This window comes from Schistocerca americana, chromosome 1 (assembly GCF_021461395.2).
Source record: "Schistocerca americana isolate TAMUIC-IGC-003095 chromosome 1, iqSchAmer2.1, whole genome shotgun sequence".
Classification (NCBI taxonomy): Eukaryota; Metazoa; Arthropoda; class Insecta; order Orthoptera; family Acrididae; genus Schistocerca; species Schistocerca americana.
The window spans coordinates 16,742,787-17,031,144 of record NC_060119.1 but is presented as its reverse complement, the minus strand read 5'-3'; the positions used below and the strand labels follow the sequence as shown (position 1 = coordinate 17,031,144).

General features: G+C 41.2%; 1 protein-coding gene across 1 annotated transcript; it reads left to right on the top strand.

Moving 5' to 3' along the window:
* The first annotated feature begins 69,965 nt into the window (after positions 1-69,965).
* Positions 69,966-274,638, top strand: LOC124545636 (ovarian-specific serine/threonine-protein kinase Lok-like). Its single transcript, XM_047124585.1, has 8 exons — positions 69,966-70,211; positions 114,667-114,933; positions 160,833-160,960; positions 162,393-162,518; positions 171,308-171,511; positions 197,168-197,373; positions 218,716-218,917; positions 271,054-274,638. Exons 1-8 carry the CDS (start codon positions 70,073-70,075, stop codon positions 271,177-271,179), a joined length of 1,398 nt encoding a protein of 465 aa, XP_046980541.1. The 5' UTR covers positions 69,966-70,072; the 3' UTR covers positions 271,180-274,638.
* The last annotated feature ends 13,720 nt before the right edge of the window (positions 274,639-288,358 follow it).

Genomic DNA, 288,358 nt, shown 5'->3' with positions numbered 1-288,358 from the left:
TTCTGCAGTGCTCTGTAATGAGCGTCCCACTCTTTTTAATGGCCATTAATGATCTCACAGCAAAAGTGGGGTCCTCAGTATCATCCTTCTTATTTGCTGACGAGTTTTGTATTTCCTTCTACTCATCTACTACTGATGTGGCTGAACGTCGACTGAAGGGAGCCTTACGAAATGCACAATCATGGATCCTCACTCACAGCTTTCAGTTTTCAGTCGCCAAGACTTGGGTCATGCATTTCTCCCATTGTTGTACTGTTCATCCACATCCAGAATGTTACCTTGATGACCAATTACTTAGTGTAGTGGAGAAGTATCGCTTTTTCCGACTGGTTTTTGACTCCTGCTTAACTTTACTTCTCTGTCTTCGTCATCTTAAACAAAACTGCTGGCAGCATTGTAACAGTCTCTGATGCCTGAGTCACACCAACTGGGCTGAACGATACCCCCCCTCCCCTACACAGATGCTCCTTTACAAAGCCCTTATATGGTGCTGTATTGACTATGGCAGTCTGACGTGTGGTTCAGCATCACCATCAGTACTGCAGATGCTCCACCCTGCACACCTCTCTGGAGTTCGCCTTGCCACGGAGCCTTTACAAACAAGCTCAGTAAGCAGCCTACTTATGGAAGCTGGGGGTCCTCCATTGTGGATCAGGCGACAAGAACTACTTGCTAGTTGTTGTTGTAGACTTCAGTCCAGAGACTGGTTTGGTGCAGCTCTCCATGCTACTCTGTCCTGTGCAAGCTTCTTCATCTCCATGCACCTTCACAACCTACATCCCTCTGAATCTGCTTAGTGTATACATCTCTTGGCCTTCCTCTACGACTTTTACCCTCCACGCAGTCTTCCCGTACTAAATTGGTGATCCCTTGATGCCTCAGAACATGCCTTATCAACTGATCCTTTCTTCTAGTCACGTTGTGCCACAAATTTCTCTTCTCCCCAATTCTATTCACTACCTCCTCATTAGTTATGTGATCTACCCATCTAATCTTCAGCATTTTTCTGTAGCACCATATTTCAAATGCTTCTATTATTGTCTAAACTGTCTAAACAATTTATCGTCCATGTTTCACTTCCATACGTGGCTACACTCCATACAAATCCTTTCAGAAAAGACTTCCTGACAATTAAACCTACACTCTCTTCTTCAGAAGCGCTTTTCTTGCCATTGGCAGTCTACATTTTATATCATCTCTACTTCGACCATCATCAGTTATTTTGTTCCCCAAATAACAAAACTTATCTACTACTTTAAATGTTTCACTTTCTAATCTAATTCCCTCAGCATCACCTGATTTAATTCGACTACATTCCATTTTGCTTTTGTTGATGCTCATCTTATATCCTCCTTTCGAAACACTGTCCATTCTGTTAAACTGCTCTACCAGGTCCTTTGCTGTCATTGGCAAACTTCAAAGTTTTTATTTCATCTCCATGGATTTTAATTCCTACTCCAAATTTTTCTTTTGTTTCCCTTACTGCTTGCTCAATGTATAGATTGGATAACGTCAGGGATAGGCTACAACCCTCTCTCACTCCCTTTCCAATCGCTACTTCCCTTCCGTGCCCCTCGACTCTGCCGTCTGGATTCTGTACAAATTGTAAATAGCCTTACGCTCCCTGTATTTGACCCCTGTCACTTTCAGAATTTGAACGAGAGTATTCCAGTCAACATTGTAAAAAGCTTTCTCTGAGTCGACAAATGCTAGAAACGTACGTTTGCCTTTCCTTAATCTGTCTTCTAAGATAAGTTGTAATCCAAATCGATCCTCCCCGAGGTCGCTCTCTACCAGTTTTTTCATTTTTTTTGTAAAGAATTCGTGTTAGTATTTTGCAGCCATGACTTGTTGAACTGACAGTTCGATAATTTTCACACCTGTCAACACCTGCTTTCTTTGGGATTGGAATTATTTTATTATTCTTGAAGTCTGACGGTATTTCGCCTGTCTCATACATCTTGCTCACCAGATGATGGAGTTTGTTCAGGGCTGGCTCTCCCAAGGCCATTAGTAGTTCTAATGGGATGTTGTCTACTCCCAGGGCCTTGTTTTGACTTTGATCTTTCAGTGCTCTGTCAAAGTCTTCACACAGTATCATATCTCCATTTCATCTTCATCTACGTCCTCTTCCATTTCCATAATATTGCCCTCAAGTACATCACCCTTGTATAGACCCTCTACACACTCCTTCCACCTTTCTGCTGTCCCTTCTTTGCTTAGGACTAATTTTCCATCTGAGCTCTTGATATTCATACAAGAGGTTCTCTTTTCTCCAAAGGTCTCTTTAATTTTCCTGTAGGCAGTATCTATCTTACCCCTAGTGATATATGCCTCTACATCCTTACATTTGTCCTCTAGCCTTCCCTGCTTAGCCATTTTGCTCTTCCTATCGATCTCATTTTTGAGACGTTTGTATTCCTTTTTGCCTGTTTCATTTACTGCATTTTTTGTATTTTCTTCTTTGACCAATTTAACTCAATATCTCTTCTATTATCCAAGGATTTTTATTAGCGCTCATCTTTTTACCTACTTGGTCTTCTGCTGCCTTTAGAACTTAATTTCTCAAAGCTACCCATTCTTCTTCTACTGTATTTCTTTCCCCCAGTCTTGTTAGTCGTTCCCTAATGTTCTCTGTGAAACTCTCTATAACCTCTGGTTCTTTCAGTTTGTCCAGGTCCTACCTCCTTAAATTCCCACATTTTTCCAGTTTCTTCAGTTTTAATCTACAATTCATAACCAACAGATGTGGTCAGAGTCCACATCTTCTGATTCCTAAATCTCTGAGTTACTATTATATAATCATGTGTATGCTTCCAATGTCTCCAGGCCTTTTCCACGTATACGACCTTCTTTCGTGATTCTTATACCAAGTGTTAGCTATGATTAAGTTATGGCCTGAGCAAAATTCTACCAGGCGGCTCCCTCTTTCATTCCTTACCCCCAATCCATATTCACCTACTACTTTTCCTTCTCTTCCTTTTCCTACTGTCGAATTCTAGTCCCCCATGACTACTGAATTTTCGTCTCCCTTCACTATCTGAATAATTTCTTTTATCTCATTAGACATTTCTTCAATCTCTTCGTCATCTGCGGAGCTAGTAGACATATAAACTTTTAACACTGTGGTAGGCGTGGGCTTCGTCTCCCTTAACTATGTCTATAATTTCTTTCATCGCATAATACATTTCTTCAGTCACTTTGTCATCAGCTGGCCGGTGTGACCGTGCGGTTGTAGGCGTTTCAGTCTGGAACCGCGTGACCGCTACAGTCGCTGGTTCGCATCCTGCCTCGAGCATAGATGTGTGTGATGTCCTTCGGTTAGTTATGTTTAAGTAGTTCTAAGTTCTAGGGGACTGATGACCACAGATGTGAAGTCCCATAGTGCTCAGAGCCATTTTTGAACTTCGTCATCTGTGGAGCTAGTTGGCATATAAACTTGTACTACTGTGGTAGGCATGTGCATTGTGTCTATCTAAGCTACAATAATGTGCTCACTATGCTGTTTCTAGTAGCTTACCACGCTCCTAGTTTTTTATTCATTATTAAACCTAATCCTGCATTACTCCTATTTGATTTTGTATTTATAACCCTGTATTCACCTGACCAGAAGTCTTGTTGCTCCTGTCACCAAACTTCCCTAATTCCCATTATATCTATCTTCAACCTGTCCATTTCCGTTTTAAAATTTTTTTACCTACCTGCCCAATTAAGGGATTTTACATTCCACACACTCCAATCCATAGAATGCCTGCCAATTATACTATGCATATTTGCAGTTCACCTAAACATCAAAATTACTATCTCCTTTTATCTAATCTGGTGACCCATCCCCCGCAATGGTGGTCCAGATCAGGGATTACAATTGCAGTCCATGTCTGGTCCCTTCTCACTGAACTCAAGTCTTTCCCTCTACCTCCTTTCCTCTGAGTACACTCACATACACCTCCAACCTCCATGCCTCACCCACACCTTTGTCTGGACCTATCACAAGGCCCAAATGACTTAGTTCCTCCTGAGTTCCTCTGCTGCAAATTTTTCTTTATTCTCAGCGAGTTCCAAGACTCAGAAATAGTATACACCGATGGTTCGATGGTCACATTGGCTTCACTTATGCTCACACTGGAGTTACTGAACAGCACTCCTTGCCAGATGGCTGCAGTGTTTTCACGGGGAGCGACGTGTAGACAACCTCCAAGATGGTGCTACCCGGGCAACGCTGCAATAAAATGCAACGGCAAAAAGTCTACACAATTCCGGCGACTGGACGCTCAAAAGCCTCCTGGTCCACAAGAAGGCAAACGGTTCAGAAGCGAAATTACTCCACGAAGATGGTGAGAGTGTGCCACTTCAATATAGAAGGCTACACAAGGACGAAAGGAGAAATCCTTGAAAAAATTGTAACAAGAGAAAGAGTAAGTGTCATACTCTTGCAGGAGACACACCTGACGGATGAAAACATCGAACGAGTATGCATACCAGGATTCACCAATGTGGGATACTCAGGACACGACAAAGATGGTATGGCGACCCTGGTGAAAAATGAGCTTCTAGGAAACCTCGAGAACAATGTGGAATCGGTTCCACACGCAATAGGCATTAAACTGGGAGAGATGACAATCTACAATGTCTACAAACCACCTTCGCAGCAATGGCCTATAGGAATCTTACCGCAGGCTAATCATCCAGCAATCTATGCTGGCGACTTTAATTCCCAGCCCACCAGATGGGGATATCAGAGATCCACTCCGGAAGGCGTTGGACTAAGTGACTGGGCTGACAACCAGGACCTACACCTCCTGTTTGATCCCAAGGACAGAGCGTCCTTCAATTCAAAAGTATGGGGCACAAAGACGACACCTGACCTGACCTTTGTCACACGCGGCACAACAGGCGTACCAATGCAAGCTACAGGAAGAGTCCTCGAAGCTTTCCCACGGAGCCAACACCTCCCGATTATTGTGGAGATTGGCCTTTCCATCCCGATCATAAAGAGCCCCCCGATTCCACAGTGGAATCTGAGAAAAGCAGACTGGGGAAAATATAAATCTTTTATTGACAAGACAATAAATCGAATACCACCAAGTCCAGATAACTACCAAAGGTTTCTAAACGTGATATATAAAGGGGCCCTAATGGCTGTCCCCTGAGGGGCCCGGAGGGAATACGTTCGTTGCTGGTCAGAGGAGTGCGAGTCATTGTTAGAGCAGTATGAAAGGAGTGGGGAGGACGAGACTGCAGAACGACTGATCAACACTATGAACGAGGAACGTAGGAACAGGTGGAAGATAGCAATGGAGAATCTGGACTTTACCCATTCTAGCAGGAAGAGCTGGGGTCTACTACGGAAACTGGGTGGTGCCACAACACCAAGAAGATCAGCCGCGGGTGTGGGCCCATCCGAAATAGCGACTGCCATGAAACAGACCTCCAAAATACGCCTGAAGACTGAGGAGAAGAAAAGGATCTCCAGGAACCTAACCAAGGAATTAGCCAATAATAACTAATCTAGATATTGTCAAAGCAGTAGACGTTGAGGAGATTACCCTGGCCCTAACACTAATGAAAACAGGGAAAGCAGCTGGACCCGACGACATCCTCCCAGAATTTCTGAGGGAGCTGGGACCCATTGGGAGGAAATGGATGGCCAAGCTCTTCACGGAATACATTAAATCAGGTGCACTCCCAAAGCTATGGAAAGAAGCTAAGGTAATAGCGGTACTGAAACCAGGGAAGGATGGAGATAATCCAAAGAACTATAGACCAATCTCATTGCTTTGTACCTCTTACAAACTATTTGAGAGAATATTACTGGCCAGACTAGCACCATACATTGAGGCAAACCTCCCGGACTATCAAGCAGGGTTCCATGTGGGAAGGAACTGCTGTGAACAAACTTCCTGGCAGATTAAAACTGTGTGCCCGACCGAGACTCGAACTCGGGACCTTTGCCTTCCGCGGGCGAGTGCTCTACCATCTGAGCTACCGAAGCACGACTCACGCCCGGTCTCACAGCTTTACTTCTGCCAGTATCTCGTCTGCTATCTTCCAAACTTTACAGAAGCTCTCCTGCAAACCCTGCAGAACTAGCAGTCCTGAAAGAAAGGATACTACTGAGACATGGCTTAACCACAGCCTGGGGGATGTTTCCAGAATGAGATTTTCACTCTGCAGTGGAGCACTTGCCCGCGAAAGGCAAAGGTCCCGAGTGCTCTAGAGCACTTGCCTGCGAAAGGCAAAGGTCCCGATTTCGAGTCTCGGTCGGGCACACAGTTTTAATCTGCCAGGAAGTTTCATATCAGCGCACACTCCGCTGCATCAGAACAAGCTGAAAATGGGCCTGGTATTAATAGATCTTACATCAGCCTATGACACTGTCTGGACCGAAGGACTACTGCTCAAGCTTACTTGAATTATCAAATGCAATCAGACATACACATTACTAAAAAATATGCTGACAGGCAGGAAGATCAAGGTCTATCTCCATGGAAAGAACAGCAAAAGCATGGTCATAAACAATGGCCTGCTGCAGGGGTCAGCCCTGGGGCCGACCCTTTTTAATTTATATATATATCTGATGTGCCGAGCAGCAGGTCGTGTAAATTTGCGTATGCGGATGATCTGGCCATCGCATACCAAAGCAAAAATTTCGATGATCTTGAAAAAACATTGAATGCGGACCTTGAAGCGCTGAACACCTGCTACCTTAAGTGGCATTTGCATCCCAACTCCAATAAAACGACCAGTACCATAATGCACCTTAATAACAGAGCTTCAAGCAGGAAACTAAAGCTTTCCCTGAATGACCGGCATATCAGACATGAAGATAAGCACAAATATCTGGGAGTAAAATTAGACCACACACTAACGTTTAGCTCCCATCTGGAAGAGACCAAACAGAAATTAAAATCTCGAAATGCGTTATGTCTAAACTGGCCAGAACATCATGGGGGTGTGGAGCTAATACACTAAGGACGTCAGCATTAGCCCTTGTGTACAGCGTGGCTGAATATTGTTCACCAGTCTGGGCGAAAAATGCGCATATAAATAAAGTAGACACCCAATTGAAAGAGACAATGAGAATTATCTCAGGCACACTTAGGGCACCCAGTCCTTGCCAACATAGAACCCCCTGATACAAGGCGCTCCATGGCGACCTCAAGAATATATAGGAAGATCGTACACAATCCAGAACTCCCTTACACCAAGACTTATCACCCATCAACAGGCTAAAATCTAGGTCCCCCTTTTGGATTGGCAGGGAATTACAGGACTTCGACCCAAAGCTAGCCTGGGGGGAATCATGGCGCAAAGGGACACACAAGAACCAAAAGCTTATCGATGACCCCAGCAAGAAGATAAATGGTTTTGATCTCCCTCGGAAGCTCTGGGTTGCCTTAAATCGCCTTAGAACAAGCGTGGGAAGATGCAAACATCTAATGAATAAGTGGGGACTTGCGGAGAGTCCCGTGTGTGAATGTGGTGAAATCCAGACAATGGACCACCTACTGGTGTGTGAAGTGGTAGGATATAGTGGTGAACTGAAGGACATACATTACCTGCCTGACCTAGCCATAGATTGGCTCAAAACTATAAGTAGCATTGTGTAGTGTTGTAATTTCCTGGTGGATTGTAATGACACTGTAATATTTGCCTTGTATATGCCGAACGAATAAATAAAATAAGTGTTTTCACTAGAGAGTCAGTAGCCATCTCTCGCACACTTGAGCATATCTGCTCCTGTACAGGAGAGTTCTTCCTCATCTGTAGTGACTTCTTAAGCAGCCTATAAGCTCTCGGCCAGCGCTTCCTCATCATCGTTTGGTCCAGGAGTCTATGGCCTTGAAAGCTGTGGAAGTTCAATGCCCTTCATTTGTACCCCTAGGACATATCAGAATCCTGGCAAATGAACTTGCTACCATGCTACCAGTAAACTGACTGGTGATGAGCACACCAGAGACTGATCTCTAATGGTCTTACTCTGTAATGTTTTCAGGATCTGGAATACTGAACAGGGCTCCCTAAGTACACCGAATAAACTGTGTGTTATCAAGGAGACAGGGAATGTGTGGTGGTTAAAAAGGAACTAAAAAATGTTGTAATTTAATCTCAAAGATACAAGAAGAAAATTTGTTTCGACTGCCATACCAGAGGAATACTCCAAAAAAAACTTTTTTCTCATTGAGAGATAAAGGACTAATTTCGAGATTCTTTTATTGCTTCTAGTATTAACTACCTTTTTGTTCTGATGTACTGGCGTAAAGACGTACTGCATAGTTTCATGTCTATGTGTGTGTTAAATGATGAAAAATGTGTTTTATAATTTCTGTCAAGATCAAGCCTAAATACCATACCAATGGAGTACAAATTACTCTGTTAATTCGAGAAGGCGAATTTTAGATGGAGGCGACGATCTTTACGACGACGATGCTCAACAATAGAGGTACGTGATTGTGCTCACTACTTTCCTTTGGTGGCCGCTAAGGTTAAATTCGATGTGTTTTTGCCGAGACATTCAGAACCTGCAATCTTCCTTTTCGTATAAAAATAGGAGTCCGATTGAAAAAGAAATATTCTTAAATTTAAATAATTGCGATTCTTATACCCAGGCCACGGGGCATGAATGAAAGTACGTGCTTCTACCCTGATTGTACGTTCGCAATCTCCGAATGTGTTACGACGTAATTATTTTACACAAAAAAAATTAAGATAGATCTTTCTCATCAGATTGCAACACTCGTACGCGAATGTACGTACCCTCTGAATGTGTCTAGTCAGTCGTGAACATTGTTCTAAAGTTTTTTCTGTTAATATTCTGTGGATTGCATCTCCGCAATTAATTTTTGTTTATGCCGCAAATCGCACTTCACGCGAAGTATTTATTACGCAAGTTTCAGGCTCTATTTAATGTCAAAAAATTCCGAAGTACGGCTGACTAAGCAAACCGCTACAATAATTTCATATCTCTACAACTACAATAACAAAAAACAATAACAAAAAAGCAAAAACAATAACAGAGAGGGAGGGTACGTTACATGGTCATCCACATGAGCCAGTCGCAGGGACTCTGTTGACCTTTCTGGCTCCTCATCGGCCACATCTCACTGACTCACAGTCACCTCCTCCATTATGAGGACCCACCCCGGTGTCACTGCGGCTCTCAGTTGCCAGTAGTCCACGTTTTGTTCGACTGTCCCAAACTAGCAGCCCTCAGGCTTTCTTTTAACCTTCTGGATGCACTACCTATGGTGATCTAGTTTTACATTTTATTTGAGATGGGGGGGGGGGGGGTGAGGTTTATGACTCAGTCTAAGGATGGGCGTGTGGTATTCTCTCCCAGGCCTTCACGAATGTGAATCTAGTCCTGCTTCTGAAGAGGAAGCTGATCTCGCTGATATACCTATGTAGGCCAGCACAGTATCTGAAGGATGTAGTGATGAGTGTTGGGATGTAAATGATGTAGGCTTACCAAGGATAGCCTGGTCTGCTAATATGGCGCAGCCTGAAAATTCAAGTATTGGAGCGAGTAAATTCTAATCTGCAAATATGTATAATATACCAAACGCAACCCAACCTGAAAGTGCAAATAATTTAACAAGTCCAGCCCAGACTGCAAACATTTTTTTTTTCAGACACGATGGAATTCTGTGGAGAAAAACACCGCCTCCTTCTAGCAGAGCGATTACTCATTGTTGTTGTTGTTGTAGTCTTCAGTCCTGAGACTGGTTTGATGCAGCTCTCCATGCTACTCTATCCTGTGCAAGCTTCTTCATCTCCCAGTACCTACTGCAACCCACATCCTTCTGAATCTGCTTAGTGTATTCATCTCTTGGTCTCCCTCTACGATTTTTACCCTCCACGCTGCCCTCCAATGCTAAATTTGTGATCCCTTGATGCCTCAAAACATGTCCTACCAACCGATCCCTTCTTCTAGTCAAGTTGTGCCACAAACTTCTCTTCTCCCCAATCCTATTCAATACCTCCTCATTAGTTATGTGATCTACCCACCTTATCTTCAGCATTCTTCTGTAGCACCACATTTCGAAAGCTTCTATTCTCTTCTTGTCCATACTAGTTATCGTCCATGTTTCACTTCCATACATGGCTACACTCCATACAAATACTTTCAGAAACGACTTCCTGACACTTAAATCTATACTCGATGTTAACAAATTTCTCTTCTTCAGAAACGATTTCCTTGCCATTGCCAGTCTACATTTTATATCCTCTCTACTTCGACCATCATCAGTTATTTTACTCCCTAAATAGCAAAACTCCTTTACTACTTTAAGTGTCTCATTTCCTAATCTAATTCCCTCAGCATCACCCGATTTAATTTGACTACATTCCATTATCCTCGTTTTGGTTTTGTTGATGTTCATCTAATATCCTCCTTTCAAGACACTGTCCATTCCGTTCAACAGCTCTTCCAAGTCCTTTGCTGTCTCTGACAGAATTACAATGTAATCGGCGAACCTCAAAGTTTTTACTTCTTCTCCATGAATTTTAATACCTACTCCGAATTTTTCTTTTGTTTCCTTTACTGCTTGCCCAATATACAGATTGAATAACATTGGGGAGAGGCTACAACCCTGTCTCACTCCTTTCCCAACCACTGCTTCCCTTTCATGCCCCTCGACTCTTATAACTGCCATCTGGTTTCTGTACAAATTGTAAATAGCCTTTCGCTCCCTGTATATTACCGCTGCCACCTTTAGAATGTGAAAGTGAGTATTCCAGTCAACATTGTCAAAAGCTTTCTCTAAGTCTACAAATGCTAGAAACGTAGGTTTGCCTTTTCTTAATCTTTCTTCTAAGATAAGTCGTAAGGTTAGTATTGCCTCACGTGTTCCAACATTTCTACAGAATCCAAACTGATCTTCCCTGAGGTCCGCTTCTACCAGTTTATCCATTCGTCTGTAAAGAATTCGCGTTAGTATTTTGCAGCTGTGACTTATTAAACTGATAGTTCGGTAATTTTCACATCTGTCAACACCTGCTTTCTTTGGGATTGGAATTATTATATACTTCTTGAAGTCTGAGGGTATTTCACCTGTCTCATACATCTTGCTCACCAGATGGTAGAGTTTTGTCAGGACTGGCTCTCCCAAGGCCGTCAGTAGTTCTAATGGAATGTTGTCTAATCCCGGGGCCTTGTTTCGACTCAGGTCTTTCAGTGCTCTGTCAAACTCTTCACGCAGTATCGTAGCTCCCATTTCATCTTCATCTACATCCTCTTCCATTTCCATAATATTGTCCTCAAGTACATCGCCCTTGTATAAACCCTCTATATACTCCTTCCACCTTTCTGCCTTCCCTTCTTTGCTTAGAACTGGGTTGCCATCTGAGCTCTTGATATTCATACAAGTGGTTCTCTTCTCTCCAAAGGTCTCTTTAATTTTCCTGTAGGCAGTATCTATCTTACCCCTAGTGAGACTAGCCTCTACATCCTTACATTTGTCTCTGCTTAGCCATTTTGCACTTCCTGTCGATCTCATTTTTGAGACGTTTGTATTCCTTTTTGCCTGCTTCATTTACTGCATTTTTATATTTTCTCCATTCATCAATTAAATTCAATATTTCTTCTGTTACCCAAGGATTTCTATTAGCCCTCGGCTTTTTACCTACTTGATCGTCTGCTGCATTCACTACTTCTTCCCTCAGAGCTACCCATTCTTCTTCTACTGTATTTTTTCCCCCGTTCCTGTCAATTGTTCCCTTATGCTCTCCCTGAAACTCTCTACAACCTCTCGTTCTTTCAGTTTATCCAGGTCCCATCTCCTTAAATTCCCACCTTTTTGCAATTTCTTCAGTTTCAATCTGCAGTTCATAACCAAGAGATTGTGGTCAGAATCCATATCTGCCCCTGGAAATGTCTTACAATTTAAAACCTGGTTCGTAAATCTCTGTCTTACCATTATATAATCTATCTGATACCTTTTAGTATCTCCAGGATTCTTCCAGGTATACAACCTTCTTTTATGATTCTTGAACCAAGTGTTAGCTATGATTAAGTTATGCTCTGCGCAAAATTCTACAAGGTGGCTTCCTCTTTCATTTCTTCCCCCCAATCCATATTCACCTACTATGTTTCCTTCTCTCCCTTTTCCTACTGACGACTTCCAGTCACCCATGACTATTAAATTTTCGTCTCCCTTCACTACCCTAATAATTTCTTTTGTCTCGTCCTACATTTCATCAATTTCTTCATCATCTGCAGAGCTAGTTGGTATATAAACTTGTACTACTGTAGTAGGCGTGGGCTTCGTATCTATCTTGGCCACAATAATGCGTTCACTATGCTGTTTGTAGTAGCTAACCCACACTCTTATTTTTTTATTCATTATTAAACCTACTCCTGCATTACCTCTATTTGATTTTGTATTTATAACCCTGTAATCACCTGACCAAAAGTATTGTTTCTCCTGCCACCGAACTTCACTAATTCCCACTATATCTAACTTTAACCTATCCATTTCCCTTTTTAAATTTTCTAACCTACCTGCCCGATTAAGGGATCTGACATTCCACGCTCCGATCCGTAGAACGCCAGTTTTCTTTCTCCTGATAACGACGTCCTCCTGAGTAGTCCCCGCCCGGAGATCCGAATGGGGGACTATTTTACCTCCGGAATATTTTACCCAAGAGGACGCCATCATCATGTAAACATACAGTAAAGCTGCATAATGCAATGAAAATTCCTCCAGGTCCTGTTAGGGAAATAAAGACACAATCGCCAAAAGATGTTCAGCGTTACTTCATCACAAAGAATATTGTGGGTGAAATAGTTAATTGCACAAATCAGGAAGGACGACGCTCAGCAGCTATAAATGGTTAAATGCAGCGTAATGTCACAAACCAGGAAATCAACGCATTTTTTTGAATTTCCCAAGTAGCTGGCAGTTACAGAGGTTGGGGTGTTCCTATAAGGCAATTATTTCACGACTCTACTGGTAACCCTGCTTATGGGGCAACTTTTTACACAAATAGAATTCAAGAAATAAGGAGAGCCATTAGGTTCGACGACAGACGCACCTGACAAGCTAGAAGCCAAGATGTTAACATGGTGGCTATCCACAATATTTTGAGAACTGTTCGTAAACAACTGCAGACAAAGATTTCATCCAGGAGAGAACTCCACAATACATGATCAGGTAGTGTCTTTCAGACGGTCTTGCAGATTTCTACAATTTATTCCAAGAAAGCCAGGAAAATAAGGAATAGATATTCTGGCTCTGTGACTCCTTGACATCATACACTATAGAATAGCTATTGTACTCAGGACAAAGTTCCAGATTATCGGTACCATTCTCAAGCCAAGGCTGCAGCTCATGTGGGAAACATCCTGACAAAGACCTTTAGAGGAGTCTCAACCAATAACATGATGGACAGCTACTTTACTAGTGTTTCCCTGTTTCAAGATTTATTGAAGGATAACATTAAAGCAGTCAGTACCCTTCGTCACAACAAACTACAACTTCTGCCTGAAATAAAACCATGTAAGACGCAAAAGGTTTTTGATTGATTTGGATTGAAAGATGATTTGACTATTGTGAGTTATGTACCAAGAAGAATAAGAGTGTGGTGCTACTAAGTTCTACGCATCACGACGCCACAGCTGATGAGACTCAAAGAAAGAAGAAATCAAAACTGATTTCATTTTATAATGGAAAAAAAATCACATGTGGATTCTCTTGACCAAAAGGTACGCACTTACACATGTAAAATACAGGCAAGTAGTTGGCCGTTTGTTTGATGAGATTATGTGATGGATATTGTGGCTGTAAAAGCTTTCTGTTTATTCATAAATCGACATTGTTTCCTTTAATGTGCATACATTTGTGGGAGGCAGCGTAATCATTGTTTGTATAAAATACTGTGTAGCTTAATTTTTGTTGTTCCTATTTAATGCACAGCTTAGCCATTTTTTTCTTTCTAATTTGTAGTTAGATGGATTAGCATATTGATTTGCAGTGTACCTCACCAATGTGCAATTGATAATTTCTATCAGCCCTAACATAAGATATTGTATGTCAAAATAATAAAAGTAATAATATTTAATTGAAACGTATTCCATTGAAAATAATGGTCGAAGCTTTTCTTTAACATTTTCCTTATTTAAACTAACTACAGATACGTTTTATAAGACTGTATCCACTCGTTTATAAAAGTCAGTTTTCATATTAAATGTAAAAAGGCTGAAAAATAACAATATTTATAGAAATTTCAGTGGCGGCTTCTGAAGCACTGCCAAGCATTAACGTCAGGTTGAACACTCGCATATACAGAGGTTAAACTAAGAGAGAAATATACAACTGAAAACCTGTTAATGGAAATGTTACAATCAGAACCTGATGATACATTAACTTCCTGTATGTGGACAGTGAAACGTTAAATAAATTATTTAGCGTTATTTCGCCCTCACATTGAGAAAGAAGACACAAGTAAGCGAAAATTTACTCTCTTCTACTTACTCCTCCAATGACAGTTCATTAAAATACCACAACATAGGAGCATATAGCCCACACCGCCCACACCATCAGAGGTAGAACTAGAGAACTTCGATTTCTTTTATTTCATTCCACTTCCACTTGTACATGACTGTGTGGGTAACATATCGATTTTGTTCATAAGCTCTTCAAGCTTAATATACGGCTGGCAAAGATGCTATAACTCTACCATTTTGGTAACTGTCAGTGCGATTTTGTTATTATACTTCCATAATTGTGGACACTCACGATACGATGAGATAAATTGCAGTAAAACAGTTTTACACCAAACATAAGAGGGGAAACATGGCCACAAATAACGTCCGCCATCTTGTCAATCTTTCTGTCAATCAAAATTTCTGACAAACATGTCAAACATGATCTATGCTTGACAAACGCTTCAAATACTTCCACACACAGTCAAATATCTGGCAAGCATACTTGAGTTTGACAAAATGTTTAATCGTTTATGGGGGCCTTTCAACACGAAACCGCAAGCGGTACTCGCGGAAGTATTGCCCTCTTAAGAGACACTTCTTTCGGAAAGGAAATCACCTATCATACTCGAGTGTTTAACCTATACTTTATGTATTATTATCTATCGCAAACAATGAATAATGAATATAGATGAATGTACGTCTTACGACACTATGAATCAAAAGTAAAAAATCTGATTTTTGGAATCTGTTTGCACATTGCATTCATTAAACGCAGTCAGCAGTAATTTTTACATAGTATCTGTACACACGGGCTCTTCCTCTCATGTTAGGACATTTGAGTTTGAGTGTATAGTGCGAGAGGATCCACCCTCCTCCCCTTATTTTCACTCACAATAACTGGACGGAACACAGTATCTGGTGGAAATGTTTATTCTAGTAAACTTTACAATGTGCACAGGCAGCATACCAACTGCGGCTCCTGGCTTAGCTGAGAGATATACATGCCCGTCCGCTATGGGGTCTGAAGCTACTTGCTCGGCGCTAATCTTACATGTGCACACAAAGGACCTGGGAGATCCACTTCTGCATGTAGGTTGCAAGGTCTCCTGACAGGGAGGAGACTGTACTGGACAGTCTGACCTGCCCAGTTTGGAAGCTGCCACTAGATGGCAGTTGGAGTGAGATCCACTTCTGCATTTAGGTTGCAAGGTCTCCTGACAGGGAGGAGACTATACTGGACAGTCTCAATTTCCCAGTTTGTAAGTTGCCACTAAATATCAGTTGGAGTGAGTTGCAGATTCCAAACATACTCTCACTCTAAAATGAGTTTTCTCATTTTAAAAATAATTATAATTTTAACAAATAACAAAACCAAAACAAGGAAAACAATAAAAATATAACTAGACACAATATCAATGCACATAAAACATGAATAGTAAAACGCCACTGTCACATTACATGTCTACTAACATACAGGACACAAACAAATGAAGTATTAATGTCATACTGCATAAAAAAAATGAAAATTAGTACTAACAGCAGTTAGTCCTCAAGAAACATCCGCAGCTTCCCAAGCTGATGTTCAAATTAAGAGGTTATTCCAGTGAATGGCAATTTGACTGTGGCCCTGTATCATATACCACTACACACTTAATTGATTCACTGCTTAGGCAGAGGACACGGTTTTTCTATAGGCATTTTAATCTGCCCATTAGCAGTTTTTACCATCACCACACGCACACACCTATCAGGACCGGGAAACAGCTGGTCAATGACACCCAGCCTCCACACCAAGGGAGGCAAGTTACCCTCCTTGAACAGTACATGATCGCCAATCTGGGGTTGCCATACTGCTTCTGATGTCCATTTTCAGCATTGCTGGAGATCATATATATATTCTGTGGACCACCTCTTCCCAAAGGACTGATGCCACTGCTGCACAAGTTGCCATCTGTGAAACCTGTCGGCGGGAAACTCAAGGACGGAGGGTTCAGGATGAGCATAAAGGGCTGTACGATTAGGAAGCGACCAGGAGTGAGAGTGGCAGGTGGATCTAGGTCATCAGAAAGAAGACACAACAGCCTTGAATTCAAGCATGTTTTTGTCTGAATTAACACAGTAGTCAGTTCTCCAAATGTCAGTACCGCATTGCCTATGACGCATTTGAGATGTAACTTCATACATATAATTCCTGCCTTCCAGAGTCCACCAAAGTCCGAGGCACAGGATGGAGTGAACTTTCAACTGATTTCCTCTGAGGTCGGAAAATTAAACACACCTTCAACAGTAGCATCATTAGCGAAAAAACGTTTAAGTTCATTGTTTGCACCTACGAATGTGATGCCATTGTCACTTTACATGTGAGAAGGTTTTCCTCTTTTTGCAATGAATCTCCTGAGGGTGGTCAAAAATTAACTTGTTACCAAGTCACTAACTAATTCTAAGTTGATGGCCTTGGTTGCCATGCAAATGAATAAAGCAATATAAGCCTTGGTGGTAACCTTACTCCGTCTTCCACCATGCTTTACAGCAATAGGGCCTACATAATCTACTCCACAGTGCTGGAATGAACGATACTCTAGCTGCAGGTAGCTGACCCATGAGTTGAACTGCTGTCTTGGACTTAAGCCTAAAGCATTTTAAACATTTCCTGATAACTCCTTTGAGTGTGTCACGCACATTGGGGATCGAAAACCTACGCAACATAGCCATAGTTGTTAATCCACGAATAACCACACTTATATGAGCCACAGAAGAAAAGGCAACTAAAGCTTTAAATCAGCTTGACGAAAACAGATAAATCTAACAATAATTCCACCAAAAGTTGTGACCCAGCATGCAACAATTGTCATGTTCATATATTACGAAAATTTTTATCAAATGATGCTTTTGCGGTACGATAAGAGAATGGCGCTCATCATGTGGTACATCAGCTTTCATTAATCTCCGACCCACTCGTAAAATACCTTCGCCATCAACAAATAGGTGCAGATCTCTTATTTGCTATTATGTGGAATAGGGGAACTGGCCTTCAACAAAGCGATCTCATTAGCATATTCACTATGCTGAGCTGTGCCAAAGGCCCTTTTGATACCGTTTTGGCATTGCTGTGGAGTGAGTGGACCAGTTATCCTGTCTGATTGCTGAAGCCTAATATTATTAGCAAACCTCAGTGCATAGACTAAAACTCTGTAAGTTTTCTTGAATGATAAATATTTACACAGCAGTTCATCATCAAGTTTAATGACCGACACCAAGGATACTTGTACACACCATCTGTCAGGCGCATCTTCTACGCTGAGTGGAGTACAGGTGTTGCAGTTGAGGTCGCAAGTGGATAGCCATGATAGGCCAGACCACCACTGAACAAGTGAACTCAAAGCAGCTGGATTAATACCATGCAATAAGTGATCAGCAGGATTATCCTCTATTTTTACATGTCTCCAGTTGGCAACTGAACTCAGTTCCTGGATTTCAGAGACTCTGTTGGCAACAAAAGTTTTCCAATGACCAGGACTATGGTGCAGCCAACCGAGAACTATCGTGGAGTCCATACACAAATGAATGTCACCACAATCTGTGATGTCTATGGCATTGGTCGCCTTGTGAATGAGTCGAGTAAGAAGCAGAGCACCACATAATTCCAGTCATGGAAGAGACTGTTGTTTTACAGGAACAACCCGAGATTTGGCAGGAGCCAATGAGACCAACACACTGTTATTGGGAAGAACACATCTGACGTATACACATTCACCATATGCCAACTTTGAAGCATCACAAAAACTATGAATTTCTAATTTAGCATACTGGGGACAAGGAATGATCTTTCTGTTAATCAAAATACCATTTAGGAAAGGCAGTTGCACACAAACAGCATTCCATTCATCAGTGAGGTTGGATGGAAGAATTTCATCCCAATCAAGGCTTAGTTGCCGCAAGCGCTGCAAGAACAGTTTACATCTTATGACTGCTGGACCTAGAAGCCCCTGTGTGTCATAAATTGTTGCTACTGTAGACAGGACATTGCGCTTGGTAACCTTTGAGATCTGATGACTCTTCAGCTGCACATGGCAATGGAATATGTCAGAACCAGGGTGCCATAATATCCCTAACGTTTTTATGGCTTGTCTATCAGTAAGACGACAAGGCAAAGACATTTCTCTGTCCTGCATAAGAATTTTCTCTATGACCGTGTTATTGGGATGCCCTTTCCTCAGTGGAATCTCCCAGAAGCAAGTAGTTGAGTCAGCTATATTTGAAGTTCCTGAGCTTCAGCTTCCACAGCTAATCCATCTAAGAAGTCGTCCACATAAAGGCTGGACATCAACGATTGCGATGCCATTGGAAACCACTTTTTATCTTCCAAAGTCAACTGCTGAAGACATCTAGTAGCAAGAAAGGCAGCAGGAGCGGTTCCATAAGTGAGTGTACACAGTCTATATTCTTGCGTCAGTTCAGATGGTGATTCATGCCACAGAATTGTGTGGAAGTTCCTATCATCAGGATGACAGAGCCACATTAAAGGATCGAAATTTCATAACAATGGAAAATAAATGTGGCTGGACAGTGGGACCAACCATCAAGATTTCATTGAGAGATACTCCATTAGAAGTGGCAGCAGAGCCATCAAATACTACCATCAACTTAGTAGTGGGGCTACATTCTTTGAAGATAGCGTGATGTGTAAGGTAACACCTTGGACCAATAATACCTTGAGAATTAGAGACGTCCATGTCTGCAGTTCAACATATTCATGCACGAATGCAGCGTATTACTTCTGCATATTTGGCTGGCTTTTAAATCTCCCCCCAAGATGCGCCAGTCTCCGAGAGGTTTGTTTTCGTGATTCATCTAAAGGTTTACAGTCAGGTTTCACTGGCAGTCGAACCAAAAATCTCCCTTCTTCATCTCGTGCCATGTGGCCTTGAAAGTGAGCCTCACATATTTTATCCTTCTTACTCATCGTTTTCCTAGACAGTTCCTCTAACTCCCAAAACCTTTGCAGTTCGGCATCTAAATTGTCACCTGTAACAAAGCACGAGGTCACTGTAAAACGAGGCATGTTGCATGCAGCTGAAGGCATCCTACCAGACAAAATCCACGCAAATTTTCTTTCGATCAGTGAAGGATGACTTGGTTTCACCAGCCTTTCCTTACAAACAACATCAAAGAAAACCTCAGTGCCAAGAATTAAACCTACTGTGGCAGACTTGTTGAATCCTGGATCAGCGAGCAGAAGATTACGTGGGACACTCCAGGACCTTGTGTCTATCTTGCTCGCCGGTAGATCACTGGTGACATGGTCTTCGACAGCACAAGTGGTTCTAACATGAAAGTCGTTGGGCCTAGACGACAGTTCAACATTACAGGTGTAAGACACTGAGGCCGCAAAGGCATTGTTCATGTCTTTCCAGGAAACGAATGTTTACTTCGTTTCGGTTTTAATTTCTCTGCCATGGCCTTAGATATCAACTAAATATATATATATATATATATATATATATATATATATATATATATATATATAGCTGACTCGCACTATCTAGCAGAACTCGGCAAACCTGCTGTCTGCCCATGCTGTCCTTAATGTTGACAACAGCCGTTGCCAACAAAACATCACAATGTATGTTTGCTTTCCCATTCGTAGTTTGATGGCCTGATTCACTGCTCTGCCCATTCCTTGGATCAGCAGGCTTGTTGAGCAGTATGTTGTGCCATCCGTTACAGGTCTCACAAGGAGAAATCTTGCATTTAGTCGAGAAATGACCAGAATGGGTGGCCGAGCGGTTCTAAGCGCTACAGTCTGGAACCGCGCGACTGCTACGGTCGCAGGTTCGAATGCTGCCTCGGGCATGGATGTGTGTGATGTCCTTAGGTTTGTTAGGTTTAAGTAGTTCTAAGTTCTAGGGGACTGATGACCGCAGAAGTTAAGTCCCATAGTGCTCAGAGCCATTTGAACCATTTGAACCAGAGTGGATGCACAAAAAACAAAGCTTATTTTTTGTCACATATGCCCGCCGCTCATTGTAATATTGTGCCGTGCCCAACACGTAATAACGTGCTATTTTCCTTTCCTATCGAAATATCAATAGTTAAAGATATAATTTAACTACTGAGTCAATGAACTGTGCTGCAAGTCAGTCAATATGTATCGATACAGGGCATTCCATGAATTACAGTGAAGTGAAGATTTTAACGTCCACCTCGTCCTTTTAAGAATCTGTCTTCAAGGAAGCTATAGCGATTAGATTAGCTAATAATTTAATAAATAGAGATAATGGTTTTAATTTGGACAAAGCATGGAATCCGGCTCTTGGGGCAATTAAATTGCACAGAAGTCGTCATGGTGTCACCGCCGCCCATCATACATCGATAAGCGAATCGAATGTCTGTACGCCTTCGCCACAGGCGGCGCATCTGTGACATCTGTGACATCTGTGACCCGCATGCGCAGTACCGCCGCGGTGGAGCATAGAAGGCCGCGCTTGGCATCTTACTCTAAGGATGGTTGGAGGATACGTGGCCGAAATATCAGTGGAGGAAATTTCATTTCCACGGTTGCATGCGCGAAATTTAATGGACTATTCATTACGCCGCCAAAAGTTGAAAATGCACACGATATAAGATTGTTTTTGCGTGTGAAGACAGAGAACACAAAATGGCCGATTTCGCTGCTCAGTGACAAAAGAGCATCGTAGTCAGCAAAATATTGTTAAATATTAACATTCATGTGACGAATTTTTCACAATATTTCGAAATTTCATATTATGGTCAAAGTCGGTAGAAAAGAGAATTTACCATCAGATTTCAAAAATGAAGCGGTAAATCTAAATGTATCACTCATAGATTTCACTGCGAGTGAGTTAGAAAATCAAACCCCAGACTTGAACGTGTCCGCCGCGATTTCGGAGATCGCACAAGGTAACGAAAATGGTCTTCCGACCACTGCAATTACTGAAACTGCGCCGCATACGGATCAATCGAATGAAACGACGGAAGACAGTATTGCGCTTGACCTGCTTACTGCTTTCCTGAAAAAGTTGGAATTACGCGATCGCGAACGCGATCAGCGGGGGGGAAAAAAAAAACGGGAAGCTTCACGCGAAAAGAAACAGGAACAAAGAGAGAAAGAATTAAAAGATGAAATAAAAGCCGAATTAGCCAACATCAGGTCCGAGTTAATGAATATGAAGCAACCTTATGCACCAATTTTGGACCAAGTCAGTAAACTGGACAGCGATGTTGAAAAATTAAAAACTTCGCATTCCGCAATAAACTTGATGTGGAAGAAATAACATCTGACAGTTACAAATCTCAAAATAAATAATCAAAGGTTTTAGACGAACAGCTAGAATCTCACAAAAGGTAAATAAATATTGGATTATCCAACTGGATAACCCACTAAAGAGACGGAACTTGATACAAATATTAATGTTGCCGTCGACAACGTTGTGCAGCGCGCACGGGAAGAACATGTTCTGCCGTACAAGCGAATTCAGACGCCGCACACAATCCGCGAGACGTACAAAAGAACCAAACAAAGGAATGCCTATGTGGACACGGGAAACAAACGCTGACGTCCGTAAATTGGAGATAGCTGTTTCGACGGACAGCAGAACGGAAATGAATTTTCCTATGCAACCGACGAACGACGACAATGCACAAAAACTACATTCGGGAATAAAAAATATTCCAATCACCCACAAAAAATATTCCAAACAGGCGACTTGTCGCCATCAAAATGTAATCACGAAGACGAACGTATAGTGAGTGCCGCGTAGATTGATCAAAGTTTGCTCAAGCATCGCCATTTTCAAATATTTTCCGAGGGCAAGAATTCCATCCATCCAATTGTATTTATACGCGCTTTCAAAACCATCTTTCCAGATACTGATCAGAATATAAAAAAATTCAGTTCGTGATGTCACACATCACCGGTGATGCAGCTCTATGGCTAGCGAAACCTCTGAATTATGCAATACGATTACTAGAATTCGAGAAAGCTTTCCTTGCAACATATTGGTCTGCAGGAATGCAAGAACGTTTGCGCAAAGAAGTTTATACTCCCGAACTGTATAACCCGAAAAAGGGGAGCCTGCGCAAATATTTTGAACGATACATTGCGAAAACGAGATATTGGTCTGAGCCTATCTCACAGAAATAAATACTATGAATATTAAAGACAAAATTATCGATCCATCTTAGGGAAAAACTAATAAATGTACCAGACGAAGATTTGGAGCATTTCCTTTCGGTGATTGACTCCTTAGATCTAATTCAAGAAGACGCAAAGTCCTACCAAACATTCACGAATAACTGCAACGACTGTCACAGTACTGATAATCCGAACAGTGATGAACAGAGTAAACGTAACTAACACAGAAAAGGTCAATACGACAATGTGAATGTGGCTGGTTACAACAATAATCCGAACCATGCTTCGAATGACGCGAATACCGGTTACGTAGCCAATAAATGGAATTATGGCAACGGTTAACTCGGGAAACGTCACGAGCCATAAGCGTAAATTCGGAGATAGAAATAATTACCATGACAGTTACTACGATAAAAGGACACCGTGGAAAAAGCCGAATGGCAATCAATGGGGTAACAACAACAGTCCTCCGAATCAGCCAAACACAAATTATCGGAACAATATCCAATATCAGAATAGTAATAACGGCAATCAATGGTCAAACCAGCAACCAATTCTATGGTTCGGTAACTAGACGGCGAATGTAATGCAAGCAGTACCCGTCATTCCAAACGCGAACGGTCAAGGTCCTACTACAGCGCGAGAATGTGAAGTAGTAGAACAATCCGGCAAGCAGCAACAGTCAGACTAGAGCCGACCGTTCTGAACGGACTCCCGAGGACGGTCAGATCTATGAGTGGAGGCAACCCCACAATCAACCTGAAAGCGCTATGTTGCAACGACGGTGCCGACATCAGGGACGAATTATTAGAAGAAGCTAATGTCTGTAAACATGATGATGAATACATGGTGCAAGAAGCAGTTATGGTCACTATTAACGGTGTTAGTGTGTAAACAATCATTGATACACCAGCACCAGCCACTACAAGTGTTGTAAATCAGACCTTGTTCGACCAAATTAACTGCACAAAGAGATTACCTATATTGCCCGTGCAAAATTGCCGAGTTCCAGGAGCATTAGACGCTGCCACACAGATAGTTAAGCAACAGGTGCAGGCCGATCTCTATGTAGAAGACGCGCAACTTACGTACCACTTCTTACTAATTAAAAATTTATCGGTTCTTTGCATTCTGGGATGGGTTTTTCTACGCGGTAGAAATGCGAAGGCGGGAAAATGCGTGGTTACAAAAAGGGGCAAAAGAATTGCACTACCGTTGATTAGGTCCACAAATACACATAAGAGATAATGTCGTAATGTTATTGTTAAATTGGTCGGCCCAAGAATACTCCACATTTCTAAGGATTTCGAGACGTCAGAATCTCTGCACTGTACCTAACAATTCAGCATCAATTGTAGCAAAGTATCAGAGTAGACCTATCCGAACGAAACACAGAAGGAAGATCTCGCAAATCTCAGTGACGATTATATGCCTATATTTAATGGTAAACCTGGCATCATAAAGAACCGTGTGTTTAACATGGAGGCTGCCCCAAACGAAACTTCTTTTAGGACATCATATGCCGTGCCGTGGAGTAAAAAAGGAAGCTATCTATTGAAGATACTGTTCTGTGACAAAGTCAACGGACTTTACAACCAGATAGATTTTAAAAAAGTATTATGAATGACCAAATGTTAGTAGACAAAGTGCTACTTACCCACTTGAAGTAATGACCTTTGTTACATGTGTACTAGTATTTGTATGTAAACAACTGTACTGTGTATCTAACTTGTATACAGATTTCATGATGTATGCATAACTAATGTGAATCTCTTTCTTTCAGTATTTAGCTCATAAGTTTTTCCTTTCGAATTAGTTGAGTAAATAACTTCATTCAATAATGAAAGGTAGCTTTTTCAAAAAGAACTTTTTCAAATGTTGTTGCTTTAATGGTATGAATACTTAGTCATGACAGGAATGAAGTTAAAGAAACCTTTTAAACTTAGTTTACAAAGTCAAGGAGTAAACTCAAACTTTGAATCACTTGATGAATAGTAAATTTCATTTTTCCAATTATATATAAAACAATTTCGACTTTGTGTGCTAATACACTCCTGGAAATTGAAATAAGAACACCGTGAATTCATTGTCCCAGGAAGGGGAAACTTTATTGACACACTCCTGGGGTCAGATACATCACATGATCACACTGACAGAACCACAGGCACATAGACACAGGCAACAGAGCATGCACAATGTCGGCACTAGTACAGTGTATATCCACCTTTCGCAGCAATGCAGGCTGCTATTCTCCCATGGAGACGATCGTAGAGATGCTGGATGTAGGTAGTCCTGTGGAACGGCTTGCCATGCCATTTCCACCTGGCGCCTCAGTTGGACCAGCGTTCGTGCTGGACGTGCAGACCGCGTGAGACGACGCTTCATCCACTCCCAAACATGCTCATTGGGGGACAGATCCGGAGATCTTGCTGGCCAGGGTAGTTGACTTACACCTTCTAGAGCACGTTGGGTGGCACGGGATACATGCGGACGTGCATTGTCCTGTTGGAACAGCAAGTTCCCTTGCCGGTCTAGGAATGGTAGAACGATGGGTTCGATGACGGTTTGGATGTACCGTGCACTATTCAGTGTCCCCTCGACGATCACCAGTGGTGTACGGCCAGTGTAGGAGATCGCTCCCCACACCATGATGCCGGGTGTTGGCCCTGTGTGCCTCGGTCATGTGCAGTCCTGATTGTGGCGCTCACCTGCACGGCGCCAAACACGCATACGACCATCATTGGCACCAAGGCAGAAGCGACTCTCATCGCTGAAGACGACACGTCTCCATTCGTCCCTCCATTCACGCCTGTCGCGACACCACTGGAGGCGGGCTGCACGATGTTGGGGCGTGAGCGGAAGACGGCCTAACGGTGTGCGGGACCGTAGCCCAGCTTCATGGAGACGGTTGCGAATGGTCCTCGCCGATACCCCAGGAGCAACAGTGTCCCTAATTTGCTGGGAAGTGGCGGTGCGGTCCCCTACGGCACTGCGTAGGATCCTACGGTCTTGGCGTACATCCGTGCGTCGCTGCGGTCCGGTCCCAGGTCGACGGGCACGTGCACCTTCCGCCGACCACTGGCGACAACATCGATGTACTGCGGAGACCTCACGCCCCACGTGTTGAGCAATTCGGCGGTACGTCCACCCGGCCTCCCGCATGCCCACTATACGCCCTCGCTCAAAGTCCGTCAACTGCACATACGGTTCACGTCCACGCTGTCGCGGCATGCTACCAGTGTTAAAGACTGCGATGGAGCTCCGTATGCCACGGCAAACTGGCTGACACTGACGGCGGCGGTGCACAAATGCTGCGCAGCTAGCGCCATTCGACGGCCAACACCGCGGTTCCTGGTGTGTCCGCTGTGCCGTGCGTGTGATCATTGCTTGTACAGCCCTCTCGCAGTGTCCGGAGCAAGTATGGTGGGTCTGACACACCGGTGTCAATGTGTTCTTTTTCCATTCCCAGGAGTGTATGTTAATTGTCATGTGTGTATATAGAACCCTTAGGTAGTCAGTCTCTAGAGAATCATAGGTGTTACCTTGCTTAACCATTAGATTATACATCATTCTGATGTATACGTGGTAGCCTTTTGGCTAATTTTCGGTGCAATTTTAATTTCGTAAGTAGGAAGTAAAGTCGCGCGATTTTCTCCACTTGACAGAGCAACGAATATAATTTGAATGAGAATGGAAGTTCTTCATTCCTTCCTGTGAATATGTAAATAGTTACGAGTAACTGAATTTTGAGTAATGTATATTTCTAATTTCATTGTAATTCTTTATGGACATTAGTGATGGTCTTCTGATCAGTGACTGTTACTGTGAAATCCAGTATATGAACCTCCAACGCGAGTATAGCTAAATGTACGCAGCAGTGAACTCTCACAGACCTGTGTTTCAAAGAATACCGAGATATTGTAACTATAAAATTTACCCAAAGTGATTACGTTGATTAAGACTTTTAAAATAAAGCGTAATCGTATTCTTCATTGAACAGTGTTGTGATTTACTGGACAATATATAAAAGCAACGGCTGTCTCAACGAACTGTGTATAAAAATAATTCTATTTAATGAACAGTGGTACCACGTCAGGTTTTGTGTGGCGATTTTTCTACAAGGTATGACAGTTGGTGACATTTCCCCATACATTACTGCGAGCGAACTGTGTGAACTGCTTCATTCAGTAACCATAAACTGCAACCAGACATAAAGTGATCTCTGAATTTTGTAACTTTACTGCCACAAAACTGAAAACAAGTGTGATCAAGAGGACAGAATCCGCCCGAGAACTGCAAATTTGATCAACTTGTTAAAGACTATGTGTGTGTAGTCGGAACATTGAGTCAACGTTCTTGCTTTGGCATGAACATTTCCTCCCCAGCCGCCGCTAGCGTCGCCTGAACTATTGTTGGGAAGGTTTACGCAGCGCTGTGCGGAGCCAACTAATGCTTACCGAATCGTCTGCAGAGAGACTTCGCGCGCAACGGCAATCAATCGCGCTCCGCGCTCTGTGAATTGTTGTGGATGAACAGCAAAATTCAGGACTCAGTACCTGTCTTACAACACAACTTACTTTTCAGGGCGATAAGCTAGCGTCTACAAATACAACTATTACAACATGTACTTGTTTTTTTTTTTTTTTTTTTTTTTTTTTCATGACCACCTTGCAACGAGCTGCCACCCATCCATAACGGGCCGCGTTCTAGAGAATGTAAGTGCTCGTGTCCGAGAGGAAGGAAGGATGAAAGTCGCAGCCAGTCGGTGAACCACAGCACGTCCATCCGGACAACGCTGCTTAAAAGACAAGGCCGCACAGCTCGCCTGTGACGTCATGAGTCTAGGGCGGCGGGAGCCGGCAAGCTATGCCGCTATGAGGGCTAAGACGTTGCACTGGATTGACTTTGAAACTCGAAAAACAGCAGGCAGCCAAATGCATTATGGATAGGCGAAGGAAACTTTTACGAAAAAAATAAATAGCACGAATTGGTGGTTTTCAGTGAAATAACATGAATTTGAAGAAATAGCGTGATTCATGTCACTTTTTCGTGTAAACAATAGCTGAAGAAGACAGTTGACGACATTTTCGTAACTTTCAGTTTTTGAATGTTGAACTTTTCTTTTGCCTTTTTCTGCTCAAGGCCGTGACTCGTGTATTATCTTAAAATATAGTTCATTCCCCACGTAACAATCTATCATGTCATGTAAACAAAACAGCACTGAAATTGAAAAAATAAACCACCGAATCTGGCTAAAAACACAAAATTGGACAGTAAACCACTTTTACTTGGGAAAAGCAGCGAAATTGGCTAAAATAAGGAATTTAAAAAAGAATTATCATTGGTAAAACATTTAATTCTGGCAAAAAATAGCACCTGTGTTTGACAAAATAAATTCCCAACTTTTGCCAAAAATATTAGCAAAATTTGGCAAGAAATACACTGAAACAATTTCTTCCTGTCCCTAAGTATGGGTGTCAAAGTAATGAATATGAGGTAATTAAGACGTTATTGGTCATGGTATCACTGACAGCAAGTACGCAACAAACAGGTGGTTTGTAAAGTACATCAGCTGTGAAAGAACGGATGTGTAGCACTGTAACAAAACTTCTTTTACACTGCATTTGTTTCAAAATAATTGTTGTTTCTTTAACACTGACACAGATAACGACAAATAAATCATTACGAGAATTCAGCTACAAACCCCAGAGAAATTTTAGACCGTTGTCAACAGTTCTCTTTCAAAAAGGTTTCTGCAAATGCATTCTTCAATAAGAAATTTTCGGTATTGAAGAAAGTAGAGGTTTATCACTATACTCAAGCTTTATTTACGCTAAATATGTTTTATTAATACAGTTGGTCCATTAACATTACGACAGCTAACAGAAAGCTGACATTTATTTCTTATAGGTACAAATACTTACGATAATTCCTCTGAAAACTTGTAAGAACTGCTTCTCTGGTAAGGCTTACTGCACAAAACCGTTCAAATTGCTTATTATTTTATTTTTCAGGAAAAAGAAATGAAAGAGCTGGTGTCAGTTGTCTCTTACAGCGCAAGTATTTATGAGAATAAAAGTGCCCCACTGGAAAATAGCTGGGGAAATTAATGATGAAACTATTCAGACTTTTAAATCACATCTCCAAGACATGGACTGTAGACCAGTATATAATTTAGGTAATGCCAAATGCAAGTACAGTTTAATACTAAGTTATGAATTGTAATTTTTTAATTATTACCAATTTGTATTTCAAGCCTTTGTCTGTAGCTCTTAATGATATGAACAAAATAATGAAACTACTATTTTGACTCATTCCACATCCATGCATTATCACGCAATAATGGGTCTATGGAATATGTACCACAAATAAATAGATAAAAAACGCTAACAGATGAGCCAATCGTGGCAGAACCATCTTCCTACAGTACTGGTAACAGTACATCTCATAGGTAAACTTGTAGGCTTCAGTAAATGATTCATACAGTTAGTATGTAGTTTGTCTCTAGCTCTCTACACACACAAAGCACTATCACTGTAAAGAGGATTACGTAGAGTAAAAACTTGTAAATAACAGGAATGAGTTTATTGTACTGTTTATTAATCGTCTGTTAATACAACATGAAAAGAAGAGAAGTCAAATAATACATAACTACTTATTGCCTCTCTACCCTTAACAATTTATGCACTTTGAATCACATATCTCACATTTAAGGGAGGACACAAACTCATGGGAGTACATTGTAAACTTGTTTAACTGGTGCCATAAACTTACAGTTACTAAGTCACTGATAAATACACAAGAAACATATAAAATTATGGACAGCTCTTTTTAGTTTCAGTGTTTAAAATATGTCCTCCTGCAACAGTTTTCAGTTTTCTTTTATTTGAGGAATTTGCACCTTGTCTATTTCCATTAAACAATAGTTTTAAGAAGTATATTAGCACTGGTAAACACAATAGAGTTCCAAATTTCTGCTGATGAATGTTTGTCACATACTTCTATCAAAAAGTCATCATTGTTTAGTATGGAATCGATGATTAATTTGCTTGCTACTTGACGCTGGTTTTGAAGTCTAAAGAAGGACCCACTATGGTCATCTGATAACAGCTTTTGCATCCAGCAGAAAGAATGCATCACAATCAACACTGTAATTTTGTGAGGATATTTCAAGCTATCCCTGTCTAAAGTTTTAATAAGTTTGTGCTCTGCACCACATGCCAGTTCTCCATCCACTGTGAGCAATTGAGCACAATTGCTACATTGTAATTTTATAATGACACTGTAGCATCAATAGCCTGCAATAAATGTAGGCACTGGTAATTCTGGGGTTATACATTCCAAATCAGCCTGGTTGACAATTATTTGACGCAAAGTATTTGGTGCAGAGCTGTCAATAACTGTGTCGAGGTATTCTGATTGATCACAACTGGGTAGAGATCTAATTATAATTTTCTTAGTTGAACCACTTTGTAAAGACAGCTCTAACAAAGAAGACATTCTCAGTTTCTTTTCTGCTTCATATATCTGCCTTATTGATACATGGTACTCGGTTCCTGAGAGCCTTCGATATAATTCAAACCATGCTTCCCGTGCATCCATCTGATACTTTAGTGGTGGTACATATGAAATTTTTAGTTCTGATACACAATAGGTTCTCAGTTCTAGTAATGCATATGTGCTACACCTAAGTGCAGAATGTGTTTCTTTAGTGAGCTTACCTACTGACAAAATCATGAACTCCCATTTATCTAAACAATCAAGAAACTTCTCTAGAAATACACATCATTCATCTTCTTGATGTTTTGTAAGTGGTTTCTGCATGACTTCCTTAAATCTTAGTCCTTTAAAAGAGGTCTTAACATTAACAATCTGCTACCAAATGCTAATTATGTTTACAAATTCAGCAGTGCCTTCATAATATTCAATATGATATGTGGGTCCTAACTCAAGTAAACTACTCTGGATGTTTTCATTGAAAACTTGGAAACAAGCTTTACATTCTGTTTTTCCAGTGAAGATGGCCACAGTGCTTTCAAGCTTAAACCATAAGCAAATTTTAGTAATTTGTTGCTTTCAATTTCAAATAATGATCTTACTGCAGAAAATGAAGCTTGCATTGTAATAGATGTGCTCTCAAAACTGGGGAAATAGAATATCATATAGTCATTATTCAGGTTAATCCAATTATTCCTTATGCATTTGAAAATATGAACACTGTCAATAACATAGAACAAAGGCCTGGAATGATTTGCAGGGTGTGGGTAAGCAGTACTGAACTGTGGTGGAGTTGCAAAATTAGATATTGCCTTTCTATTAATAGAGTTTTTGTCTGTTGTAATACAGATAACTCTTAAACCTAAGTTTTCTGACCCAATCAATACATTGCTGATTACACTGTACAAGTTATCAGCAGTCATCTTATTTACAGGCAAGATGTGAACAACATCCTTGAATGGTGACATCACACCTTGCACCATAAACATGTGTCCTGTTGTTGTATGAGCTGTACTGTCATGTGCCATTCCTACCAGATTTCCACCTTTATAATCCATGGCTGATTTAATGTGTATTTCATCCAACATGAGTGTCATGAAACACTCCTGTGGTTTCAGATTCAATACTTTCTCCCTAATGTATGCCAAAAAGTTTGAACTACTAGGATTAACTTCAGCATTACCAAAAATGTTTCTGATTTTATTGGGATGGGGCAGAATAATATTCCCAGTACCATGTATAAACCTGTATGCATGACTTGAAATGGAAAACAACAATGGTGCAAAAATTAATACATCAGGAGCAAATCTGTGTCTTTTAGGAGGTGAAAAGCTCAGTTGAAGCTGACTTGTTTTAGTTCTGCCCTTCACGCTATAAATTGCACAGCAACTCAACAATAATATCAGGTAGGTGACCTTCTTCTTGAGTATGTATCAAACCTTCTGCAAATGTTATAAATTTCTCTATATCAAGAATAGTACTTACAGTTTTTGCAATTTTTTTGCAGGAGACTTCTTGGCCCTTGAGAAAAACACTTACGCTCAGATTTGAATTAATATCTATGTACAGAACATCATGTGATGTTTTCTCAATATCAAAATAAAAAAAAAAATATGAATCCTTAACTGCTGTAGACCACTTATCACTACACTTCACACACTCAAGTTTCTTCGTTACTTCTTCAAATGAGCTGAAATTTATCGTCTTATTGTATTCTTCCAGCGACTTAACACTGGATTCTATTGCTGACTTCAGTGTAGCAGCCTCATGTTTTTGCTGCTTTTCACGTGGAGATTGCCTGCAGGATGGCATTTTCTTGGATAAGTAGGATGGGCAGTTAGGAAATTTGCACAGTACAGCAGTTTTTCTGAGTTATGGCTTGCTCAGAGGTGAAGTTACTGTAAGTCCCGTCTTCGAATCTACTGCACCCGTTTCCATGATATCGACAGATATACGGTATTGACATTGTAAAAATTTTACTACGAAACTACATTAAACTGCTAGGTACTTTCGTCATACTAACAGTGCTTAAAATGAAAGATACTTACCACAGAATGCTTGCTATGAATAAAATTAGCCCTTTTGATTGCGGATAACCATTTTCCACGCATTTCTTCATCTGAAGAGAATGTACATATGTGCACTTTCTTCTTATTGTTGTAGTTACCGACACAGCCAGAAACACAACACTTGTTGACCATTGTATTGACTAAAGCTGAGCTGTTAAAGATACCTTATGCCTCAGAAACCACTACAGTGATTTCCAACAACATTTTAGTCCATTTCAGTAGCACAGCTAAACTAAGGCCGTTAACAGGTTGAAACAATAAGCTCCTTTGGCGGGAAGGCAACTTCACATTCATGTAGAGTCGTTTCCAAACAAGCCACTGTCGTGGCTCTGGCTAGTTCCTCCTAACCGCCATAGGTGGCGTTGCTGGAGCATAGCCGGTAGACCGTGACGTCACAGCCTGATTCTCAGTGAGTTGGGAGGCCTTGTCTTTTAGGTGGCGTTGATCCGAACCTAAGGCTTACTTCACAATCTACCCGGCAGCCGACAAGCTGGCATTCTTGCCAGGCCGACACAAGAGCCGCGTCTCTTCAAACTCACCCGACAGCAGCACGGCATGCCGTGCCGCGCCGTCCTTCCGCCAGCAGTTGCTTTCAGACGACAAATGGAGCCCGACCAGTTATTATCGTGGCTTGTCTTGTACAGACGTTTGAAGGGAAGAAGAAGAAGGATGCATTGGGTTCATCCACTCATTATGACAAGAGACGAAATGGGCGCATTCTTCGTTCTTTTTGAGACATTAAGGGGAGATGAAGATAACTTTTTTAATTTTTTTCGGATGAGTACACCAACTTTTGACGATCTACACGATCCATTCAACGCTGCAACACGTCCTTCCGAGAATGTATCCAGTCTAAACAAATGTTGGCAATTACAATCAGGTTAGTGGGATAAACAATGGTAAAATTTTTAAAAAGTTTACTAGCCTGAAGGATGTACATTTTTGTAATCATATTAAAAAATTGAAACTAGCTTAAAAATTGAACGACCCAGCACATGAATTTTCAGAGGTTTTTGATGGCGTCCCTGAAAATTGCTCCACTGCTTGTTGGTAACATTATGTATCGGTTGCGGATCGTTGCCTATTGACTTCTGCATTTGTAATTGTTTGTGCCTCATAAAGGAGTAAACATGTGTATTCACGTGATGTATTAGGATGAGCGGCAGTATTATTTTTATCCCACGACTTTTTACGCTGCTTAATTTCCGAAACGATCTGCATAACTCTTAATTGAAACTCCACTATCTCATCGTCGTCAAATGTTTCCAGCGTTGGAACTATCCCGCTGAAAAAAGACATATTGTGATTGAATTTTCTGTGCAGTGCATTGACAGTTCTACCTCTACACGGTCAAGCTTCCTCTTATGGTTACTGCGTGATTTCGGTATGTCAGAATTACGTACTTCCTCTGTGAATGTCTCATTACAATCAGTTTCTGGATCCTGAGTATCGTCAGTGAAGGAAAAGTGTCATCAGAAACTGATCTTTCCGTGGTCGCATTTTCAGTCAGCGAGAAACTGTCGGGAGTCGGACGTGCTTCTGTTGTTTTCTTCAAAAATTGAAGCTGTCGACTGTATATGTACGTTCTGGGTGGTTGCCTCTCACTCCCAGATTTTAGAGATGAAATACATCCTCTCGCTTCTTTGGAAAGAATCGCGAATATTCGCCCACTTCTTCATAACCAATTTGCCTGAAGCAAAAATGCTAGCTGAAGAGGTACATCACACTACTATCCTTACAAAAGGAAGTTTAATGGTTTTCAACCTGTCTGATTTTAAAGCGTCATGAAAGCCGGAAAAATTAAAGTGTCTAGTGAACTAGAAATTAAGTTTTTAGAAAACCAGTGTTGACCGCAACATAAAAAGTATTGGAAAGCAGTAGGAGAATGAAATTTTACATTGTAAAACTATATGTTGATAAGTTGTTACAGACGAAGTTTATCATGCAATTTCTTCTCGACATATGAAAAGCCTGACCTCACACTTCTTTCAAGCGACTATTTTTTCGTCAGTCTTCTTTTCAAATCGCCTTTATGAAAATTGGTCATGCAATTTTTTTTGTTATTTCACGTAAGAAAGCCAAAACGTTGTACAATATGTCGTAGATTTGTTTCTTTCACAAATATATTGTCAGAGATATAGCGCAACGTTGTCGAAAACTAGGGGCGGACTGTTGAAAAGTGCACGATAGGGTCAAATATTTCCAGAAGTATTTAATTGGTTAACGTTAAACATTGCCATTGGTCACTTGGGATATGTGTCAATGTTCATACAAAATTTAATCAAAATCCGTGATGTTCATGCAGGAATACTTTCCGATTTTAGATCACTGTGCATGGATTGGGCCTACTGTAGGATAGTTCATTTTATTGCTTACGTTACAGCACATGCTATATTCAGTTTACTTTTCCAAAAAGCTACACAGCCATTCTACAATACTGAAACTTTCTTTTCAGATATCTGGCCAGTGGCTGTACGTTCACAGATCTTCATTATAGTTACAGAGTTGGTAATTCCACTATCAGTAAAATAGTCAGATGTGTGTGTCAATCTGTTTGGTGTCTACGTTGTGAATATATGCCTCTACCCACCACAGAAGACTTCGAAAACACTGCAGCAAAATTTGAGCAAAGAGCAAATTTTCCTCACTGCATGGTGGCTCTAGATGGAAAGTATGTCCGTATCGTCCATCCATCTAACTCAGTGTATTACAATTACAAAGGATATTCATCAATAGTGCTGATGGCTATGGCAGACTCAGACTATAATTTTATCTACGCACATATCGGCAGTTATGGCAGAGTGGGTGATTCTACTATATTTAAAGAATGTTTTTCGTGGAAATCACTGATAGGGAAGAAGTTGGTAATTCCTGAAGACATATGTCTTCCTAGTTCAGTAACTCCAAAGGTACCTTATTTTTTTGTTGGTGATGAAGCGATTGGACTGCATCAACATCTTCTACGACCACTCTCTGGACACCAATTAACAGTTGCTAAAAGGATCTTGAATTATCGCCCGTCAAGAGCCCGGAGGTACGTAGAGTGTTCATTTGGGATACTGACTAATAAATGGAGGATTTTCCACAGAGCTATAAATTTAAAACCCGATTTTGCTCTTGACATTGTTAGTGTTGTTTTGCATAATTTTGTTCTTAAAAACGAAGGCTACAGCTCCGAGGATACTCTGTACATAACTGGACTTGAAACTATAACAAGAAGTGAACGTGCATGTGGGGGAATTTCTGCCAATAATGTACGAAAAATCATGATGGACTATTTTATGACACCTGAAGGATCTGTGACATGGCAAGGATCTAAAATTCAATGTGCCACTGATTGTAAAAAATGTTGCGGATGAAGGATCTGTGAAATGGCAATTATCTAAAATTTAATATACCACTGATTATAAAAAATGTTGTGGATTTAACATAAAAAATATAATATGTACTTACCATAGTTGTCTCTATCCTTGTCACACATCCGTTCAAAACTTTCGTTCAATTCTTTGTAGACTTCGACCCATGCATTCCTGGTTTGTATTCTGTCCTTATGACAGTCTTGTCCCATAAAACTGGTCGATCCAGCACTAATGTTATCAGAATTTCGACATCGATTTCCGCCATGGCACACTAGAAATCTTCAGAACAGGCTGAACAACCAGAACAAAACAAAACGCAACTGGTCGGCAGACGACAGTAGATGTGAAGCCCCACTACACGCGCCGGGTGTTCCCCACGACAGCCGCCACCGGGCCGACACAGTGGGGGCCGCCGAGCCGGCATCCCGGCTGTCGGCTGTCGTCCAGCCGGCCACGTCGGCTGCCGGGTAGATGTGAAACAAGCCTAATACTTACGTACGGGAGGGCGAGAACTGTACCTAGCAGTCCACGCCGTCCGCCGTTCCACTGCTACGCAATTTTTTCACCTCCTCAACCAACGCTTCAATCAAGTCATTCATCATTCCACCACGTGAAGATTTAAATAGAAAGCTGTTATGAGACGTAACCACAAAACATACACTACACACACAGTAAAGTTCTAAAGTATACTTTGATTGAAATCTGGTTAATTCACAGTAATGCAAATTTTAATGTAACTGTATTGTAAAATATTTAAGATTTTTCCTTACAGTTTATGATGTGCTGTGTAATCATAATCCAAAGTAACATCCTTTTCCGTACCAATATGACGTTAATAACAAAAAAGACATATTTATTGTTCTGTGATAATGTAATCAATTGAGATTTGAGTTGAAATATTTAAGGATTCATATGATATCAGCATCGTCGAACACCAGTTCAATGAATTGACTTTAAATATTTACTTCCTGGTAGTATTCTATAAAAGCATAACTTCCAAATAGTGCAACCTAAGAGGGTAGTGAATGCCAATGTAAAAGGAATTTTACTGAAAACTCAGTAGTATTGCAATATATAACTACTATTTGAAAGTATCGTACAGACCTGATTGTAATGTAACTAGTAGACACGCGCAACCCTCTGCTCAAGGGGCGTTATTTTTAACGGTTTTGTTTTTTCCGGACCCTCCACTGCCGAATGGGTGACCCTGTTGAAATTAACAAAACTGTAGTCCAAATGTGAGGGTGCACATGTCAGTCATAGAAAGCCACTGGAAGTTAAAGAATGAACATTCCAAAGGCATTGATAACCCTATGATCAATTGAAATTACTAATACCAGTCTATGACCAATCAGAGGATCTATTATTACCAAAATTTGAACGGTAATTTCAAAAATATTGTAAATAGTTTTTAAATTCCCGTCCGGGAGGCGAGGTAATATTGTGCACTGCCCACGACGTAATAACATACTATTTTCTTTTCCTATCGAAATATCAAGAGTTAAAGATATAATTTAACCACTGGGTCAATGAACTGCGCTGCAAGTCAGCGAATATGTACGCTGAGGATAATGAGAGCGGCGTAGCGTTATCATCTGTATTTCGGTCTATATAAGAATGCGCACTCGTCTTCTCTTTCTCTTCTTTAATCGCGCGCCTTTCCGTCAGCATCTTACGCTATCAGACTCTTATTTTCTTCCATTTTGTTTAATCAACTAAAATTGTATTCCTGTTAGGAATTTGTTTAATTGTGCCATTATTATCGCCAATCGCGATTACTGATGTGACTTTACTATGAATACTTTTTTGTTTTGCTCCAGAATTGGGCTAAGGTTACTGTAATTTCTACGATTTCGCTGGAATACGGCAAAAATTCTTTGTTACGTTCAAACTGTGAGATTAATGCGCGAGATGTCAGATGTCTGTATAAAAAGCTTCATTCATTAAATAATAATAGTTTAATTTGGCATTTCTGCTTTAATTTCATCATAACGATCATCAATCCCCAATTTAGAAATGTTACAGACTGAACTTTACTATATTTTTTCTTACGTTACCAAAGCGATACCCACGAAATTAAATTAAACTATTCTGACTTTTCTTGCGAGGAGAGAATATAGTAATTTCCCTGCGATTATAGAAATCCAAATTAAGCGTTTTTCAGCACCCAACGAGCCTACCGACCTTCACTTCAAACAATAAAAAAGGTAAAAAAGGGTGGAATTAACTAACGAGTGAAATGATTTTTTTACGTAGTTGATAACATCGTATGCATCTTTGAGCAAAAAAAAATTTTCATTATAGAGACTAAAAAAGTGGTGTGTGTGCGTGTGTGTGAAATATTTAGGTTCATTTCACTTTTCATTTAGTAGATTTCCTTTTAATTAATTAATTGTTTAATTATTATCTATTATTATTATTATATAATCGATATTTAGTGATAAAAACCTCTTGCATTTTATGATAGCATGAAGTTCACTACAAAAATTACATGACTCCTCAGTATCAACATTAGCCAGATGAGCCCTCCTCACATGTCCCATTTGATTTGAATTATTGCCATCTCCTTACGGGTCCCTTGCGGTATTATTCCCGAACATGATCAACTCAAGGGCCTGACATTTTGTTTCCAAAAAATCTACCAGTTGATTTAATGTGGTGAATGTCGATCCAGATATCTTTCATTCCCACTCATGACGATCCGTGGGTCGCATACTGGACAGAATCTCTTCTGAAAGAATAACTTCATGAAATGGAACATCATGTTTGAGAGCTTCTAAGTCCTTCAAATGGCTATATACGTGATAATTAGTTGCCTATAACCGCTCGCTGTGCCATGGCCGACCGTAGGTAAGGCCAACAAAGCCTTACTATGTCTGAGGGCAATTATTTTTGAGTCTTGAATTGTTATTCATATTGATATTCAAAAATGTATCCCTGTATGATGACCACTAAAGGTAGTCGCCTTCAAAATTTGGCAAGTTAATTGCGGGTAGCTTCAAAGAACTGACACTGCCTGATGAATTAGAGCCCAAAGACTGCGAAACCTGGGTGTATCTATTCATTGTACCCTTGATAGTGGATTCAACGAAGTCCCAGTCCTCCAATTCTGCCCTGTCCTTACTATGATCTGCTGATTCGTCTTCAGTTTGCAGCCGTGTTTGAGACAACTCATAATTAATCTGAATCTGACTCAATCGACTTAATTTTGATTCCAGCATTTCGACGCTGGAACTGTCCGCAGACCGCGCAAAGCTCCGTAAGCGCGCAAGAACGGCCTTTGCTACACCTCTCTGCTTGACTAACTTCGTTTTCTCTGAGGGCTCCATTTTAGGACCGGGAAGATGATAGCAGCAACCCAACAGTTGCACTAAGCAGGTTGCAGCGGCAATACGAGGCTGTACGGAGTAGAACAGCAGCGGCATCACAGGCACTGGCAGCTGGCGTGGCAGGCAGGCGCTGCAGTCTCCGGCGGCACCAAGTTTCGGCGGGAGCAGGAGGTGACGTCACCGATGATGCTGGCACCGACACGTTTCTGTGCTTCTCGCACGTGAGTTCGAGCAGGGGCGCCGACTTAAAAAAAAAGTATTTGGGAGCTGCCCATACTGGGGGTCTTGCCCCGGGAAATTTTCTAAATTATAGATGAAAAATCGTGAGTTTAAAATTTTTTTAAAGCGTCTTAGAGTCATACGACCAACATTAGAACATCAAAAACTGGACTCTCGGTAACTCGACATTCCAGGAAACTCGACAAGCCTGACACATTTTTTGGTTTTGAAAAAAAGAAACAGAACATAAACACACATGCAGTATTTTCGTAAAAAGCTAATTTAGTTTACAGTAATAATCATGCTTATAGACTATTACAGAACAGTGAATATATAGCTCCGAAAAGACTGAAATTACATTTAAATAAATCCTAAACTATCATTAAAAGAATAACACATAAAATATTGCTGTCACACAGTAATAGCACTTTGATTAATATGTGAGATAGCTAATTTAAGCTTGCTATGAATAAGGCTCAGGGTTCATTGGATAACAACAATATCTAAAAATTAATGCTTTAATACAGTTAATAAATTTAATACAGAATGCCTAATACTTTCAGTCAAAAAGTATGTAAATGCCGGGTTTTAATTGGGTCTTACACCCTAAAAATATTTAAGTATTTGAAAAAAACTAATACACTACTATAGTAATATAGTAATGCACTACTAAACTAGTACTAATATTTCGAAACTGAAAATTCAACATTATGTATGTATCTAATACATACATACATAATGTCTTTGTGCGTGGAATCATACACGCACATTAACCTGGCCTAGGGTGCTTAGAGCCCCATTCTCTAGGCGCACTTGGGTAATTCTCAGCAGGCGCATCCATGTCGTGGGGGTGGGTCCGGCTTTCGAGCTGGTGGTAAAGTTCTGCTAGGGACCCAGTATTGTGGGGTATAACACGTTACCCATGCCCAGTGTTATGGGTGAAGGCCACATCGGCAAGGAAGGCGAAGAAGATGGACTTCGGTATGGCAGACTTGGCGTAAGTGGCACCTCATTCCCAGAGGAACCCAAGGGATGGATAGACAGAGTACCTGGGCCCAGAAAGGCAACCGTCTAGTGGAAGAAAACCGTGAATAAAAATCACCTGGTCCTCCAAGTTGGGGGTTTAGGCATTGGACTTGCACTCCATCCTAGCAAAAGAAATCAAATCCAAAACCTCCCAATTTATCCTTGGAACGGAATGGATCAAAACGAAGACGACAACAGGCACGAAAATGGACAATGAGAATTGCAACATGGAATATACAGGGAATTTCTACAAAGGAATGTGAAGTCTTTAAAGAAATAAAGCGCCTTGATGTCGACATAGTGGACCTAACAGAAACCAAAGTGAAAGGGCATGGTACAGAAGAGACAAATGATTACATATACATTTATAGTGGCGTACCAAAGGAACAACGAGCCCAAACTAGAGTTGCCATTGCTATAAAGAAACAACTCAATAAAAACCTAACCACCTGTGAATATGTCAGTGACAGAATTCAACAAGTACAGATGAAAATAAAGGGCCATCCTGTGGTGATTATTGTGGTCTATTCACCAAACAACGACGCTGATGTACTGAAGAAAGACTTATTCTACACTTAACTGACAAGATCTCTTGAAAATATAGGGAATCGAAAAGAAGTCATTTTACTAGAAGACCTAAATGCCAGAACAGGATGGAAAGCTAATGACAACATAGTGGGACAATATGGTGAAGAAACCATAAATGATAATGGTGAAAGATTGATAGAATTCTGCATGCAAAATTACTTAAGAATTATGAACGGATGGTTCAAGCGTAAGGACATCCACAAATACGCATGCACGAAACCAAGTGTTAACCTCAAGTCCATAGACTATGTCGTAATAAAGCAAACAACAAAGCTAGTAGTACAAGACGTGAGGGCTATGAGAGCTACAGAGTGCGGATCAGACCATTTTGTGCTAATGTCTAACGTATTATTCAAGTTTATCAAAGACACAGAAATTCAAGTGGAAGCCGGACCAAAGAAAGCCAATAATATTCAATATAATTTACAAAGCCTTGACCATAGTTCTACCCACTTCTTGTACCAGCAAAGGCTAGCAGAAAAACTTGCTGCTATTGAAGAAACCTCTGAAGATAAGATGTATGAGATGGTTAAAGAAGCCATCCCTAATGCAGCTTATGAAGCACTGGGAAAAAAAGAAATCCAAAAGAGTAATAGAATATGTGATGATTAGTGGAACCACTCGGTACAAGAGAAGGCAGAAAGTAAGAAGAAAGCTTATAATAAATGGTTGAACTCAAGACCAGACAATGATTGGCTGGAATACAGAGAGCGGACAAAAGATGCACAGAAAACAATAATTAAGGCAAAAAACGAAGCCTGGCAGAAAACCGGAGAAGAGATAGAAAAAAGCATGGGGAATACACTAGCAAATAAAGCTTGGAAGGTATTAAAAACAATAAGAACACAGAATAAAGATAAAGCAAATACAAACCTCATTAGCATGTAGGAATGGGTACAACACTACCAAGGACTACTAACTGAGAACAGAGCTGCATTCACTGAGAACCCGCCAGGCACTGAAATCAGTAATGATAATATACCACCGATAACCCCAAAGGAAGTCCACAATGCAATTAATGCCATGAAAAACAGAAAGTCGCCAGGTCCAGCATTAATTTACATAGAACTGGTTAAAGCAGCACTGTCAAAACTCTTTTATATATTGGCAGTGATTTTATGACAAATACCTTAGAGGTGACGAAGCCCCAAAGGAGTGGAAAAAGGCAACAACTACATCAATATTTAAGAAGGGCAATAGGAGAAATTGTGCAAACTATCGTGGTATTAGTGTGATGGCATCCATGGCGAGAGTCTATGGCTGTATCCTAAAAAAGAGGATAGAAGAAGAAATAACTGAATCTGAAGACTAAAATCGATTCAGATCTGGTCGCTCCTGTACTGATGGAGTATTTACCCCAAAAACCCAGTGGAGAAAAGGACAACAAGGAACCTTACAACCCACCATGTCTTTGCATACCTCCAGGAAGCTTATGACACAGTTCCACAGAACAAGCTATGGACAAGTCTAATTGATAATGGTGTGTCACTGAGCTACGTGAAAGCTGTCAGACTCATCTACCAAGGTTGTATGGCAATGGTTAAAGTGAGAAATCAACTATCTCAAGAGTTTGAGGCGACGGAGGGGCTACTCCAAGGATGCACACTTGCCCCTACACTCTTTAAGATCTACCTGGAGGAGGCACTAAAATCATGGAAAAGGAAATGCACAGGAATGGGTGTCCCTATAGATGACGATATCTTGTTCACTCTATTTTTTGCTGACGACCAAGTGTTAGTAGCTGGAGATGAGGAAGATCCAAATTACGTGCTCCGCAAATTAAAAGAAGATTATGAAAAATGATGTCTTGTCATAAACGTATCTAAAACAGAATATCTGAAAGTGGGAGAAAATACTGTTAACGACTTACAGCTCGGTTCTGATACTGTTAATGGATGTCATAATGTTAAGTACTTGGGAGTGACACTGTCATCCAATGGTAGAAGTATGGATGATATGAACAATAAAATAGGCTAGGGCAAGCGAGCCATAAAACAACAAAATGGTATTCTCTGGAACAAAAACATAACGTACACAACAAAACATACCATCTACCACACAATTATTGAAAGTATCACAACATATGGTGCAGAGTTGTGGGAGCTAACTCATAGGCAGAAAGATTGCCTGCTGGCTGTCGAGATGGATTTCTGGAGACAGAGTTGTGGACACTCCGGACTTGCCCATATTAGAAATGATAGGATCAGAGAGGTTATGAATGTCAAAACCACAATCCTAGACCACATAGAAAGGAAGCAGCTACTCTGGTATGGACACTTAGAGCGTATGCCAGACACAAGAAGGCCAAAACGGGTATGGCAATGGACTCCACATCAAAGAAGAAAGCGCGGTAGATCTGTGAGATGCTGGAAAGACGACGTCAACGAAGCAATGGCGGTGAGAGGTCTTAATGAAGGAGACTGGAATGACTGTGAACGATGGAGATTGGGATGCGAGAGACGGCGGCAGCCGTAGAAACCTCTCTCATATATATATATATATATATATATATATATATATATATATATATATAATTCTCTATTTTATAATGATTTTTAATGTTGTATATATGGTTCTCGGGCGAGACGTCGGATGTCATAGTGCAAACTCCACAATATTTCGTCAGCGCAACTGGCCGACATCTTCAGGTGCGACGAACACACTGCTAAGGCAGGACCAGGGCCCCCTATTTATGCCAGTTTTAGACAGGAAGTGCGCATGCGTGGAGGCGCCAAATTCGATGGCCAATAGCGACGATATCAGCTAGTAGCTGGAAGGACAGTAATGCCACCAACAGGATGAAGAACCAAATACTTCGGCGCACGCGCGGAGGCTGCCGCCGCTGCTCTGCGCAGCCATCGGCCGCCCCAGCGACCTCTGTCGGAGGCCGCAAGCGCGGAGGCTGCCGCTGTTACTCTGCGCTGCCATCGGCCGCCCCAGCGACCTCTGACGGAAGCCGCAAGCAAAACTGTGCGTCCACGTAGGCGCCTTGATTATTCTCCCGTTGTCAACAGAATATTTATGTTGCTGGCGAATCGTCGTCAGTCTCATGACCAATAGTATTCCTCTCTGCTCGAAGCGACTTCAATATGGCCAGTGCTGGATCCCAAGCTGTACTAAGCTGAAAGCCCGTGTCTCTGTTTACAAGATTCGTCGAGTTACGTATTTCCACTGCTTCCTTAATAACACTGTCCCAGTACGAACTCGTCGATGCGAGGATTTTTGTATGTTGATAATTCATAGAATGGCCTGTACTGAGACAATGCTCGGCCACTGCAGACTTTTCTGGTTGCTCCAGACGAGTGTAGCGTCGGTGTTCAGTGCATCTCTCTTCTACAGTGCGACACGTTTGTCCGATGTACGACATGCCGCAGCTACAAGGAATCTCGTAAACACCGGGTTTTCTTAGGCCAAGGCTGTCCTTAGATGAGCCCAAGAGAGCTCTGAGTTTTGCCGGCGGACGAAAAACACATTTAACTTTATGCCTCTTCAATAATCTTCCTATTTTTGAAGAGACACCGCCGATGTATGGCAAGATGACCATTCCCCTTTGTTCTTCGCCTTCTTCCACTTCCTCACGTTGGGTAACCCGCTTCGGTTGTAAGGCACGGCGAATCTCCCGTTCGGAATATCCATTTTGTTGGAAAACGGTGCGCAGATGGAGTAGCTCATTGGATAAGCTGTCTGAGTCTGATATGGCTCGTGCTCTGTGGACCAACGTCCTCAGTACGCCACTTCGTTGCGAAGGATGGTGACAGCTGGTGGCCTGTAAGTATAAGTCCGTGTGTGTTGGCTTACGGTACACTGAGTGACCTAACATGCCATCTTCTTTTCTCCGTACCAACACGTCCAGGAATGGAAGTTCGCCGTTTTTCTCCATCTCCATCGTGAACTTGATGTTGGGATGAAGCGAGTTAAGATGCTCAAGAAAAACATTCAGTGACGCAATGCCGTGAGGCCAGATAACAAAGGTCCAGCTGGATGGGGAACTTTTAGACTTATTCCAACATGTGCTCACCTCGACATACTTTTTATTTAATGGACAATACTTTGAACAGACTGACGGCGCCGCAATGGGTACTCCCCTGTCACCCATTGTGGCTAATCTTTTTATGGAAGACTTCGAGGAGAGAGCACTCCAGACGTCGGATTTGAAACCTACGTGTTTTTGGCGATATGTAGACGACACCTTTGTTATCTGGCCTCACGGCATTGCGTCACTGAATGTTTTTCTTGAGCATCTTAACTCGCTTCATCCCAACATCAAGTTCACGATGGAGATGGAGAAAAATGGCGAACTTCCATTCCTGGACGTGTTGGTACGGAGAAAAGAAGATGGCACGTTAGGTCACTCAGTGTACCGTAAGCCAACACACACGGACTTATACTTACAGGCCACCAGCTGTCACCATCCTTCGCAACGAAGTAGCGTACTGAGGACGTTGGTCCACAGAGCACGAGCCATATCAGACTCAGACAGCTTATCCAATGAGCTACTCCATCTGCGCACCGTTTTCCAACAAAATGGATATTCCGAACGGGAGATTCGCCGTGCCTTACAACCGAAGCGGGTTACCCAACGTGAGGAAGTGGAAGAAGGCGAAGAACAAAGGGGAATGGTCATCTTGCCATACATCGGCGGTGTCTCTTCAAAAATAGGAAGATTATTGAAGAGGCATAAAGTTAAATGTGTTTTTCGTCCGCCGGCAAAACTCAGAGCTCTCTTGGGCTCATCTAAGGACAGCCTTGGCCTAAGAAAACCCGGTGTTTACGAGATTCCTTGTAGCTGCGGCATGTCGTACATCGGACAAACGTGTCGCACTGTAGAAGAGAGATGCACTGAACACCGACGCTACACTCGTCTGGAGCAACCAGAAAAGTCTGCAGTGGCCGAGCATTGTCTCAGTACAGGCCATTCTATGAATTATCAACATACAAAAATCCTCGCATCGACGAGTTCGTACTGGGACAGTGTTATTAAGGAAGCAGTGGAAATACGTAACTCGACGAATCTTGTAAACAGAGACACGGGCTTTCAGCTTAGTGCAGCTTGGGATCCAGCACTGGCCATATTGAAGTCGCTTCGAGCAGAGAGGAATACTATTGGTCATGAGACTGACGACGATTCGCCAGCAACATAAATATTCTGTTGACAACGGGAGAATAATCAAGGCGCCTATGTGGACGCACAGTTTTGCTTGCGGCTTCCGTCAGAGGTCGCTGGGGCGGCCGATGGCAGCGCAGAGTAACAGCGGCAGCCTCCGCGCTTGCGGCCTCCGACAGAGGTCGCTGGGGCGGCCGATGGCAGCGCAGAGCAGCGGCGGCAGCCTCCGCGCGTACGCCGAAGTATTTGGTTCTTCATCCTGTTGGTGGCATTACTGTCCTTCCAGCTACTAGCTGATATCGTCGCTATTGGCCATCGAATTTGGCGCCTCCACGCATGCGCACTTCCTGTCTAAAACTGGCATAAATAGGGGGCCCTGGTCCTGCCTTAGCAGTGTGTTCGTCGCACCTGAAGATGTCGGCCAGTTGCGCTGACGAAATATTGTGGAGTTTGCACTATGACATCCGACGTCTCGCCCGAGAACCATATATACAACATGTCCGTCGGGAAAGCCTCAAGCAACATTTTTAATGTTGCTCTAAGTGCCATTATTAGGGCTAGAGTGTCTTTAGAAAGGTGCAAATGTCGACCGTCTGACTGGATTTCTGAATATAAAGTCGTTGATGACTGGTCGGATATCCAAATGCATCCAAAACATCTCAGTGGGCATGAAGAACAGCCAAGTTGTTCAATCGCTTCTGTCCCATTGTTGGTTGGAAAAATGACTTCAGATGTCTAAGGAAGCTAAATGACCGTTTTGCTGTTGCTGTCCTAATTGGATCTACGAGGGCGAGTCAAATGAAAACCTTAAATTTGTAATAACAATTCGAAATTTCGCGCCGTTATCCTGTAATTTGGTAAGCGTGCTACAAACAGCGTGTAGAATGGCCTGTAGGTGGCAGCATAGTGCAGATGCGCACATACCGTCGCAGTATAAGTATATAGATGGCCGCCCCACTTGCGACTTGCACCAGGGAAGAACAGCGTTCTGTTATTCGGTTTTTACGTGGTGAAGGTGTGAAACATATTGAAATTCATCGACGAATGAAGGTTCAGTACGGTGAGTCATGTTTGTCACAGCAGCAGGTCTACAAAGGGAGTAGGAAGTTCGCAAATGGTGTGGCTTCAGTGGAAGTTGCTCCTCGTCCAGGTCAGGCACAGCGAGTTGTGACTCCACAGAACATTGCAGCAGTTGCAGCCGTAGTAAAGGAAAACCACCAAGTGACACTGAATGACATTGCAGCATGTTTACAGATTAGTCATGGGTCAGCACACCACATTGTGCATGATGTGCTCCAATTTCACAAAGTGTCTGCAAGATGGGTGCCACCGCAGCTGACTCCTGAAATAAGAGAACAATGTGTTGATGCTTGTGAAGAACTTCTTCTGTGCTTTGAATGAGAAGGTGATAACATCCTTGCAAGAATCGTTACTGGGGACGAAACCTGGGTTCACTTCCACCAACCACTTCCCCATCCACCAAACTCACCAGACCTTGCCCCAAGTGATTTCTATATGTTTGGGCCACTCAAAGACGCAATGGGAGAAAAGAAGTTCCGTTCTGATGAAAAGGTATGCCACACAGTGCATGAGTTGTTGCCGGACTACCAAAAGAATTTTTTTCTAAAGGAATTTATGCACTTTGTAAACGCTGGAGGACTTGCATTGAGCGTGGCAGAGATTATGTTGAAAAGTGATACAGCTTTGTACCACTTCTGCACGGTAAATAATATTTAAAAAAATGTTTAAGGTTTTCATTTGACTCACCTTCGTACTTGGAGAAGGTTAATGCACTTCACTACTTCACATAACATTTCTCCAACTGCAGGCTCTTGTGTAATGTACTTTGCTACATCACACATGTTTTTTAAGGCCAGTTATTTTTATTAACGATATCGGCTAACATATTCAAGTGTAAGCGCAGTCTCTCAGTGTCTAGGTCATTTTTGAAACACTTGATTGATTTTTCCAAATTTGTTTCACATATGCTTGCTAAAATAAAGCACTCTTGTTCACCTGCAATGACCTGTGTGAGTCCAGTTGAGGCAAACCGCTCAGTAATGCAAGAATGCACCGTTTCACAAACGTTGATGTAAATAGCTTTGTCGTATTTCTTTGGGTTTTGAAAGTGTGCAGTGAGCTGGCTTCGTTGTTTTCATAGGATCATCAACTTGTGAATGTTTTTCTTTTAAACACAATTCCCAAAAGCGATCAAAACTATCATGCTTTCCATTCAATATACATGTCAAGCCCTCATATATTTTTTCCAGATCAGCAACACTTAGATGAGGACATTGAAGTTTTTCATTGACACTCTCTACTGGGTTCATTGCATGGCAATAAAGACATAAAAAGAAATAAGTCTTGAATTGTAACATTGACTCAAGGTAGTCTGCACATTTGTAACCTGCCTCTGTTTTGTCCTCTGCAGAAAAAGATTCGAAAATTCTAGAAGTTCTTCAAAGTTTTTCAGTATTCGCAAGATAGTAGAAACCTGCATAGTCCAACAAGTTGGGCAAAGGGGTCATAGACCAGCTTCTTCAGAGTTTCTGATACAGTGTTGGGGGCCTCATATAAGCCAAAAAAATTTTTGTTGGTGATTAAGGAATCATCGACAGTATGAATACAAAATGACACTTGTTCGTGCATCTAAGAATCACTTGTTTCGTCAACTATAATAGAAAAATGTTCAGTCTTCTTGATTGAAGCCAATACGTTTCTCAACACAGACTTTCCTAGTAGATCAATGATCTCGTTTTGAATATCGTAGGACGTCTACCTATACCTCAAATGCCCTAACCAATTTTTAAACTGAGATATGTCATTCTGAAGGAGTTCCAACAATTGAAAAAACTCTGAGTTTACGTCTACATGCCCTCTAATTGCTAGTCCTTGTCAGCATAGAAATTGTACGGTAGTAAAAATTGTCTCAAGAGCTAAACTGCCATTCTTCATATCACTGTCTAATTGTTCATTCAGTTGGGATGCCATACTTTGGTTAGTGATAGAATTTAGTTTCAGAACACCTTCTTTGTGCATAAACGTATTTTCAAGAAGATGGAGTTTTTCCAAAGCCTTTTTCCAATTACAAAACCCTACAGAAGTAAATGCATCTTCTTTTTTTGAAGAAAATTGTAATAAATTTTTAGCATCTGCCTCTTTGCAGATTTTACAAAAAAAATTTTTCGGTAGATGATTCATATTCTAGCCATGTATATTTCATGAACCAAGACTTCTGAAATGATCTTCTCTTACTGTATTGTCCACGTTTCGGCTGTGAACGGTTCTCGCCTGAAGACGACTAAGCAATTGATGACACATTAATTGTTGGTGGTTAACTTGCAGTATCACCAACTTCCAAGCGCGCCATTTTGGTTCAAATGGTTCAAATGGCTCTGAGCACTATGGGACTTAACGTCTCAGGTCATCAGTCCCCTAGAACTTAGAACTACTTAAACCTAACTAACCTAAGGACATCACACACATCTATGTCCGAGGCAGGATTCGAACCTGCGACCGTAGCGGTCGCGCGGTTCCAGACTGTAGCGCCTAGAGCCGCTCGGCCACCCCGGCCGGCGCGCCATTTTAGTAACGAATTTATCCATTGCAGACTTAACTCACAATACACCAAGTGTGCCTTTTTGGTAACAAATTTATCCACTGCAAACTTAATTCACAATACACTAAGAGACTAAAGTAAACAAATAAAATATAGTCATATAAAATAGTCCACTAGACACTAAAGTCGGAACGCTAAACATGTCTGCAGCATGCACTGTACGAAACTATCCACACTGAGTGACTGCGACACCAGGATGGGCTTTATATAGCCGCGGTGTCGTAATGTCCCGAAGTATCAAGGCGACACAAGGCGGAGGGTTCCAAGCACTTCTGCTCCAGTCCTTTTGATGTCACTATGGCCGCAGTGCTGGCCCGCCGGCGCCAGACTTTACCCGAAGGTTAGCACACTGGGACAAATTCAAAGTGTGCACACAGCACCGTAACACTGTCATGATTCACATCACTCGTTTTCAGTTAACCTGCTTACTGCCATAATAATTATTTTTTCAAACGCATTAGTGAATGTATTTTAAAAGGTAACTATCGTCAAAGAAGGAAAATAAAAAATTCCAACATAATTTTGTGATTTTACAAAGCATAATATACGTAATAATTTTCTTAAATTATTAGGGGTCTTCGCCCCCACAAACGAATTTTTGAGAGGGTTCAGGCCCCCTCAGGCCTGTGGAGTCGGCGCCTGTGAGTTCAAGACACATTAAAAGTTCACAATTATGTCCTCTATCAGTATCAGATCGTTAAGGCTGTTATTCTCAAAGGCCCGAACAGGCCTTGGGACACTCGATAGCGGTCAACAACGAAAGCATTAACTTGTGCACCTCACACGTGTTTTACGTTCACAAGTACTGGAAAATAAATCCACACAAACGTAAATTCTGCGTGGTCACTGCATCCAACCTGGAGGACCAAAAAATGTACACACAGGCTCTTTCTCCCACGTTAGTACATTTGAGTTTGAGTGTATAGTGCGAGAGGACTCACTGTCCTCCCCTTATTTCCACTCACAGTAATTGGACAGAACACAATATCTGGTAGAAATGTTTATTCTAATAAACTTTACAATGTGCACAGGCAGCGATCCAACTGTGGTTGCTGGCTTAGCTGAGAGACATATATGCCTGTCTGTTATGTGGTCTCGAAGTTACCTGCTCGGCGCTAATCTTACCTGCATGCACAAAAGACCTGGGAGATCCACTTCTGCACGTAGGTTGCAAGGTCTCCTGACATGGACGAGACTATACTGGACAGTCTGACCTGCCCAGTGTGGAAGCTGCCACTAGATGGCAGTTGGAGTGAGTTGCAGAGTCCAAACAATATTCTTAATTCCGCATGAAAGAACTGTCAAAATGTTGTCCACTAAAGATCACTTCATTTGTATTTGTTTCAATATGATTATGATCATTGGGGCATTGTATTAATGATCACTTCATTGATGCCCGTTTCCATTATTCCATCTGAAGTCCAATACTCTTTCTCCAGCTACAGCATATTTCTGCAGTAGCCCTGCCAGTCCTGTGCAGTAACTGAGAGGAAAGCAGCATTAAGAAAATTCTGCAGTCTTTCGTTTGACGTGTCACCAGCGACATTGGTCTGCCTGAAATTGTGTTTTATTTTGGCCTAAGCCAATTCTGTCGGATTTAGATCGCAATCGCAGGGCGGTAAACGCACTAATTTGTGGCCTCTGCTCTCAGTCATTTTATCCACGAATTAGGCTTCCGCAGCTGGTTTGTTTTCCTTTATTTTAGATAACTGTTCAGCCTTCCTCACTGAGTCATTGCAGTTTTTTCACCAGACTCGCACCACTCTAACATTGAAGTGCTGAAATCATATTTATTAGGCATTCTGTAGAACTTCCTGCTATGATTTGACGCATTGTTCATGCAATCACTCAATTGTGTGGATTATTACGAACGGCCATATCTGCAACCCCCTTCCCAATCTACGTCCGCTAGTTTCGTCACATTCAAGAAGTTCGCAAGTTGGTGGAAACTGTTTCTTGCATGAAACTTCCTGACAAATTAAAACTGTGTGCCAAGTCAGGTGCCAGATCTCAGTCTCAGCCTTGCATACAGTTTTAATTTGTAAGAAAGTTTGAAAGCAGATGAAGTGAAAATTCGTTCTAGTTTCTTGCAACATATTCGAAGTACCTACCGAATTTATCTTCTCGTGGAAGTTCTCAAATTTACAGAGCTTGTGCGTTTTCATTACTGTGCCAAAGTTTCATTTTTGAAAAGAAGAATGGCACAAAGACAAATGGGCCGAAACAAAGGTACCATTGGGATCCCAAAACAGCTAAATGATTTTACTAATCAATTTGTTTCACCAGAAACTTTAAGTGATTTTTTAATGTTACTGTATACATAAATGCAATACATCTGTGATAAAACTAGTAAATACTGCTTGTAAAAATCGAAGAGTAGTTAAAGAGCAGTCTCTCGATGAGATACCACTCTGCATTTTTGTTTTCTGTTATCCAATACCTGATTACACAACAGACAAGAAGTGTCCAAAATTTACATACGATATCCTCAAAGTTTTTAACCTAAATGAAGCCCTCTGATTTTATTTAATTGAATAGTGTCTCGTGGTAACATCGTATGTATTCCTCTAATATTTTTTCTGTTTTCTTTTTTTTAGTTTTTGAGTTTCGTCACGATTCTTATGTATTAATAATAATGCAACAACACTGGCGACTTCTCTGGTTTTTAAGAACAACTGCACTTCTGTAAAATGCACTTCTGGCGAGTTCCTGAAATAAACTTATCCAAGTGACCTGCAGAAGTAAACTTGACTATGTTTCCGTTCAACTCAGAAAGTGCTTACGAAAGTTGTTTTTCAGCGGACGCAAGCCTTTTGTAAAACTTTGCATCCAGGGGCAGCATGATGTTGGCAGCACTTCAAGACAAATCAATTTCTTTCAAGTAATGCCGATTTTCTCCACTTCTGGCAGCACTAGCGAAATCGTTAGTTACTGTAGTGAAACATTACATCCACCTTTTGTGTTTCCACAAAAGCAGACTTGACATAATGGTCATAGGGATTATTGATTCCTTTTCTTGTGGTGAGGCTCTCGTTTGCGTCCCAGTCAGCACCAAGATTTGTCTCTTCATGACTTCAAAATTAGAAAAATAAAAACAAGCAATCCAAAATGCAAATCAAATTGGTCTACACAAAGCACGTAGTAGTGGCTACAGCGCAACTGTTTGCTGCAGTTGCCACTGTTAGGTGTAGTCAGGCCTGGCCTCTACTGGTATTTTGACTTTTCGTGGCTTTTCATGTCTGGTTTGAAAATATCAGAGAACAGATAAATAATAATAAGTAATGATAACAGTATGTATCAGTTTATACAAACTTTGCGCGCTTGACAATGGCTTTTGCGTAAGGCCTGTCCACTGTAAGTCTGACTGTGGGTGATTTTTCTGAAAATATATCTTTATTGGACTGCGTAGATTTAACAGTTCCAATGTGTTGTTCGTACTGAACCTTTGATATAATTTGTAACATAGAACCTTTGGCCTTGCCAAGATGCTGTTTAATTGGAACAATAGTTCGCAACATAAATGAAACACAAGATTAAATAATATCACTGTATTCACAAGTTATTATGTTAAATTAAATTACATAGACACTAAAATGAATTCCGTTGCTGTGTGGAACTGTGAGTACACTTAGTGAGATGTAAATAATGGATTTCAGCTATCAGTCGTCCTTTTTGAATTTTATTGGGAGATCTAGATTTCAGCTAGAAACTAGCCATTCTCAAGGCACTATCATTTTTGATCATTGCATGTAACGCCTGTTGGGCGGGCTTCATCCACAGTTCATACCTATATTTGTGTCACCAAACAAATATTCATTGGTATTCAATGAACTGTGGATGAAGCCCAACCAACAGGCATTACATGCATTGATAAAAAATTATAGTTCATTGAGAATGGCTAGTATCTAGCTGAAATCTAGATCTGCCAACAAATATTAAAAAGGACAACTGATAGCTGAAATCCATTATTTACAAGTCAATATAACAGTCTCTGTGTGCAACAGCCTTCTGAATGGAAGGTAATCTGATTTTGTGAGATTGTGTCTCAATAAAATATATTGATGACGGTGTGCCAAATAATTATCTGCAGTTATGGTAATGTACGCATCCTGTCTGGACAGCTACCAAAACAAAAAAGGTGCCATATTCTCGGGAAGACAACTGAACTGTGTAATTATTCTAATGTTTCAGCGGTTGCATGCTATAATCGATACAACTGCTTTTACTAATCAATATCTTAAATAATTCTTTATTTATATTCTGAACTTATATATACATTTTTGCAATATATCCACGCCCATCCTGCAAATGTGCCTTTAAACTGCACTGTGAATTGCGAAGTGAAGGGACTCATCTATAGGTGAGCAATTCACCCTAAAGCACATTCAGTCCAATATTTACATACATATTCAAATACAATTCATGGTATATAATATTTGAATGGGGCACGTGCGCCCAGAAGATTTCAATGTTGGTATTATAGCTGCCGCACATGCACAGTCACATGTATTTCAATGTGGTAGTACCTGTTAGTTGAACATATGACATGGTGATCACATTTTATATACAGTTCATATGTACATGTGTGCTACACATCACTATGACATGTTATTCCAAGAAGATTTTACAAAAAATATGCACTAACATCTAAAACAGGTACAATATTCTTAAAACTATTACATATCTTAAAGAAAATAATTTCATTATTGGTCATTGCCTCTCATGGAAAGTATTGCATTTAAAATGCCTTTCTGTTTCAGATTACCTTTCCTTGTACAACGTGTCATTCTTTGCAGTTCATATTCGTAATACATAAAATAATAACATAAAGGTAAGCATTGTTTTGGTAGTTTACATAATGTAAATGTTATTGCATACTGATGTCACCATTCTGAGATTTCGCAATCGATGTGTGGGCATGTTCACTTGTTGTACTGTTTATTTTCACTGATAACTCTGTTCTTCCTAGGTCATGTGTCGCATGACTGAAGACCAGTGGATTTCCATTCCACAACATAAATTCCATGAAGGCGTGGATGCGAGACTACAGATGGCAAACTGCTAGCATCGATGTCCAGGTGAGAGTGGCCATCATATTCTAAGAACATTACATTCCTGAAGTCCCATGCAAAATGCCTCCACCCATGGAGTTGTATTCAATGTTTTTGTGCATTGCAACCGTAGGTCCAAAGGTTTACCAGTTCCTTATTTTGCACAATTGCATCACAGTAAATGTCATTAGGCAAATGTTGTTGCACTCCACACACACAGTTCCATCGTGCTCACAGTTTATTGGGTGATGAACAAAGGATCTTTGTTAACAAGTTTGTACATAAGTATTTCATCGTGGTCCTTCTCATAGCGGTATATGAAGAATAGTTTTTAACAATTTTGCACACATACCTCATCGCAGCTACAGGCATTGTAATTTATGTGGAATGTCTTTAAAGCAGTCTCTTTTTGACATAAATCTCCTGGTTTTACACATTTTAATAGGTATTACAAATTCTGATCGCATTTATGTACCAATGTATTACATTTTGCTTTGCATCAATATAGATAATTACACATAAATATATTACATTTTGGCTTTATCTGGAATACTAGTTTTCACATAATTTTTCAAACATTACAGATTTTTTAACCAAATTTTGCATTCACACAGTGATGTCATCTGAAATTGGAAAGATTGGACACAACATCTGGCTACATCAGCAAACAAGCCCAAGCGCACATATACTAATGGACAAATGTCTAAAGCAATACACTAAAATCAAACTGACAGAATCCTCGAATTACAAGTATGTGTATATGGCCTTGGCCTCATATAAACATGTGTTATGCAGTATGAAGCGCATCTAATCCATTCCTAGGCGATAGTGTTTGGTTGTCATGTGGTTTTGTGTATACATCAATCAATCATGAATAGTCCTTGACTGACATTACAGTTAGTCAACTATATTGTCTCAAAAATATTTCCATCACACTTGCATAAATGTCATCACAACATTTGCATTAAAATCTAGGCTGATGTTGGTTATGTACGTTTGGCGAAGTCGAAATCTCTTCTTCCTTTTCTGCTGCTAGCTGGATCAGCTGAAGTAAAATGTTTTATGCTACCTAATTTCCTTGCAGCCGTACTGAGAGGTATTTGTGTTTTATAATTGCACAGTTTACTGACTCATTACTTATAGATATACGTTTACTGCTTAGAATGAAACACTCTTAAGTCTCGATGAGCATAAAGCTCAATGATTCTATTTGTTTTTGGGTTCTGCAACAGGTATGCACCAGGGTACAGTACGTTGACAAATATGTACAGCAGACGCCACTTCGCTTTGTGCTGCTTTAGTGCAGAAGATTTGTGGTGAGTAGTCAGTAGCACTTGCATGTCTACCTTCAATTCCTGCTTTCCCTTAATTGTACTAGAGTAGTGTCTATTTCTTGCATTAGCATGCTGTGTCAGCATGGTTAATACGTCTCTTACCTTTTATCGTGCAACAGCTGCTGAAATGAAATCTTTGGCAATGGGTCACTCCACTCATTTTACTCTTTGCAGTCGAACATAAGCTCATTAGGTGTACAGGTTGTGTCATACATATATTCAGGTTGTTGTGAACTTGTTCAAATAGTGACAAATAACTTAACCAATTAGAATGCTTCTAGATATATATGTCCTCATGAATCTGTTCAGAAAAGGTAATGGAATAGATATAACCCTGACTACCCCAACATGCAAGGTAATTTTAATAACTGGAATAGATTAAACTGTTGTGGTGTATCACCTAACGTGGATCTATACAATAACAGTGGTTAACATCGAAAATCAAATGGTCAGATGAACACTGTGTCAGATAATAAAATTAGATAAGGGGAATCAACAATAGTTGAGATGGTTAATAGCAACCACCACCAGAAATTGCTAGCCCACCTGTTCCTGGATTTAGGTGAGTGCATTCAGCAACTAGTCATTATATGAGGAACAGTGAGGAACACGACTTGGGAGAGGAGTTGTGCTCCAAAGAGACAAGGAAGGACGAAGAGAAAGTAGCACAAGCAATAATATATGCAAATATAGGCAATATACCAACCCATGTGGTTCTGCATATGGTGTGTCTGCTAACGTTTTGTCCAAGATTTTGTTTGGTGTGATAGGAAAGGTGATGCATGTATCCACCTTTCCAACACAGAACTGCAAAATATTAACGGTTTTAGGAAACAAGACAGAAAATGTAAAGTTACAAGCATGCATTCTTACTACCTTGGATAATACTATGATCAAAAGCAATTTTCTTGTGGTTGGGAAATTAATAGTAAATTATATTCTTGGAATGGACTTTTTCAGACAGTTTAAGGCAGACTACAACCTGGGTAGTGGTAAATGCTACTTGCAGGTTGATTGTTTTGTTTTGTTATAGAGCGCTAAAGCAATTAACATCATATTTGGTCATGTCAGAACCTTAGAAAACTAAGACGAAGAAGGAGTTAAAAGCAACTATACTTTAACCCTAATCAACGGAAGGAAAGATGGCTAAAAACAAGGGCTTCCTCTTAAAGAAAGATCCACAAAATACACCATAGAGACAACAGAGGTCCTGGACTAAACATTAGATGTCCTTTGCCATATTGCTACGACGAATAAAAAGTAAAATGCGGTCAACAGCCCACACGTCATTCCCTAAAATGGCCAATAACTCAGATGGCAAATGTACAGTAGAATGCAAGTGGTTAGAAAAAGGGCATTCGGTCAGGAAATAGTGAACCGTTGAAAGTTGATGACAGTGAGCACAAAGTAGTGGGGGATCACGGCTTAAGATATGGTGATTACTAAAAAGGTAGTGCCCAATACGTAGCCTAGCTAAAATGATCTCCTCTTGGAGGGAGGGCGAAACGAGGTTGGGAAAGCAGCTGGGAGAGGTTTAATTCCCTGGAGCTCGATGCAATGAAGGGAAGACCAGTGGTGACGACAAAATGACACCATCTGCTGACAGACGACAACACAGATATAATCAGAAGGAATGGAAGAACTTGTGGACCAAGGTACGAGGATTGCAGCCTTTGGCATAGGCGTCAGCAGCCTCATTTCCCATCAGACTGACGTGACCAGGGACCCACATAAACATCACATTAGCTCCCTCAATAGAATCGGAGCAAATGACACAACTGAAAAGCCCATGTCGCTAGATGAACTACGTGGCCTGATACAGGGCAAAGAGCTCTGCTGTATTTAGTGAGCAGTGTCCAGAAGCCAATACCATAAATGGTCGGTGCCAATGATGAAGTCACACCTGACACCAAAGTCAGTTTGAACCATCAGTGTACACAAAGATACTATCGCTAAGTTCTGTGCAAAGATTGAGAAACTTACATCAACAGATGGAATCTGGAGTAATGTCCTTAGGAAGTGAATGAAGTCCAAGGTGAACACGAGCCACGGCACGAACCCAAGGTGGTGAAGGGTTCACACCCTTTGGGAAACTGGCAGATAGCTTGAAGATACGCTGCCAGAGCAATAGCCAAAAGCAAACTCCAGGAGGTAATAGAGAAGAGCGATGCACCCTATACTGGCAATCAAAGGGGTCATCAAAGAAGGAGGGGTAGCATGGGTGGCTAGGCATGGCAAGCAAACTGCCTGCATATCTGCTGAGGAGAGCATCACATCGGTCTGACAGTGTAGTTCGGCAGCTTCTGCATACCTACTCTCAATTGGGTTAGTGTAAAAGGTACCAGTGGCCAAATGGATGCCACGATGGTGCATAGTACTGGGGCGGCATAGGAGGGACAGACATGCAGATGCATAAACGAAAGAAACTCAAATCCACTTAGATAGAAATTGAAGTTTCATGTGACATTGAGGAAGATTCATTGCCTGGAGTGAGCATAAAATGATACTTGGATCCTTCTAATGCCCACCAGACTCATCTCCTATTGTAACCAAAAGTTTTAGAAAAAACCTCAGTTCACATCTACATCAGTTCACGGATCATACTGCAATCATGTTGCGAACTGATGCTGTATGTGCGCCACTGCAACCTCCAACTCGGTCCCTTACTGTGTGTTAATGCAGTGAACATATGGTTCCAATAGAGTACGACTGGTCCCTGACGGTATCATGGGAGCAGGTTAAGCCTGCATATGTGTTCCCTACAGACATGCTCACTCAACAGCAAGGGAAGAGGGCTGCTGTACTCCCGATTACGACCCCACCTGACAAGCAGGCAGAACACCGGCAGCTGAGCCACCTCCAATATTTCAAGCAGAACTGCAAACGATGACAGGAGGTCCACTGACATATGGAAGAGTAGCTTATCAAGTATGACATAAGATGGCACACATTCCTTGGTTTCCACTATGCCATGGGGAGGGGGGGGGGGGGAGGGGCTGTGTTGGAGACTCCATTTAAGGACAGCAAATGAAATGTTAATTATTCTTTAGCCAAACAGCTGAGTTGTTTGTTCTCATTCATTCATTGTTTATTAGTTTCTTGGCAGATCAGTTTATTGACCGCCAATTTAGTTTTCGCTCATGAAGAAGAGAGATAAAATTAATTACTATTCAGCATTCGATAGTCTTTTGATCTATGACATTAATTATGAGTTACATCTACGGCCCTGTCCACATGCAACGATGTGTCCTGGCAAGTATCTGTGCACATCACATTGGTGCAGGCAGATCTTTGCGTATGAATTTGCACAGATAAGATGTGTGAGCAAACTATGAAGTTGGAAATTTGAGCGAATCTGAGGGTTGGAATGACATCTATACAGAGAAGTTGGAGCGTGTGGACAGGAGAACAACGTATATGTGACGCTAAAACTTGTTTGAGTCAGATTATGCTTATCCATTATGGATATTTTAGAACAGTGACTGTATATTGAATGGAAATAAGTTATATACAACTGCAACCAGTCACTTTTTTGAATAATAATGCTTTATTCCATAAACCGGTTTTCAAACCTTTTCAGGTTCATCTTCAGATGGTTTCGGGAGGATCCGGGAAGTTACATCATTACTGGTAGTAGCATAATGCTGGGTGCTGGTTTGTGACAGTATAGGCGGCTTTTTTCGGATCTGTCTGCCTCCATTTTGATGCCCAGAACACTTTCACACCAACTATATTAGTTTACACTTTACCAGCATCCAGCACGCACTTTACAACTGTTGCTTGTAAGAAAGATCTTTGTTACAACAACACAAAGATCTTTGTTACAAGCAACAGTTGTAAAGCGCATGCTGGATGCTGGTAAATTGTAAACTAATATATGAGGGTTGCCCAGAAAGTAATGCACCACATTGTTTTTCTTCAAAAATTCTTTATTGAACATAACGAGAATTACACACATGTAAGATTGGTGTTTTATCTGCACACCCTATTTTTCCATGTAATCTCCATCCCATTCTATGGCCTACCTCCAGTGCGAAACAAGGGCGTGTTGCCCTATCACTACCATTCCTTGTCCTGCTGGTGAAGCCAGTGCTTCACTGTGTGAATCACCACCTCATCGTCCTCATAATGTCTCCCACGAATGGCATCCTTTAATGGCCCAAACAACGTCAGCTCGCTGCAACATGTCAAGTGTGACAGCCGTGGATGCTCCCCCTGACCAAATCGTGGAGCTCTGCCGAACAGCTTTCTGATGACCTCACCCTTCGTGCCCAGTGACTAGCGTTAGTTCTGCCGACAGCAGATGCTCCACAGACTCTGCATAACCGTCTCTTTCACTGCAGTGAGAAATTAAATGACGGCACGTTGCGTGTAACGTACATCACCTACAGACGCTATAAAATAAATAAAATGAATAATAAAAAAAATGTTGTTATTTTAAATATGTTAATTATTCTATCTGTATGATGGTGATTGTGATTGCAATTGTATTTGCTTATCTGGAACGTGGACGTTTAATTATTCGGTATCAGACGCTTGACAATGGCTTTTTCGTAAAGGCAATGTTACTCGTAGTTGACCGTGAAATAAAACTGAATAATCGGACTTCGTAATTAAATCGTTTCCAAAGACTGCTGCGGTAGGTGCGGACTCATAATCTAAATCTCAATATTACAATAATTTGCCAGCCATGCCAATACGTCGTACAGAGGTGATTGTCTACTAAACATAAAAAAGTTACACAGTTAGTTAAATCAGATATATTCAATGAATAAGCCTACAGTTCATAATCCTACTTACTTTTATAAATATAAATTCTTTACAGAATCGAGTGCCTAGTGTGGTTGCAACTCGCAGTATTCTTCTATAACATGAAATATGGCGGTGTGCCAGACAATAAAATAAAATACGTGCTTCTCGCACCACTTCAACGAGAGCTCTCCCTTTCTTAAACAAACATAAGAGTAACGTAATTGTGCTTTTGTTTTATCAGCGACACAGCGCTGCAGTTGTGTGCCATAGGCTTTATTTATTTGTCACTGATTATTTATTTAATTAATATTTCGCGTTTCCGAGGAAACTCACGCTCGGCATGCAAATGTGCCTTTATATTGCCCCCTGAATTGCGAGGCGAAAGGACACACCTGCAGGCGAGCAATTCACCTAAAGGCACAAGAAAATCTAAGTTATCTACAACTATTTACATGACTTACATTACACATTATACACATTATATACAAAATTTGAATGACGCGGGTGCGCCGTAAAAGTTCTAATGTTGGCAGATAGAGTGCGCGCATGCGCAGAAGCGTCTGTGTAACTGCGGCACTGCCGTTATATCGTACAGTTAGATCATGCGGCACAGTATTGCAGATCATATTGTTCGTGTGCGCGCGTTTTTCAGTCGTTGCACAAAGAAAATATTCAACCAAGATTTCATATGAAGACTACATTCTACGACAGGTAACTTAGTTTTAAATTTACAATATTTGTTATAACACAATACAACTTAGATTGCTGAATGTTCTTAGTTACATAGTATTGTTTTGAAATACTTCAAAGAAAAATGTCCGTATTTTTCAGGTGCGTTGACCTATACACATCGTGTCGTTATTACAGTTCATATTCATCCGCTGCACAATAATTTTTTACAGGTTAGTATCGTCGTGGTAAAGTTTTTTGATCACAGTAAGATCGTTGTATAACAACGTGATTAATACATAAGCGTGTCCATTTCTCATTTCCATTATAGTCGTAGTGATGCAGTTCGTTGTGACTAAAAGCATTGCTTATTACAGATCAGACGTGACCCGTCGAGTAATTGGTCCACGTGCAGTTCGTTTTTTACATTCCGTGGAAGCTTGGTTGCAGAACCTCGGACGGCACATAGCTGGCGTCGATCCTTGGACAGTCCAGGTAAGAGTGTCCGTCACATTTCGAGAACATTTCATTCCCTGAAGTTCCAACCAAAATTCTTCCACCCGTCGTGTTGTTTTCTGGACAGGCACTTTGTGTCCATTTAATCCAGTTAACATCTTGAAGTTGGGTACTGTAGTAATATCACTAGACGATGCACGAATTATGCACTTCACATTTTCAGTTTTTTTGCTGAATATAGCTCACCTAAATGTTCGTAGTTATTAATCAAGGAAATCGTTCATCGCGTTCACATAGATACGCTGCATAATGAATGGCATTAACAGTTTCTTTCACATAGGTTTCCGCGTAGTTGCAGAGTTAGTAATGTTCGTTAATGTCCGTGAACAGTGGTTCACTATGCAATGTCTTTTTGGCACTCGTTTTGTTCAAATTTTTACATAGTAACAGTTACACTATACATCAGTTAAAAAAATAAGTAATTATACATACACACGTCACATATTTTCTTAGCATAAACATAATATAGTTGCACATAAACATGTTTACATCATCATTACATCGCTATAGGTTATTACATTGTGTCACATTTTATTACATGAATTGCAGATATTTACATCCTCTTTAGCGGTTTTGCTGGGATATTATCGATGTTTTTTGTGATGTCAGCTGAAATTAAGATAGGTTAGACACAACATTCATTACATCAGTAGGCAAGACCAGGCGTTTTCACTACTCAATAAATATTCAAAATAGTAAGAGAGAGAAAATGTTCGATTCCTCGCGTTTTGTGCGTGTGTGTAGAGTGTCTGTGTGGCCTTGACTACTGATAGATGCTTTTCGTGTTGAGAGATGTGCGTCTAATCTATTTCTCAAAGTAAAAGATCGCTTCACAGATGACGTCTGTCAGTTCGTCAGGTGTCACACCAAGTCAGTGGTACCTTCAGTAACAAATGTTCCGTGAAAAATTAATATGTCATCCACTGCTACGTAATCATAAATTTTACTTTAATATTCCGTCTTTCAGGTGGAGGCGCGCGCTGAAAGAAGAGTTCTTCTGTCTTCAACTGCGTCACTGGAACCGCTGAAATGAAAATTTCTATACTACTTATTATCTGTGTTGTAACAACAGAGTTTTTCGAGTTGCTTAGCAATATTTTGATAGGTATGACTTTGACATTATTCAGCATGAAATGCTCTAAGATCTCGGTGTGCGTATAGCCCAATAATTTTGTTAGTTCTAGGATGTACAAGTTTACAAGTTAACAAAAATGTCAGGGCCTGGTGATCGGTGTAAATTACCGTATGTTTTCCAAATAAATAATAATTGAATTTCTTGAATGCCCATACTATGGAAAGTGTTTCTAACTCAGTAGTGGAGTATGTACGCTCACATTCAGTTAGAGTGCGACTCGCAAACCCAATAATTCTTATCTGTTCCTCCTCTTTATTCTTTACAACTTGAAATAAGCAACAGCCCAAGCCAGTACGTGAAGCGTCACAAGTCATACAAAAATCTAAATTGAAATCTGGATGGCTCAATATGTTAGCATTCACTAAAGCATGTTTAATTGTATTAAAGTCATTCTGGCACTGTTCCGACCAGATCCAAACTTGATTCTTTCTGAGTAGATTTAGCAGATGTTTACTGTTCAAAAGTGGTTGTGGCAAAAAACGTCTGAAAAATGAACATAGCCCAAGGAATGATTTTAACTGCTTTTTAGTTCGAGGGCTAGGAAAGTTTCTGATAGCATCTAATTTACTGGGATCCGGACGTATGCCCTGTGAATTAATGATATGTCCTAAATACTTTATCTCACTGCAACCAAATTTTGATTTTCTTAGGTTGGCTGTGACTCCAGCTTGTGCAAATTTTTCTAAAATTCTTTGAAGAGTGTCAACGTGTTCATTCCAAGATTGTGTGCTATCAGTATATCATCTACATAGTGTGTGACTGTCTCAACTAAATCGTCGCCAAGCACGGTATCCAGGGCTGTAATGAATACCCCAGAGCTGACATTCAGTCCGAAGGGTAGAACACAAAACTGATAGGTTCGCCCCCCGAACATAAATGCAGTATATTTCCGAGAATCAGGAGTGATACCCACCTGCCAAAACGAATTAGCGAGATCTATTGTGGAAAAATATTTTGCATCTAGAAATTTCTGTAATTGGTCTTCTAAATTTTCAGGTTTTGTGTGAACCGGTAAAATTATTTCATTAATAGCTCGTGCGTCTAACACTAACCTAATGCTTCCATTTGATTTTTTGACAACAAGTAGAGGACTACAATAAGGTGAGGTGGATGGTTCAATGACCTTCCAGTCTAACATTTGTTTTAATTCTTGCCACACAGCAGGTCGTTGAGATAACGGTACGTTATATGTCTTATGGTAGAAGATCTTGTGAGGCTTAACTTCAATCTTGTACACATACGTGTTGATAACACCTAATCGTTTGGTAGAAACTTGCAAATATTTGGATAACACTTCCTGTAGTTTTATACGTTCATGTACACTGAGAGCTGTAGCTTCACTTATCTTATGATCAAGCAATGTTTTCAAGTCCATTAGCTCTGTGTCAGATGAGTGTGTTTGCATGTCTTGAATGTCATTGTCGAGTACTAACTGAACCTTGTACCCTGTACAGTGTTTGTCATGCTTTAGAGTTCTCCTGTCCAAATCAATAATAATTACACTGTCCTTATCATTTAAAATACATTTACCTTTGGAGAGGTCTATAATGCAGTCCTTCTCGCTCATAATATCTATTCCTAATATGCAATTTGTCACAAGGTTTTGTACAACCAGGAATGGCCATTGTACGGTTCCATTACCTATTTTAACGTTTACAAAAACTTGCTTCGTAACCCTACATGACTTATTACCTAGTGCAGTAGTTATTTTACAGTTTTGGGCAGGAAACTCAGGCACAGGTTCCAATTCACACATCTTTTTATAGAAATTAAAAGACAAAACGCTCACAGCTGCACCTGTATCTAGGATAATAGTAGTTGGAATGCCACCTACTACACCAGTAGTAGATGCTAAAACAATTTCATTTGTGTTTAAACGACATTGTGTACTGTCTTGTAAAAGTTCATCTGATATATTGTTATTGTGGTTGTATCTTATAAATAAAACAGGTAGTTTTTGTTTAGAATTACTCGGCATATCATTATTCTGTTGTTCAAGTGTGGTGTCGAATAACTGATTAACATTGAAGTCGCCCCCCAAGAATTCTTCAGCCACGACCTGGGGCAAAGTAGTGACTGTTTCTAGTTTGTTGGATTATCATTTGTACTAGGTACTGACACAGATTGAGGTTGTGCATCAGGTGTCATTTCTATTATATTCACATTCGGATATTGCCTATTATGATCTCCAAACTTTTGCGGTTGTTGTTGCTGTTGCGCATTATAACTTACCTGTCGGTCGTAAGGTATGCTCCAATTTTGTCCTGGTGGCTGCTGTGGTAAAGCAGAGTTTGAATGAAAGTACTGATCGTTACGAGTCCAACCTTGATGCTGTCTTGGCTCGTAGTTATTATTATTTCTATTTCTGTTTGTGTTTTTGTTATTACCTTTGTATCCGTTGTTACCGTTGTAGTTATTACCGCGGTGCCTTTTGTATGGATTGCCGCATGAAATGTTATTACTGTTGTAACTATTGTTTGTATTGGAATACGCGTGTAGATTTTGATTTCCGTACTGAGACGGCATGTGAGTTTGCTGTTTTTGTTGTACCGCGTATCCAACTGTGGGCGCGCCAGAATTGTGTTGGCAAGCCTGCATGTTTTGCATACCACTAGTGTAAACATTGTGGCTGCTGTTTTGCCGCACGAAGCGCTGATCTTCAAGTAACATGTCAACCGAATCTAAGGCTGTTAAAAAATAATCTGAATCGTCATCCGGGATATGTAGAAGTTTTTCCTTAATGTTGAAAGGCAATTTGGCCTTCAACGCTCGGAGTATATCACGCGTTGCGACTGGTTCGTCTAAAAAATGTCCCATGTTCAAGTATTTTTCAAAATATCTGCGTAAGTTACCATTTTTACTGTTAAAAGTTTCAGGTTCTAAAATTTGTCTTCTGAGTCGCTCCTGGACGGATTGCGACCAGAATTTGTTCAGAAAAGCACGCTCAAACTCACTGTACGTGGTACATACGTCAGCTTGACTGTATGCCCAGACAGCTGCATCGCCTTGGATGTAACCGACAATATATGAAATCTTTTTCCGGTCACTCCAAGTGCGTGGAAATGCGTTACTAAAAGATTTAAGAAAAATCACCGGATGAATGGTTCGTTTTTCTGGGATAAAAATCTGAAATTGCCTGTGTTTCATTAAGCTTTCATCTTCCTTCGCATTGTGATATGGATTTATTCCACTGTAATTACTGGTATGTTCAGCTGGCGAGTAATTACGATAATGTTGCTGTGGTTTACCATGATAATAGCTTGTGTTTGTGTTTCCACATCGTGGTATGTGTTGTAGTCGTGGTGTGTTTTGTTCTTGTGTATTTGTCGTGTGCGGAATGTGTGTATCATACTCGAATGTATATTGGTTTCTGAACTGTACATTTTGACTGATATTTTCGTTACATTCAGACTGTAGTTGATCGGTGAATTGTCTCATGGGTGCAGTGACGGATTGTACTGCGTCACTGATCAGCTGTTTGTTATTAGTAATGTATTGCGCTACGGAGTCGTGCACAATTGTTGGTAAATTTTCACGTAAGCATCTATCAAAATGTTTGTCTTTGTTCTCAACCCAATCATGAAATTCTTTATTAATATTTTGAAAATGAGCTGTGGCATCTGATTGTAAGATGTCAGTCAGGTGTTGTTCAACATTGTCAAATTTATTCTGTACGTCAGTAATTCGTTTTTCAAGGTTGTCATGTACTGAAGGATATGTTTGAATTTGTTCAGTAAGAACTTCACACGTGACATTAAGGTTTTTTACTTGTGTCTGTAAAAGTGCTACGTCAGTTGTAGTCTTTTCTTGTCTCGTATTGAGCTGGGAAAATTTAGTACTGAGTTCGGTCATCTGTTTGGTCAGTGTGGCGTCTATAAGTTCCACACGTTTACACAAAGTGTCATTACCTATCTTGATTGCTATGAGATCAGATTTGATTACGTCATTTTGTGTTTTTAACTGTTCATTTTGTGTCTCTAATTGTGCCTTTAAGGTTGCCATGTTTTCGGCGTTTTGTTTCATTAGCATTTGTAACATGTCGGCAATGTTTACCGTTTGCAAGGTCTCTGCCCCCGCCGCGTCATTAGACGTGACGTCATGCATTAACATGGGCTCTGATTGAGATTTTGAAATTTTTGTAGTGGACGGCCTATCGTCAAAATTTTCGTCAACACTTGCGTCAATGTTTGATGAATCGTCACTACCGGTTGCTGTCGTAAAGTCATTTTCTAACACTTGTCTCACGTCCGAGTCGGATTGCGTCTGAATAGTACGTCCTTGCTGTTCCATTTTTGCGTATTGTTTTCTAGTTATTACCATGCCACACGTGATATATGTTTCAAGAAAATTTTTGACACTGATTTTAAAATAAAATGTAGTTGAGCATGAATCGCTCGTAGCAACAATGGCTGTCTGTTAATTTAAAAATATAAACTGAATTTGAGATTATTGGTAATGGCTGCTGGCCATGTTACATGATATCGTACAGAAGTCGGCCATATTGTACACTCGTGTATTGGTATTGTTGCATACGTTATTGTTTAGGGAAAAGTACTGAGAATGAATTTTATCACTGAAACTGTTATGCAGAAAAGAAACACTGCAGAATTTACTGAAAAGCTAATACACTGAATTATACGTCTGGTCAAGCCTACCAATGCAAAGATGCTGCGTCTTACCTTACTTTGCTGGAAGTTTCATTGCGTCTTCCCGCAAAATTTCAGAATTGGAAAATATCTTCAGATTTTGTTATCTCTCATACATTGACGTCCAGGTCCAGAAAGTTGATTTTTTACATGAAACAAAGAGAACAATGTAACAAATGACAAAATAACAAGTCCGACACGCAGTCGCCAATATAAAATTAATAATAAAAAAATGTTGTTATTTTAAATATGTTAATTATTCTATCTGTATGATGGTGATTGTGATTGCAATTGTATTTGCTTATCTGGAACGTGGACGTTTAATTATTCGGTATCAGACGCTTGACAATGGCTTTTTCGTAAAGGCAATGTTACTCGTAGTTGACCGTGAAATAAAACTGAATAATCGGACTTCGTAATTAAATCGTTTCCAAAGACTGCTGCGGTAGGTGCGGACTCATAATCTAAATCTCAATATTACAATAATTTGCCAGCCATGCCAATACGTCGTACAGAGGTGATTGTCTACTAAACATAAAAAAGTTACACAGTTAGTTAAATCAGATATATTCAATGAATAAGCCTACAGTTCATAATCCTACTTTTATAAATATAAATTCTTTACAGAATCGAGTGCCTAGTGTGGTTGCAACTCGCAGTATTCTTCTATAACATGAAATATGGCGGTGTGCCAGACAATAAAATAAAATACGTGCTTCTCGTACCACTTCAACGAGAGCTCTCCCTTTCTTAAACAAACATAAGAGTAACGTAATTGTGCTTTTGTTTTATCAGCGACACAGCGCTGCAGTTGTGTGCCATAGGCTTTATTTATTTGTCACTGATTATTTATTTAATTAATATTTCGCGTTTCCGAGGAAACTCACGCTCGGCATGCAAATGTGCCTTTATAACGCCATTTTGAAACTGTCCTGCAGCTACGCTATCTGTCGGAAGTGACAGAAACTCGGCGCTCTCACTCAGGAGACTTCAAATAATACATACGTAGCGTTTCACTTTCGTAGCATTGCTTTCAGATGAGAAAAAAATGCGGTGCATTACTTTCTGGGCAATCCTCGTAGTTGGTGTGAAAGTGTTCTGGACATCAAAATGGAGGCAGACAGATCCGAAAAAAGCCGTCTATACTGTCACAAACCAGCACCCAGCATTATACTACTACCAGTAATGATGTAACTTCCCGGATCCTCCCGAAACCATCTGAAGATGAACCTGAAAAGATTTGAAAACAGGTTTATGGAATAAAGCATTATTATTCAAAAAAGTGACTGGTTGCAGTGGTGTGTAACTTATTTACATTGTTTGAGTCAGCTGTTTGTTCAGGCAGGTGTTCTCATCTGTGTGTGCATAGTAAATTTTAAAATGGCATATACATGTGAGTGTACCCAGGGAATTGCTAGTATACTTTCTGTCAGTACTATCGTACACCATAATTTGAGTTATGAGAGCGGAGCAAAAAAAAGTGATAATGGAAGATCTTGGAAGAGCGCCTTCAGGGACATGGCTATTATTACACTAATTTTACACCCTAATGTAGTAAGTGTTTAACTACAAGAATTGTTTTACAGATGAAGTATAGAATTCACTACCACAATACTGCAAGTAAGTCTTTCCAGATACATGGGTCGGCATTTTATATTCTGATACAAAAGTTGCTGGTAGAAGGTAGGGAACTGGAAATCTCGGCTTAGAAACAAACTTAACTATATCTCATTGGCCATATATATCACTCCTAAGAATATACTGTGTCTCACCTGTAAAAATATTGTCTGTAACTTGGCACAATTGAGGTACAGTACTTTACTTTCTTCCTTGAAATCATCCTTTAGGACAGCGTAAATAGCTTCACGTGTTGCAGGTATGATTACATTCAATGCTTTTTTTCGGAACTGCACTGCAGTAAGAAATTCTAGACGCTTTTAACTTCTATTGCCAGTGACCTCAGCGGCACCGTCTGCCATGTTGCGAAATTTCTCTCCACATACAAGTTTCATATACTTGGAGTAACGAATGTCAAAATATGATTACACTTTTCTAAATCCACACGCATGTAACTACGATAGTCGTCGAGTTCGTTCTACAACTCATGAAGTAAATTTACGTGCGATAACGCCTTCAGTTAAGGAGCCACTGTGTTGATCTGTCTTTCTGTTTCTGGCTTTTTGTTTGCAGTTTTTAGCAACACAGTTTGCAAACGCAGACCATAATGAAATTATTCCATTTCTGAATAAATGAAATAGACCTTGAGGTTACGACAGTGTGCTGGCTTCCATTGAAATTTCTGCTCTACACCGACAGATGGTGGACGAGCAGTAGATCGGAACTTACGTCGTGTGTACATACTAGTTCTGCTGCGATCATGCATCCACAGAATTATGCGGAGATATGCGCGCAGGCAAGATCGTTGCGTGATTACCTGCTTCTAGTATCGCAGGCTGTATACACTTTGCTTTGGGCAGAGACATTCTGTAAGTCCAAATAGAAGAAAACTTGTTGCGACAAAGTTTTATCTTTCCGAATGCCGGATTTAGAGTGTGGGAGAGTGGGGAGTGGGAGGTATGAACAACAAAGCGATGGATGTTCCAAACAGTTTACCAGATACTCAGCAGAGTGATGGAATTAATTATAGTCAAGATATTGTTGATAATAATAGCTGGGGTAGGCTGTATGCCACAAGAAAGCAGTTTACCACTATTGGTAAGGGTAACATTTCGTTTTCAGTGTTTTTGTCACTGTAAATTTGTTTTGTTTCTATAATCTTATTGACGTAGGATTACTTTTTTTCATGTCTTTCCTAAAGTTTTTAAAACTGAGTGCTATATGCAGATATCTTATGTTTGCTTTTAACTTTGTTACTGTGCAAAGGGATGTTAGTACATTTATTGTAAAAACAGTGAGTGTGTGGATGTAGTAGTCGTACACAACAAGATTGTTAAATAGTTGACAAAAAATGTATAGTCGAAAATATGAAGGCATTCATTCTTTAGTGGTCGCATTTGGCTTTTTATTCAGAATGTTCATACGTATATTTCTTTATCGGGATCTTGCATTCTTGTTTATGTGTCGAAATGGATAGTACGTTAGATTTTTCTTTAAACGTGTTTAACGCTCTAGACCTAGGTTAAATGCCATGTTCCAAATGTTCCAAGCTTTTTCGCTGGAACGACCCTCAAGTGTTTCATGGCTTGAAAAGGTCCAGCTTCATGCCACTTAAGGCATGGTTGCTCAATTCATCTAATTACACTTCTTCCAGTGAATCTCATGGTGCATTTGCCCAAGGTGTTATTTGGTTTCTTTCAAGTTTTGTTTAATTATTCATGTCTACATTGTGGTTTGGCATTCAAATGAAGCCTTGATTGTGATTAGTCTGATCTACAGCATAGTCCAAGGTTGGAAAGTGATAATTTGCTTTTTGAGAGTTGCCAAGACAGTTAATGTGAATGCAAAATAAACGTTGTTCTAACAGATTGCCCTGTAATGTAGTGTGGTGTGACCCATGTTCTGCAGGATAAATTCAGAAAAGCTAAATTAGAACAAGTACAAGTCTTACAGTATATCGATACATGTTGTGTACATATACGTAGACCTAAATTTTGAAAGGTGCAGAGAGGCTCCACTACGTAATCCTCTTCTTCTCATGGCGTTACAAGCCTGCTTAGATCATAGCCTCCTCAACAGGTTTCCTTCATTCTCCACTCCCCAGCACAATCCTCCATTATCCTCTACTCTAAGACATTTTATATCTTCTTGAGTATAGTATATCCATTCCTTTTGAGGCCTTCCTGTCTGTTTTCTTGTTCTTCCAGTGTCCATCCTAGAGACAAGTCCGAGCGAAGCTATTCCCTACTTTTTAGTAATCTTACAATGTTGCAACTCATATGGGATGGCCCAGATTAGTGTTCAGTCAAACCATTGCTATTCTGAATTGCCCCAAAGATATTTTGCAGAACTTTACCTTCAAATATTCTGAGCTACTGTTCATAGGTACTCCTTAGTGCACATTTTTCACATCTGCAAGCTACAGTTGGCCTTATCGTGACTTTGTAAATTTGCAGTTGCAGCTGTCTGTTTAATTACCTAAAGGCCCACAATCTCTTATTTGTTAAACATGTGAGAGTGTCTGTTATCCCTTACAGTGTGCAGTTTTATTTCAGTTGACGTGGAATTTGTCGTATTAATATTAGATCCCAGGTAGTCAAAATTATGCACATGTTCTAAATTGAAACCTGCTGCTGATAGTTAATCCAAGTTATCTTTCTTCCCGGTGAAAATCAAGTACTTAGCCTTCATTTTATTAAAAGCAGGCCTCTAAGTATTGCTGTTCTTTTTTTTCCAGTTCACCCATTGTTCTCTGTAGTGAAACTCTTCTTCTACTAATTATTGCTGCATTGTCAGCACATGCATATAGGTTTACATTGTGCCCATGTAACCAGATATTTCAAGCTTATGAATTTCTACACAAAGAGTTGCATTAAAGAGCGTTGTATGGAGGGTGTCCCCTTGTCTGTCTACTTTACGAATTCTAAACCATTTACTGAGTTCTCCATCCACTCACACTGCAGCCTAGGAACCAGCCAATGTTGCTTACATTGGTGAAGCATACTTAGTCTACTCTTCCTGGATTCCTTCCTGATTTCAAATAAAATTGATAAGTTTGTGGATTCACTTACTGAGACCAGTTCCTCCATTTTTAACAGTTCTGCAGTTATTCCATTGAGTCCTGGTGCTTTGTAGTTTTTTAAGACTGTGCACTACCTTCCACACTTCCTGTGTTGGGGTTTCATCTGGGTCATTCCACATCAAGGGGACCAGGGGTCCCCACTCGACCATTTCCAAATCTGATGAAATTAGGTGTGAGGGTTCTGTATGGTATTTGGTGGCTACATAACAAATTTCAGTTTAGTATCTTCAGTGGTTGAATTCTCAAGGGATTTTAAAGAGAGGCAACTCACCTCCGCATCATGTACGGAGGTGCAAATGTGCCAACTTTGACAGGCTTTTCTAAAAGTTCTATCAAACATTTGGTCATTTGCTTTAATATACACAGACAATTTTTTATGTTGAATCCCACAATGGCAAAAATTAAGGATTTAGCCTTATAGATACAAGCCTCTAAAGTGGGTAAAAAATTCGTCGCGCTATTCTGAGAGCCATGGTTTGACCGACACTGCTACATTTCATATGAATCAATCACACCAATATTTCAGCGGGTTATTTGTATCTATGATGTCTGTATATCGACCAGATTTAATTAACATTGGATGCCCAGATTGAAAGATATGCATCAGCAAAGTTGGCCAAAATTTTCTAATTGCAAAATTTTAGGGTATTTTTGGGGGGCAGTATCTCAACTACATCTTCTTCAATCCTCTTTTTTTTTTTTTTTTTTGCTATAGCTGGAAAAGGTATGCTTTAAGCTTTCAAAGAAATATTGTTTAATTTCTGGATTTTCAGTTTAATGAGTAAGAACACATTTCAAAAGTTATTATCTTAGCACTTCGAGAAGATTGAAAAGTCTTATATTTTGCTCATTAAGTCCCATAATTAATTATTTTTATTCGAGTGTATAAGTCAGTTTCAAACATTAATTTAGCACGACATATAAACAAGTATAGTACAAAATACAGCAAATAAGCAGAACAAAAATACTAAGAGACGGTTCCATTTTCGGTTAAGCACTTCTACAATGTTTTCAATGACAGAATGTGGATAACTGTATTGTCATCCTAGTGATGATGTTGATGGGGCTTGTAAAGTCATGAAGATATGTTGCTAAGGAATCCAGCAGGTATCTTTAGGAGTCGGCTAGTGGAAGGAATGAACATGTCCTTGTGGGTGCGTAAAGCTGATGGGGAAGTGAAACTTCATATGTTCTAGTCTACCAAAAATCGCCATACATAACAAGTAACATACTGTCCTGTAAACTTCAAACTGAGACTGCTGGAATTTCTTCATGTGCTTCGAAGGCATTAACTGTGAATGCTGTAGCATCATTAAAAACTCTGCTTACTCTGAGCTGATTACAAGTAATTGATTTTCTCTTGCTCCAGATACTGTATATCCCATGGTAAACCTTGTTTCTTGATCTGGGTGGATTTTTTCAATTTCATCTTTTGGTTCATAAAAAAGCTTTACACCTGTAATATATCATATGGAGTCAGTATTTGGTTATCTAAGGCCCTCTGCAGAATAGCGCAGGCTCAAGTCCTTTTGCTGTTCCCCCAATGCCATCACAAGGCAATTTACCGTGGCTTGTTTTAAAAAAATTCCATTTGGCAGTAATACCAAAATCCTTTTCGTGCAGGCATAAATTGATGAAATTTTTGAAATTCTTATATTGAACAGCTAAAGCATCACTAAAGTAATTAATGTTTTCAGTCTTTGTCTTTAAATATGCTATCAACTTTATTTGAAAGGTGTGGACAACAGTGGTATTGTGACAGAATAGTCGCTGACCATATGAATGCTAATACTCTGACATTCTTTTCCATCAAAATAGACATCAGATGGATGAAATGTGGCCTGACTAGTCTCCCAGTGGAATCCTTGCACTCTATCCTAAACAACAAATGAATATTTCTCAGCAAAATCTATCAATATAGTTAATTCATTTTCTGCAAGATTTCTTTTTATCTGCTTAAGATATAAACTTTGGTGTTCTGACACAGTGATGGCTTCTTAAACTGGTAATTTTCAAAATCAATACCTCCATGAAATCTTCAACAGTTCTCTGGCAAGTCTCCAATGTGTGTTTGCCAAAATGGACCCATTGTTTGTATTACATTGTTTCTTCAGGGTCATAGTCTTTAAAAGAGTCTTCAAGAAAAGCCTCAAGTCGCATTTTTCATGAACATTCCTCGCAATGTTGCAGCATACAATTTTTTTGATTACAAACTGCATACAGTTTTTTTCATCAATTTTTTGTAGTCTTCTTAACTTGATATTTTGATGAATTGCCCATAACATACTGAATGTGATTCAGAAGCACCAGCTGTACTACACCATTTCGGCTTGAGCTCATAAAATTTTGAGAAGCTTAGTTCATTTCCATATTGCTTACAATAAGCAATGAACATTTCTTGAAGGTTACAAAGGAGCAGGCATTTCTCTCCTTGTGAGTACTTCCACATTTATTCTTACTGCAACACAGTCCTTTTTCCCTGGGCATAAACGAGAAAACTCCTCATCTTCAGAGTAAATGAGGACATTTTGTTTTATTTCCCCAATGAGCTTTTTCCTCTTTTCGGTTTGCAGGTGTTGCCAAAATCCCGTCTTCCATCTTTAGTTTCCAAGCCTTCTTCACCGTTTTAGTTGAAGCAGCAAATTATTTAGCGATTTTTTTTTCAGTAGTGCAGCTGTTTGGGGCCAGGGTCAAAATTTGAAATTTGCTGTTATTGCTTGAAGTCTGAAGTATAATCTTAACTTAAGCAATTAAGATGTCGGGTCAATGGAAGCGTTCGATTCCACCTGTCGGCTTTGACCCATGACGGCACGGAGTTTAGTTTGTGAGTGTGGCGTGTTTATAGGTGTCATTTTGGTGCGGTCGATCGTGCTCTCTGGTGGTGTGTTTATGTGTTGCATGTTATGTGGTGTATTGGGTTTAGTTGCGTGTTAGTCCTTGATGTGTTCGGTATTGCTGTTGACTGTGGGTTTACAGGAATGGTTTTCAGTGAGTTAACAATTTAGTTTTTGTTGTATTTTTGTAGTTATTGTAGTGTTGTTTCCTGTTCGTCGTTTGTGAATTAAAAATTAAATTACTTTGTCTATACCTTTGTTAGGTATGGATATGACTGACAAATTGAACAGTACGCGTTTGTGTGCACTACAGATGGGGAACAGTGCTTTGTCCCACATAAAGTTTCTCCAGCTTTTTGGGCTGTTGGCCGAAGGGGTGAAGTGCCTCTGTCTGTCAGGAGGAAATAAGATTGACGAAAATTCCAGTGTCTCGGACCAGGGACGGCTACATGTGGAGGAGTATATTAAGTACAGGGGTAAGTTGGGTGGGCCTAGGGTGGTGGTGGTGGTGGAGGTTGATTAATCACAGTTTGAGAGGAAGTAGTATGGAAGGGGTAAGTCTTTCGTTTGTGTATGGGTGTGAGGGGTGTTGTTTCAGGGGGTGGTTTTACAGAATGTGTATTTAGGGTTTTCGAGGGGCAGACGTAAAGGGAATTAGTGAGATTAATTGAAAATTTCACAGAAGATGGGAGCACCATAGTTTGATGTGTTTTCATCTTATAGGGGGTTGGGTGAGCAGGGGTACATTCATTTAGTAGTTAACCATAGTGTTGAGTTGTAAAAATTATGAGACCAAGGCCTGTACTAATACCATAGAGGGGTTTTGGGGTGCCATTATGTCAGTTATTGGGAAGAGGAAGAGGCGCTCTTCTAACCTTCAGTCTCATTTAGAAGAGCGTCTCTGAGGGCTATTGTGTTTTTTTTTTTTTTTTTTTAAGGACAGTTAGTAGGATGTATAGGCCGAAGGTTGTTGGTTAGGGAGGTGCCGTGTGGGGGGGGGGGGGGGGGGGGGTTAGTTGGTGGCAAGGTATTTTGGAGGTGGGTGGTGGTGGTTGCTTTGTGATTTTGTTGTAGAGGATTTCTTTTGTTGCAGTTGTTGTTGACTTGTAGTGTGGGATTGAGATTTTTTTTTGTTTTGTTTTTATTTGTTTATCGGTCTTTGATTTTGGGGGAGGCTGGGGGCGGGGTGAGTTGTGGGTGGGTTGGGAAATTTTTTTTGTTGTGTTTTTTTTTGGTGTGTGTGTGTGTGTGTGTGTGTGTGTGTGTGTGTGTGTGTGTGTGTGTGTGTCCGTCCGTCCGTCCGTCCGTCCTAGAGTGCAACACCGGAACTTTTTTGTGGTAAGTTGTTTTTTTTTTTTCTTTTTTGTCTGTTTAGATGGTTGGTGGGGTATTTGTGAGTTGTTTGGTTTGTGGTATTGGTGATTTGGTATCGTGAGTTGCTGTTGACCTATCTAGGTCAAGGGAAGTGTTGGGATTCCAATTTGGTTTTTGTAGGGTTTTTTTGTGGTAGCAGTAATTGTTGCGGTGGTGAAAGTTTTGGAGTTTTATAATGTGCTATCTATAGTTGCTGTTGAGCTATATAGGTCAGGGGAAGTGACCGATTCCATAGGATATGGTGTGTAGTGGAACTTGGGAAGGTTGTGGGGTCATTTTATTTTGTCATTTTGTGGCATTTAGTACAGTGGTGTGTGTTTATATTTAGCTTGTCCCCACCCAAAAACCCCCAATTTCCCATGCTTGTCCCGTTAGTTTCATTATATCTTTGGAGGAAGATGTCTGTGATGGTTTTATGATCTATTTTCCTGTTTGTTTTCATGTTTACGTAATGACGTCATAGGCGTGATATGGGAGTAGTTGTGAATGGTCATTTCCGCCATATTAGTGATGTCATGGGTCAAAGTAGACGGATGGAATCGTATGCTTCTGTATTCCTAAGATGTCCATACCTTTACATTTATGGCACTCTTCCATTTGTATCTGAACAATAACTACTTGGCTCACACCAGAAACTGTGGCAATTACCTTAATAATGCTGCCTTGGGCTTTCAGACATTTGCACTTTATGTATCCCATTGAATTGCTTTCGCTGATCCGTTGAACCTTTAGTAGTGATTCTCCAAGTGATGATAATGAAATATTATCAGTAAAACAGGCATCGACAACACCCATGTCTTCAGTGGATGATGATTTTTGCTTATCCTGGCAGGAAGATTCTTTTTGGGCATATCATGTTGACACTCGATACAAATTTTCTGACCAGGTTTAGAAACTTCATTAGTCAGTAACTTCAACCTATCAGACATTGGAGTGTTTACTGGTGTTCAAGCCTTCTTGGTTATACATTTTTCGTTACCAAATCGGTTGCAGAAATTCTGCAGGAATTAAAATTTTGTCATTAACAAGGCATTCTGGTATGAAAAAATTTGGGCATCTTCAGTAAAACCTAGCCCAGACCTACACTGAATGAGCTCCTTGTCAGTTGGTGACATTTCCTTAACTGATTGTAGTTCCCTCTTGCCATGATAAAATGCTGATGACTTCAGACGATATTCAGGCTTGTTTTTATATAAAATGTACATAATGGTGATGATGTCAGACAATATTGAGTATTATTTTTTATATAAAATGTACAAATTAGGCCATCAAAACATTGTTTTATTGCTTACCTTGAGCTACAACAAAAATTACTGACTATTCAAAACTCAGTACTCAACACTAAGATTGTGCAGTGTCAACATCAAAGATTACACCACACAAAGACTGATACTGTGAAAATTGCCAATAATGAAAGCAGCAATGGAAAGTGGTGATTCAGCAATGTATATCACTGCTGTGAGTATAGAGCCTTAAAAGAACTATTGCTGCTTTAAAATACCAATGGAAACTGAGTGACAGTGCATTGTAGGGTTACAACCTTCTAAAGCAACATAGCATTCCATTATGATCTTCTAGATTTTTAATCTTCAGGGCACTTTCTGAGGTTTTATTATATTTATATTCTACACCGTAAAATAATGTAAAAACACATCTTATTAGCACAGTTACTTTCCTTTAACCACAGGAACATCCTATACTATTAAAAGACACTACAATTACACATTTTTTTGATTTACAACTTCATATTGTTTTAATTTTTGTATTTCTCAGTAATCCATGTTACCTACTTTTGATAGGCGTTCTTACTCAATAATATGCAAGATCCAGAAATTAAACGATATAGCTCTTGAAAGCTTAAAGGATGCTCTATCCAGCTGTGGCAAGAAAAAAAGGATTGAAGAAGACACAGTTGTGATATTGCCCCCAAAAATACCATAAAATTTGCAAGTAGAAAATTTTGGCCAATTTTGCAGGTGCAAATCTTTTAACCTGGGCATCCAGAACTAATTAAATTTGATTGATATATAGACATCATATGTAGGAATAGATACATACATCTGAAGTTTTGGCATGATTGGCTCATACCTAAAGTAGCAGTGGTCGGTCAAACCATGGCTCTCAGAATAGTGCGACGAACTTTTTAGCCTCTTTAGAGGCTTGTATCATTATTTGGGTATGGCTAAATCCCTAATTTTTGCCGTGGTGTGATTCGGCATAAAAAGTTGTCTATGTATATTAAAGCAAATGACCAAATGTTTGCTAAAACATTTAAAAAAACCTAGCAAAATTGGCACATTTCACCTTTGTACATGATACTGAGGTGAGTAGCCTCTCTTTAAAATCCCGTAAGAATTCAACTACTGAAGATATTAGGATGAAATTTGGTATATAACCATCAAAGACCATGCTGAATCTTTACACCAAATTTCATTACACTTTTCAATATTGGTCCCTTTGCTGTGGAATGACCCTTCCCTCTCTGGGTCTGCAGTGTAGTATAGTGGCTGCTCACTCCTTGTAAGACTGGCCTCCAAAATTCCCATGAAGTATTCTCTCCATCTATCCAAAACATGGTTCATCTGTCAGCAAATTTTCCTCTTTTTCCTTACATGCTACTATTTTTGGTTTATATTTTTGAGTACCTTCTTTAATTTTCTTATAAAATTTTCCGCTGTCATTCCTTTGGTAGTGCTCTTCCATCTCCTCTACCTGTAACCCTATGGCTTTCCTTTTTGTTTGTTTGTTTTCCTCCTACATATCCTTGCTGCCTCTGTTCTATGTTCATTATATAAAACCTGATTTGATCTTGTATTTCACTGTAAGAACTTGAGTCTTGCGTCCTTTTTCTTTCCCACTTTGTCTACATACATCATAATTCTAGTTTTCATTTCTTAATCTCTTTGTTTCCCCACATTACTTCATGTACTGGTGTCAAAGTGTAATTTGTTGGAGTTCCATTCTGTGTCTTTAAGGTCTTCACAATCTTTTGTTTGTAATTCCTGTCTCCATCTGTTCTGATTTCTTTAATAGTAGACCTGTCTGTGTCATCCCATGTCAAATGATCTAGAGGTTCCCACATGGCAATCATAGATTTTGATGAAATTTTGTGAGAGCGTTCACACACATTCCCAGTGAACATTAGTAAAGTTTTTCTCTACCAGTATAATACTTGGTAGAGATGCAGTCATTACTTTGACTCCATAGTAAGCTTTCAGCAGTGCACCTATGAGTTTTTGGTAACAGTGAGGCATAGTGTCTCTGGCAATATTTTCTTGAAAGAAACAAAAGTAAGCAACTTGTACAACTTTTTGCGCTTTTAAATGATACAATAAAAACATCTCTTGAACAGAATGAAATTCACACTCTGCAGTGAGTGTGAAACTTCCTGGCATTTAAACCTTTGTGCCGAACTGAGACTCAAACTCAAACTCGGAACTGAGTTCAAGTCTCGGTCCGGCACACAGTTTTAATCTGCCAGGAAGTTTCACATCAGCACACAGCCTAAAAATGACAACAAAGTAGAGGTGAATTGAAAATATGTGCACATTCCATTGGTACTCAAATTAAATACTACATTTTTTACTATTTTCTATGATTGTTTAATTCTCCCAGGGAAAGGTAATATTGAAAGTCCAAGTGACTAGGAAGTGAGATAGCCAAAAGAACTCAAAAAAACTTCAAAAGGGGTGTCGCACCACTCACCATGACACATCTCGGTCCCTTTTTTAACTGTGGATTACAGATGCACTGGACATCATGGTGGTAAGATTGTTGCATAACAGATGCAACAAACCTTGTGTAAATTGCCTTAAAGTTTCACACCATTGTCACATAGTGTACATATTGGTGAACTTCATATCATATGACTTTTGTTATAGAGAAATTTGAGTGTCTTTTTTATTGTACAATTGTACAGTGCTATTGATTGCTGTCTCATGATTTGTGTAATGATGAAAAATTGAATAAGTGTTTTTCTTGGTCCATGGTGGCGTAACCACTGCTGTTTTTTTTTTTTTTTTCAAAGGATGGAAACAAGCATCCATGGACCATAGCAATACATTTGTTCAATTTTTCATCATCATGCTTATGGGTCACATATACCAAAAAGTATGTGAACACGGAACATCTTATACTTTAAACTGGAATTAAACCAGCACATTCTTAACATTGTACAATACTTGAAGGCATTTTATACAATGTGTACTCCAGCTGTTATGCAACAATTTTACTACCATGAAGTCCAGTGCCTTGGCAATTACAGTTAAATTTTGAAGTTGATAACCAGTTTGATTCTGTAGTTATTGTAGCAGAAAAACAGGCTGAAATTTCATGATGATCTACAACGAAAGACACTCCCGCACCCACTCCTACCCTCCCTCCCCCCCCCCCCCCCCACCCCCTCCCACCCTCTTCTTCCTCTAGACTCAATCTCACTTGCTAGTCATCAGGTCATTTGATATTACATCCCACAGAGAGTACTAAGTACTGAATACAAGCAGATAAGTGAACATTTCAATGATGTGACACTGAACATAATAAAATGTGTCAGTTTTAATAACTTCTGTGAACGGTCAATTAAAGATTTTGTTTTAGTATTTGGAAGATCAAATGATGCTAGCAAAAATCAAGCATCTGATGCAACCTCTGCTCTCCAGAGAATACTAGCAAACCTCACACGCACTAACGCCATAATAGTGAGCATACTCGATCGATATGAGTTGATAGAGACATCATGTGTGGATAAAGTAGTATTGAAAATGTGTACTAAATACAAGTAGACAGTGAACATTTCCATGATGTGACACTGATGAATACAAGTACTTTCAAAAGACAGCATTATACAAAACATGGTCAGCACTTTAACTACTCTGGTAGGTTAGCCTTATGCAAAGCTATTGGAAAATGTGTAAGTGAAAAATTAAAGTCGAGGAAATGTCTAGTCGTGAACGATAGTGTCTCTTTCAGGGAAACTTTTGCAGCGATGACCAAATCTTGTCTTCACACATCTGTCTATTAAGTTACAATCACTATCAATAACTACACAATCATGTAATGATAAATCTGTGCTACAATTAAAAGCTGAAGATGTCAGTTTGTCGTCCTGCCATATAGATACACAATCAGTGAGAAATAAAGTTACTGAACTACAAGGTGTACAACTTTGCTTCTGCTGTTTTTTCCCCAACATTTGAGGCTTTAATGAAACAAATTGGTTACACGTGTATCATTCAAAGTATTTTCCATTGCTGGCGACTACATTCTCTCATCTTTCGGGCAGTGTACAAATCCCGTGTTGAAAAAATTGTTCATCTTTTGAAGCGATCCACGAATCGATCCAATTTGTGACTTCTTCATGAGATAGGAAGTGCTGGTCAGGCAGGCCATGCACCATTGATCTGAACAGGTGATAGTCAGAGGGAGCAATGTCTGGAGAATGTGGCGGGTGGGGTGGCACTTCTCATTTTAACATTTCCAAGTACGTTTTGACCTCTTTTTGCAACGTGGGGTCGAGCGTTGTTGTGCTGCAAAACCGCTTTATCATGCCTATCGCTGTATTGTGGCTGTTTGTCCTTTAATGCTCTGCTCAAACGCATTAATTGCATTTGATAACAAGCACCTGTGATTGTTTCGCTTGGTTTCAACACCTCATAGTAACCACCCCCCCCCCCCCCCCCCCCCGCCTCCCCCCCGCCCCTGCGGGTCCGGGGATTAGAATAGGCCCGAGGTATTCCTGCCTGTCGTAAGAGGCGACTAAAAGGAGTCCCTCCCCCTCAAGGGGGTAGTTAGAGCCTGCGTCCGGAGACAGACGGTTCCACGGCCTCTATTTGCGGTCATTTGGTTTTTCACTTCTCGTTTCTTCCTTCCTTTGGTTGGTTCCTTTCTTTGCTCTTCTCCATCTCACTGTCTTCCTTACTCTTTCCCTTGTCTTCTTCTCCTTGCCTTCTCATTGCCTTCTCTGGTCTCTGCCTCGGTGTTTGAGACAGTCTGTCCTCTCTCTCCCTCTCTCTCTTCTTTTTCCTCTTCTTCCTTCCTCCGTGTGCGCGTCTGAAGGCCGACCCACGCGTTCGCACGCGTAGCCGGTTATGGGGTAACACGTAATTCCCTGCCCTGGGTAGACAAGTAAGGCACGCACGTACCCCTGGTAAAGGCCAGGCCCAGGGAGGGGTGATTGCCTGAGATGATACCTTCTGACCATGCCGATTGGTCCCTCCGTCTGTTTCTCGGGAGGTGTGACCTGAGGTGTAAACATTCACCTAAGGCGGGAGTGCCCTCTGAGAGGGTCCCCACAAGGAAGGAGCGCGCCATCGGAGACGCTGGCAATCATGGGGGATTCCTCCGCAATGGATTTCTCTTCTTCTTCTCTCTCGACTTCTGCCCATAAACGGAAACTTGACCAGCCAACAGTGACAAAAGTACTACCGCCTGCCCCACAGTTCCTCGTAGTTTCTTGATCTGAGGACGGCAAGGATTTTTCCTCTGTCAACTCTTTCGTTATCCAGAAGGGCGTAGATGCCATAGCCAGATCTGTCAAGTCGTGTACCAGGTTGCGTAATGGTACCTTGTTACTAGAAACTGAGAGCGCCTTTCAGGCACAAAAACTGCTTCGGGCCACACTCCTGTACACGTCCCCTGTCCGGGTGGAGGCTCACCGCACTTTGAATTCGTCTCGTGGTGTGGTATATAGTCGATAACTCGACGGGTTGACTGACGAGGAGATTCAGTCTTTCCTCGCTGAGCAGGGTGTGACGGCTGTCCATAGGGTCATGAAAAAGGTCAACAATGACCTTGTACCGACCCGGACACTTTTCTTGTCCTTTGATAGTGTTCAGCTGCCGTCGCGTATCAAAGCGGGCTACGAGGTTATTTCTGTTCGCCCCTATGTCCCGACACCTACGCGCTGCTACCAGTGTCAGCGTTTCAATCACACTCGACAGTCTTGTTCCAATGCGGCTAAATGTGTCACTTGCGGCAGGGATGCCCATGAGGGTGACTGTCCACCTCTGTCTCCTCGTTGTGTGAACTGTCAGGGTGATCATGCAGCGTCCTCTCGCAACTGTCCCATCTACAAGGAAGAACGCTGTATCCAAGAAATTCGGGTCAAAGAGAAAGTGTCCACCTCGGCTGCTCGCAAGCTATTTGCTAGTAGGAAGCCCACGCTGCTCCCAGCGGGAAAATACAGTACTGTCCTCACCTCTCCTCGGACTACCAGGGTGGTGGCGACGCAGACATGCGATCTGACCTTCAGCACTACGGTCGTCTGTTCGGCCAGTGCTAAGATCGCGCGGTCGACTTCTCCTCTTCCTCCCGTCACCCCTCCAACACAAGCACCTTCATCAGCTTCTGCCAAGACAAAGACCCAGAAGTCAGATGCACGGGCCTTCAAGAAGGAACCATCCTGTGCAGACTTCCTACGTACCTCGAACTCCCAGCCGTCGACCAGTACTTCCACTAAAAGACCTTCCAAGAAGGCTCATAGGAAGCACAGTTCTCCTTCTCCGCCACGGCGCATTTTTTCTCTTGCGCCACCCAGCGGTTGCCGCCCCAGGCCGTCATCCGTTTCGCCTGGCCGCACCGCTGGTAGCCGAACATCTGACCGTCCACCGGCGGAGGAAGCTCCTCCTCCCGGCCATCTTAACGAGATGGCCGATGAAACTATAGAACCAATGGACGATGACTGTCCGCCTACTGATAGCGGCGGCAGTACTCGCTTGAAGCCAGGCCCTCAGCGGCCTTCGAGGTGACCCCTTCTTTCATCTTCCTTTTCTTCTCACGATGGCACTTATTCACTGGAATATTCGCAGCATTCGCTCCAACCGAGAGGACTTGAAGTTGCTGCTCTGCTTGCACCGTCCGCTCGTCGTAGCCCTCCACGAAACGAAGCTACGCCCATGCGATCACATTACCTTGGCACACTACACCTCTGTGCGTTTTGACCTACCCCCTGTGGTGGTAGGTATTCCGGCTCATGGAGGGGTTATGTTGCTGGTCCGGGACGATATTTACTACGATCCCATCACATTGCACACCGGCCTGCAGGCAGTTGCCGTCCGAATTACTCTCCTCACTTTTACATTTTCTATTTGTACCGTTTACACTCCATCGTCTCCCCCTGCGGGTCCAGGGATTAGAATAGGCTCGAGGTATTCCTGCCTGTCGTAAGAGGCGACTACAAGGAGTCCCACCCCCTCAAGGGGGTCGTTAGCGCCTGCGTCCGGAGACGGACGGTTCCACGACCTCTATTTGCGGTCATTTTGCTTTTTCACTTCTCGTTTCTTCCTTCCTTTGTTTGGTTCCTTTCTTTGCTCTTTTCCACCTCACTGTCTTCCTTACTCTTTCCCTTGTCTTCTTCTCCTTGCCTTCTCATTGCCTTCTTCTCCTTGCATTCTCATTGCCTTCTTCTCATTGCTTTCTTCTCCTTGCCTTCTCATTACCTTCTTCTCCTTGCCTTCTCTGGTCTCCGCCTCGGCGTTTGAGACAGTCTGTCCTCTCTCTCTCTCTTCTTTTTCCTCTTCTTCCTTCCTCCCTGTGCGTGCCTGAAGGCCGACCCACGCGTTCGCACGCGTAGCCGGTGACGGGGTAACACGTAATTCCCCGCTCTGGGTAGACATGTAAGGCACGCGCGTACCCCCTGGTAAAGGCCAGGCCCGGGGAGGGGTGATTGCCTGAGCTGATACCTTCTGACCATGCCGATTGGTCCCTCCGTCTGTTTCTCGGGAGGTGTGACCTGAGGTGTAAACATTCACCTAAGGCGGGAGTGCCCTCTGAGAGGGTCCCCTCAAGGAAGGAGCGCGCCATCGGAGACGCTGGCAATCATGGGGGATTCCTCCGCAATGGATTTCACTTCATCTGTCTCGACTTCTGCCCAAAAACGGAAACGTGACCAGCCACCAGTGACAAAAGTACTACCGCCTGCCCCACAGTTCCTCGTAGTTTCTCGATCTGAGGACGGAAAGGATTTTTCCTCTGTCAACCCTTTCGTTATCCAGAAGGGTGTAGATGCCATAGCCGGATCTGTCAAATCTTGTACCAGGTTGCGTAACGGTACCTTATTACTAGAAACTGAGAGCGCCTTTCAGGCACCAAAACTGCTTCGGGCCACACTCCTGTACACGTTCCCTGTGCGGGTGGAGGCTCACCGAACTTTGAATTCGTCTCGTGGTGTGGTCTATACTAGCTCCCTCGACGGATTGACTGACGAGGAGATTCAATCATTCCTCGCTGAGCAGGGCGTGACGGCTGTCCATAGGGTCCTGAAAAAGGTCAACAATGACCTTGTACCGACCCGGACACTTTTCGTGACCTTCGATAGTGTTAAGCTGCCATCGCGCATCAATGCGGGCTTCGAGGTTATTTCTGTTCGCCCCTATGTCCCGACACCTACGCGCTGCTACCAGTGTCAGCGTTTCAATCACACTCGACAGTCTTGTTCCAATGCGGCTAAATGTGTCACTTGCGGCAGGGATGCCCATGAGGGTGACTGTCCACCTCCGTCTCCTCGTTGTGTGAACTGTCAGGGTGACCATGCCGCATCCTCCCACGACTGTCCTGTCTATAAGGAAGAATGCTGTATCCAAGAAATTCGGGTCCAAGAGAAAGTGTCCACCTCGGCTGCTTGCAAGCTATTGGCTAGTAGGAAGCCCACGCTGCTCCCAGCGGGGAAATACAGTACTGTCCTCGCCTCTCCTCGGACTACCAGGGAGGTGGCAACCCAGATATGCGATCTGACCTTCAGCACCACGGTCGTCCGTTCGGCCAGTGCTAAGATCGCCCGGTCAATATCTCCTCTTCCTCCCGTCACCCCTCAGCCACAAGCACCTTCATCAGCTTCTGCCAAGACGAAGACCCAGAAGTCCGATGCACGGGCCTTCAAGAAGGAACCGTCCCGTGCAGACTTCCTACGTACCTCGACCTCCCAGCCTTCGACCAGTACTTCCACCAAACGTCCTTCCAAGAAGGCTCATAGGAAGCACAGTTCTCCTTCTCCGCCACGGCGCATTTCTTCTCCTGCGCCACCCAGCGGTTGCCGCCCCAGGCCGTCATCCGTTTTGCCTGGCCGCACCGCTGGTAGCCGAACATCTGGCCGTTCACCGACGGAGGAAGCTCCCCCTCCCGGCCATCTTCCCAAGATGGCCGATGAATCTATAGACCCCATGGACGATGACTGTCCGCCTACTGATAGCGGCGGCAGTGCTCGCTCGAAGCCAGGCCCTCAGCGGCCTTCGAGGTGACCCCTTCTTTCGTCTTTCTTTTCTTCTTACGATGGCACTTATTCACTGGAATATTCGCAGCATTCGCTCCAACCGAGAGGACTTGATGTTGGTGCTCCGCTTGCACCGTCCGCTCGTCGTAGCCCTCCAGGAAACGAAGCTACGCCCATGCGATCAAATTTCCTTGGCACACTACACCTCTGTGCGTTTTGACCTACCCCCTGTGGTAGGTAGCCCGGCCCATGTAGGGGTTATGTTGCTGGTCCGGGATGATATTTACTACGATCCCATCACGTTGCACACCGGCCTGCAGGCATAGCCATCCGCATTACTCTCCCCACTTTTACATTTTCCATTTGTACCGTCTGGATTGAAGGACATGTTCCCGCATGCTGGCGCGAGTCTATTGTTGTACCGATTCCTAAGCCGGGGAAGGACAAGCACTTGCCTTCCAGTTATCGACCCATCTCGCTTACCAGCTGTGTCTGTAAGGTGATGGAGCGAATGGTTAACTCTCGTTTGGTTTGGCTGCTCGAATCTCGACGCCTACTTACCAATGTACAATGTGAATTTCGTAGGCGCCGCTCTGCTGTTGACCATCAGGTTACCTTGTCGACCTTCATTATGAATAACTTCTTGCGGAAGCGCCCGACCGCAGCTGTGTTCTTTGACTTGGAGAAGGCTTACGACACCTGTTGGAGGGCGGGCATTCTCCGCACCATGCATACATGGGGCCTTTGCGGTCGCCTCCCTCTTTTTATTCGTTCCTTTTTAATGGATCGACAGTTCAGGGTACGTGTGGGTTCTGTCCTGTCGGACACCTTTCGCCAGGAGAATGGGGTGCCACAGGGCTCAGTTTTGAGCGTCGCTCTCTTTGCCATAGTGATCAATCCAATAATGGATTGCCTCCCAGCTGAAGTATCAGGCTCCCTTTTCGTGGACGATTTTACCATCTATTGCAGCGGGCAGCGTACATGTTTCCTGGAGCGCTGTCTTCAGCGTTCTCTTGACCATCTTTACTCCTGGAGTGTCGCCAATGGCATCCGTTTTTCTGCCGAGAAGACGGTCTGTATTAACTTCTGGCGCTACAAAGAGTTTCTCCCACCGTCCTTACGACTTGCTCCCGTTGCTCTCCCATTCGTGGAGACAAGAAAATTTTTAGGTCTTACATTTGACAGGAAACTTAGCTGGTCTCCACATGTGTCTTATTTGGCTGCCTGTTGTACCCGTTCTCTAAATGTCCTCCGTGTCCTCCGTGTTCTCAGTGGTATGTCGTGGGGAGCGGATTGAACCGCCCTGCTTCGTCTATATCGGTCGATCGTCCGCTCAAAGCTGGATTATGGGAGCTTCGTATACTCCTCTGCACGGCCGTCCATCTTACGCCGCCTCAACTCCATACAACATCGAGGTTTACGTCTTGCGATCGGAGCATTTTATACTAGTCCCATCGAGAGTCTTCATGCTGAAGCCAGTGATTTGCCACTGCCCTACCGGTGCGATATACTGCTTAGTTGGTATGCCTGTCGGCTACTGTCAATGCCTGACCACCCGTCTTATCGTTCCTTTTTTGACGACTGTCTCGATCGTCAATACGGGTTGTATGTCTCTGCCCTGCTACCCCCTGGAGTTCGCTTTTGTCGCCTCCTTCAACACCTTGATTTCTCACTCCCTGCAACCTTTAGAGTGGGCGAGAGCCACACGCCACCTTGGCTCCAGGCTCAGGTTCGCGTTCACCTTGACCTCAACTCGCTCCCAAAGGTGGTTACCCCCGGTTCGGTATACCGCTCCTGTTTTGTCGAACTTCATTCGAAGTTCATTAATATGACCTTCATTTATACAGATGGCTCTAAGACCAATGACGGGGTCGGTTGTTCTTTTATTGTCGGGGCACAAAGTTTCAAATACCGGCTCCATGGCCATTGTTCGGTCTTCACAGCTGAGCTCTTTGCCCTCTACCAGGCTGTTCTTTACAACTGCCGCCACCGACATTCTGCTTATGTCATCTGCTCTGATTCCCTGAGCGCCATCCAGAGCCTCAGTGATCCGTATCTGGTTCACCCTTTCGTGCACCGGATCCAACGTTCTCTTCAGCAGCTGGTGGACGACGGTTCTCTGGTTAGCTTTATGTGGGTTCCTGGCCGTGTCGGTATCCCTGGGAACGAAGCTGCAGATGCCGCGGCCAAGGCTGCGGTCCTCCAGCCTCGGACAGCTTCTTGTTGTGTCCCTTCATCAGATTGTAGCAGGGTCACTTGTCGGCACATTTTATCGTTGTGGCATGCCGATTGGGCTGCACTTACGGACAACAAGCTTCGGGCCTTGAAACCTCTTCTCGCGGCTTGGACGTCCTCCTCACGCCCCTCTTGACGGGAGGAGGTAGTTTTAGCCCGGTTACGAATTGGACACTGCCGGTTCAGCCATCGCCATCTGCTGACAGCTGCGCCGGCGCCTTTCTGCCCATGTGGGCAATTGCTGACGGTCCGCCACATTTTAACGTCCTGTCCGGATTTTACTACACTGCATCTTGATCTTGGCCTGCCATGTACTCTCGATGCCATTTTAGCGGATGACCCAGGAGCAGCTGCTCGCGTTCTTCGTTTTATCAACTTGACCAACCTGTGTAAGGACATTTGATTATGCTGTTTTTTTAATCCTATGCCTGTCGATCTTTTGTAGTGTTTTCCCTTTTAGTTGCTGTTTTAAACTTGTGCCTCGCGATGCATTCCTAACGTAGTCTGGTCGCTAATGACCGTTGAAGTTGTGCACCCTGAAACCACAAAAAAAAAAAAAAAGCTCGTAGTCCATGGTCCATGATGCCAAGCTGGTCCCACCAATCTCAGAGCACGATCTTGGAGCTGTGTATATTCGGTTTGGCCATCGTCGTAGAAGCATGACCGGGATATCCCCATGATTTTTTGTGTTTAGGGTTAGTGTAATGAACCCATTTTTCGTCCCCGGTCACAATGCGATGCAGAAATCCCTTCCGTTTTTGCCTCTGAAGCTACTGTTCACAAACACACAAATGCCGTCTTTTGGTTTCAGATCACACAGGACCCAAGTTCCTTCTTTCTGAATCATGCTCATAGCCTTGAGACTTGAAATGGCTTGCTCTGTCACTCCCACTAATTGTACTAGTTTTTCTTGAGTTTGATGCGAGTCTTACTCAGCAATGTCACCAGTTCTGCATCTTCAAACACATTCTCTCTTCCACCAATATGCTGGTCTAAGATGTTAAAAGCACCATTCTTGAAGCTTTGAAGCCACACAAGACACTGAGATTCAGCCGCTGTTTTGTTCATATTGAAACACAACAGTAACACCTCCCGCAAATTTGAGAATTAGGCTTGTAAACTGACATTTTCAATCAAGAACAACTTTATGATGCAGACACAAATCGACTAATGTTTGAATGAGGTTATGTTGACTGAGGTCCAAGCTAACTGTCTGACATCTGCGATTTATTTATTTAGCATCCAATACATCACATGATCTAGGATTTGTCATTTGATTACACGTAACACATAACAACACATACACATAATAAATGGACAAACATATACAAACAGCAAAACAAATTACATACACATAGTACATAAGTAGTGTACAAGAACTTATTACACAAAAACAAAAGTACGTGCTCATTATAAACAATTATAGATCATGAACTACGCTTTATACACAAAACGTATTACGGATATTTAACAGATTTTTCATAAGTACCGTAATTACAAAGTTGAAAACATAATTAAATTAGTTTGAATTTTTTAAAAATAAGTACAGGTTTCAATCCACAATCTGAGACAGGCATTCATTTACGCTGTAGTAGCATTTTTCCATCAAGTATTTTTTTACTTCACACTTGAAATTATTTTTGCCTTTCAATTCTTTAATTTGAGATGGAAGTGCATTTAAAAGCTTTATTCCTAAGTGGCTAACATGTTTCTGACTTCTAGTTTTTGCTACATAGGGAATGTGGAAGTATTGTGATCTTGGTAGCTTGAGTTGGTTTGGAGATCGCAGTTACTTTTACTGATCATTTCCAGGCATTTAAAAATATATATCGATGATATTGTCAGTATCTTTAGTTGTCTGAATAAGAGTCTACAGTCAGTTTGTGGTGGGCTGTGTGTCATGATACGAATAGCTCTTTTTTGCATAATAAAAATGTCATTTAGTCTTGACGGGTTTTTCCACAAAAACTTATGCCATAGCTTGCAACTGATTGGAAATAACTAAAGTACACCGCTCTAATACATTCCTTGCTACATACCTTGGATATTATTCTTAAGGCAAAACATGCTGAGCTAAGTTTCTGAGTAAGATATACACTGTGTTCATCCCAGTTTAAATCTTGGTCAATTCACATTCCCAGAAACTTTGTGGTGCACACTTTTTCTATTTGTTTGCTATCCAGCATAAGGCACATATTTTCCCCTTGACACTTGCTTCCATACTGTATAAAGTTTGTTTTCTTTGTATTGAATGTCAGCTTATTTGAATAAAACCATGACTGTGTGTATGAGGGCATTTTTTCTGGTGTAGTACACAATGATTCTTTTATATCACTAATTATGATACTAGTGTCATCTGCAAATAGTAGAATTTTGGCTGAGATGTCGGGAGCCTTTATATCATTGATATAAATTAGAAATAACAATGGGCCCAGAATGCTGCCCTGTGGAACACCCATTTCAATTTGTTTTGGTTCAGATATGAGTTTAAAATTGTGAAGATTGTTGGATGACCTCAGCTCAACAACTTGTGATCTGTTTTGCAGATAAGATTCAAACTATTTTTTAACAGTACCCCTGATGCCTATTGCTTCAAGTTTCCCTAGTAATATTACATGCTTCACAGTATCGAAGGCTTTGGATAAACCTAGATTAATTCCCCTCCCCCCATGAACCATGGACCTTGCCGTTGGTGGGGAGGCTTGCGTGCCTCAGCGATACAGATGGCCGTACCGTAGGTGCAACCACAACGGAGGGGTATCTGTTGAGAGGCCAGACAAACATGTGGTTCCTGAAGAGGGGCAGCAGCCTTTTCAGTAGTTGCAGGGGCAACAGTCTGGATGATTGACTGATCTGGCCTTGTAACATTAACCAAAACGGCCCTGCTGTGCTGGTACTGCGAACGGCTGAAAGCAAGGGGAAACTACAGCCGTATTTTTTCCCGAGGACATGCAGCTTTACTGTATGATTAAATGATGATGGCGTCCTCTTGGGTAAAATATTCCGGAGGTAAAATAGTCCCCCATTCGGATCTCCGGGCGGGGACTACTCAGGAGGACGTCGTTATCAGGAGAAAGAAAACTGGCGTTCTACGGATCGGAGCGTGGAATGCTAGATCCCTTAATCGGGCAGGTAGGTTAGAAAATTTAAAAAGGGAAATGGATAGGTTAAAGTTAGATATAGTGGGAATTAGTGAAGTTCGGTGGCAGGAGGAACAAGACTTCTGGTCAGGTGACTACAGGGTTATAAACAAAAAATCAAATAGGGGTAATGCAGGAGTAGGTTTAATAATGAATAGAAAAATAGGAATGCGTGTAAGCTACTACAAACAGCATAGTGAACGCATTATTTTGGCCAAGATAGACACAAAGCCCACACCTACTACAGTAGTAGAAGTTTATATGCCAACTAGCTCTGCAGATGATGAAGAAATAGATGAAATGTATGACGAGATAAAAGAAATTATTCAGGTAGTGAAGGGAGACGAAAATTTAATAGTCATGGGTGACTGGAATTCGTCAGTAGGAAAAGGGAGAGAAGGAAACATAGTAGGTGAATACGGATTGGGGGGAAGAAATGAAAGAGGAAGCCGCCTTGTAGAATTTTGCACAGAGCATAACTTAATCATAACTAACACTTGGTTCAAGAATCATAAAAGAAGGTTGTATACCTGGAAGAATCCTGGAGATACTAAAAAGTATCAGATAGATTATATAATGGTAAGACAGAGATTTAGGAACCAGGTTTTAAATTGTAAGACATTTCCAGGGGCAGATGTGGATTCTGACCACAATCTATTGGTTATGAACTGCAGATTGAAACTGAAGAAACTGCAAAAAGGTGGGAATTTAAGGAGATGCGACCTGGATAAACTAAAAGAACCAGAGGTTGTAGAGAGTTTCAGTGAGAGCACAAGGGAACAATTGACAGGAATGGGGGAAAGAAATACAGTAGAAGAAGAATGGGTAGCTTTGAGGGATGAAGTAGTTAAGGCAGCAGACAATCAAGTAGGTATAAAGACGAGGGCTAATAGAAGTCCTTGGGTAACAGAAGAAATATTGAATTTAATTGATGAAAGGAGAAAATATAAAAATGCTGTAAATGAAGCAGGCAAAAAGGAATACAAAGGTCTCAAAAATGAGATCAACAGGAAGTGCAAAATGGCTAAGCAGGGATGGCTAGAGGACAAATGTAAGGATGTAGAGGCTTGTCTCACTAGGGGTAAGATAGATACTGCCTACAGGAAAATTAAAGAGACCTTTGGAGAGAAGAGAACCACTTGTATGAATATCAAGAGCTCAGATGGCAACCCAGTTCTAAGCAAAGAAGGGAAAGCAGAAAGGTGGAAGGAGTATATAGAGGGTCTATACAAGGGCAATGTACTTGAGGACAATATTATGGAAATGGAAGAGGATGTAGATGAAGACGAAATGGGAGATAAGATACTGCGTGAAGAGTTTGACAGAGCACTGAAAGACCAAAGTCAAAACAAGGCCCTGGGAGTAGACAACATCCCATTAGAACTACTAATGGCCTTGGGAGAGCCAGTCATGACAAAACTCTACCATCTGGTGAGCAAGATGTATGAGACAGGCGAAATACCCTCAGACTTCAAGAAGAATATAATAATTCCAATCCCAAAGAAAGCAGGTGTTGACGGATGTGAAAATTACCGAACTATCAGTTTAATAAGTCACAGCTGCAAAATACTAACACGAATTCTTTACAGATGAATGGAAAAACTGGTAGAAGCGGACCTCGGGGAAGATCAGTTTGGATTCCGTAGAAATGTTGGAACACGTGAGGCAATACTAACCTTACGACTTATCTTAGAAGAAAGATTAAGAAAAGGCAAACCTACGTTTCTAGCATTTGTAGACTTAGAGAAAGCTTTTGACAATGTTGACTGGAATACTCTCTTTCAAATTCTGAAGGTGGCAGGGGTAAAATACAGGGAGCGAAAGGCTATTTACAATTTGTACAGAAACCAGATGGCAGTTATAAGAGTCGAGGGGCATGAAAGGGAAGCAGTGGTTGGGAAAGGAGTGAGACAGGGTTGTAGCCTCTCCCCGATGTTATTCAATCTGTATATTGAGCAAGCAGTAAAGGAAACAAAAGAAAATTTCGGAGTAGGTATTAAAATTCATGGAGAAGAAGTAAAAACTTTGAGGTTCGCCGATGACATTGTAATTCTGTCAGAGACAGCAAAGGACTTGGAAGAGCTGTTGAACGGAATGGACAGTGTCTTGAAAGGAGGATATAAGATGAACATCAACAAAAGCAAAACGAGGATAATGGAATGTAGTCAAATTAAATCGGGTGATGCTGAGGGAATTAGATTAGGAAATGAGACACTTAAAGTAGTAAAGGAGTTTTGCTATTTAGGGAGTAAAATAACTGATGATGGTCGAAGTAGAGAGGATATAAAATGTAGGCTGGCAATGGCAAGGAAATCGTTTCTGAAGAAGAGAAATTTGTTAACATCGAGTATAGATTTAAGTGTCAGGAAGTCGTTTCTGAAAGTATTCGTATGGAGTGTAGCCATGTATGGAAGTGAAACATGGATGATAAATAGTTTGGACAAGAAGAGAATAGAAGCTTTCGAAATGTGGTGCTACAGAAGAATGCTGAAGATTAGATGGGTAGATCACATAACTAATGAGGAGGTATTGAATGCAACTGGGGAGAAGAGGAGTTTGTGGCACAACTTGACAAGAAGAAGGGACCAGTTGCTAGGACATGTTCTGAGGCATCAAGGGATGACAAATTTAGCATTGGAGGGCAGCGCGTAGGGTAAAAATCGTAGGAGGAGACCAAGAGATGAATACACTAAGCAGATTCAGAAGGATGTAGGTTGCAGTAAGTACTGGGAGATGAAGAAGCTTGCACAGGATAGAGTAGCATGGAGAGCTGCATCAAACCAGTCTCAGGACTGAAGACGACGACAACAACAACAACAACAACAACAACAACAAATTAATTCCAACGACCTGTTTATTTGACTCCAAATTTTTTACTATTTCTGTTGTGTAGTCCAGTATGGCTGTATCTGTACTGTGTCCTGCTCGAAAACCATGTTGACTGTTATTTATTAGTTTGTTTTCCAAGATATTTTGTAACCCTGATTTTCATTAATTCCTCAAGTATTTTGGAGAAGGCTGGGAGGAGAGATAAAAGTCGGTAATTTTCTATTTTTTGTCGGTCACCATTTTTGTATAGAGGTATCCCTTTAGAGATTTTAAGTTTATCCGGAAATATCCCTTCACCAAGGACATGTTTGCTATGTGCACCATAGGTTTGACAACACATGGAGCAATTTTCTTAATTATTGATACAGGTACACCATCCAACCCAGAGGACATTTTGGATTTCAAGCATTTAATGTCTTTTAGAACTTCATGCTCATCTGTTGAGATTGCCGTCATGCTGGTATTTACCATTGGAGTTGTCACTGTTGGTTGTTGCTTAAATTTACTACTTAAAGTAAAGGGAATATTTACAAAATAATTGTTTACGTAGTTTGCCATGGCATCTTTTTCTATGGGAATATTTTCATTATTTTTTAAGATTGATTTCCTGTTCTTTAGTTTGGCCCCCAGTTTCTTTTTTTACCATTTTCCACATCATTCTGGACTTGTTACTAGCCTGCCTTATTAATCTATCACTACTTAATAATTTTGCTTTTGCTATTATTTTGCGGTAAGTCTTTTTGTATGTCCTCACATACTAAACAAGCTGCTGATCATGACATGTTTTTAACTTTAAAATTAGTAATTTCATAGTTTCACTTGACTTTTTAATTCCGGGTGTAATCCAGGTCCCTTTGGATCCACATGATCTATAACTCAAAAGCTTTCTTGGGAAACACATTTCAAACTGTGTCATAAAAGTGGAAGCAAGCATCATTCGTGTTTCTTTCGACCGCTACTTACCGTTGTCCTATCGCCAAACAGCTGAGGCGAAGTTGTACACCTTGTAGAACTATTTTTAGAAGAATTGTAGTGTTATATACTGTGCATAAATGAGCACTGACTTGAGAACATGAATACAAGATGTATATTGCAGTTGGCTTTAAATTTCGAACAGGTCATTTTACTTAAAATATGGAAAATGTTGGGTATCAGTAACAACCTAAACTGATCTCAGCTATATGGTTAAGATAATGCACTGTCCAGTCACATTAATATAACCACCTTTCAGAATCCTGAATGACCAGATTTTGCAGTGCAGACCATTGCGAGACCTGCAGGAAGAGAGAGTCAATGAGAATTGTGTGTTTTCATGGTAGCGTACCTCTTAAATTTCATTTGAGTATTTCTTTTTAAGAGGTTTCATGTAATATTTTTAATTGTATGTGTAATTCCAGGCAGTCCATAACACAGTTCTTACTTCTGAGCAGCACTTTAAGGAATCAGTTCTTTGTCGACGCATACTAATGTGTTAGCCATATCCATTTTTGCTGCTTTTATCCCAATATGAGCTTAAATGGAAGTGAGCCACCGATAACCAAACACGATTTATTTTGCCCCCCCCCCCCCCCCCGACACACACACACACACACACACACACACACACACACACACACACACACACACACACACACACACACACGCGCTATGGGGCTCACCTCTATTTGGTGAGTATGTGATTGGATACCATGATGTCCCAGCCTTTGCAGCATTGCTTTCTGTCTCTCTGTCTGTTTTGCAAACCTACACTTCGAGTATATATTACCTTCTCTGACTTTGTCGAATGGTCCTTCTGGTGCAGACTTGATTCACAATTTTGGTCTTGATTTCTAGTTTTACTCCCAGCAATATCTTCACCTTCCATTAATGATTATGTGGCTCCCATTATTGGGTTTGGTCTGCATCTTTTCCAAATTTTACAGACGTGCATGTTGTGCAGGGAAGTTCGCCCACTGTGATGTATGCTCTGCTTCTGTCTCTTTCCACTCTGGCACCTTCTTTCCTGTTTTCATAGCACATCCAAAACCCAGCATGGTAGCCATCCCATTGTAGGGGTGGGTGGGATCGTCAAGTACCTGCACAGTGGTAGCCCACTGGGTATGCAGTGATCGCTATGTGGTGCCTACGTTGCACATTTCCCATGTATGTCATGGAGTGTGTGCCCATCATGACTGGGACATGGGGACTCCTGGCAATAGATTACTGGTCATGTAGCTGTAGCTGTTGCTGTGGCTGGGTGGTGCCTACAGGGAGAGCCCTCGTTTGGAGCTGGTGGCGCAATGGTAGATAGTTCACACATGAAGCAACTAAAACTTTCTCCTGTTGGTGGTATTAAGACCCAAGAAGTCTCTTTAAATTGAAAGGTTTTGTTCTATGCAACAAAGCATGATCTCAATGTATTCCTTTCCCTTGCGACGTCTTGGGATTAGATTATATTCAATTTTTGTTCCATAGACCCAAAAAATGAGATGATTCTCATGGCTGTGGAACATGTCAGAAAGTATAACATAAAAACATAAAACATTTGAATATAATACTTACTACACTGATCATTTGTCAGGAGATGGACGAAATAGGTTAATACAATGCAGTAAACTGGAACAGCTAATATTTACAGAATTAACACTCTTTCAGAATGAAACACTGTTATAAACTATTAATAAATTTATCATACACAAAATACCTAATCTTGACTGTTGTGACCAAGTGTTGTCAAAACTGAAATCTAACAAATATTTTTACTTAAGCTGGCTTAACAGTCTCTGTTAAGATATTCATCTATGGAGTAGGAGGAGTTGCGTATCAAAAAGTCGTTCAAACTCTGTCGAAACCGTGCTTTATCTGAAAACAGTTTTTTATGGTTGCTAGCAATTTATTGAAAATGTGGGTTCCTGAATATTGTACCCCTTTTTGGACTAAGGTAAGTGATTTTAGGTTTTTATGTAGATTGTTCGTATTCCTAGTATTGATACTATGTATTGAGCTATTGGTTGGAAATAGAGATGTATTACTTGCAACAATTTTCATTAAGGAATAAATATACTGAGAAGTAGTGGTTAGAAGACAAAGTTCCTTGAACATGTTTCGACAAGATGTTCTTCCACCAATGATTCTTGTCGCACACTTTTGCACCCTAAAAACTTTTGCTCGGTTTGAAGAGCTGCCCCAGAATATGATCCCATATGACATAATGGAATGAAAGTAAGCAAAGTATGCAAGTTTTTTTGTATTTATATCTCCTACATTTGACATCATTCTCATGGCAAATACAGACTTGTTTAGGCACTTAAGCAATTCTGTGGTATTCCCTTCCCAACTGAATTTTTTATCAAGTTGTAATCCTAGAAATTTAACACTGTCAACATCTTCGATATGCATATCTTCACATGTTATACTCGTGCTGGAAGGAAATCTCTTACAGGTTCTGAACTGCATATAGTGGGTCTTCTCAAAGTTTAATGGCAGTGAATTACCTTTGAACCACATATTAATGTCAGTGAAAATTTGATTAACAGCTATTTCTAAATCTGTACTTGACTTGCTACTTATTGCAATGTTTGTATCATCTGCAAACAAAACAAACTTAACATCTGGCAATGTAACAGATGAGAGGTCATTAATGTACACAAGAAAAAGCAATGGACCCGAGACGGAACCTTGAGGAACACCACATGTAATTAATTCCCAATCAGATGAAGACTGACTGCTTACTGCAAAGGTATTTCCGGACGACATCCTTTGTTTCCTGTTAGATAGATAAGACTCCAACCATTTCGCAGCATTTCTGGTGGTGCCATAGTATTCTAATTCACTTAAGAGAATGCTGTGGTTCACACAGTCAAAGGCTTTTGACAGGTCACAGAAAATGCCAGTAGCCTCCAATTTATTATCTAATGATTTAAGTATATTCTGACTGTAAGTGTAAATAGCTTTCTCTATATCAGAACCCTTCAGAAATCCAAACTGTGACGTGGTCAATATATTATTTGCAATCACATGCTCAAAGAGATGCTTGAATACAACCTTTTCAAATATTTTTGAGAAAACCAGCAAAAGTGAAATTGGTTGATAGTTTGATGGCATTTCCTTATCCCCCTTCTTGTAAAGAGGCTTAACTTCAGCGTATTTTAGCCAGTCTGGAAATGTTCCACTGATAAGAGATTGATTACACAAATAACTTATGGTAATAGAAATGAAGTACTTGTGTAAGAGTTTTGCAACACTACATGTACTTGTTACAATAGTCTCATTTATTTTTTGAGTTATCTGTTCCTCTTCCTTTTTGGCCCCACCTGTCTCTGTCTTCATAATATCCCATACAGTTTTTATTTTGTTACCTGATGTAATTATCTTTTTCTCATAATAAAGTTGCTTCGATTTGTGGATTACTTGTTTCAATATTTTGCAGTATTCTTCGTAATACATTACAATTCTAACATCAGAGCTGTATCTAGATATTACATACAGTCACCTTTTTGTTCTACATGATATCTTTATTCCTTATGTAATCCACAGTTTATTTTTTTACTTCTGTGTGATTTGAGTTACCTTTAGGGGAAAGCAATTTTCAAAAGTGGAGGCAGCTTTGTTAATGAATGATTTGTATTTTCCATTTGACTTAGACGGGTTGTAAACATCTATCCAGTCCATGTCTTTGAGCAGTTTCCTGAATTTCTCAATTTTTGACTTATTTATTACCTTCCTGTACTCAGATTTAATAGATTTTTTTTTTATCCTGATAAGTTTCAACATTTAGCACAAGATGCTGCATGTCATGATCAGATAGCCCATTTACTATTGGTTTTGTGATATGACTTTTTTTCCCTAGATTTGTCTACAAAGATATTACCAATAGCAGTCTCAGAGCATTTGCATATCCTAGTTGCAAAGTTCACAGTAGGAACAACATTGAATGATGCAGACTAGATGACAAGGAGCAAAATCCTTCCCCCAATACCCGGTCTGTACCAGGACAGACAGTGACACCTTTTTGGCCACAAAGCTTTTATTTTCTGTGGGAAAACATTGAAGACAAATACAGGAAAGTTAGAGCCATTCTAAGATGATGAGTGGTTCCCTCGTCATTAAAACAGGTGCTGCTATCTTTTCAAAAGTTAGATAACATTCCCATACTGTTACTCCACACAAATCTTAGTGTGACCCAGGTATCCTCCTCCTGAAATCTGACAATCCCCCAAGGGGGCTCACCATTCTTTAGCAGGTTCGTGCTTGGTTACCACGGGGCCGCAGCCTTTGCAGCATCTTTTCCCTTCCGTGCTGCACATCTATCCTCTTGCTATTCTTTTTCCCCTCCCTTGGAGAACATGTCTGTGGTGTTATTGAGAATGTTCTGCATTGTCTGCCGCTGACATAACAGTCTTATTGCTGTTTTTCGTTCCCTTTTTCTTTCTTTGTTTCCCTTCTCCTCTCATTCCTCTGCTTTGGCAATTGAGGTTCCTCTTTTTCTTCCTCCCTGTGCGCTCCTGAAGGCCAGCCCATGAGTCTGATGTGTAACGCACGAGTGGGTAACGCGTAATTCCCAGCCCCGGATTGACAGGTAGGGTTCGCATGTATCCCTTGGTACAGGACTGGCCCAGGGAGGGGAGATTGCCTGATCTGCAACCTTCCCAAATTGCCAATTTGTTCATCTCAGGAGGTGTGACCTGAAGTGTGGACAATCATCCCCATGTGGAGAGGGCCCCCAGTTGGAAGGAGTGTGCCATCAGAGACGCTGCCAATCTTCAGGGATTTTCTTGCAGTGAGCCGATCATCTGCACAATCAATGTCTACGAAATGTAAATGGAATGAGGCTAACAATTCAGACCTTTTCAGCTGCACCACAGTTACTTGTGTTATCATGTACTGAGATGGTCAGTCCTTTGCCACGGTAAATCCGTTTATTATTCAGAAAGGTTTTGACACAATTTCAAGCTCTGTGAAATCCTGCTCTCGTTTATGGAATGGCACTTTGCTTTTGGAGACTACTTCTGATAGCAACTGCTTGCTGCCTCACTTCTCCACGGCTGTCCTGTTCATGTCAAGGCCCATAGAACTCTGAATTCTTCCCGTGGTGTTATTTGCACTAGGCTGCTCGACTGTCTGACTGAGGCCGAAATCCGGTCTTATCTCTGATCAGTGTGTCATTGCCATCCGTTGAATGATGAAAAAGGTAGATTCATCCTTAGTGGCCACCTGCACTCTTTTTTCCTCACCTTTGATAGTGATGCTTCTGACCAAAACCAAATCGAGCTATGAAATTATCACAGTCCGACCGAACATTCTGAACCAGATGCGCTGTTACCAGTGTCATTGTTTCAACCACACTAGACTGTCTTGTCGACACACAACCAAATGTGTAACCTGTGGTAGGGATACGCACGAGGGCAATTGTCCGCTTCCTCCTCCCTGCTGTATCAACTGCAATGGTGGCCATGCCGCTTTCTCTCGGATTGTCCCGTGTATCTCGATGTGCGGGCTGTCCGAGAGACCCGGGTAAAGGAAAAAGTGCCTTACGCAGTCACTCGTAAGCTATTGGCTAGTCGTAAACCCTTCGTTCTCCTGCCTGGCACCTGTAGTTCTGTTCTTGTTACCCCTCACGCCACGAAGGACGTGACCGTGCAGACGTGCGACCTCGAATTCAGCTCTGTGGTTGTGAAATCACCCAGTGTCGAGGTAGCATCTGCATTGCCCTGTCCAGCTGTGCAACAAGCCATCAAACTCTCACCTCAAGGGGCAAAGCCATTGGCTACACAACTGGTTGGCTGAAAAGGACAGAAGGAGTACTCCCGTGAAGGCTTCCTATGTCTCTCCAGAGTCTTCCTCTGCTAACTGGAAAGGCTTGAAGTCCACCAAAGGCAGACAGTCTTCTCCTTCACCAACTCGGAGGTCCTCTTTGACGGTGTTGCCGTGTGATACCTTAGCCCGGCCAGCCTCTGTGTCGCCAGTGCGCACCACCAACTGTTTTTCTGTATTGGGCTCCACAGATTGACAGCAAAAGTAAGCTGATGTATCTGTGCCCTGTAACAGTGACTCTTTTCAGGCTGTCACTCAGCAGCCGCCTAGGTGGCACCCCTTCATCTCTTCTTCATGATTCTCCTCCAATAGAACGTTTGTGGTCTTCGGTCCCACAATTAGGATTTACGACTGCTTTTAGCATCGCAGCGTCCCCTTGTACTCTGCCTTCAGGAAATGAAATTGTGTCCTCACGACTGCTTGGAGCTTTCCCATTTCTTCCCAGTTTCATTCCATCTCGAGGGGGCATCGTGCCACTCGTACGAGATGACATTCGTAGCGAACCCGTGTCCCTGGCTACCCATCTTCAGGCTGTTCCAGTACGCCTTTTCCTCCCTCACCTGACTTTTTCCCTCTGTACTATTTATGTCCCTCTGTCATTTGATTTCATCAGGGCAGACTTTGTTCAGTCTATTGGGCAGCCACCTCGTCCATTTCTGTTACTCAGTGACTTTAGTGTGCATCATCCCCATTGGGGTTCTCCCAGGACCTGTCAGAGAACTGCCATCTTAGCTGATGTTCTTAATCAACTCGACCTCTTTTTACCTTAACAATGGAGCACCCACATTCCTTTCTGACTCCTCGCAGACCTATTGCTATTTGGACCTATCCTTCTACACTGCCCAGCTTGCCCGTCATCTTGAGTGGTCCGTTCTGACAAGTTCTCGAGCGACCCTGTCCCGTGTGCTATCTGTCTGCTGACTCCTACCCCAGTTGCATGCACACTCAAATGGCAGTTTACTAAGGGTGACTGGTGGCTTTATTCCTCCCTGGTGAACTTTGAAGAACAAGATTTCCCCAATTTGAGATGACCAGGTTGAATATCTCAAATGTTGTGTTCCATTCCTCCCACTTCCTCTTTACTAAGCTGTGTCCCAGTCCCTTGGTTGACTGAGGCATGCCGCGACTCAATTTGTGAATAGAGACCTGCTCTCCGCCTTTTTAACCATCATCCTACTATGACAAACTGCATTCGTTATAAGCAGATGTATGCAAAGTGTCGTCACATTCTTCGGGAAAGCAAAAAAGCTAGCTGGCTTTCATTTGCTAGTTCTTTTAACAGTTCCACCCCTTCCTCTGTCGTGTGGGCCAACTTCCGACGGCTCTCTGGGACCGAGATCCATTCGTCAATTTCCGACCTGAAAGTAGCGGATGATGTTATCGTGGACCCTCTTGCTGTCTCCAACCTCTTGGACCCCTATTTTGCAGACATTTTGAGCTCTTCCCACTATCACCCTGCCCCCATCAGAACGAGTGTAGGTGACTTGGACGATACACTTTTCTTCTCAGAACCTTGAGTGCTACAATGCCGCCTTTAGTATCAGGGAGCTAGATCGTGCTCTCAGTTCATCCCGATCCTCAGCCCCAGGGCCGGATGCTGTCCATATTCAGATGTTACTTCTCTCTTGCAGGCAAGCACTTTCTGCTTAACATGTACAACCGCATCTGGGCAGAGGACACATTTCCTGCACATTGGCATGAAGCCACAATCATTGTGGCTTCACACCAATGTGCAGGAAATACCTAAACCCAGGAAGGACAAAGAGCTGCGTTTGCAAGGTGATGGAATTATTGCTTGAGTCTTGCAATTTACTAATGACAGTGTGGCTTTTGAATATGGTGTTCTGCAGTTGACCATCTTGTTACTTTGTCCGCCCGTGTCATTATCAGTTTTCTGCGGAAATCCCAGACTGTGACATGTTTTTGATTTGGAGAAGGACTATGGCACCTGCTGGAGAACTGGTATCCTCCAGACTCTTTACATGTGGGGCTTCCGTGGCCACCTGCCCTGTCTCCTTCCAGAATTTTTAAAAGACAGAGTTTTGAAGGTGCTTGTGGGTTCTGCCTTGTCAGACACCTTTATCCCGGAAAACGGTGTGCCTCAGGGTTCCGTCCTGAGCATCGACCTCTTTGCTATCGCCATTAACCTTTTTGGTGACTATTTTGCTATATATTGCAGTTCTCCATGGACCTGTCCACTGAGCGGCATCTTGAGTGATGTTGTGATAGTCTTTACTCCTGGAGCATTGACAGTGGCTTTTGTTTTTCCACTGAAAAATCATCTGGTGGTGCAAATGGCTTCTCCCACCATCTTTACATTTTGGGCCTGTTGCCCTTCCATTCATTGAAACTATGAAATTTCTGGGGCTTCGATAGGAAACAATCTTGCTCCTCACGTGTTTTTCCTGGCAGCCCACTGTACGTGGTCCTTCAATGTCCTACATGTCCTCAGTGATACTTCCTGGGGTGTCGATCAAACTGTCCTCCTCCCTTAGTACTGGTTCCTTGTCCGTTCGAAAGTCAACTATGGGTGCTTCGTTTATGTGACTGCATGTCCATCCCTCTTACACCTTCCCAACATCCCTCTTACACCTTCCCAACAGTATTTATCATCGTGGCATCCGTTTGGCCACTGGCGCCTTTTACACGAGCCTGGTTGAGTGTCTGTTTGGTCTGTATGCTGAAGCTGCTGAACTACCACTGTCCTACTGCTGTGACTTTCTCATCAGTAGGTATGCATGTCATTTGTCTGCAATGTGTAGCAACACATGCTGTGCCTCCTGCTTCTATGTTTCGTTTGATTGTTAGTATTGGGCGCAGCCCTCTTCTCTGTTACCTCATGGAATCTGCTTTCGGCACTTGCTTCGGCAGCTTACCTTCACACTACTTGCAACTTTCTCGGTGGGTGTGAACCCTTCACCACCTTGGCTTCGTGAAGTGGCCCATGTTAACCTTGCCCTTCATTTACTTCCTAAGGACACTACTCCAGCCTCGCTCTGTCGCCTTCAGTTTCATGACCTTCGCATGGAATTTCGCGATAGTGCCATTGTGTACACTGATGGCTCTCGGACTGACCTTGGTGTCAGGTGTAACTCTGTCATTGTTGCCCACATCCTAGGTATCGGCTTCCGGCACGCTACTCAGTATTTACAGTGAAGCTTTTTGCCCTGTATCACGCCATGGATTACATCCGGCGACACCAACTTTTCGATTGTGTCTTCTGCTCAGATTCTCTCAGCGTTCTTAAAGGCTGTGTGCTGTACGCTGCCCATTCCTTAGTGCAATGGGTCCAGAAAAAATGTCACTTGCTCTCTCTTGGTGGAGCCACTGTGAAGTTTATGTGGGTTCCTTGTCATGTTACCTCAGCCCACTAGTTCATATATTCCCTGTGTTACCATCTACCAGGAGGTGGTGTTCCTTTGGCATCGCCATTGGTCCACCCTTCATGGGAATAAGCTCAGGATTATTAAGCTTTTCCCAGTGTCATGCACGACCTCCTCTCGATCTTCCATCTGGGAGGAAGCCATTTTAACCCGGTTGCATATTGGGCACTGCCTTGTTAGCCATCATCATTTGATAAGTTGCACTCCCCCACCACTTTGTACACATTGCACCCAGGTGACGGAATGCCCATTTTTTAACTGTTTACATTCCCGCTTGGGTTTGCCGTCTGAGTTATCGGCCGTTTTAGCAAGTGGTGCCCAGGCTGTTGACCGTGTTTTACGTTTTGTCTGTCAAAGCAATATGGCCTTCATGCCATTTAATTTTTAATTTTGGGCCTCCATTTCTAAGTGGTGTGTTTAGTAGCTCTTTCTCCATGTCCCTGTTTGTAGCTGTCTTCTCTTATTTCAGTAGGGATTGACGTTTAGCCATTTTTTAACTCCTCTCTGTTTTCGTGTTCTATAGTTTTGACGTGGGCGTGTATGACCCCAGTTGTTTTTGCGCTTTAAAAACAAAACAAAAAAATGACAATGAGCTGCAGGTCAACTTAGAGTGACAAGGTGTGCACTTCGTCTATTGTGTCCCTGGGGGAACAATGGAAAACAGATTTCCTACCGCGGGCTTGCCTTGGCTTTCAAGGATGATGCATTGCATGAGAAGGTTGATGTGATGACCTACGATGTGACATGAAAACCCAGCATTTCTCTGAGCATTATGCTTGGGCATGTGAAAACTACCATCCCGCCTTTCAGCCCATAGAATAGCTAGTGGAGAAAAAGCACTTATCTTTTACTACCCACAACCTGGAGCCATATAGTGCTCCAGTCAGTGAATGGGGACTCACCAGTGCCATAGCCCGTTGCTTTCACATAGTCCCAGGCCCAGACTGCATCCACAACTAAATTCTGAAACATATCTCAGTATTTTGTCAGCATCACATCCTTCCTCATTTTTATTGGATCTGGAATGAGGGCGAGTTTCTACCTTAGTGGCGAGAAAGTATGATAGTTCTGGTACTGACACTGGGTAAGAACCCCCCACATATTGACGTTCTCTGTAAGTTGCTCTAATGTGTGGTGAACAAGCGGCTGTTGGCTCCATGAGTTGGTGCCTTTTGGGTGCTCCTCAGGGTGGTTTTCACAAAGACCGCTCCACTGCTGATAATTTGGGTCTCTTGGAGTCCACCATCCGTTTGGCCTAAGCACACCATCAGCACCTCATCGCTGTCTTTTTCGACCTACCGAAGGCTTAGGACACGACATGGCATTAGTACATCCTCACTAAGTTACATAAGTGGGGTCTCCAGGGTCCACTGTGCGTACCGGGTTCAAGTACCCCATATCCAAGAGAATGGGGTCCCATAGGGTGCTATACTGAACATCCCCCTTTTTCTGGTTGCCATCAATGGTCAAGCGGCAGCTATGAGGTCTTCAGTATTGCCCTCCTTGTATGCCAATGATTTTTGCATTTATTATTGCTCCTCAAGCTTGGTTCTTGCTGACAAGGGGAGGCCGCCAATTATGAAATTCAGATTCGATTCATACTACGCATAATAAAAGCTCTTGGCCAGAGGTGTAATGTGGCAAAGCACCAAGACGCACTTCTCAGCCATTGTCGAGAAAATCGACAGTTAAAAGAAACCGTTGCGGTGAAATACTCTCTACGATTAATAATTTTCTACAGCGTCGGGTTCGTAATCCGAAGGTCGCCGGATCGAATCTCGCGCCACGCAATTTTGTTTTATTATTAGTTTTTTTGTAATTCAAATACACACACACACGCACACGCACACACACACACACACACACACACACACACACACACTATTAATGAAGTGCTTATGCATGTTGGTGAAGGCGGATCGCTCTCCAATTGTACCGCCTCCATTTTTCCGTTTGTTTAACAGGGTGTACCAAAGCTCTCACGTCCGCACTGATTTTCGACGAAGTTATAAGTTGCGCTAGAGACCGCATCTACCTTCTATCGAAGTTAGCAGGCAACTACGCTGCTATGCGGCGGCTCGTTTCGGCCCATTCAACATCTGTCCTTCAAGTGTAACGAGTGAGTAACGGAGTTTATATTTCATACCTGCCACAGCAAATTTGTGTTCGTGGGGTCTCTATTCTAATTCGCAATACGTATTCGTTTCGGAATATCGTTTCTACGTCTTCCGTTAACTATACGTGCTTAACATTATGAAGACAATTAATAACATTTGTGAAATACAACTTTGTTTGCGGAAAACATAATGATGTTCGAAGTGGCCAGTTTTTCCACGACAAACGACTTTCAACGACTTATTATATGCATAATGGTTGCAACTGATTGCCGGGAATTTTATATATATATGTGTGTGTGTGTGTGTGTGTGTGTGTGTGTGTGTGTATACCCATTTGAATTACAAAAAACAAATACTAAAAAAAAAAAGGTTGCCTGGCGCGAGATTCGATCCGGTAACCTTCGGATTACGAAACCGAGCGCTTTCCGCTGCGCCACGACGATGTAGAAAATTATTAATCGTAGAGAGTATTTCACAGCAATGGTTTATTTTAACTGTCGATTTTCTCGACAATGGCTGAGAAGTGCATCTTGGTGCTTTGCCACATTACACCTGTGGCCATGAGCTTTTATTATGCGCAGTATGAATCGGATCTGAATTTCACAATTGGCGGCCTCCCCTTGTGAGTGTCACCTACAGCACACCATATGAAAGGTGCAGTGATGGGCTCACCCATGGCTCCTGGTTTTCTGGCGCCAAGACTCTTTGTCATGTAGTTCTGTTGCCATCATACTGCCCACTCACACCCAGACGTTACCTACATCATCAATTACTTCTTGTCGTTGAGACGCACCACATTTTGGGACAGGTCTTCAATTCCAGTCTGACATGGTGTCCCCACTGTGACTGACTTAAGTGAAAGTACTGCTGACACTTCAATATTCTTCACTGCCTCAGCGATACTAACTGGCATGCAGATTGTTGTACTCTTTTGTGGCAAAGTCATGATTCCGTCCCATCTTGATTATGGGAGTCTTCCACATGGTTCACCATCAGCCTCAGCATTGCAGATACTGCACCCCCATTCATCATTAGTGGAGGGGGGGGGGGTGTCCTCATGACAGGAGCCTTCCGAACTAGCCCTGTGAACAGCCTACCAGTCAAGGCTGGAATCCCTCCATTACCTATCAGGAACCAACAACAACAGCTACTGAATTAAGTGTAACACTTCATAGCTTCCCTGAGCATCCCAGCTGCTGTGTCCTTATCCTTGGAAGGGAGCTCCACCTCCCACAATGGCAACTTCGTCCACTGTCACCTCTGGTCAGGGAGACATGGCATATACCCCCACAGCTTGTGGCCTGACCTCAGACTTGTCTTGAAGCCTTCTTTCGTCCAGAAGATCCTATACACCTAACAATATTTTACCACCTGTTCTTGGCTGTCCTTAAGATGTATTCGGGTTGGGAAATGGTATTCACAGATGGCCCAACAACTGACGGATGAAAAGGCTTGCATACACACAAGCACGGTGCATTGAATTCCACTCTCTACCAAATGGCTGCAGTTCCTTCACTGCTGAATTTATAACCATTAAACTAGCCCTAAGCCATGTTCAGTCTTGTACTGGCAAGAGTACCCTAATCTGTAGTGACTCCTTTAGCAGCCTTCAGTGTGTAAACCAGTGCAACTGTCCTCACCCCCTGTTTACGCCTATCCAGGAACTTGTCTCTGACCTCTGTCAAGCTGGTCAGCTACTGGTATGGTGGGATTTCAGGAAATGAATGAGCTGACTGGTTGGTCAAGCCAGCCACCATGATTCAGGTTCTGGGAATGGGGGTCCCAGAGCTGGAGCTTTGGTCATTTATATGCCATGGATAGCTGCAAGTGTGGTATCAGAATGGTCTGCCCTGATCTCCCCATTGCAGCGCAATTAAGGAGACCATGAGAAAGTGTCAGTTTTCCCTGTGTGCTCCTTGCAGGGAATCCACCATCCTGGCCACACTCGGCTGACCCATTGCCACATTCTCTGATGGGAGGATTCCCCTCACTGCCGACGCGGAGCCTGCCTGATGGTGGCCCCGTTGCTCATAGCCTGCCCTAATTTGGCTGCTCAGAGGCAGGATCTTAATCTTCTTGGTGTGTTCCCTCTGATGCTAGCAGCCAGTATCAAATCAGCTGATCTGATGTTATGTTTCGCCTGCAGAAGCTCTCCCTGCTGGACGGTGCAGATAGGTGGCAACTCACATGTCTTAGGGTGCCAACCTCTGTGAATGACCTGGCCGGTGGTGAAGTTGATAGTGAAGGACGCCACAATGTTTATCCTTGGCTGAGAAAAAATAACTTTTGAAAAATCATAAGAAGTTTTTTGGTTAACTGAAGAAAACTAACTTGAGATTTCCACTACCAATATATGTGCCTATAAACTATTAAAATTTCATTAAAATTGGACAAATTCATTTCAAGCTATATAGTTTTAAAGTGAACAGTTCATAGCAAAGATGGTCAGAACTGGGCAATCATTGCAACAATCTAAAATAAAAAATATGTATTGAACTTAAAACTAAATTGCTCTGTATAGTCTAATGTGAAATAAAACAACAAAAATATTGGTGTGACTTATTTTGTGATAGGCCCATTGGTTCACTTGTTGAGCATAATGGATAATGCTTTGAAAAATAGATGTAAGATGAACATCAACAAAAGCAAAACAAGGATACTGGAATATAGTGGAATGAAGTCAGGTAATGCTGAGGGAATTAGATTAGCAAATGAGGCACATAGTCATAGACGGGTTTTGTTATTTGGACAGCAGAGTAATTGATGATGGCTAAAGTAGAGAGGATATAAAATGTAGACTGCTGATGGCAAGAAAAGCATTTCTGAAGACGAAAAATCTGCCAACATTGAATATAGATTCAAGTGTTAAGAAGTATTATCTGAAAGTGTTTGTGTGGAGTGTAGCCATGATGCAAGTGAAACGTGGACAATAAACACTAGGCAGGAAGAGAATAGAAGCTTTTGACGTGTGGTGTTACAGAAGAATGCTGAAGATAAAATGGTTAGATCACGTAACTAATGTAGAGGTATTGAGTAAAAATGGTGAGAAAAGAAATTTGTGACACAACCTGACTAGGAGGAGGATTCAGTTGATAGTATTGGGTGGAGGGTGGTGGTGGTGGTGAAATTATAGTCAAACCAAGAAATGAATACATTAAGCAAATTCAGGAGGATTGTAAGTTGCAGTAGTTATTCAGAGGTGAAGAGGCTTGCACAGGATAGAGTAGCATGGAGAACTGCATCAAAACACGTCTTCCGACAAAAGAAGAAGATGATGATGATAACAGTTGGAATCAGTAAATACGTATAAATACTTGGGTGTAATAAATTAGTAGGGACATGGAGTGGAATGATCACATATTCTCAGTTGTGGGTAAATCAGGTAGCAGAATTCAATTTATTGGTAGAATACTTGGGAAATGTAATTGGTCTAGAAGGGAGATTTGCTTAAAAACCACTTATATGATGCATTTGAGAATTTTGCTTAAGTATGTAGTACCAATACCAAATAGGACTTGCTGGGGATATTGAGTATATGCTGTGAAGGGCAGCAGAAATGCTTCCAGGTTTTTTTTTTTGATCTGCAGGAGTGCGACACTGAGATGTTGAAGGAACTGTGCTGGTAGATTCATGAAAATAGACGAAACTATCCTTACAAGGGAACCTCCCCATTCCACCCCCCTCAGATTTAGTTATAATTTGGCACAGTGGATAGACCTTGAAAAACTGAACACAGATCGATCGAGAAAACAGGAAGAAGTTGTGTGGAACTATGAAAAAATAAGCAAAATATACAAACTGAGTAGTCCATGCGCAAGATATGCAATATCAAGGCAGGTGTGAACAGAGGAACGACGTGGTCCCGTGGTTTGCGTGAGCAGCTGCAGAGCGAGAGGTCCTTGGTTCAAGCCTTCCCTCGGGTGAAAATTTTAATTTTTTATTTCCGGTTTACATGACAAACTCTTATGTTTTCATCACTTTTTTTGGAGTGACTATCACATCCACAAGAAAACCTAAATCGGGCAAGGTAGAAGAATCTTTTTACCTATTCCCGAAGTGTATAAGTTAGGTGGGTCAACAACATATTCCTGTCATGTGACGCACATGCTGTCGCCAGTGTCGTATAGAATGTATCAGACGTGTTTTCCTGTGGAGGAATCGGTTGACCTATGACCTTGCGATCAAATGTTTTCGGTTCCCATTGGAGAGGCACGTCCTTTCGTCTACTAATCCACGGTTTTGCGGTGCGGTCGCAAAACAGAGACGCTAAACTTATTACAGTGAACAGAGACGTCAGTGAACGAACGGGCATATCATAACTTTGCGAAAATAAAGAAAGTAAACTTTTCACTCGAGGGAAGACTTGAACGAAGGACCTCTCGTTCCGCAGCTGCTCACGCCAACCAGGGGACCACGGCGCTCCTGAACTCACTTAATCCTTGATGTTGCACATCTTGAGCATGGGCTATTCAGTTTGTATATTTTGCTTATGTTTTCATAGTTCCACGCAACTTCTTCCTGTTTTCTCGATTGATCTGTGTTCAGTTTTTCAAGGCCTATCCACTGTGCCATCTTATAACTAAATGTGAGGGGGGTGCAATGGGGAGGTTCCCTTGTTAGAAAGTCAACTAACATGGTTTCAAGATCCAGCTTTAAATGATGACTCTAGTAATATACTACAATGCCCTATATATATCACTCTCAAAGGAATTGTGAGGATACCTCTAACTACTCGGACAGAAGCAGTGCAGTGGGTAGCACACTGGACTCACATTCGGGAGGATTTAGGTTTTCCATGAGTTCCCTAAATAGCTCCAGGCAAAGGTCAGGATGGTTCATTTGGAAGGACACAGCCTATTTTCTTCCCCATCCTTGACACAATCTGAGCTTGTGCTCAATTTCTAATGACCTCGATGTCGACAAGACGTTAAACTCGATCTTCCTTCCTTAAGACTAATTACAACATACACAAAGGCATTTAAACAATCATCTTTCCTGTGTTCCATATGTGAATGGCAAGCCCTAATAACTGATACAGTGGTACATGCCTGATGCTGTTCACTTGATCATGTAAAGGTGTCCTTTGTTACCTAGTAGGTATGAATGTGAAATGAGTCTCTTTCTCCATATTTGTAGAAATTTCATTTCCCAAGATGCCAAACTGGTTGCTTAATTTGATGGGGTGTAGTATTCTATTCTTAGATAAATTCTCATTATCTACATTTTTAACTTCCTGTCTGGTATGGTTTTTAGTTTTATAGCTACTTCCAATCTGCATCCGATGATGATGTGAGGTAATTCCATGTGAACTGACATAATCTGAAAGGTGCTCCAAGCTCAACTATCTTCGATTTTGTTGAAATTTTTACAGAATATGCCCGAGGTACCTGAATGGACTTTGAGCCAAATTCATGCTATGTATAGTTTTAGCATGCGAGACGGAGATGAGCCAGACACACATTAAATTTTTGGCAGCTTAAATGACCATCACAAAATGGTCAGGATGCGAGGGTCAGGGAATGGTAATTTTAAATCAGGCATATACTGGCAACTTTATCACACTTGATTATTAAATTAAACACACGTAAGGTAATTACTAAATTGTTTAAAATCACCAAGTGAATCAAACACTTTAAATATAAATATAACCACAAAAGACACCATAATAAAAAAAAATCGTTGCCACATTCTGTTGCCACACAAGACAGTTGAAAACAAAGTGAAATTTGCACCAAGATTGCACCTGGGGATGCAATAATTTAAAGATTAAATTAAATCTCAGGAACGTATAAGTACTGGATTGCACTCTGTTGTGTACATAGTTCCGCATAGTCAGCGTGTACACAACGTTCCCACTAGAGCGCGCCTTGCTAAGCAAAACAGCGCAGGTGCAGTGCTTGTCCGTCTCTGCACTACGAGATGGCTCTGCCTTAGAGACGGACCAAATTCTGCTTCTGCCGATCCGCGTATTAATATGTAACGCAGCCAATGAGATTGCTGCTAATGTAGAACCTTTTCTCCTCGCGGATCACACTTGCTCAGTGATACCTGAACGCTCGAGGTATTATAACGAGTGTACAGGCCTTCGAGCAGTCAGTCTGCATTAGTCTGTAGTCAAGTTTGTCTGCGCCTAATAAGATTATCATATTCCTGTACATAGCCATGAAGAGAAATGTATAGACACTTTGTCAAGTACCAGAGATATGTGAGAATAAGATTAACGTACCAAGACCAAAGGAACTTCAGATTGTCAATTGTAAATAGCATCCAGAATCGAGTTAAGTAAGGCTTATGATTGTTATTATTTTAATAAATGTGTGTGAAAATTAATCAAGTTCTGTTTAAAGTTGGTCACCGTCAATCTGCTACTCTAAGCGTGCAAGTGGCATTTCTATTGTCTGACCTAACGGCAGAAGATAAACACGTCACGATAAGACCACGAGACACATTGCTGACACTCGCCTACTTTGCTAGAACGACAAGTCAAATAATCTGATGGTGTGTGTACCGAAGGTCTTACAGTACGCACACCACACACTCCCTTCAGAATCTGAAGTAAAAGGAACACAAATTTAACATGTACCATAATAACTGATACCTGATTTTTAAGTGTCAAACACAGATCCAGTTTTTGTCATCACGTAAATGATGAGTCAGCTGATTTCGTATGAGCATTTTTGAGGTTTACTGATGCAAGTTCACTAGCTCTACTTACGTAACTCAGCAGACAGAAGCTTACATACTAATTCCTGTTCTAGGGTGATAATGACTGCCACAGCAATTTCACACCAGGTATCCTTTGAACTACTTTTGTGGCAGGAGCAGACCTGGATCCACTACATGGAAATGTTCCACATAAGCAACTTAAACACCATGAAATGACCGATGTTGTATGTGGTTACCAATCATGTAGCCTGCTCCAAACTAAAAAATCCGCCACCTTTTCGAGTCGGCATTCAGCACCTTGTGTGGGTGATGTTAATGTGCTCACCACTGCCAGGAGACTTCCTGGCCAATGTACCTCTAAAATCCCTCTCCGGTGCCATGCTCATGCACTGTTTGAAAACCGATGTGTGTGGAAATCAACCCCTCTTGCGTGGTGCCAAGAAAACTCTTAGAGACTTTGAACTGGTACACCAGCTAGTCTGAGTGTGGTTTCTAAACAATTTTCAACACTCTTTTAGGGAAATACTGATGTGGTTCCCAATACCTGCCTCATGAGTTACGATAGCACACAGAATAAAGCTTATATGACAGACAGATGGTACACACACATTCCCAATCATAGGTATCCTGTGGCTGTTACGACAGTATGAGCATCTGGCCACAAAGTTAAAATAAAGTGAATGTGCCAAAACATGAAAACAGCAGATAATCTTGTACGACAGGATAATGCGCTGTGTGTGTGTGTGTGTGTGTGTGTGTGTGTGTGTGTTTTATTGTTTGTTTGTTGGAGGGGCATTTCTGTTTTTTTTTTTAACCACCTTATATTTTTCAAGTTCTTGAGTTACTTTGCATGCTTTGTTTGTAATACTGTGCTAACTCGTAATGGTTTTATTTCAGAATTAACAAAGGATGAGTACACTGTTGGACGATTGCCAAATTGTGATGTAACAATTACAGAAAGAGAAGTTAAAAAAGAAGTGCTGACAACAATAAGCAAATTGCATTTTAAAATAAGGAAGACGAAAGTAGGGGATGCACAAGCTGTATACCTGGAAGACTGCAGTTTTAATGGAACATTTGTTAATGGCGAGAAAATAGGGAAAGGCAGAGTAATAGTGCTACAGAGCAATGACCAAATAAGCCTTGCTGCTGCACCTTTTCGGGGTAAGTGTTGAATGAACTTGCCGTATTTAGTCTAGATTTTCACATGACTTTTTATCATTTGTTTTTCTTTTTTAAAATTATTATTATTAATATTAATATTAATATTAATATTAATATTAATATTATTAATATTAATATTATTAATATTAATATTAATATTAATATTAATATTATTAATACACTTAAATTTGTTTTGAGAATAATCCCCCAAAACAGTATGCATTTGAGTCATTTTCTAGCTGTATCTAGAATGTGATTCCACTGTTTGTGCAAGAATCCAAATTAGTTAGTTAGTTGGTTAGTTAGTTATGTGTTCAATTAGCGTCAATCCAAATGAAATGGTCCAATAAAAATTAAGTTGCTTGCTTGTCCATTTGTAAATATTCTAAGAATATAATAGAAGGAAACATTAAATGAAAATAACTGGAGAAAGTAACTGGAGATCTGTTGTGAAAAAAGGCGAAAAAGTGTTGGTTAAAGCTGGGCTATGTTGATCCTGTGGTGAACTTGGTGTGCACAAAGGTTAGGTGGTTGTGTTGCCGCCAAAACACGTTAAAGGATGGAGAAATTCGGGAAAATTTCGAAAAAAACTGCGTGTAAATGTATTAAAAGGAGTGGTTTTGTGGTGGCAGATTATGAGAATGAGGCTAACAATTGTCTGGCGAAGAAATAATGACGTTAAAACCCGTGGGAAGCGGCTAAAAATTATCAGTGGTGTGCGAAAAACGGAAATGGAAATAAAGCGAAAGTTATCAGAACTAGACGAAATGGTTGTTTAATAGGTGAAAGGAACTGTTTGTGGACTAGAAACGGTGGATTTATAGCACCTATTAAACAACCATTTCGTCTAGTTCTGATAACTTTCGCTTTATTTCCATTTCCGTTTTTCGCACACCACTGATAATTTTTAGCCACTTCCCACGGGTTTTAACGTCATTATTTCTTCGCCAGACAATTGTTAGCCTCATTTTCGTAATCCGCCACCACAAAACCACTCCTTTTAATACATTTACACGCAGTTTTTTCGAAATTTTCCCGAATTTCTCCATCCTTTAACGTGTTTTGGCGGCAACACAACCACCTAACCTTTGTGCACATCATTGTAAATATTATAATTATTTTATGTGTGATTACCCTATAATTGAGAAGTTCAAAACAGTTTTTAAAAAATTTACCTTTCACCTTTACTGAATGGCGGCCATTTTCATTTGTAAACGCGCGACAATGTTTGTTTAGAGACGTTAGCACAAATATGAACATCTCTGCACTGGGTTAAGTTATAACATTACAATTGACATGATTGTTTTTAGAAAAGTATCCTCTACAACATTGTCTATTACACAAAATACCCTAAATTCAAAAATAACCAGTCAAAATGACCTCAAAGTTTCGTATCGAAATTTTCAGAAATCCACTTTTTAGGCCCAAAAATAACAAACAAGGAGTGATTTATGAGTGTCTATTTTTTTCCTATAGTTAGATATCATACACTACTAACGTCATGTAGAGCAAGAACAGTTACAAATGTTTCCTTAATTTTTTATGAATTTTTGAAATTTGAAAATTTCCATTTTTGTAAAGTTTGGGTTTAGTTTTCTCAGGTGGTACGGAATATAAAAATAGGATTTTTGCACAGTTTGTACATGTATATGATAGCAACAAACTGTAAAAATTTCAGCATTAATATCGGACTGTGAACAGAGATACGAAATTTTGAAATTGAGGACATAATTCACATTACTCTACAACTGACTCTAAGGCTGTTGCCTATTCATGTATGATATTGACGGGATATAATCAGTTATTATTGAAGTAAGGTACTGAATTATATACAAAAAGTGGAAAAAATCACTGAAATTAACATTTATATTATTTTGACATACTTAAAATAAATATTTTCAATTAACATCCTTCGAGATGCGATTGTCCCTAAACCTCGTGGTGAATGTTAAGAACACTTATTTCTTCAGACAGCTTCTGTGATATAGAATAAGACCTCCCAGTTGCTGTGGTAAGTTCAGGCACTGAAAGTTTCCTTAAAACATTTTTCATTGGTATCCAAACTTTGTCACTAGTAGATTTCTTGAATGATCATCTTGGGCCAGCAGGGTGGTAAAAATGCACAAAAACATCATTGTTTTTCAAACTTATTCTTTCAACCTCAGCAAGCCACCACTGTCCATCATACACACATGCCACTATGTCATTCAATGTTAAAGACAGAGATGTAATTTTACTGACACAATGATTCTCATAATTTTCGGTTTCTGATAGCATCAAACTAAGTTTTCTGCAATGCCAAGGAATTTGTGGGAATGCCATGTTCCTTTTACTGCTATACAGTTTTCAAGTCTGGTTTGAAGTGTTGTTTTCATATGCAGAACCGCTTCTTCTTTATTGATCAGATAATAGATGTTGTTGTTGTTGTTGTGGTCTTCAGTCCTGAGACTGGTTTGATGCAGCTCTCCATGCTACTCTATCCTGTGCAAGCTTTTTCATCTCCCAGTACCTACTGCAACCTACATCCTTCTGAATCTGTTTAGTGTATTCATCTCTCGGTCTCCCTCTACGATTTTTACCCTCCACGCTGCCCTCCAATACTAAATTGGTGATCCCTTGATGCCTCAGAACATGTCCTACCAACCGATCCCTTCTTCTGGTCAAGTTGTGCCACAAACTTCTCTTCTCCCCAATCCTATTCAATATCTCCTCATTAGTTATGTGATCTACCCATCTTATCTTCAGCATTCTTCTGTAGCACCACATTTCGAAAGCTTCTATTCTCTTCTTGTCCAAACTATTTATCGTCCATGTTTCACTTCCATACATGGCTACACTCCATACGAATACTTTCAGAAATGACTTCCTGACACTTAAATCAATACTGGATGTTAACAAATTTCTCTTCTTCAGAAACGCTTTCCTTGCCATTGCCAGCCTACATTTTATATCCTCTCTACTTCGACCATCATCAGTTATTTTGCTCCCCAAATAGCAAAACTCCTTTACTACTTTAAGTGTCTCATTTCCTAATCTAATTCCCTCAGCATCACCCGACTTAATTAGACTACATTCCATTATCCTTGTTTTGCTTTTGTTGATGTTCATCTTATATCCTCCTTTCAAGACACTGTCCATTCCATTCAACTGCTCTTCCAAGTCCTTTGCTGTCTCTGACAGAATTACAATGTCATCGGCGAACCTCAAAGTTTTTATTTCTTCTCCATGAATTTTAATACCTACTCCGAATTTTTCTTTTGTTTCCTTTACTGCTTGCTCAATATACAGATTGAACAACATCGGGGAGAGGCTACAACCCTGTCTTACTCCCTTCCCAACCACTGCTTCCCTTTCATGTCCCTCGACTCTTATAACTGCCATCTGGTTTCTGTACAAATTGTAAATAGCCTTTCGCTCCCTGTATTTTACCCCTGCCACCTTTAGAATTTGAAAGAGAGTATTCCAGTCAACGTTGTCAAAAGCTTTCTCTAAGTCTACAGATGCTAGAAACGTAGGTTTGCCTTTCCTTAATCTTTCTTCTAAGATAAGACGTAAGGTCAGTATTGCCTCACGTGTTCCAGTGTTTCTACGGAATCCAAACTGATCTTCCCCGAGGTTGGCTTCTACTAGTTTTTCCATTCGTCTGTAAAGAATTCGTGTTAGTATTTTGCAGCTGTGACTTATTAAGCTGATAGTTCGGTAATTTTCACATCTGTCAACACCTGCTTTCTTTGGGATTGGAATTATTATATTCTTCTTGAAGTCTGAGGGTATTTCGCCTGTTTCATACATCTTGCTCACCAGATGGTAGAGTTTTGTCAGGACTGGCTCTCCCACGGCCGTCAGTAGTTCCGATGGAATATTGTCTACTCCGGGGGCCTTGTTTCGACTCAGGTCCTTCAGTGCTCTGTCAAACTCTTCACGCAGTATCATATCTCCCATTTCATCTTCATCTACATCCTCTTCCATTTCCATAATATTGTCCTCAAGTACATCGCCCTTGTATAGACCCTCTATATACTCCTTCCACCTTTCTGCTTTCCCTTCTTTGCTTAGAACTGGATTTCCATCTGAGCTCTTGATATTCATACAAGTCGTTCTCTTATCTCCAAAAGTCTCTTTAATTTTCCTGTAGGCGGTATCTATCTTACCCCTAGTGAGATAAGCCTCTACATCCTTACATTTTTCCTCTAGCCATCCCTGCTTAGCCATTTTGCACTTCCTGTCGATCTCATTTTTGAGACGTTTGTATTCCTTTTTGCCTGTTTCACTTACTGTATTTTTATATTTTCTCCTTTCATCAATTAAATTCAATATTTCTTCTGTTACCCAAGGATTTCTACTAGCCCTCGTCTTTTTACCTACTTGATCCTCTGCTGCCTTCACTACTTCATCCCTCAAAGCTACCCATTCTTCTTCTACTGTATTTACTTCCCCCATTCCTGTCAATTGCTCCCTTACGCTCTCCCTGAATCTCTGTACAACCTCTGGTTCTTTTAGTTTATCCAGGTCCCATCTCCTTAAATTCCCACCTTTTTGCAGTTTCTTCAGTTTTAATCTACAGGTCATAACCAATAGATTGTGGTCAGAGTCCACATCTGCCCCTGGAAATGTCTTACAATTTAAAACCTGGTTCCTAAATCTCTGTCTTACCATTATATAATCTATCTGATACCTTTTAGTATCTCCAGGGTTCTTCCATCTATACAACCTTCTTTCATGATTCTTAAACCAAGTGTTAGTTATGATTATGTTATGCTCTGTGCAAAATTCTACCAGGCGGCTTCCTCTTTCATTTCTGTCCCCCAATCCATATTCACCTACTATGTTTCCTTCTCTCCCTTTTCCTACACTCGAATTCCAGTCACCCATGACTATTAAATTTTCGTCTCCCTTCACAATCTGAATAATTTCTTTTATTTCATCATACATTTCTTCAATTTCTTCGTCATCTGCAGAGCTAGTTGGCATATAAACTTGTACTACTGTAGTAGGTGTGGGCTTCGTATCTATCTTGGCCACAATAATGCGTTCACTATGCTGTTTGTAGTAGCTTACCCGCATTCCTATTTTCCTATTCATTATTAAACCTACTCCTGCATTACCCCTATTTGATTTTGTGTTTATAACCCTGTATTCACCTGACCAGAAGTCTTGTTCCTCCTGCCACCGAACTTCACTAATTCCCACTATATCTAACTTCAACCTATCCATTTCCCTTTTTAAATTTTCTAACCTACCTGCCCGATTAAGGGATCTGACATTCCACGCTCCGATCCGTAGAATGCCAGTTTTCTTTCTCCTGATATTGACGTTCTCTTGAGTAGTCCCCGCCCGGAGATCCGAATGGGGGACTATTTTACCTCCGGAATATTTTACCCAAGAGGACGCCATCATCATTTAATCATACAGTAAAGCTGCATGCCCTCGGGAAAAATTACGGCTGTAGTTCCCCCTTGCTTTCAGCCGTTCGCAGTACCAGCACAGCAAGGCCGTTTTGGTTATTGTTACAATAATAGATATGCCTTTAATAATATCCTTGCAAAAGAGATGCATGTCCTGTACTGCTAGAATTTGGTCTGTGGCTGGTCTTTGTCGGCTGGCTTTACTTACTTCACGTTTTGTTGTACCTCCTACTCCATCACATGCATCTTTACCATGGCAAGACGCAAAAAAAGTGCCATTCAGCTGCCAACCCAAAGTCTACTTTGTGGTTGCACAGATTTAAAAAATTCTTTTTGATCTTATACTGACTACCACTTATATCTGAAAACTGTATCAGCTTCTCAACCTCTTGAAAAATTTTCTTTAATGTAATTTATTACATACTTTTGAAACATATGTACAGCCAAAGTGTTGTGCCCCAAGTAGTCACTTATAATGCAAATTGAAGAACTGCAAACTTCGCCTTTCTTAATTTTAAAGTAGAAAATAAATGGATATACTATTGCCTGGCCATTGACCCAGTGGTACCCTTGTATTTCATCCTGAATCACAAATGGAAAATTTTCTGCAAAATCAGCTTGCACTATGCATTCAGTTTCTTGAAGTTGTGCTTTTTTGTCCTTCAAAAACTTACTTTGGATTGTAGAAACATAGTGGTGACTTTGGAGTTGTTTTTATGTTGTCAATTAAAAGATTCCAAGTAATCTTCCTGAGATTTATCCACTGTTACCATTTCTGCCCTATCAGTTGTGACCCACTGTTTTAAGGTAATAAAGTCTGGCATTCCCTTATCATATTCGTGAAACAGTTCAATAACGGTTTTCTTACCAGGGCATTTATTACACGAAACTCATCATGCTGTCATAACTGTTAGTGTCACAGACCATTAAATCTCTTAACTCTTTGTAGTTAAGATCACTGTGTTTTGCACCGGCAATCATCAGTTTGACATTTTGATGATATAAACAAACACATATGGAGTGTGTCCCTGAGGATCCAGCCAAAATACACCACTTAGGGTGTAGGTCACAAAATTTTGACCTTCCGATTTTGCATTCAGGATGAGAATTTTTGAAAGCTACATAAAGGTCATTTAAATTTGACAGCACTAGTCGTTTCTGCTTTGTTACTTTAACTCCATTTATAGCAGCTCTTTTGCTGTCTTTGCAACCTGAGCATATTCTACTGTTTTCATCATCTTCAAAAACTGCTTTTTAATTATTTGTTCACTTATACCTACTACTTTCTTCTTTCCTAGAATTGGAAGAATGCCTTGCTATTTCACTAATTTTCAGGTTAGTTTAACCAAAGGATGAGAAATGTTGAATTCATGAACTATTTTTTATCTTTACCATAAGTTGGGGAGCAAACTTAAAATTATAATTTTTCGTTCTGTAGATGTCACTGAACATTTAATTTTTAATTTCTCTACTGAGCTCAAATATTCAGTGTCAGATGATGCTGGTGGTAGGTTTTCTTCTTCTTTAGAAATAATGTTGGTATCTTCAATAGTTGCTTTTCTTTTTCTGCTACTTAATTTTATTATTTTTGAAGCAGGAGATACGTCTAACTTAAAACAAGCAAAATCTAATATGTTAACAGCTTCCTCATTAGGAATATAAATGTCATTAACAAGGTTACATAATTCTGGTTCTGGATTCACAACAAATATTTTTGAGTAACAACTTGAACACAAGGAGTTTCCTGGAATCGCATTACGTTTCACTTGGGAAGCTGTTTCACTCTCACATAACAAGGACAAATGTTGAAGTTTTACTTCCCTCAAACCTTTAGTAATAGGCTTTTTATGAAGTGGGTCACAGCACATCCTTCCAAAAACGTAATTGTACATCAGAATATATTTCTTCTCATGATACTCACGCACTGATGTTACAGAACAACTTACTCGAAATTTAAACTAAGTTTGTCTAACTTCAACAAAGTCATTGACATTTTTCAAGTTTTTTGAAACTGAACCGTAAACTGTTTTGTGACACACTTCACTTGCTATATGTCCAACAGAGCACTGTTCATCCATGTTATTGCATTCCAGTTAATCTATCAAAATTAATTACAAATTACACACAGAACAAAGCACATAACACATTCTACACTCCCGATGAAGTATGAACACCCACTCTAACGGGGGTTTCAGAACAGACTGACTACAACAGTGACACACCCAGTAATAATGTACTTCTTTTCACAATAAAGCTAAATGTAAACGGCATTTTTATTACCACAGAATAAAAGCAAAAGCTCCTATTCTTTAATATTGCATTATTAAAAATAAATAAACTACATGAATATTATGTGAAAGTGTTAACTAAATATATGTCACAATTAAATTTTATTACAATGAAATAATAAACCATTTAAATAGGCAACAGCCATAAGATCAGTTGTAGAGTAATGTGAATTATTTCCTCATTTTCAAAATTTCATATCTTTGTTCAGTCAGATATCAATGTTGAAATTTTTACAGTACATTTCTATCATATACGTGTACAAACTGCAAAAATCATATTTTTATATTTAGTCTCACCTGAGATAACTAACTCCAAACTTAACAAAAAATGAAAATTTTCAAATTTAAAAAATTCATAAAATTAAGGAAACATTTGTAAGTGTTATTGCTGGGTCATTCCATGCCAAGTGGTCTAGAGGCTCCCACATGACCCTAATGGATTTTGATAAAATTTTGTATGAACATTCACACGTGTAAAGTTTCAGTTTCAGAAATTCAATACTTTCGGAGATACAATCACTTGTTTAAGATCATAGCACAGCTTTCTATAGGGCGTCCTTGAATTTTCAGCAACTTTGAGATAAGATATCTCTGCAAGTATTTGCATGAAAGAAACAAAATTTGGCCATCTTATACAGCTTTTAGAGCTCTTTAAAGTAAAATATTAAGAAAAGGATTTCTGAGCAATTTTCATATAGATAATTTGAAGCATAGTTGGGTGAAAAAATAGCTGTTTTAAAAAAAAATGCGAACTTTAGTTTTTTTATATCTCCAAAAGTAATTGTGGCATGTACATGAAACTTTGCACACCATAATTCACCAACACAAGGTCTTAGAATATAAAATGTCATTATCCTATTGCTTTCCATTATTTCACAAATCTAGGGTGAAGTTGACGATTTTTCAAAAAGTGCTAAAAAATGGGTATTTTTAGTCAAATTTTTCAAAGAAGTGTTTTCTCCAAACTCTTCTAAACTATGGTCATTAGAAAGAGCATATTGTAAACTATCTAGAAAAGTGGATTTGGTTTTGCAATGTAAGCATATAAGGCCCTAAAAAGTAGCATCATCAAAGAGGCGCACTGGAAGTTTGAACACATTTTTCTGGCACTCAAATTATACCTGAAATCTTTTATTTTGCCTTATACATGTTTATTAATGTCTGGGATAAGTGAAATAAGAAGTCCAGATGAATAGGACCTAGCTGAAGTCTGAATAGCAAAAGAATAAAAATAGAAACAATGTTATTTCTTAATTGTCACCTCCCCCCCCCCCCCCCCCCCCCCCCCCCCCCCCTCTCTCTCTCTCTCTCTCTCTCTCTCTCTCTCTCTCTCTCTCTCTCTCTCTCTCTCTCTGACACACACACACACACACACACACACACACACACACACACACACACACACACAATTATTATTAAGAATGAATGTAAATCGTGAAATTTATTTGCATAATCATCTAATTATTCCAGAATGAGATTTTCACTCTGCAGCAGAGTGTGTGCTGATATGAAACTTCCTGGCGGATTAAAACTGTGTGCCGGACCGAGACTTGAACTCGGGGCCTTTGCCTTTCGCGGGCGAGTGCTCTACCAACTGAGCTACCCAAGCACGACTCACGCCCCGTCCTCACAGCTTTACTTCTGCCAGTACCTCGTCTCCTACCTTCCAAACTTAACAGAAGCTCTCCTGCGAACCTTGCAGAACTAGCACTCCTGAAAGAAAGATGCCGGTGTGGCACACAGTTTTAATCTGCCAGGAAGTTTCACATCAGCGCACACTCCGCTGCAGAGTGAAAATCTCATTCTGGAAACATACCTCAGGCTGTGGCTAAGCCATGTCTCCGCAACAGCCACAGGTGAGTTTCTTTATCACAGGTTCCCAAGCCTGATAGTAAAATTATTGAAGTGGACTGTGCAAAATTAGAAGGCACTCCTGGGTTCCTCTAACCTATTTCAATTTTTGATATGCTACATTTATTTTCTGATGAATATCAAGAGGAATGGTGTATTGCCGGCCAGACGAATTTACTGATGGAGCTGGAATAACTGCAACAATGTGGTGTTCCGGAACCCAGCACTTGTCACTTCTTGGTGGCCAATAAAATGAATTTGCTGGACCATGTGGGTGCATAAAGTTTATTAATGCATCCCTTTGCTCTGTGGAGGTCTCACATTTATTCCCAATCCACCACACGTTTTCATAGATGTATGCAACATATTGTCCTGGTTGGAGAGCAGACATTAATATGCCTCCTTCATTAATGTGACCCATTTTAGCTAGAAAAGATGAGCAATCATTTGAAACTCTGCTGACCTGAATTGTTGTTTCATCAATAGGTAAAAAGTGATGATTTTCTCTAGTGCCTGTACAGTTTGTCCAAGTTTAAACCTCTCTTCTTGTGATACAATATTTTTGTTCAATTTCATCTTTACGGACGAAAACAAATTTAATTCCATTAATTTTTTCAGAGCAGAAGTGAAACAGATCTAGAGGAGTAAGAATTTGTCCATTAAGTGACCGTTGCAAGCTTGCTCTTGATGCTAACCGCTTTGTTGTACCTCCAATCCCATCACAAGGTGATTTCCCGTGACTCGTAGCAAAAAAATTCCATTCAGCTGTCATTCCAAAATCACTCTTATGATAGCACAAATTTAGGAAATTCTTGAAATTTTTATATTGAGCATTGGAGGCATCACTGAAATAATGAGTGTGGGATATCTGTGCAAACCGTGCTTTTATATATTTGATGAGCTCCTTGATAAAAACATGAACTGTAATAGTGTCATGCCGCAAACAATCACTGATAAAGCAAAAACTTAAAGATTCTAATTTCTCATTTTGACGAAAGTAGATAACAAATGGATGAATTGTTGCTTGACTATTGTTCCAGTGGAAGCCTTGCACAGCATCCTGAATGATAAAAGAATAATTTTCTGCAAAATCCATTAGGACAACAAGCTCTTTGTCTTTCAGGTGACATTTAAGGCCTGTAAGTTGCAAGCTTTGATGCTTGGCAATGTAATGATGGCATGACAGACTCCATATTTTATTTTTTACATCTTCAATAATTTCATCCACTACCATTTGCTTCGTGTCCAGTGTGGCCCGATCGGTATGTATCCATTGCTTAAACACAATAACTTCTGTGGCTCATGATCTAGGAAATAGCTGGCAATTTCAGATGCAATAGCTGCGGGCCCAGGACACCTTTCACAGCGATGTAGCATGCACTGTTTAGAGTTCAAACTGCAAACTGCCTTGCTGAGAATCTCCTTATAATTTTCACGTATACCAGCTGTGCTAAGCATAAGTTTAACATTTTGGTGAATTGCACAGACACAAACTGCATGCATTCCAGCTGATCCTACTGTTACACACCATTTGGGTCTAAGTTCACAAAACTTTGAGAACCCTATTTCTGGACTATTTATATTCTTATAGTTAACATATATTTCCCGTCAATTGCAAAGTAACAATCTTTTCTGCATGTATATCTTTCTATCTAAAAGTCTAACTGAAATACTATCTTTTTTTCCAGGGCACACGCTACTATACTCATCATGTTCAAAAAAAATTTCGCACTCTACTAGCAACTTCTGCTGGTAATTTCCTGCTTTGCCTATTTTCGGGAAGTGCCAGAATTCCCTTCTCTACCTTAAGCTTCCGAGCATTCTTCACCATTCTTTCGGACATGCCGAACTGAGCTGCTGTTTGTCTGACTGTCCAACTTACAGGTGCCAAGGTTAAAATTTGCATCTGTTCTTTATGAATTGCATTCTGCTTCTTGGCTTTCAGTTCAGTCAGCAAATGTGCATAGTCGGCACAGTTTCCACATTCCTTAATTTAACTAGCATCTTCAATTTGTCGGTTTACTCCCATTGCATTTACAGTTCTGTTTTTAATCACATTTTGAGCCTTTTGAATTTTCTTCTTCACATTTTGGGACTTATCACTGTTGCTTACTGTTCTCTTCAGGGGTGAAATACCGATAGACAATAAGCTACTATTTAACTCTTCTTTTGGTGTAAAGTCCTCATCAGAATGTGATGATCAGGCTGATAAAGCTTCGTCAAAGTGTTTATTTAAGGTAGTTGTAGTAACACTGTTCACGTTTACGTCGCACTTCACTTAGCGTAGACCGGGACTGTGTCCTAGGCATGCCCGATGTTAACTGACTGGGGCACGGCCCGTGCTGCCGGAGTCGTTGTTGTTGTTGTTGTTGTTGTTGTTCTTATGCCGGCAGAGGTCGCGTCCGAATTCTCGCGTGCCCTCTGGTGGACGGGACTCTACTTGCGGCAACTACCGTCCGTGACGCGCCGTGCCAATGTGCGCCTCCCGCGATCTTTCTGGTGGCTACTGCAGTAGTCCTGCAAGCCGGACAAATTTTCTGACCTGGCTTTATGTTACTAACAAGCTGCTTCTTCAACATATCAGAAGCCTTATTAGCTGTTTCAGTATAAAGAGTGCGAATTACTGCCTTAACATTATGATTCACCTTCCCAAAGGGATTGAAGAATTTTTTTTGTAACCTCTCGTATTGTGTCAATAACAGGGCTTCATGGTGCAGGCAAACTTGAGAGGTATTGTCCAGCTTTGCTTCAGAACGTCAGACCAACAACTCTTTTTCCTCATCACTAAAATCAGCAAACCATTTGAAAGCAGCTTTTTTGGCAAAGAAAGTGACATGACACTTTGTTGCACTATCTCCTTGTCAAATTGAGCAGGAAGGTATGCTGTTCCCTTCTGCATCCATCTCTAATCAGTAACTAAATAATGTATTTAGCCTCTAAGTGCAAATTATAATCTGCTTAAATGTCAGACAAATTGCTACTGAATGAAATTATACACAATGTATAATACCAATGAAAAAATCTAATAAGAGACATATGCTATAAAAGACACAAAACAATTTCTTGTGATTGTTCAAACAAGGCTCACAATAATGAAACAATCTGGTTGTTAAAGTAATTGTTGCCATTATATTTTCTATAAACAGTGAATCTTGTGAATTTTCTCTGTGAAACTAGTGGTTACGTATTTACCAAGGTAGTAGGCTACATTTAAGTGCGATTAAATACAAAATTAAAAGTCTTAGATGTTTAACCAACCAATTTCACATGTTTCCCTAATAACTTTTAAGACAAAAATTCACAGGTTACAACACCTAGGTATTAAAACCTCCGCAATATTGATTGGAAAATTTACACCACTTGATGCATGATTCAAGCAAACCGATTCTTTTTTGGAAAAATGTTTTATACAATTGAATCCAAAAATTAGGTCTTCATTTTCCACTTGTAAATATTTATAATTTTGAGAAGTACAAAAAATATGAAGCTATTATTCATTGAATTCTTTATGATCTCTCTCCCTCTCTCTCTCTCTCTCTCTCTCTCTCTCTCTCTCTCTCTCTCTCTCTCTCTCTCTATCTATCTCTATCTTCTTCTTCTTCTTCCTCTTCTTTTTTTTTACGAATGAGAAGAGTTTTATGCAGATGAATACTTCCGATAAAAGCAGAAGGGCTACTTCTCATGGTTTTCGAGTTTTTCTGACAGTCCCATTGCCTATTTACCAGATCTTTTTATTTCAGTTATTCAAGGCACTAATAAACATTTATTAGGCATAATAAAAGGTTTCAGGTATAATTTGAGAGCCAGAAAAATGTGTTCAAACTTTCAGTGCGCCTCTTTGATGATGCTACTTTTTAGGGCCTTATATGCTTGCATTGCAAAACCAAATCCACTTTTCTAGATAGTTTAGAATATGCTCTTTCTAATGACCATAGTTTAGAAGAGTTTGGAGAAAACACTTTTTTGAAAAACTTGACTAAAAATACCCATTTTCAGCACTTTTTGAAAAATCAACTTCACCCTAGATTTGTGAAATAAAGGAAAGCAATAGGAGAATGACATTTTATATTCTAAGACCTTGTGTTGGTGAGTTATGGTGTGCAAAGTTTCATGTACATCCCACAATTACTTTTGGAGATACAAAAAAACTAAAGTTCGCATTTTTTTTTAAACAGCTATTTTTTTCGCCCAACTATGCTTCAAATTATCTATATGAAAATTGCTCAGAAATCCATGTCTTAATATTTTACTTTAAAGAGCTCTAAAAGTTGTATAAGATGGCCAAGTTTTGTTTCTTTCATGCAAATACTTGCAGAGATATCTCATCTCAAAGTTGCTGAAAATTCAAGGATGCACTATTGGAAGCTGTGCTATGGTTTCAAACAAGTGACTATAGCTCTGCAAGTATTGCATTTCTGAAACTGAAGCTTTACCAGTGTTCATGGAGAACATGTGTGAATGTTCATACAAAATTTCGTCATAATCCATGATGGTCATGTGGGAACATTTCTCGATATTAGACCACTTGGCACGGAATGGCCCTGCTCTATATGGGGCTAGTAGTGTATGATTTCTAACTATAGGAAGAAAGTAGACTCTCACAAATCACTCCTTGTTTGTTATTTTTGGGCCTAAAAAGTGGACTTTTGAAAATTTGGATACCAATCCTTGGAGGTAATTTTGACTGGTTATTTTTGAATTTAGGATATGTTATGTAATAGACAATGGTGTAAAGGACACTTTTCTAAATACAATCATGTCAGTTGCAATGTTGTAACTTAACCCAGTGCAGAGATATTCAAATTTTTGCTAATGTCTCCAGACTGAAAAATTGTCACATGCCTACAGATAAAAATGGTTGCCATCCAGTAAAGGTGTAAGATAAATTACTTGAAAAAACTGTTTTGAACTTGTAAAATATGGAGCATTAATATAAAAAAATTAAAATATTTAAAAATGGTCAAGCAACCATCACTGGACCACTTCATATGGATTGACCCATAAATCATTTATCTTTTGTTGAAGTGATGTTGAATGAGTCAGTTTACAGGATATGTATACAAATTTAGTGTAAGCATTAATGAACACAGTACTTTTTTGTCCTACTTATGCAACTAACCTTAAAAACTAGTTCAATTCATGGAATAGTAGTCCAGGAGAAATGGTTTTGTAATTAATGTAAAACTTTCTTTGCGAGGTCAGATATTTGATATTGTTGGGCCGCATATTGAATTCCTTTCTGAGTCCCTAACAGCTTTAATAATTGGTAGTAAAGGTTTTTTTTTCTTCTGGTGTTGTAGATGTGGACATCACTGTTATTGTCAAATTCTGATAGGCTATTTATGATTAATTTAATTTCTGAATATATGTAGTGTTTTGGTGCAGTTAAAATGCCTATCTCCTCGGATAGGAATTATGATCTGGCCTGAACACCACATATTATTCTTACTGCACATTTTTGTGCCATCAGTACTTTCTAAGATATGAGTTACTCCACAGAATTATTCCATAAGAGATTATTGAGTGAAAATATGCAAAATATGTTAAGAGGTCGATTTGTTCATTTCCAAGACTAGCAGTTATACAAAGAAAAAAAATAGCGGAAATGTTGAGTCGCAGACAAGTACAACAAAGGAACATGTAAGCTTCGGGCCAGAAAACCTTCTTCTGAAACACACACACACACACACACACACACACACACACACACACACACAATTGTCTCTGGCTGCCAGGGCTAGACAGAGCAACTGCACATGATGAGAGAAGCAGTCTGGGCAGTGGGACTAGGGAAGGGGCTGGGGTGGAGAGGGGGAGGGAGTGCAGGATATGGAGCAAAGTGCTGTTAGTGAGGAGCAAACAGGGATGAGGTGGAGAGAGGGTAGGGCAGCTAGATGCAGTTGGGAGGGCAGGTGGGCAGGGAGGAGATGGGGAGAAGGGAGGGGGAGCAGAAAAGGAGAGAAGTAAAAAGAGTGGGTGCACTTGTGGAATAGAAGGCTGTGGAGTGGGGACAGGAAAGGGGATAGGTGGGTGAAGGACAATGACTAATGAAGGTTGATGCCAGCCTATTCGTGGACCATCTTGAGGAGTCCCTCCTAATCACTCACGATCCTTAATCTGGTCAAGATTCATTGATGGCATCTTCGTGATGCCAACCCACATTCACCCAGATCAGCACCACCTCCTCCCTTATTCGCTTCACCTGGTCCTCCTCCAACTCAACAAGCCACCATCCTCAATGTTTATGTCCACCTCAAAGGTGGCTGCATTAGTAACTCCTTCCACATCAAACCTACCAACCGCTAGCAAGACCTCTACCTCAGCAGCTGCCACCCATTCCATACCAACAGGCCCCTTCCTCATGGCTGTCACATTTGTAGCGATGAGCATCCCTCTTGAAATATACCAAGGATCTTACTTGGCCTTCACAGATCAAAATTACTTGACCAACCTTGTACAGAAACAGATCTCCCATGGCTTCTCTCTCCAGTCACCCACTCCCTCCATAGCCCCATCATCCAGACAAAGAGGAGCACTCCCCTCATAACTCAGTACCACCCAGAATTGGAGCAACTGAATCGCTTTGTTTGCATCCCATGAGGGCTCTCTGTTCTTTGTGAGTTTGTGTGTGGTGGCCACGGGGCCCCAAGCTATTGCAACCCATTCTTCCTTCCCGTGCTGCATTCCCTTCCCTGTGCCCCTCCCTCCCCCTCCCTGCTCCCTCCTTCACCTCTCTTAGTGTTCTTACTTGCATTGACCTGGCTATCCACCTGGTCTCCTGTCTTCCTTGCAGTTTTATTCTGCTTGCCTTCTGTCTTGCATCCTTCGTTTTTGGCATTATTGCTTCCCTTTAGAGTTTGATCTTCACTTCTGAATTTTCTGTCTGTAATGTGAGCCATTTGGGAAAAATTCTCTCCCTAGTGTCAACAGCATGGGTTCCTATCCCCCCGTCCATCCCCTCTTCCTTCCCTGCTGTAGGCATCCCTGACCGTCACTGCTCCTACAAGGTGTTCGTTTTGTTTGCTGTGTGTAGAAAGATTGTAAGGACAACCATACAGATAACAGCACCTGTATTCTGTCTTTTGAGGGAGGTACCCGCCCCAACAAGGTAAAGGTTGTGTGTTTCACTGTAATGTGAAGCCATATGTCTCGCCACCCATTTGGTGCCATGGATGCTTTTGTATCAGGCACATCTTCCCAATGTACAGCAGACCCACTGTGTGTTGACTGTGGATACCCTCTCCATGAGGGAAGCTTCTGTGTTCCACAAACTACATGTGTAAATTGTCACAACTTTCACTCTTCACACACACCAGATTGCCCGGCTTACAAGAAAGAAAATGAGATAAAAGTCCGTGGATCATTTATCTTACAATGAGTCTCATCAGAAATTTGACCAATTTGTGTTGTGATCTTCCCCTCCTCCCTGTTCCTTACTCCAGTCCCTTTACCCTTTCCTCTCCCCCTCCCCTGTGGTTCCCATGCCCTCCCCCCCTCTCTGGATGATCCTCCCCAGCCAAAGAAGTGCCCCTCTCCTTTATGGCCACTGCCCTCAGCATCTCTCGAGCTGGAGTGTTCGGATCCCATTTGGATATGCTCACTCTGTGATTATTCAGTGGAACTGTAATGATACTACTGTCACATCCCAGAGTTCCAATCCCTTACTACCTTTCACTCTGCAGCTTTTGTTGTTCTCCTGGAATCTCATTTTACTGGCGCTCACTCACTGAGCCATCATGTGTTATGTGGTTTGTCAGAACCGAGTCATCTCTTTCAGGTCTTCTGGTGGCATCTGCATGGTGGTCCACCTGGACATTGTTAGTATATGGATCCCAGTTCATACCCTGCTGGAAATGGTTGACATTCACGTTCATGGTTTGCAGTCTCTGATCTCTTTCCTGACAAGCCACTGACATCGCTGCCCTATCTGCTCTCCTTCAGTATCTTCCCTCCCCTGTCCTCAGTTTGGAGATTTTAATGTGCGTCACCCTGCATGGGGCTGTATTTTTTCCAGTTGGTTGCTCCTCACTGACCAATTTCTTGCGGACCACGACCTGTGACTTTTTATGATGGTTCCCTACTAATTTCAGTGCCACAAATGGCACATTTTCTGGCATTTATTGTCTTCCCCTCCTCCCTTCCTCAGAGTGTTCACCATATGGTGACCTCTATGATAATGACCACTTCATGTTGATTCTCTCATTCCCTTCCCACCTTGCAGTGACCAGGTTACCCCACTGGTCTTGCCATTGTACAGATTGGCTTCTATATAACTGTCAGGTCGTGTTTCCAGGTTCTTTGTCAGGTTATATCGATGAAGTCATCTGTGATCAGTCTGATAAGATAATCCGTGCTGCTGGCAGTGCCGTTCCCCACTTGACGGATCTCTTTTGCTGTTGGCCAGTTCCATAGTGGCCCTTGCAGGGGGCGTTTGTGTAGATCCATCAGTTCTCGCTGAACACCTCATGACCCATTTTGTGACGGCATTGGTGTTGGCCTCCAATCCAGCTGCCTTCCTCCTCCAGAAACAGCTGGCTGAAGCCACCCACTAATGTTTTACCCCTTGTTAGGTGAAATGCTACAATGAGTTTCTTGTGGACCTCTCTTCTTCCTGCGATCAACACATATCCCTGATTCCATGCCTAACCAGTTCCTTCAACACCTCAGTCCTCCACAATGCCAATATATCCTCCAGGTGTTTAACTGTATTTGGCACAAAGGCATTTTCCCCTCTCAATGGAAGGAGGGATAGTGTTGTGGTTCTTATCTGTAAGCCTAGCTAGCATGGGTCTATCATCTCTTTATAGCTACTGGTCCATCACTCTGACGAATGTCCCCTGCAAGTTACTAGAACAGATGGTGCCTCATTGGCTCAGTTGGGTCCTTAGAACCTTTTATCTCCATACCAGTGCAGCTCTTGGGAAGCACAGTCTCCAATCGATCATCTGCTTCAGTCGGAAACTGTAGTTCGGCAGGCCCTCTCTCAACACCGCCATCTTCTCGCAGTTCGTAAGGTCTATGACACAGCCTAGTGCCATCACAGCTTCCTTAGGCTCCATCAGTTTGGTCTCTGGGGCCCCATCTCGATTTTTGTTCACCAGTCCTTGTCCCACAAGTCATTGAGAGTCTGGGTTGACATTACTCTCTGATCTCAGCAGACCCATGAGAATGGTATTTGACAGGGCTCAATATTAAGTATCCTTTTTCTAATCACTATTAATGGACATCTGGCCTCTGCCAGACTGTTGGTCACACGTGATGTGTATGCAGACAATTTCTGTATTCGGGCTAGCTCCCTCTTGATGGCCTCTACAGAATGAAAGCATCTGTGTGCCATCCGGCACACTTCCACATCGACACACTTGCATGGTTTTCAATTCTCTCATCTTTAGTTGAAGGCTGTGCATATTAGAAAGTACGGACAATAAGATAAATAAAATTGTGGCAGTCGCTGGTAGTTTGTATGCTATGTACTGATGTACTCGCCCCTGCAGGTTCGGGGGTTAGATTAGGCCCAAGGTATTCCTGCGTGTCGTAAGAGGCGACTAAAAGGAGTCTCACACGTTTCGGCCTTTATGTTGTGGTCCTTTGTAGGGTTTGACCTCCATTCCTCAAAATTTTCCCGAAGAGCGAGCCAATTGGGAAGGGCGCCTTTCATGGTGCATTGTGTCCATCATTCATCGAGATATTTAGCCCACTTTCTCGTCCCTACATTGCAGTCCCACCCATTGTCCATATCTTGTGTGAAGACACCTACCTGGGTGTGTTTTCCACCAGGCACTATGCAGTGTCACTTTCTACATCGACGATGACCATGGACTTGTTTGCACCAGATACCCAGCACGTTAGCCAGTCCGTTGTGGTAGGGCCGCCATCTACCCTGTTGGTTGTAGCCTTCTGACCACACACAGATCGCTCTGCTGATGCCTGCGCCATTAACTCCCCACATATGCCAAGGGGTAGAGGCCCATTCCCTGGGGCATCGGGACTCCCGGCAATTGCCAAGTGGCCTTTGCTGCAGCTGGGTGGTGCCCGTGGGGAGGGTCCCTGGTCGGAGTGGGTGGCATCAGGGCGGATGACACGTTATGAAGTGTAGTCAATCATCTCTTGCTGGTGGTGAAACACCGGCAGTCTCTAAGTGTTCACGAGCTCAATTCAACACACAGAAGTACTTCCCCAAATCGTTCCCCTCCCTGGCCACACCATGGGAGGAATGTGAGACTAAGGATGGCAGCAGATTTTATTCACCCCGGTACCTTGTAAGTTTGAGAGCTGATCTTTCACGATGCTGCAACCTGTTTTTTGTTGAGCATTTAGGGGACACGTTTGGGGAGGTGGAGTGCTTGTCCAAACTGAGATCTGGGTCAGGCTTGATCAAAACAGCATCCTCTGTCCAGTCACGGGCGTTACTCGCTTGTGACAAGCTGGGGAAAGTTTATGTAACCATCACGCCCCTTAAGACCTTAAATATGGTCCAGGGTGTCATATTTCACAGTGACCTCCTTTTGCACTCTGACGATGAGCTGCACGACAATTTACAGTGGTGAGGTGTACATTTCATTCAGCGTGTCCACCGGGGTTCGAGGGATGATCAGGTTGCTACCAGTGCCTTCATCTTGGCCTTCGAGGGTGATACATTGCCCGAGAAGGTCAAGGTGATGGTCTTCCGCTGTGATGTAAATCCCAATATCCCTCACCCAATATGGTGCTTTAAGTGCTGGAAGTTCGGCCATATGTCTTCCCACTGTACTTCCAGCGTCACGTGTTGAGATTGCGGATGCCCATCTGTGTCTGATGCGGAGAGCACCATTCGCCTTGCTCACCAGACTGCAGGATTCTCCAGAAAGAAAGGAAAATCATGGAGCACCAGACCCTGGACCGACTGACCCACACTGATGCTAAGAGAAAATTTGAATGCTTGCATCCCGTGCTTATGACAATGTCTTAAGTTGCCCTTACAACAGTTCTGGCACAATCAGCTCCATCAACCCCCGTCACCTCTCAGAGCCGGAAGACTACGCCTGCTCCCTTGATGGTGGGGACACTTCCCTCCCTGTTGCTCCTGCACCACCCACTTCACTAACAAGCCCCCCCCCCTCCCCCCCCCCCCCCCCCCAACCATTGTGGACATTCGTCCCCACTTCTAAGCCGGAGAAGCATAAGCTTCTTCGGCTTCTCTCTCTCTTTAGAGGGGTCCCTCGGATCACTCCCATCCCAGGTTTCAGCTAGTGGGAGAGATGACACCTGCCAGTGGCTGAAGAGCCCAAAAGCAGCTGGTCGTACGTCTTTTTTCACGCTCATCCTCAGCCCCGGACACTGAGCCAGTGAAGTCCTCCCAGCCAGGGAAACCCAAGGAGCAGGAGAGAAATCCGAAAAGAAAACCCTTAAGACAAAGGAAATTGCAGTGGCACTCACACCACTGCTACCTACAAGCTCTGCGGCTGAGGATGGGGTAGAGATTTTGGAATCCGCTGAGGACCTAGATCTCGCCAGACCATCAGACACAATGGACATAGACTGCTCAGGCAATAAATCAGTGGCATCAGGTGATTCTGAGGTGTAAACTGCCCCATTCAATGTTCCATGCCCTCGCAGTCTCACGATGTCATCCTCCAGTGGAACTGCGGCTGTTTTTTCCACCACCCCGCTGAGCTACAACAACTGTTAAGCTTTACACCTGCTATCTGCATTGCCCTCCATGAAACCTGGTTTGCAGCAATGCAGACCCTTGCCCTCTGCGGCTATAAGGGATATTACAGGATCGTAGCGACTATAATTGAGTGTCAGGTGGAGTTTGCGTTTATATCCTAAACTTGGTCTGTAGTGAACATGTGCCCCTTCAAAACTCTCTTGAAGCTGTGGCTGTCAGAATGACGACGACGCAGGAAATAACTGTCTGCAATGTATATCTTCCTCCAGATGGTGCAGTACCTCTGAATGTATTAGCTGCACTTATTGATCAACTCCCTAAACCTTTCCTACTTTTGGGAGATTTTAATGCCCATAACCTCTTGTGGGGTGGCACTGTGCTTACTGGCCGAGGCAGAGATGTCAAAACTTCACTGCCTCAGTTTGGCCTCTGCCTCTTAAATGCTGGGGCCGCCACACATTTCAATGTGGCTCAAGGTAGCTACTCGGCCATTGATTTATCAATTTGCAGCCCAGGACTTCTCCCACATATCCACTGGAGAGCACATGACGACCTGTGTGGTAGTGACCACTTCCCCATCTTCCTGTCACTGCCCCGGCGTCAAACCCACAGACACCTTCCCAAATGGGCAGACTGGGGAGCTTTCACCTCTGCTGTCACCACTTAATCTCCCCCACACAGTAACAAGCAATCTGATGGTTGAGCAGGTGAGTAGCCCAATTATTTCTGCGGCAGAAAACGCGATCCCTCGCTTTTAGGTCGCCTGAGGCGTAAGGCAGTCCCTTGGTGGTCGCCGGAAGTCGCTGAAACGTTTAAGGAGCATTGTGAAGCTCTACACTGGCATAAGCAGTACCCTTCCCTAGAGCATCTCATAACTTATAAATGTGTCTGTGCCTGTGGTCGCTACCTTATCAAACAACGGAAGGAGGAGTGTTGGGAGAGATATGTCGCCACCATTGGGTGCCACACATCACCTCCCCAAGTCTGGGCAAAGATCAAACGTCTTTCCGGTTACGAGGCCCCCAACAGCTGCCGCCGGTGTTACTATAAATGGCGAGTTATGTACCGACGCGAACACGGTTGCCGAACACTTTGCTCGAGTCTCTGCGCAGGGGAGTTACCCCCCCCCCCCCCCCCCCTCCCCCCTCCTCAGCCTTTCGCACACTCATTTGGTGGCTGGAAGGGAACGTCCTCTTATTCACTGTGCGCTGCAGTGAATCCTATAAAGCCCCATTTACAGAGTGGGAGATCCTCAGTGCCCTTGCACATTGCCCCGACACAGCTCCTGGGCCTGATCTCATCCACAGCCAGATGAATAAACATCTCTCATCTGACTACAAGCGACATCTTCTCATCGTTTTCAACCGGCTCTGGTACGATGGCGTCTTTCCATCGCAATGGCGGAAGAGCACCATCATTGCGGTGCTCAGACCCGGTAAAAACCTGCTTGATGTGGATAGCTATTGGCCCATCAGCCTCACCAACATTCTTTGTAAGCTGCTTGAACATATGGTATTATGGCAGTTAGGTTGGGTCCTGGAGTCACGTGGCTTTCTGGCTCCATGTCAGGGCGTCTTTTGCCAGGGTTGCTCTGCCGCTCATAATCTTGTGTCCATCGAGTCTGCCATCTGAACAGCCTTTCCCAGACGGCAACACCTGATTGCCGTCTTTTTTGACTTACATAAAGCGTTCGACATGATTTGGTGCATCATATCCTTGCCACATTGAGTGAGTGGGGTCTCTGGCGACCACTCCCGATTTTTATCCAAAACTTCCTGTCACTCCGTACTTTCCGTGTCCAAGTGGGTGACTCCCGTGGTTCCATCCATATCCAGGAGAATGGAGTCCCGCAGGGCTCCGTATCGAGTGTCCCCTATTTATAGTGGTCATTAACTGTCTTAACAGCAGCTGTCAGGCCCTCGGTCTCACCTCTGTACGCAGAAGACTTCTGTATTTCGTACTGCTCTTCCAATACTGGTCTTGTTGAGCGGTCCCTACAGGGAGCCATTGACAAGGCACAGTCATGAGCTCCATGGCTCCCAGTTTTCAGCCACGCAGTCTTGTGTCATGCATTTCTGTGAGTGTCACACCGTTCATCCAGAACCAGAACTTTACCTTAATGATGATCCACTCACTGTAGTGGAGACATATCAATTCTTAGGACTGGTTTTCGACACGTGATTGACCTCACCTTCGTCAGCTTCAGCGGAAGTGCTGGCAGCACTTCAATCCCCTCTGCTGCCTAAGCAACCCCAGATGGGGTGCAGGTTGCTCTACACTGCTGCAGCTCTATAGAGCTGTTTTTCATTCCCACCTTGACATTGGGAGTCTGGTTTACGGTTAGGTGGCGCCCTCAGTATTGCGTTTACTCGACCCAGTGCACCACTGTGGCGTTCGCCCAGCGACGGGAGCTTTTAGAATGAGTCCGTTGATTAGTGACCTGGTGGAGGCCGGAGTCCCTCCATTGAGGGTTAGGCATGCACAACTACTTGCCAGTTATGTTGAAAATGTTCTTATTTCTTCTGCGCAGCCGAATTACCATCTCGTATCCCAACCGTGACAGTTCGTCTCCCGCATCGGCGGCCCAGGTCAGGGCTTACGATTGCGGTTCGCGTCTGGTCCCTTCTGTCTGAACTGGAGTTCTTCCCGTTACCACCTCTCCTCGAGGTCCATTCATGTACATCTCCATGGTGTACACCTAGGCCACAGATTCTTCTGGACCTTTCGCATGGCACTAAGGACTCCGTTAACCCTGCGGCTCTCCAGTATCACTTCCTCTAGATGTACTGAGGCCATGAAGTGATTTACACCGACAGCTCGATGGCTGATGGTCACATAGGCTTTGCATATGTTCGTGGAGGACAAACTGAACAGCACTCCGTGCCAGATGGCTGCAGGTTTTTCACTACAGAGCTGGTGACCATATCTGGTGCTCTTGAGCACAACCGCTTGTGCCCAGGGGAGTCATTGCTCCTGTGTACTGACTCCTTGACCATCCTACAAGATATCGACCAGTGTTACCCTGCCATCCTTTGGTAGCGTCCATCTATGCCCTGGGAACGGTCCCATTGTTCAGTGGTGTTTGTGTGGACCCTCAATCTTCATTAGTCATTGTCCATCACCCACCTATACCTTCCCTGTTTCCATTCGACAACCTTCTGTTCCACAAGCGCACCCATAATCTTTTTTCTTCTCTCCTTTTATGGTCCCTCCCCTCCCCTCCCCTCCCCTCCCCTCCCCTCCCCTCCCCTCCCCTCCCCTCCCCTCCCCTCCCCTCCCCTCCCCTCCCCTCCCCTCCCCATTCTTCGTCTAGCCTCCTGACTGCACATAGCTGCCTAACCCACCTCCACCTCATCCCTGTAAGCTCACACAAATACCACTTTGTCTCCCACCTGTACCCTGCTCTCCCACCCACTTTCTGATCCAGCCTCCTCCTTACCCCCACCACTCAGATTGCTTCTCCCATCTTGCACAGATGCTTGCAGTTTGACCCTGGCAGCCAGAGACAGTGGTGTCATGTGTATATGTGTGTGTGTGTGTGTGTGTGTGTGTGGGGGGTGGGGGGGGGCGGCATGCACATGCAGATGCAGTCTTTCAGGAGGAGGCCTTCTAGCTGACTGCTTGTGTGTTTATAGTCTTTTTGTTGTGCCTGTGTGCGACTCAACATCTCTGCCAGGTGGTGAATAGCAGTCTGGCCTTTTCAGAATATTGTCTTTATTCCATCCTGGGTTTTGTATTGTTTGATACTAAGGAGAAAAGTGGCTTGATTAGATTGTCTGAAACATTCACTAATATGTTTCTTCCAGTTAAAGGCTTCATTAACGTGTACATGGGAGCATTGTACCATATCTACTGGTTACAGGTAACGTGCTACATTAATTCTTGATATGATTTTGGTTCATCAGAGATAAGATATGCTACAGTTAGAAAAGTTCTTATTTCCGAAAATGAAATTACAACCTGGTTTACATGTATTCCATCTTCAGATGTGGCTGTAAAGTTATAAATAAATAATGATGCCAATGCAAATTTTTAGCATTAAAAAAGCTAAACAAAATGTACACCAAAATTCTTAAGGAAGAACTACGTGTACATACAGAAAATGAGTCCATAAAAGTCGAATAATAGAGTTTAAATTAGGTTAAAATAGTGGATCCTTGGTACATGGCATAAAACAGGAAACCCTCTCAATTACGAGGCCTGCTGGAAATCTCACCACAGAGCAGGATCTACATAAAGATAAAGGTTCGTAACTAAAAGAGTGGAACCACTGTAAATAAAACCGTAATATAACCTATTATAGGACCAAATGTCCCATACTCCTCGTTCCAAACTTCCAAAGGTCGGGCTTAAGTGCTTGCCAAACATGGATCTGTATAAAGTTAGATAGGTGGTCTCTCAAACACAGGAACGAACCCATAGTCCATATCAATTCAGGCAGGCTAGGAAAAAATCTTACCTACATAGTCTCGGATATTACTGAATTTAGCAAATGTGAGGCTGTGTAGCTGCAACATAAGGGAGTACACTGTTTGGGCCAACTGACAGTCAAAATTTGAGATCTTGTTGACAGCAGTGAACTTGTTGTATTGAGGTTTCTTTAGTGGCTTCATTTTCAGTTTTTGTTTGAGTGCACCAGATATTAATGTTCGTTCTGTGTGCAACCGTGTTCTGTAACATTAAAAAATTATATCTTTGTTTTTTGTTTTGTTTTTGTTGTTATGGTTAATGTGTAACTTTGGTTGCAATAAAGAAAGGTGCAATGAGTTATTTTTACTCCAATATACCATATTTCACTCTGATTTTCTGCCAAACATACAGGGTGGCGCACGAAATGTGTTGCCAATTGTTTTTTTCACAATTTACGACGCACATTAGATATCCCACTGGGATCTCTACAGCAGTACCAGCAGAGCTTGGAAAAACAAATGAGTTATGAAATGACGTGCAATTCACGATACTGTGAAATGACGTGTAATTCACGATACTGCCGCTGGGAGACTAGTAAGCAGCAATGGGTGACAATGGAAGTCTGAGACACAGCAATGATCGACAATTGTGTAACTTTTTCATGAAACGAAAAGCCTTGTTGTGACTCAGAGGTGTTTTCAACAACAGTTTAACACACAATGGGTCCCTTGCAAGAAGACCATCCACAGGTTGTACAATAAATTTGTACAGGAAGGAATAGTATTGGAAGCGAAGTGACCTCGACCTAACCCTGTTTGTTCGCCGGAGAATATTGAAGCGGTACGAGTTGCTGTACAGAGAAGTCCCGGGAAATCGTGTAGAAAGGGAGCAGTGCAACTGGGAATATCCAGACGCTCCGTTCAATGCATTCTTGAAAGTGACCTCCATATGTACCCATACAAGGTGACCTGTGCACAGAAGCTCACTGAAGAACACAAGCAGCAGAGACTGCTGTTAGCTCAGTGGGCGGAGGATAGGGAAGAAACTCTCAACAAAGTTTGGTTTTCAGACGAGGTGCATTTTCATTTAGACGGTGTGGTTAACAAACGAAATGTATGCTTTTGGGCCACTGAAAACCCACAAGTGCTTCATGAACGATAACATTATGCTCCGAGGATTACAGGGTGGGCAGTAATTTCCAGCCTGGACCCTTTTTCTTTGAAGAAACTGTGAACAGCGAGCATTATTTGAGCATGCTTCGCAGTAGCTTCATTCCACAGCTTCTTGCTACTGCCTTGCTCTTCAACACACAGTGGTTCATGCAAGATGGAGAAGGCCACATACTGCAAACACTGTGTTGGAGTTTTTACACGAGTATTTCGTCATGCGGATCATTTCACTCAGATTTCCAGGCAGCTTCAATGACGGACAAATTGTCCCCCCAATAGTCCAGACCTCAATCCATGTGACTTTTTACTTTAGGGGTACCTAAAGGAAAAAATTTTCCCGAAACGTCCACATGTTTTAATGGAGCTCAGAAGACTTATTCTTCAAGCTTGCAGTGAAATTATGGAAGACATGTGCCATAGGGTAATCAGTAACTTCAGTGTTCGTTTGAAGGAAGTTAGGAAACGAAATGGGCATATTGAGCATGTGCTGAGTTAGAACAAATCTCCATGGATGGCTCTTTATTGTAGTATATGTTCCTTTCAGATTGTATTGACAATAAAGTTTATATTCAAAAACAAAATGGTAACACATTTCGTGTGCCACCCTGTAATTAAAGACGTCAAATCATGGGCCCAGGCAAACGGCCTGAACTGTGACACTCAAGTTCTCTAAATATTGTATTTTGCTGGTTTATTGTGGAAAACCTTCATTTTCGTTTTGAACTGAGTATTATGAGTTTGACTTACATTCAGCCTACATGAAGATGGATAAATTGAAAATGTACACTATCCAGAAATTTGACAGTAAAAATTTCCAACTGTGGAAATATCAGATGCAAATTATTTTTCATGCTGAAAAAGTGCTTGATATCGTCGTGGGGAAACTGAGACCAAACGAAGCTGGTGAGAGTCAAACCGCTTGGGACAACTGGGTGCTAAGTAAGGTGATGCTCGTTCTATCTACTGTAATGGAATTTGACTAAATGCAATCTGTTATGACATGCACAAATGCAGCAGAAATGTGGGCCAGACTAAAGACTACTCATGAACAGCAATCTGCAGTAAGTAAAATGGCCTTGAAGCAGTTTTTGATTACAGAATGTTGCCAACAGACGCAATCGCACAACACATCAGTCGAGTCGAGTCCTTGGTTCAAGCATTAACTGATATTGGGGAACCTGTTACAGAAGCTGACAAAATGTCTAAAATTTTGGGAAGTCTGCCAGCAAAGTTTGCAACTTTTTCAACTGCCTGGGACTTGACTTGTGTTCTGAAGATCAACAAATGTTCGATAATTTGACTTTAAGGTTATTGAAAGAACAACAAAAACTTTTACAATGCAATGAAAACTCAACAGCCTTCGCACCAGTTAATGTGGACTAAACATGCAAGTTCAGTTCAAATACCGGTAACAAAAGTGGGTTAACACGGTCAGTAGAAAAGACGTTGAATGTTATTACTGTCACAAAAAGGGACATTTTAAATCTGAGTGCAGAAAACTATTAACAAAACTTAATACAAAAACTGATACGTCAGAGCACCAAGCTTTGAGTGCAGAACATGCGTATGTTTTTTCTCCAGGTTGCGGAAACATTCTGTTAGCTGACAGTGCTGAGTGAAAACATATGACGTCATATAAAGAGTGGTTCAAAACATTTAAGCCTATTCAGTCGGATGACTAATTTGTTCAAATTGGAAACAACTTGATTGTCGAAGCAGAGGGCATTGCATCTATTGAAGTATTGTCATTAGTTGAGAGCAAATGGCAACCTCACCCTTTGGAAAACACATTATATATTCCTAAGCTAAAGAAAAATTTATTTTCAGTGGGAGCAGAAGAATGAAAGTTATTTTTGACGACAAGAGAATAGAAGTTTGCAATTCAGGTCTAATTGTAGCAGGAATTAAGATGGGCAATCAGTGGTATCAAATGTAGTTTAAATGTTCAAATGTACGACAGGCAAATCCTGCTTCCCTGAATTCCACCGTGATCTGGGCTGAGAGACTAGGGCCCATTAATTTCAGTGGTCTCAATAATATGACTGATACCTAGTTTCAGTTGGAAGAAAGTTGAAAATCTGCGTTGTGAACTGTCAGTATGACAAAATAAAAAGAAAATCTTTTAATTAAAATTTGGAATCACGATCGGTAGTTCCTGGTGAATTTATTCATGTAGATTTGAGTGGATGGATGAGAAAACACTCTCTTGGAGGTGCACAATTGTACATAGTTTTCAAGGATGATTGCACTTCATACAGGTTCATGTATTTTCTTAAAAGTAAGCATGATACTTTCCCTGTGTTTTTGGAATTTCAGAGACTGATTGAAAGACAAACTGAAAACAAAATCAAAGTTCTGAGAAGTGACAATGAGCCTGAATTGGTAAATAAGCAATTTGAAGATTATTTCAAGAAAAGTGGTATAATGCGTGAGGAAAAAAGTCCCTATAAATCACAGCAGAATGGCCGAATTGAATGAGAAAACAGGTCCATTGCTGAGCGTGCACGCATGTTATTATTAAGTACTGACTTGTCTCACAAATTGTGGGCTGAGGCTGTAAACTGTGCTGCATATATCTTAAACTCACCGACCATGTAAAGCAAATGACAATGTTACGCCATATGGTGGTTTGCAGAGACTAGGTGTGATTTGCTGCCAAACATAATTAAAGACAGCAGATCATATAACTGTTTATTTTCAAGTCTAGAAACTTAAAGACTGTCATCAACTACTGCGACAGCTAATTTCACTCATGTGCCAGAGAGGTACTAATATTACAGATTGCAATGTGTGCTGTAAACACATTACAAAGCAACTAATCAGGTCAAAGCTGAGTAAATGGTCTATAATTCCTATCATGCTACTCCAGAAATCACATGGCACAGTACGAGAACATAATGCAAATTGTCACAATTTTGTACCCATTCAGGACCGACGATAAACTAAAGCAGGTGGAAACAATCTTATGAGGCACTCACAGCCCACTAATAATGCGGATCAAGCAGGTAAAAAAGTGCAACAGTATTGATCACAATAACAATAGTCATTACAATAAAATCAAAATGTTGCTCACAGCAACAATAGCCACATCAATAAAAACCAGATAATAAAAACAAAACTGACAAAAAAACAGAGCCAAAAGTGAAGCACAAGGTGCTGCAGTATCATAGGCACCATCATTTATTTATAGCACCTGAAAAATGGACAAAGGTCCTAAAACTGGGTTGTGCATTTCTTTTCGGAAATAAAAAATTTAACAACTGTAGCTCAGATATAATTGATGATGAATATAAACACTTGTGGATGTACTGTCAAGAAAACTGAGACAGTCTATTTTCAGAGAACCATTTATAATATTACGGATTACAGTCTGTAACAGTTATTAGGGTTTCTTTGTGTTCCATTCAAGAGTGGAGCACTGGAAGAATGATTGTTTGAATGGATCTGTGCAAGCAGTAATTAATCTTATCTTGTCATTACAATCCCTATGTTTGCAATACATAGGGGGTTGTTGGATATTCTTAGAGTAATCATAATCCCCCCCCCCATGAACCATGGACCTTGCCGTTGGTGGGGAGGCTTGCGTGCCTCAACGATACAGATAGCCGTACCGTAGGTACAACCACAACAGAGGGGTATCTGTTGAGAGGCCAGACAAACGTGTGGTTCCTGAAGAGGAGGGGCAACAGCCTTTTCAGTAGTTGAAGGGGCAACAGTCTGGATGATTGACTGATCTGGCCTTGTAACACTAACCAAAATGGCCTTGCTGTTCCGGTGCTGTGAACGGCTGAAAGCAAGGGGGAACTACAGCCGTAATTTTTCCCGAGGGCATGCAGCTTTACTGTATGATTAAATGATGATGGTGTCCTCTTGGGTAAAATATTCCGGAGATAAAATAGTCCCCCATTCGGATCTCCGGGCGGGGACTACTCAAGAGGATGTTGTTATCAGGAGAAAGAATACTGGCGTTCTATGGATCGGAGCGTGGAATGCCCGATCCCTTAATCGGGCAGGTAGGTTAAAAAATTTAAAAAGGGAAATGGATAGGTTAAATTTAGATATAGTGGGAATTAGTGAAGTTTGGTGGCAGGAGGAACAAGACTTTTGGTCAGGTGAATACAGGGTTATAAATACAAAATCAAATAGGGGTAATGCAGGAGTAGGTTTAATAATGAATAAAAAATAGTAGTACTGGTAAGCAACTACAAACAGCATAGTGAATGCATTATTGTGTCAAAGATAGACATGAAGCCCACGTCTACTACAGTAGTACAAGTTTGTATGCCAACTAGCTCTGCAGATGACAAAGAAATTGATGAAATGTATGAGGAGATAAAAGAAATAATTTAGACACTGAAGGGAGACAAAAATTTAATAGCCATGGGTGACTGGAATTCGAGACTAGGAAAAGGGAGAGAAGGAAACATAGTAGGTGAATATGGATTGGGGGTAAGAAATGAAAGAGGAAGACGCCTGATAGAATTTTGCTCAGAGCACAACTTAATCATAGCTAACACTTGCTTCAAGAATCATGATAGAAGGTTGTATACATGGAAGAACCCTGGAGACACTAAAAGGTATCAGATCGATTATATAATGGTAAGACAGAGATTTAGGAACCAGGTTTTAAATTGTAAGACATTTCCAGAGGCAGATGTGGACTCGGACCACAATCTATTGGTTATGAACTGTAGATTAAAACTGAAGGAACTGCAAAAAGGTGGGAATTTAAGGAGATGGGACCCGGATAAACTGAAAGAACCAGAGGTTGTACAGAGTTTCAGGGAGAGCATAACCGAACAATTGACAGGAATCGGGGAAAGAAATACAGTAGAAGAAAAATGGGTAGCTTTGAGGGATGAAATAGTGAAGGCAGCAGAGGATCAAATAGGTAAAAAAATTAGGTCTAGTAGAAATCCTTGGGTAACAGAAGAAATACTGAATTTAATTGATGAAAGGAGAAAATATAAAAATGCAGTAAATGAAGCAGGCAAAAAGGAATACAAACGACTCAAAAATGAGAACGACAGGAAATGCAAAATGGCTAAGCAGGGATGGTTAGAGGACAAATGTAAGGATGTAGAGGCTTATCTCACTAGGGGTAAGATAGATACTGCCCACAGGAAAATCAGAGAGACCTTTGGAGAAAAGAGAACCACTTGTATGAATATCAAGAGCTCAGATGGAAACCCAGTTCTAACCAAAGAAGGGAAAGCAGAAAGGTGGAAGGAGTATATAGAGGGTCTATACAAGGGTGATGTACTTGGGGACAATATTATAGAAATGGAAGAGGATGTAGATGAAGATGAAATGGTATATATGATACTGCGTGTAGAGTTTGACAGAGCACTGAAAGACCTGAGTCGAAACAAGGCCCCGGGAGTAGACAACATTCCATTAGAACTACTGACAGCCTTGGGAGAGCCAATTCTGAGAAAACTCTACCATCTGGTGAGCAGGATGTATGAGACAGGCGAAATACCCTCAGACTTCAAGAATATAATAATTTCAATCCCAAAGAAAGCAGGTGTTGACAAATGTGAAAATTACCGAACTATCAGTTTAAGAAGTCGCAGCTGCAAAATACTAACGCGAATTCTTTACAGATGAATGGAAAAACTAGTAGAAGCCGACCTCGGGGAAGATCAGTTTGGATTCCGTAGAAATGTTGGAGCACATGAGGCAATTTGTGGCAATTTTTCATTGTTTTAGTTTTCAGTTAAATTTTTGTTATTTTGACTGGTAGGAACTGGTACTCTAACAATGAATTTTACTGTAGCAAGCTGCTGCAGCGTACAACAGCATTACTACTGAGTACTTTAATCATTCAGGAAGCTTACAATTCTTAAAGGAAAAATTACAAATATGATTAAGTACAGGACTAATATGTGCGGCACAGAACTTTAATATTCTACTAGGTACTCCATCAATCAATGAGAGTCCGTAGTCTTCAGTGATTTAATTAAGACACCAGTCTTCTAAAGGCGTTTTCCAAGAAAGTTACATGATTCCCTCTAAAACTAAGTTATTATTTAATTCACCAGCAGTGCTCAGAAAGTGATTGTTAAATACTGTACATATGCGTGATTCATCAGTAACAGAAACATTTGTACTATGAACTGACTGTATTGTAGACCTTTTGCTGCTGACCACACTTTATTCACGACTGACCATATGATTTTAATTTTATTCTGTGAATTAGCTACTATTTTTGCATACCACATACTCTTTGCCTTCCTAATAACATTTTTAAGCACCTTACAATACTGTTTGTAAAGGGTTTACAGTAGCTTGATAGTGACTATCTCTAACATTTTGATATAATTCCCACTTCGTTCTACATGATATTTGTATCCCACTAGTCAGCCACCCTGACTGCCTTTTACTGCTAGTACCTTGTTTGGAACATTTTAATGGAAAGGAACTTTCAAAGAGCATGAGAAATGTGTTAAGGAAAGCATTATGTTTGTCTTCTGCGTTATCGTCACTATAGACATCTTGCCAGTCTTGTTCCATAATGAGATTTAAAAAACTCTCTATTGCCAATGGATTAGCTTTCATACATAGATTGTAATTATATGTAACATTTGTTTGAGCACAAATACCTTTTAGTGTTAAATTTTGTGCATCATGGTCTGAAAGGCCATTCATCCTTTTACTAACAGAAAGCCCGCCTAGTAATGAAGAAGGAATAAAAATATTGTCTTATGACTCTGCCAGTGCATCATGGTTGGAAAAAACGCAGCCTGCAGCATATCACACAAATTGAGGAGATTTTCCAGTATCCTTTTCCTTGCTCAGTAATGTACATAATTAATACCAAAGTCACCACATGTAACTAGTATTTGGTGCTTCCTATAAAGTGAATCAAGAACCCTGTATAGCTCGAGCAGAAGTGCTCTGAAGTCAGAGTCAGGAGCTCTATAAATAATAAGTTAGAAGTTTAGTTTCACTAAATTTGACTGCCCCTGCACGACATTCAAATACCAGTTCAGTTCAGTGCTGTGATGCATCAACAGACTCAAATGAATTTTTTTCTGTTTTACATACATTGCCATTCCCCCATTCTGCAAACAGCTCCTTGAAAAACAGGCAGCTAATTCATATCCTGGTAAAGGAAGCCTCTGAATTGCCAGATTATTTAAGTGGTGCTCTGATATACCAATAAGGTCAGCCATCTATGAGCAGTTCACTAACTTGATCTATAATAGCATATTTCAACGAAATATAAGAGCTTATTCCTTCACTACCTGAATACCTGACGACCTCTGAAGGTGATTCCTTTGTTGGAGAGTTTTCCTTTAAGCAGGGATACCTATCAGCTGACTTCAGTCTAAAAAAAGGTGCAGCTGTAACACCAACTAGTACAGGAATTTTCCCTAGAGTGATCCCACCACTGCCCACTACACTGTCACCTATGAGCTTTGCCAGCCTCCCGTTCCCATACCTATTCAGGTGCAAGCCATGCCTAGTGAAACCTGATCTGTTGATAGATTCAACTGGAGCCACTGCAATGTAAGCCATGCCTTCCTCCATCGGTGCCTTCTCCAGCCCCATGTTAACATGCCTAACAGGAGCATTAAGATGTTGCCGATCATGATACTGCAACGAGCATTAAGATGTTGCTGATCATGATACTGCAACAGCTGCATGAAGTACACATTTGTGCCACCAGTTTGAGTAGCTATCTTCACCAGGTCCCCGTCCCTATCAAGACTAGTACCAGCTCTACCCACAATCACTAACTAATCCTCTTTTGTAAAATTCCTACGTAACTCCCCGTGTTAAGTCACCTGAGCCAACCCTGCATTAGGCTTCACAATACTGGTGACATGGTACCCACTCCCAAGCAATTCCTCCAACTGCGGGCCCAGTTCTCTTCCATGTGGACTACCTAACAACAGAGTAATCTTCTTTCTGTTAGAATTTGGAACTGACTTAAGCTCACCTTCTGCTGAGGACTGCTGCATGTTTCCTACACCTACAGGAGCAAGAGGCTCCTCTCCACTATATTGTAATAGTTGATCAAATCTATTGGTTATAAGCAAAATAAAACTGTCTGAATATCTCCTTCTCCTAGTTGCCTTCTTACCAGCTGCCAGTTCCCATTCCCCAGTGCCCTTCATCCTCCTCGTCCTATCTAATTCCTCATTTTCATCTTTTTAACTGCACCTGAAGAGCACAAATCTCACACTCCTGCTCATCCATCATCTTATTTCTGCTACAAATCCTGCATTTCCAGGAGGGGTTCTCACTAGAATGCCCAATGGCTTTCCCACAGAATTCCTCGAATAAAAATTCTTTAAACAAATCTGACACCGTAACCCATTACTCACAAATCTGCGACAAAGCCCATACTTCTCACTCACAGTAAAATGTTAAAACTTAGTGAAAAAATGAAATGTCTGTGTTACCCAATTTCTGTTACTACGGTAGAACCATTTGAAGACCTAACAATAGTCATCTCGAATTTTGCTCTCTACTAAGAAAGCAACTACTTTATATTAATACTACTAAAGCACAACTGTTACCAATACCACAAAAACTTCACACAGTTTATAATCTAAAACCAAAAATTCAAGCGATTACTGGAACACTCAATGAAATTAAACACAGTGAACAATAGTTGGACTGAAATATTCCACTGCAAACAATAAGAAACCTCAGCTGAAACTGCTTTACTAAATTTAGTAAATAGCGACAATCCACAAACAACTCTGTAAAACACAGTGGGCAAAAGTTTCCTAAAGTTTGTGAAACTGTTATTTCACCAGAAAGAGCATGAGACACCGTTGAAAACTTCTAAATTTAATAACTGAAAATTTAATAACTGAATAACAGTGCACAAACAACTTTGTTAGAACTTAAGAACTGCCGCAGCTGCAATTGCGCGCTGCAAAATGTAAACACACTTCTACACAAAGATGACGTGACTTGCCAAACGAAAGCGCTGGCAGGTCGATAGACACAAAAACATACACACAAAATTCAAGCTTTCGCAACAAACTGTTGCCTCATCAGGAAAGAGGGAAGGAGTGGGAAAGACGAAAGGATGTGGGTTTTAAGGGAGAGGGTAAGGAGTCATTCCAATCCCGGGAGCGGAAGGATTTACCTTAGGGGGAAAAAAGGACGGGTATACACTCGCGCGCACACACACACATATCCATCCATCCATCCATTTCCCCCTAAGGTAAGTCTTTCCGCTCCCGGGATTGGAATGACTTCTTACCCTCTCCCTTAAAACTCACATCCTTTCGTCTTTCCCTCTCCTTCCCTCTTTCCTGATGAGGCAACAGTTTGTTGCGAAAGCTTGAATTTTGTGTGTATGTTTGTGTGTCTGTCGACCTGCCAGCACTTTCATTTGGTAAGCCACATCATCTTTGTTTTTAGATATATATTTCCTACGTGGAATGTTTCCCTCTATTATAACTGTGTATATATATATATATATACCTAAAACCTCTTTCCTCATCACCTTAGCCAGCTTCATCCTGACCCACAACTTCTTCACTTTTGAGGGCCAGACATACCAACAATTAAAGGGAACAGCCATGGGCACCAGGATGGCCCCCTCGTACGCCAACCTATTCATGGGTCACTTAGAGGAAGCCTTCTTGGTTACCCAAGTCTGCCAACCCAAAGTTTGGTACAGATTTATTGATGACACCTTCATGATCTGGACTCACAGTGAAGAAGAACTCTAGAATTTCCTCTCCAACCTCAACTCCTTTGGTTCCATCAGTTTCACCTGGTCCTACTCCAAATCCCATGCCACTTTCCTTGACGTTGACCTCCACCTGTCCAATGGCCAACTTCACACGTCCGTCCACATCAAACCCACCAACAAGCAACAGTACCTCCATTATGACAGCTGCCACCCATTCCACATCAAACGGTCCCTTCCCTACAGCCTAGGTCTTCGTGGCAAACGAATCTGCTCCAGTCCGGAATCCCTGAATCATTATACCAACAACCTGAAAACAGCTTTCGCATCCCGCAACTACCCTCCCGACCTGGTACAGAAGCAAATAACCAGAGCCACTTCCTCGTCCCCTCAAACCCAGAATCCCCCACAGAAGAACCACAAAAGTGCCCCACTTGTGACAGGATACTTTCCGGGACTGGACCAGACTCTGAATGTGGCTCTCCAGCAGGGATACGACTTCCTCAAATCCTGCCCTGAAATGAGATCCATCCTTCATGAAATCCTCCCCACTCCGCCAAGAGTGTCTTTCCGCCGTCCACCTAACCTTCGTAACCTGTTAGTTCATCCCTATGAAATCCCCAAACCACCTTCCCTACCCTCTGGCTCCCATCCTTGTAACCGCCCCCGATGCAAAACCTGTCCCATGCACCCTCCCACCACCACCTACTCCAGTCCTGTAACCCGGAAGGTGTACACGATCAGAGGCAGAGCCACGTGTGAAAGCACCCACGTGATTTACCAACTGACCTGCCTACACTGTGATGCATTCTATGTGGGAATGACCAGCAACAAACTGTCCATTCGCATGAATGGACACAGGCAGACAGTGTTTGTTGCTAATGAGGATCACCCTGTGGCTAAACATGCCTTGGTGCACAGCCAGCACATCTTGGCACAGTGTTACATCGTCCGGGTTATCTGGATACTTCCCACCAACACCAACCTATCCGAACTCCGGAGATGGGAACTTGCCCTTCAGTATATCCTCTCTTCTCGTCATCTGCCAGGCCTCAATCTCCGCTAATTTCAAGTTGCCGCCACTCATACCTCACCTGTCTTTCAACAACTTCTTTGCCTCTACACTTCTGCCTCGACTGACATCTCTGCCCAAACTCTTTGTCTTTAAATATGTCTGCTTGTGTCTGTATGTGTGGATGGATATGTGCGTGTGTGCGAGTGTATACCTGTCCTTTTTTCCCCCTAAGGTAAGTCTTTCCGCTCCCGGGATTGGAATGACTCCTTACTCTCTCCCTTAAAACCCACTTCCTTTCGTCTTCCCCACTCCTTCCCTCTTTCCTGATGAGGCAACAGTTTGTTGCGAAAGCTTGAATTTTGTGTGTATGTTTGTGTTTGTTTGTGTGTCTATCGACCTGCCAGCGCTTTTGTTCGGTAAGTCACCTCATCTTTGTTTTTATATATAATTTTTCCCACGTGGAATGTTTCCTTCTTATACACACACACACACACACACACACACACACACACACACACACACACACAGCCTGCAGAGAATTATGCTGCTACATTTTTTCCTACATGTACTTCATCCCAGGTTTAGTTTGCCAGTTGTTTCAGTGACTGGAAGACTAGATGGAAATTCCATTTGAATGTGGGCCCAGATTTGTGTGTTATCCCACAGATTTTTCTGTAAAATTTCCGACCAACAACTTTGTTCTGCCTTTCTGCTCCTAACAACTTACTAACAGCCACTTACAGTACAGAACATTTTGAGTTGGACTCGGGATTGCATCGTGCCTTCATTCAGAATTTTACTGTTGTGGATGTCATGGAGCCTATAATTGGAGCTGACTTCCTGGCTTCTTACTATCTGTTACCTGAGGTAGCAAATGCATGACTTATCGATTGTGTCAGTGCACTTTCTGCTGCTGGATTCTGACGCAGTGTAGATTGCAGAAAGTAGGTAAAGTGAGATGTTCGACAACCTAGTGCACTGAGGGAGGTACATCACAACACTGTGCATTTTATCGAAACCTCCTGTGGCCCGCCAGGTTCATACTGTCCTAGATCGTTAGCTCCTGGTCACCTCATGACCTCAAAGACAGAGCTTAACTTGATGCTTAGGAAAGGTGTTATTTGTCCTCATAGTCCTTGGTTATCACACCCAAAATAGTTGGCATGTAAGGTGTATGTGGTGATTACTATGTGCTTAATGCAAGAACAATTCCAAACAGATACCCAGAACCACTGTTAAGGGATTACAATTGTGCTCTCTGTGGCGCAAATATGTTTAGCATTCTGCACTGTGTAAAGGCTTTTACGCTAATTCCTGTGGCAAACAAAGATATTGCAAAAACTGATCACTCCGTTTCACTTATTAGAAAGTCAAAAAGAGCAAACACCACACACATAGTTGTAGAGACACACCTCAATGGGTAGATGACTCTTTCAAAGCAGATGCACACCATTATTCATCTTGTCATGGGAATACGGCGAAGTTGTGAGGAATGGGGAAAATAAATGGGGCACAACTTTGGTAGCAAACAGTACTCGGGAATTTGGGTTGGAAGAGAAGTGTGTCCAGATGCCCGGTTAAGGCAACCTGTTCCAGAGAAGCAGAGTATCTGGATTTGAATCCCAGTCTGTCACAAATTTTCAAGTGCAGCTGTCGAATTATTTCAACATCCAAAGGCACTATGGTGTACCAATTTCCCTCTAGTTATGAATGTAAAGCTGCAGGAGTTATTCATTGTTGTCTGTTCTTTGTACATGTCGGAAAGAACACATATGACTTACATACTGTATAAATTCGTCTCTATGGTAGACAACTCTGTGTCGATGTATACTATTGTATGTATCGTTAATGAGAATGCATTGAGGCTGCAAATAATGCGAAAAATGGAGGGGCTCACATTAGTTGTGAACAGCACTTGGGAATTGAGGTCGGGTTAGAGTCCTGGTCTGTGGTGTGACTGTAGAAATGCAAAACTTGCATTTTTGTGGGAGAGAAGTGAAAGACGTGGGAAATTTTCCAAATGAAGCCCCCCTCGGACAGCACCTTGGAGCTGATATTCAACCAAGGCTACAGATTGGGAGCTTGCTTGCAGCTGAGATTACATATTGGGAGCTATACCAAATGCAAAGTCACTGGCATACAGTAGAGGGATGATCACTGGTCCGCTGGAGGTAACTAGCTTGTTTATATTGGTAAGGAAGGGTGTAACACTCTGCACGGAGCCCTGTGGGAGGCTAATTGATGTACCAAGTCCAAGCAACAACAAGCATGGTGATAAAAACTGACAAATGGTAGAATGTCTTGTCCGAGGTTACTATTCATATTGCCTGCTAGGTCATTGGTATAGAACGTGAACAGTAAGGGTCCCAACACACTTCCATGGGGCAAAAGTATTTCTGATGATGATTCTCCATCCAGGATTACATGCTGCATCCTCCCTACCAAGAAGCGCTCAATCCAACTACAAATTTCACTTGATACCCCATATGATCTTACTTTTGACAATAAGCATAAATGTGGTACTGAGTCAAATGCTGTTTAGAAATCAAGAAATATTACACCTACTCGACGGCCTTGATCCAAAGCTTTCAGTATGCAATGTGAGAAAAGTGAAAGTCGGGTTTCACAAAATTGATGTTCTCGGAATCCATGCTGGTTGACATTAATGAGGCCATTCTTTCAGAGATACCTCATTAAGTGTGAGCTCAGAATATGCTCTAAGATTCTACAACAAATCGATGTTAAGGGTATTGGACTACTACCCATAGTTTTGTGGATCATTTCTACTACTTTTGTTGTAGACTGGTGTGACTTGTGCCTTTTTTAATTTTTCAAGGACTGGACACGTTTTTTTTCTCTTGGGATCTACGATCGGAGAGGGGCGAACTCGAGAAATGTTGTTCAGGGGCTCTTGGGTCATGCAAATGCAATATGTATCAATCCCAGAGCTGTGAGGCAAGTTGGGCTAGGTAGCAATATGTGCTACAGAAGTAAGAAATTAGCCCCAAATGATAAGATTAGGAAATAAATGTTCATTTCGTTGAATTTTCATCAAATAGGAAAAGATGTGAGTAAGTATGTATGCAGCAGAAGAAGGTATCAATCTCTACCAGAAAGTTTCATATCAGCGCACACTCCGCTGCAGAGTGAAAATTTCACTCTGGAATCTAGACCAAACGCAAAATGTTTATTTTGTTGAGTACTTCTCTGCTGCAATAAAAATATATTTTTTCTGAATTCATGCAGTAACTGTGTGATTACCATCTTAATCGTCACTGATTTGTAGACTTAATGCATTCTAAAACATTTTGATTCATTGCTTAAGAGAAGTGCTGTACTGAAACATGTTGGTTGGAAACCCATGGGAGGGCCAGACCGTACTTTGAAGTACCAGCTTTGTAAAATGGTAAAAAAATGTAGAATTCTGAAAAAAAATTGAGTTATGTTACTATGTACTGCTGTGATCCATAAAAATATGGTGTGTTTTTCATAGTCAAGGCAACAAAGGGTTGACATTGATATTGATAATTATGATTGTTTTATAGAAGATGTGTGGCGGTGATGCTGTGGCGTCTGATGACATTTTTATTCCATTTTACTGTTGTGCCTGTGGTTTGTAGCTAGCTCCCATCTGGTGGACATGATGCGAGTGTGCATTGTCCACATTTGACAATGTTTTCGCTAGTGAGCTATAATTCTTTCTGTAACTAAATAGTTTCGAAATTGTAAAGAGACATAGCGTATGTGCTTGTTTTAATAAAGCTTCTTTTCCATTAGATTTGTTATATGACTTGTAGGCACAATCGTTTCCATTTTATCTTCTACATTTTCTTCCGTAGAATTTGCATGAAGTTTTCTATACGCTTGAGTATAAGGAATGTACTTCTTTGGCAGTAATGACGTCTAGTAGCATGGTGTTCTGTATGCCACAAGCATCACACATTGGAGAGTTCTCGTGCTGAAACAAGGAGCCTTGCTTCATAGGACTGTCGCCTATGCAAAGACAAGTAAGGAGGACCTCATCCCACCTGTGTGGCTGGAAGGAGGTATGCCACAAGCACATTGTGCACCTAACTCGCTTTTTTGCATCAGTGGATGACTGTACCATGATGGGCAGTATTGACACAACCAGTGAAAGATTGTGCAGAAGCAACTTCAACAGTTAAATATGTTGAACCACCATTTCAGATCAGCACAAGCATCTGGCACATATGACCTCGCATAAAGTAAAGTTCCTAAGTTGGCTTTTACATATAGATAAATGTGTGAATTCCACAAGTTTTTTTACTTAGCTGAGTCTGTGACAACTGCTACATTGGTGTGCAAGTATGCACATTGTAGCATCAGTTTCTTGGTCAAAATGCAAAAATGTGCAGCACCAACGAAGCATGTCTTCTGCTTGGAGATGCTCACAATACTTTATCAGAGTATGAGTTCCATTTTGTGAACAGTGCTTCTGACAGTAAGTACACAGGCAACTTAGGTAGACATGAGACTTGGGAGTGAAGATTGAAGTATATAACCCATCGCTGTACACCACTGAATTGCACGTGCAGTTTCAGTGATGAATTAATCTGCTTAACTTCTTACTGAATAACCGTTAATTCAATACTGGGTTATTCTATCAGTGAACACAAACATTTTGATACCTTTGGTATACCTATTCGTCGCCGTATTGATAGCAGACTTCCAAGTCTGTAGCCTGGTGTCAATTTGTGCTAATAGAAAATTGAACAACATAGTAACTGGTGTTGAGACATTGTTATATTACTGTGAAACTGAAATCTAACTCTATTTTGGTGTTTTTCACTTCATTGATGAATCCTCAACTGATGATGTTGGAGGATTGCAATTATTGGAAGAAATTGACCACTTCATTGTTTGTGATGCTCATTTATATGGAACCTTAACTGGCAATGGCTATTGGCTGTGAGCTACACACTCCAAACTTCTTCAGGTTTAGAGTGCTCAGAGAAGAAGAAAAGTGGTTCCATTTTCCACGACAATGCTTCACTGACTCTCATCTGTCCTCATGTTCACCGAGAAAAAAGAAAAGATATGGGAGCACCAATTTTGTATATTGAGAAAGCTATAGTTTTATGCATCAGTATTAAACAATATTACTTGAGAAGTGTGGCCTGGTATTTGTTGTTGGTGATTACAAAGAATAGAAAATGTTACGTACTGTGACAGGGAGTAATTCTCTAACTTCTGGAATAAATTTATTATAAATGATCCAGTTAATCTATTCTGCTCCTTCAGCACTTATGCACAGTACCCTTTTTTTCCTCTGTTCCTTACCTTAGTAATGAAACTCAGTAAAACAAAAGCAAAAATTGCTAACACAGTTTTCACATTCCCTTTCGCGAGTCTTTTCCCCCTTTGCTCATCTGATTATTTTCCTTTCTTATAAGTTGTATTGCAGATATGATTCCAGCTGCCTCTTACCTTTCTTGAAATTTTCTTTCGCTCCCCAACTAGTAGCATTAGTTCTTTGTCCTGTAGTTCTTCCTTATTCATTTTATGTGCCTCCCTGTGCATTCCATTCTTTTTTACTCCTTCTTATCCTTTATGGATGATTATACATAGCAACTTTGTTGGTGGCATTGTAAGTTTTTATTGTGCTCCATGCCTAACTTTACAGATAGAATTGGTACATTTGGAAAATGTTCAGTACATTTTATTATCTTTCATTTTAACTTTTTCATTTATTTTTGTAGTTTCTATTCCTTTTTCCTCCTCATTAAAGTTATTTTGGCCTCCGTTTTGCATCATTTGTGTAATAAATATGAATAAAGCAAATGTAATTATCTAGAGTTTAATATTGCAGTACTGATTAAATAAATGGTAGTTTGTGAGAACTTTCTCTTTAGACAGTACTAAAGTTTGTAAGTACTTTGCTGCATGGACATTTTATGTGCCTCCAGTTCTTTCAATTAAAATTCAAGCTGCTCATGTGGTATTTCTCCTTTGATTTTAAGAGTAAAACAGTATTATGATGATGATATCATCATAGTAAACAACAATTTTTTTTCTGCTCCCTGTTTTCAATTATTGCCTATCACTACAGTGAGGAATAGGCCTTTAATGTGATGACTTTGTTATCTCTGTTAGTAATATGAGGGTTATTGTGTGTGTGTGTGTGTGTGTGTGTGTGTGTGTGTGTGTGTGTGTGTGTGTGTGTGTGTGTGTCAGTTTCAACCAAACTTGGCACACAAAGAACCAACAGCCTGTTATTGGGTTGAGGAAACAAATTTGCGATAGAGAGAGATTGTGGGGAGGAGGAGATAGACATGGAGGAGGAGGGGGATGGGGATGGGGATGGAGATATTGACGTAGAGGGAGGAGGGTGATTGATTTAGAAAAGGAAGGAAAGTGAGTGACTTAGTGAGGTGATTGGCTTTGAGAGGGGGAAAAGGCGGTCATTGACAGTGTTTGGAGGGAGTAGGCACACACATCCTCTCCCATTTTCTGTCCATATACACACTAAGGTTACAAAGCCTAATATCATATCGGACCTCTTTTGCCTGGTGCAATGCAGCAACTCAACATGACATGGACACAACAAATCGTTGGAAGTCCGCAGCAGAAATATTGAACTGCGCTGCCTCTATAGCCGTCCATAATTGCAAAAGTGATGCTAGTCCAGGATATCATGTACAAACGTGACCTCTCAATTATGTTCCATGTTGGGCAGTCTGGGTAACCAAACAATTTGTTCAAATTGTCCATTGTGTTCAAACCAGTCACAAATGGTTGTAGCCAGATAACATGGCGCATTGTCATCCATAAAATTCCATTGTTGTTTGGGAATGTGAACTCCACGAATGGCTGCAAATGTTTTCAAAGTAGCCGGACAGAACCATTTCCAGTCAAAGATAGGTTCATTGGGACCAGAGGACCCAGTCCATTCCATGTAAACACACCCCACACCATGATGTAGCCACCACAGGGTTGCACAATGTATTATTGACAGCTTGGGTCCATGGCTTTGTGGGACCTGTGCCACACTACCATCAGCTCTTCTGAACTAAAATTGGGACTCATCTGACCAGGCCACAGTTTTCTAGTCGTCAAGGGTCTATTCGATATGGTACTAAGCCCAGGAGAAGCACTGCAGGCAATATCGTGCTCTTAGCAAAGGCACTTGTCGATTGTCTGCTGCCATAGCCCATTAATGCCCAACTTCGCCGCACTGTCATAATGGAATGTTCATCATATTTCCACATTGATTTCTGCAGTCATTTCAGTCAGTGTTGTTTGTCTGTCAGCACTGACAACTCTATGCAAACTCCGCTGCTCTTGGTTGTTAAGTGAAGGCCATGTCTGTGCTGAAATATTTGGTAAATGTTATACCTGAGAGTCTTTTTGTTGTGCCTATCTGCCACTCAACATCTTTGCTATATGGTGAGTAGCAACTTTCCTTCTCATAATATTTTTACATTCCATCCATGATTTTCCATTGTTTGATTTATACCTGATATTTGGTATTCTCATCACACTGTTGGCACTGTGAATCATGGAATACTGAGTTCCCTAACCACTTCTGTAATTGCATATCCGATGCGTCTACCTCCAACTACCATTCCATGTTCAAAGTCCGTTAATTCCCGTTGTGGAGCCATAATCACATTGGGAACCTTTTCTCATGAATCATCTGAGTACAAATGACAGCTCCACTAATACATTGCCCTTTATACATTGTGTACATGATACTATCACCACATGTATAGATATCCCTGGGCTTTTGTCACCTCAGTTTTATTGGCAGAACACTTGGAAGATGCAATTGATCTACTAAAGGGACTGTCAACAGTATTCTTGTTTGTTCTCTGCTAGAGCATTTTTGTGCTGAATGGGGGTCCTTACTAGATAGGGTTGACAGAGGACGTTGTAAAAGTTCAAAGAAGGCTAGCTTGTTTTGTATTACCACAAAGTAAGGAGGAGTTTGTCACGGGTATTGTAAGCGAGTTTGGATGACAGTCATTAAAACAAAGGTGTCCTTTGTTGTGCTGACATATTTTCGTGAAATTTCAGTCACCAACTTCCTCCTCTAAATGTGCAAATATTTTATTATTGTCAAACTACATAGGCAGAAAAGAAATAGGAGTTCATGGAAAAGAAAAAAAATTAAGTGTTGATTTTTCCCACGTGCTGTTGGAGATGGAATGCTAGAGAAATAGCCTGAAGACGGTTCAAAGAACTCTCTACCAAGCCAGACACTTAACTGGCGAGAGAACTTGTAACAAAGGATTGTAGCAGCAATACTAGTCAACCTTGTTCACATGGTTCACAGTTGTTCAGTAGAACCCTGCTATGTTGCTTTTAAAGGACATTTGCCATGATCTATATAAGTTTAATTTGTCTTGGTTGTAGAGAGTCCTTTTTCTGATACGTACCTTAATAGCACCTATCAGTGACAGTTAACTTTATCGTACAATTTGCAGTTTATCTCTTCATGAGTGCCAGCTCTTACGATTCTTTGGACTATCCTGAAGCTGTAAGATCTCGGTACGTGATATCTCGGAAGCTAGGTGCTGGAGCATGTGGGGAAGTGTTCCTGGTGTTTGAGAAGGTAAAATACAATCCTTTGCTTGTAAGGAAAATGAGAGCATAATGATAAATAAGTTGTACATACGAGGCAGCAGTAGATAGACACACACAAATATTGGCACAGAACTGGAGATTCCTTCATCCAGTGTAGCAACAGAGTGCTCTATTCTTCAGTAGTCAGAACCATTATGTTTATATCACCTATGCTTCTATTTTCAGTCTGGCCGCCATTTATCTCCGCCTTATCAACTGCCCTCTATGACACCTAAGTTTTAAATCTGTCTTGGCATATGATGCTGTTCCTCTTGACCTGCATTACTTTTTTTTTTTAAAAAAAAAACCTTCTCTGCTTAATCACTGGTTTATCTCATTGCTTTCCACCTTCACAACCTTAAGTACTTTAACTGAATGAAGCAACCTCTGATTGCAGAAGTTAGTTTTCATATGTAAATTTGTAGTAAGTTCATTTTGGCAACTACTTTTAGTTTTAATAAGCATAAGGTTTTGTGGATTTGGAAATGAATTCATATATTTTGGCACCAGCAATGCTCGTAAGACAGGAGCTTTTGGGAATAATATCCTGCACATTCAGTTTTATTCTGTCATGGTCTCATAACACATCTTCATCAAGGTAAAAAAAAGTGTTAAGTGTTCATGTGCTTAATGTTTGTGCCTTTGTCTGCATCTGCCTTGTAAGTAGAATTTCTTTGAACATTTTGATTTACCAGTGTAATTTTAAAGTAATTTGTAAAAACAAGCATACCCTGTTATTTCTATTAAATTTTTGTGGTGGGAATTTCATAATATCCGTTAATAATAATAATAATAATAATAATAATAATAATAATAATACTAATACATTAATCAAGTTGTTAATATGATGCTGAAAGTTTTCTTTATTATTTACAATCTACTGTCTTGGTTACTGACTTTATTTTTCCAGCATTAAAAAAAAAAAAAAAAAAAACCAAACATGTCTTCATTTATGCATTATTTTTAAAGTATTACTTTTTTTACACAGAAGGCTGTATTATGTTTTCATTATACAAGTCTCATTTTATTTAGTTCCACACAAAAGGCAATGAATCTCTTGTTTGTTTCACTTTCGGGAGAGAAAGGAAAGACACAGGAGTGAAGAATGTATATGCAGTGGAAGAGCTGTGGATCCAGTGAGTGATTGAAGGGGAATATTGTTAAAAATCATGCTGTTAGATCATTACTGACAGAATATTAAGAATAGTTCATTTTAATGTACTTGAGAGTAACTACTAAATGATAAATTGTGACATCCAAGTTTGCATAAGAATGTGACATTAAATGCAGTAGTGGTTGAAGCATTTCATTTGTGTGTAATGTGGGTGGTGCCTATGCCTTGAGCTACACTTTAGTGAATAGAAATTTTGTACTTTTTCTCAGCTCTTTTTTTTTTAACTGGTTACTTTATATATCCACAGAAAACATGTAACAGGTTTGCGATGAAGGTTGTGGAGAAAAAACGATTAACAAAAGGAGGAAGACATTTATTACTGGACCCAGAAAAAGTAATGAATGAAGTAAAAATACTGACATCCTTGAAGCACGTATGTATGAAATACATTGTGGGTTGTTATTTTGTAGTAACTTTATTTTGATAACAATATGAAGGGCAGTTGTTGAGAAATAGAATATTATGGATTCTTGACAATGTTAAGCAACTGGAAAGTGAAGATCACTATGACTAGCTTAATTCATTAGATAAGGAGGTTAGTACTGGAAAGAAATTTTGTTGCTGAGTAAGAACTGTACTTACTGAAACATTATAGACTGCCTTGTCCTTATACCTTAATAATTAGTATTTTACTAGCAAGTAAGGACTTCAGGGATGAAGCTGTGACAGATAGATGAAAAGCATATTATGAGGTTCATACAAATGAAACCTGGTCAGTGCGTCTATGATGCATGCATGCTGTTTGATGTTGCATAGCACCAGTGTGGTTTCATGCTGAAGATAAGGTGGTCACACAAGTTATCGTCCACTATCGAACATGCAGGCGAGTAAGTAGGAACAATGAGGAATAATAAGATTTTTGGTGGCAGTGGGAGTTGGAGGCTGTGATTTGTACTGATGCATGAAGGCTGTGTACGGTGAGTACAGTTTGAGCCATTCAAGTGTTGTGGAATGGCACAAACAATTCCTGGAGAGGCACAAGTCACTGGGAAACAATGCTCACCCTGGACAGGCTCATCATGTCATCACACTGTAAATGGTTGCGGAAGTGAATGCTTTAGTTTTGGACAACTGCGGAATCACCGTGGACGATACACGTCGGTTACCGGATATTAGCGTGGGCACTGCCCACACCACAATGCATCAGCACTTTCAAAAAATCTGTGCCCAGTGGGTTCTCCACCAACTGACCGCCGAACAACGCTATACTCGAGTGGCGCTACCTTTGAGTCATCTGCAACGTTATCATGAGGAGGAATATGGCTTTTTGTTGGGAATTGTCACAGGTGACGAAACATGATGTCCCCATTTTAAACCGGAAAGCAAGCATCAGAGGAAGCAGTGGAAACATGCGATTTCACTACCTCCAAAGAAATCAAAGGCCGTGCACACCAGTTCTGGTACGGTCATTATAGCCTTCTGTTTTGACCGCGATGGCCCACTGCTCGTTGAGTTCCTGGAATGGGGAACCACCATCAATGCCCAGCGTTATCAAGCCACTTTACAGAACCTTAGACGAGCCATCAAGTCGAAACACCAAGGCATGTTGTCCAATGGCATTATTCTCCTGCATGATAATGCCTGCCCACACATGGCCAATGCGTTGAAGACAACATTGCAGCAGTTTCGGTGGGAAACACTGGAACATCCACGGACAGTCCTGACCTTTCACTGTGTGACTTGCATGTGTTTGGACCTCTGAAACAAGCTATTCGCGGACATCAATTCGCAGTGGATGACGAAATGTGTGACTGGGTCTAGGCCTGGATCCGACACCAACCTACTAGCTTCTTCAAGGATGGAATCGACCTGCTAGTGTCGCAATCGGAAAAATGTGCCAACAGTTTTGGCAACGATTTTTGACTGTGTACTGTGTATAACTACATTTTTGAGTTAATAAAATGGTTACCGTTACTTTGCACTTGTGACTGGGTTTCATTTGGCTGCCCATTATATATGTATAAGATGAGTCATTAAAGCCAAGAAGGAAATATAATAAGAGATTTACACAAAGTGACAAAAGTCGTGGGACCTCCTAATATCATGTCTGACCTTTTGCCTGGCATAGTGCAGTAGCTCAACATGGTTTGGACTCAGCACATCATTGGATATTCCGAGCAGAAGTATTGAGCCATTCTGCGCCTATAGCCATCCATAATTTAGAAAGTGTTGCCAGTGCAGGATTTTGTGTGCAAAATTTCATCTCCCACAAATGGGTTCCATAAATGTTTGAAGGGGTTAATGTGAGGTGATAGAGGTGGCTACATAATTCGCTCAAATTGTCCAGAGAGATCTTCCAACCAATTGCGAACAACTGTGGCCTGGTGATATGATACTCATTTGGGAACATGAAGTCCACGAATCACAGCAAATGGTTTCCAAGTAGGTGAACATAACCACTTAAGTCAGTGATCAGTTCAGTTTGACCAGAGGACCCAGTCCGTTCCGTGTAAACACACCATTATAGAGCCACCACCAACTTGCACAGTGCCTTGCTGATAACCTTGATCCCTTGCTTCGTGAGGTCTGCGCCACATTTGAAACCTAACATCAACTCATAATAATTTAAATCAGGACTCATCTGACTAGCCCACAGTTTTCCGGTCATCTAGAATCCAATTGATATGCTCACAACCCCAGGATAAGCACTGCAAATGATGATGTGATGTTAGCAATGGGACTAGTGTCAGTCACTGGCTGCTATAGTCCATTAACGCCAAATTTTGCCACACTGTGCTTATGGATACATTCATTGGACATCCCATATTGATTTCTGTGGTTATTTCATGCAGTGTTGCTTTGCTTGTGTGTTACTACTCACAACTCTACACAAACACCGCCACTTTCGGTCATTTAGTAAAGGCTGTCGGCTACTGTGTTGTCCATGATGAAAAATAGTGCCTGAAATTTGGTACACTCAGCACTTGGTTTACACTGTGGATCTTGGAATATTCAATTCTGTAATGATGTCCAAAATGGAATACCCATGTGGCTAGCTCCAGTTGCTGTCTGTTAATTGCCAGTGTGCAGCCATAATCACTTCAGAAACCTTTTCACAAATGACAGCTCTGCAAATGCATTGCCCTTTTATACATTGTGTATGTGATACTACCGTCCTCTGTATATATATGCATATTGCTATCCCATGGCTTTTGTCACCTCAATGTATATCTTATGTTTCAGTCCTATAATGGTGCAGCATTAAACTATATGTGGCGGTGATATAATACTCATAACTGTTCTAATTAGAAAGAAAAAAAATTGCTTGCTTTGACAGTACTGATGCCAGTAAATGCTTCATTTAAGGATGTTGACAATAACTTGAGGGAAACCAAAACTGTGGCAGAGTGGGGAGATTAGGCACATATGTGGCAAATCAAGAGATTGTTGCAAGCAGCGGTTTTTGTGCCCTTACTGATGTATTTTACCATTTGTAATGTAGTTGAAATTGAAGCATTTATATGTGGTAACTTTTATGAATTCGACGTGGGTTGGACTACGAATAAACAGGTTAAGCAATTGATTATGACATTTGGGGATGCCCAGTCTTCAGTTAGCGGAACAGATTCAGTGATTAATCTTTTGACGGTCAAAGTTGGTATAGGTGCCCGACGACAGCTCCTAGTAATGCATACGTTTTTTCTGTGTGTGCAGAATGTTGTAAGAATGCAACTTACTATTCATATGTAGGACAGCCCACCTTCAGAAAAATATAGCTGTGCTATTATAGCATGTGAGATTTGTAGCTGGGCTGTTGTAGCACTGGCCACATTTCCTTGGGAGAAGAAAGCAGAATTCCCATTTGGTACTGTATCAATGTGGGTGACCAGTACTACAGAGCAAAGTGCCCTCTCATCAGCTGAGCTGACAAAATGTAGTAGCTTGCAGCACTGGTGCTCTGTCTTTAATGGTGAATTAGTGAGTACTATAGTTGCATGAGCCTTCGTGTGTTTGGTTGTTTGCCTGTTTGATGGGGACAGAATGTCAGTCAAGGTGATGATTGCTATGCCAGATATTGACTCATTGCTGTATTCAGAGTGTATTGCATATGCCCCCATAAATTTGGCATCTGGCAAAAGGGACCCTCCCCCCTCCTCTCTCTCTCTCTCTCTCTCTCTCTCTCTGAATTTTCTCGCCAGCATTCAGCATTTGTCGGGAAGAAATAGCAATTAAATGAATTCACTGCAAACTCCATCTACATACTCACCAGGGTGTATCCTGTCTGCCAGGTGCTAGTGGCAGCGTCACATATCTGCAGTAGTGTTGGAATGCCAGTGGGTGTGTTGCCCAGAGTCAGTGTCAAATGTTGCTGCTGGTCACAAGTGGAGCTTGTATCATTACTGTGATACCTGCTGTTTTGTCAGGAGGAAGAGTGGCTGGAACTGATAGAAAATAAGTTATGCCTAGTGCAGTCAACTGTCTGAACACAGACATAGGCTGAAGTGTTACTGACACCAGTTTGTATTGAAAACAGTCCCCTGACCTTTAGATTTCACCAAAAGCAAGAGGACAGCCCTATAATTAATTACCTGTGGACTCCTTGTTTTAACTGATGATTAGATTGGTGTAGCATTGTATGAGGTTATACAGGGTGTACATGCCTCAGGAAAGTCTGGAAAAATGGGAATCATCTGGTTAAAACATGAGAAACTTTTAGGATTCTGGGAAGTTTTTGTTGTTTTAATTTTCAGTTAGATGCTGCAGAATAATACTGTAGCAGTAAAACATAATTCAGAGAATAACACCAAAATAAAACTTTTGTTGCAAAGAAAATACCCCATTTATGACAACAATACACAATACATGTACATGCATCTGCTAACAGCAAAATGTGTCATAGGCTTTAAGACGAAGACTATGCAATACTTCGAACAACAAACTCCTTTCAGTAAGCGTATTGTCGCAACTGTTTACATTTTAAACAGGTCACAGGAAAATATTATGAATGGTGGTACGAGAAGCGTTACTTTCAAAATAAATTTCCTTTTACACAAGATGGATAATGTAGTGTGTGAGAAAGTGCAATGAGTGTTTGACACTCATTCATAACATAATGCTTTGAGGACCAACCACTTACAAAAATTTTGGGGCCAGATGACTAGCCATTTATGCCATTATTTAAAATTTTATTGGCTCATTTGTGTTTGATATATCTTAAAGGGTAATGCATGCTAAAGAAGACAAAGCTCCAGTTTTAGATTTTTGTGTTTATTTTAGATCTTTCGTAGATCACAAATTACACCAATAACCACAGAAAAAGGTATAATTATCCTTATTTAAAAAAAGCATGAAGCGAGTTTTTGAGCAGTTTTAAATGTAATTGGCTTTTCTATGGAAAACCCAAAGTGCTCAGTGGAACAGGTGCTCAGTCAAGTAACCCACAAAATGTTCAGTGCACAGCAGTGAAATTTGTAATCATGCTTGTCAGATATATTCAGCTGCTACAGTTTAAGCTGTGTTCTTAGGATCCTGCTTAACCACACACTTGGCAAAAAAACAGCAAAATATTTATGATGACCTGTCTTTCTTGTAGCTATACTGTATGTATATAAACAGTGTAAGAAAAGATAGAATGCTTCATACTGTGAAAATAACAAGCAATGTTGCAGACAGGTACAATTAAAAGAAATAAAAAATTCTCTGTCATCAACGAAGGCTGTGGCTGAAAGTGTCTTTTAATTGTGCTTGTCTGTAACTGAGCATGTTATCATTGTGATAAGTAGCAATCTCTCTTTTTCCTGCATTGTTTGTGCTGCATTTATGTCGATTTTAGCCATTAACTTTTCCTATTTGTGTGATCGCACTACTTAACAGTGATGTTGCTATTGGCTGGTGAGACCACATGACATGAGCAGTGGTTAGCTGTCAAAAGTGCATCACACAGTGCAAAGTAGATTTTTGTGCTTCAGAAGCATGCTGTGCTTGGTGGAATTTGTATTTATCATAATAAAAAAAAAAAAAGTGCTGAGTACATGTTGCCATGCATCACAGATATTTCCAAAGAGCATTGTGAACTGTATTTTAACCAGGAAATCCAGAAAATATCCAGGGATATTTCTTTCTTTCTCATGTTCACTCCCTGGATTATAGGACTATTCCAGAAATTATGCCATAGATTTTAACTGATGTATATCAGTGGTCAGCTAGCCAAAAGTAATTTGTGAAAACCAGGGTGTATACGATCCAGGACAACTGGGAGACTCGGGAAAAATGCGGGAATTTTTTCACCCGGGAGAGAACTGGGAAAAACTCGGGGAATTTTTTTTTTAGAATTCCATGAATTTTTCATTGTTTTACTTTCCAGTTAAATTTTTGTTACTTTGACTGGTAAGAACCAAAACTCTAACAAATGATATTACAGTATCTGGCTACTGGCAGAATAATACTGCAGCAACAAAACAGGAATGAGAGGGAAAAAAAACAAAAAAATTAAGTCTCAAAGGAAATGCTCCATATACAACAAAATACAGTGCTCATACATGTGTCTGCAAACAGCTAAATGTGTCAAAGGCTTTAGGAAGACTGTGCAGTGCTTCATAACAACAGATTGCCTCCAATGAGCATGACACCACAATTGTTTACATTAGATTTGTTTCAGCAGTTGTGAGTGAGCTCACACATATGCGCAGTTGACTTGCGTATGAGTAATACCTTCTCCCGCTTCTGGCTACAGAAGTGTGGAAGGTAGCTGTATAAGCAGTAGCAGCAGGCTGCCAGATGCAAGTTTTACTGGTGTGCTTAAGCGGCCAGATTCATGTATGCGGAACTAGGGGGTGGGACAAACCGGGGTACCTGCCCCAGGTGGCAATTTCAGTGGGGTGGGGGGACCAGATTGTGGAAAAAGACCTTGTTTCACAAAGCGCCTAGCATCCAGCGCACGTTGGTTATCAGTTATTCATATGATTTTTAAACGCATCCCTGTTGATTTTTGAACAAATTCTAAGTTGAATTCTGAATGAATCGTAAGTTGATTTTTGAATGCAAGCATAATGTACGTGATGTCTCTGCCAGGGGAATCCCCATCACATCTAGAAATAAACTTCCCTGCAGATAAAAGGGGACGGGGCTATACGAGTTGTGCCTTATAAAGCCCAACGGGTGAATGACGATCGCTGATTGTGTGGTTGACTGGGTTTGCAAATGATCAGCGTTGTTATAATTACTAGTGAAATCCACAGATTTAGCCTACCAGAGTGGAAATAAATGACTGACAGCTTACAAAGATTATGTATTATCTTCTGTGTGTATCCAAGAAAATGAAATTTTGAGAGAAAATTTTTGGCCAGACGGCTACACTACTAAGGGCCAGTTGTTCAGTCCCCGGCTAGCAGTCGCTAAAATTCTGTTCTGGGAGTAGCATGGAAAACACATTGTACGAACACTTAATGATGCCTAACTGGAGAATAAACTCAGGATAATTAAACCGGTGATTGTGGCAGGGTTTGTGAAGTTAACCAGAGAATAAGTATTGACTCTGGCAGAAATTGTTACAGAATTAGTGACGACAATGTTGTTTGTAAGAATGAGGAAGGAGAAGAAATGGAGACTCACAAATTATGGAAGAATATGACGATTCCAAATTTATATTAAAATTTAATACTACTACTTTTCGACCTCATGCTTTAGAAGCTAGAGAGTATGAATGAAATGTGAAACTATTACCTAACATAAAACTTTTTCCATGTAGTTGGAGTAATAGGCATTTGATATTGGTACTTCATGAATTATATTCTGTCATGCTATAAAAATAACCATTATTGCCAAAACAGTCTCGTTTATTTGGTGTGTGTAACAATTGCTGCAATATTATGCAGGCCTATTTCATTTTTCTAGCAGACAGTGACAAAATACATGTAATCAGATCGAGTAACCACACCAGTCTTGGGTACTATTTGTATTAACATCTTTTTCAGTATTAGACAACATTTTGATTTTTCATGTAGCGACGAACTTTGATGAGGTAATATTCTTTCGCAGAAAAGAAAGCACACCATGTAAAGCTGTAGCAAGATCGAGAGAAAAATCGCTAGGATCTAAGGATTGAAGAAATGTGCACTGTCTTGTCAGTCTCTTGTCTTTACTGGTTTTGGGTACGCTATATTTAATTTTATGTCACACAGAAGAGCAAGTTATTAGCTAATAGGCAATAAAGAGTCCAGATTCTCTGAAGAGTTCTTGTCCCGATTACAAATAATCTCATCCAGTATTAATTGTGAGGGTGTTTTTTTTAATAAAAAAAAATACGTATTATAATTCCCAGCTGATTGAAAGGTCATTATGTCCTGCAAGTTTGACGTACTTTGAGCGTTACGACATGACAGAACAACTGTTGTCCAGGATAGCTGTTTTGGTTTCTGTGGCCGATCGTGTCATTGAGCTATGGCATATGAGATGTTTTCTCTTTATTACAAAAATGATAAAAAGATTTACTTAACTTGATCCAATCAGTTGCCACAGGTATGTGCCAAATATTTACAACTGTCTTTGAAATTAAAGGATCACTTGATACACACATTTAGTAAAAACTTCTGTCAAAGTACAAAGTTCAGAATGACTGTTAAATGTAAGACAAAGTAATGCATCTCCTAATGGGATGAAGATGTCTGCTTGATCGGAGGTCATGAACTGAGCTGAGCCTCTGCTCGGCTGTATATCGGCCTCCGTGTGGGACCATTGTGGGGCTGGGAGAGGGGGTGTGGCTTCGCCAGTGTCCCCCATTCATTCTTGCTGTATGCAGCGAGATACTATTCTCTTTTTTGGTGTCAATGGAGGTTTTCCAATTTTGTTACATTATCGAGATCTGTGGACAATACCACAATGAAGAAATTGTGTTTGTAGAATGTGGAGTAATACTGGCATAAATGCCACAGTATAGTGCTTGGTAAAAGTCAAAGGAATTTACAAATACCATGCTTATGAATGGCAGTCAGTCTTTTGCCATTTTGCAATCTGTTTAAAACATCTAGTTTCGGTAAAACAATTTTCGATGGACTTTTTTAAAATCTTAAATGAGTTTCCATGTAATAGCTTTATTAAATTACTATGTGGAATTGTGGATGAAATAGCAAAGTAACACAGATAGTGAGAATTTTTTTGTGACCATTTATCTTGATTTTAATTTGGAATATGAATGGGATTTGTGACAGATAATCCTTGTTTCAGCCATGCATTATAACCATCCATGACATTGTGGATACATCAAATAAAGTGTACATGTTTCTGGAACTGATGGAGGGAGGGGAGCTTTTTGACAGGATCACCAAAAAAGAACAGCTTGGTGAACCAGAGGCAAAGCTGATATTTTATCAGATAGTTGTAGCTGTTCAGTATTTGCATTCAAAAGGAATAACTCACAGAGATCTTAAGGTAAGTAATAATAGTTTGTTCTGTCTCAAAAACAATCTTACCAGTAACATGATAAAGCATAGTAGTGTGTGTGTGTGTGTGTGTGTGTGTGTGTGTGTGTGTGTGTGTGTGTGTGTGTTGGGAGGGAGGGGGGGGGGGGGGCAGTGAATGTGTGCATGCACTCTACGTAACTATCGTGTGTTGCAAAACTAAAACTTCCTAGGGGCATCATTTTCATGTGATGGTTGTTTTATGTTGGGTGATTTTATTGATCCTTACAGTAAGGGGGGGGGGGGGGGGGGTCTGTGCTTGTGCCCACCTCTTGTAAATATTGTAATTTAAGTTGGTGTTTCATATTTTAAAATTCTTATAAAATTATGTTCTGTTTTTTTATTATTTCCTCAACCAGATTTTATGAATACATAAATTTATTCAGCAAAACTTGAGCCATCAATTTTAGTCTAATGAAGTTGTCATAAAGTGTACTTCCTTGGTAGTAGTTGTGACTTGACAACAAATATCTTTTTCCATAAATTGTAACATTTCAGCAGTGTAGACCCTCTGGGCACTGAATTTCTGTGTGTGGGTAGCAACAGTGGTCTTAACAATGATTCATTTCTCTTTCACTTCCGATTCTCTCTTGTTCCATCTTATACAGTGCTGTTTTGTCCAGTGTTAAGAGACAACTGAGACTGAAAATGTACCCCAGCTCTCTTATTGAAAGAGCAATGTTAGACAGTTTAGAAGAATGTACAGAATTTGGTGGTAGTGGTGAAGTGGTGAGTGCAACTGAAGGAGTGTGTTGCGTGTGAGGATGTGACGGTGATGGTGTACAAACACTCAGCAGACTAGCTCTAGTTACCTGCAGTGGATGATGATACAGCTGGTTGGGTCAGTGAGAAGTATTTTACAATCACAGGGAATGATTTTACATCCTCATATTACAAGGTGAGTAACATAAAACATAAACAAACCGTGAGAAGGCATGAGAAAGGAAGATAAAGTAGGAACAATAAGAGAATAATTTGTAAAGAATTTTTCTCCAGAAGTTGTTAACACCATAATAAAGATTACTTGTGAAAAAGCATAAACCACATATGCTCTCAGCATGGTGCCATATGCAGGGAAGAAAAATGATAGTCCATAACAATCAAATTCAGCTGCAGCTGTAGTGAAATACCTGGTTGTTCCCATACATAATTCAGGGCACAATGTCACCACAGGCAGATATTACCCTTCGGTTGATTTGGAGGAAGAATTGTTGAGGAAACATCACAAGCTGGGTCTTGTGGAAAAATTACAAACTAATAGCAAGCAACACCTGAAAGACATTTCAAGAAGAGAATTATATTCAAGTAATTTTTTTTTCTTTTTTTTTTCAGTGGTTCTAGCACTGGAAATACCCTAGTCGCAATTGTTTCTTGTATCCCCACACCCTGCCCAAAAAAAACTTTCGTTGCTGTCTATTCAACATGATGCTGCAATTTATTCACCTACTGACACTAACAAGAATATCAACAATGTAGGAAAAGATTAGACACATTAAGTTGCAGAGAGGCACAATTAAAAAACACACTTACATAAAGTTTTTTGCCATAGCCTTCATCAGCAAAAGAGAAACACAAACCATTCATACACACAAACAAGGAAACCTCACACACACAACTGCCAACCCAGCATTTCAGGCCAGAATGGATTCTGGCCCACGCTGAAGTTGGCGGTCGTGTGTGCATGAGGTGTGCTTGCTTTGTGTGTGAATGGTGTGTGTTTCTCTTTGGCTAATGAAGGCTGTGGCCACATGCTTTATGTAAGTGTCTTTTAATTGTGCCTGTCTGGAACTTAACGTGTCTTCGTGCCCCTCCCCCCTGTGGGTTTGGGTGTTAGAAAAAGCCCTAGGTATTCCTACCGTTTGTTAGAGGTGACTAAAGGATTCTTCCACTTTCCAGCCTAATAAGTTATGGTCCGTTTTTATAATTTGACCTCCATATCTTCAAATTTTTCTGACATGCAGGCAATTTGAGAAAGGACACCTTATGTGGTGCATTATATGCTCATTGTGCATTACGATTTTCTGCAACTTCACCCTAATCCAGGTATTTGGGTGAGGACACCTCGCAGGATGTACCATCCACCTCCATTGTCCGCTGCCTTCTTCTGCACCCATGATCGTGATGGGACCTTTTGCACCTGATATCCAGTACAGTAGCCAGTCCAGTCTTGGAGGGGTCATCATGTGCCTTCTTGGTTGTAGCCCCCTCACTACACAGGGATCACATTGCTGATACCTGAGCTGCAACCTCCCCACATATGCCAAGGAGTATGTGCCTGTCATCTTAGGAATCAGGATTCCTGGCAATGGCCATTGTGCCAGGCTGTGCTGGTGGTGACCATGGGGAGACTCCCTTATTGGAGTGGGTGGCTGGTGGTCAAACAGCCTCAAAAGTCTCCAAGTGAGACACAACCCTAAGAGACACAACCCTAAATTATTCCCTTCCGTGGCTACACTATGGAAGGAATGCAGGGCTCATGATAATGGACAAACTTACTCTCCTCGATACTTGGTTTGCACCGGGTCTGATGGCAATCCTTTTTAATGGCAAAGCCTCTTTTTTTGTTAAGCACTTAGTAAACAAGTTTTGGGAAGTAGCAGGAATATTCAAAATGAGGAACGGTTCGGTCTCAATACAAACCAGTGTCCCCAAGACAAATTGCTTGTATTTTTCACCTGTGGCAAACTGGGTGATGTTCCGATCTTAATCATCTCACATAAGAGCTTAAATATGGTCCAGGTTATTATATTCCATAGAGATCTCCTCCTCTAGTCCGATGACAAGTAGCATGCCAATCTACAGCCATGATTTGTACACTTTGTCAGGCGTGTGTATAGGGAGCCTGAGGACAACAGGGTTGCTACTGGTGCCTTCATCTTGGCCTTCAAACGTGATTCGCTGCCTGAAAAGATATACCAGTGTGACGTTAAACCCTATGTTAATTCTCCTATGTGGTGCTTCAAATGTTGGAAATTTGGGCATATGTCCTCCAGTAACACCAGCCCCACATGTCGGGACTGCGGATGTCTGTCACACAAAGTTCCTTGTGCCCCCCTTCCGGTTTGTGTCAGCTCGGAGAGCACCATTCCTCCTGTTTACTGGACTGTACCATTTTTCAGAAAGAGCAGAAAATGATGGAGTATAAGACCCGGACAGACTGACCTACACAGAAGCAAAACGGAAATACGACCACTTAAATCCTGTGCACGTGATCTCCTATGGTGTAGCTATGATGAACGTCACCTTCTCTGGCAACAGTAACCCCACCACCTGTTCCTCGAAAAGTGGGCCTTCAGTGCTGCCAGACTAAATCTGCCTCTTTGTTGCTCGGGGGCACTCCTCCCATTCCTACCCAAACATCTACTTTGGGAGCAACGCCACCCCCTCCCCCTCCCCATCAGTCAGTGGTTCCCACCCACCCCTCTTACTGAGAAGCAACAGCCTCCTCTGGCTCCTCTCGCAAGAAAGGGGTCCTTTGGGACATTGCCTTCCAACAGTTCTGCTGCGGAGAAGCCAGACACAGGCCATTGGCTAAAGGAGCCCTAAGCTGCTACTTCCCAATCATCTCCGGTTCCTGAGCAAAACTCAGTAAAGCCCTCCCAGCCAGACAAACTGAAAGAAAAGCAGGGGGACCAAAAGAAAAAGCCTATCTAGAAGAGTGATTCCAGTGGTCGCCACACTGCTGCTTCTGGCAGATTCCAATTCTGAGGATGAGGTGGAGATCCTACTGTCCTCTGTCTCCTTGGAACCTCAGAACCAATGGACACAAAATCCACAAGCCCTCAACAGGTGGCAGAAGGTGATCAGAGATGTAAACTGCCTCTTTGGTGACTTCATGCATCCTCCAGTGGAATTACTGCGGATCTTTCCCCCACCTGGCTGAATTACAACAACGCTTCGTGCCGCACCTGATTTTTGCATGCCCTTCAGGAAACCTGCTTTCCAGTAATGCGGATCCCCGCCTTTCGTGGCCATCGGGGGTATTAAAAAATCATACTGACTGTAACAAGAGGTCAGGTGGAGTTCATATATATTACCTCTGTATGTAGCACACCTGCACCCCTTCAAACAACTTTAGAAGTTTTATTGATAACAATGCAGGAAATTACCATCTGCAACATCGACCTTCCTCCAGATGTATTGGCTGCGCTACTTTCCCAGCTACCCCATCTTTTCTACTTTTAGGCGATTTTAACACTAGTAGCGCTTTGTAGGGTGGAACCAAGATTACTGGCTGTGGTAAAGATGTTGAGGTCTACTAACGCAACTTGACCTTTGCCTCCTACATAGAGGTGCCCCCACTCGTTTCAGGGTGACACATGGCACATACTCGGCCTTTGATCTTTCAGATTACCAGTGCCACCTCCTTGCCATCTTCAACCGCATCTGGAGCAATAATGAGTTCTCGTCACAGTGGCATCAAAGCATCGTTGTTCCAGTGCTAAAACATGGTAAGAACCCTCTAGATATGGATAGCTATCATCCTATTAGTCTCACCATTGTTCTGTGCAAGTTGCTTGAACATATGGTTAGCTGGCGGTGGTGTTGGCTCCTTGAGTCTCAGGGCCTTCTTGCTCCATTACGGGCTGGTTTTCGCCAAGATTGCTCCGTCACTGACCGCGTGGTGTACTTGGAATCTGCCATCTGAATGGCCTTTTCCCCACCAACACCTTATTGCCATCTTTTTTGACCTGACGAAAGCCAATGACGTCACTTCGCACCACTACATCCTCGCTACATTACAAGAGTGGGGACTCAGTGGCCCACTCCCAATATTTATACAGAACTTCTTGTCGCTCAACTCCTTTAAAGTTTGAGTCAGTGTTTCACACAGTCCTCCCCCCTCCCCCCCCCCCTTCCCTATGTCTAATATAATGGGTTCCCATATGGTTCTGTACTGAGCATCCCACCCCTTTTAATTGCCATTAATGGTCTCACAGGAGCATTGGGGTCTTCAGTATCGCCCTTCTTGTATGCTGTTGACGTCTGTATTTCCCTTTGCTCATCTACAGTTAGTGTGGCTGAACATCAGGTGCAGGGAGCCATACAAAAGGTGCAGTCATGGGTTCTCACTCATGGCTTTCAGTTTTCAAGTTTTCAGCCAGCAAGGCTTGTAATTCACTTTTGTCGTCGTACTGTCCACCCACATCTAGAACTTTACTTCGATGACCTGGGACACACACCTCCTTCCAATATTTAAACAATTTAATATTATGAGTTTAGATTAACAAATGCGGAGATAGCAAATCAGGGGATCAACTGAAATAGTGCGTCGCTTCACTGCAATTTGCATTTATTGTAACACTTGATAACAGACCAAGAAAATTAATTAGTGTTACAATAGAACAATAATGAACACCTGATTCAGTTTGCTGCACTTTAGTTGAAGCTCAACAGGGGAACACACTTTTTCTCCCATAAATGTAAATATACACATAGGTGTGTTAAAAAAACTGGTTATGAAACAGTCACTTATAACATAAAGGCAGGGCACACTTCATGTAAAGAGAAAATAATTAGCAAGTTTACACACTGACTAGAACGTAAAGATGAATATCAGGAAAGTGTGCTGTCCCCAACACCTTACGGTGACAGTTAATCTCCAATAAGTTCCTTTCTTTACAATATGACTTGAAGTACAGTTCAATAGTAATAAAAAATTTAGATTCGAGGGAAACATTCCACGTGGGAAAAATATATCTAAAATAGTCTGCTTGTGTCTGTGTATGTGCGGATGGATATATGTGTGTGTGTGTGCGAGTGTATACCTGTCCTTTTTTCCCCCTAAGGTAAGTCTTTCCACTCCCGGGATTGGAATGACTCCTCACCCTCTCCCTTAAAACCCACATCCTTTCGTCTTTCCATCTCCTTCCCTCTTTCCTGATGAGGCAACAGTTTGTTGTGAAAGCTTGAATTTCGTGTGTATGCTTGTGTTTGTTTGTGTGTCTATCGACCTGCCAGCCCTTTCGTTCGGTAAGTCACATCATCTGTGTTCATCAAAAAACAAAGATGATGTGACTTACCAAATGAAAGCGCTGGCAGGTCGAAAGACACACTAATTTCAAGCTTTCGCAACAAACTGTTGCCTCATTCCTGCCTCTTTCCTGATGAGGCAACAGTTTGTTGCGAAAGCTGGAATTTTGTGTGTATGTTTGTGTTTGTGTGTCTATCGACCTGCCAGCGCTTTTGTTCGGTAAGTCACCTCATCTTTGTTTTTTATATATATATATATATATATATATATATATATATATATATATATATATATATATATATATATATATATATATATAAAAATGAGGGAAACATTCCACGCGGGAAAAATATATTTAAAAACAAAGATGATGTGACTTACCATACGAAAGCGCTGGCAGGTCGATAGAAACACAGACACATACATACACACAAAATTCCAGCTTTCATAACAGACTGTTGCCTCATCAGCATATATGTGGATGGATATGTGTGTGTGTGCGCGCGAGTGTATACCCGTCCTTTTTTCCCCCTAAGGTAAGTCTTTCCGCTCCCGGGATTGGAATGACTCCTCACCCTCTCCCTTAAAACGCACATCCTTTTGTCTTTCCCTCTCCTTTCCTCTTTCCTGATGAAGCAACCGTTGGTGCGAAAGTTTGAATTTTGTGTGTATGTTTGTGTTCGTTTGTGTGTTTATCAACATGCCAGTGCTTTCGTTTGGTAAGTTACATCATCTTTGTTTTTAGATATATTTTTCCCACGTGGAATGTACGTGGCAGGTGTGCCAGCACATCCGTTCCTACCCGAAAATCAACATTCACAACATAAACCATTGACACATTTCAGATAATATTATAGAACAACATACTTAAATACCTTTATTTATCACAAACCTTAATTAGTTAACAGGTTAGTTATTGAAGCCACGCAAAAGAGGTAGCAAGTTAAGGTCTAAAATTCTACTTTGCCATCTAACACCCTTCGTGATGAGGAAAAGGAGGACTCCAGCTAATTAAATGAAAGTCACTACTTGGATTCAGTATTTGATGATGCACTCAAAATTAACAGATGAAGGTGAGAGTCAGGTTTACACTCGCAAACAGCAGACGCAGAACACGAGCGTAAGATGAACATTACGTAAACTTCTCCTTGTTCAGTCATTTACACACCGATGAAACAAATAATCTTTGCCGAATTACTGCAGACGCCAGAATCCCCAGTTGCTTGCAAATAACGCAAAATAATGGCCAAAACATCTTACTTTAAGTCTGACGACATCCGTAGGATAGGAGTTTCAATGGACAACCAGGCCCCATCCTTTTGATCCATCTGCGACCAAGACTATAACATTGGCTGCTGTCATAGTCGCCGGCCGATGTGGCCAAGCGGTTCTAGGCGCTTCAGTATGGATCCGCGCGACCGCTACAGTCGCAGGTTCGATCCTGCCTCGGGCACGGATGTATGTGACATCCTTAGGTTAGTTAGGTTTAAGTACTTCTATGTTCTAGGGGACTGATGACCTCAGATGTTGAGTCCCATAGTGCTCAGAGCCATTTGAACCATTTTTTGCTATCATAGTCTTAACGATGCATCACACGGGACACGAGTCACGCCAAACATCAACAAAACGGCGTGGCCTCCTGTACACTCTCAGACGTCCGCAATTAGTCCCTCCTCCAGACCGACGCTCTCTCGCAAACACGGCAGACGCCTGGCCGCAGCAATGGCACAGCGCCCTCTGGATAGGGTAAGGAAACAACAGAGTGCGAAGCGGGAATTTCAAAAGAAAAGCACTACATACAAGGAGGAAACGCAAAGAACCAACTGTGACATTTCGTCACGGCTCATGACCAACTGCTTAATTTAATGGAGACTTATTGCTTTTTGGGACTGGTTTTCGATGCCTGCTTAACTTGGCTTCCCCGTCTTTGTCAGTTTTGAGATAAAGTGCCGATGTCATCTTAACATTCTTTGACACCACAGTCACACCAACTGCGGTACAGATTGCGCTACACTGTTGCAACTGTGTAAGAGCCCTTGTACAGTCCCATCGTGACTATGGGAGCCTGGCATTTGGTTCAGCATCTCCCTCAGCATTGCAGATGCTGGACCCTATACACCACTGTGTAGTTCAACTTGCGACAGAAATTTTCTGAACTAAACTGGTGAACAGCCTACTTGTGGATGCTGGAGTTCCTCCATTGCGGATCAGGTGATAACAACTGCTTGCAAATTAAAACACAGTGATCTCTCTCACGCAATGGTGGCCTAGATTCGGGATTCCAGTTTGTTGGTGTACAGTCCTTTCTCAGTGACTTAGAGTTTTCCCTCTACCACCTTTCCTGTGGGTCCACTCATGTACACCTCCATAGTCTGTGCCTCGGCCACAGCTTGTCTGGACCTATTGCTAGGCTCAAAAGACTCTGTTTCTTCTGAGGCACTCCGCCGCTAATTTTTCTCTATTCTCAGTGAGTTCCAGAGCTCAGAAATAGTCTACACCAATGGCTAGATGGTCATTGGTCACGTTGGCTTTGCCTAAGCTCGCACTCGATATACTGAATGCTGTTCCTTGCCAAATGGCTACAGTATTTTCACTGCAAAGTTGGTAGCCATCTCTCGTGCTTTTGAGCGTATCTGTTCCTGCGCAGGTGAGTCCTTCAACTGTAGTGACTCCTTAAGCAGCCTACAAGCTCTCAACCAGTGTTTCTCTTGCCATCCTTTGGCAGTGACTGTCCAGCAGTCTGTCTATGCCCTTGAAAACCGTGGACATTCAGTGGCCTTCATTTGGACCCCAGGACATATCGGAATCCCAGGAAATGAACTTGCTTACAGGCTGGCCAAACAAGCTACCAGTAAACCGACTCTCTCAATCAGCCTACCAGAGACTGATCTCTGATCAGTCTGACGCCGTAAAGTTTTCTGGATCTGAAATATCAAATGGCGCACCCTAAGTACATCAAATAACCTATGTGTTATCAAGGAGACAACAGATGTGTGGGGGTCATCCATGCGAGCCACTTGCAGGGACTCTGTTGTCCTTTGCCGGCTCCACATTGGCCATATTTGGCTGATGAACGGTCACCTCCTCCGTCCCTGCAGCTCTCAATTGATATTAGTCCACATTTTGCTAGACCGATCCAATCTAGCTGTCCGGTGGCTGCCTTTTAACCTTTCAGATGTGCTACCTTTGGTATTAGGTGACAGTGCCTCAGAGGCTGATCTAGTTTTATGTTTTGTTCGAGAGGGAGTTTTTGTCACTCAGTCTAATAGTGGACCTGTGCCCTTCTCTCCCAGGCCTTCGCCCTACCTAAATTGTAACTCTTCCACGCTCGCTCTGGGCTTGTGATTTTAGATGGGTGAGTTTTGTGTGTTGCGGAGTGGCTGGATCATCCTTTTCTATCTTTACAATCAGTCAGTCCAGCCCACTGCTATATTGTTTTACCACCTTCTACAGCTTTTTTTGTTTCAATTAATGTTTTCACTTTCGGCTTGGTTCTTTTGTTAGTCTTCTGTGTGGTTACACAGTTCGTGTTACACCTTTTGTTCCTTTCTCCAATTTGAAGTGATAGGATTCATTTGCGGTATAGGTTTCATCCGAGTCCTGTGTGACCTAGTAAAAAGGACTGATAACCCAGCTGTTTAGTCCCTTTACTGCCCAAACCAACAAGCCTACCATCCTCTTTAAGGTAAGTAGCAATTGGTCCTTTCCTACATTGTTGATATTCCATTGTTTGACACTAAGAAGAAAAGAGTAATATGATTATATTTTAATTAGACAAAATACAGTGTTGACACAATGGATCAGATAGTAAGGAAATTTTCAATTAAGAGGACCTAGAGGGTGGCCACTACCTATTTTCTATACTCTTGTGGACGTAGCAGCGTTAAATGGTTCATATTGTTTCTGCTCAACTTTCCATAGTGGAATAAGACAAAATCTAATAAACAGCAGCTTTTTCTTCAAGAATTGGTACTGCAGCTCATGAAACCCTACTTGGAAGAAAGGACTATGAATATTAGAGGACTCGAAAAGTGTGTGGTTTCAGGTGTGGGAGGTATTCTTGGACAGAATATCTGTCAGAAGTTTGCAGCAGAGAAAGCTGAAGGAGGAAGGAGAATTGTCATTTGTGTTGTGAAAGCCTGTCAGAAGCAGTGAAGTACAACAAGTGAACAAAACAACTATAATCTGTAACAACTGAAAGAGACGAGATACAAAGCAGTAAACATAACAGGGAAACTTAAATATGTTTCAAGCGTGAACAAGTTTCCAAAGAGAGTGATGAATAAGTGATCGCAGAACCTATGTAATGTACACTGCTGTATTTAACTGAAAATATCTGTAATATTTTTTAATTATATTGTAGTATTCTTCAATAACTCTGTAATGACTTTTACTACCAATGTAAAGACAAGAAAATAAGGTTAAATAAACTTAAATGATGAAAAAGTGAAAAATATAAAATGAATTTTTGTAGAGTGCTACAAGAAAAACAGTTTATGGAACTTTATTACTCATCTATAGCTCTTTATAAAAATATTTCGTAAATAAAGGTCAATAAGGTCTACTGTGTCAGCTGTTCTTCCTCTACTTTGAAGTTAATATTTGTTAAATTAGTGGTCCATGCATGAAATTTGAATGGTGATGTGTAGGCTCATTGAGATTGATGTAATGACCATTTTGTATATATTGGAATTTCTCTTGATGCAGCATTCTCACTTGTTTGTTCACGTAATATACATATCTGCCTATAAATTCTGATAAGTTGTCAGATATGAGTGGAATGGTATTCCTACTAAGACATAATTGTGCTATACGCATATCTTCATTTATAATGTTTCTCTCTGCCAATTTGTACTTGATTTCTCGATAAGTTTTCTTAACTTCACTCGAAGTCTTATATATTGCAGGAAATTCCTCATATTATCATATGACTGAAGTGCCAATATTTTTATTTATTGTGGGCCTGCAGCAGTGTATATGTTTTGTAAGGACATTCTATATATGAAAAACCAATTACACTGCTATAATGTTTTTATTGAGCTGTTCTGATTGCTTTTAGCTCATTTCGAAGCACATTTTCAATCTATCTCCAAAAAATTCAGTAAACAAACATTTTTTTACATTTTTGTTATTTACAAATTACATCACAATTTTTATTACGGTGTATTGATAATTTTTATTTTTTCGGCTGTCTGACTACAACTGAATGAAACACAATTTTTGTACTGTAGACGTTTCGCCTTTTATTCTCTGCAAGGCATCTTCAGTGGCACGTTGCATCGACGATTTTCTAAATATTATGCTTCTGTTCCATTTTTGATGCTGTTCCGCCAGTTGGCAACACAAACCAAAACATTGCATCAAAACAAGTGTTTGTAGTGTTGTGAAATGTGGGGAAAAAACTGTAAGTGGCATTTATAAGAGGAGGAACGGCACCAAAAACGGAACAGAAGCATAATATGTAGAAAATTGTCCACACAACCTGCCACTGAAGATGCCTTGCAGAGAATAAAAGGCGAAACGTGTATGGCATGAAAATTGTGTTTCATTCAGTTGTAGTCAGGTGGTTCAAAAAGTAAAAATTATCAATATACCGTAATATTACATGCAACTGAGGGAGACAGGACTTCAAAAAAATGGTTCAAATGGCTCTGAGCACTATGGGACTAAACTGCTGAGGTCATCAGTCCCCTAGAACTTACAACTACTTAAACCTAACTAACCTAAGGACAGCACACCCATCCATGCCCGAGGCGGATTCGAACCTGCGACCGTAGTGGTCACGCGGTTCCAGCTTGTAGCGCCTAGCAGGACTACAAAAGTTGAAGATGTTATTACAATTTTTAATTACTTACGTTCTTAGCACATTGTTATTGCAGGTTCAAGCTTCATGAATCGTAAAAAAGTCTTTCACCGAAGTCCTCAAAACAAACAAGCAACGTCAATGGGTTCCTAAAATAATCAGAAGCATTAACCAAAAATTACTCATACATCAAGCAGCAGCAATCAAAGCAGTTAAAAGGAATAGCCTTGTAATAAAGAAACAAAATGACTACATAAGAGGAGTACTAGAATTTTTCACGGGAAACAGTATTACAGAAATACTTATAAAACCAACTAACAATACGCTTCCCAAACCAAAAAAGTAATAAAAAGTAATGTTACGTGCAGTATAATGCTGTTTGCGAGTGATTACCATTTATAATTATTATCTCTGGTGCAGTTTCTGACTTATATTTTTCTTGATTTGTTTATATGCTGTTCTGTTGTTTAATTTTCTAGTAAAGGAGTCGTATGAGTTATGGTGTTTTTTTTTTAATGTTGCAATCAGTTCAATATAACTAGTACCACAACAGTAGCAACACATTTCTCACTGATTGGGAAGAAGAAGCAATACATCTCTATGAACCCAAGAAAACCCACACTTCACACACAGACAAGGATCCATAAACCCCAAATTCCAATATGGCCTCTAGTCAGCTGGATAGACAGTCCAACCTACAGAATTATGAAAAAATTAAACAGTCTGTAAAACAACTATTACACTTGCCAGAGACTTACCACAAAATCAGACATAAAAATAACAAAGAATGGAAAATTTGTATCTTTCGACATCACAAACCTGTATACCAGCATTCCAACAAATGAAAGAGTTGATATAACAGAAAACAACCATGTACAATACTGAAAACTGCCAGTCTCAGCAGTACTAGAAATATTAGAGCTACTGAAACTAGTACTCAACCAGAAGCATTTCGAATTTAATAACAATTGTACAACCATAAAGACGAAGCCGCCATGAAATGCAGTGTAGAAGGTGCTATCACTGATACTTTTCTCAATACCTTTGAATGAGAACTATTCAACCCTACAAACAAGGGACTAATGAAATCATACACTACTTTCATTATGTAGATGACACACAGCTTCTAATAGATGGATCTGACACACACATACAACACATCCACAATACATTAAACAATCTGCACCCAGTATATGAAATTCAACAGAGAACTAGAAAATAAAAAATCCATTCATTTCCTAGATCTAATGATAAAAAACATACACAACAGGCATGAATTTGAAATTTACAGGATACATACCATATCAGACAACATCGTAGATGCATATTCATGCCATCCTGAATACACAAATACACATATTTCCAAACCATGATAAACAGATTAGTAAACATTCCACTACAAAATCTTGTGGTACAGAAGGAATAAGCAACACCAAAATACATAGCAAACACAAAGAACTATAACCCCACTATAGTAGACCAACTATATGAAAATTGCACAAAGCCAGTACACAACATAATACATAATGACCAAAAAAAAAGAAAGTTAAACAAAATATTAAAGAAAAAGATTTGCATTGTGCACTGTACACATCATCAAAACACAAATCCGATCTGAAGACACAAAACCACCAATCCACACTCATGCCGGTCTATATATAATCAATTCAGCGACTGTGACTAATTCTATATAGGCCAAATAGACAATTTTCAAAATGTGATATTAAGAACACACAAAGACATAGTACAAGTTTATATACCAACTAGCTCTGCAGATGATGAAGAAATAGATGAAATGTATAACGAGATAAAAGAAATTATTCTGGTAGTGAAGGGAGACGAAAATTTAATAGTCATGGGTGACTGGAATTCGTCAGTAGGAAAAGGGAGAGAAGGAAACGTAGTAGGTGAATATGGATTGGGGGGAAGAAATGAAAGAGGAAGCCGCCTTGTAGAATTTTGCACAGAGCGTGACTTAATCATAGCTAACACTTGGTTCAAGAATCATAAAAGAAGGTTGTATACCTGGAAGAATCCTGGAGATACTAAGAGGTATCAGATAGATTATATAATGATAAGACAGAGATTCAGGAACCAGGTTTTAAATTGTAAGACATTTCCTGGGGCAGATGTGGATTCTGACCACAATCTATTGGTTATGAACTGCAGATTGAAACTGAAGAAACTGCAAAAAGGTGGGAATTTAAGGAGATGGGACCTGGATAAACTGAAAGAACCAGAGGTTGTAGAGAGTTTCAGGGAGAGCATAAGGGAACAATTGACAGGAATGGGCGAAAGAAATACAGTAGAACAAGAATGGGTAGCTCTGAGGGATGAAGTAGCGAAGGCAGCAGACGATCAAGTAGGTAAAAAGATGAGGGCTAATAGAAATCCTTAGGTAACAGAAGAAATATTGAATTTAATTGATGAAAGGAGAAAATATAAAAATGCAGTAAATGAAGCAGGCAAAAAGGAATACAAAGGTCTCAAAAATGAGATCGACAGGAAGTGCAAAATGGCTAAGCAGGGATGGCTAGAGGACAAATGTAAGGGTGTAGAGGCCTATCTCACTAGGGGTAAGATAGATACTGCCTACAGGAAAATTAAAGAGACCTTTGGAGAGAAGAGAACCACTTGTATGAATATCAAGAGCTCAGATGGCAACCCAGTTCTAAGCAAAGAAGGGAAAGCAGAAAGGTGGAAGGAGTATATAGAGGGTCTATACAAGGGCGATGCACTTGAGGACAATATTATGGAAATGGAAGAGGATGTAGATGAAGATGAAATGGGAGATACGATACTGCGTGAAGAGTTTGACAGAGCACTGAAAGACCTGAGTCGAAACAAGGCCCCGGGAGTAGACAACATTCCATTAGATCTACTGATGGCCTTGGGAGAGCCAGTCATGACAAAACTCTACCATCTGGTGAGCAAGATGTATGAGACAGGCGAAATACCCTCAGACTTCAAGAAGAATATAATAATTCCAATCCCAAAGAAAGCAGGTGTTGACAGATGTGAAAATTACCGAACTATCAGTTTAATAAGTCACAGCTGCAAAATGCTAACGCGAATTCTTTACAGACGAATGGAAAAACTGGTAGAAGCCAACCTCGGGGAAGATCAGTTTGGATTCCGTAGAAAGGTTGGAACACGTGAGGCAATACTAACCTTATGACTTATCTTAGACTCTAGATTAAGAAAAGGCAAACCTACGTTTCTAGCATTTGTAGACTTAGAGAAAGCTTTTGACAATGTTAACTGGAATACTCTCTTTCAAATTCTGAAGGTGGCAGGGGTAAAATACAGGGAGCGAAAGGCTATTTACAATTTGTACAGAAACCAGATGGCAGTTATGAGTCGAGGGGCATGAAAGGGAAGCAGTGGTTGGGAAAGGAGTGAGACAGGGTTGTAGCCTCTCCCCGATGTTATTCAATCTGTATATTGAGCAAGCAGTAAAGGAAACAAAAGAAAAGTTCGTAGTAGGTATTAAAATTCATGGAGAAGTAGTAAAAACTTTGAGGTTCGCCGATGACATTGTAATTCTGTCAGAGACAGCAAAGGACTTGGAAGAGCAGTTGAACGGAATGGACAGTGTCTTGAAAGGAGGATATAAGATGAACATCAACAAAAGCAAACCGAGGATAATGGAATGTAGTCAAATTAAATCGGGTGATGCTGAGGGACTTAGATTAGGAAATGAGACACTTAAAGTAGTAAAGGAGTTTTGCTATTTAGGGAGTAAAATAACTGATGATGGTCGAAGTAGAGAGGATATAAAATGTAGACTGGCAATGGCAAGGAAATCGTTTCTGAAGAAGAGAAATTTGTTAACGTCGAGTATAGATTTAAGTGTCAGGAAGTCGTTTTTGAAAGTATTTGTATGGAGTGTAGCCATGTATGGAAGTGAAACATGGACGATATCTAGTTTGGACAAGAAGAGAATAGAAGCTTTCGAAATGTGGTGCTACAGAAGAATGCTGAAGATAAGGTGGGTAGATCACGCAACTAATGAGGAGGTATTGAATAGGATTGGGGAGAAGAGAAGTTTGTGGCACAACTTGACTAGAAGAAGGGATCGGTTGGTAGGACATGTTTTGAGGCATCAAGGGATCACAAATTTAGCATTGGAGGGCAGCATGGAGGGTAAAAATCGTAGAGGGAGACCAAGAGATGAATACACTAAGCTGATTCAGAAGTATGTAGGTTGCAGTAGGTACTGGGAGATGAAGAAGCTTGCACAGGATAGAGTAGCATGGAGAGCTGCATCAAACCAGTCTCGGTACTGAAGACCACAACAACAACAACAAAGACATAATGACACAAACCAATCCACAGACTTTCATCACATCAGAACAGAAAATTGCCATGTAAACCAGTGAGAACATGCTATAGAAGTCTTGCACGTAACACTGAAGGACCTGACACTAAATCTTCTCAAAGAAATGGAAATTTACACTCATACTCGCACATATCCCAACCAACTCTTAAATGAACAAACTTAATTAAAACATAAAAACTATATTGACAGCTTTATTGAAATCATTCAAAATTGGTCTTGGGTGAATAAATGAAACACAGATAACACCACCAATAAACAAAACAAAAGATAACAAAATCACACAAATTCACAGATTAATATTAAGAGACATAACCATAGTACCAATAAACAGAATGAAGATTATATCTGCTCACAAACCCATAATATAAATCAGAGGCATAACAATAACTCTAGCAAACCCATAGAAACCCATAGAATAACAATCCAAAGTTGTAACCGTACTACATCATGAAAAGCTTTCAAACATGAAAATAATTGACCATCTTAAAAATAGTGTGCAGTACCTGCATAAGCTGACAGCTAATGCATCTCCACCTGTATTAACATTTCGACAGAACTTGCAATAATGATGTGCTAAGTATATAAGTAATTCAAAATTGTAATTTGTAAGTAACAAAAATGTGTGTTTCAGGATTGATTATTTTGCAGATAACTTGAAAGTGGTCATGGGGTTCAGAATGAGCTCGCATCAATCAGAACAACTCGGTAAAAACATTCTAGCAGCACAATTGGTTTTTCAGTCTCCTCTTAGTCATTGTCTTGAGAGTTGAAAATACAGTGGCTTGTGAAGTTTTATGTATGGTTAGCCCATGAGTAGAACTACTGTAAGGCCGTGTGAAATTTTATTGTCTTTAATCAAAGGCATGATGACATTAGCTGCTAGTGGGCATTGAATTAAATCGGGGGAAAGTTGAAAAGTTGTGCATGACTGTGACTGACTGTGACTCGAACCTGGATTTTTCCATTGCCTGCGAATGGTTGCCTCGACCCCTGACTGACCCGATTTCACAACTGATCTGCACACTACTGACATAATGCTCCTGCCCATTATCTTAATTTAATACATTACCCACCAGCAGTTAATGTCATTATTCCATTATAGTGCCCCTGCCCATTACTTTACAGGGTGTTTCAAAAAAGACTTTACAACTTTGAAAATTCATGTAAATTAATTTGTAATACCTACAGGGGTGATTGTAGTGTCAATTTGTAGAGAAATATATCAAGTTTTTGTAGAGAAATATATCAAGTTTTTGTCTTGCATAGTTCGCTAGTGCTGAATCACACCTTCAGGAATGCTAGCGGCAGTTGCGTTAAAAGATGACTGCCGTCACTGGGCCTGAGCATGCTAGCTGTGTGTTTTATTTATTTATTTAACCTGATCAGATTAGGGCCATCAGGCCCTCTCTTACATCGGACCAGTGTTTCACACGTGCAGCATTTCACACATCAGAGTTACATCATGACAATACTTTAAATAAGAAAATTAGATTACTCTAGTCACAATATGAATAAAGAATAATGACTAAGACTTAATAAAGTAAGTACTGGCAGTATTTTTACAACAGGTGCTATACATACAAATTATGATAAAAATAATAATAGTAACAGTAAAAAAAATTAAATAATAATGATAAACATGAGAAAAATGGGCAATAGTAATGAAGATTTGTGCAGATGTATATTAATATCTTGGTGTGTAAAGTAGATGTTTACTAGTATAGCGAGTTTTGGGGGAGAGAGATTTAAGGAGGGTGAAAGAGGGAAGTAATGAGGTGAAGTGCATTCGTGTACAAAGGAAAGCATTACTGTTGTTTGAGTAGATACGTCATTAACTGTTTTTTGAAGCTGGACATGTTTTTAATTTCTCTAACATACCGTGGGAGGTTATTCCATAGTCGGGTTCCCGCTACTGTAAAGGACTTGGAGAAGGTGACTGAGCAATGCAGTGGAACAGAGAGGATTTTATTATGATGGGAACGTGTTTTTCTGTCATGTTGCTCAAACATAAGCGTTAAGGACGAGGAGAGATATGAGGGACAGTGTACATTTATAAGGCAGTAGATGAAGCAGAGTGTATGGAAATCTCTGCGTTTGTCTGCACGCAGCCAGGACAATTTTGCATATGCTGGTGAAATGTGATCAAAAAGTTGAACTTCACAGATATATCGGACGCAGGCATTCATGACCAGTTCCAGATGTCGAGAGTTTTCATGAGAGAGGCCTTGTAGGATAATACCACTGTAATCAATGATTGGGAGTATAAGCGCTTGTACTAATTTCTTTTTCAGATCGAAAGGGAAGAGTTTTTTTATATTTTTGTAGGACATGAAGAGATGCTGATGCTTTTTTGCACACTGCAATTGCGTGCTCTGTCCAATTTAGATTTTCATCTATTATTACTCCCAAACTCTTTGCTGAGGGAGAGAAGTTAATATTTGTTCCATTTAGGATAAGAGATGGTACGGATTCCCGATGTTTTGGGCTAATGAGCTTAGAGTGACCAACAAGTACTACTTAGGTTTTAGATGGGCTTAGTTTTAGTCCTATGTCCTTTGTCAATTTTGATAGTGCATAGAGATCAGTATTGAAGTTTTCAATAGCTTTCTTAAGATTCTTTGGTTTCGCACTTAGATACGACTGAAGGTCATCAGCATACATATGATATTTGCAATAAGTCAGAACCGATGACACATCATTGACATACAGAGAGAAGAGTATGGGACCTAGTACTGAGACTTGGGGAACGCCTGACATTACCTGCCGCCATTGTGATTTTATATTCCCGGACAGGACGCGTTGCTGACGAGACGTAATGTATGAGCGAAACCATTGCACTGCACTTGGTGAGAAATTTAGACCGCTAAGTTTGGCTAGTAAGATGTCGAAGTCGACAGTATCAAATGCTTTGCTGAAATCTAAGAAGCAAATGATAGTCGCTTCTTGTCTGTCCATGGCAAGTTTCAGGTCATCTGTCACCTTTATCAGTGCGGATGTTGTGCTTCGATGTTTACGGAAACCTGATTGGTATTCGTCTAGTAGGTTGTTAGTAGTTAGGTAGTCGGTGAGCTGGTCATGGACTATATATTCTAATGCCTTTGATAGTGCAGGAAGAAGGCAGATGGGGCGGTAGTCAGAGGGTGCTGTGGCGATGTCTTTTTTAGGCAGTGGCTTAATTTGCCCCAGTTTCCAGGCCTCGGGGAAAACACTTGTGATTAACGAGTCATTGAAAATGTCTGTAATAGAGGGCAGTAGTTGATCAATAATAAGTTTTACCATCTGGATAGTGATACCATCATGTCCAGTAGATGCTGATCTAATCCACATTATGGCTTTCTTGACAGTATTGCAAGTGACGTGCCGTAGATAGAATTTTTCTTTGCTACAGTCGTTCATCCCCATGAAGTAATCAATGATTCTCTGTTTTTTTTTTGCGACTCAATTGTGGTTGCAGGTAATGTGAAGAATCGTTTTAGTTCTTCAGCTGGGACCATGGGATTTTCTGCAACTTTTATTTTGCCTAAACCGAGACTACGGAGATTTTTCCACAGGATAGCTGGTCTACATCTATTGTCAGCTAAAGTACGGGCATGCCTGAGCTTAGCGTTTCTCACCGCTTGACTGACTTTGTTTCGCTTCTGCTTCTATACAATGTGATTTTCAGGTGTAGGGTGTATCTTGTATGCTCGATGTGCAGTGTCTCTGAGATTCATGAGCTGTTTTAGTTCATCAGTCAGCCAAGGTGCAGGTTTCCTTTTTACTTTTCTGGTCTTTATTGAAGCGTATTTGTCATATAGTTTAGTAATTTTGGTAGTGAAATCTTGGAGTTTGTTGTTTATGTCCATGAGGGGAGTAGGGGTCATCCCCCAAACTATTTCTTGTGCCTCAGTTTCGAGTTCAGGCAAATTTATGCGTTTGAAGTCTCCGTATGTAGACAGTTTTTGTTTTTTTCTAGGACATTCTAGTGAATATGTCATGAAAATGATGTCATGGGCAGACATGCCAGGTGCAGATATATGAGAGGTGCGGATTATTCTGTTCGGAGTTGTGTGTTTTGGTTTGAAGAATCAAATTCGGCAACAGCAGTTCAGTATAATTTCCGTACCAAGTACGCTAAAGATCTCGTAGTAGGCCTACAATTTATGAGTGGCATAAATATGGGATTTTCTCAGGGACTGCTTTCAGGTTCAATGGATTGGCCGTGATGTGCCAGTTGCATGACCCCCCCCCCCCCCCCTGCCCCCCACCCAATGTTCCCCAGACCTGACACCACTCGACCTTCCTTTTTTTTATTCATCAAGGATATTGTGTTTGTACCTCCTGTGCCGGCTTCTCTACTTGACCTGAGAGCAAGAATTTACGCTGCCACTGACCACATTACACCTGCAATGCTACAGCGAGTTTGGGAAGAAATTGACTTATGATGGGATGTATGCATCATAACCAACAGAAGCCACATACATCGTCTTCAGATTAAGGTAAAAATGACCATGTGCTTCCTTACCAAATGACACTAAACCCAGCTCTATATCTTCATTCAACAAATTTATATTAATTTTTAAAGTTCTAAAGTGGCTGTTCCATCAGACATGGGCAAAGCAACAGTGTGTGTGTGTGTGTGTGTGTGTGTGTGTGTGTGTGTGTGTGTGTCTATATATATGGTTTTGTTGCAGGCTTATGAACTCAGTATGCGGCAAATTAATTTTTAGTTTTTTTGCATGTAGGTATCTTAAAGATCTGTTCGGAAGGTCACAGGAGTGAGAGTGTTGATTGCAGTTGACAAAAATATTCTCTCTATTGAAGTCAAAGTTGATTGTAACAATAAAGTTATCTGGTCGTGTATAACCGGCCTAGGTGAAACCAGGCTAGTTGTTGGATGATTTTACAAGCTGCCTGGTTCTGCTATGATAGTTCTAGTCATTTAAAGAATGTCTATGGTTAGTTGATTGTAAATACCCAGATCATGCAGTGTACTAGTTGGAGGCAACTTCAGCATACTGAGTATAGGCTGGAATGACTAGGAATTCATTGCAGGGTGTACAGACGGGCAATCACGTGAAGTACTTTTGAACACGTTTTCTGAAAACTTTTGTGAACAGCTGGTTCGGGAGAGCACAAGCATTGGAAATGTCTCAGACATTGTAGCTACAAACAAACTGGGCATTATCGAAAATGTCAGTTAAGAAATGCGGATTAGCGATGGTGATGTCATTATAGTAATTATGGTTACGAAAGTTAATAAATCAGTGAAGAAGCGTAGGAGAGTCTTTCTGCTAGAAAGAGCAACTCACTTAAACTGTAAATTGGTATCACTTAGTTCCAGTAGGATGGATGCAGGAGAATTACAGTCAGAGTTTTAGCACATTGTAAATCATCATCTAGAGAATTATATGCCAAGTAAGTGGAATACGGACAGAAAAGACCCACCATGGTTCAATAATGAAATTCGGAAAATGCTGAGGAAACAGAGGCTGTTCCACTCGCGGTTCAAAGTAGAAGGCACAATTGACGGCAAGCAAAGGTTGTATAGTGATTTGTGCACGAGTGACATGGTTTATGTGCGAAGCATACAACTGCTACCAGCGTCATATCATAGCAAAAGATCTGGCAGAAAACTGTAGAAAATTCTGGCCCTATGTAAAATAACTGAGTGTGTCTAAGACTTCCATCTGGTCACTTGTATGTTGTCATTCTGGTGTGGCTGTTGAAAGTAGCAAAATGAAAGACAGAGTTTCAAATTTCACGTTTAATAAATCTTACACACAGTAGAATTGTACAAATATAAAGTTGTTCAACCATTGAACGGAGACCCTTATGGGTGACATAATAATAACCACCCCTTACGTAGAGAAGCAGTTGAAGGAGTTGAAAACAAGTCAGTCACCAGGTCCAGATGGAACTCCAATTCAGTTTTTCAAACAGTGTGCTATGGTATTGGCCCCTTACACTTGACCTCTTAGCAACAAATAATCCTGAGTTAATAACGAGCATCAAAACGGATACATGGATTAGTGAACAGAGGGTTGTTGTTGCGAGATTGAATATTGCAACCCCCAAATCCAAAAATAAATGAAAAATATACCTATTCAGAAAAGCATATAAAAATTCACTTGACACCTTCCTGAGAGACTATCTTCACTTCTTCCAAATTAATAATCTAAATGTAGACCAGATGTGGCTTGAATTCGGAGAAATAGTATCGGCAGCAATTGAGAGATTTGTACCAGAAACAACGAAACAAACATGCCAAATTTAAACAGACGCAAAATCCCCAAGATTGGAGATCTTTTACAGAAGCCTGAGATTAAGTGTGGACATCAATGCAAGATGGTTATAATAGTTTCCACAATGAAACTTTGTCTCAAAACCTGGCAGAAAATCCAAAGAGACTCTGGTGGTATGTGAAGTGTGTTACCGGCAAGAAACAATCAGTGCCTTCTCTGCATGATACCAATGGATATACTATTGAAGACATTGCTGCCAAAGCAGAGTTACTAAACGCAACCTTCTGAAACGCCTTCACTAAAGAAGACGAAGTAAATATTCCAGAATTCGAATCGAGAACAGCTGCCAACGTGAGTGGTGTAGAAGTAAATATCCTTGGAGTAGTGAAGCAACTTACATCACTTAATAAAAGCAAGTCTTCTGGTCCAGACTGTATACCAGTTAGGTTCCTTTCAGAGTATGCTCATGCATTAGCTCCATACTTAATACTTAACAATCCTATACAACCGTTCGTTCAATGAAAGATCCATATCCAAAGACTGGGAAGTTCCTCAGGTCACAACAATATTCTAGAAAGGCAGTAGAAGTAATCCACTAAATTACAGGCCCATGTCATCAACATTGATATGCAGCAGGATTTTTTATCATATATTGTGTTCGAACATTATTAATTACCTCGAAGAAAATGGTCTATTGACACACAGTCAACAAGGATTTAGAAAACATTCTTGTGAAACACATCTAGCTCTTTATTCGCTTGAAGTGTTGAGTGTAATTGACAAGGGATTTCAGATCGATTCCACATTTCTGGATTTTAGGAAGGCTTTTGACACTGTACCACACAAGCGGCTTGTAGTGAAATCACGTGCTTATGGATTATCATCTCGGCTATGTGACTGGATTTGTGATTTCCTGTCAGAGAGGTCACAGTTCATATTAATTGATGGAGAGTCATTGAGTAAAACAGAAATGATTTCTGGCGTTCCCCAAGTAATGTTATAGGCCCTTTGCTGTTCCTTATCTATGTAAATGATTTGAGAGACAATCTGAGCAGCCGTCTTAGTTTGTTTGCAGATGACATTGTTGTTTGTCAACTAATAAAGGCATCAGAAGATCATAACAAATTGCAAAATGATTTAGAAAAGATATCTGAATGGTACGATAATTGACAGTTGACCGTAAATAATGAAAAGTGTGAGGTCATCCACATGAGTGCTAAAAGGAATTTGTTACACTTTGGTTACACGATAAATCAGTCAAATCTAAAGGTCGCAAATTCAACTAAATATCTAGGAATTACTATTACGAACAACTTAAATTGGAACACAAAGAAAATTTTGTGGGGAAGGCTAACCAAAGACTGCATTTTATTGGCAGAACACTTAGAAAATGTAACAAATCTACTAAGGAGACTGTCTACGCTACGCTTGTCCATCCTCTTTTAGAATACTGCTGTGTGGTGTGGGATCCTTACCATATAGGACTGACGGAGTACATCGAAAAAGTTCAAAGAAGGGTAGCACTTTTTGTATTATAGCGAAATATGAAATGATACAGGTTTTGGGATGAACATCATTAAAAGAAAGGCGTTTTTTGTTGTGACAGAATCTTATCATGAAATTCCGATCACCAACTTTCCCCTCCGAATGCGAATATATTTTGTTGACACCGACCTACATAGGGCGAAACAATCACCACGATAAAATGCGGGAAATCAGAGCTCGTTCTTGTTTCTGCGTGCTATACAAGATTGGAATAATAGAGAATTGTGAAGGTGGTTCGATGAACCCTCTGCCAGGCAAATAAGTGTGATTTGCAGAGTATCCATGCAGATGTAGATGAAAACATATGCAAAGTAAACATTTGGCCACTACCATCTTTGAACAAAATAAAAAAACATTTCCACCATGTTGACACTTTCGCCACTTTAGCACATCTGTCTAAGACAGAGAATAGAATGAAGTATCAAATTCTCTCGACGTGTTACTACACCACCAAATAACTGTGGATGAATGCTATTGTACCATTATGACCGAGAGAACACACCACTGAAAAAGGTGAAGACTTGACCATCATTGGGCAGTGTGACGTCAGCCACTTTTCTGGACTGTAACGGTGCTGTGCTAACTAGTTGTGCTAGTAAGAGAAAACCCAAAACAGTGACCTAGTACACTGCTAAACAAGTAAGCTTTTGGCCAAAAGGTCGTCTTCTGAATTAGACAACACACACACACACACACACACACACACACACACACACACACACACACGACCACTGTCTCTGGCTGACCTCGAGGCTGCCGAGCCGAGCCAGATATGGTGGTCATGTGTGTCAGTTGTTTTGCCAGAATATGTGTGTGTTGGCAGTTTTTTTGTTGTGCCTGTCTGCTTCTCATTTTCATAAAATTGTCGTTATTCCATCCTGGGTTTTCCATTGTTTGATTTTTGAGTTACAATGTTTCCTGAACAGCTAATATGCAGACTAAAACAGCTGAGGGCTCAACCTAGAGGAAAAACTGTGCATTGAAGGGTGAGGAGGAGTAACCCAAGTTTCATGGTTGCAGCTTGATTTTTTTTTTTCTATGGTGGTGATGAAAACTTGAGGACTACCCCTCGTATCATGCATGAGTCACCTGGTAGATGAAAGAACCTCATTGGTATAGTACCTCTTGAAGAATATCTTTGTCTAATAGGTGAATTATTCCTGCATTCACATACAATTACAAAACATACGAAGTACAAGGAAAAATATTAACAAGTTATGCCCTTTGCTTACAATAGACACATGAAAAGCGTATTGGCACAGCCTTGACATTTAAAGAGTTTTAGCCTCATGGTAGCTACTGGTATTGAGTAGACTTTCTCGTATCATGTATCATATAGGCCTAAGTCAGTGGAATATCACAACACAAACCACTTTTGCATTATCAGATACCACCATAATACATAGCACGTTGAAGCACCGTAATGTTACAGACATAATGGCTTTATGTTTTGTGAATTAATACCTTCTGTTGCTGATCTTTGAATAGACTAATGTATAATATTCCTCATTCTCCTTTCTCTCATTGGAATTTATCTGAGAGGTGGTAAAAAGAAGAGTATCCACTATTAATGCAGATGGTCATTGAAATTGCTTTTCGAATGTAGCCCATATACTGTACCTGTTTAGTATTGTTTGCTCAGTTTCTTGATAAACTACTCATGGTAAACACTTATGCACATCAATTCAAATGATACAATAGCATGTTTTTGAAATTTTACTTTTCAAATTGTTTTGCAGCCAGAGAACATATTACTCTCCTCTGACAAAGAAGAAACTCTGATTAAGGTGTCAGACTTCGGTTTATCAAGATTTGTCACCTCGGAAATGACAACAGTCTGCGGAACACCTTTATATGCTGCCCCAGAGGTACTTGTAAAAAATGGAAGAGGGGGCTATACAATGCAAGTTGATGTTTGGAGCCTGGGCGTAATTTTATATGCATGGTAATTATCTTGAGCTGATACAGTTAAATCATTTTCATTTATAGCTCTTTATTTGTAATACAGGGATATTATAATGACTTGAAAGCAAATGAGAACATTGCAAAAACCCATTAAAAGTTCATTTTTCAAGTTAATGTGTACATTAAACAATAGTTATAACAGGTCAGATACTACCAGGAACTGACTGAATTGTTTGTATAGTTACAGCTTATCCTATAACTGCAGTTTGACAACAGCTCATTATTACATACATAATGGTCATATCAATGCTGTGGATGTGAATGGAATATAAAGTAATTACCAAAGAACACAAAGTGAGATGGAGCAAAAAAAGATTTTTGGTGTCTGCTTGGGGAGGACTAAGTTTTGCATTCCAAGTCAAGCCATATCTGTGTATATGATTGCTGTAGGTTTGGGAAATATTGCTGTAGGTTTGGGAAATATTGCTGTAGATTTGGGAAATATTGCTGTAGGTTTGGGAAATATTGCTGTAGGTTTGGGAAATATTGCTGTAGGTTTGGGAAATATTGCTGTAGATTTGGGAAATATTGCTGTAGATTTGGGAAATATTGCTGTAGATTTGGGAAATATTGCTGTAGATTTGGGAAATAGTGCTGTAGATTTGGGAAATAGTGCTGTAGATTTGGGAAATAGTGCTGTAGATTTGGGAAATAGTGCTGTAGATTTGGGAAATAGTGCTGTAGATTTGGGAAATAATGCTGTAGATTTGGGAAATAGTGCTGTAGATTTGGGAAATAGTGCTGTAGATTTGGGAAATAGTGCTGTAGATTTGGGAAATAGTGCTGTAGATTCGGGAAATAGTATCTACAGTGGTGTCCAAAATTAAAGCAGCAAATCGCTATTTCCCTGTCTTTGGTCTAATACGCAGTATAATTGTACAAACTGTTAACAGATGCCTGTCTGCAATCGCGTTCTACATGGAAGGTAGCATTTCGGTGAACGGGCAACCATACTATTTATGACAACAGGGCACCTATCAAATGGGATAGTGTGTGCCAGGTAGTTCCACATTCCCAATTGCTATGTATACAGTCACAGGTGGGGCAGTAGGACATAAAGAAGATGCCTACCACAGACTTGGCAGTGGAGGACCATAGGAAGAATGTAAGGAGGACAGTTGCAAACATATTTGGCCCGATGGCTTAATGTGATTCGTTCTGTTGTTTCTCTAATGTGCTGACAATTTATAGAGACTGAAACAGGATGCTGAAGGTCAGTGCAGAGCCAACTATGTGAGATATCAGAAAGAGAGGAGTGTTATTTGGCTGTAAGGGCATGACAGTACCAGCTCAGTACTGCATGGCAGCTGGCATTTGACCTTGGTGCATCTGTTGGACTTGTTGTATTGAGACAAACAGTGACAGAAGGCTTTGGCAGAGTGACCTTTATTGTCGAAGACCTGCTGTATGTGTACCTCTGATGTGTCTTCACATGTTTAGGGTGGAGTCATCAGCATACCACCTGGACGTCGAACAGTCTTTTCACAGATGGGTCTCAATTTGGTCTGGAGAGTGATTCTCCTAGCATTCACATCTAAAAGCAATGTGGAACACAAATTTGAGACACAAGCATTGTGGAAAGAGAACAATATAGAGGAGGATCCCTAATAGTGTGGGCAGGAATTATGTGGCCCACTCGAACAACTCTTCATCAAACTGTATAGGTGAATTGGCAAGGTTTAACAGCTGTTAGGTGTCGTGACGAGATTGTGGGACTTCGTGTGCAGTTGTTACAAGGTGGTGTAGACCTAGAGTTTGTATTGCTGGACAACAGTGCTCTCCCAATTTGCATACCATAGAGCGTGTCTAGGGAAACAGATAGCATCACATCAGCTTCACCAACTCCCTCCTAGACTTGCGAGAAACTCTCCAGGAGGAATGGGTGTTATTGCTTCAGCATGAGATTGATGACATCATTAACAGCATGCCTTGTCGTGAGGCCTATATTGCTGCCAGAGGTGGTCACGCCTCATACTGTGCACATTAGCCAGTTGTCTGAATGTTTGTGCAAATCCATTAAGTTGGAAAACTGCATATGGCAGTTATTTATGTTCTGCATTCTTTTCATTGCATCAGCTTTATGCTGTTTTGTGGCAAAATAAATGCAACCTTGCAAAATTTCCATTTGTTGCTTTAATTTTGGACACCAGTATAATGGGGAGGACTACTTCAGGTCAAACCATCTCACTATATGTGATGGCTGTAGAGTCAGCAGTAAATTTTTATTTTTTCTCAGGTTTAAAAAATCCAGTATAAATAACCACTCTGACAGACAGCAATAAGAATTTGAATGGAAATTGGGGCCATAAGGCAAGGCAAATCTTATGGGGTGTCATGTAACTCACACCATGTACTGCACTATACAGACAAAGAGCATTATTATACAGCAGGTGTCACATAAGACTCAAATTTCTATGATATGTTTTATGTCATTGGAGTGCTTGATGTAATGATTGGTGGAAGGGTTGGCGTTTATGTTGATACAAGATGCAATCGACCCTTGTCTGGCTGATATCACAGTTCTTGTCTATATGTCTTGTGCCACAGCACAGTGATAAATGTAGTCTGAACAGCCTCTTCATGTGCTCTGTCAGCTGCAGTACTACTCCTCATCCTGCGAAGTTTTAGCATAGTGTTCACACCAGTGTTTTGAGAAACCATCTTAACTGTGCGTCGCCCACAAGTGATGAGGTTAGATGTCTCCATGCTGTCATGAAATTCTGATGTAATTTCTTAAAACATTCACCATACAGAGCAGCATGTCTAACTTTTCCTCACCAGTGTAAAACTCTGTGCCCAAGAAGCATTGAAGCAGAAATGAGAGATGTCATGTGGTAGTGGATAAATTGACCCACAGTAAGATTTATTGTTAGCCCTGTTGGAAAGATAACTGCAACCAATATATTACAAAAACATTGAACACCATTTTCCACAAATGCCTGAAGTGATAATTTTGCAACATGAAGTCACCCAAGCAATTCTACTCGCAATTGGAAAGCCCCTGGAAAAGATAAAATAGCAAATTTCTGGCTAAAGAAATTCACCTCAACACATTCACATCTAACTAAATTATTTAACAGTTACATTGCAGACCCATACACATTCCCTGATACACTTACACATGGAATAACTTATCTGAAACCTAAATATCAAGCAGACACAGCAAACCCAGCTAAATATCGCCCCATAACATGCCTACCAACAATATACAAAATATTAACTTCAGTCATTACACAGAAATTAATGACACATACAACACAGAATAAAATTATAAATGAAGAACAAAAAGGCTGTTGCAAAGGAGCACGAGGATGTAAAGAGCAACTGATAATAGATGCAGAGGTGACATGTTGTTGTTGTTGTTGTTGTTGTTGTGGTCTTCAGTCCTGAGACTGGTTTGATGCAGCTCTCCATGCTACTCTATCCTGTACAAGCTTCTTCATCTCCCAGTACCTACTGCAACCTACATCCTTCTGAATCTGCTTAGTGTATTAATCTCTTGGTCTCCCCCTATGATTTTTACCCTCCACGCTGCCCTCCAATACTAAATTGGTGATCCCTTGATGCCTCAGAACATGTCCTACCAACCGATCCCTTCTTCTGGTCAAGTTGTGCCACAAACTTCTCTTCTCCCCAATCCTATTCAATACTTCCTCATTAGTTATGTGATCTACCCATCTAATCTTCAGCATTCTTCTATAGCACCACATTTCAAAAGCTTCTATTCTCTTAATGTCCAAGCTATTTACCGTCCATGTTTCACTTCCATACATGGCTACACTCCATACGAATACTTTCATAAATAACTTCCTGACACTTAAATCTATACTCGATGTTAACAAATTTCTCTTCTTCAGAAACGCTTTCCTTGCCATTGCCAGTCTACATTTTATATCCTCTCTACTTTGTCCATCATCAGTTATTTTGCTCCCCAAATAGCAAAACTCCTTTACTACTTTAAGTGTCTCATTTCCTAATCTAATACCCTCAGCATCACCCGACTTAACTCGACTACATTCCATTATCCTCGTTTTGCTTTTATTGATGTTCATCTTATATCCTCCCTTCAAGACACCATCCATTCCTTTCAACTGCTCTTCAAAGTCCTTTGCTGTCTCTGACAGAATTACAATGTCATCGGCGAACCTCAAAGTTTTTATTTCTTCTCCATGGATTTTAATACCTACTCCAAATTTTTCTTTTGTTTCCTTTACTGCTTGCTCAATATACAGATTGAACAACATCGGGGAGAGGCTACAACCCTGTCTTACTCCCTTCCCAACCACTGCTTCCCTTTCATGTCCCTCAACTCTTACAACTGCCATCTGGTTTCTGTACAAGTTGTAAATAGACTTCCGCTCCCTGTATTTTACCCCTGCCACCTTTAGAATTTGAAAGAGAGTATTCCAGTCAACATTGTCAAAAGCTTTCTCTAAGTCTACAAATGCTAGAAACGTAGGTTTGCCTTTCCTTAATCTTTCTTCTAAGATAAGTCGTAAGGTCAGTATTGCCTCACGTGTTCCAGTATTTCTACGGAATCCAAACTGATCTTCCCCGAGGTTGGCTTCTACCAGTTTTTCCATTCGTCTGTAAAGAATTCGCGTTAGCATTTTGCAGCTGTGACTTATTAAACTGATAGTTCGGTAATTTTCACATCTGTCAACACCTGCTTTCTTTGGGATTGGAATTATTATATTCTTCTTGAAGTCTTATTTCGCCTGTTTCATACATCTTGCTCACCAGATGGTAGAGTTTTGTCAGGACTGGCTCTCCCAAGGCCGTCAGTAGTTCCAATGGAATGTTGTCTACTTCGGGGGTCTTGTTTCGACTCAGGTCCTTCAGTGCTCTGTCAAACTCTTCACGCAGTATCGTATCTCCCATTTCATCTTCATCTACATCCTCTTCCATTTCCATAATATTGTCCTCAAGTGCATCGCCCTTGTATAGACCCTCTATATACTCCTTCCACCTTTCTGCTTTCCCTTCTTTGCTTGGAACTGGGTTTCCATCTGAGCTCTTTATGTTCATACATGTGGTTCTCTTATCTCCAAAGGTCTCTTTAATTTTCCTGTAGGCAGTATCTATCTTACCCCTAGTGAGATAAGCCTCTACTTCCTTACATTTGTCCTCTAGCCATCCCTGCTTAGCCATTTTGCACTTCCTGTCGATCTCATTTTTGAGACGTTTGTATTCCTTTTTGCCTGCTTCATGTATTGCATTTTTATATTTTCTCCTTTCATCAATTAAATTCAATATTTCTTCTGTTACCCAAGGATTTCTACTAACCCTCGTCTTTTTACCTACTTGATCGTCTGCTGCCTTCACTACTTCATCCCTCAGAGCTACCCATTCTTCTTCTACTGTATTTCTTTCCCCCATTCCTTTCAATTGTTCCCTTATGCTCTCCCTGAAACTCTGTACAACCTCTGGTTCTTTTAGTTTATCCAGGTCCCATCTCCTTAAATTCCAACCTTTTTGCAGTTTCTTCAGTTTTAATCTACAGGTCATAACCAATAGATTGTGGTCAGAGTCCACATCTGCCCCTGGAAATGTCTTACAATTTGAAACCTGGTTCCTAACTCTCTGTCTTACCATTATATAATCTATCTGATACCTTTTAATATCTCCAGGGTTCTTCCATGTATACAACCTTCTTTCATGATTCTTAAACCAAGTGTTAGCTATGATTAAGTTGTGCTCTGTGCAAAATTCTATCAGGCGGCTTCCTCTTTCATTTCTTAGCCCCATTCCATATTCACCTACTATGTTTCCTTCTCTCCCTTTTCCTACACTCGAATTCCAGTCACCCATGACTATTAAATTTTCGTCTCCCTTCACTATCTGAATAATTTCTTTTATTTCATCATACATTTCTTCAATTTCTTCGTCATCTGCAGAGCTAGTTGGCATATAAACTTGTACTACTGTAGTAGGTGTGGGCTTCGTATCTATCTTGGCCACAATAATGCGTTCACTATGCTGTTTGTAGTAGCTTACCCGCATTCCTATTTTCCTATTCATTATTAAACCTACTCCTGCATTACCCCTATTTGACTTTGTGTTTATAACCCTGTAATCACCTGACCAGAAGTCTTGTTCCTCCTGCCACCGAACTTCACTAATTCCCACTATATCTAACTTTATCCTATCCATTTCCCTTTTTAAATTTTCTAACCTACCTGCCCGATTAAGGGATCTGACACTCCACGCTCCGATCCGTAGAATGCCAGTTTTCTTTCTCCTGATAACGACATCCTCTTGAGTAGTCCCCGCCCGGAGATCCGAATGGGGGACTATTTTACCTCCGGAATATTTTGCCCAAGAGGACGCCATCATCATTTAATCATACAGTAAAGCTGCATGCCCTCGGGAAAAATTACGGCCGTAGTTTCCCCTTGCTTTCAGCCGTTCGCAGTACCAGCACAGCAAGGCCGTTTTGGTTATTGTTACAAGGCCAGATCAGTCAATCATCCATACTGTTGCCCTTGCAACTACTGAAAAGGCTGCTGCCCCTCTTCAGGAACCACACGTTTGTCTGGTGACATATCAAGCTAAAACTAAACAAAGGTCACTACACTATGCATACATTGATTACCAAAAAGCTTTTGATAGCGTACCCCACTCATGGTTACTACAAATACTGGAAATATACAAAGTAGATCCTAAATTGATACAGTTCCTAAACATAGTAATGAAAAGCTGGAAAACCACACTTAATATCCAAACAAATTCAAATAATATCACATCACAGCCAATACAGATTAAGCGTGGAATATATCAAGGAGACTCATTAAGTCCTTTCTGGTTCTGCCTTGCTCTGAACCCACTATCCAACATGCTAAATATTACAAATTATGGATACAATATTACTGGAACATACCCACACAAAATCACACATCTGCTATACATGGATGATCTAAAACTACTGGCAGCAACAAATCAACAACTCAACCAATTACTAGACATTACAGAAGTATTCAGCAATGATATAAATATGGCTTTTGGAACAGACAAATGTAAGAAAAATAGCATAGTGAAGGGAAAACACACTAAACAAGAAGATTACATATTGGGTAACCACAGCGACTGCATAGAAGCGATGGAAAAAACAGATGCCTATAAATATCTAGGATACAGACAAAAAATAGGAATAGATAATACAAATATTAAAGAAGAACTAAAAGAAAAATATAGACAAAGACTAACAAAAATACTGAAAACAGAATTGACAGCAAGAAACAAGACAAAAGCTATAAATACTTACGCTATACCAATATTGACCTACTCATTTGGAGTTGTGAAATGGAGTAACACAGACCTAGAAGCACTCAATACACTTACACGATCACAATGCCACAAATATAGAATACATCACATCCATTCAGCAACAGAAAGATTCACATTAAGCAGAAAGGAAGGAGGAAGGGGATTCATCAACATAAAAAACCTACATTATGGACGGGTCGACAGTTTAAGAAAATTCTTTATAGAACGAGCAGAAACTAGCAAAATATACAAAGCAATCACTCATATAAATACATCGGCTACACCACTTGCAATTTCATAACCACTTCTACAACCCTTTAGATCACATAACATCAACAGATACGAAGAAAGTAAATTGGAAAAAGAAAACACTACATGGCAAGCACCCATTCATCTAACACAGCCACACATCGATCAAGACGCATCCAACACATGGCTAAGAAAAGGCAATATATACAGTGACACGGAAGGATTCATGATTGCAATACAGGATCAAACAATAAACACCAGATATTACAGCAAGCATATTATTAAAGATCCCAATACCACAACAGATTAATGCAGACTTTGCAAACAACAAATAGAAACAGTAGATCACATCACAAGTAGATGTACAATACTAGCAAATACAGAATACCCCAGAAGACATGACAATGTAGCAAGAATAATACATCAACAGCTTGCCGTACAACATAAACTAATAAAACATGTTCCCACATACAAGTATGCACCACAAAATGTACTGGAGAATGATGAATACAAATTATACTGGAACAGAACCACTATAATAGATAAAACACCACCACATAACAAACCTGACATCATACTCACCAATAAAAAGAAGAAATTAACACAACTAATCGAAATATCCATACCCAGTACAACAAATATACAGAAGAAAACAGGAGAAAAAATTGAAAAATACATCCAACTGGCTGGGGAAGTCAAGGACATGTGGCATCAGGATAAAGTTGACATTATACCAATTATACTATCAACTACAGGAGTCATACCACACAATGTCCACCAGTACATCAATGCAATACAGCTACATCCAAACGTATATATACAACTACAGAAATCTGTAATTATTGATACATGTTCAATTACCCGAAAGATCCTAAATGCAATATAACACATACCATACAGTTAAAAGGAAGTGACGCTTGATCAAGGTCCGCGTCACTTTCCATTTTTAACCAGACTTAACGTCTGAGAAAGTAAAGAAAGAATGAATAATAATAATAATAATAATAATAATAATAATAATAATAGGCCTTCGGTATGTTCTGCCAGTCGTAAAAGGTGACGAAATGAACAAACCACTAATAGGGCTAACCCCCCTTTTAGTGTGATTAGTTGGTTCAGGACAGAACTAATGAAGCCTTGGACAAGCGCTGTCATGATCGAGGATGACGCTTGAACCCTATGCCCATCCACAATGGTAATGACACTGATAGCCAACTGGAAAATGATTTAAATCCAAATAGAGGTGTTTTGCAGGATATGCTTCCTGCAACCACCCTAGAAGGAAAACAAAGACAGAGGATGAGATGGTCAGATGAAGTTAACTAACACCTCATGTTCTGTTATTACCAAGCAACAAACTTAGGAACCAACACAGCTGGATACAGATCACACGTATACACAACATTTATTACCAGATACCCAGAATTAAAATTTTTAACAGAACAATGACTAGCTGATCAGATCCATGTAATAATCAAAAATAACAGGATATCCCAGTCAGAATTAGAAAACATCAAACAACAAGTACAACAAATACTGGAACAAAATAATGTGCGATCAGAAGAAGAAAATACAGTAATGGACTCAAACATCCCAGAGCAAACAAACAAACAACAACACACATCAGTTAAACAATCAGAGGAAAACGAAATCTTGAAACAGCCACCAGAACAAGCACAAATAGAACATGAAATGACACACATGTTAGATATAGAAGAAAAAAATTCAGCTGAAATATATAGAATACAAAGACACAAATACAGACATTAGACCATTCTTGCATAGACCCCCAAATAACCCACAAGTCGAAACAACAACAACAACAACAACAACAACAACAACAATCAACACAATCATACACAACAAAATAAATGAAAATACAACTATGGAAGAGTTACAACTACTGGTTTATATAGGAGCACTCACTGCACTAAATATACACACTAGGCAGAGATCAGAACCAACCGACACACAGAAGAAACCCACAAAACCAGCATGGCAACACAGGCTACAGATCACAATAGAATAACAGAGAAAAGAAATCGGACAGCTAACACAATTTATAAGAAAAGAAATATCAGACAAAAAACGAAAAAGGTTAGGTTAAATATCACAACAAGAAGCGATGGAGCAATTAGATGAAAAGAAGCAGAAATTACAAGCATTGGCCAAACGACTTAGAAGATACAAAAAAAGTGAAAATAAAAGGAAACAAAACCAAACATTCAACACAAACCAAAAGAAATTTTATCAGACAATAGATAATGCACACATTAAAATAGACAATCTACCAAACATAACAGACATGGAACACTTGTGGAGCAACATATGGTCAAACCTGGTACAACATAATAGGCATGCACGGTGGATACAAGCAGAAACAGACACATACAAGATGGTACCACAAATGCCTGAAGTGATAATTTTGCAACATGAAGTCACCCGAGCAATTAATTCTACGCACAATTGGAAAGCCCCTGGAAAAGATAAAATAGCAAATTTCTGGCTAAAGAAGTTCACCTCAACACAATCACATCTAACTAAATTATTTAAGTTACATTGCAGACCCATACACATTCCCTGATACACTTACACAAGGAATAACTTATCTGAAACCTAAAGATCAAGCAGACACAGCAAACCCAGCGAAATATCGCACCATATCATGCCTACCAACAATATACAAAATATTAACTTCAGTCATTACACAGAAATTAATGACACATACAACACAGAACAAAATTATAAATGAAGAACAAAAAGGCTGCTGCAAAGGAGCACGAGGATGTAAAGAGCAACTGATAATAGATGCAGAGGTGACATATCAAGCTAAAACTAAACAAAGGTCACTACACTACGCATACATTGATTACCAAAAAGCTTTTGATGGTGTACCCCACTCATGGTTACTACAGATATTGGAAGTATACAAAGTAGATCCTAAATTGATACAGTTCCTAAACATAGCAATGAAAAATTGGAAAACCACACTTAATATCCAAACAAATTCAAATAGTATCACATCACAGCCAGTACAGATTAAGCGTGAAATATACCAAGGAGACTCATTAAGCCCTTTCTGCTTCTGCCTTGCTCTGAACCCACTATCCAACATGCTAAACAATGCAAATTATGGATATATTATTACTGGAACATACCAACACAAAATCACACATTTGCTATACATGGATGATCTAAAACTACTGGCAGCAACAAATCAACAACTCAACCAATTACTAAACATAACAGAAGTATTCAGCAATGACATAAATATGGCTCTCGGAACAGACAACTGTAAGAAAAATAGCATAGTGAAGGGAAAACACACTAAACAAGATGATTACTTATTGGATAACCACAGCGACTGTATAGAAGTGATGGAAAAAACAGATGTCTATAAATATCTAGGATACAGGCAAAAAATAGGAATACATAATACAAATATTAAAGAAGAACTAAAAGAAAAATATAGACAAGGACTAACAAAAATACTGAAAACAGAATTGACAGCAAGAAACAAGACAAAAGCTATAAATACTTATGCCATACCAATATTGACTTGTTCATTTGAAGTAGTGAAATGGAGTAACACAGACCTAGAAGCACTCAATACACTTACACGATCACAATGCCACCAATATAGAATACATCACATCCATTCAGCAACAGAAAGATTCACATTAATCAGAAAGGAAGGAGGAAGGGATTTATTGACATAAAAAACCTATATTATGCACAGGTCGACAATTTAAGAAAATTCTTTATAGAACGAGCAGAAACTAGCAAAATACACAAAGCAATCACTCATATAAATACATCGGCTACACCACTGCAATTTCATAACCACTTCTACAACCTTTTAGATCACATAACATCAACAGATACGAAGAAAGTAAATTGGAAAAAGAAAACACTACATGGCAAGCACCCATATCATCTAACACAGCCACACATCGATCAAGACGCATCCAACACATGGCTAAGAAAAGGCAATATATACAGTGACACGGAAGGATTCATGATTGCAATACAGGATCAAACAATAAACACCAGATATTACAGCAAGCGTATTATTAAAGATCCCAATACCACAACAGATAAATGCAGACTTTGCAAACAACAAGTAGAAACAGTAGATCACATCACAAGCGGATTTACAATACTAGCAAATACAGAATACTCCAGAAGACATGACAAAGTAGCAAAAATAATACATCAACAGCTTGCCATACAACATAAACTAATAAAACAACATGTTCCCACATACAAGTGTGCACCACAAAATGTACTGGAGAATGATGAATACAAATTATACTGGAACAGAACCATTATAACAGATAAAACAACACCACATAACAAACCTGACATCATACTCACCAATAAAAAGAAAAAATTAACACAACTAACCGAAATATACATACCCAACATAACAAATATACAGAAGAAAACAGGAGAAAAAAATTGAAAAATACATCCAACTGGCTGGGGAAGTCAAGGACATGTGGCATCAAGATAAAGTTGACATTATACTATCAACTACAGGAGTCATACCACACAATGTCCACCAGTACATCAATGCAATACAGCTACATCCAAACGTATATATACAACTACAGAAATCTGTAATTATTGATACATGTTCAGTTACCCGAAAGTTCCTAAATGCAATGTAACGTATACCGTACAGTTAATAGGAAGTCACGCTTGATCAGGGTCCACGTCACTTTCCATTTTTAACCAGACATAACGTCTGAGAAAGGAAAGAAATAATAATAATAATAATAATAGTTCAGAATAATTAAAGTAATGATAAATGGCAATAATAACAATAATAATGAAACAAACTGCATAAAGAATAATATATACTAGTTTAGAACAACTTAAATTTTGTTTAGTACTGTCAGAAAAAGAAAGGAAGAAGAACAAGAAAATTCGAATGACAGTAATAGTGACTGTTAGGAGAGGACTTGATTTAAGTAAACAACTCTGTAAGTGAGGAGAATGGGAAAAGTAGGGGGAGGGGGGATTGAAGAGTGTGGGCTGCAGACCAGTATGTGGGAGAGAAAGCTATTGCGAGAGAAGGTGAGCCATTAGCTGCTTTTGAAGCCTGGAAGTGATTTTATTTCTCTGATATTTTGAGGAAGATTGTTCCAAAGTCAGGTTCTGGATTCAGAAAATGATTTAGAAAACATGACAGTGTTGGGTGGTGGTACTGAGAGGATCGTACTTTGTTGAGATCCAGTATTTCTGCTGTGCGAAAATAAAACGTAAGTCGTAAAGGAAATGCTCCAGATACAACAACAAAATACAATGCTCATACACGCGTCTGCCAACAGCAAAATGTGTCAAAGGCTTTAGGAAGACTTTGCAATGTTTCATAACAACAAATTGCCTCCAATGAAAGTGACATCACAACTGTTCGCATTAGATTCGTTTTAGCAGTTACAAGCGGGCTCTTGCGCAGTTGAGTCGCACATGAGTAGTACCTTCTCCCGCTTTTGGTACAGAAATGTGGCTGTTCGCTGTGTAAGCAGTCACAGCAAGCAGCTAGATGTTACCTAGGAAAAAATTTACTGGCACGCCCAAGCTGCCAGATTCACACATGCGCAGCAGCCCAGCAGCCCCGGATGTAGGAGAGGAGAGCTGGGCGCCAAATTCATATTCTTGATGGGAAAAAAAAGTTTGTTTCACAAAGCATGCAGCATCCAGCGCACATTGGTCTCGATTATTCATATGATTTTTAAATGCATTCCTGTTGGCTTTTGAACATTTTTGAACACATTCTAAATTGATTTCTGAATGAATCGTAAGTTGATTCGTGAATGCGTGCACAGTGTACATGATGTCTCTGTCAGGGGAGTCCTCCTCACATCTAGAAATAAACTTTCCCGCAGACAAAATGGGATATATGAGCTCAGTGGTGTAAAGCTGAACTGATGAATGCCAATCGCTGTCTGTTTACGTGGTTGATTGGGTTTGCGAAAGATCAGCATTGTTATAATTACTAGCAAAATCCATAGATTCAGACTACCAGAGTGGAAATAAACGACTAACAAGAATAACTGGTAAGAAAGATTCTCAGTATATCCAAGAAAATGAAATTTTGACAAACATTTTTCGCCATATCCCCATACTATGGAAATTCCGTGTGGCTAGGGCCTCCTGTCGGGTAGGTCATTCGCCTGGTGCAAGTCTTTCAAGTTGACGCCACCTCGGCGACTTGCGTGTCGATGGGGATGAAGTGACAATGATAGGGACAACACAACACCCAGCCCCTTAGCGGAGAAAATCTCTGACTCAGCTGGGAATCGAACCCGGGCCATTAGGTGAGAGATTCCGTTGTCCAGGCCACTCAGCTACCAGGGGTGGACATCCCCATACTGTCCCTGGCTAGCAACCCTGTAAGTTCTATTCTGGATGTAGCATGGAAAACACGTTGTACGAACATGTAACAACGCCTAACCGGAGAATAATCGCAGGATAGCGAAACCGGTGATTCTGGAAGGGTTAGTGATGTTAACCGGAGAATAAGTTTGACAATGGCAGGAATATTAGCAGAATTAGTGATGACAAGATTGATTATTAGAACGAGGAAGGAGAAGAACGGGGACATCATGCAAATTATGAAAGAATATGATGATTCCAAATTAACATGAAAATTTCATACTACTACTTTTCGATCTCATGCTTGAGAAACTGGAGTGTATGAATGAAATTTGAAACTATTTCCTAACATAAAGATTTTTGCTTGTAGTAGGCCTAATAGACATTTGATATTGGCACTTTGTGAATTATATTCCGTCGTGTTATAAAAATGATCATTTGTGCCAAAACAGTCTCATTTATTTGGTGTGCGAAGGAGTATTTTGTTTTTTATATAGCAAACAGTGACAAAATAGACATAATTAGCTCGAGAAACCACACCAGTTTTGGGCACTATTTGTATTAGTAGCTTCTTCAGTATTAGACAGCGACTTTCGATTTTTCATGTAGCAAGACGTTTGATGAACTTTGATGAGGTAATAGGTTCTTCCTCACAAAGGAAAGCACTCCATGTAAAGTTGTAGCAAGATTAGAGAGAGAGAGAGAGAGAGAGAGAGAGAGAGAGAGAGAGAGAGAGAGAGAATACCAAGAGCTAAGGACTGAAGAAATGTATACTGTCCTGGCTGTCTCTTGTCTTTGCTTGTTTTATGTTCCTCATTTGATTTTATGTCACACAAAACAGCAAGTTATTAGCTAACAGGCAATAAAGAGTGCAATTTTTTGAAGTACTCTCTTTCTCCCGGTTGCAAATAATCCCATCCAGTATTAGTTGTGAGGTTTTTTAAAGAGGGGTAGGATGTCAAATCAGCCGACTAGGATCAGGAGAGGCACCACAGGACATTTTATCCTGAATATAGTTTGATGGCACCCATTACAAAATGTACCTGTTTCAATTCCACAGAACGATAGAAGTATGCTTTGTGAAAAGGTGTGGCACTGCACAAATAACATGTCTTACATTCCCTGGAACACATGTGTTTTATGTTTCAGACTTTTTAGAAAGATGTGCGCAACAAGATGAACATTTTTGAAAAGTCAATTTTTAAAATTTGTGGCCTCCTACCTCAAACGCTCAAGGGAAGGGGGTTTGCCACTATCTAGTATTGCCCGGTTCGGAAATATCGTAGATCTGGACCTGATGCACAGAGCAGTCGTGAGTTTTAGTGGGGAGTCTCCACGTGACCCTTGTTTACGTTTCGTGATTTTGTTGTTTCCTCTTCGTTTATTGCCCTCACTTCAAATGAAAACAAAATGGATTTCTGTGGCTTGGGTCTATCAAGTGAATTAAAATACATTCACATAATTATGGAAGTTTCAGATTTTATTTTATTTCTATCCTTCTGACAGTCAAGCATTAATCGCCTTGCAGAACAGTGTAGTTTTTTTGTACAGTTTGCTAAAGAAGTTTGGCTTTTATTAATCTTTTCCGCTGAGGCAGTCAATGTATTTGAAACAAAGTGTTTAATTCCACAGTATTGGCTAGCTTCAACTGTTCGCTGCATTTCAAGTGCACGTTTTCATCTTCTAGCACACATGGCATTATGCCATAAGAAAGAACCAAACATGAGATAATACAGTACCGGTACTCCAAGAAAATTTATATCCTGAAAACCACACTGAAAAGCTTAATATCAGTTTCAGGCCCATTTCATTGGGAATCTGGATGGATTTCCGACGATCTTGGAATATCCTCTGGTGTCTTGTTTCTTTTATGATGTAATGTAAGATCTTTTAATGTGGACATACGGGCCTCTTACGTCATCGTAGTTGCACAAGCGCTGTGACATCTGTTATCTGGCGCTGAAACAAAGCTGTTTCTAACAGGTCATGGGAAAATACTGCAAATGGTGGTTTGAAAAGCGTTGCTTTCAAAGTAAACATCCTTTGACGTAAGTGGAACTATGCGCAAGAATATATGATGAATTTCTTAAATCACAGAGCGTTTGGCTCTCATTTAAAAATCGACTTTTTGATGAGCCATTTACAAGAATTTCGAGCCCAGAAGATCAGACATTTATGTCATTACTAAAAACTATACTGGCACATTTGTGTGATATATCTTAAATGAAAAGATCAACATTATATGTGAAAGCTTAGCTTCTCTTGCAGCGTATTAACCTTAGAGACCAATATCATCTTGCAGCAACACTGTGTATATTAATTTAAGCCGTTAACTTTTCCTGTTTGTGTGTTCACGCTACTTAACAGTGATGTTGCTATTGGCTGACTACATCATGTGTCCTATGCCCTGATGCCCTGAATATCCGCTGTCATTGGCTGGCGAGATCATGTGACATGAGCTTTTGGCTGGCTTACAAAAGCGCATCACGATCTCGATTTCAATGCTTCAGAAGGTTATAAGTGGTGTTTGGTGGAATTTGAATTTGTACTTTTGTAACAAAAATATGCAGCGTACATGTTGCTGCTCATCAAAGATCTTTCCAAAACACGTTTTTTGCTGTGAGTTTAGTTTTATAAAGTGTCGTGAAATTCTACGCCCGTGTATAAAACCATCACCATTCGAAGGATTGATAGGTTTTACAATTCCGAGGGAAAATATAGTGTCACCACAGAAAAAGTGTGTTTTTACCCGGGAAAAATCTCTCCCCCCCCCCCCCCCCCCCCCCCCCCCCCCCCCCCCTTGCTGTCCACATATACACCCTGATCCTGCATCTCTGTTGCTAAAAGTTTTAATGTGTATTGACAGTGACAAAATTGTTTAACCTTTGTGTGTTATCAGTTGCAACAAGACATGTTCGTGAGGGAAATTGGTTGTTATATCTTGCACAGCTCACCTTGTTCGCATGTTACTTTTCACATTTGTTACGAAGAACAAAAAGTGAAACAGAAAAAGAAAATGCTTTTTGCTATTCATCCTAACAAAGAACGATATTTTAAAATTAACATAAAGGTTGTTCCTCTGCACTTTTTGTGGAGGCCTAGGTTGACACCTTTGACAGTATGCAGGGCGAGGCAGCTCAGACAGGTAACCCCAAATATATCCAGAATGAATATATATATCTAGGCGCAGTTCTCACCAAGTATAGTGGGCAGTATGGCAAAATTACCTGTGTTCGCAAGAAATTTTTATAGTTTAGAACTGCCAATTATGACGTCAAATCTTTTTTTTTTAACTTTATACTTCTTTGTGTGGCACTTCAAAGAAACTTCTAAGAGCACTTGTACCACATAACATGTATGAAACTTGACCAAATAGTATCAGCTGCATCAAAAACCTCTGCACTGCTGTTGTAAGAGGTGGTTCCACAAAGGTCTGCCCCATTATACCAGGTATGACTTACATTTGCTACAATGACTGTTATACTAAATGTTCACCTTTAGCCTAGCAACACTGTATAAAACGATTCTGGAGAAGCAATATTGCACATTGAATATCATTTGGAGTTAGTGGCAGGGTGGAGTCATAAAGCATTTTATGCCTTTGGGAGCCATTCATGTATCCTTTGGTTTAATTTTTGCCACAGATAAAAGTATACAGGCATTAAATTTGGAGAGTGTGCAGGGCATTTTGAGTTGCATGAATGATTGTCCCACTTCCCTACAAATATTCTCTTAGGAGTGTCTGTACTTACATGTGTGGAATGGGAAGGATGTACATCGTGTTGGTACCACACTGATTGTGTTGTATCCTGTCTTCAAAGAACTGCTGCATATCATATGAACTTGAGATAATTAGGTTAGATTCCTATCAGTAAGAGAAACCAATGATGCAGGTGTAGGAAAACATACACCAGATGTCGATAGACAAAAAGTGTTGTTTTTATCCCCTTTTTGAATTATTGTGGATTTTGAAGTGGCAGTTAATGCATATTGTGAAGATTGACGTACCCATGATATGTTAACTATTCTTCTTTCTTAAACAAAATTGGTTGTAGATATGCCAAATCAATTTGCGCTTTTCGTAGGTCACTCAGAACCATATCAACTTACACTTTTCGTAGATAAGTCAGAGAACATCATCAATTTGTGCTTTTCGTAGATAAGGCAGAGAATTGTAACCAATTTTGAAAGTCACTGGTGTGAAGCTGTAGGTTCAGAGAAATGTGAAGAGGATGAAATGTGATGGAATGTAGTGTTTGCAGTCCACTCTTTTGTTTGATCCATCTTGTACTTCCAAGATGCCTGTTGGTGACATTTGCTTTGTGTGTTACTGCTGTTACTATGTTAGGTTCAGTTCTTTCCTCAGTTCTCCTTTTCCTTGGTGTATTTTATTTTCCAGACTTCAAGCTTCTAGAACTTTTTTTATAATATTTGCAAAGGCAAAGTGTGAAATCTTGGGGAGATGGCTACTCTTCAGCCTACAACCACACCGCTGCTCTAATAGTTGACAACATTTGCCAGAAACCGTATTCATATTTTTGAGAGTCATACCTATTGTAAATGCCTCAGTAGCTTTACAACTGATGGGCTTTTAAGAACAGATAAACATAAGGTCTGTACCAGAGTTATGTGTTTTCTTACATTTGGTATAATAGGGCAGATGTTTGTGGAACCTCTCCTCATGGCAGTGGGTTAGTGTTTTTGGTGCTTTTAATTTGATACTATTTGATAAAGTCCCATAAATGTTTACATGTATGTCATTGAAGTTCTCTTTGAAGCTTCTTTCAAATGCCAAAAAAATTGTTGATTGGAAAAACAAGACAATGTTGTAATTTGGTGATCATAATTGTTAAAAATTACTTTGAAACGTCAAGAAATTGATCATGTTGCCTCCTATCACTTGGTGAAAACTGTGCATCGATATATTTATTCATCCTAGGTGTACTTCGGGTGTTTGCTGACTCGTCCTGTATATTATATTGCTGAAATAACTCTTCGTTGTTGCGTACAATGGTGAGCCACAACAAAGGCAAAACAATGCTTCCATTATCTCAAATCATTAAAGGATAATTTGCAAAATTAGTCATGCTGCACCACAGAAATTATGATGGATCATGTCTTGGAAGTCGTCTTATACCTGGTATCGTTTTTAACGTACTTGGAAGTACACAGTCTGGAAAATTCCTGATTCCTTCCCATCCTCCCCCTCCCCACTCCCAGTTGGAAATACACTGACTAGACTATAGTGCCTACTAGCACTCAGAGGTAAATTGATCCTGGACATCCAGTAGCGCTACTGTCAACTTTCAGCTACAAACGACAAACAGCTGCAAGCAAAAAAACAACAGCCATCTACACAACTCCGGCAACACTGAGGCATTGCCATTGAGATGTTTACAAAATTGTGTAACGTGGTTCATTACAGTAAGTGTATGAAGCTGCTGTGCTCAGCTCACTCCAACTGTTGGGACCTTCTTACAGTGACTCGATTATAGATTAAATGTCTTGCCAAGTGACATCTCTTTTTCTCTAGCAATCTGCTGTGGTAAGTTATGGATGTTTCTTATTGTTGACTATGTCTATGAGTTTAATTTTTAGAAATAGAGCAACATTTAGCAATCACGGTTTGCATGAAATGTGGAAAACTACATTTAAAAAAGTAACAATACGAGAGAAGGAAAGTTGCTACTCACCATATAGCGGAGATGCTGAGCTGCGATAGGCACAATAAAAAGATTCACACAATCATAGATTTCGGCCATTAAGGCCTTTGTCAGCAGTAGACACAAATACACACACGCACACACACATTCACACATTCACACAAGCGCAACTTGCACACACATCTGCAGTCTCAGAAAGCTGAAACTCTGAGACTACAGATGTGTGTGCAAGTTGCGCTTGCGTGAATATGTGTGTGTATGTGTGTCTACTGCTGACAAAGGCCTTAATGGCCGAAAGCTATGATTGTGTGAATCTTTTTATTGTGCCTATCGTGGCTCAGAATCTATATGGTGAGTAGCAACTTTCCTTCTCTCGTATTGTTACATTCCATCCTGGATTTTCCATTGTTTTTTTTTAAAAAAGTAAGCAGGCATAATGTCTATGGAGAGATGCAGCAGCTGTTGGAAAGTTGTAATTAATTCTTTCAGTCACAGCCAATATTTTCTGATTCTTGAGCTCAGGGCAGTGTAACGCGTCAACAGTGTCGCTGTGCATGCCTGCCTCAATATTAAAGCTCTAGGTATGAACATCCAGGCAGGTTGACTTGAATATAGACACAGCCATTTTAATGTTGAGACAACCATACACAGTAACAAAGTAGATGCATTATGTTGTAACGAAGTTGAGTAGATCTGAAGATGGCTAATGATGGCCAAAACCTGGCCTATAGTAGATCACAACATAAAGCATTTGACGTGACATAGAGGGTGTGTGGCCAAATTGTTTTGTGGAGGGGACTCTATGAGCACCAAGAGGTTTTATATACAGTGACAGTTGAAAGGTGACCCATTGAACTGACATTGATCTGGAAACACCTCAAGAAATGTGCGTAAACAATGATGGATAAACTTGAACAAACATATGTAAACTATGGTAGATATTAGTCTTAACAGCCTTTCAAAAACCATTTATAATAGATCAAATCAGATTAACAGCCTACGTTGAATATGCAGTTCCATTACCATCAGGAAAACTGTTGTTCATGTAATTTTGCAAACCTTGTGTAAGGTGCACCGAATCAAGTAGTAATCTAATTTTCCTGACTATATCCCCCACTGATGCTGAAAGTGTACTGTCTGTTAAATATCAGTTCAGTGAATCAATGAAAACTGTAAACCAGAACCAACAGACATTGGAACTGTGAAACTTAAGGTAAGTGTGATTATCATCAGGTTCATAACAATGTAAGGAAAAAGGTAGATAGCTACTCACTGTACCGATGTACACTTAGTTGTAGCCAGGCACAATGAAAAGGCTGTTACATATTTAGCTTTTGGACAAAGCATATTTGTTTGTAAAATTACTACAGAGCTAATAGTTTGTTATTGCTGTTCGTAATGCATTTTTATTGGGTATAGTAATATATGTAATGGGAAAAGTCATTGGTATTCCATTCTGTAATTAGGGAAAATGCATGTATTGCAGCAATCAAGATGGTTTTGATGGCCTATCAATAAAAGAATCTGACTTAGCTTATAGCAGACAAGCACAACAAAGATACTATGAAACACACAAGCTTTCGGCCAAAAGGCCTTCTTCTGAAATAGAACACACACACACACACACACACACACACACACACACACACACACACACACACACACACACCTGAATACTGTCTCTGTCTCTATTTCTTTGGCTTGACATTTTCCAATCTTTGGCTTGACTTGTAAAAACTACAAATGTGTTTCTCTTTCAGCTTGAGTGGTTATTTACCTTTTTCACCTGACAACAAGAAAGTCCCATTAAAAGAACAGATTAGGAAAGGCAATTACTCCTTCCCAATACAGTACTGGAGAGGTGTGTCTCCAGAGGCTATTGATTTGATAAAGAAGATGTTAACTGTGGACCCTATTCAGAGAATAACTGTTGACGGTGTTGTGAATCATTTGTGGCTTCAGGTGAGTATTTAAGTGACTAATTATGGGAAATTCATTCCTGTTACTGTTGTAACTGATATGTCTGACCACAGTTGTCCTTGGATACACAGAAAAATATGGAAAGTTATGTATGGTCAGTACTCCCACTTCAACTGCCCCTACTTCACCAACTCCTGTCAGTCATCCTTTGTCATTTGTTCCACTAAATCGCTCAGTAATTCATTGTCACTTCCACCTTCCCTCGTCTCGCTCTTTCTATGTTTCGAGATGGCACCTGTCAAAAAGTGCAGTGACATAATGCTGTTTTCCCGTACTTATAACAGTGCATCGTGTAAAAATTGTTAGAAATAGGTTGTAAAAAAATTCTGTGTGTGAAGTGCAACTTCTAGCTACATGAAAAGTTTGGCAAAATACGCCTCAAATTTATTAGCAACGATATTCACTGTTCATCCCTAGACTGTTTGTGGGATGAAAACATGAAACTGGCTTTCACTGTGAGCTCACGGGAACAAAATAATTAAAGTGCTACATAGCGACATTGAGACTTTAGCAGAATTATCAGTGCTGTAGTGAGAAAATTGTGACCTAAAACTCTTGATAAATAAATAAATAAATTAATTAATAAAATGTTTTTGCAAGGTAGCTGAGGTGATTGAAAAAAAAAAAAGAAAGGGAGAGAGAGAGAGAGAGTGGAGTGATACGTCGGTGGTGTGGAAATCTCAGAAACTGAAAATAAATGTAAGTGGACAAGTGTAACGTATAGAAAAAGAATTCAAAGCATCAGAACAGTAAAAATAAATTTCCTGTTACAAAGAGTTCTTTGCCTAAAAATGTGAAAAATGTGGTAGTGCAAAATTCCATAGTAGACGTTTGCCCCGGAATCAGGATCTGCCAGTTAAAGAAACACTTTGGCAATATATGTAGTTCGTAGGACGGTTTGGCAGAGGCATCTTGGAAGAATTACGAAGGAGTGTTTCTCCATGTGAGTATCAAGTTTCAGTTCTCTATGGAGTGACACTGTAGAAGAAATTGTAGAGAAACAAAAAAATTAATTTGAAATGTCGGTTACCTGTACAGAATTTTGCAGCAAGTGGTACTGTCTACAGGAGATCTGTCAGTGATTGGTATATCAGGGTCGCCATAAGTTCTGGAAATCAGGGAATTTCAAATGTATCAAGTAAATCATGGAAATTTGGAAAAAAAAAAAAACCAACACTGGAAAAATCTCGGTTTTGCCTCAGTAGCTTGAAATTGTTTGTTTACTGAGGTGTCATGTTTCATTGCTGGCTGGGTGCAGCTGAGTATGTGTGCCACTTCCCTACTCTCTCATTTTTACTGCTTTTTCCCTTCCCACCACTCCCACAGCTGGCAGTCAGTGCTGCCACCACTGCTTGCTGCTAGCTTAGCAGCTGCCAATGAGAGGCAGCGAGGCGTGGGAGTGGTTTATTTGGATCTGATTCTCAGACTGTTGACGCAGTGGCTGGAGACGACAGTTGTGTGCATGAGTTGTGTCTGAGTGGTTCTTTGAATTTGTGTGTGCTCTTGTTTTTTGACAAAGGCTATAGCCAAAAATTTAGTTGTGAGAGTGTGATTGTCTTTTCTATGTTACTGTCGGTGGCTCAGCGATAATCTTTATAGTGAGTTGCTACATATCCTCATTAGTATTGAGTCTCAGAATATTTGCGCACGTTACCTGTTGCGTGGGTGATCACCACAGTCTCATTTCATCAACATGGTGCCTGTGACACAAGTGGACTTCCATGACGGGTCAAAATCTCAGGCCATTTCTGTGGATATATCTAGTGGATCGGGCCTGCCCATCTGAAGCCCATAGTTTCCCACTAATAATATGCGGGTCCTGCCTGTTGGATCTAGTCTCACCGATCTGTCCGCTGGCCGTGTCTGTCGGTGTGTAGTATAATGTGATAGATTTTCGTGGTTTATCCGTGGACTTGGGACTGTGGTGCTCCACAGCAAACCAGAGGCCATGGGCGATTGATTTCAGGAATTGCGACTGCCTCACTGCAAGTACATTGTACAGTGCAGTGTGTTTTATAGACATTTAATTTATTCTAGTATACATGGTGTCCCCCTCAAACCTCCCCGATTTCAAGGCCCCAGGAGAGAAAAACCACAGTAGATACAACAATGAAAGATACACCACATTGTAGATTATGTCAAAGAATTTATATTCCTGTATCAGAAGTGCCAAGTATCATCGCCAGACTGCAGCGTGGTCGCATGAAGTGAAAATGGCAACTTCACAGCAGCGTACGCAAGCAGTAGTGTGTTTTGCAGAATCAAAAGTGCTGATCACTGTGCAGAGAAATTATCGTCGTGTGTATAAATGTGATCCACCTGATGCAAAAACAATTAAGGAATGGTGTAGGAAGTTTCTGGCAACGGGAAGGGTTCTGAAACATTCTGGCAGTGCATGTTACACAGTTTCAGAAGAGACGGTGGAGGAAATTCGACAAATGTTTCTGAGAAGCCCATGTAAGTCAATTTGTCAAGCATCTAGGCAAGTTGATGTACCTCAATCAACACTGCATTGTGTAGTTCACCAGTGTCTTCGTATGTGTGCTTACAAAGTGCAAATTCTGCAACATTTGCCGACAAACCACACCGACAACAACTTGCTGCGGATATGCTGCAGCATATTGATATGGATGCCAGCTTCCTGGAAAGATGTTTATTCTCACGTGAGGCAACCTTTCATCTATCAGGAAGGGTTAATAGGCATAATGTTTGGATTTGGGGTTCGCAAAATCTGCACATTGTCATTGAACATGTACGTGATAGCCCTAAACTAAACATCTGGTGCGGGCTAATGCAAGACAGGATTGTTAGACCATTCTTCTTTGCGGAACAAACAGTGAATGGGTCAGTGTATCTGGACATGTTGTAGCAGTTTGTGTACCCTCAGATACAAGACTTGCAACCCAACATCATTTTTCAACAAGATGGGGCTCCATCGCTTTGGTCAATGGCTATTTGCAAGTTCCTGGATAGGAAATTTCCCAATCATTGGATTTTACGTGTAGGACCCATTGCCTGGCTACCACGTTCACCTGACATTACTAAAATGTAGACTTTCACGGCCAGAAATGTCATGTCCATTATAATTATCCGGGCTGTTATGCCGTGTCAATTCCCAACGTTTCGTCCCCGCCTACGGAGGACATCTTCAAGGGGGTCTGTAGCTCGATGGAAGGTCGAACACACCCACTGGCTCGCTACTGACTGCCGCTAAATTCCGTGTCCGCAAGCTCCTGCGCCGAGGTGTGATGTCACGAGTTTTGAAAACGTCAGTGCAATTGGCTGCTGTCCGCTGCCGTTGATTGCTGTTGCCATCACCCAGTAATGGATGAGTGGTACACATCTTCTTCAACACCAGCATCCATATACCGTTTAATTTCACGCCCTCCTCCTTTCAATTGAAATTATTAGGGTGTTTGGCGATTTAGGTTGCCTCCCTGTAGAGCCTTTCATAATATCCGTTTGTGGCCGCTAGTACTTGCGTCTCCTCGAAACGAATATGGTGGTTACCTGGCTGGAAAGCATGCTCTGCTGCAGCTAATCGCTCGATTTCTCCTCTTCTACAATTGCCCTTGTGCTCTTCCAAACGTTTTGAAACAGTTCTTTTAGTGGTACCCACATAAACATCTCCACAGCTGCATGGGGTCCTATACACCCCGGCTTTTTCCGATAGTTTGCGAGTGTCCTTGGCAGGCTTAAGGTATTCCTGTATCTTCCTGGTGGGCTTGTAAATTACGGTAATATTCCGCTTCATCAAGATCCTCCCTATTCTTTCCATCACATATGTCTGCTTGTGTCTGTATATGTGCGGATGGATATGTGCGTGTGTGCGAGTGTATACCTGTCCCTTTTTCCCCCTAAGGTAAGTCTTTCCGCTCCCGGGATTGGAATGACTCCTTACCCTCTCCTTCCCTCTTTCCTGATGAAGCAACCGTGGGTTGCAAAAGCTTGAATTTTATGTGTGTGTTTGTGTTTGTTAAAGTCTCTATCAACATACCAATGCTTTCGTTTGGTAAGTTACATCCGCTTTTTAAAAAAAAGATGTTGTGACTCACCAAACGGGAAAGAGCTGGTAGATAGACATAATAAAACACACACACACACACACACACACACACACACACACACACACCCATCCGCACATATACAGACACAGGCTGACATATGTAAATGCAAAGAGTTTGGGCAGAGATACCAGTCGAGGCGGAGGTGCAGAGACAAAGATGATGTTGAATGACAGGTGAGGTACAACTGGCGGCAACTTGAAGTTAGCGGAGGTTGAGGCCTGGTGGGTAACGGGAAGAGAGAATACATTGAAGGGCAAGTTCCCACCTCCGAAGTTCTGATAGGTTGGTGTCGGTGGGAAGCATCCAGATAACCCGGATGGTGTAACACTGTGGCAAGATGTGCTGTCCGTGCACCAAGGCATGTTTAGCCACAGGGTGATCCTCATTACCAACAAACACTGTCTGCCTGTGTCCGTTCATGCAAATGGACAGTTTGTTGCTGGTCATTCCCACATAGAAGGCTTCACAGTGCAGGCATGTCAGTTGCTAAATCACGTGGGTGCTTTCACACATGGCTCTGCCTTTGATGGTGTACACCTTCTGGATTACAGGACTGGAGTAGGTGGTGGTAGGAGGGTGCATGGGACAGGTCTTACACCGGGGGGGGGGGGGGGGGGGGGGTTCAAAGGTTGGAGCCAGAGGGTAGGGAAGGTGGTTTGGGAATTTCATAGGGATGAACCAAGAGGTTACGAAGGTTAGGTGGACACCGGAAAGACACTCTTGGTGGAGTGGGGAGGATTTCATGAAGGATGGATCTCATTTCAGAGCAGGATTTGAGGAAGTCGTATCCCTGCTGGAGAGCCACATTCAGAGTCTGAGCCAGTCCCGGAAAGTATCCTGTCACAAGTGGGGCACTTTTGGGGGTCTTCTGTGGGAGGTTCTGGGTTTGAGGGTATGAGGAAGTGGCTATAGCTGTTTGCTTCTGTACCAGGTTGGGAGGGTAGTTGCGACATGCAAAAGCTGTTTCAGGTTATTGGTGTAATGGTTCAGGGATTCAGGACTGGAGCAGATTAGTTTGCCACGAAGACCTAAGCTGTAGGGAAGTGACCGTTTGATATGCAATGGATGGCAGCTGTCAAAATGGAGGTACTGTTGCTTGTTAGTGGGTTTGATGTGGATGGATGTGTGAAGCTGGCCATTGGGCAGATGGAGATCAACGTCGAGGAAAGTGGCATGAGATTTGGAGTAGGACCAGGTGAATCTGATGGAACCAAAGGAGTTGAGGTTGGAGAGGAAATTCTGGAGTTCTTCTTCACTATGAGTCCAGATCATGAAGATGTCATCAATAAATCTGTTCCAAACTTTGGGTTGGCAGGCTTGGGTAACCAAGAAGGCTTCCTCTAAGCAACCCATAAATAGGTCGGCGTACGAGGGGGCCATCGTGGTACCCATGGCTATTCCCTTTAATTGTTGGTATGTCTGGCCTTCAAAAGTAAAGAAGTTGTGGGTTAGGATAAAGCTTTCTAAGGTAATGAGGAAAGAGGTGTTAGGTAGGGAAGCAGGTGATTGGCGTGAAAGGAAGTGCTCCATCACAGCGAGGCCCTGGACGAGCGGAATATTTGTGTATAAGGAAGTGGCATCAATGGTTACAATGATGGTTTCCGAGGGTAACAGATTGGGTAAGGATTCCAGGCATTCGAGAAAGTGGTTGGTGTCTTTGATGAAGGATGGGAGACTGCATGTAATGGGTTGAAGGTGTTGATCTACTTAGGCAGAGATACGTTGGTAACCAGCTACAATGGGGTGGCCGGGATGGTTGGGTTCGTGAATTTTGGGAAGTAGGTAGAAGGTAGGAGTGCGAGGTGTCGGTGGGGTCAGGAGGTTGATGGAGTCAGGTGAAAGGTTTTGTAGGGGGCCTAAGGTTCTGAGGATTCCTTGAACCTCTGCCTGGACATCAGGAATGGGATTACCTTGGCAAACCTTGTATGTAGTGTTGTCTGAAAGCTGACACAGTCCCTCAGCCACATATTTCCGATGATCAAGTACCACGGTCGTGGAACCCTTGTCAGCCTGAAGAATGACGATGGATCGGTCAGCCTTCAGATCACGGATAGCCTGGACTTCAGCTGTGGTGATGTTGGGAGTAGGATTAAGGTTTTTCAAGAAGGATTGAGAGGCGAGGCTGGAAGTGAGAAATTCCTGGAAGGTTTTGAGAGGGTGATTTTGAGGAAGAGGTGGTGGGTCCCGCTGTGACGGAGGACGGAACTGTTCCAGGCAGTGTTCAATTTGGATAGTGTCTTGGGGAGTTGGATCATTAGGAGTAGGATTAGGATTATTTTTCTTCGTGGCAAAGTGATACTTCCAGCAGAGAGTATGAGTGTAGGACAGTAAATCTCTGACGAGGGCTGTTTGGCTGAATCTGGGAGTAGGGCTGAAGGTGAGGCCTTTGGATAGGACAGAGGTTTCAGATTGGGAGAGAGGTTTGGAGGAAAGGTTAACTACTGAGTTGGGGTGTTGTGGTTCCAGATTGTGTTGATTAGAATTTCGAGGATTTGGGGGGAGTGGAGCTGGAGCTGGAAGTGGGAGATTGAGTAGATGGGAGAGACTGGGTCTGTGTGCAATGAGAGGAGGTTGAGGTTTGTTGGAAAGGTTGTGGAGGGTGAGTGAGTTGCCTTTCTGGAGGTGGGAAACCAGGAGATTGGATAGTTTTTGAGGTGGAGGGTGGCATGCTGTTCTAATATGTGGTTGGCCAGTAGGAGGATGCTCTGAACAGCTGGTGTGGATGTGTGAGAGGAAAGATTGAGGACTTTTATTAGGGATAGGAGTTGACGGGTGTGTTCATTGGCTGAGTTGATGTGTAGGTGAAGGATTGGGCTGGTGAGGGCTATGGATTGTTCATTTTGGAACTGGTATAGGGACTGATGGAAAGAAGGGTTACAGCCAGAGATGGGAACTTTTAGGGTGAGGTCTTTGGGGGTAATGCCAGATGTCAGACAAGCCTGAGTAAATAAAATATGGCAGCGTAATCTGGCTAGGGTGAAGGCATGTTTGCGGAGGGAATGTAAATAAAACTTAATGGGGTTATTGTGGGGATGTTGTGAGGGTGACATGGTATTTAGGATGTGGAAAGTGTAACATGAGGCTGAAACAAAAATAAAAATATATGGGGAGAGATAAAGGTGAACTAGAAAGCAACGAGAGTTCTGGTATGAAAAAAGTCAAAAATAGTTGGTTAAATCTGAGCTATGTTGATACTGTGGTGAACTTACGTTGGTAAACAACGATGTGCACAAAGGTTAGGTGGTTGTGTTGCCTCCAAAACATGTTAAAGGGTGGAGAAATTCGGGAAAATTTCAAAAAAGCTGCCTGTAAATGTATTAAAAGGAGTATTTTTGTGGTGGCAGATTATGAAAATGAGGCTAACAATTGTCTGACGAAGAAATAATAACGTTAAAACCTGTGGGAAGCGGCTAAAAAATGATAGGTGATGTGAAGAAAACAGGAATGGAAATTAAGTGAAAGTTGTTAGAACTAGCCGAAATGGTTGTTTAATAGGTGAAAGGAACTGTTTGTAAACTGGGAACAGTTGATTTTATAGCAGCGGTGAGTTGAAAGGGGAAAAAATTTTTTGGTTATTGTTTGGAAGTAAGTTACGTATTATTTAGTATATATAGGCAGGATCCCCCCCATGAACCATGGACCTTGCCGTCGGTGGGGAGGCTTGCGTGCCTCAGCGATACAGATAGCCGTACCGTAGGTGCAACCACAATGGAGGGGTATCTGTTGAGAGGCCAGACAAACGTGTGGTTCCTGAACAGGGGCAGCAGCCTATTCAGTAGTTGCAGGGGCAACAGTCTGGATGATTGACTGAACTGGCCTTGTAACACTAACCAAAACAGCCTTGCTGTGCTGGTACTGCGAACAGCTGAAAGCAAGGGGAAACTACGGCCGTAATTTTTCCCGAGGGCATGCAGCTTTACTGTATGGTTAAATGATGATGGCGTCTTCTTGGGTAAGATATTCCGGAGGTAAAATAGTCCCCCATTCGGATCTCCGGGCGGGGACTACTCAAGGAGGACGTCGTTATCAGGAGAAAGAAAACTTGTGTTCTACGGATCGGAGAGCGTGGAATGTAAGATCCCTTAATCGGGCAGGTAGGTTAGAAAATTTGAAAAGGGAAATGGATAGGTAAAAGTTAGGTATAGTGGGAATTAGTGAAGTTTGGTGGCAGGAGGAACAAGACTTCTGGTCAGGTGAATACAGGGTTATAAATACAAAGTCAAATAGGGGTAATGCAGGAGTAAGTTTAATAATGAATAAAAAATAGTAGTACGGGTAAGCTACTACAAACAGCATAGTGAATGCATTATTGTGGCCAAGATAGACATGAAGCCCACGCCTACCACAGTAGTACAAGTTTATATGCCAACTAGCTCTGCAGATGACGAAGAAATTGAAGAAATGTATGATGAAATAAAAGAAGTAATTCAGATAGTGAAGGGAGACGAAAATTTAATAGTCATGGGTGACTGGAATTAGGTAGTAAGAAAAGGGAGAGAAGGAAACGTAGTAGGTGAATATGGATTGGGGGTAAGAAATGAAAGAGGAACCCGCCTGGTAGAATTTTGCACAGAGCACAACTTAATCATAGCTAACAGTTGGTTCATGAATCATGATAGAAGGTTGTATACATGGAAGAATCCAGGAGATACTAGAAGGTAACAGATAGATTATATAATGGTAAGACAGAGATTTAGGAACGAGGTTTTAAATTGTATGACGTTTCCAGGGGCAGATATGGACTCTGACCACAATCTATTGGTTATGAACTGTAGAATAAAACTGAAGAAACTGCAAAAAGGTGGGAATTTAAGGAGATGGGACCTGGATAAACTGAAAGAACGAGAGGTTGTAGAGTGTTTCAGGGAGAGCATAAGGGAAAAATTGACAGGAATGGGCGAAAGAAATTCAGTAGAAGAAGAACGGGTAGCTTTGAGGGATGAAGTAGTGAAGACAGCAGAGGATAAAGTAGGTAAAAAGACGAGGGCTGCTAGAAATTCTTGGGTAACAGAAGGGCTGCTAGAAATTCTTGGGTAACAGAAGAGATAATGAATTTAATTGATGAAAGGAGAAAATACAAAAATGCAGTAAATGAAGCAGGCAAAAAAGAATGCTAACGTCTCAAAAATGAGATCGACAGGAAGTGCAAAATGGCTAAGCAGGGATGGCTAGAGGACAGATGTAAGGATGTAGAGGCTTATCTCACAAGGGTAAGATAGATACTGCCTACAGGAAAATTAAAGAGACCTTTGGAGAAAAGAGAACCAATTGTATGAATATCAAGAGCTCAGATGGAAACCCAGTTCTAAGCAAGGAAGGCAAAGCAGAAAGGTGGAAGGAGTATATAGAGGGTCTATACAAGGGCATCCAGTACAAAATATACATGTTTCAATCCCACGGAGCGAAATACAGTGACGTCCGGTAGAAGAATGCTGTGTGAAGAGGGGTGGCACTGCACTCTGGCACACTTAAGACCAAATAACATGTCTTAGATTTCTTCTAACATATATGTTTTGTGTGTCAGACTCTTCAGAAAGATGTGCACTACAAAATGAACATTTTTTGAAAATTCGATTTTTTAAATTTTGACTTATCTCGAGGGAAGGAGGTGGGGTTGGGGGGGGGGGGGGCGGATTTACACTTTTCTGACAGCTATGCATTAATAGCCTTGTAGAGCAATGAAGTTATTTTTGTCGGTTTGTTAAAGAAATTTGGCTTTCCTTAATCTTTTACGCTGAGGCAGTCAACGTGTTTGAAACAAAGTGTTTAGTTTCATACTATTGGCTAATTTCAACTGCTCACTGCATTTCAAGTGCACGTTTTCATCTTCTAACACTTATGGCATTATGCCATAATAAAGAATATAAAATGAGTTAGTACAGTACTGGTACTCCAAGAAAATTTACTTCCCAAAACCCACTCTGAAAAGCTTAATGTCAGTTCAAGGCCTACTTCATTGGGAATCTGGACATACGAATGTGCTCTTCAAGTATGCACTTTAAATATGCCATTTTAGTATGGTTCACAAGATTCCGATGCTCTTGGAGTATCCTCTGATGTTTCTTCTCTTTTGTGACATAATGTAAGATCTTTTAATATTTTACACATACGAACATACGGGCGACCTGTGTCATAGCAGCTGCCAACGTGTGGTAGCGCCTGTTACCTGGCACTCTGTGATGACTACGAACCTATTTTAGCAGGTCACGGGAAAATATTGCGAATGGTGGTTGGATAAGCATTTCTTTCAAAGTAAATTTCCTTTTACGCAAGTTCAACTATGTGTGAGAATGTATAATGATTTTCTTAAATCACAGTGTGTTTGATGACGAGCCATTTAGAAGTATTTCGAGCCCAGATCAGACATTGGGTCGTCATTATGAACAAATTGATGTACAGGAAGCTCTCTATCCTCTACGGGAGCTAATTTATTTGTGGAAAACTTTGAGGACAAGTCACTGGAATTGGCTAAAAATTTTACTGGCACATTTGTGTGAGATATCTTAAAGTGTTAACACGTGCAAAAAATATCAACATTATATGTGAAAGCTTAGCTTCTCTTGCAGCTTATTAACCTTAGAGATCAATATTATATGTGAAAGCTTTGCTTTTCTTGTAGCAACACTATGTATATTAATTTAAAACATTAACTTTTCCTGTTCGTGTATCTGCGCTATTTAACAGTGGTGTATTATTAGCGGACTACATCATGTGTCCTGTGGTCTGAATACCCACTGTCATCGGCTGGCGGGATCATGTGACATGAGCTGTGACTGGCGTATCGCAATCTCGATTACAATGGTTCGGAAAGTAACATACGGTGTTTGGTGGATTTCCAATGTATACTTTTGTAATACAAAAATATGCAGAGTACATGTTGCTGCACATCAAAAATCTTTCCAAAAGGAATTTTCTTCCCTGAGTTTCGTTTTCTAAAGTGCCAGGAAATTCTACGTCCGTGTATGAAAACATAACCATTCAAGGGGTTGATAAGTTTTACAGTTCCGAGTGAAAATATACTGCCACTTAATAACACGGAAAAAGTGTGTTTTGATCTGTGAGGAAGTGTATTTTTAACCGGGAAGTATGGGAAAAATCCGGGAATTTTTTTCATTGTCCGCGTATACACCCTGTCTATCATATGTTTTCCCCCTTCTCCAGTAATATTCCAATGCAATTTCACATGATTCTGACCAGTGGCATTATTTCTACAGCATTTCGAAAGCTTAACTTTAATTATAATCACCCTGTATATCAAAAAACATTCTCTTGAATTCCCCATGTGGGAGATGTTCTATTTCAAGTCATGTGCCGCAGTTATAAGCTCTTCATCTTTGTGGTTCACTACATAAACTTTTTTTTTTTCGTTCCAACTTTCCAGTTACAGGCAACGGAAATTTTTAAGCAAAGCTTGTGGGCGGAGTTTTCCCTTGAGATGAAATTTGCTGATTTACAGCAGTTAATAAACTCCACTTGTGAGTCACTTTTACTAAGTATTATGGCTTGCCTAGTGAAGGACCACATCTGTTATATTTTCATCTTTACCACCAAATCCACCCATTGTTCCATGATTTGTTGCAACTCTTCTACTACCTGGCCTATCTTCTTTACCTTTTCGTTAACATGTTGTTGTTATTTTGTTTTATTTTCACTTAGTGCTGTAAGAAAAAATTGCTATCGCTTCGACAGTGTCCTCCAGTTTTACCTGACTTTCTCATATTTTACTGATCCCAGGCTTGTTTAAGTTTACTGTGTTTGTTTATTCAAGGTTGATTACTTTCTTCCTTCATGGTTTTGATGTGCCATTTATTTCACCTCTCCATTCTGTTAATATGTTACCCACTGCCTGCTTAAATTGTTTAATTTCTCCCCCTTTTTGAATATTTTCCTTCTTGCCATGTTTTGAACTATCATGCAGGAAGGTCATGATTTGAAACTTCCTGGCAGATTAAAACTGTGTGCCCGACCGAGACTCGAACTCGGGACCTTTGCCTTTCGCTGGCAAGTGCTCTACCATTTGGTTCGCAGGAGAGCTTCTGTAAAGTTTGGAAGGTAGGAGACGAGATACTGGCAGAAGTAAAGCTGTGAGTACTGGGCGTGAGTCATGCTTCGGTAGCTCAGATGGTAGAGCACTTGCCCGCGAAAGGCAAAGGTCCCGAGTTCGAGTCTCGGTCGGGCACACAGTTTTAATCTGCCAGGAAGTTTCATATCAGCGCACACTCCGCTGCAGAGTGAAAATCTCATTCAGGTCATGATTTGTTCACCATTTGTTTCTTTCTGTACCTTTTTTGCATATAATTCTGTGAATGTTTTGTATCTTTCATCCACCTTAATTAGTGTTCCCTTTCTCCTTGTTCATCCAGGGTGTATACGACCTGGGACAACCGGGAGATCTGGGAAAAACCCGGGAACTTTTTAGAATTCCGGGAATTTTTCATTGTTTTAGTTTTCTGTTAACTCTTTTAATTTTGACTGGTAAGAACCAATACTCCAACAGTGGATATTACTGTATCCCGCTACTGCAGAATAATACTTCGACAATAAAATATAAAGGAGAGAAATGAAAATAACTTAAATTGCAAAGGAAATGCGTCATATACGACGACGACGACACACAGTGCTCATGCAAGCGTCTGCCAACAGCAAAATGTGGCAAAGGCTTCAGGAAGACAAATTGCCTCCGTTGAACTTGCAGTCACTACTGTTTACATTAGATTCGTTTTAGCAGGTACTGGCGGGCTCATGCGCATGTGCAGTTGAGTCTCGTGAGAGTAGTAGATTCTCCCGCTTCTGGCTACAGGAATGTGGCTGCTGGTTGTGCAAGCAGTCGCAGCAAGCAGCTAGATGCTACCGGGAAAAAGGGGCATCAAATTCATAGTCTTTAGGAAGAAAAACTTGTTTCACAAAGTGTGTAGCATCCAGCGCATGTTGGTCTATCTATTATTCATATGATTTTGAAACGCATCCCTGTTGGTTTTTGAACATTTTTCAAAAAATTTTAAGTTAACTTCTGAATGAATCATAAGTTGATTTTTGAATGCGTGTGTAGTGTATGTGATGTCTCTGTCAGGAGATTCCTCATCGCATCTAGAAATAAACTTTCTGCAGACAAAAGGGGACAGGCCTATTAAGCCGAACGGATGAATGCCAGTCGCTGTCTGATTATATGGTTGACTGGGTTTGCGAATGATCAGCATTGTTATAATTACTAGCAAAATCCATAGATTCAGACTACCAGAATGGAAATAAACAACTAACACATGAGGAAGATTACATATTATCTTCTCGGTGTATCCAAGAAAATGAAATTTTGACAGAAAATCTTTGGCCAGATGGCTACACTAGTAGGGTCCAGTTGTACAGTCCCCGGCTAGCAGTCACTTAAGTTCAGGAAGTAACACGGAAAACGTGTAGTGCAAACATATGAGACGCCTAACCGGAGGATAATCATGGGATAACTGAACCTGTGTATCTGGCAGGGTTAGTGAAGTTAATTGGCGAACAGATTTTGACAATCCCCCCCATGAACCATGGACCTTGCCGTCGGTGGGGAGGCTTGCGTGCCTCAGCGATACAGATAGCCGTACTGTAGGTGCAACCACAACGGAGGGGTATCTGTTGAGAGGCCAGACAAACGTGTGGTTCCTGAAGAGGGGCAGCAGCCTTTTCAGTAGTTGCAGGGGCAACAGTCTGGATGATTGACTGAACTGGCCTTGTAACACTAACCAAAATGGCCTTGCTGTGCTGGTACTGCGAACGGTTGAAAGTAAGGGGAAACTACAGCCGTAATTTTTCCCGAGGGCATGCAGCTCTACTGTATAGTTGATGATGATGGCGTCCTCTTGGGTAAAATATTCCGGAGGTAAAATAGTCCCCCATTCGGATCTCCGGGCAGGGACTACTCAAGAGGACGTTGTTATCAGGAGAAAGAAAACTGGTGTTCTACGGATCGGAGCGTGGAATGTCAGAACCCTTAATCGGGCAGGTAGGTTAGAAAATTTAAAAAGGGAAATGGATAGGTTAAAGTTAGATATAGTGGGAATTAGTGAAGTTTGGTGGCAGGAGGAACAAGACTTTTGGTCAGGTGAATACAGGGTTATAAATACAAAGTCAAATAGGGATAATGCAGGAGTAGGTTTAATAATGAACAAAAAAATAGGAATGCGGGTAAGCTACTACAAACAGCATAGTGAACGCATTATTGTGGCCAAGATAGACACGAAGCCCACGCCTACTACAGTAGTAGAAGTTTATATGCCAACTAGCTCTGCAGATGACGAAGAAATTGAAGAAATGTATGATGAAATAAAAGAAATAATTCAGATAGTGAAGGGAGACGAAAATTTAATAGTCATGGGTGACTGGAATTCGGTAGTAAGAAAAGGGAGAGAAGGAAACATAGTAGGTGAATATGGATTGGGGGTAAGAAATGAAAGAGGAAGCTGCCTGGTAGAATTTTGCACAGAGCACAACTTAATCATAGCTAACACTTGGTTCAAGAATCATAAAAGAAGGGTGTATACATGGAAGAATCCAGGAGATACTAGAAGGTATCAGACAGATTATATAATGGTAAGACAGAGATTTAGGAACCAGGTTTTAAATTTTAAGACACTTCCAGGGGCAGATGTGGACTCTGACCACAATCTATTGGTTATGAACTGTAGATTAAAACTGAAGAAACTGCAAAAAGGTGGGAATTTAAGGAGATGGGATCTGGATAAACTGACTAAACCAGAGGTTGTACAGAGTTTCAGGGAGAGCATAAGGGAACAATTTACAGGAATGGGGGAAAGGAATACAGTAGAAGAAGAATGGGTAGCTTTGAGGGATGAAGTACTGAAGGCAGCAGAGGACCAGGTAGGTAAAAAGACGAGAACTAGTAGAAATCTTTCGGTAACAGAAGAAATATTGAATTTAATTGATGAAAGGAGAAAATATAAAAATGCAGTAAATGAAGCAGGCAAAAAGGAATACAAAGGTCTCAAAAATGAGATCGACAGGAAGTGCAAAATGGCTAAGCAGGGATGGCTAGAGGACAGATGTAAGGATGTAGAGGCTTATCTCATGAGGGGTAAGATAGATACTGCCTACAGGAAAATTAAAGAGACCTTTGGAGGAAAGAGAACCACTTGTATGAATATCAAGAGCTCAGATGGAAACCCAGTTCTAACCAAAGAAGGGAAAGCAGAAAGGTGGAAGGAGTATATAGAGGGTCTATACAAGGGCGATGTATTTGAGGACAATATTATGGAAATGGAAGAGGATGTAGATGAAGATGAAATGGGATATACGATACTGCATGAAGAGTTTGACAGAGCACTGAAAGACCCGAGTCGAAACAAGGCCCCGGGAGTAGACAACATTCCATTAGAACTACTGACAGCCTTGGAAGAGCCAGTCCTGACAAAACTCTACCATCTGGTGAGTAAGATATATGAGACAGACGAAATACCCTCAGACTTCAAGAAGAATATAATAATTCCAATCCCAAAGAAAGCAGGTGTAGACAGATGTGAAAATTACCGAACTATCAGTTTAATAAGTCACGGCTGCAAAATACTAACACGAATTCTTTACAGACGAATGGAAAAACTAGTAGAAGCCATCCTCGGGGAAGATCAGTTTGGATTCCGTAGAAATATTGGAACATGTGAGGCAATACTGACCCTATGACTTATCTTAGAAGAAAGATTAAGGAAAGGCATACCTACGTTTCTAGCATTTGTAGACTTAGAGAAAGCTTTTGACAATGTTGACTGGGATACTCTCTCTCAAATTCTGAAGGTAGCAGGTGTAAAATACAGGGAGCAAAAGGCTATTTACAATTTGTACAGAAACCAGATGTCAGTTATAACAGTTGAGGGACATGAAAGGGAAGCAGTGGTTGGGAGGGGAGTGAGACAGGGTTGTAGTCTCTCCCTGATGTTATTCAATCTGTATATTGAGCAAGCAGTAAAGGAAACAGAAGAAAAATTCGGAGTAGGTATTAAAATCCATGGAGAATAAATAAAAACTTTGAGGTTCGCCGATGACATTGTAATTCTGTCAGAGACAGCAAAGGACTTGGAAGAGCAGTTGAACGGAATGGACAGTGTCATGAAAGAAGGGTATAAGATGAACATCAAAAAAAGCAAAACGAGGATAATGGAATGTAGTCGAATTAAATCAGGTGATGCTGAGGGAATTAGATTAGGAAATGAGACACTTAAAGTAGTAAAGGAGTTTTGCTATTTGGGGAGCAAAATAACTGATGGTCGAAGTAGAGAGGATATCAAATGTAGACTGGCAATGGTAAGGAAAGCATTTCTGAAGAAGAGAAGTTTGTTAACATCAAGTATTGATTTAAATGTCAGGAAGTCGTTTCTGAAAGTATTTGTTTGGAGTGTAGCCATGTATAGAAGTGAAACATGGACGATAAATAGTTTGGATGAGAAGAGAATAGAAGCTTTTGAAATGTGGTGCTACAGAAGAATGCTGAAGATTAGATGGGTAGATCACATAACTAATGAGGAGGTATTGAATAGGATTGGGGAGAAGAGAAATTTGTGGCACAACTTGACTAGAAGAAAGGATCGGTTGGTAGGACATGTTCTGAGGTATCAAGGGATCACCAATTTAGTATTGGAGGGCAGCGTGGAGGGTAAAAACCGTAGAGGGAGACCAAGAGATGAATACACTAAGCAGATTCTGAAGGATGTAGGTTGCAGTAGTTACTGGGAGATGAAGAAGCTTGGACAGGATAGAGTAGCATGGAGAGCTGCATCAAACCAGTCTCAGGACTGAAGACAACAACAACAACAACAACAACAACAACATTTTGACAATGGCAGGAATAGCTACAGAATTGGTGATATTAAGATTGTTTGTTAGAAGAAGGAACGAGAAGAAATGGGGACATCATTCGAATTATGGAAGAATAAGACTATTCCAAATTTATATAAAAATTTCATAATACTACTTTTAGATCTCATGCTTGAGAGACTGGTGCATATGAATGAAATGTGAAACTATTTCCTGACATAAAGCTTTTTGCTTGTAGTAGGCCTAATAGGCATTTCATATTGGTGCTTAGTGAAATATATTCTGCCGTGTTATAAAACTGACCATTTGTGCCAAAACAGTCTCGTTTATTTGGTGTGTGTTACAAAATTGCTGCAATATTAGAAAGGCCTATTTTGTTTAATCTAGCAGACAGTGACAAAGTATACGTAATCAGATCGAGAAACCATACCAGTCTTGGGTATTATTTGTATTAACAGCTTTTCTAGTATTAGATAATGACATTTCTATTTATCATGTAGCAACACGTTTGACGAACTTTGATGAGGTAATAGATTCGTTCGCAGAAAGTAAAGCACGCCATGTAAAGCTGTAGCAGGATTAGAGATAAAAATATTCTAGGAGCTAATGATTGAAGAAATATGTACTTTCTTGGTTTTTTTTTTGTCTTTATTGGTTTTATGTCTTCTATATTTAATTTTATGTGTCACAAAACAGCACTTTATTAGCCTAATAGGCAATAAAGAGAGCAAATTTTATGGAGAGTTCTTGTTCTCCCAATTAAAAATAATCCCATCCGCTATTAATATGACTGGGAGCAGGAGAGGCACCACAGGACATTTCAATTTTCACTGTCTGGAATATAGTTCGATGGCATCCATCACAAAAGATACACGTTTCAATTCCACAGAGGGAAATAGTGACGTGCGATAGAATGCTGCTTGAAGAGGCGTGGCACTGCACTTTGGCACACTTAAGACCAAAATACATGTCTTACATTTCCCCGAACACATATGTTTTAATGTTTCAGACTTTTCAGAAAGATGTTCACTACAAGGTGAACATATTCTTGAAAATTCGATTTTTTCTATAGTGTTGACCCAGTTAGCAAATATATATAAATATGTCTGCTTGTGTCTGTATGTGTGGATGGATATGTGCGTGTGTGCGAGTGTATACCTGTCCTTTTTTCCCCCTAAGGTAAGTCTTTCCGCTCCCGGGATTGGAATGACTCCTTACCCTCTCCCTTAAAACCCACTTCCTTTCGTCTTCCCCTCTCCTTCCCTCTTTCCTGATGAGGCAACAGTTTGTTGCGAAAGCTTGAATTTTGTGTGTATGTTTGTGTTTGTTTGTGTGTCTATCGACCTGCCAGCGCTTTTGTTCGGTAAGTCACCTCATCTTTGTTTGTATATATATATATATCTAAAAACAAAGATGATGTGACTTACCAAATGAAAGTGCTGGCAGGTTGACAGACACACAAACATACACACAAAATTCAAGCTTTCGCAACAAACTGTTGCCTCATCAGGAAAGAGGGAAGGAGAGGGAAAGACGAAAGGATGTGGGTTTTAAGGGAGAGGGTAAGGAGTCATTCCAATCCCTGGAGCGGAAAGACTTACCTTAGGGGGGAAAAAAAAGGAAAAAAGGACGGGTATACACTCGCGCACACACACACATATCCATCCACACATATCCATCCACACATATCCATCCACACATATCCATCCACACATATCCATCCACACATATCCATCCACACATATCCATCCACACATATCCATCCACACATATCCATCCACACAAATCCATCCACACATATCCATCCACACATATCCATCCACACATATACAGACACAAGCAGACGTATTTAAAGACAAAGAGTTTGGGCAGAGATGTCAGTCGAGGCAGAAGTGCAGAGGCAAAGATGTTGTTGAATGACAGGTGAGGTACGAGTGGCGACAACTTGAAATTAGCGGAGATTGAGGCCTGGTGGATAACGGGAAGAGAGGATATATTGAAGAGCAAATTCCCATCTCCGGAGTTCGGATAGGTTGGTGCTAGTGGGAAGTATCCAGATAACCCGGACGGTTGAACACTGTGCCAAGATGTGCTGGCCGTGCACCAAGGCATGTTTAGCCACAGGGTGATCCTCATTACCAACAAACACTATCTGCCTGTGTCCATTCATGCGAATGGACAGTTTGTTGCTGGTCATTCCCACATAGAATGCATCACAGTGTAGGCAGGTCAGTTGGTAGATCACGTGGGTGCTTTCACACGTGGCTCTGCCTTTGATCGTGTACACCTTCCGGGTTACAGGACTGGAGTAGGTGGTGGTGGGAGGGTGCATGGGACAGGTTTTACACCGGGGGCGGTTACAAGGGTAGGAGCCAGAGGGTAGGGAAGGTGGTTTGGGGATTTCATAGGGATGAACTAAGAGGTTACGAAGGTTCGGTGGACGGCGGAAGACACTCTTGGTGGAGTGGGGAGGATTTCATGAAGGATGGATCTCATTTCAGGGCAGGATTTGAGGAAGTCGTATCCCTGCTGGAGAGCCACATTCAGAATCTGATCCAGTCCCGGAAAGTATCCTGTCACAAGTGGGGCACTTTTGTGGTTCTTCTGTGGGAGGTTCTGGGTTTGAGAGGATGAGGAAGTGGCTCTGGTTATTTGCTTCTGTACCAGGTCGGGAGGGTAGTTGCGGGATGTGAAAGCTGTTGTCAAGTTGTTGGTGTAATGCTTCAGGGATTCTGGACTGGAGCAGATTCGTTTGCCACGAAGACCTAGGCTGTAGGGAAGGGACCGTTTGATGTGGAATGGATGGCAGCTGTCGTAATGGAGGTACTGTTGCTTGTTGGTGGGTTTGATGTGGACGGACGTGTGAAGTTGGCCATTGGACAGGTGGAGGTCAACATCAAGGAAAGTGGCATGGGATTTGGAGTAGGACCAGGTGAATCTGATGGAACCAAAGGAGTTGAGGTTGGAGAGGAAATTCTGGAGTTCTTCTTCACTGTGAGTCCAGATCATGAAGATGTCATCAATAAATCTGTACCAAACTTTGGGTTGGCAGGCCTGGGTAACCAAGAAGGCTTCCTCTAAGCGACCCATGAATAGGTTGGCGTACGAGGGGGCCATCCTGGTACCCATGGCTGTTCCCTTTAATTGTTGGTATGTCTGGCCTTCAAAAGTGAAGAAGTTGTGGGTCAGGATGAAGCTGGCTAAGGTAATGAGGAAAGAGGTTTTAGGTAGGGTGGCAGGTGATTGGCGTGAAAGGAAGTGCTCCATCGCAGCGAGGCCCTGGACGTGCGGGATATTTGTGTATAAGGAAGTGGCATCAATGGTTACAAGGATGGTTTCTGGGGGTAACAGATTGGGTTAGGACTCCAGGCGTTCGAGAAAGTGGTTGGTGTCTTTGATGAAGGATGGGAGACTGCACGTAATGGGTTGAAGGTGTTGATCTACGTAGGCAGAGATATGTTCTGTGGGGGCTTGGTAACCAGCTACAATGGGGCGGCCGGGGTGATTGGGTTTGTGAATTTTAGGAAGAAGGTAGAAGGTAGGGGTGCGGGGTGTTGGTGGGGTCAGGAGGTTGATGGAGTCAGGTGAAAGGTTTTTTAGGGGGCCTAAGGTTCTGAGGATTCCTTGAAGCTCCGCCTGGACATCAGGAATGGGATTACCTTGGCAAACTTTGTATGATGTGTTGTCTGAAAGCTGACGCAGTCCCTCAGCCACATACTCCCGATGATCAAGTACCACGGTCGTGGAACCCTTGTCCGCCGGAAGAATGACGATGGACCGTTCAGCCTTCAGGTCACGGATAGCCTGGGCTTCAGCAGTGGTGATGTTGGGAGTAGGATTAAGGTTTTTTAAGAAGGATTGAGAGGCAAGGCTGGAAGTCAGAAATTCCTGGAAGGTTTGGAGAGGGTGATTTTGAGGAAGAGGAGGTGGGTCCCGCTGTGACTGAGGACGGAACTGTTCCAGGCAGGGTTCAATTTGGATAGTGTCTTGGGGAGTTGGATCATTAGGGGTAGGATTAGGATAATTTTTCTTCGTGGCAAAGTGATACTTCCAGCAGAGGGTACGAGTATAGGACAGTAAATCTTTGTCGAGGGCTGTTTGGTTGAATCTGGGAGTGGGGCTGAAGGTGAGGCCTTTGGATAGGACAGAGGTTTCGGATTGGGAGAGAGGTTTGGAGGAAAGGCTAACTACTGAATTAGGGTGTTGTGGTGCCAGATTGTGTTGATTGGAATTTTGAGGTTTTGGAGGGAGTGGAGCTGGAAGTGGGAGACTGAGTAGATGGGAGAGACTGGGTTTGTGTGCAATGAGAGGTGGTTGAGGTTTGTTGGAAAGGTTGTGAAGGGTGAGTGAGTTGCCTTTCCGGAGGTGGGAAACCAGGAGATTGGATAGTTTTTTGAGGTGAAGGGTGGCATGCTGTTCTAATTTGCAGTTGGCCTGTTGGAGGATGCTCTGAATAGCCGGTGTGGGTGTGGGAGAGGAAAGATTGAAGACTTTTATTAAGGATAGGAGTTGACGGCTGTGTTCATTGGCTGAGTTGATGTGTAGGTGAAGGATTAGGTGGGTGAGGGCAATGGATTGTTCAGTTTGGAACTGGTATAGGGACTGATGGAAAGAAGGGTTGCAGCCAGAGATGGGAACTTTAAGTGTGAGGCCTTTGGGGGTTATGCCAAATGTCAGACAAGCCTGAGAAAATAAAATATGACAGCGTAATCTGGCTAGGGTGAAGGCATGTTTGCGGAGGGAATGTAAATAAAACTTAATGGGGTTGTTGTGGGGGTGTTGTGAGGGTGACATGGTATTAGAAGGTGGAAAGTGTTACATGAGGTTGAAATGAAAATGAAAGATAAAAATATATGGGGAGAGATAAGGGTGAACTAGAAAGTAACTGGAGATCTGGTATGAAAAAAGGCGAAAAAGTGTTGGTTAAGTTGATCCTGTGGTGAACTTGGGTTGGTAGACAGCGATGTGCATGAAGGGTAGGTGGTTGTGTTGCCGCTAAAACACGTTAAAGGACGGAGAAATTCGGGAAAATTTCGAAAAAACGTGTAAATGTATTAAAAGGAGTGGTGTTGTGGTGAAAGATTACGAAAATGGGGCTAAAAATTGTCTGACGAAGAAATAATGACGTTAAAACCTGTGGGGAGCGGCTAAAAATGATCAGTGATGTGCGAGAAACGGAAGTGGAAATAAAGTGAAAGTTATGAGAACTAGCCGAAATGGTTGTTTAATACGTGAAAGCAGCTGTTATTGAACTAGAAACGGTGGATTTTATAGCAGCGGTAGTGTTGAAGGCGGAAAATAAAATTTTTTTGGTTATGGTTTGGAAGTGGGTTACGTATTATTGAGTATATATAGGCGGAATAAAATTGTATTACGGTAAAAAGGGGAAGGTGAATATGAAGTAAGACTACTGGTAAAAACAGAAAGAGAAAATAAAGAGAAAATAAGACGACAGGAAAGATTTCGAAATGCAACAGCGACAATAACAAACGTAATTGTTGGGTTCAAATTAATGATATGGTTATAATAAAGGGAAACATTCCACGTAGGAAAAATATATCTAAAAACAAAGATGATGTGACTTATCAAATGATCAAATGAAAGTGCTGGCAGGTCGACACACACACACACACACACACACACACACACACACACACACACACACACGGACATAAGCAGAATATAAAGCGTGATCTGTTAAATCCATGTAGCATTTTATTGGTGACCTACGATGACCCTGTTCACGTTTAATTTGGGACTTTTACAGTTATTGAATGGCTACAATCCTTCTGCCATACCTTCACTGTGCTGCCCAATTGATGCTTCTGGATGGCAGCTCTTGTGCTACTGTAACTGTAATTACAGAAAATACCTTCAAGAATCTCAAGTTATCAAAAGTGACAGTGATACACCCCCACAAAAGTGCACCAAGAACGAGCAGTGGAGTGTGTTGGACAAACTACTCTGTTTTACAATGGACTCCATTTCACACACAGACAGGGGCAACTCTGAGCCACATCAATCCAACCAGTTGGTTTGTATTTTCTCACTTTGGGCGAGGTGTCTTCCATGCCACAAGCGATTTCATTCACACTTGCTTACGTGCAGCTGGCTGGATTGTCTGACAATTCGCCTACCTGGCATCAAGTCATGCCATGTACAGAGGCTACTTGCACAACCGTTTTTCCTCTACTGAACTGTGAACTCATTTTAAGCTGCCATCTTTTTGACCAGATGAACCAACCCAATTTGCCACTGTGGGCATCATTCGTGTGACATTGTGACAGCTTGAAATTTGTTGCACTGCTTAAACACATGGGTCACCATGTGGATACGATCAGTAATATCATCCTCACCCCACCCACTGATCATAAATCTGCACGCCCCTGCTACCTCACTCACTCTGTGGAGGAACAGTTACACTGCATGACAAAGAGTGAAGACAGAATTGTCACAGCTGTAGTGTTCATTAAGCACTGAAATTGATTTATACCTCATTCTTGATCATTCCGTATGGATCTTATGGATCATGAGCTGTCCGCATAAGTGCAACTGCCCACAGCTGCCCATGAGTAATAGCTGCAAGAGACGTACAACTCAATCTTGCGGATAGAATATTTTCCATCGTTCAACATCGATAATAAATTAAGAATGCAGACAACAATGGTGTTGAATATGACTAACAACTGTAGGGGGAACACAGATGACCTGCCACCTACCATGACCTGAGGCTACCTCACCTGACCTCCACTAACCCTAATGTCACCTTGCCTCACTGAAGTGAAGATCTTCGTGCCGCCACAACCATCCCCACCCACCCACATACTGCATCACTCCGCCACTGCTGCACTTGTTTCTGCATGGAATTGCTTCTCCTGGTACTATGAATAATTGGTAACTCTGCTTGCAACTGTCATTCACTCTGTGGCTTCCAAAATTCGACACACTGTTTGCTGGAGGCGCACTGAGCCACGTAGGATATTTGAATCACCTAGACCCTCACAATGATGATGACTCTTTATACTTGACATGACAATATTCTCTTTATACTTGACAGCATCAGCAGCCAACACTCCGGCTCAGAAGTCAGCAATTTGCCAGCCTCTTCGTCATCCGTGATTCCATCCAGGTCACCTAGCTTTGTGCAGCAAATGACTATAATCTGAGGTTATGGATGTTGGACCCGCACTCTTGACCTCCGTTTTGATGACATTTACACCTGGACATTTACAGTTACAGTTGCTGATTTGAGTGAACTATTACTTGGCACAGAGTTTTTCCATCACTTTCGTTTGGATACTGATCTGTCTGGCGGCATGTTGAGTCACATAACTAGTGGCCGCTCCTCCACACACGCCATCAGCCATACCCTCTTGATAGTTTGGCACAGTGGTGCAGTCCACTGTATGCAGCACCTCCCACCACTCACAGAAATGTCCAACTGCCTTCACACTATTTATCACTTTACTTCAACACACATATAACAAACTTCCACCTTCAACATGACAACAATGCTCTTCGACACAGAATTCAGATGTCGGGAAGAAGTCCACACGGCACAGTGGTGCCTTGACCAACTATGTTTTCTGCCTCCTGTGGATCCCAACATCCCATTGGTCCCTCTGCACAGTGCCAACACCGAATCCCTTCGACATCTATGGACATACACACAGCACAATTTCTATCTGTGGTCACAAAGATCATTATTGTGCTTTTCACTTGCACACCCCCTAATGTGTTTTTGAGCACTTTCTTGCAAGACTAGTTTGTGCAGTTTGCTATTAAAATGGGAATAGTTCATAAGATTATCACTATGTGTGGCCCCACCTGTGCATCACAGACCATGAGACCTCTGCTGGATTTACTCCATGCCACTAAGGCAGTGGCAGATAAACTCCTTCAAGCTTACCTTCAGACAGTTCCTGTGGGCTTCATTCACCAAATATCCCCCCCCCCCCCACACCCACACCCACACCCCCACCCACACCCCCCACCACCACCACCAAAAAAAAGATAGACCTGTCAGGTTGTGCTGTGATGGAAGAATTGTCAATTCTTGCACTGTAGTGGACAGCTACCCAGTTCAGAACATCCAGGATTTCAATTATTATTTGGCGAACAACTCTGTGCTTACAATCGCACTGACTGCAAGACAGTATGCCTGTAAGTCCATATGTTCCCAGACAGTATTCACAAAGTGGCTCATTTGAGTCTTTATTGATGGTGTGCTGTTAAAGTTTCCATTTTGTTATGTCTATCTTGGTGATATCCTAAGTTTATCGTCATACAGTGACTTCTGTAACTTGCATCTCAAGTTCTTGATGTGCTCTCTGGCAGTGGAGTTGTGTTCAAAGGGTAGAATTGCCATCTTCTCAGGTATGCAGTAATTGCCTTTGGCATTTGCACTACACCACAGTGTACAGAGACCATTCAACAACAGCTGCCACTACAGCACTACTAGAAACTGCATTTTTTATCGAAGGTGCCTCCCACAGGCAGTTTGGCGTCAGGTGCCACTCACTCAAGCCCTCACCAGCATGAGTACTACTGTCAAACACAAACTTATGTGGATGTCAAAGATTCAGTCTGTTCTGAATGCATTGGAGATTGCCTTTTCATAGTCATTACTTTGGTGCGCCCTCTCCCAGACTCCCAGCCCTTCGTAACTGCTGACACAAGTGACTCTGCTGTTGGCACTGTCCTGCAACAAGAGGTGGGGGAAGGGGAGATGCTCAGCAGCTTCTCTGATTTTTCTCATGCAAGCTGTTGCATTCGCTATGCAAGTAGTCAGCATACGGTTGAAAGCTACTAGCAATCTGGGCAGCAGCACATTTTGTATGGCAAAACATCGAAGGAAACCCTCTTATTATTTCCAAGGCCACTGTCCGTTTGCTGACTCTATCCAAAACCTGCCGGAGGACCTTGCCCCCGACGGTTTCAACAGACGTATGTCATCTGAAAGGTGTCGAAAATGTCATGGCAGAGTACTTCTCGTACACCAGTGCCATGTCATTCTAGTTTGACTAGGAACATTTTGCCAAAGTGCAACAGCAAGATCAGTACTTACAAGCTCTTTCCCATGACCCTTTGATGAAGCTATGGATCAAATTTCAGCCTATCCTGGGTGTGACCCATCCGATTCTCTTAGGCTCCCTCTTGTTCCCCATCCATTCAGCCATGTCATCTTTAAACAGTTATGTAACTTGGTACAACACAGCGTAAGTGACTGGTGTAATGTGCAGGAGGATTGTAAGCATTGGACTCATGCTTGTGTGTGGTGCCAAAAGAGCAAACTGTCTATTGGTCACTTTGAAGTCTCAAAAGGATGTTTTCAACCTGTGCACATTGACTTTGTGGGACCCCAATCCATCTCCGAAGGCTATTGCTACATTCTGTCAATGACCAACCACATCATGCACTGGGTAAAAGCGGTACCGCTTAATGATATGGCCAAGTCCACCACCAAAGCCTTTATTGACTGCTGGATTTCGCACTTCGGCTTTCCCATGTCAATCACAACTGACCAGGTTCAGCAGTTTGAATCTGCCCTCTTCCTTGAATTATGCAACATAGTTGGCACCTATTAATTTAGTATCACTGCGTATCACACACAGAGCAACAGACTCGAGCAGTGGCAGGTAGCTCTCATGTACCACAGTGGACTATTATCGTAGTTACTTCTGCAAGTTCATATGGCCCACAAACACAACCTGGGAGCTTTGCTTCCTGAATTTCCGTACAGTGAAGTTCTATGCCTGCCAGTGGACTTTGCACTCCAAGAACCTTTGGTAACACATCGAGACCTCCCCAACATTGTCTCAAGAGTTCAGCGACACATCATGCACAGCTGTCTCCCTCCCCCCTCTTCCACACACAGTGCCTGAAGTTTTCATTCACAAGGCTCTCAAAGACTGTGGGTTCGTCGTGTTATGTGAGGACACGGTGTGAGTAGTGTTACAAGCCCTGTACTTGGGCACACACAAGAGAGAGAGATAAATATATGTTTTAGATATTCTTAAATGTGGGGCCTAAAACAGTATCTGTTAACTGTCTTTAAGTTAATGTGGATGCCACAAGAAGCTTTACTGGATGAGGATTCCAGCCAAACTGGCCCTACTGCTCCCTCAATGACTCCCACTACTGCATGTGTGCCTCCAACCTTGTAGTTGTGACTTGATGTCCACAATTTCCATACTGAATACATCAACATCAGGTTGAGTGAAGACGACCTCATTATTGAGGGGCAACATTTGGACTGTCGACTCTGGATGACTGTATTGCCTGTCACTTACGTAAAACAGTAAGGTTAACACATGATGTTGATACTGCTGCTGTCACCTCCAGCATTTTGCCCAATGGTATCCTCACAATTATGGCTCCACACTTGCATCCTCCAGGTCATGTATTACCATTAGTGCCACCTGGCCTTCGTGTCAACCCCGCCTCAGGCCTGACCTCTGACACCACCACACATTCATACTTCAGTTATCTGCACCATGTGCTGGCTTGACTCCAAGATTATTATTTGTATGCTATACAACATACATGCCTCTCTCAGTTGACACCCCAGCTGACAACAAAACATCTGCTGTGTCCATGTGGTGCCCAGACTACCACACTGTTTCCATGTTACCTTGGTGCACCCACTCTCCACACAACTTCCTCACTTTGCTTGTCACTACTTAGTGAGAGGGAGTAGAGGCTTTGTGGGCACTCTGCCACTACAAAGAACATTACTGAAGGTCAACATAGACCAAGCTCGTGATCCACATTTGCAGTTTTGTCTGGCTTGTACACCCTTAAGCAGAATAAAAAGTGGGCTCTGTTGTATCCGTGTAGTAGTATTATTATAGCTCATATATTATCTGCATAACGTAGCACTACACTCTGTTAAACTTTTGCCTATTTATGAGTGTTGTACCACTGTCATTTTCATTAGAGGCCTACATTTTTGCAGTGTAATGCATTGTTTTATCTTGTCACATGACATCCTTTAGCACGTAGTTGGGCTATAACTGTCCTCCTTTAAAATCTAAATCCCTACTCTCACTCTTCAGCCAAAATTATCCAAAACATTTCTTACACAACTCCTTTCTAGAACAAAATTCTTGTATCAGCAAATTTGTTACTAAATGGTATTGTGTTTTATACTTACTATGCTATTTCTCTGTGCACATTTGCCACTCAAATAATAAAGATAAGTTAAAATCGACACTTGATATTTCAAAATTGCTTCTGGCATCAGTAAAACTGGCAAACACTATAGTAACTGGAATTGGACACAACCAGAAGACACTGACCAACCAGCTGACACTGTTGATGGTGAGTGGCCAAAATCGCAGAAAGACAACAGCAATGATGGACGGACAATGGAGACAACACGACAGAATGAGAAATCCGGAGAGTGAACTGAATTGAGAGCCTAGATGTAGTCAATATCATGAAGAAAGCAACCTTGACTACAGTAGTCAGTACAAGAGGGCAGTTGGAACATGAACTGTGTCTAATTCTGTGCACTACTAGGTTTATTATGTTGCCATGGACACACCAATATGCTGGCATGTGTGGCATGGCCTCCACCAAGTGCTGAGTTGGTGACAGCAGCGCTCACAAATATTAGGAGTGCTGCCTAGTGGCTGTCACCTAGGCCCACGTGTTCTGGCAGGCTTTCAGACTTATCAGTCCGGGATACCAGAATCTCATCAAGAAATTTTATTTTATGTTGACATCAATACAATATGCTAAAGGTAGTGGTAACCGTTACAATTGTCAGAATTGCTTGTAGTTATTGTACATTCGAGGCTTGGTTATTTTCAGGCGGATATCACAATTGAAGACACACATATAGGCATAAATACAGCCACCATTGCAAACTGCAAATGGGAACTGGTGTTGTCCAGATCACTCAGTAGGCATATATGCCCAAAACCACAATAATAGCTTGTATGTATTCTGTCACTCATATTGGTCTGCTTGATAGTTGGATTACAGATCAGCGAATTTCCAAATATAAAGGGTGCCGTATAGAAATGTTACATGATAGTTTTGTGCATCACTGTTCTGAAGAAAGCTCATGCTTATTTGAAATTTGGAATAATGGATGTGGTTATAGCTGTGCGTGTATTTGCATTTATAATATTTGCTGGAAAATGACAAATGATGGGAAATAGGAATTGCAGTAATTACCAAGCTTAATGAAGCCTACCTTAATGACCTTCAGTGTGATGGAGTCTTATCACTTTCTGGGACTGGTCTTTGATGCCCAGTTGACATGGCCTCCCCAACTTTGACAGCTTAAGTGAACGTGCTGGTCATACCTTACTATTCTTAACTGTCTCAATAAAACCAGCTGTGGCACAGACCAACTTTTGCAGCTGTACAAAGCTCTGATCTTGTCCTGTCTTAATTATGAGAGCCTGGCATATGGCATGGCACTGATTTCAGCATGGTTGATGCTGGACCTGATACACAATTGTGGAGTCTGACTAGCACCTTTTGGACTAGGGTGTGTAGAGCCTACTTAAAGAAGCTGGAACCCCTCCCCTACAAATCAGGTTGCAACAGCTGCTGCTCATGCAATACCGATTTTATGGTCTTCTGAGCATCTGAACTTCTATACCCTAACTTCCACAACAGAGACCAAGGGATGGAGTCATGATTGCAGTTCGCTTATAGTGAACTCCCAACTACCCCCACTGTCGCCTCTTGTTAGGGAGAAATTGTGTGTGCGCCCATGATGTGTACCACGTCCTCGGATCTGCCTTGAGCTATCCTTTGGACCAAAAGACTGTGTAGATCTCCTGGATTTTCACCTCTTGTTCCGGGGCACCCTTGACACATTTCCACTGTCATAAGCGTTATACATTGACAGTTTTACAGTTGATGGATGAACCACTTCTGCTTACACAAATGCCATGTGCAGTGAACTACACTCCCTGCTTAATGGATGCAGTGTGTGTATTTGCTGCAGAATTGGTGGCCACTGCTTGAGTCATCAGCTGTCTTTATCCTTTCACTGGTGAGGTACTCTTATTCGACAGTGACTCCCTGTGTAGTCTTAAGGCTATTGACTGGTGCTGCCCTCAACACCCATTAGTTGTGACTATCCATGATCTCCTGTATGGCTTCCACAAAGCTGGATGGTCAGGATACCAGGGAATTGACATGCTGATCAGTTGGTCAAGTTGGCTACCAGGATGCCAACTATGGAGATGGGTGTACTGGAACCACATCTTTAGCCGACTATGGTGTTAAATGTTGGAGGCTCGAAGTATGGTTTGATGTGCCCTGGTTTCTCCAAATAAACAGTGGACCATAAAAGAGAGCACAACCGTGTGGCAGTCTTTCCTTCATGCTTCTTGGAGGTAATTCGCTGCTCTGTCGGCGTCACATGGCTACACTTCGCCTCCACACAACCGCATCCTCCGACACGAGAATCCACCCTGCTGTCCGCTGTGTTGCCCATCTCAAGAGTGGCCCAAATCCCACTGGACTGTCCTAGTTTGGTCACCATACAGCAAAACCTTAAAGCCCCACAGGGGGTCCACAACTCTTTTGTGGATACGTGCGTAGCAAGCACGGGACCCCGAGCTAATGTGGCCCTCCTTCCTTTCCGGGCTGCATACCTTCCTTTTCTGCATCCTTCCCTATACCCAATCTTCACACCCCCCCCCCCCTCCCCTCACCTCTGGCTCTTTCCTTCCCTTTCTCCCCCTCTGGGAGTATGGTTTGTGCCTACGTCTGGAGACGGACGCTCGTAAATGTAACTCATTCTTCGCCTTCTCTGCTTGTATGTCTTCATCCTTCCTTTGTCCTTCTCTTTCCCTTACCTCTTCTCTTTACCCTTTTCTCCGCTGTGGCGTTTGAGACCTCTCTTCTTTCCTTTCCCTTTCTTTGTTTTTCTCTTTCTCTTTCTTCCTCCCTGTGCGTGTCTGAAGGCCGACCCACGCATTTTCGTGCGTAGCCGGTGATGGGGTAACGCGTAATTCCCACCTCGGGTAGACAGGTAGGACACGTACGTACCCCCTGGTAACAGCCAGGCCCAGGGAGGGGTGATTACCCGAACTGATACCTTCCAAAAGTGCCGATTGGTCCCTCCGTCCGTTTGTCAGGAGGTGTGACCTCAGGTGTGAACAATCACCTAAGGCGGGAGTGCCCTCAGAGAGGGCCCCCACAAGGGAGGAGCGCGGCATCGGAGATGCCGGTAATCATGGGGTATTCTTCCGCAATGGTTTCCTCATCTTCCAGTATGTCTGTTCACAAGCGTAAGTTCACTGTGTCTCAGCCACAGACAGTTCTCCCATCGTTGCCACAGTTCCTTGTTGTTTCTCGGTCTGACGAAGGTCGCGACTTCTCCACGGTCAACCCTTTCATTATTCAGAAAGGTGTCGACGCAATTGCAGGTCCTGTAAAGTCTTGTTCCAGATTACGGAATGGCACCTTGTTGTTAGAAACAGTCAGTGCCCTCCAGGCACAAAAATTGTTGCGTACTTCACTGCTCCACACCTTCCCTGCCTGGGTTGAAGTGCACCGCACTTTAAATTCCTCACGTGGAGTCGTTTATACACGCTCCCTCGACGGATAGTCTGACGAAGAAATTCAGCACTACCTGTCTGACCAGGGCGTAACGGCTGTCCATAGAGTTATGAAAAAGGTTGACACGAACATCGTTCCAACCTGTACTGTCTTCTTGACACTTGACAGAGTTCAGCTCCCATCCAAAATAAAAGTGGGCTATGAGATAATTTCCGTTCGCCCCTATGTCCCAAACCCTACGCTTTGCTATCGGTGTCAGTGGTTCAATCACACCAGCGAGTCCTGTTCCAACCCGGCCAAATGTGTTACGTGTGGCAAGGATGCCCATGAGGGTGCTTGTCCACCTCCATCCCGTCGTTGCATCAACTGTATGGGTGACCACGCTGCTTCCTCTTGAGATTGCCCCATTTTTAAAGACGAAAAGCTCATTCAGGAAATCAGAGTGAAGGAAATGGTGTCGACCTTTGTTGCTCGAAAATTATTCGCAAGTCGAAAGCCCACTGTGCCTCAGACAGGAGAATACAGCACTGTCCTCGCCTCTCCTTGGCCAACAAAGGAGGCGGCCACGCAGACTTGTGATCTCACCCTTAGTGCCACGGTCGTCAGATCGGCCAGCGCAAAGATCGCCTGTTCAACCTCCCCACTTTTGCCTGCTCAATCTATGGCTCATCCTTCATCGGGTTCTGCTAAATCTCGATCCCAAAAGTCAGACACTCGGACTTCCAAAAAAGAGCATACTCGTGAAGATTTTTTACGTACCCCAACTTCACAACCATCGGTTCCTCCTTCATCTAAACATCTTGTTTCCAAGAAAGCTAATAAGAAACCCAGTTCCTCTCCTTCTCCGCCATGGTGGGTCTCATCTACAGCACCACCTGGTGGTAACCGCCCTCTGCTGTCTTCTGTGTCGCCGAGGCGCACTGCTTTCGGCCGATCAACTGGCCGATCGCTGGTGGCAGGAGCTGCTCCTGAACAACCTATGGATCAGGATCTTTTGCCTTCGGCTGAGTGCCGTTCCACACTGTCAGTCGTAAGCTCTGAGCAGTCGTTGAGTTGACGGCTACCTTGGTCACGTTCTTCGATTTTCTGTCCACCCTATGTCCATTATCCATTGGAATATCTGCGGCATTCGTGACAATCGGAATGAATTGATGATCCTCCTACGATCCTACTCGCCGGTCATCTTCAGTCTTCAGGAAACATAGCTGCGTCCCCACGACCGCTTTGTCTTCCCCCATTTTCTGTCAGTCTGATTTGATCTCCCCTCTGTTGAAGGCACTCCAGCACATGGAGGACTCATGATTCTTCTCCATAATACTCTCCATTATCACCCAATCCCCTTAAACACTCCATTCCAAGCAGTCGCTGTCCGTCTTTCCCTTTCTGGATACACCTTCTCTCTTTGTACTGTATACATTCCATCGTCCACATCAATGGCACGAGCTGATCTCCTTCATCTTCTTGGTCAGCTTCCACCCACCTATTTGCTGGTTGGGGACTTCAATGCCCACCACCCGTTTTGGGGATCTCCACATCCATGTCCGCGTGGCTCACTACTGCTACGCGTCTTCCACCAAGCAGATCTTGTTTGCCTCAACACTGGGGACCCTACATTTTTGTCTGCCTCCACGACAAATTTCTCTCATTTGGACCTTTCGGTCGGTACTGTTCCGCTAGCTCGGCGCTTCGAATGGTTCGCTCTTGCTGATACACACTCGAGTGACCACTTTACATGTGTCCTTCGATTGCAGCCACAACTGCCATATATGCGCCCGAGACGCTGGAAGTTTGCCCAAGCCAATTGGACACTTTTTTTCGTCTCTAGCGACATTCGATGACCGTCACTTTCCTAGCGTTGATGATGAGGTCACTCATATTACAGACGTTATTCTTACAGCTGCGGAACGTTCATTACCACGCACCTCCAAATTGCCCCGGCGCCCCCCAGTTCCTTGGTGGAACGAGGCATGCCGTGACGCAATACATGAGCGGCGACGTGCTCTTCGCGTTTTCAGACACCATCCTACTTTGGCAAACTGTATCCGCTATAAGCAGTCCCGTGCGCGATGCCGTCGCATCATCCGCGATAGCAAGAAGGCAAGCTGGAAATTCTTTACTAACTCATTTAACACCTTCGCTCCCTCCTCGGAAGTTTGGAGTCGGATTCGACGGTTATCTGGCACCCCTAGTTTCTCCCCGGTCTCTGGGCTCACTGTCGCACATGATACATTAGTGGACCCCGCCGCAATTTCTAACTCATTGGGTCAACACTTCGCTGAGATTTCGAGCTCTTCAAATTACCCGCCAGCGTTTCTCCCGGAGAAATGTGCAGCGGAAGTGCAACAACTTGCTTTCTCCTCTCAAAATCGCGAAAGCTATAATACTGTTTTCTCCATGCGGGAACTTCAACATGCACTCTCTTCTTCTCGCTCCTCCGCCCCTGGACCGGATGGTATGCACATCCAAATGTTGCTACATTTATCAAACCATAGTCTGCGTTACCTCCTTCGCCTTTATAATCGAATTTGGACCGACAGCACTTTTTCCAGACGATGGCGGGAAGCTATCGTCGTTCCTGTTCCGAAACCTGGAAAGGACAAACATCTCCCCTCTAGCTATTGCCCCATTTCTCTCACGAGTAGCATATGTAAGGTTTTGGACCGTATGGTGAATTGTCGTTTAGCTTGGTGGCTGGAGTCCCGCAGTCTTTTAACACCTGCCCAATGCGGTTTCCGAAGGCATCGTTCTGCAGTTGGCCATCTTGTTGCTCTCTCCACTTATATCATGAACAATTTTCTCCGGAAACGCCAAACAGTAGCAATATTTTTTGATCTGGAGAGAGCATACGATACCTGTTGGAGGACAGGCATCCTCCGCACACTGTTCTCTTGGGGCTTTCGAGGTCGGCTGCCACTTTTTCTTTGCGAATTGATGGCAGAGCGCGAGGGAGTGCTACTCTCTCCCGTACTTTCTCCCAAGAAAACGGGGTACCCCAGGGCTCCGTGCTAAGTGTTGTACTGTTTGCCATTGCCATAAATCCAATTATGGACTGTCTCCTTCCCGATGTCTCGGGCTCCCTCTTTGTGGACGATTTTGCCATCTACTACATCTCTCAACGGACCAGCCTTCTTGAACGACGTCTTAAAGGATGTCTCGATCGCCTCCACTCTTGGAGCATCGAAACCGGCTTCTGCTTTTCTCCCAGTAAGACCGTTTGTGTTAATTTTTGCCATTGTCAGGAGTTTCTTCCACCCTCCTTACATCTAGGACCTGTCAACCTTCCGTTTTCGGACGTCGCTAAATTCTTGGGTCTTATGTTTGACAGAAAACTGTGCTGGTCCTCCCACGTTTCCTGTCTTTCGGCTCGCTGTCTGTGATCCCTCAACACCCTCCGTGTCCTGAATGGTACCTCCTGGGGAGCGGACCGAGTGGTCCTTCTCCGCCTCTATCGTGCCTCAGTGTGCTCGAAATTGGACTATGGAAGCATAGTTTACTCCTCTGCTCGGCCGTCTATTCTTCAGCATCTCGACTCTATCCACCACCGTGGATTATGTTTAGTGTCTGGAGCTTTTTACACGAGCCCTGTGGAAAGCCTTTATGCTGAGACTGCTGAACCTCCACTGTCCAATCGGCAAGCAGTCCTTCTGAGTCGTTAATGCTAGCCATCTGTCTTCCATGCCTGCTAATCCAGCCCATGACATTTTTTTCGATGCCTCCTTGGATGTAGGGTATGCAGGCCGCCCTTCCTCCCTACTACCTCTGGGAGTCCGCTTCTGTCAACTGCTCCATTCTCTTTCCTTCCGCTTTCCTAAATCCTTCTTGACAACTTGGGGTACAGCACCGCCTTGGCTCCGTCCCCGGATCTGCCTGCTCTGTGACCTTTGTCAATTTCCCAAGGATGGTACCCCTTCGCTTGTTTATCGTCGGGCATTTGCTGGTTTATGTGCACAAATGAAGGAAGCCACATTTATTTACACTGATGGCTCGAAAACATTGTTAGGTGTAGGGAGCGCCTATATTGTTGGCGACACCCCAAATCGATTTCAGCTTCCCGACCAGTGTTCGGTTTATACTGCGGAGCTTTACGCTGTTCTCCAGGCTGTCCAATACATCCGCCGCCATCAGCAGATACAGTAAGTTATCTGTTCAGATTCTCTCAGCTCTCTCCTCAGTCTCCAAGCTCTCTACCCTGTCCACCCTCTGGTCCACTGGATTCAGGACTGCCTGCCCTTGCTCCACTTGGGGGGCGTCTCAGTGGCATTCCTCTGGCTCCCAGGACGCGTTGGTATCTGTGGAAATGAGGCGGCCAATATAGCGGCCAAGGCTGCAGTCTCTCTTCTTCGGCCAGCTATTCGATTGATTCCCTTCGCCGATCTACGGAGCGTTTTATGTCGTCGTGTTGTTCTTTTATGGTAAGCACATTGGTCGACACTTCCCAATAATAAATTGCGGGACGTGAAAGCTCTGCCCTGTGCTTGGACCTCTTCCTCCCAAACGCGTCGTCGTGAGGAGGTAATTTTAACTAGACTCCGGATAGGGCAGTGTCTTTTTAGCTATCGACATCTTTTAAGCGGCGATCCTCCCCCACTCTGTCCCCACTGCTCTCAGCTGTGGACGGTAAGACACCTTGTAATTGAGTGCCCCTATTTTTACTCCGTTACGCGCCCGTCTACAGCTGTCGCCTGATATATCGTCCATTTTAGCAGATGACACGCGCTCGGCCGAACGTGTTCTCGAGTTTATTAGTGCCATTGAGATGATGTCAGTCATTTGAAGCTCTTTTTGGGGACAACCAACCCCTTTCTGTAGTGGATTTTTAAGCTTTCCTTCTGCTTTTAGTTTCTCCAATTTTTTGAGTTTCGTTCTCACTGCTGCTGGTTTCCATTTTCGTTTTTTACCGTTTCCTAAGTCACAGAATGGGCGCTAATGACCATAGCAGTTTTGCGCGCCGCCCCCCCCCCCCCCCCCCCCCCCCCCAAAAAAAAAAAAAAAAAAAAAACCCTTGAAGTTGCTGATTTGCTACCTCTGGTGCTAGTGGACGACACCAGAGAAGTTAATATGGTTGTACATTTTATCTGTGAAAGTGGTTTCAGTCCTTCATCTGAAATAGGGGACATTAGCTGCTTGAAGGATTGGATGCGTGCCCTGTCACCTGCTCCGACCCAGAGGGTCCATGGCTGCACTAGCGGTGATCTGACTGAGCTCCTACTCTTCCACCTTTTTAATTCTTATTACTTTACAGCTGTCATTGGTTTACCATCTTGTTGTTGCAGTCTCCTTCCTGAGTAAACTTGTGTACGTAGTTGGTTTTCTTGTGCTGATGGATGGTGTGGAAGCACCAGTTGGACAGAGGGGGTGTGTCCCCTCTCACATAACGTGTCCGAGATGCTTCCAGCAGCTTTCTGGGTGGAGACATTCTCCCGCCCTCACCCTTTCGCCCCTCTCTCGCCTCTTCTTGTTTTTATCTCTTGATTTTCTTGTTTTTCATATACAATTATGTTCATTGTGATTTCTCTTTTGTGCTCTTCCCCTCTGAGGACTATTCCTGGCTGGACGCAAAGAGGCTTGGGGTACCGATGAGCTCGTAGTTAGGTCCCTCAAACTCTGTCAGCCCATCCTTGCTATTAGCAGACATAACGTGTGTGTGTGTGTGTGTGTGTGTGTGTGTGTGTGTGTGTGTACACATCTACATTTACGAAATTTAAACTCTGCCGAAAGCCTGTTCAATTACGTTTCTGAATGTCTGCAGATTGAATGACAGCCCATTATTACTCAAAAGTGAAAACTGGAGGTTAGCTATGTTGGACACAGGTTCCAGAGCGAAGTCAGTGTACTCATCACCGTCAGTTTTCTGCTATTTTAGCAGGTCCTTTGCCTCCCCATTTTCTGTGATCCATTGCTTCCTTCTTAAGGCTGCTGTATGTTGTACCGTCCATCACGTCATCCAGTATCTGAAATCTCTTCCTTCCTCGCTTCCGTTTCCCTTCTACATAACCTTCTAAAACTGTTTTTATCAGTCCGTCATTCTTTCTTAATATATGCTCAATCCAATTTCTCTTTCTTCTTTTTATTACATTTAGTAACTGTCTTTTCTCTCCCACTCTTCTTAGTACCTCTTCATTTTTTACTCTGTCCGTCCAACTTATTCTTTCCATCCTCCTCCACCATGTCCACACCTCAGAAGCCTCCAGCCTTTCTTAGTTTTTTAGTTTTAGTTATGTCGTGTTCTGTAGATTATTTTCCAGAGTATTTTATCAATATGATGTGGAACAAGTCAGATTACAAGATATATACATACATGAATAGTGCTAATATTAATATTAGAATTTTTAGTTCTACACATGCAACTACATTTAGAGGTACACTTTTTTTTGCCAGTTCTGAAACAAAAACTCATCCATCGAATAGAAGGAGTTGTCAAAAAGAAATGATTTCAATCTAGATTTAAAACTTGATCTGCTACCTGTCAGACACTTTATGTTGTTGGGCAAATGATCAAAGATTTTTGTTGCTGAATAATGTACTCCTTCTTGAGCAACTGACAGCTTCAAAAGTCCATGTTTCAGCTCCATACAAAACATTTTACGAGACTTTTCCTCAGTTCTCTGCAGAAAATTCTCCTTTTCTTATAAAATGCTTCTTTTGCCATTGCTATCCTTGTTTTAATTTCTGTGCTGCACTTCCAGTCGGTGGCTATCCTGTTTCGAAGATACTTAAAATTTTGCACCTGTTCTAATATTTACCCATTCAGCATAATTTTTATTTCTTTATTTCCTTCTAGTACCAATACTTTTTTAATTTTCATTCCATAGTTTTTTCCGTTAGTTTCAATGGTGTCCACTAAATCCTACAATTCTTTTTCCCCAGAAACTAGAAGGACAATGTCATCAGCAAACCTCAAGCACCATTCTCTTCTTCCTCCAGTTTAGACTCCTTTGTCATCAAATGAGCATTGGTCAATTATATTTTCCAAGTAGAGGTTGAAAAGGGCAGGTGAAAGTGTCCTTGTCTTACACCTTTTCCTAGTCCAATCCAGTTTGTACTTTCTCCTCTCACTTAAACTGAGGCTTTTTGATCCAGATGTAAAGAGTTTACAAGTCTTCTGGTTTTCCAGTCCACTCTCTTTTCCCTCATTATAGTCGCCAGCTTGCCCCAAGACACATTGTCAAATGCCTTTTCTAGATCGATGAAGCACATATAGGGGACTCTTCCTTTCTCAGTAAACCTTTCTCCCAAGATTCGTAGGAGCCCTATTCCATCTCTGGTGCCCATATTCTGTCTAAAGCCAAACTGCTCCTCGGCAAGATTCTTGTCCATTACTTTTTCAAGTCTCATATTTTCTTATTAATTATTCTTAACATCACTTTGGCTGCATGTGAAATGAGGCTGATTGTCCTGTGCTCACTGCATTTCATGATTCCTTTTTTTTAAATTTAATTTTATTTTTTTCTATTTTTTATTTATGTTGTCGGAAAGTCCTCAGGCTGTTCACTACTGTGATACATTTTATTATACAACCTCAGTATTGCTCTTATTCCATCTTGGTTCAAGTATTTTAATATTTCTCCCAGTATTGTATCTGTACCTACTGCTTTGCCAATTTTCATTGCAGCTATGGCAGACTTTACTTTTTTCATTATGATGGTGGGTCCTTTTCCATCATCACTTACACTGTTTCTGGTTTGCGATCTGTCATATAGCTCTTTTAGATATTCTTCCCATCTCTGGAGGACATCACCGTGATCTTTGTACAGTACCTCTTTGTCTTTACTCAGATTTTCCATAGTAGCCCTTCCTGCTGTGTTTTGATCCCATGTCATAGCCTTTACTCTGTTGAATAGTTGGTCGTATCTTCCCTTTCTGTCCAGTTCTTCAATTGCATCATATTCCTCTTTTAGCCATTTTTTCCTGGCCTGCTCCATTTCTCTTCACAGTTCATTATTTAACCCTTGGTACACCTTTCAAGTATCTTCAGTGTTCTTGTTTTTAAATTTTCTTCTCTCCTCCATCTTGGAAATAATTTTTTGTGTGACTCATGGTTTTTGTCATTTTCCCTTTCACATATCCTATATCTTGGTGTCTTGCTTTAATGATTCCTTGTTTCAGATAATCCAGTACTCGTTGACATTATCAGGTGGTTCTTTGTCTCGTAATGTGTTAAGAAATTCACGTGACAGCATTTCTGTAATTTGTTCCTTGTTGGAACTTCTTTAGATCCCACTTCTTCACCATGGTCACCTTCTTAATTTTTTTAAATTCTCGTTTCTATTTCTGCCACAAGTAAGTTGTGGTCGCTATTAATATCTGCACCTGGTAATGCATGTACATTCTTGATTCCATTCCTGTATCTTTCCTCTACCAGTATAAAATTGATTTGGTTTCTGTATTTATCCAAGGGTAGAGCCTCCTTTTGTGGTTCTTGAACCATATATTTGCCATTTTCAGCTGACTTTCCCTGCAGAAGTCAATTAACCATTCACCTCTATCAATTCTCTTTCCAAGACCATGACTGCCTACTGGGGTTGACCTCCATTTCCAACATTTTCTATTCAGTGTGAGCCATTTGGGGATGAACTCCCAACCTAGTTTCCACGGTGCAGGCTCCTTTCCCCCTCCCCTCCCTTTTCCCCTTGCACCCTGGCCCCCTTCCTGCTAGGTCACCTGCACGGTAGGCAGCCAGTCCGTGTGGTGGGGCTGTTAGGTACCCACTTGGCTGAGCCCCCTGACAACACAGGGATCACACTGCTAGTACCTGGCTGTTAACGCCTCATGTGTGCCAAGGAGTTGATGCTCATCAGTTGGGGCATCATAACTCCCGACAATGGCCACTGTGCCTGACAGCCCACGGGGTGAGCCCCTGGTCAGAGTGGGTGGTACTAGGGCAGACGCCTCGCACGTGAAGCGACAAAAGTGTCAACATCCTGGCCATTCTGCGGCCGTCTCTAAGAGTCAGAAGACGTGACACTCCTTCTGATCCTTCGGCCTTCCCCTCCCTGACCACCTCCTGGGAAGAGGGTCAAGCTCGCTGGCTTGGGTTGAAACCGTTCCCTCGGTACCTGATTTGTACCGGGACAGATGGCGAAAGTTTTGCACCGTGACCAAGCCTTTGTTTTTCGTGGGATGATAGAAGATAAGTATGGCGAAGTGGAATCCTTGAGTAAAATGCGATCCGGTTCTTTGCTTATAAAGACACCTTCTGCTTCCAATCTGAAGCCCTGCGTGCTTGTGACCATTTCAGTGACATCCCAGTCTCCGTTGCACCCTACCAGCCTTTGAACTTGGTTCAGGGCATCATTTTCCACCGGGATTTTCTTCTCCAGACTGACGAGAAGCTCCGTGCAAACCTCGAGTGGTAAGGAGCTTGATATATCCGCTGTGTCCAACAAGGCCCTAAAAACAGTTGAACTGTACAGGTGCCTCTTTCCTGGCCTTTGAGGGGGAGTCCCTCCTAGAGGAGGTCAAGGTGATGCTGTTGTCAGTGTGATGTAAAACCTTACATTCCACCACCGATGAGATGTTTTAAATGCTTACGGTTTGGACACGTCTTCCCACTGTACCCATGATCCCCTCTGCGGTGACTATAGGGGAGTGCTCCCCCACCAGTGTGCGTAAATTGTAATGGGAAGGATCCTCCAGGCTCGCCAGCATGCCCGATGTATGTGAAAGAACGACGGGTTCAAGAGTACACGACCTTAGATCGACTTACCTACACCGCGGCTTGTTGAAAGTGTGACCGGCTACATCCCATGCCTATAACTTCTACTTTTGCTTCAGTTTCGTCCATTCCCTCTCCTACCCCCTCCTCTTCCCAGCCCCGCCCCATTAGCCCACACCTTCCTCCTCACCCTCCCTCTCCCATTCCCCTTCCGCCTCACCCTCCCTCTCCCACTCCCCTTCCGCCTCCCCATCAGTACCCATACCCACCCCTCCAGGTGCTGCTCCCACTCCTCCGCCGGAGAAGCGCTCCCCTTCTTTGGCAGCCGCCAGTGTTGGAGCTTTGGAGCTCCCTCCTGGGACTCCTCTTATGCCCCCCCCCCCCCCCCCCCAATGAAAGGCGATCTGCAGCTCCACACTGGCCATGCGATCTGCGGCTGGTGGGTGCCACCAAGATTGCTAGGTGTAATTCCGAGCCTGACTTCACTGCAGTCTGCCCTTCTCTTCCTTCACTAGGGAAGAAGCAGAAACACAAGAACAAGGGCGAGGCCTCACCAGTACCCCCTGAGGTGCTGCCTTCCCCTCCTTCAGCCAATGAACCAACAGTGTCTGACCCCACCTATATGGACATTACCCTATCCTTATAGGTGACGGATGGTAACTCGGTGGCGTGACCGGCTCCGGTCCATTCACTTCCCATTTGGACTCCAGCTTGAGAGTCCTCCAGTGGAATTGTAATGGACATTTGCATCACTTCCTGGAGTTGCAGCCCCGTCTTTCATCCTACTCTGCTGCTTGTGTTGCTCTCCAGGAGACCCATTTTCTCAATTCTTACTCATCCACCCTTTGTGGGTTCCACACTTTGTCAGAACCAAATTGGCCCCTTGCGGGCTTCTGGTGGTGTTTGCACCTTGGTCCACAGGAACATTGTTAGTAAATAGATTCCCCTCCATACCATTCTGGAAGCAATTGCTGTCAGGGTCCATCTGGCCACTCCAATCACAATCTGTAATCTGTACCTCCCGCCTGACAGGCCGCCCACATGCCTTGCCCTAACCACTCTTTATCAACAACTCCCTTCTCCCTTCCTGCTTCTAGGGGACTTTAAAGTCCACAACCCTCTTTGGGGTAGTCACACGACTACTGCCCTGGCAGGACGGTTGAAGCTGTTCTGGCAGGGCTTGCTTGACCTCTGTCTACTAAACACCGGCACTCCCACACACTTTAGTGTGGTACACGGCACTTTCTCTGCCATTGACCTCTCCATCTGCAGTCCTGGCCTTCTTCCCTCCATTCAATGGAATGTCCACGATGACTTATGTGACAGCGATCATTACCCCATTATTTTGACCTTCCTTCAGTGTATCTCACTCTGTCACCCTCCCAGGTGGGCCTTCTCTAAATGTGTTTGGGGTGCCTTCTCCTCTGCTACTGTCCCCCCCTGTACTACCACATGGCAGTACTGATGAGCCTACACAGACTTTGACTGCCACCATTCTTTCCACAGCTGTTTCAGCCATCTCTTCTTCCTCGGGTTCCCCCGTCGGAAGATGGTCCCTTGGTGGACTCCGAAAATTGCTGCGGCCATAAAAGATCGCTGCCGCGCTCTTCAGCACTTCAGGCGGCACCATTATACTGCTCTGTTCTGGTCTTTAAATGATTCTGTGCCTGGGCCCATTTACGAATCAAATTTCAGAAATGGATTTGCTGGAAATGATATGTTGCTGCCATAGGACTGCACACCCCCTCTTCACAAGTCTGGGCGAAACTCAGGCGAATTTTTATCCATCGTCGTCCCACTGGCATTGGAGGAATTTGTGTGTGTGGTGTTGTCCTTACCCATCCGGACTTTATTGCAGAGCATTTTGCTCAACACTTTGCCCAAGCTTCTGCATCGACTCAGTATCTGCCCATGTTCCTCCTCCTGAAAGAGCACTCAGAACGACTGTCTTTGTTTTTTGTTTCTCACTACTTGGAGCGTTATAATGCCCCATTTAGTGAGTGGGAAATCGCCAGCGCCCTCGCCCTAAGTCCTGACACAGCTCGTGGACCAGATCAGATACATAACCAAATCCTCCAACACTCATCGGTGGCTGGCCACCGTTGTATACTGACCCTTTTCAACCATCTGTGCGGTAAGGGGGTATTTCCTACCCAGTGGTAGGAAAGCATTGTTATTCCGGTGTTGAAGCCTGGGAAGCCACCTCTTCAGTTGGATAGCTCCCGTCCACTTAGCCTTACCAACGCCCTCTGCAAAGTCCTTGAACACTTGGTGAGTCGGTGGCTGTTATGGATCCTTGAATCGCATGAACTTTTGTCATCGACTCAAGGTGGTTTTCACTGTGGCCGCTCTAAGGTGGATAACTTGGTCCACCTGGAGTCTGCTGTCAGGTCGGCTTTTGCCCATCGGCAGCACATCATTGCAGTCTTCTTTGACCTGCATAAAGCTTACGACACCACCTGGTGCCACCACATCCTCACCACCCTTCACAAATGGGGCGTCCGTGGCACTCTGCCCTTTTTTATCTCTAACTTTCTTTCTTGTTACTCTTCCCGGGTCCAAGTTGGTTCCTTCTACAGCACTTCCCATTGGCAAGAAAATGGGGTTCCGAGCTGAGTGTCCCTCTCTTTCTCATAGCCATTAATGGACTGGTGGCGGCTGCTGGGCCAACAGTGTCCCCCTCTTTGTCATCTGATGATTTTTGTATCTATGTCGCTTCCTCCGTCATGGGAGCTGCAGAATGCCACCTACCGAGCACAATCTTGGGCTCTCTCCCACGGTTTTCACTTTTCGGTGGCCAGGTCGTGTGTCACGCATTTCTGCTGTCGCCGTACAGTCCGTCCCCATCCGGACCTGTTCCTCTGTAGCCAATCCCTTGAGGTGGTGGACATCTGTCGCTTCTCGGGTCTGATCTTCGATGCCCTGTTGACATGGCTCCCTCATCTTAGCCAGCTGAAGAGGACGTGCTGGTTACATCTCAGTGTTCTTAGATGTCTTTTTAATACCACCTGTGGTGCAGACCGCTCCATTCTACTGTGATTTTACAAAGCGCTGGTCCAGTGTCGTTTAGACTATGGGAGTCTCGCGTACAGTTCTGCGTCACCTTTGACATTGCGGATACTAAGCCCCTTGCACCATAGTGGGGTACTACTTGTGACTGGTGCCTTCAGACTAGCCTCATGATTAGCCTTCTCGCAGAGGCGGGGATTCCACCGCTGCGATTTTTGTGCCAACAGCAGCTGATATCTTATGCGCTCCGCATTTGCTGCACCCCAAAGCACCCCAATGATGGTCTCCTTTATCCAGACATGGAGATCAACCTCACACAGCGACGACCACCGTGTGGACTTACCATGGCAGCCCGCATTCAGTCGCTCTTTTCTGATCCCCAGCACTTCCCTTTACCGCCTCTTTTCTCTGCTCATACATGTACCCCTCTGTGGTGCATCTCTCGGCCACAGCTCTGTCTCGATCTCTCAATCAATTCAAAGGATTCTGTCGCTCTGGAGGTCCTTCACCACCAATTCTACTGTCTCCTCAGTTCATTCCAGGATTCAGGAGTGATTTATACTGATGGCTCCGTGGTTGCTGGTCACACTGGTTATGCTTACACAGGGTGTGTACGACCCAGGAGATCCGGGAAAAACCTAGGAATTTTTCTATCTGGAAGAAAACTGGGAAAAACCCGCAGAATTTTTTAGAATTCTGGCAATTTTTTGTTGTTTTAGTTATCAGTTAAATTTTTTTAATTTTGACTGGTAAGAACCGATACTCTAACAAAGGATATCAGTTGATCCCGCTACTGCAGAATTAAAACGTGAATGAGAGAAAAAAAAATGACAATGAAACTTAAATTGCAAAGGAAAGGCACCATATAAAATAACACAGTGCACGTACAAGCATCTGTCAACAGCAAAATGTGTCAAAGGCTTTAGCAAGACTATGCAGTGCTTCATAAAAACAAATTGCCTCCAATGAGTGTGACGTCACAACTGTTTACATTCGATTCGTTTAAGCAGTTATGCGCACGCGCAGTTGAGTCATATATGAGTAATACCTTCTCCCGCTTCTGGCTACTGAAATGTGGCTGTTGGCTGTTTAAGCAGCAGTAGCAGCAAGCAGCCACATGGGATACTCAGAAAAATTTTACTGCTGCGCTCGAGCTGCCAGATACACACGTGCGCAGCAGGCCCGGGTCTAGTGGATGGGTGGCAAATTCATATTCTTGTGGGAAAAAAAAAAACCTCGTTTCACAAAGTACGTAGCATCCAGCGCACGTCGGGCTATCGTTTTATTCGTATGGTTTTGGAATTTCTTGAACATAGTCTAAGTTGATTTCTGAATGAATCGTAAGTTGATTTTTGAATACGTGCTTAGTTTACGTGATGTCTTTGCCAGGGGAATCCTCGTCGCATCAAAAAGTTAACTTTCCTGCAGACAAAATGTGACGGTGCTATACGAGCTGAGCGAAATAAAGCCGCTGCTTGTTTATGTGGTTGATTTGGTTTGCAAATGTTCAGCGTTGTTATAATTACTAGCAAAATCCGTAGATTCAGACTACCATAGTGGAAATAAATGACTAACATGAATAACAGGAAAGAAAGATTATGTATTATCTTCACGGTGTATCCGAGAAAGTGAAATTCTGACAGAAATTTTTTCGCCGGATTGCTACACCAGACAGGGCCAGTTGTAGTCCCCGGCTAGCAGCCGCTTAAGTTCCAGTCTGGGAGTAGCATGGAAAACGCATTGTACGAACTCGTAATAACGCCTAACCGGAGAATAATCGCTGGATAACTAAACCAGTGATTGTGACAGGGTAAGTAAAGTTAACCAGATATTTGAGTTTTGACAGTGGTAGGAATAGTTACAGAATTAGTGATGACAAGATTGTTATAATGAGGAAGGAGAAGAAATGGGGACACCACACAAATTATGGAAGAATATGATTCCAAATTTATACAAAAATTTCGTTCTACTACTTTTTGATCTCGCTTGAAAAACTGGTGCATATGAATGAAATGTGAAACTATTTCCTAATATAAAGCTTTTTGATTGTAGTAGGCCAGATAGGTATTTTGAATTGGTACTTTGTGAATGATTGCCAAAACAGTCTTGCTTATTTGGTGTGTGTTAAAACTGCTGCAATATTAGAAAGGCCAATTTTGTTTTATCCAGCACACGGTGACAAATAGATGTAATCAGATCGAGAAACCACACCAGTCTTTTGTACTGTTTGTATTAACAGCTTTTTCAGTTTTAGACGACAACATTTCGATTTTTCATGTAGCAAAACGTTTGACGAACTTTGATGAGATAATAGTTCTTTCACAGAAAGGAAATCACGCCATGTAAAGCTGCAGCAAAATCAGAGAGAGAAATTGCTAGGATCTAAGGATTGAAGAAACGTGTACTGCCTTGTCTGCCTCTATATTTAATTTTATGTTCCACAGAAGAGCAAGTTATTAGCTGTTAGGCAATAAAAAGTCCAGATTTTGTGAAGAGTTCTTGTTGTCCCGGTTACAAATAATCCCATCCAGTATTAATAGCGATTTTTTATTTTTATTTTTAAAAGGGGCAAGATGTCAAACCGGCCGACTAGGAGCTGGAGAGGCACTAAAGGACATTTTAATTTCCACTGTCCTAAAATAGTTTGATGGTATAACAAAATATACACATTCCACAGAGCGAAATACAGCGACGTGCGGTATAAGAGTGTTATTTGAAGAGGTGTGGCACTGCACTTCGGCACACTTAAGAGCAAATAACACGTCTTGCATTTCTTTGAAGATATATGTTTTACGTATCAGACTCATCAGAAAGATGAGCAGTCTGAGTTAGTGTGTTTACATTTTGTGATTTTTCTGTTTCCTTTTCGTTTACTGCTCTCACGTCAAATGAAAACAAGGCGAATTTCTGTGGCTGGGAGCTATCAAGTGGATTAAAATACATTCACGTAATTACGGAAGGCTAAAATATGTTAATAGTTTCAGATTTTATTTTATTTCCACCTTTCTGACAGTCAAGCATTAATCGCCTTGCAGAACAATAAAGTTATTTTTGTCTGCTAAAGAAATTTGACTTTCATTAATCTTTCCCACTGAGGCAGTTAATGTATTTGAAACTAAGTGTTTAATTCCACAGTATTGTCTAGTTTCAGCTGTTCACTGCATTTCAAGTGCACGGTTTGATCTTCTAGCACGTATGGTATTATGCCATAATAAAAAACCAAACATGAATACAGTACTGGTACTCCAAGAAAATTTATGTCCCAAAATCACACTGAAAAGCGTAATATCGGATCAAGGCTTATGTCATTGGGAATCTGGACATACGAATGTGTGTTTTAAGGCGAACTGTGTATTTTAGTATCGTTCACGAAATTCCAAAGCTCTTGGAGTATGCTCTGATGTCTTGTTTCTTTTATGACATAATGTAAGAAAGATCTTTTGATGTTATACACGTAAGGGCATATGGGCTTCCCATGTCACCGTAGCTGCGCAAGCGTGGTGACGCTTCTTATCTGGCAGTCTCTGGCAACTGCTGAAATGAGTCTAACAGGTTGCGGGAAAATATTGCGAATTGTGGTTCAAAAAGCATTATTTTCAAAGTAAATTTCCTTTTACACAAGATGAACTATGAGCGAGAATGAATGATGAATTTCTTAAATCACAGAGCATTTGGTCTCGTTTACAAATCAGCTCTTTGATGATGAGCTATTTAGAAGAATTTCGTGCCCAGAAGATCAGAGATTAATGACGGTATTAAAAATTTTACTGGCGTATTTGTGTGGTGTATCTTAAAGTGGAACATGTGCTAAACAGATCAACTTTATATGTGAAAGCTTAGCTTCTCTTGTAGCTTATTAATCTTAGAGACAAATATTATATGTGAAAGCTTTGCTTTTTCTTGTAGCAACACTATGTATATTAATTTAAACAATTAACTTTTCCTGTTGGTGGAATTAGGATTTATACTTTCGTAATACAAAGATGTGCAGCGTACATGTTGCTGCACATCGAAGATCTTTCCAAAGCGTGTTTTTTTTTCCTCACTGGGTTTTGTTTTCTAAAGTGCCGAGAAATTCTACGCTACTGTGTAAAACCATATCCATTCAAAGGAGTGACAAGTTTTACTGTTCCAACGGAAATTATACTGTCACTTACCACGGAAAAAGTGTATTTTCACCCGGGAGAAAATGTATTTTTAACCAGGAGATCTGGTAAAAACCCAGGAATTTCTTTTCTTTGTCTGCGTATACACCCTGTTACACCTATGAGAGACACACGGAACTTTGTTCCTTGCCAGATGACTGTAGTGTTTCTACTGCAGAATTGGTTGCTATCTTGCATGCACTGGACCATGTCCGCTTCTGCTCAGGACTGTCCTTCATTATCTGTAGTGACTCCTTGAGCAGTTTGCAAGCTATCAGTCAGTGCTTCTCTCGCCACCCGTTGGTCATAGCTATCCAAGACTCCTCCCTTTCTCTCTTTGATCAACGTGGATGCTCAGTGGTTTTCATTTTGACCCTAGGCCATGTTCGGATCCCTTGCAATGAACTTGCCAATTGGCTGGCTAAATTGGCTACTAACAGGCCATCTCTTCCTATTGGCATTCCGGAAATAGACCTTCGCTAAGCATTGTGTTGTCAGGTTTTGGGACTTTGGAATGACACACTCTTCGCTGAACAAACTCATAGCGGTAAAGGATTCTACAACTATGGGGCAGTCCTCATTACGGGCCTCTCGTAAGGCCTCTGTCGTCCTTTGCAAGCTCCACATCGGCCCTACTTGGCTGACTCATGGTTATCTCCTCCGTCGTGAGGACCCTCCTCTCTGTTGTCGCGGATCGATGTTGACTGTGGTTCACCTCTTACTGGATTGTCCCAACTTAACCACCCTGCAACAGACTCTTAGCTTTCCTGACTCGCTACCCCCTGGTGGTAGCTGAGAGTGCCTTGGCGGTTGATCTCGTTTTACGGATTCTTCGTGGTGGGGGATTTTTATCACTTTATTTTACGTTGGGACCTAATAGGTAAGTGTTAATAAGGTTTAGTTGCTTTGGGCATCATTTCTAATCAGTGTGTGGTTGCTCAACAGTGTTAAACAAATGAAGAGAGATTTTTGAAATAATCAATGTCAAGATATTGTGCACTATTTGATAAGTTATTTATTATAACTAGACATGATTTGAGGCAGACACTACTTTCAACTAGCACTTCTAGCTATGGTTAGTCTTAGCACTGGTAAATATTTTGGTAAATCATCACTTGCTGTAACAATGGTTAACACACAATCCTCACTGCAGTCCAATCTGTTGCCGGCATGGCTGGCATGAACATGAATATTCAGCACACTATAAACTGTCTTAACACTTGTCAGTAACATTAGTTATCATGATTCAGTATAGTGTTTTATTGAGAGTCGACCCTTGGTAGTAGGAGGGATATTCAGCCAATATAACACTACGCATTACTCACTGGCTGACAGCTCTGCCCTAATTACTGTTGCATTCGCTATTTATCTCTCATGGCACTTCACAATAGACTCTGCCTGCCATGGACCTATGCGAGCCATCTCTTTGTAAGGGATCATGGACCCCTTACGAAATGTTCTACTGAAACAGCAGCCTCTCCATGTTAATGTTTTCTATTGTGTTTTAGAAACTATATTACAGCAAATATATTATTAATGCTCATCTTTTATATAATAAATGTATTTTGGTTTTGATTATGTGAACAGTTAGGCATTTTTTAACGTAGCATGTTAGTTTTAACAGTGGTAAAAAAGCAAAAAACACTAGTTTTCTATTCCCCGCATGTAAGACTGACAAACAAACCAGCAAATACTGTGTATGCCTAGCAGATATTTTGCCCTATGTTGATAATTTTTGTGGGTGGAGAGGAAAGGGGTGCCAACAGCAAAGGGAGCATGGAGAGGAAACAGTATTCACAGCTTTGGGGAGGGTAAGGAATAAGAAATACTACGGTTAACACAATTTATTGCTGTTCACTTGTCCTGAAGACCACACACTGACAAGTCATTTGCAGCAGTGACAATACTTTCAACAAACGTTTTTGAGATGCCTTGTTCTTTTTTCTTGTAGATTTTTTGTTTTCTTGTAGATTTTCAGCCTCACGTATACACTCAGTTCAGATTTCCACCGTGACATCATCAATTGCTTCCTGTAGTAAATACTGCACATTCTTGTTCTCAATGTGCAATTTCTGGTTGCGATCGTCCCTTTCGTAAGGCCCACACATTTTCTGTGGGATTGTATTTTCAGTAGTAAGAGGGCAGCCTCACAATCTTGTGGTCCATTTCTTCCATAAAGTTGTTCATATTTTCATAAGTTGCTAATCTCACCTGACTTCCTCCAACACTTCTGCTTTTGTGTTGCAGCCTGAAATTGAAATACTTCGCTGTTCTAGCCACTGTGCAAGTTCTTCCTCCTTTGTACTTAAATCAGAAAATTCTCCTTTTTTTCTGGTATGATAATTGGTGTTATCCATAATGATCACACAGTGCTCTTCTAAACTACGTATTAAATCTTTAAAAAAAAAAGTATTTAAATGCATAACTATTCATTTCTTCATTGTAATTACTGGATTGGCACTTCTTTTTAGCCATATTCAGATGATCCTTCTCGACAGATAAGAAGTCGGTTTCCTTTGCAAGTCAGTAATTTCAACCTCCCAGTGCCTTTTGAATCCTGCCAGAAGTGCTTTTTGGCACAATTTTGATTGAGCCAGATCTCATCAAGATATACCGAGCGAGGTGGCGCAGTGGTTAGCACACTGGACTCGCATTCGGGAGGACGACGGTTCAATCCCGTCTCTGGCCATCCTGATTTAGGTTTTCTGTGATTTCCCTAAATCGCTTCAGGCACATGCCGGGATGGTTCCTGTGAAAGGGCACGGCCGATTTCCTTCCCCATCCTTTCCTCACCCGAGCTTGCACTCTGCCTCTAATGACCTCGTTGTCGACGGGACGTTAAACACTAATCTCCTCCTCCTCCTCCTCGTCAAGATATATATTGTGATGATGATTGTCTTTACTGATATGTATTTTTCTCAGAAAAATAGCTGTGGCTGCTACAATATTTGATCTCCCCATCAGAGTGGATCTTCTGTCATTGTGTTTTCTGCACATAAATCCCAAAACTTCAAAAGTTCTTGCATTCAAATGGTGCCCCCTGTGGAAACAGACTTGTCATTTAAACTATTACCTATATTTTGGCTATAGGATACTCATCACAGTCATAAAATTCCAGTACAGTACAATGAAGGCATCCTTCTAGTAACTGCCCAAATCCGTGACATATCTCCTTCCATTAGTATCTTTTCTCATAGATTGAAACTCCATTTCTTGACCACAAGTTTGCATTACCCATAGTTCTGCTAATATTCTCTGTACAGTTCATAGTGAAACATCACTTACCTTTGCTGTTGCAGTCTGAGATGTCAATAGGATGTCACCTCTTATAGCAGTGTCTTTGAGTTTGCAGACACCCTTTGTTGGGCTCTTATGTCAATCGCCTTAACTTGCAAACAAAAATAGCAATGCTATCCAAAGAAAATCACAGCTGGCCTCTCAGACATTTGGTTCCATGCTGTAGTCGATAGCAACAGAGCATGCCAGCAGCAGCAGCACCAGGAACGAAGTGCCGTATTGCCACATAAACCCTGTTAATCATAGGTATTTGTTTGGCAGCCATTGCTTCTTACAATGTTACCTGAATAGCACATGTGGTGGAAATTACACTATGACATTGTGTGAGCATAGAAACTTATACAAATCCAGATTAGATCAAAGGATGGAAGGCAAGAGGTGGGAGAACCCTTCTCAGCTCGCAATTTTGTTCCTGTGTATAGTTTACCTCTATGTTTGAGCCCTTTTTACTTGTATGTTTGAGCCCTTTGGTTCTTATTTGGGTAGCAAAGTTTTTATCCTGTTTTCCTTTGATCCAAGTCCGTACTCAAAGAAAAGCTTGCTAATCAAAACCTAAATTTTTCTAGCTGACTTTGGAGTATACTTAAAATATTTTTTCTGTTCTAGGATGAATTAATGCGAAAGAAAGCAGAGAATCTTATGAGAGAAGGCTTGCATGGCATCTGGCCAGATGAAAATTCTGACCCCGTTACATGTGGACCTCATCTTGCCAAGAGACCAAGGTTAGATTGATGGAATTAATTAACCTACAGTGAGAGGAAAGTACAAACGCTACCTGTACAACAGAAGTCATAAGAGTGATATCGTACTTCGATAGCTACATGTTACCTGCATTAATTTTCATGTGTTAAAACATGTGAATACACAATTAGACATAGAAAAATTGTATGTTAAATCACAAGTGATAAGGATTGTTTGTTTATATTGCAGTTGTTTTTGCATCACTTTTTTGTAAGATTATTAATTTTGAAAATTTTATGTACATACATTGCTATGTCCTTATTGTGACTTTGATATGCTAAATATTTCCTTATAGGAAATTATGTACTGAGCAAAGTATTGTCAGATCTGAGACTAGGACTATAGAAGATAAACAGTGTTTTTTTTTCCTCTCTCTCTCTCTCTCTCTCTCTCTCTCTCTCTCTCTCTCTCTCTCTCTCTCTCTTTTTTTTTTTTTTTTTTTAAAAAAAAAATCACACCTTAACATAGTGTTTGATATACATGTTTTGCATGCTTCACTTTGCTTTTGTCGTCATATATTTAATTTATCCAGTTTTGTTGCACATTTATGCTGTTTTGTATGTTTATAAGACACTTTACTTTGTATCTTCTTGCTACAGTTTGTTGTCGTTCCTGTAAACATTATTGTTATTTTTCTATCTTGATATTTTTATATGTTTCTCCCTCTTCTTTCTATGCCTCTTTGTGAAATGAACCATTTAGAAGATCCTACTTACAAAAGCTATCGTATTTTTCGATATATGTGAAATCCTAGTGACCTGTAAATGAATTTTTTTGGAGAAGAATTTCTTGGTGTTCTTAGGAACTAATTTAATTTCAGAAAAAAAAGAAAGAAAACTTGAAATAGTGGCCTGGATGAACCAGAATGTCAAAATAAACTCTACATATGGACTTTTGTGTGATCTGTTTTGTTCCTGTGGCCTGTCTTGTAATGCACTTGTTTGATGAATTTTTATATTAAAAATATTAGACAACTAGCGTGTTTCAATGGTGTACAGCTGAGATGCTGCATATTTACTGTGTTATTACTAACTACTGTTGTTAGGGAGTTTGCTTCTGTTAATCTTACCCTCTGACATGCACCTCTTTGTTAAATAGTATAAAATATATAAAATACTGCAGTCAATATTGCAGTTGTAGTATATTGAAACAATGCTATTACATGCAACGAATTCAGAAAGCATGTAATTGATTACTTTTTGAGGTGAAACATTCAGAAGCTTCAATAATACTGAGTGGCAGCCATCTAATTATAACCTCAAGATAATTGAATTTTGTGAATAGCTCGAAAGAGAACTGTTAAATTTTAAAAACAATTTAAATGAAAAAATGTATGATAGTAAGGTTGATCTGCAAAACTGTCTTTAATTTGTGATTGTAATACAGTCTTATTTATAACATTTGTCACAAATATTTGATTCTGGTATCAGCAGTTTGTATTCAGGATTACTTAAAATACATTACACACTGTCTTTTGCATTTGCGAGAGTGAGCCTTCATATTGAACACAAAGTATAATTACTTGCTGGCTTACATTATGGGTGTTATTAGATCATTGTCCATTCATTATCATGCTAATAACAAAGCAACAAATGCCTAGTTTCCGTAACCCCAATTGTTTTAGTTCTGCTATGCTGAAAACAAATGCATTACATTTATTCACTACATTAAATTATGAAGCATTTCAACATGCCGCATGTTTGCCATTTAGAATTTATGGCAGTTCAGCAAGTTGCCTCACAACCATCTGAAGAAAAGCACCATCAGTAGAGCAAATGAAGTCCTTTTTTTCCTGCTGGAAGCATCATGGGAATTAGAGGTTACTGGATTAGAAACATAAGAAACAGCCTGCCGTGGCTTCGCATGGGTAGCACCAAGTACTTTTGGCCATATGACTTGTCTGGTATAGCTGTAATAAATTATGTACACAAACCTTCCTCTTGAATCAGTCTACCTGTTTTTGAACACTGTATCGAAATCTCTACAATATTTCCTGAGATTAGCCCTCATATAGACAGTTTAATTTATATTTGTAGATGGCTGTCTCAGTTACAGTCCCCAGTATTGCTGAACATTATGTATATTATGCACATTTACTCAGTTTAGTATGTTTTGCTAGTTGTTTCAAAGAATGACATGTTATCACTATTTTACATATAATTTTGTAAATCCTGGATTTTCCATTGTTTGATTACATATATTTTTGAAGGATATTATGTATATGGTAAATAATACAAGCACTGAGATGAGGAGTGAAGCTAATCAGCGTAGTGCTTTCACATTTAAATTCCAGTGTATTCTGTAAAAAGTGATATGAATGCAGATTTATTACTTAAAATATTTTGCTATAGATGTTTGATATATGTTTGAAATTTAATGTTCAGTGCATTGTCTGTAACACCAGTGACAAAATGAACAAGAATGATTGTCATCATAAAATTCCTTATGTTATTTTGCAAATTGCTTGTAATTTTTATTAGTTACATTGAAGCAAACCAAATGGGTCTGACCATTATTGTCATTTTGTTTGACTAACATGGTTCATTTAATGCTATGGATGTAGAGTCTGTTGTGCTGTGGGTGAAGAGTCTTGTGTAATGTGCCAATCGAGGGAGCCTTTTTTTGTGATAATATGAAATTTCATCAGAATGTGCCATAAATCTCCAGAAGTGTGGTCCACTTTGGTGTGGTTATAATCGAAAGAGTTCTCATTGTTACATAATATGATTCTTGCTAGAACATGAAGTTATTACTATCTATCTGAAAGGTCTATGGAGAGTTGTTCAGCAAGTACAGTTGTTTTGCAGCCACTGTCTTGTAGCTGACTGTTCAAATAAAAATTGAAGGTAGAGTTATGTTTGCAAATTGACTGATTGTTAATAAGATACTTTCTAATTCAATATTAACAGCAGGCCTTAGGTATTTCAGAATCACAGAGAATTTCTATTCATGTTTGGTAATCATCCAATCTTACACTCAAGTGCTGACTTCTGGGGTCTTACTTTATTTGTTACTCTCATTTTCTTTTGACATCCTCCTTGTTTTCATGTCCTTGGTGAGCGACTACCCTGTGAATACATTTTGCCCCCCCTCCCCCTCAGTCTTAGTCTTATCTGTACATATCTACAGGATGTGAATTGATGCTATATTGTGTCTTAAGCATGATGTTTATTTGTCATTGATGTGTATATAAATTTTTTTGTGTAGAGGATGGAAGTAATGATGGACTTAAATTATTTCTTCATTGTGAATGGAATAACATGAATAAGATCTCACTTAATGAATAAGACAGTGTAGCTGGTACATGCAAAACACTGCCTGCTTTTAATTTTCAAATGTTGCTTTGTGTGTAATTAATTGAACTCAAAATCATTGTTACATAGTGCATAAAACCTATGTAACTGTAATAATAGACCTGTATACAAAACAATAAAAGATAGACAGTGCCTACATGCTAGTATAAAACTGTTTTCATTCAAAATTTTATATAACATTGCTAAAGAACAGCGGTCTTATTGTGATAAAATTATTTAAAAGCAGTCTTGCTCGCAGCGGAAGTTAACTTCTGACTGGTTTCGGCCTTTTAATTATAGGCCATTTCGCGTTTTTTAATATCGCATATACGAAAAGAGCCGCGAAATATCTGTTAATAATGCCGTGCTTTGAATTTCTTTATCATCATTACCTTTTAACAAAGCAAAATATATATATTGAGATCTTATTGTTCTGTATCTGGCCTACAATTAAAGGAACGTTTTTTCGTGACTGTAACTCATTCTAAAAATCAACATATCTTCCCTACTTTATAGTTATTGAAAATTGAAATTACTTGGTTATGAACACTGATGTTACAGTTCGTATGATCATTCAACAACAAAATTTTGCAGTGGATTTTGTTCCTCGGTAAAACACCATTCAATACCACGACTAGCACAAGAACATGAGACTCTTATTAAAAAAAATACGTTTTCACTATAAAGTTTGCCAGACCAGAACGGGGCACAGCAAGATTCCTATTAGATTTTGACGGTACATTAACTTATTTGTACTGTGAGTTATATACTATCAGCAGCCCGCGTCAACCTGCAACACATCATAAAATCTGTTGATCTGCACTGCCAGTCTGGAAGCTAAAAGAAATAATATTATTTTACTGTTACTTTACCGCTTCCTTGCGGTATGATAGACTATATTGGAAGCCGTTTGAATACGCCGCGGCAGCGGCTCTTTCGCCACGCAGCTCAGCACCACAGATAATATTTATATAACTGAAAAATGTCTCAACAGGATGGGATAATAGGCAAGCAAGCTTTAACAATTAATAATGCAAGTTTTCATTTACATAACTCTATTAAAACATTTAAATATTTCAATTTTTACACACCTTTATGAATTCACACGTAATGGCGTACATCTCTTAGTCTCGACAAAAGAATGCTACACTAGCGTTCGCTACTACGACACAGGATATCTTACTCGTTCGACTCCCAGATGAAGAAGACAAAGAAATTGCTATTCGTCACGTATTATATACTAGTTACTTATTTTAATCTTTGTTCGACATTTATCGTCTGTGGCGGTTTCATTACTCGCCGACGCAGATATTCACAAAAAGAAATAATAAAAAAAAAAATACATAATTTTATACAATAACACAATATGATACATATAATTTTCTCGTTACTACATAATATGTTGTTTTTGTTTCTTACTAGACGTTACAATGCCCCCTGGCAGCAATTGACTAACGTTAAGAATGTTCGGCAATATGCTGCCACTAACGTCTGTTTGGTTATTGTCTGTTACCTTGGTTGGAACATTCACTTTAAACTTCTTAGTTCTTTTACACTGTAGGTTTAATTACACTTTTTATACTGTTCTTACACTTTGCGAGGTGACCATAAACCTAGTCCCAGGGTCATTACATTTATCTGGCTCCCCCATTCGGGCTACGTGCGATCAGAAAACCTGGGAAAACTGCGCCGGAGCCATAGTCATCTCGCCTGGTTTGTTTTAATACCCAGTTTGATCACAAAAAGTTCAGACTCTATCCAATGTTCACAGATAACAATGGCTATTTATGACAACAGGTTAAACTTTTAGTCTCTTTGTTACCCATATAATATTTGTGTTTTGGATTTAATGAAAGTCACTTATTACACATTTTTACAGTAGTATCATGAATCGTCCTTGCATTTACTCGCGACAATTGGTTTAAAATGTCTAGCATTCATGCAAGTATACTTCATTAACATGACGAAAACATATTATATCTATATATCACTGAACCAATGAATACTTTGGGTCCGTATTGAATAACTCAAGAAAAAAAAAAAACAAATGTTTGGCACGTCATTTCGTGTCCACTAAACCCTATTCATGTTAGTGCATTAAACACATATTTGGTAGTTCATTTGAATGACAACAATGTTGTACGGAGCTGGCGGCGCGAAGCAATTGTTGAGTCGCATCGTCTGGAACGCCGCGTGCCGACGGCCGCTGGGTTCGACGACCTGCTCTCAGTAACAGCGACGTCGTGCTGACGTGGCGCCCAAGCAGCCGTGAACCGCGGCGAACCATTCGCCGATGTCGGTGAGTGGCAGTGGTTTACCGCGACCGGCTGGCTGGCGGCACGGCACTCGTCTCGGCTTCTCCACATGGCTCCCTGTTGTAGCGCATGAAACAAACATTCCACAACGGTGTACTGCCTTTAAGGACACAGATTACTAGCTGTGGAAGAAGATGCAACTTGTTAAAAGCATTTATTGTTCAGTAAGCCGTCGCTTCACTGGTATGCACAGGATGGTTTGGCGTGATAACAGGTTTCTTGTGGCATTGTGACACTGGTATTCAAGGTTCGTCACACGCACATTGTACTACACATTTTCACTCACTCCACGGTTGGTACACTGCCAGAGCGTCTTTCAACCCGTGAAAATGTTTCGTAACACACATACTACATGTCCCCGTTGAGCTAGGTTCGTTTAACTCGACTCCGAACGGATCAATAACTACTGTTTTTATACACTGTCTATTGTTCGTTGAGCACTGCACTAGGACAGTCTGTCACTCAACACTAGACTTATCGACGTATATATTGGTGCAGATACAACAGTCATTTTCTGTCCCTGCTACACACAATATTCCGTCCTTTCCTCCATTGTTTATGCACACAGTTTATTTTTTAATACCTTTTAACTGTTCTTCGCATACTCACTCTCATCTACATGGCGTCTATTTGTTTTTACCTTATCACAACACACTTTTCATATTGTTACTAGGCGTATATAGCCCTTTTGTGAATTTTTTTAATTTTCTTATCAGTGTAGCTTGCCTGGTTATCACCCATCTATCAAACAGATTTTACCATGTGCATGACAGCTTGACTTGGGCATATTGTTCAATAAATACTTCATTTAGTACTAGTATTATTTTTAACGGTCCGTCCCACCGGACTACAGTGTAGTTTCCGCGTAACTTGATTCGCGTACCACGTAATTAATATTCAAGAACGTGTGCCAAGTACACAGGCTTCAATTGAAGCATTAATGCATACAAAGCATAGGTTACAAAGAACGGTTTTGTTTTTTATTGGATTCTGCTCCAGTGTCGTTCTCAGATCACTATTGGCAGTAAACATTACATCACATAATTATTTCGTACTACAAAGTCAATTTTTGGCTAGTATAGACTCTCTCTCAGGGTTCCTTGATTCTAACACAATTACATCTGCTACATATTTATATAAGATTTCATCATTAATTGTACTTACTTACTACAAAATGATGATTCAAGAATTCATTGCTTGAAGAGCATATAGTATTTTAATGACACTAACTGTCTGTAAACCAAGTCTTCCATTTGCATATTATTGCTCAGTTTACTGATTCTACTTCCTCAAAATTGTAACTATACATAAATTCTTTCTTAAAACTAACATACTTATAGTCTAAAACACAATTGAAATCTTCTTACCACTACTATTTACATCAGACATGTCACTGAATAAATAACTTTACATCTTTACGTGGATACAGTCCTTTTATTTTTCCCCGTCTGGGGATGTGCTAACAAATAGCTACATTCGTGTGCCAACATCTTCCGAATCTCTTTAGCCACTACTTCCCTCCTCGACCAAGGGATGGAGTAAGTTGCGCGACAGTATGTTTTGTGGGGCATCACCTCTATGTGATAGTGGTACCCTTTGACTATTCCTGGTCGGTCGGTAAATACCATAGTATATTCCGATAGCAGCTGCGCCAACTGTTGCTTTTGGATATCGCTTAAACCTTCAGATTCCTGCACTTTGGTTTGAAATGTCTCAACATTTGTTTCAAAATTTCGATCCTCTAAATTCGGGTAATAGAGGTCTGCTACATGTGAAAAATCATCGAGGTGTAGTACCCAGGGGTTCCTACATTTGATATTAATTCGATTCCAACATGGCACAAGTACCTCCTTCGATTTCATCATAGACAACTCAATCCTCCTACCTTTATTAACTATGCTTAGTTTCCCCAAGGAGAGGTCGATCACTGCGTCCCTCTCACGGAGAAAATCTACTCCCATAATGCAGGCCACCTTTAGTCCTTTAACAACGAGGAACGAGCTCACTATGGCTTCGCCCTCCTTACAAATCTCTACCTGCACCTGGTATTTAACTAATTGGCTCTGTGCACTTATGGCTCCAGACACCTTACAATTATTAACCGGGAAAGTCGGTATGCTACGTCCTTTTCCGAGTGCTTTAAATAACTCTATACTCATTACACTGACTGAGGCACCTGTTTCGATGATTATATTCACTGCAACATCATTGATTTTCGCTTCTATAATAGCTTGCACGTTTTCGTTATTATCTTTCTTACATTCGTGTGGTTCGTTCAGTAGATCTTTATCCATACTGACACCATCGTTGTATCGCAGCATACGTATCCCAGGTATATTATTATCACTCGTGTTGCTCTCACTCCATCCCTCGGCCATCGATGGAGAGCATATCGAGGCCGATTCTAGTTTGTTGGATTAGTTGCTTGTGAAGTACTTGGAAGGCTATTGTCCGCGACCTCCACTATATGTACACTCTGATTTGTCGGCCGCCACGGCTGCGCAATAGGCGCGTTTTGCGGCGGTGGTCTATTGTTGTCATACCGGTCATTACCCTGTCGCTCTGGGCTTCTTCGCTGATTTTGCTGCCAATTTCGATTACTATCACTATAATTGCTCTGCCACTGACCTCGCGCATTTTTCCAGCGGTTGGTCCCTGACATTCCAGATTCGTACCGGTCGTCAAATCGACGCCTTTTGTTATAAGTTGTTTGTCCATACCCGTTCTGGCCTCTACCATTACTACCATTTTGCGAATGTTCTTGCCGCTTGTTACCACCCCCACCATTTCCATGGTTGTGGTTTTGTGCACTACTATTTCTGTCATGTTCACATCCTGACCCATTATTCCGCGAGTGATCACACGCTGATTTTGCGTCTTCCTGTATCAAGTCTATAGAATCTAGAACAGACAGGAAGTTTTCCATATCGCTTTCTGGTACGTGTATTAATTTCTCTTTGATATGAATGGGTAAATGTGATTTTAGTAGTCTTATTATGTCTCTTGGTGATATAGGCTCGTCCCAGTAGCGTGTTTTGTTTATATATTTTTCAAAATACCGTCTCAAATTCCCCAGACGAGGTGAGTACGGTTCGGGATTATATACTTCTTTTCTTAGCCGCTCTTGTATACAAGGCGACCAATATTTCGATAGAAATGCCCTTTCGAACTGTTCATATGTCATGCAGCTGTCTGCTACTTCTGTAGCCCACAACGCTGCATCACCTTGAATGTACGACATTACGTATTGAATTTTCTGTGTTTCGTTCCACACACTGGGCAAGATATTTTTAAAGCTTTTTATGAATACTACTGGGTGTACTGATTTCCGTTCAGTAGTAAACGTTTGAAATTGTCTATTTTTGATTAAACTTTCTTCCACTAATATTTTTGAACTACATGGTTTTGCTCCTTGGACATATGCTGTGTGCTCCGAACCGAAGCTACAGCTCTTCGCATTATCGACTACAGATTCCCCATTGTTGTATCGCGTATAAGTTTGTGCGTTGCCGAAACCATGGGCTGTTGGCGACAGAGGTTCCTGTTCCAAATGTTTTCTGCTTTGTGCTAAACCCTTCTCCAGGTCGGATATCCGTTTGTTCATATTCACTTGCCACTGCGGAATATCCTCACTGAGTATTTGTTTGATGGTTTGCACGTCGTTCTGTACCTGACTATTCACTGCGGTACTGAACGATTCGGAGCCTCTATTTGCTATGGCTGCTTGTACTTTGGAATTAATGTTCTTGTCAATCTCACACTCCTTCACTTCTAGCCATGAGTTGAATTCTGTTTCAATTTTAGTTGCTTGTTCGTTCCACTTCTGCTCTACAAGCTGCGTGGAATCTATTTCTAGCTTTTCTACTCGATTGGCTAATACACCTATTTCGTCTACCCTGTTAGTGTTTGCTACTTGCAGGTTGTTGACCTGTTCAGTCAGCTCCTGCACGGCCTTAGGTATCGACTCATAATTCTGTTTCATATCTGCAATCTCTTTTTTCATGTTTTCTAACGATTGCACAAGTTGCTGGTCCCGCTCAGCTTGCCGGCGATCTCGCTCAGCTTGCTGGCGGTCTCGCTCGACTTGCTGTTGCGCAAATTCTGCCTGGTAATTCAGCACGCGCTCTAATATAGCCTGAAGCGAATACCCACCAGGCAGATTACCACTCTCTGGTTCCTGCTTTTCTGGTGGTGGTACAACTTCTTTCTCTACATCCCCTTGAGGACTAGTGGGCGGTGGCACCACTTCCTGTGCCCCTGCCCCCACATTCTCACATGTTATATCCTCAAAGAGAGTACTAGTACTACTTGAGGTACCCGGTTCCACATTTCCTGCACTAACTAATTGTTGTTCCTCAGTATCCATATTGCTCGGACGTTGACTACGCAACTTAACCATATTCCTAAATTGCTTACTCAAACACAAAATCTGACAGTTTTGCCACTTGCACACAAAATACGTTAATTTATCTACACTACACTGCCCACTAAAAATTACTATCTACCATCAACTTTGTCCTGTCATAATACTAACATCAAACTACGCACAATATGCACACCACTAGCGATATGAGATCACTTCACTGGAGCTCAGCTTCTACAAACAGGACAACTACACTGTAGTCTTACCTTTAGTTTATCTGATCTCGGGGTTCGGCTGCCCCCGGATTACGTAGTCGTTACAGTTTCTCAGTACTATCAGGATCGTCTTCTCTGACTCGCTTGCAGTAGTACGTTTTTTCATGAAAGAGTGGTTGCACATTCATTAATACATTGCATTAATCATGATACACATACATACATCTATCACTAAATACATATATATATACATATATAACAATAGACACTGAAAGGAAAATACATAAAATTTTTGTGGCCACTGCAAATTCGGGCCCCGCGATTTTGGGCGACAGTTTCGCGTTTTTTGATATCGCATATACGAAAAGAGCCGCGAAATATCTGTTAATAATGCCGTGCTTTGAATTTCTTTATCATCATTACCTTTTAACAAAGCAAAATATATATATTGAGATCTTATTGTTCTGTATCTGGCCTACAATTAAAGGAACGTTTTTTCGTGACTGTAACTCATTCTAAAAATCAACATATCTTCCCTACTTTATAGTTATTGAAAATTGAAATTACTTGGTTATGAACACTGATGTTACAGTTCGTATGATCGTTCAACAACAAAATTTTGCAGTGGATTTTGTTCCTCGGTAAAACACCATTCAATACCACGACTAGCACAAGAACATGAGACTCTTATTTAAAAAAATACGTTTTCACTATAAAGTTTGCCAGACCAGAACGGGGCACAGCAAGATTCCTATTAGATTTTGACGGTACATTAACTTATTTGTACTGTGAGTTATATACTATCAGCAGCCCGCGTCAACCTGCAACACATCATAAAATCTGTTGATCTGCACTGCCAGTCTGGAAGCTAAAAGAAATAATATTATTTTACTGTTACTTTACCGCTTCCTTGCGGTATGATAGACTATATTGGAAGCCGTTTGAATACGCCGCGGCAGCGGCTCTTTCGCCACGCAGCTCAGCACCACAGATAATATTTATATAACTGAAAAATGTCTCAACAGGATGGGATAATAGGCAAGCAAGCTTTAACAATTAATAATGCAAGTTTTCATTTACATAACTCTATTAAAACATTTAAATATTTCAATTTTTACACACCTTTATGAATTCACACGTAATGGCGTACATCTCTTAGTCTCGACAAAAGAATGCTACACTAGCGTTCGCTACTACGACACAGGATATCTTACTCGTTCGACTCCCAGATGAAGAAGACAAAGAAATTGCTATTCGTCACGTATTATATACTAGTTACTTATTTTAATCTTTGTTCGACATTTATCGTCTGTGGCGGTTTCATTACTCGCCGACGCAGATATTCTCAAAAATAAATAATAAAAAAAAATACATAATTTTATACAATAACACAATATGATACATATAATTTTCTCGTTACTACATAATATGTTGTTTTTGTTTCTTACTAGACGTTACAGCCACCATCAGAGGTAGCACTGTAATAACAAAAGTAAGAGTACTACATTAAATGGAGAAGCCAATGTTGTGAAAGTATTTGTATCATTACCCATCTGGATGATGGCTAAGCAGCCACAATTTATATAGGGTAGAGAGAGGGCACTCTGGAGCTTAAGGCATTGCTGTTGGCCAACAGGGAGCAACTTACATATCATTCGAGTCTATAGTAGCTATAGAACTTGAACTTATCCCTTTGAGCATCTGGACTTCAGTAAATGAATTACACTAGTTTGGCATGCATTTTATGAACCATAAATGAATATAAAATCGTTTCTTGATTACTTAAATTTATAAGATGAATACTGAAGAATGAAGATTCAAAAGATATGTAAGTTGTTCCCCAATGGCTCTGGAGTGCCTTCTCTCTACCCTGTATAACTTGTGGCTGCTTAGCCATCAGTTTCAGTGACTGAGCCATCCACAGCAGGTCAGGTGCCATCGCCATCGTCCAGATGGGTAATGATACATCAGAGCATATTTTTACGACACTGGCTTCTCTATGTAATATAGCATGGTTAATTTTTTAATTACAGTGCAAACTCTGATGATGGCAATTGAAAGGCTGAAACCTATCAGAAGTTAACACTGGCTGTGAGCAAGTTTGCTTTTAAATAATTTTTTACTGTTTTCATCTTATATATATACAAAGATGATGTGACTTACCAAACGAAAGCGCTGGCAGGTTGATACACACAAACATACAAACATAATTAAAGCTTTCGCAACCAATGGTTGCTTCATCAGGAAAGAGGGAAGGAGAGGGAAAGACGAAAGGATGTGGGTTTTAAGGGAGAGGGTAAGGAGTCATTCCAATCCCGGGAGCGGAAAGACTTACCTTAGGGGGAAAAAAGGACAGGTATACACACACACACACACACACACACACACACACACACATACACAGACACAAGCAGACATTTGTAAAGGCAAAGAGTTTGGCCCATATATATATATATATATATATATATATATATATATATATATATATATATAATGATTATAATAGAGGGAAACATTCCACGTAGGAAAAATATATCTAAAAACAAAGATGATGTGACTTACCAAATGAAAGTGCTGGCAGGTCGACAGACACACAAACATACACACAAAATTCAAGTTTTCACAACAAACTGTTGCCTCATCAGGAAAGAGGGAAGGAGAGGGAAAAACGAAACTTTCCCTCTCCTTCCCTCTTTCCTGATGAGGCAACAGTTTGCTGCGAAAGCTTGAATTTTGTGTGTATGTTTGTGTTTGTTTGTGTGTCTGTCAACCTGCCAGCACTTTCATTTGGTAAGTCAAATCATCTTTGTTTTTAGGTATATATATATATATATATATATATATATATATATATATATATATATATATATATATATATATATAATGAGCTATCTGATCTTGAACTTAACCCTTTGAGCATACATCTGTGCAGAAATTTATTACTAGCATGAATGGCTTGTCTAAATTTGAAAGTTTTCATTGAAATATAGAATGTTAGGTGAGAAATCGAACATTTTTTAACTTGACTGTCTTGATTGTCAATTTTCTGTCCAATTGATTAGTTTCTAGGTGCTTAAACAATTTTAAATAATTATTTTAAATATAAAAATTCTTTAGATTCCATCATTAGAATTGACACTGTTGAAGTTAATTTTCATTATAAACATGTCTGTTGTCACTGAGAAGTTTTCAGATCAGGAGTTCCATTATTGAGACAAATGAGTCTAACTTAATACACATTTTCTACCTACCTACTGACTAGCCGGAACATTATTCCATGAATGTGCAACTAGGACTGAGTGTGCCATTGTTCACAGGACCTAATGGGACTAGCGTAGAAATGTGCTTGCAAAATGTTGAATACAGATTTATCACATCTACATAACAACATACAGGACACGAGTTGTAAGTAATGCTTTTAGGTATTGGTTCATGAAATTATTTAGATTTTCCAAAATTTTATATGTTAAATATTTCACCAACAAAGTGTAATGAAGTATAAATGGCGGTGTCAACATGTTAGACCTCGTTGCTACAAAACAATACAGAGCAGTGTGTTAGGATGGATACAGGGATCAGTGACCACAAGGTTAATATAGTGAGACAATACTATCGTAACATATTCGGTCTTCCCTCTCACATTTTACATGAATCTGACTTCTTAACATTTTCGCATAAACAAAACAAAGCACATTGGTGTGGTGTGAGAGAAAATAGCAATGGTCCAAACTCTAGACCACAATCTACAACCTGTAAACACCTGCATCAGGACTCCTGTAACAGGATTGTGGCGATCTAGTGCTTAGCAGCCCTACATTTTTGGTTTTGCAACTTTGAAATCCAACTGCACCATCTACACCTGTCACAATTACCCGATGTATCCAGAGGACAGCATGCTACACACCAGCCTGTGAATTATGAATACGAATGTAGTATAAAAAATGATTCTCTAGGGAAGTTCTTAGCCTCATAAATAAATCGCAGAGAAATCTAGTAAAACCTTGATACATTGCTGAGACCCAGTGTCCAGTTTTGTTGGTGTACATTCCACACAGTAAAGGTCCTGCTGGTTCTCACTGATTCACTGTGTGCTTGCGAATTTAACTTTTGCCTCTCAGCCTGAAACTTCCAGTACACAGGAAACATTACTTGCACCAGAGTGCACAATAATAATCTTCCAATAATCGACCCTGTTTGAAACTGAAACTTCACCTGCCGTGCAGGTCTACCTAACACAACACCAGGATGTTTTAGGAAATGCTGGTGCTTTCTCAACAAATACCAAACTAACAGAAATCTATTCCTGCTGCAACCAAATGGTAATCTGTGATGCCAAATAGACACAACCAACTTTCCTGCATGTATTGTAGTAATGGCATTATGATTGACGCAAGGTTTGCACATTGAATCATCTAGTCTGTGAATTTGTCACCAGTCAAAAATACTTAAAATTGGTTGTAAGTATTTTTGACTGGTGACAAATTCATTTCGTACTTGCCACGACTTGCAGATACATTACATATATAATATGCACAAATACAAAGTGTATTTTGCCATAACTGCTGAATTGTTTCTCAGTATGTCCATTTGCTTCAGGCTCCTTGTGCGTTCTCCTTGGACAATGATGCATCATTCTCACTGCTGCCCAACAGTGATGAAAATGATGTCACACCATTATTTTTAATAATTGTTAATGTTTTTGATATTAGAATACTATCCATCGATAGTTCCAAGTGACGCCCTTGAAGAATGATATCTGCCAAAATTTTATGTCTCATAATTTTTCTCATCCATAACTTTATCAGGTCCTACTTTGTCCCTGACTTTTTATATTACTTTGAACTCATCCACCTGTTTGGAAAGAAGAAATGCCCACTGTTTTAAACTGTTCAGTATTTTTGTGTAGGGCATGGTTTTTATCCATCCTCCAGCCTTCAAACCTTCAGAAAGCAGTGGCTTCACCCATGCCCTAATGACATGCGTTATCTCCGCCACCACCGCTCACTCTGCAATAATGGTGCAGCCCATTCGCTTCTGTCACGTGTGAATTAAGATCGCTCAGCTGAATTAAAACATCAATATTTTGTGATCCACTACTCGGATCATGTTGTGGTTTTCACCACCATTATTATAAAAAATTCTCTTTACGGCTACATTGCTTTCACTCACTCAGTTTTTCTTTAACTATTTTATTTTACCCAGTCATACACAGAGTATAATGAGCATGGACACTGCCACATCTCCCCCAACCCACCCCCAATGTTTTCAAAACTTCTGTGAATTTTAAAAGAACATTACTACAACTTTGTCTTTCTTTTTATTATTCAGTTATGCAGATGAATTTAATGTCCATCCTTATTTTCCTACACTAGAAATTTTTCTACACATTACAGCCTCTGAGTCTGACCTTTTCATCTACTTTACAAGTTCACCTTAAAAATACCTGTAGCTTTCAATTTATTCCAGGGTGTATACGTGGACGAGGAAAAAAAATTCCCGGATTTCCCGGTTAAAAATACACTTTCTCCCAGATGAAAAATACACTTTTTCCATGTTAAGTAACAGTATACCTTTCTTCAGAAATGTGAAACTTATCAATCCTTTCAATGGTTGTGGTTTTATACACCGGTGTAGGATTTCACGGCACTTTAGAAAACGAAACTCGTGGGAAAAAAAACACGTTTTTGGCAAGATGTCTGATGTCCAGCAACATGTACACTGCATATTTTCGTATTACGAAAGTATAAATACGAATTCCACCAAACACTGCATGTTACTTTCTGAAGGATTGAAATCGAGATTGCGATGTGCTTTTGCAAGCCAGTCGTAGCTCATGTCAAGCCATCTCGCCAGCCGATGACAGCGGATATTCAGGGCATAGGACACGTGATGTAGCCAGCCAATAGCGACCACTGTTAAGCAGCGTGAACATACAAACAGAAAAAGGTAATGGTTTAAATTAAAATTCATAGCGTTGCTACAAGAAAAGAAAAGCTTTCACATATAATGTTGGATTAATAAGCTGCAAGAGAAGCTAAGCTTTCACACACAATGCTGATCTTTTTTGCGCCTGTTACACTTTAAGATACATCACACAAATGTGGCAGTAAAATTTTTAACTACGACGTAAATGTCTGATCTTCTGGGCTCGAAAATTTTCTAAATGGTCCTCCTCAAAGATTTGTTTTTTGAATGAGAGTCAAACGCTCTGTGATTTAAGAAATTAATCGGACAATCGCGCACAGAGTTCATTTTCTGTAAAAGGAAATTTACTTTACTTGAAAATAATGCTTTTCAAACAACCATTCGGAAAATTTTCCCGCAACCTTTTAGATACGTTTCAGCAGTTGCTCAAGATGACGGGTGTCGCCGCGCTTGTGCAGCTACGATGACCCAGGAAGCCCATACGTTCGTACATGTAAAACATTAAAAGATCTTACATTATGTCATAAAAGAAACAAGACATTAGCGAATACTCCAAGAGTATGGGAATTTTGTGAACCATACTAAAAGGCATAATTCGGCTTAAAGTGCACATTTGTATGTCCAGATTTAGATGTGAATTTCCTTGGAGTACCAGTACCGTATTTTAGCCTTCCGTAATTATGTGAATGAATTTTAATTCACTTGATAGCTGCCGGCCACAGAAATCCGTTATGTTTTCATTTGACGTGAGAGCAGTAAACGAAGAGGGAACAAAAAAATCACTTAACGTAAACACGGGTCACGTGGAGACTACCACCTCCCCACTAAAACTCAGACTGCTCTGTGCATCAGGTCTAGATCTACGATATTTCCGAACCGAGGCAATAGATAGTGGCGTTCCCCCTGAGCTTAAACACTGTGGCCTTCTGCCTTTAAAGATTATGGTAATATATTCTAAAATGTAGGAAATTGATTGTGGCCCTCAGCCATTTGTATTGCACCTTGCGTATGTTGTTTTTTTTTTTTTTTTTTTTTTTTTAATTATTGTATTGCTATCTT

Coding starts and splice junctions, on each gene's coding strand:
- LOC124545636 (XM_047124585.1), top strand. CDS start 70,073: ATGAACAACAAAGCGATGGATGTTCCAAACAGTTTACCAGATACTCAG. Junction 114,934..160,832: donor TGCTGCTGCACCTTTTCGGG/GTAAGTGTTGAA, acceptor TACAATTTGCAG/TTTATCTCTTCATGAGTGCC. Junction 171,512..197,167: donor TAACTCACAGAGATCTTAAG/GTAAGTAATAAT, acceptor ATTGTTTTGCAG/CCAGAGAACATATTACTCTC.